Genomic DNA, 288358 nt, shown 5'->3' on the forward strand with positions numbered 1-288358 from the left:
ACAAATGTTCCACTATAAGGCTCAAAAATAGACCCTGTGATTGAGTGACTTTTGTCCAATCCTGCGCGTATTCAATTTCTTTCCAACATTGAGGAGCATCGCATAATCTCTGTGAAAGAATTTAATGGCTGCCTTCATTCTATGGGCACGTCAAGTTCTTCGTCTCAACATCCGCCTCGCATGCTGGAGGTGCGGGGTTCGATTCCCAGTGCCGTAGGAAATTCACTGGCGATAAAATGGGTACAAGCTTTTTCCTGGCCTTGTGTTTGACTTATTTAGGGCAAAAGACATGAGAAATGGGTCTTTGGTCCCAATTTGTGTATACCAAAATACCAGTGTGCATGGCGCTCGTTGGATAAAGCTACCATTGGGCTGGAAAAAAAAACTCACAATAATCAGTTATATTTTTTCTCGTCTCCGCAGCCTTTGCCTGCTGGTCGCCAACTCTTCTGCGCCGCCATCCAGCCAGCGCAACGCTTTGCATAGCGTTGGAAAATAAAATCTTGAGAACAGCTCATGCGTGTTCGTGTCTTCTTAGTCTTGCAAGAGCTTCAGACGCCGGACGAAAGCTTACGGGACAAAAGCTCAGCATTTTAAGCTGACCGGGAAAAAAGCTCACAGCAGCGGGGCGTGTTTTGGGGTCAGTTTGCTTATGTTATGGCTAAAGTTAGACTAGCTTTAAAGTTATGTTCGGTGTTAAATTGAGACGTTAACAATTTACGATTAACAGTTCACCACTGACTGCGTAAGTTTATGGCAGTTTACCACAGATTTATTTAAAATTAAGATACATTAGCTTTAAAATTAGGTTAGGATTAAAGCACAGACGTTAGCAATTGCCTTCGGCAATTCGTAGGAGCTTACCGTATGCTAAACGTTATAGTTAGGTTTAAGTCTATACGCTGGGTTTTAAAGATATGCGTCGACAGTTAAAAGCTAACAATTAACAAGAACTGGCCGAGTTCGTATTTTACCGCAGGTTTTATTAGGGTAACTTAAGTTTAAAGGAAAGTTATAATATGTGTGAAATCAGGTTGGGTTTTAAACAGAGGCGCTAACAATTAGTGTTTCTGTTAAACTACGAGTAAAGTAAGTATTTTCTGGGGTTCGCTTTGTTTTATAGTAGACGCCTGCACGGCACAAGCGAGGAAGCGACTGTTACGCACGTCTTATGTAGGAATCAGCGGTGGGAATTTTTTTAGGTGACACATAATGCACTAACGGTTAACGAAGACAACGGGAGCCGTAAAAACAGGAAGATTTCTGTCATTCTGTTACCGGTGTAAAAGGCGCAACCGCGTTGAGCTTTTTCACTTAATGGGGCAAAATAGTTCTGCTAGGGAGCTTGCATCGACGTCTCCGTTTTTCGACCATTTCGAAAGCTGGAACTATATATAATGAGCGAAGTTTATTGAGTGGCTGCGTCCGAGCAGTCAGAAGATAACTCAAAGTTGCCAGGAGCTTAATATGGAGATAAAGAAAATCGTGTTGATATTGCAAGACCGGAATAAAATAGACAAGTGCGCACTCTTCGGCGCTTTTCACTCTAAATTTCCTTGGCTTTAAATAATAGTGATCTGAGAAGTGAGCAAAACTAGCGTGCAACGTTAAGTAATATTGCCATGGAAAAAATCGTGACACGTCGCTATTTCTTCTTTTTTGCATGCCGAAACTGTGAGATAGCTTATATAACTCGGTTTGGACATGTAAAAAAAGGAACAGTACCGAAAATACAAAACCCGGCGTATGAACAGCGGGAGGAGGTTCTGTTCACCTCAGGCCTTGACGACCAGAGGAGCCTGGTCATAAGGGCCAGAGCAGCAGCAGCTTCCAGGTTAATCTTAGACGGAGAACACCATTCACGCTCCGCCATCTAAAATGTTCGTACAAATAAAGTTATCACCACCCCCATGTCGCGCGCGAAACGGCAAAGCGAATTGACAGTGATGAGCGGTGTACCGTACATTCGTTATTTTCGAAGACACATTCACTGCCGATGGCATTCCATACGTTTTAACGATCACTAAAATTAAGCTTAATAAATTTAGAATTAATTCGGAGACGTTCGTCTAAAGAGGCAAGCTTCGGCGTTTCGATAATAAAATGATACTAAACAGCACTTTTCGTATGCCCATAGCTGATAACGACGAAACGTCGTAGGAAGTGCCATTCTGTTACGAGTTCGATGGCTCAGTGGTTAGGGCGCTCGACTACTGATCCAGAGTTCCCGGGTTCGAACCCGACCGCGGCGGCTGCGTTTTTATGGAGGAAAAACGCTAAGGCGCCCGTGTGCTGTGCGATGTCAGTGCACGTTAAAGATCCCCAGATGGTCGAAATTATTCCGGAGCCCTCCACTACGGCACCTCTTTCTTCCTTTCTTCTTTCACTCCCTCCTTTACCCTTCCCTTACGGCGCGGTTCAGGTGTCCAACGATATATGAGACAGATACTGCGCCATTTCTTTTCCCCACAAAACCAATTATTATTATTATTATTACGAGTTCTATTCGCTGTGCAGCTTCCGGTGAAGTAAATCGAAATAAGCGACTCTCGGCCCATGCGAACTTACAGTATGGTGAAGGAAGAAGAAGGCGGCTGCCTCGTGAAGCGCGTTCTGTTCCCTCGCGGCGTTCTGTTCTCGCGCGAAGACGTTCCGCTCAACAGCAGGAGCCATCAAAGGCCAAGATCCCCAGCCTGCACAGGTAAGACCCGGTGCAATTTCACGTTAGCAGCAGCGACTCGCTTCGACGCCATATCGTTCAAGTGAGACCGTAAGTGGGCTGGTTCGTTTTGAGGTGCGGTCCTGGATGGCGGGCTCCTTTCAGTTCGACTCGAGGATAGGCCTAGCTCTTTACGCTGCATCGGACAGAGTGCACTCGTAGAGCGAAATTTTCAGCTTGTACTGCAGTACAAACTCGGGAACGACGCCGAGCTCGGACCCGCCTGAAGCGACGTCCGGTTTTATGGTCCATTTCTGCACTCCACGCAGAACGGCGCGTCGAACAGATGCTCGAAGCAACCGTGATAGCTGGATCACGCTTCCTTCGAGCATCTATTTGGCGACTCCTTCGCCAGATTCTTCCCTCGAGCGTATCCGCTTTTTTTTATTCTTAGCTCTAGAGTAGAAGGCCCATTCCTGGTTATGGAGCTCGCTTTGGCTAACACGCTTTTACCTTCTCAAAGGATTCACTGATTCAACGGCGACCTGTCCGCGCAGCGTCGGCTGCAGTAGTTCGCAACTCCTCACTGAATTCAATGGTTTAAATGTTCAGTTTTCGCGTTTGCAAGACATGTGTTTTCTCGATGAGGTTCGCAGTAATCGTTCCGAAAAGTTGACGGTGTTAAAAGCGCACGTCCTGCCCGGACAGCTATTGCTGCAACCTACTGTATCTTATGGCACCTTCATCAAGCTCAACCAGCTGCTGCGATGCCGTTCTTACGATCATCAGTGTCTAGCGCACTAATTAATGAATAAGCGAGCTCGCGGCCTCTTAGATACGGCAGAGGCGTTCTTGTCCCCTTAATTCCTATCGGCATCTTTTTTCTGCGTGTTGTTATAAGATCTTTGTACGAGCACCTCTGCGTAACATCAAGTTCACCGTCTATTCATATTTCAACTTACCCAGCCCCTAATTTAGTCCGCTCAGACACAACGCCCAGGCTTTAAGAATAAAGTGACGATTTTTTATGTGGATTCTTTGTTTACTAGCCTCAGTTCAGCGGAACACTTTTTATTGATTTTACTGTTTCAGCCAGTAGTTTGAACATCATTATTAGGCTGTTATAATTTCATCCCTCCGTTTCATTTTCAGCAGCCGCTGAAAACCAGCCACAGAAGCGCCCAGGTACGTCACTGCGCCATGGGTCTGTGGTGGACGCACCTGTGGCTGCTCCTGTGGAAGTGCTACGTGATCGTGGTGAAGCGCCACTGGCTCGCCTTCGTGCTGGAGCTGCTGGCGCCTGCCATGGTGTCCCTGACGCTGGTGTTCGCGCGCCACAACATGAACTTCACCAGCGTGCGCAACGTGACGCACTACGAGCCGTTCAACGTGCAGAGCCTGCCGACGCGCTTCCACGTGCCGCCCGCCAGCGCGCCCCGCTGGGTGCTTCTCTTCGCGCCGATCACCAACGCCACCGCGGCCGTGCTCGGGGCACTCGCCGAGTCCTCCGTGCCTCCGCTCATGGGTACGACGAAGCCGCCGACCTCCTGAACCTTGCGCTTCTAAAGATATTTTGGCCGTTATCTGTCACGCGTCGTCTCCAGTCGCGGAGGAAAGTCGCAAGAAAGTTGAGCTTTCGAACTGCGGTCACATACTGTCTTCACCAAGGAGGAAAGTCTCGAAAATCTTAAGGTGGTTGGTCTTAACCGATATTTGTCACAGGCTGTCTTCAGCCATGGAAGGTGTCTATAACCTTTCGGTTCTGTCAACATCCGGAGGCTGTCAACATCCATAGAAAATGGCCTAGAAATCTTGAGCTTCTGAATAGGTCTTGGCTGCTCTTCGCCGCTGGCTTTCTTCAGTCATGGAGGACGGTGTGAAGGAGGAGAGGGAAGAGGAAAAGTTTACTGAATCGAAAAAACAGTCAGCCAGTCCCGGGGGCCCCTTAGTTTAAGAGCCCTCTAACCGCTCACTCCGGCATGGCCCGCAATCGTGCTCCAGAAGAAGCCTTAGGAGCTAATACCCATGCGTACCGGATCCAAGTCCGTACCGCAGGCGCAGCATCCGGAATTGGTTGGCCTTCCGCAACCAGTTTTGTTGCCTAACAGTCGTTCACTCGTCCGGAAACGAGAATAAAGTGATTACATCTGTAAAGTACCACAAGAACGAGGTCCGTGGACCTGAGAATCGGCTGCATAAATAAATTCAACAAAATTTAACGCAATGAATTGTAGCGCAAAATCCGCCCCAGAATTTTGGTACTAGGTATGTTCAATTTTACACATTACGATTAAAGTTTATGAGAAGGAGTTCCCAGTCAATAAGGGTTTTGCGGCAGTTTGCATCAAAATTTCCTCTTTCTAAGTAGAAAATCGGTTACCCATGATAACCACCAGAGTAAGACGAACTAACTTTCTCCTGAAAGCCGGCCGGCTATTTATTCCTGATAAGCCAGAATAAATGTTTTAGCGTTCGCCTTGCGCTGAAGTCTGAAGTGTCTGACATGAGCGAGAAAAGTGATGTATAATCTCCTGCGCAGTTCAAGGCTTCAAAACCGAAGAGGACATGGAGGAGCATTACTTGTCCGCTATGGCACACCGCGACTCAATCCTCGGCGGTGTCGTATTCGTCGGCCTGCACCCGAATTCGTCAAACAGCTTGCCGCTTGACATCCACTTCAAGGTAAATATAACTGTCGTTCCTGCTCTTTAAAGACGGTGTCTTTTATAGTCCACAACGAAAGCCATGGAGTTTGATCGCCACCTTAGCTCATGAAGCACATTCTTCTCAACTGATGCAGACAAGCGCGAGTCCACTTAATGGATAGTTACAGCACTCCTCAAAAATGAACCTGCTGCCGGCTATTCACATTCACAATCTTCCACAAACCGATTCGCTTTGTCAATCCTGACAATTTTATCACTGGACACGCAAGCGGAGGGTCCATACGTTAGTGTTCTGTGCATAATTAGCGAGCGCATTAAGCCTATGATAAATGCACTGCTGTATAGGCAGAGATCCTAGCGGGTCGTCTATACTCGGGCCAATCTCAGAGTGAAAGCATGCGTTTGGGTGCTTTTTGCAAGCACTTTTCGACGACTGCAGCTATCGAGGAGTGGTATACCCGGACCGTAGCGTAGCCACAATGACTTCTCAACGGCAACCGGCGAAATTTTTTCGACGTTAGTCCCTCTTATTAATGATGTTCAGCGCTAATGCTCGGTCGGTCGAGAGTAATGTGCTCGCGGACATGAGTGAAAAAAACTCTCAGGAGCTTTATTGCACCATTAAAAGCATGTTGCAGGCATTTATTCAGAAATTCGGCAAGGAGGCACTGCACAACATTATGAACGAGCAAGTATGACATGCGATGGTCTCACCTGAGACCATCGCATGTCATAGAGAAGCATAGTTTTTGTTCACTTTGCCACAAGCTCGAAGTTTCACGGCCTTGCCCTAGGAACTCATTGGTGCTGTTCACGTCCCGAAGGCTGCATAGCAAACTATTTTTGCGCAACCTTCACAGCGGCAACGGCTTAACTGGCGGCGGTCAGAAAGGTCCAGAAATTGCACGGACCATCTATGAAAGTCGTCTCATATTTTGTACAAAGATTGCACGTGCGCTGCTAATTCAATAACGGGGCACACTTCGCTAACTGCAGATCCGGCTCAAGGCGGCTCCTCGAATGAAGCTGTCGCAGGCAGAGCCTTTCCAGTCGTGGAACACGGACAGCAACTTTCCCATGCTGCCCTTGTTCTCTCCACGGCACCCGGAGACCAAATTTGACGGCAGTCCAGGTAACCACACATCTGTTCAGCGCCGTGGTTCATGCAATGGAAAACGCACAAACAGGACCACCTCCATGTTCCATCAATGAATTGTTGTCCGGGGTACACTGAGTCTTTCTTTACGCCCTTAGTTACGTTCGTTCAAGTTATACGCCGTCGCGCAGGCTACGTGGCCGAGGGATTCTTGTACCTGCAGCGGCAGCTGTTTCAGCGGACCATCGAGTTCCTGATGGCGCAGGAAATGCACTACCCACACGAGCGTCCACCGCCCACCCAGCTGGAGCTTCAGCGGTTCCCGCTACCGCCCCACACGGTGGACTCCTTCTACTTCGTCATCCAGTACTTCCTGCCCATCATCGTGCTGCTCAGCTACATCTTTCCTTCGCTGTCCGCAGTACGCCAGGTCGGCTACGAGAAGGAGTCCGGCATGAAGGTTCGTCCGGCTGCCATCCCTAGCAGCACAAGTAATTGGCCCAACATTGGAACTGTATTGGCAAACCTGGCCCTACAAAGGGCCAGGATGGGACCATCCTGTTGCAATACTGGGCCGATGACCTGTGCTGCTTGGGATTCTGGCTGAACTGTCCCTTCGCTGCCTGGACCTATGCCCGTAGCTCTTCGACGGCGAAGATCGTGTTGCCTTCCGTGCAAACAAGCCTTTACAATTGACTATTCTGCTCGAGAAACTTGAGCGCATTCTTAACCTTAATTTTTGTAATAAGAACAAACGTATTTTTTTGTTTGGCTGCAGGCTGCGGCCTTTTCCAGTATCCGAACGCGAAGTGAGCTTCGGGTGATTGGAGCTATAACATTTTTTTTTTCGTGTTCGTAATGTTGAGAAAATACCATCATTTTATTTCGTAAGCAACGCAATACAATTGTACAATGCATTTTGCCACTTCATTAAAAGTGTTCATGGTTTACTGTACTTTGAAGCTACTCCTTCCAATCTTTGCGCTGATCTTGCTGTGGCGTATGCCATGCTGCGGTGAGCATACGAAGCTCTTTGCTGCAGTGGTCTTGAAGTTGCTGATGGCTGCCGGCCACTTAGTGTATGAGCGCCAATGTTAGCAAAATACAAGGCGTGTTAAGGGACTATGGAATTCTCCGCAGCGCAAGCAATGGCTTTGCTTTCGCCGGTTTCGTTGAAAGTCTGAGTTTCGCATGAGTTACGCATGCAATCCAAGGGTGGTTCGAACAGGCGAAAATTGGAAACTGCAGCCATTCACAAAGCGCGATTTCACGCGCCGGATGTAAGGAATCATTAAACTTGCGCAACCTGGTACGGAAGGCAGTTGAAATACGTCAAGTAGGTCTAATTCTTAAACTGAACAGTTCTATTTGCAGACAGCCGAATTTTGTGTGAGATGTTTCTGCTGGAGCACGCCCTCGACAAAGAAGTAGCTGCACTGAACGGTCCCCCTGTACTACGCGCTAAAAGCCCGACCTCATGAACTCTTACGGAAATGTCCCCCTATATTTTCATTATAATGACGTTTATCAATTTTTCCCCGCCTTCTGTGTGAAAAGTGGGGCATGAACATTCGCATGCCTGTAACTTTGTCAATCGATTATAATTTTAAAAACGTGACTAGGGGCAAACAGGTGCAGCAATCTGAAATGACGTGTGATCAAGCGCCTACTTTCTACCTAGATTTCACCTTCATACGCAGCCCTTGCCTCCCAACCAAGCAAGCAAGCTAAACTGCCCGGTAAATTCGCAGGGCAGGTGAGGTTACGAGAAAAAAACAGCACAGGTCGAGGTTACATCCACTTTGAAGATCAACTGCATGATACTTTCTGGGCGAAACGGGCAGTATTTGTCAAATGTGTACATACAGCCCAAGGGGTCTGCTCCTGAGCCCTGAAGCGCGGCTCCTTTTGCATACTCAGGGACCTTAATTTCACGAATGCCGGTGGAACTTAAGTCCTCAACCTTCCCAAGCTTAGGACTCTCGCATGCGCTAAAGATCCCCGCTACGCGGATTGGAAGCAGACCGCTTGGCCTGTGTATTCTTGACAAAGACTGTACGTGTGCTATTTTCCACGTCACATTTGTGAATAAAAGCGCTGGCTTTTATTAAAAGGAATGATTTTTCTTCCAAAATAAACTTCAGCTGCCAGAGCATTAGCACTGAAAAGAACTGACTTGTGAAACTACTAGACTCTTGGTAACCACAAAATGCGCTGCTGGCTATAAGCGGCCGTGTTGTCTGCCTGTTGTCCACTGCATACTTTGTTCACTCAGTTAATAAAATTGCCACTTGCAATGCTCAAGTTTAGCAATAAGCGTGGACACAGGACGTGAGAATACGCACGCAATACGGTCGTGTCCGTTGTATATATATCTCAAGAACTTGACCAACCACACGCTGTAGTCACGAGCAGCTTAGCATACCACGTTTGGTTCACAGGGGCCCTCAAACTGGTTCTAGAGAGCGCCTCGCACATAGGAAACCCCCAATGTTTCCTATAGCAAGACAGCTCCTTCATTCAAACCGCACGCATGAGTGAATGCGCGCTGTGCCACCAGGACCTGCTGGAGATGATGGGCGTCAATCCGTGGCTGAACTACGCGGCTTGGTTCCTGACAACGCTGGCCGTGATGACTGCCAGCTCCGCTCTGCTGGTGCTGGTCATCAAGATGCCACTCTCGAGCAACGGGCCCGTGCTGCACCACTGCAACCCGTTGGTCATATTTCTCATGCTCGTCACGTACTCAGCCAGCACCACCTCGTTCTCCTTCTTCGTAGGATCCTTCTTCAACAACGGTACACTGGAGCTTAAGAACCTTTATTAAGTTAGCTTAATAAGTTAGTGTTCAATAGGCGAAAGCATGTACTCCCGGCGTCAACAGTTTGCGAGGCTTACGAGTCGGCGAAAAAGTACATTCGTGTTCCCTGTGCGCATAGACTGGAAATAACAGGCTCTGTGCAGAATTCCCTTCCCATAATACAGCTGCACGTTTCGATTTCAGGTTACATGCAGCGGCCTGCTCAAAATTCCTGTTTTCTCAACTCCTGTGCCCCGTAAACATTTGCCGCCAGGAATACATAGCGAAAACTCATTGGATGTTCACGAAGGCGTTTAGCGCGCAACGACAATGACGGAAAGGGAAAATGCAGTGATGACTTTTGATAATCTTACTGCCGGTTGGCTCCACTGCACATACAAAAGTGGTGTGATCCTCTCCTAATAAGACTGCCACTTCTTGTTCGTGAGACTATCCGGTCACGGACTCTATAGTTAAGCGCAAAGGTCGCCGCTTCACAGCTCTCTCAAATTGTCCAACAACTCACTCACGATGCAGCGTTTTTCATTACTAACACTTTATATTTGCCAGATGAATTAGCGTTGCGCTATGCGAAAGAAGCTCTAGTTACAGAGCTACATGATCCTCTGCCCGTTCGCCTCTTTTACGTGGCGGCTGCTGCGACGCAGCCAACTCTTCGGTGGCTGCGCTGGCTGTGGCGTACATCACGACCTTCTCGCCGTTCCTCTTCTTCTTCTCGCTGAACAACGACCACACGATGCCCACCCTGGTGGCCGCCTGCTTGCTGTGCAACACCGCCCTTCCCGTCGGCATCACCATGGCCACCATCCTCGAAGCCAGCGGTGAGCGAAGCGTGTTCAACGCGGTCATGGTCACATGGATGCAGGGAGCACGGCCAGCTTTTGCGAGCCAGCCTCCTCTTATGACGTTTCGTTCTGTACCCCTTCCGTCCGCAGTGTCAATTTCGACTCATCATAGAGGTCCACCAGAGGATCACTCAGTGAAGGCTCACCAGCCCCCCAGCGATGCTGGGGCATACTTAATGGCTGCCAACAAAAAGTTGCGTTAGTAAAGCTGGAAATGGACCTGGTTGGTTCATATTTAACTTCATTAGTGTGCTACCCGTGGGTACGAACACAGGACGCAAAAAAACACACACAAACTGGGCGCAAAAGTTGCAGACCGTATTTTTATTCTACTTTGTGTTCGTCTGCTGCAGTTATGTATTTTTTGTGCATTGCGTAATCTTGCAATGCATTTCTGTTGTCCCTTTCAAGGTAACCTGCAGCGCGTTGGCGACGACTGCAGAGCCATATGTGCTTTATATCTTTTGAATACGCCGCGATGCGGAGTACTGAACGTGCAGGGACACTGCGGGAACACCTGTCCCTTTAGAGGCACAAATGAAGCTTTGTGACACCACCATGTTTGAAGTCAGCCCAAACGACGCCTTGCTTGTTGTTTCGCGCCTTACTGAGCATGACTGCATAGGGTGCCAGAATATGGATGCCGGGCAATCAGTGGCCTTTTTAAGGTGCCTGAGTGCCAGGGCTCAGCTGGGCATTGAGGCACCATAGGTGCCTTAATCACAGCGCCGTCTCATGTAACTGTAGATTGAACATTAAGCAGCGCGAAAAACGAGGACTCTGCAGCTTCACATTTCAGGACCAGTAACCGACTAGTCCACACCAAGATGTTATCTAACCGTCTGATGGTATTGCGTTAATTGTGGCGGCTAAGGAAATTATCAAACACGTTTTCCGTCATCCTGCTGGTCTGCTTCATCGCGGTACCTCGTTTCGGTTCAGTCCAGCTGATGCAATCGGGCACAACGAGTGAACATGAAGGCGGGTTTGATGGAATGTGCAGGCGCTGTGATGGATTTTGTTCACCGCTTGCGTGGCATTCAGTGTTCTGCACTTTGCGGGGATGATGAAGTTTGCTTACTTCACAGAGGGTGGCTAGGACAAAAAGCTGAGTAGCACCTTGGCGAGGCCCGAGATTCAAAAGTTGGCAGTCGTCAGCGGTCGACATTTATACTTTGCATATTACATATAACACAAAAATAAACAAATAAAAAGTTCTAGTAACAAACAACGAAAAATTACAAATGTCGCAAACACGCATACTGTAGCAAAATACTGTTACATACATAAACAAAAAGTTGAAAATACTGTTACATACATAAACAAAGACTGCATGCGCTTGGAATGTCGGTTCAAACTTTACATAGAATAGCGTACACAACAGGAGCAAATGAGCAGCCTATAAAATAAATAAAACAGGGTTTTAGTGCAAACTGGCATAGCGAAGACACAAAACGGACAGTATGTTGAATCAAATGAAAATCCATCATACAAGAGGCCTTTGTGCTCTGATTTATTTAACTGCTGTAATGTGTACTTGATAGTTGCGAGGCCGTAATTGGTATATGAGGAAGGCACATGTCATGTTTCGGGTAAGTGCGTGTTATAAATGACTGTATTTTAAAGCGAGAGCGTTATTACCCCCATGCTGGAAAAAGCTGTCCGGCGCCGGTGTCGGCTTCGGCGACCGTTTGAAGCGCCGCAGCCGGAGCATCTGGCCGCTCCGGTAATCCAGCATGGAAAGAGGTTGCTCTCCTCGAGCAACCTCTTTCGGAAGCTTTCGGAAGCTTTCTCCAGTGCATAAAGATGGCAACATTTCGTGACCGGGGGGGGGGGGGGGGGGTGAATTTGTGACGTAATCACAACCTGCTCACCGGATTGTGAGCAAACTGACCACCGTGGACGGTGGCAGTTAGATTAATGGTTGGTCGCAAGAGGTTGCTCGAGAAGAGCAACATCTGTCGGAAGCTTTCGGAACCTTTCGGAAGCTTTCTCCAGTGCAGAAAGGTGGCAACATTTCTTGAACGGGGGGGGGGGGGGGGGGGGGGGGTCGTAATAGCGCAGCAAATATGTCGGATTCATACTGGACACAAAGCATTTCAAAGGGCTCATTTAGTTCAATTAACTGTAAAATTACACAACAGTCAAAACATTCGTCTACCAGCATGGAAACGCTTCCCCCTGTTTTCACGTATCGCCGGATAGAAAACTGCTAAAAACACGGCAAAACCATGGCGTCTGAATCATGTGTATCGTGTACCGGTAAGCAATACCACTTTAAGAGAACTTCATGGTATCCGAGAAATTTTCAACATCATTAACTTCTGACTGAATCGAACGGGCGTTGACGTTTAATATATACCGCTGGCTTTTTTGTAACATATGACGGAGGTGAACTGATCGGGGCTTATGTACATGTAAGGCATCACTGAAATTGAAATTCGTTTACTTGCTCAACAGAAATTCAGGCGCCCAAAGAAGATAGGTCTCCTTCATGTTTGATTACTATAGCTTATTCACCACTGCTTCTTCGGATCAAGACCTCCTTATTCACTTGCCATATGAAGTCGTGCCCTGAATCCTTAGCACAGAACCTACTGCGGCCAAAAGAGCCCTTCTTGCATGTTTAATCATGTTTTACCAAATGTAAGAGACTTCGCATTTTATACGCAAGATCTTTTTTTTTCTCGCCAAGAGTCTCGTACGTCTTGGCGTGCAGAACAAGCCGCCACACTTTGCACTTTTACTACTTTTGTACGCAACATGTGCAGAGCCCTTAGATCAGACTGTTCGAGATCCTTCGCTACCGCTTTTACTGCCACCTCATTTACCTTCCCAAAGAAGTCATCTGCACTTGTCTCAGGCAGGCGATGAATTTCATTGTTCAGGCGCTCGTTCTCTGTCTCGAGGTGATACCTCGACCTCTTATGCTCTTTGTCATTTTTCTTGATGTTTAATCATGACGTGATCGTCGTAAACTGGTCGGAAAGCAGCTGCACTGGCTTTATTTTATCGTTAAGTGGCAGGAGTGAGGTCAGCTTGTGGTTGATTTTAACAACGATAGCCTTCAGTTCAGCAAAACCTTTCTGTGCAGCTGCTGACTCGTTAGATCTTGAACCGCCTGGCCTGAAAGCTTTACACTTGCACGATGTGTTTTTCTAGAGTCACGCTTGTCTCCAATGCCACTAAAACTACCTTTTCGCGCTCTCCTCCCACCAGGCGACGGTGTCCAGTGGCACAACATCGGCGTGAACCCCAGCCCCGGCCAGGGCCTGTCGATGTTGTCGGTCATACTGCTACTCTTCTTTGACAGCATCATGTACACCGTTGTCCTGTGGTACGTCGAGGTGCTCGCCGCTAGTCAGCCGAGGATCAGCTGGAGGAGGTCTCTGATCAAGGTACGGGAACACTTCCCGTCACCAAGCATTGCCAAGATGTGTGCTTTTGACTCATTTTCTCAGTTGGCACGCGCTCATCAACCACTGGTCGCCTATATCGCAAACAGGCCACCAGTGGTTGACGAGCGCGTGCAAACTGGGAAGATGAGTTACCTAGTAGATATGCATGTCAATGTGGAGTGTGTTGCTGAAGACTTTTTGTGCCCTGGAGAAGCCGCGTGGGCGCAACCAATGCGCGTTGTTTTGCTGAATGTGTACCGGTTGATGCAAACCATTACGCAACGTTGTTGACAGCCAGGAGACCAAGTCCAGTCTCCCACTGAGACCCAGAAGCACGCGGACGCCCAAAAGAAAGGAACAGAAGTGTACTTCGAAGATTTCTCTCCCAAGGGTCCGGCGGGAATCCGACTTGTTAACCTCACCAAGGTGAGTGCGAAAAATTTCCTTGTGCCTAGCAAGCAGCCATAGTATCTGTCCACACACGTATTTAGATTGTTTTCAACGCAGCATTATACAAGTAACCTGTATCTGACATGCGTGCCATGTAAAGTCAGAAATGCAGTGATGCATGGTCCTCTTCACTTGAATACGTAGTCATTTTGCCTTGCCGTCGTTTGTCCCCCTGTATCCAGGTGTATGGCAAGACGACGGTGGTGAAAAACATGAATCTGGAGGCTGCCAAAGGATACATTACCGTGCTTCTTGGTCACAACGGCGCCGGCAAGACTACGACCATGCGAATGATAACCGGTGCGTCAATGTGCTGCTGAGATAAGTCTTATGTGCTATAACCGTCCCTTGAACGTGCCACTTGAAAGAAATTAAGCAACATTTTATTTTCTCTCACTCTAGTATGTAAACTAGACGCGCCGTCACGCAAGCTTCCAGTTCACGCCACTTACAAACTTAATGTTCGAAACTGTTATCTTGCTGTTTCAAATTATCAACACTTTCCAAATGTCCTAGATTAATAGCGTCTTGGCCGGAAGAATATGCGCGAAGCAAGACGCAACGCGTTGAGCTGCTGTGTGGAGTGGCTAGCCGACAAATTTCGCTTCAAGGCAAGTGAACTTGAGCGTTGTGCTTGGCCTCCTTCCTCCGTGCGTTCAGGGCAACTGGCCCCTTCCAGCGGCTCAGTGTTCATCGAAGGTCAGGACGTGAACGTGAACGCCCGGGCTGCGCACGAGAGTCTCGGCGTCTGTCCGCAGACCGACATCCACTTCCGGGAGATGACCGTCTTCGAGCACCTCTACTTTTTCTCCAGGGTATCTGAGCGCTCCTTACGCTGCTTGTTTTTAGTGGGCGAAATTATGGGAAAGGAGGTCTGTATGGTTGGGACTTAGGCTAAGCGCGGGATACGTTCAGCTCATGGAGAGAGAGATTACTTCCCTGAAACACTTAAGAACCTTTCCTTGTGATTTTGCGTTGGTCTTCGTCGTGGTGCTGACAACGCAGGAAGTCTATCGAAGCATGGATTTGCGTAGGCGATCCATATTCTGCTTTTCATGTTACTATCACTCCGACCGTTCCCACAACATAGAGCTGCCAGCCGCTTCGCCTTCAATCACATTTCTGACCATGCCTGATTCTTATTATAAACTTGTTTTGGGGCCAGTAGGCCCGAAATTGTTTCTAAATAGCTTAAAAGAGGCATAAAATCATAAAAGAGGACGTTCATATCTACGTAACTGCATAGTCTTTATTGTGCTTTTCTTTGCCATGAAGTGCTTCCGCAAGAGCAATTCTTATTTATACTGTGTACTCGCAAAAGAATTTGCTCGCACAAATTAGAGTATTTTTTTAAGAGCTGAAAGTTGGGCAAGTTGGTTAAAATGCGTAGCATAAAAAACGCGAAAGATAACACACGGCCTAAGAAAATGATTTACAGGCATAGACCTGCCCGGAAGTAGTGACGTTGCAATCTTTTCTAGGCAATGTGCAATCGAATCCTCCATTACATAAAATATCTTGAAAAAATAAGTGTGAATTTAGATGTCAGAGAGATAAATTTCGAGAATTCAGTGAAATAAGAACTCCATCCTCCTTGAGAGAAGATACGCATCTTAGACGACAGGCTATGAACACACTTCTAGACTCCGCTCGCACCTAATTATTATGCAAACGAATGCACCATCATGTGCACTCCCAGCCAGCATGCGTCCCTTTCCTCGCCCCTTTACCCCGCCGAATTTATGGCCACATTTTTCGGGCTCTCTTATCCAGCCTTCGCGCTGCCTTTTGACCTTGCAAGGCACTGATCGCAGGTTTGAGTGTTGTGAAAAGCGGCCTTTCATCTTTCTGCTCGAGCTATGCACCTAAACGACCTGTTGTGCTATTGTGCACCTGAAGAAGGTTCCGCACAGCGACGCCCATCATCATCATCAGCAGCAGCAGCTTTACTACACCCACTGCAGGGCAAAGACCTCTCCCATGTCTCTCCAATTAACCCTGTCCTTTGCCAGCTGCGTCCACCCTTTGCCTGCAAACTTCTTAATCTCTTCCGCCCACCTAACCTTCTGCCGCCCCCTGCTACGCTTACTTTCTCTTGGAATCCACTCCGTTACCCTTAAGGACCAAAGGTTATCTTGCCTTCGCATTACATTTCTGCCCAAGCCCATTTCTTCCTCTTAATTTCGACTAGGATGTCATTATCCCGCGTTTGTTCCCTCACCCACTCTGCCCGCTTCCGGTCTCTTAACGTTACACCTATCATTTTTCTTCCCATGGCTCGCTGCGTTGTCCTTAACTTAAGCTGAACTCTTTTTGTTAGCCTCCACATTTCTGCCCCGTAGGTGAGCACCGGTAAGATACAGCTGTTGTACACTTTTCTCCTGAGGGATATTGGTAACCTGCTATTCATGATCTGCGAGAACCTGCCATACGCGCTCCACCCCATTCTTATCCTTCTAGTTATTTCCCTCTCATGATCCAGATCAGCTGTCACTACCTGCCCTAAGTAGACGTATTCTTTTACCACTTCCAGCACCTCGCTTCCAATTGTGAAATACTGTTCCCTTGCTAGACTGTTGAACATTACCTTGGTTTTCTGCGTTCTGCTCTGCCTTCTATAACTCATTGATCATGATTTGCAGTTCACCTCCTGAGTGACTCAGCGAGGCAATGTCATCAGCGAATCGCAGATTATTTAGGTATTCTCCATTTACTCTTATTCCCAACTGTTCCCAATTCAGGCCTCAGAATACCTCCAGTAAACAGGCGGTGAATAGCATTGGCGAGATCGTGTCTTTATTGCCTGACGCCATTTTTTATTGGAATTTTATTGCTGACTTAATGGAGAACTATAGTAGCTGCGCAGTTGCTATATATATCTCCCAGTATTTTGACATAAGTTTATTCTACACCCTGATTACGCAATGCCTGTATGACTGTTGAGGTTTCCACTGAGTCGAATGCTTTCTCGTAATCAATGAAGACCATATATAGTTGTTGGTTATATTCTGCGCATTTCTCTATCACCTGATTGATAGTGTGAATATGATCTATTGTGGAATATCCTTAACGAAAGCCTGCCTGATCATTTGGTTGATTAAAGTCTAAGGTTGCCCTGACTCTATTAGCGATTACCTTAGTAAATGCCTTGTAGGCAACGGAGAGTAAGCTGATCGGTCTGTAATTTTTCAAGTCCCTGGCGTCTTCCTTCTTATGAATTAAGATAGTGTTTGCATTTTTCTAAGCTTCTGGTACGATCGAGGTCATAAGGCATTGCGTATACAAGGCGGTTAGTTTTTCTACCACGATCTCCCCTCCATCTTTCAACAGATCTGCTGTTACCTGATCCTCCCCAGCTGCTTTTTCCCTTTCCATTGCTCCTAAGGCTTTCTTTACTACCTCTTTCGTTACTGGCGGGATGACCCATTTCTGTGCGCTACTGTCTCCCTCATTAATGCTCGGATTACATCGGCTACTGTACAGGTTTGTGTAGAAGTCTTCGGCTACGTTAACTATCTTATCCATATTGCTAATGACATTGCCCTCCTTGACTCTTAACGCATACATCTGGTTTTTACCTATGCCTAGTTTCCTCTTCACCGCTTTTAGGCTACCTCCGTTCTTGAGGGCATGCTCGATTCTCTCCATATTAAACTTCCTTATGTCGGCTACCTTGCGCTCATTTATTACCTTCGATACCTCTTTCAGTTCTATTCTGTCGGTGGGGTTAGACGCCCTCATGCTTTGGCGTTTCTTGATCAGATCTTTCGTCCCCTGAGATAGCTTTCCGGCATCCTGTCGAACTGTCCTACTACCTACTTCTACTGCGCACTCCGTAATGATGACTGTCAGATTATCGTGCATTGAATGAACATCAAGATCATCTTCCTCAGTTAAAGCCGAATATCGGTTTTGCAGCGCTATCCTAAACTCCTGTGCTTTCCCTCTTACGGCTAACTCGTTAATGGTCTTCCTCTTCACTAGCTTCTTCCGTTCCCTCTTCAAGTCTAAGCTAATTCGAGACCTTACCATTCTGGGGTCGCTACAGCGCACCTTTCCAAGGACGGCCACATCCTGAACGATGCCAGGTTGAGCGCATAGTATGAAGTCGATTTCATTTTTAGTTTCACCATTGGGGCTCTTCCAGGTCCACTTCCTGTTCTCTCGTTTGCAGAAGAAGGTATTCATGATCCGTAAATTATTTCTATCCGCGAATTCGACTAATAACTCTCACCTGCTATTTCTAGAACCTGTCCTGTAGTCGCCTACCGCGTGGTCGTCAGCCTGCTTCTTGCCCACCTTCGCATTGAAATCACCCATCAGTACAGTGTACTGTGATTTTACTTTATTCATTGTCGATTCCACGTCTTTATAGAAGCTTTCAACGGTCTGGTCATCATGGCTGGATGTAGGCGCGTAGGCCTGCACCACTTTCAGCTTGTACCTCCTATTGAGCCTAATTACAATAGCTGCTACCTTCTCGTTAATACTAAAGAACTCCTCTACGTTGCCAGCTATATCCTGATAAATGGGGAATAATGAGGAATAATGAGGAATCCCGCACCTAGTTCTCGTCTATCCACTAGTCCGCGATAGCACAGTATTTGTCCGTCTACATATACGCCTGTATACGCCTCATATACGTACTGTATACGCCTCACCTGTCCTCCTACCTTTACTAAGTCCTAACTGACCTTTTTGTGCTATTGTGCAGCTGAAGAAGGTTCCGCACAGCGACGCCCATGAGCAGGCGTTTAACCTGCTTGTCCTGCTGAACATGGTCCCCAAGACGGACACATTCGCCAAGCACCTGTCCGGAGGCATGAAGCGGAAGCTGTCCATAGCCGTGGCGCTTATAGGACATTCCAAGGTACCTTTGGTCGTTCGACTAGCTCACTAACTTCCAAACTCAATAATACTATTTACTACACGAAGCTCAAACTTACAGTTAAATTTTAAGTTCGTCGGAAAGTGCATTGAAGAAAGGACAATGGCATAGGGGAATGAATTTTTGTTGTCTCGTTTTGAAAAAGTTCTTCTGTGACGAGTACGTGGCGCTTATTTGTTAAGCCGAACGGCTTTTTGCCCTCTGTTTCAGAACGCATGTTTATTTAACTGGAGAAGACATGACAGCAATCGCGAAGAGGAACTAAAACCGTAGCGGAAGCGGCATTTTCTGCATTATTGGATGCCCGAGTGACGAGCACTCATGGTGGTGGTGGTGGTAGTGGTTTTATTAAAAATAATAGTAAAAATGAAGGAAAAGATTTTTGCTAGCCCCGGCATCTGCCATCGATACTGAAGCACCTGAGCTGGGGCAGCACTCATGGCAGAAACAGTTTTAATTGCTTGAATCACGTGCGGCTATTATCAGATGCAGGTGTCATCTACATGCTGACGAGTTTCAAAGATTCCCGAAAAATTTTCTCACTTCATTAATATCACGCATAATTATTTGACTTCGAATATAAACTGGGGCAGGCGTCCGATGCGCAGAAAGACTGAAGATTGTTGTTTGCCCACAAAAACCAGTGTAAATACTATATCTACGATGTCTGTTCAGCCTATAATAGAAAACGGAACGTGTTCTTGTGCAACGGTAACCTGGCGAATATATGCATGCCCGCAGGTTGTTATCCTGGACGAGCCGACGTCAGGCATGGACCCGGCTGCCAGACGCGACATGTGGGACCTGCTGCTGTCGGAGAAGTCTCAGCGCACCGTGCTGCTCACCACGCACTCGATGGAAGAGGCGGACGCCATTGGCGATCGCATCGCCATCATGGCCAACGGCGTCGTCCAATGCTGCGGCTCGTCTTTCTTCCTCAAGAAGAACCTCGGTCCGAGTCTCTGCACTTCACAGCCTAGCTAGAAGCCCTCTCTTTCCGACTGCCAAACCTCGCATTTCTTATTTGCGATTTCAGTTTATGCTGCAGGTGCTTAGAACGTTTTTTTTTTCGATCGTTTGCTCCAGCGCAGCTGCTTTTGACCAGAGTCAAAATATTTGATCGATCAGGCTGGTCACTTATGTGACCTCGTCAGTATAAGCGCTGATGAACATTTTCAGGTGTGGTTTTGATCGCGTCTGCTCTCGCTTAGAGGCCTGAAGTATGGAGAAAGAGCAAACAGCGCTTACTCGAACCATGGCTTCGAGATGACGCAAGAACGGCGGGCAGCGTTCTTATAGCGCTAGGATGTCAGCTAAGAAACTGTGCACGTGGACAATTTTGCCTCTCAGACACAAATTGATAGCTGCCGTATCGCATTACGGGTACCCAGCAACCTCAACCTCTGCGTATTGGTGCAGTGGTTTGGATAACTGTAGCTCCCCAGTGGCTCAGCGCTTATGGCGCTCATCTGCTGACACGGAAGACACGGGTTCGATCCCGGCCGTGGTGGTCGCATTTCGATGGAGGCAAAATGCTAGAGGCCCGTCTACTGTGCGATGTCAGTGCATGTTAAACAACCCTAACTGGTCGAAATGATTCCGCAGCCCTCCACTACGGCGTCCCTCATAGCCTGAATCGCTTTGGGTCGTTAAGCGCCGTAAAACCAAACCAAGTTAAAACGCCAGGTTTTTCGTGAATTTTATTACAGTGCAAGCTTCATTTCACTGTACTGTGTCAACACAAGCGCAGTGGTCTACAATGGTGACAGTGACGCCCAGTGACCGTTCCGCAGGCGCCGGTTACCACATGGTGATCGTGAAGCTGCCCAAGTGCGACACGCGCGCCGTCCTGGACGTGGTGATGGCGTTTGCGCCGTCGGCCGAGCTGGAGAGCAACGTGGGCGCCGAGATGGCCCTGCGCATCGGGCGGGCAGACCAGCCGGCCTTCAAGCACCTCTTCAGCCACCTGGAAGAGAACAAGGAGAAGCTGGGCATCGCCAGCTTCGGCGTCTCTGTTACCACGCTCGAGGAAGTGTTTCTCCGGTACGCATGCAACGATAGCGTGCCTCGGCTTTGTGGAAGGGCCAGACATATGTGAGGGGGATATCGTGTCGTGGTCTGTCAGAAAGGGGAAGGGCGAAGTAATTACGAAGGTGTGTGGCAACTGCCTCACCCTGAATGTACCTCAGCCACCTCTTTTGGTGGGGACAGGGGACGAGGAAAGGCGGAGCGAGGGATGTAGAAAACAGTAATTAGACGCCATGCGTACGTGGGTAGCAACCAATTGTGCTCCGAATAGTTGTGTCGCAACAGTCTGCACACTGTAGCCGCTTCCGCCAGGATCTGCCGAGCTAGCGTCTTACAAAAAGGAAACAAATCGTGGCCTGCTTGTCTCCTCCGAACGATTCTGAGGATGATCGTTAATTATGCATGGATCACTGCCTGCCAGCAGGTGCACAAGCGTCAAGGCACTAGGGCCACAAAAGGAATGCTACGTTCTACGGTAGTGCGCGACGGTAGCGACACACACCCATCCACGTACACAGTGCGTGCGTGTGTGCTGCAGTTTACTCTCGGATCCAAACCGTGGTCAACGGTAAACACTTCACTTCTCGCAGAGTTGGCGATTATGCGGCCACAGCGATGTCCAAACTGCGACTGCCGGACTCTGATCAGCTCCAGGACACTGAGGCCGGTAAGCACCGTTCGATGCAGTAGTAGCAGTCGCGTTCGATGCCTGTAGAGGGCTGCGCGTGCTGATGCTTTACCACGCGTCACGCGAGCAAGAGTCGGTCGCTCTGCGATACGAAAACGCCATAGTTAAGACGCGCCGTGGACGTAGTCAAAGCCGCAGTAGCCGCGCATTGCCATTGTATCCCGCACCATGTGACCATGCACAGGATATGGATATGGCAGGATACTATTTTTGCAATCCTTTGAAAAATTGCCTTAACAAAATGTGTCAGTTATAAGTCGCTTGTCTAGGTTTAGATCTTTATCTGAATCTATTTCTTTTCACTTACTCGCTTGCTCTGGTGGTAGGTGCATAAAATGTGCAAAGGTTTTGCCGGCGCTGTCGTGACGGCTGCTTTGCATAAACGGACAGGTTCAAGCTGCACGATTGTTTAAAGGGCGTTACGGCTCTGCCGAAGCTGTATACCCTCGAGGGAGGCCACCGCCAATAACAGCTGGCATTGACGCTTTGACAAAACCCGATGCGCTTATATGGCATCGAGCGCATCCTGTTAATTGCCTATTATTAGTAGCATAGTTAAGGGGTAAAGATGCTTGTGGAAGACGCCGTAGTGGGGGGCTCAAGATTAATGTCGACCACGTGGTTTTCTTTGACGTGCACTGACAACGCAGAGCACGCGGCTTTCATTCTGAACTTCACCTGCACCCACAAGCGACCACCGCGGCCTTTGGCTCGGAAGTCGTGACGTCACCTTTTCCCTCTCCGCAGCCTCTCTGTTGGGCATGCTGAGCTTCGCCGACCCTCTGCGCCATGGCACCCCGGCGGAAGGCAGCGGCCGCCGTCCGCGGCGCAACCGCGGCACGCGGCTCCTGCTGCAGCAAACGTGGGCGATGCTGGTGATTCAGGCACTGCACAGCGTGCGCAACTGGGCCTTCACGCTGTCGCAGTTGCTGGTGCCGGTGTTCGTGGTCGCCTTCACACTCACCTGGATCGACAGTCTGCCCAAGGTGCACAAGCCGGGGCCCCGCGAGCTCGACATCAACCTGGTGTATGGCAGCGACGTGCCGTACGCCTTCCACGGAGGCGCCTCCGCGTCGCTCGCAAAGTGCTTCGCCAAGCAGTTCGCTAGCAAGGTATATGATGGGAGACAGTGGCCGCAGAGCTACCCTCTAGGAGACTTCGGGAACTAACTGAGCTCAGGAAGATTCGTGAGGTGGATCTGAAAACGTTGTTTAACGATGCGTTCCTTCGCTGCCTCCGATTTTGTCGTGTTAAGGTATGCCTGTTTATTCCATTCAAATGTTACGTTAATTTTATGGAGGTTCCTTCTATTCCAGTCAGCTAAAATGTAAAAAACAAAATCGGCAGTTCTAAATAATAATAATATTAATTGGTTTTTGGGGAAAGGAAATAGCGCAGTATCTGTCTCATATATCGTTGGGCACCTGAGCCGCGCCGTAAGGGAAGGGATAAAGGAGATAGTGAAAGAAGAAAGGAAAAAAGAGGTGCCGTAGTGGAGGAGTTAAACTTTCCTGGGGCTTCCACTTAACAGGAGGGCTCCGGAATAATTTCGACCACCTGGGGATCTTTAACGTGCACTGACATCGCACAGCACACGGGAGCCTTAGCGTTTTGCCTCCATAAAAACGCAGCCGCCGCAAGCGTTTTGCTTTTCAAGGCAAAGCTATAGGGTGCTACAGGCGCAGGCGAGGGCGAAATCTTAATGGCAAAAATTTACGTCATAGACTACATTTCTATAGCTACATTCACGAGAGAAAAACGCTAGAGTGTACTGTTCTTATCGAGAGAAAGGCAGTCCTGAGCCTATGAACAGAGATGCTTTTGGGGTTTGAAATTAGCCAAAGTGTGGTCAAGTAGATGGTGCTGGAAAACTATAGAGCATGGTTTAGCCGCGGTGAGAAGGAAATCGCCATCATGATTTAGAAAAGTAGACGTTAAAAGTTTCCGCCCTTCTGCCTATATCCCTCATCTCTGTTATTTTACGAGAGCATATATAGATTCCAGTGGAGAGTAGATAGCGGGGACTCGAGCTAAGCAGCCAGGAGGCCACCGCTGGCGCTCGCGCTCTCGAGAGGGACTGTGGGCTGCCTACTGATGCCACACCGGCGGTGGCGTTACATGTTGATGGTCTCGGACGGGCAGGTGACCTCGATCCCGCTGGACGCCGGCAGCGTGGAGAGCTACCTGGTGAACGCGTCCGTGCTGGAAGGCAACGGCTTTCTCACGAGCACTCTGATCGCGGCCAGCTTCGAGGACCGCCAGGATGGCGGCCGCGGCCGCTTGGCGCGGTTGCTCTTCAACAACCAGGTGTACCACACCCCGGCACTGGCCCTGGCCGCCTTCCAGCGGGCGCTGCTGCATGAGGCTTTCCGCAACAAGTCGCTCAAGCTCACTGTGGTCAACCACCCGTTCCCCAGGGTGGTCGAGGAGAAGGTGCGACCGTCGCACTCGGCGAATGCGTAGCGCTGGTCGCACAAGACATGCCTGTAGAAAAACCCCGAGGACCGCGGGAGAAAAGTATGAAAACATTCGACGCGTAGACAAACATATTGAGGTGCCACAGAAAGCCACACATCATTCTGTGGCCAGTGCAGGCTCCCGAGCCACTGTTCGCGTCATACGCTAATTCTCAGGCCTCAATGCGGCCACGTGTAAAGGCGCGCTCACATTAGCGGGAAAACGCAACGCCGGGCGTTTCCCGCGTGCCGCTTCCCGCCCAAGCCGGTTTTTCTCCCGCGGACAGCCTGCTCTCCCGTCCCGCGGAGCGATGGGTTCGGTACCTATTTTTCCCGTGCCGGTGACCACAACAGCCAATGGGCGCCGACCGTGAACCGTGACGTCGGTCCCAGTTCAGTGACCCCGTCGGCGGAGGCGGAGGCTGCGCGCGTCCGGCCGGCCGGCCGGCGGCTGCTTTGCCAGGGCGACGGGAGGGGAGCTAGCAGGGTGCGCTTTCCAGTCTTCTCTAGTGTCACGTGACTATCCCCTTCTCTTTCTGCTCGTTCGGGTCCTCCCTCAGCGCCTCCTCTCTCCACATTCCAAGACAACCGCAGCGAGAAAACGCGCGTAGTGTGAGCGTCATTCCGAGGAGCTGCGAGGCAGCGTCGACGTTGACGCTGTGCCGGCGCGGGAAGCTTCCCGCTAGTGTGAGCGCGCCTTAAGGCACATCCAGGTCCCTTTACGAACAACACAACATGAAATTCGCCGTTATGAACAGTAGCACCGAAAGCAAGGGACAATCTAGACTTGCACTAAAAATTCGGAGCTTTCTGCAAAACACTTTGTCACTTGACTTCAAAACGGAAATTAACTGGAAACGAATAACACTTCGTTGCATCATCGCTGTGCACGTGAAGGACTTTTCGTGCTCTATAAAGTACGTTGCCATTTAGTTACGCACCGGTAATTAAGTGTTATCGCAGAGGGCATATAAGGAATATAGAGTTAATGCTTTCTGACAGTGCTTGTTCGTATCAAAATTTCCAGTTAACGAATATTTTAATGCAATAACATTAGAGTTGCCATCGCTTCAAAATCCCACCGATTTCCAGGGACATGAATTTCGTTGATTGGTTGAGAGAGGTCACATGACCTTGTGGCGTCATCCAAACCTGCCCATTCGCAAACCTGCAAATGTCTTTACCTTCGCAGCATAGCGAATACGTGCTTCTGCAGCTTGCGGTTGATAGACCAACAACTGCAAAGAAATTGACTCAAACAGAAGTTGCAACAGAAGCTGCTACATAAACCAATTTCTCTGCGAAATGTATGGAAACACTTGACGTGCAGACAAATATCTATGAGGCGACGCTGAAAACCAGGCATATCAATCAGCGTCCAGTGGAGAGTTTTTTTTTTTATTGCGTAAATATGCCCTTCGGTATAAGAGGGTAATAGGTACATGTGTAGGCCGTGTCGGCTGTGAATGCCAAGACCCGGTACTGGGGTCCATGGGTCCAGAGCTGAGTGTCCGGTGGCCGGCTGTGGTGGTTACCATGAATGTCGAGGTGTCGCTTGCGTGAGCACGCGAAGTCCAGGACAAATTAGCATAAAGTGAGGTAAAGTCGCCTCTGTAGCAGAAGTGGGGCAGAGGGGGCAGTTCAGAAGCGGGGTCTCTGATGTCCAGGAGGCCCTGACCGCAGGCGGAGACTTCCCAGCCACTGATCGCATCATACGCTAATTCTTAGGCCTCAAGGCGACCCCGTGAAAGCCTAAGGCATATCCTGGACCCTTAAACACTTGACAATCTATCGCAAGCCACCGCCTGGGCCTGTCAACAGTCTTGAGCTTGTTCCCTCTAGCGATCGATACCTCTAAACCTACTATCTCTATTCACTCTCTAGTCTATATCACTTCTCCCCAAGCAAACAGAATTCACTCATTCACTCAGAGTGAGGCTGTCAGCAGCTCGTTGAAACAACTTCGACACGAATCGGAAATGGCCGCAGCCCGCTTGCCAAGTCTTGTAGCGTCGAGCCGCAGACTCGTGACGTGAGCGCCCTGCGACCTCCGGCCTTCGTGCACACTACTCCGTGCAGCAGCAGCAGCAGCAGCACACTGAGCTCGCGATGCCCCTCTCGCAGTCCAACAAGCTGATCACGATGCATCGCGAGAGCTTCCAGATCGGCCAGCAGACCATCTTTGGCACTTCGTTCCTGATCGCCAGCTTCTCGGTGTTCCTGGTGCTGGACCACGTGAGCAACTCGCGCCACCTGCAGCGCATCTCGGGCCTCAACATGACAGCCTACTGGCTCGCCTACGCCATCTGGTCTTCGCTGCTTTACTGCGCCTCCTGCCTGCTGGTCATGTTCACCTTCCGCCTCTTCAACACCCAGGGTTTCACCGCGGCCGAGGAGCAGGGTGCGTGCTTATCGCTGCCTGCACTTCGCGCTGCGGTTAGCATGTACATGTCCGGCTGGCAAGCGCGTGCGTGCGAATGATGGTTGCCATGCAGGAAGTACTGAGGGCAATTAAGCTTGCCTTAAGCATGATTGATAGCTTCCTCAGCGCTACATATATTATACATCCCACCCCTTGTGAATTGTTTTTTTTTCTTCTTGTTTTTGTAGTTTAATACTTGAAATGAAACAGCAGCGCAAAGCTCCTGCAATGTATATCATGAGCTTGAGATGGTAAGTCGACAACGAGATATACCTGTAAGGACCACAAAAAAATTAACAGGGCACCTAATTTCATTGTGTTGACAGTGCGATGGTATTAGCAGCTGCTGATGCCTTTACTGCATGTGACGCCACTTCCGGTCTGGTGAAGTCTGAACCTTCCAGAGTGTGTCAATGCACCGGTCTTATTACACCGCTCCCGTCGAGCCAGTCAGCGAATTTAGCTTTCGACGACACATTTCCTTCCCGATGAGGCTTCCAATGCTAGCGCTATAAAATATCCACATTCGCGAAATCACCTGCGTTCAATAGGCAATGCACGCTTTTAATGTGTTCAAATGTGTTCTACTAAAATGAGCCAGCAGTCCGCCTCTGCAACCCGAGGAAACGCCCTATCCCCGTTATATTCTCTGTTGATCCCTTCTTACAGACTCCGCGTCAGCCTTAGCGAATTCTGGCTTGTAGAACCTACCCGCCGCGGTGGCTCAGTGGTTAGGGCGCTCGACTACTGATCCGGAGTTCCCGGGTTCGAACCCGACCGCGGCGGCTGAGTTTTTATGGAGGAGAAACGCTAAGGCGCCCGTGTGCTGTGCGATGTCAGTGCATGTTAAAGATCCCGAGGTGGTCGAATTTATTCCGGAGCCCTCCACTACGGCACCTCTCTCTTCCTTTCTTCTTTCACTCCCTCCTTTATCCCTTCCCTTACGGCGCGGTTCAGGTGTCCAACGATATACGAGACAGATACTGCGCCATTTCCTTTCCCTAAAAAACCAATTATTATTATTGGAGAACCTCGCAGTTGGCGTTTACACCACCGCCAGGGTTTTCATCCACGCAATACCGTCGCTTTCAGTGCAAAGGTCGTGTCTTATCTCCTCTTCTCGCAGCGGTCATGTTCCTGCTCTTCTTCTATTTCGGCCTCTCGCGGCTGCCCACCATCGCCGCCTTGTCGTTCTGCTTCCGCACCTACACGGCCGCCTACGTCCGGATCGGCACCGTCTTCTTCGCTGTTGGTACGCGCTCTCCAAGCACGAGATACACGGCCGCGCTAGTATACACCACGTGTTTCAGGGAAGGCAAGAGTAATTTTTAAAAGATAAGCTGTTTGAGATAGCAGTCTGGCTTCTGCGGCAAAATGATGCCAGTTTTGGCGGACGTCAGAAAACAGGTGGATTATGTTAACTAGCAAGCTGGTGAGCTAAATTCTAATTATTAACTTTTTAACTATTACAGATGGGCACCTGGTTTCATTTAGATTTGTATCTGACCATTGGAAATAGTCATATCTGTTTTTTTTTTTGGTTTCGTAAGCGCTATTTCCTTTAGCACCGTGACTGAACAAATTTTGTACATTTCTCGCGCGATTCAACAACAGCGCGCACGCCGGTAGTGTGTGCATAACGATGTCCATCGAATCTCTTCACTCTTGCTATACGGCGCACGTGCCACGTGACCACCTCTGCCCCGCCCACAGTACCTGCTCTGATCTGTTCGCCACTGCTCACTGCTTCTGCGAGGCGGGGACGGGAAGTTCACGCTTCACGTGCGCCAACACTGGTATTCCTATGGCGTACAAGCCATCATTGAGTGAGTGAGTGAAAACTTTATTGGATCTTTCAAGGGTTTCGCGGTTATGAAGTCTCCGTCGTCTTCTCTGGCGCTGGCGACTTGAGGCTTCTCGTCAGCAAGGGTGGGCCCCTATTCCAAGGCTCCACTGAGTCGTGCTGCATCATTCGCGTGCTGCACTAAGGCCCTTTGGGTCGTGAGCTCGCCACTGGTGAGCCGACTCTCCCATTGCTCCGCACTCGGGTGTTCGTGTTGGTGGAATGCTTTGTTGCGTTCGCACTCCCACGTGATATGGTAAAGTGTAGGTGTGGCATCGCACCAAGGGCAAGCCATCATTGAATATTTTTTTTTAATTAGTGGCGGGCTTCCCCGAAGCACTTGGTGTGTATGTACCACCAGCGGGACAGGATAGCGCATGCGATTAAAAAAAGTAAAATGAACAAAAATTGAACTGTTACAGTGCTACCATTGTTGCCAGGGGGGTTGAATGTTTGTCAAGCTGCTATTGTGCAGCTTTTTCTCCTACCCCCCTTTTTCGCCATGTGTATTTTATTTTGGTGAAAATAAAATTGATCGATTGATTGATTGATTGATTGATTGATTGATTGATTGATTGATTGATTGATTGATTGATTGATTGATTGATTGATTGATTGATTGTCCCCTCGCTCGCAAAGGCGTGTGCGGCCTGGTGTCCGTGGCGGTTCTCGAGTGGCAGGGCTCCGCGAGAGTGGTGGACCTGGTGAAGATTGTGGACGCCGTGTTCACGTACACCCTGCCCGTGTACGCGTTGGGCCGCTCCTTCTGCCGCCTGTACCGCAACGCGCACTTCAACATCGTCTGCAACGACTTCTACACGCAGAGCGTCCTCTGCGAGGTCGCGCCCAACCGGGCGCGCTACTGCTGCAAGGGTGAGCCGCTGGCGAACGCCCACAATTCGAGCGTGAAACAACCCGAAAGTCTGTGCTAATCCTGCAAGAAGCGCGATCGGGATCCTCCTTGTAAACGTGATGTGGACGGGACCAAAGCGTGAATTCGCATAGGCTGAAAGTTCAGGGTTAATCAAGTTCGGATCAACGAAATTAATCCGCTGTATACTCCCGCTCCTGTAGCAGTGCTGTTCCATTCGGGGAATTTTCCCTTCGAGGAATTAGAGAAGTATAAAAGGCGGCGAAAAGGGAACCTTTGCGCAGTTTCAGGGGAATTTAATAGCAGAAATTTACTTTTTTTCAAATTTACAATTTTGCAAGCTGCTCCTGTGAAAAACAGCCAGAAATAGGGATTCTGCGTAGTACCACACTGTGTAGTACCTGTAGTGAGAACAAACTATGGACGCCAAATGGTAACATTTCAACTTCCCTCACTTCTGAATAGATTAATCGCTGCAAATAATTACATAGAAAACATTAGCAGCTCTGACCTCCTCGACTACTTTATTTTTGAAGCCACATTTTCCTAGTATTCATACTTTGAACATTTTTTTTTACAATGTTTATAACAGCGCTCTCTGTTTCTTTTTTGTTGCTTTTATTGTTATTGCTTTAACCCTTATTGTTTTTCTACACACATTGGTGATTGTGTATTTTTTTTTTTAGTGAAGTGCCGTCGCATGCCACTGCCCACTTGCTGTACGGGGGTGGGGACCTTGTCAAGCGTTAACCGCTTTTATCCCCATCCCCTCCAACACTGCATGGTGATGGAAATAAACTATTATTATTATTATATTATTATTAATTGAAGAAATTTGCGGATACGGCATGAAACATCACTGCTGAAAATGCATCAACTGATGCAGAAATCTATTCCCGTCGACTTCCCATCGAAGCTTCTGTATTCTGTTAGAGCCTCCTTCTAATTCTTGTTCTGCTCATCAAGGCTCACCCGGTTAACATAGAAAACATCGAACATACGCAATCCGCGCTATGCGAGGCCACGTATGAAGTGCACGCTTCTAAAGAAATGGCTGTTCTCTATTGTTTTAATAAGTGCTCTTAGCGCAGCTCGACAGCACTGTCTATCAAAACATATACTAACATAAGCGAAAGCAACCAAAGTGAGACTATACAAAACTCTTAAGCGATTCTCGCTGGATCGTTTGAATGCGTTCGCGTTTTCTGTTGCTGATGATTCTGTTAGCTCCATTTTAAAGGTATGACGCGATAGTGTTAATGGGTTGATGCCCACTTATTATACTTGCGGGATTGGTCATTGTCAACTTTACATTGATAGATCGCTGGGCGTCCTCATACCACTCCTTGATCAGCGGTGCAGCGGTTAAGCGATGCGCCACTGCCCCAGCAGATGGCTGCTTCAAACACAGCTACCGGCTGAGGTTTGTCAGACCCAGGTTGCAACTCCTCGCGACCAAGCATTAATTCAACATGCCACTTTGGGCAGTTTGCTCACAGTCTAGCGGGCAAGTTGCCACCTGTCACAGTGGGCAGCCTGTGGTGACGTCACTAAGTTCCGCAAAGCGTCACGCGTGACGCTTGCACAGACCCTTCTAATGCTAGAGCATTGATAAGCTTACAGTGGAACACTGGGGAACTAATTATGATAAAGCTTACAGCAATGTGTTTGTCACATAAAAGTACTGAATATGTTCGTACGCGATATTATAACATATATGTGCTGGCGTTCCAGATCATTCAGATGGTAATGAGCGTTTCTTTCTGCCTCATGGAGGGGACGCGAAGAGGGAACAAACCATGGCGCTGGTAGCGAATAAAAGTGTTGCTTTTACGCGACACCGTGAGGAGCTCGTTATGCTGAAAACCCTTCGTCGGCCGTCGTCCTGCGTCAGTCGAGAAAAATCCCAGATTATAGAAAAATCATACTGTGGATGTAAATCATTAAAATAAAATTTCCCGCCACTGGGGTACCCCCGCGGGCACGCAACGCTTAGGCCACGAAATGTGATTGGTTCGAGCTTGTTATAGTGCCACTTGTAGTGAACGCGTTGTGGTGTGTATGAATTGGTAACGTGCGTTTGGAATCTGTACTGGCGACATAGTAATTAAAGATAAAATCAAATATAAATGTGCCAATTAGTCGTCAGAAATTTCGTGGAATGGAAGCGCGGTGTTATGGAGCTTCACTGTACTGAAAGAAATTGCGCGTATATGCAATGAGTGTGCAGTAGCGTAGTATGTCGCGCACTGTAACCTAGATAATGATTGCTGATTGCTGGGGTGTAATCGATAATTGGGATTGGTAATCGGTAATGTGATTGGTAATTGTGATTGTAGTCAATGACGGTGATCGGTAATGCGATTGTTGATTGGAAATCAGTGGAAAATTAGAAAGAAAACAAATAAAAAGAGCAGGAAAAGAAGTAACTGTCGCGTAAAGCCAAGCATCAGCGTCTTCCTAAATTTTAGTACTGCCTTTAAGGTTTGCTAAATTTAAAATTGTTTCTGATGTTCCTATCCCGCCGCGGTGGCTCAGTGGTTAAGGCGCTCGGCTACTGTTCCGGAGTTCCCGAGTTCGAACCCGACCGCGGCGGCTGCGTTTTTATGGAGGCAAAACGCTAAGGCGCCCGTGTGCTGTGCGATGTCAGTGCACGTTAAAGATCCCCAGGTGGTCGAAATTATTCCGGAGCCCTTCACTACGGCACCTCTTTCTTCATTTCTTCTTTCACTCCCTCCTCTATCCCTTCCCTTACGGCGCGGTTCAAATGTCCAACGATATATGAGACAGACACTGTACCATTTTCTTCCCCAAAAAACAATTATTAATATTAGTCTGATGTTCTTTGTACTGCTTGTCTATAGGCGCACAGTCGCTCGTATGCGTAATTATTTTCGCTTTCATCACTTATTGTTCGCGCAAAAAATGTGTTCAAATTTGGAAGTGCTCTCTATTGTACGGAGAGCGTTCTTTTATAGCAATAGAACTTTGCTAATGTTGGCTGCAGAAGTGTTTGCCTGCACTAGACTGCAGCAGTACAGAGTGTTGTGTAAAAGCTTCTTAATATTAACGGGAAGTATTAGGCGGCAGCTGATGAACTTACCTAAAAACTTACCTAGTGTTCAACAAAATAATTTTAATATGTACAGGGTTGGCCAAAAGTTCCCAGGCCACAGGGTCTGCTTTTCAGCGGCGTATCCTGACACTTAAGATTATACTTCGCCTATCCTCTATAGATATCTACAGAGATTACAGAGAGTAACGACACCGTGCCGTAACTGCCAGAGTATAGCGCTCGAAAGCAGCCCCTGTGGATTGGGAACTTTTGACCGATCCTGTACGTTCTGTGGCAAGTTTCCAGAAAACATTAGTCCCAGTATTGTTCTTCAGTGTAGCTCGGGCCTAGCTCGGGCCTGTCTAGGGCCTGCATTGTTATGCAAAGGAGATATGCAATGCGGACGCAAAAGTGGTGCCGCAAAAAATGTTGCGTGCAGGCCCCAGAATGCATTTCTGTATGAAGTGTTTTTACGCTGGTTTTGCGCTGTGTTGCGCAGACTACTGCCGCACCCACGAGTGCATCGACTGGCAGCCGGACCTGCTGGCCTGGGGCTCGCCGGGCATCGCGCGCTCCCTGGTGGCGTTCACGCTACACTCGGCGCTGGGTCTGGCCGCGCTGTGGGCCTGCGAGACGCACTCCAGCTTCTTCACCGAGAGGCTCGCCGTCAGCGGCGGCAGCGGCGCGGTGCGGCGGAACTCGCAAGTGCGCGACGAGGTCAGTAAGCGCTGGTGTAGCGCCGGCTCCGGTGCTTCGCATGGTGTGTGCCGGGTGTTTCAATTTATTAGTGCGAAAGCATTTCTAGGTTTTATGTCGACGGGGTCGTGTCCCCAAAGCGTGTCCGCAGCGATTGTAACGTTTTCAGAAAAGGTAGCATCGAACGAATGGTTGTGATCAATAGAGTACGATGTTAGGATGATGCGAAAAAGATTTGGTGTCAATAGGATGATTAGTTATTTAATTAGGGCCAATAATGTCGAAAAGCGTCGAAATAGCGCGGACGCCTATATAGTGAGTGGACGGGAAAACAGCCGTGGACGGCAAAATAATGGGAAAATAGGCAACGATGGGAAAATAGTTTGAAATGGATTGAAATGTGTTTGATTGACATATATTAATTAGCTAATTACAAGCAAACGTCAATGGACTCAAAGAGGAGCAAAGAGAGGCGTCGAGTGTCGTGGAGGTGTCAATGCTTTCGCATTCCTTCAATGCGTGTAGCCGCAGTGATCTCTAACGTTTTTCTAAGCATATTTCTCTTCGAAAAGCCGTGAACGCTTCTTCAGTGCGTTCTGTGCGTCTGGATAATACGTAAATTATTTACGTGCTGACAGCATTGTTTACAGCACTCGCTTACCTTCGGTATTGTCAATTTCAGCGCTCACGTCACGCTCCAGCACACGCTGATCTTGCGATAATACTGTACAACGAGCAGTATCGCAGCGTAGATAAGTTAGTGGATAAAATATACCAATATGTATGGCGGCCGCGATGCAGCCAATAAGCAGAGGGAGAAAAGTGGAGCCATAAATAGCTATAGACGACGACTTGTCATGATCCTTTACGTTTACTCCTGAAACGCGCCTCACTCATTGTGTCTCTCTTTGACTAGAACATAATACCTTGACAGACACTTCGTGCGCAGCCATCGCGTTTTTGTCGCTAGGTTTTGCAGCGTGTGCCACAAAAGAAATCTTTTCGTCGTTTGCATCCCAGCGAGACGCAGGCCAGGCTGGATGGGCGAGGTAGGATGGGCGAGGAAAGAATTCCAAAGAGTGTAAAGGCCCGATTGTTCCTTTTGAGTGGACACCTCAGCCGCTCTGTACGGGTAAGGGTTGAGAGGGTGAAAGGAGGAAGGAGAGGCGACCAAGGCAGAATGTAGGGAACGACCTAGTGCGTGGGTGGGTCCAAGTCGCATGAGCCCAAGCAAGTTATTTCGCAAGTAGTGCCTGCAAATTGCAGACGCCCCCTGCTGGACGAGACTCATCTCGCTGAAAGACACCTCGCTGTCAGGGAGTGAGGCTATCTTTAAAGATACTGAACTGCACAGGTTCGCGTCAGCGTGAGATTAGCTGAAGAAACCGCTTGCAACAAGCCAAAACTGATAACACTGCGCAGCACACGGTCATTTCATGCAGTAGGCTAGCCAAGGCATAGCGTGAATTAGTAGTTTTTTTTTCATTTCCTCTTCACTGAAGCACACCAATGAAAGCAGTCATAAGATGGACATATATGAAAACAATACATATACATGAGTGTGGTCTAACGTTTACGTTTCGGCGCCAGGACTTCCCGACGAAAGCAAGTTCCGTTGTCGGAAGGTCGGCACCCGAAACAGGCACAACCTCTTTTTTTCCCTGATTTTACAGACAGGCAACGCAGGCTCATGCTAAACTTCCCCTTTCTGCCTCTAAAGGCGCGCTCACATTAGCGGGAAAACGGGCAACGCCGGGCGTTTCCCGCGTGCCGCTTCCCGCCCAAGCCGGTTTTTCTCCCGCGGACAGCCTGCTCTCCCGTCCCGCGGAGCGATGGGTTCGGTACCTATTTTTCCCGTGCCGGTGACCAGAACAGCCAATGGGCGCCGACCGTGAACCGTGACGTCGGTCCCAGTTCAGTGACCCCGTCGGCGGAGGCGGAGGCTGCGCGCGTCCGGCCGGCCGGCCCCGGCCGGCCGGGCACTCGGCGGCTGCTTTGCCAGGGCGACGGGAGGGGAGCTAGCAGGGTGCGCTTTCCAGTCTTCTCTAGTGTCACGTGACTATCCCCTTCTCTTTCTGCTCGTTCGGGTCCTCCCTCAGCGCCTCCTCTCTCCACATTCCAAGACAACCGCAGCGTGAAAACGCGCGCAGTGTGAGCGTCATTCTGAGGAGCTGCGAGGCAGCGTCGACGTTGACGCTGTGCCGGCGCGGGAAGCTTCCCGCTAGTAGAGACGTTTAGTATAGCGTATGAGCGCTTGCGTACGCTATACGCAAGCATTTAGCGGGAGGTAACAGAGGAGGTCGCACGGCCCCTTTTAGTTTATCGTATGCCAACCTGAACGCGATAATAGCGTAGGTTGCAGTGGCGCCATCTGGTGTTAAATTGTGAAAATATGTTGCGACAAAGTTTTTTCTATTTAGCCAAGGCATGGCCAAGGTTATCCAAGTCGCATCACGCAGATAGCCGGTTGCGTGGCCAAATGGTTTCCAAACATTTCCTTAAGAATCCAAATCAAGGCAATCCACAGTCGGTTCTGTCTTGTTAGGGTTACGAGCTGCGGAATCGTTACACAGAATCGAAAATTGGGCAAGTTTATCCCTCTTTCTTTATGCTGTTGGCGAGGCGAGGCAAAGCGAATATCACGTGTGCCATTTAAAGCAATGAATATGCCTAAAAACCCAATAACATTGACAAATTCTCTCCGAAGCGGGGGACGTGGACGCCGCCATCTTGACAACGCTATTTTTCCTAGCGTACGCATGAGCACGCACGCTAAATTCGAGAAATAGCGTACGTAACGCGCACGTACGCTAAACCTCGGTTTGGAATAACGTTTGGCGCATGCGCAGTACGAAGCACGCTATTTTATAGCGTACGCTATGCCTTTGCGTATGTCTGCGTACGCTATACTAAGAGTCTCTAGTGTGAGCGCGCCTTTAGAACCTACAATGGTTCTAAGCATTGAAATGATAGGGAAATTCTCAGAATATAACCAACCCCTACATGTATAGGCTTCTTAGGCTATGATAAAGCATATGGTTCACCAGAAACATCAGCAGCCATATAGGCATATCATGCTACTGGAAAATATCTATAGAGGCTTCACAATGATCATAGTCCTCCACAGGGAAAGCGATAAAAAATCTGGATGAGGAAGGGTGACAGGCAGGAGGAAGACAGCTATCCACTACTCTTAACCGCGTGTTTACAGGTGGTCAGCGTTGGTGGCAAGCGTTGGCAAGGTGGCAAGCGTTTACAGGTGGCGAGCGTTGGTGGTAAAAGCTGATGTAGAGTATACTACCTCGATGGAAAGAAACGCGAACAACCAGGCGCTAACACGCTCCGCTGTTTCAATTTCTTTTCACTGCGTTTTTACTTCGGTGATAGCCAAAAGACCCTAGACTCGTCCATGATACATTCTAGGACGACTCTAACGTCTTTTTCGTACCATACAGGTAAATGCGCGATGAAAAATTCCAACAGCGGGGGCGTGTTGGCGCCGGGTTGTTCGCGTTTCTTTGCATCGAGGTAGTACCTTAGCAATCTAATAATAATAATTGGTTTTTGGGGAAAGGAAATGGCGCATTATCTGTCTCATATATCGTTGGACACCTGAACCGCGCCCTAAGGGAAGGGATAAAGGAGGGAGTGAAAGAAGAAAGGAAGAATAGGTGCCGTAGTGGAGGGCTCCGGAATAATTTCGACCACCTGGGGATCTTTAACGTGCACTGACATCGCACAGCACACGGGCGCCTTAGCGTTTTTCCTCCATAAAAACGCAGCCGCCGTGGTCGGGTTCGAACCCGGGAACTACCTTAGCAATCTCCGATTTGGTTTTGACACTGCCTTGCTCAATAACTCAGGGGACGAATCGCTGAGCGTGAGTGAGGACTTGGACAGGCAAAGTAGAACCGTACGTCTAAAAAGTAATGTGCAATCTAAAGTGATGTTTGTTAGTCTCAGAAAGGCGCAACAGTTCACGGTAGGAATCATCAGAAGTATTATGTAATATCTACTTGGGGCAGGTAGTGACCACAGATTTCGGACCGCGAGAGTGAAATAACTGGGAGAATAAGAACGTGGTGGAGTGCATTTTGCAGGTATTTCATGTCCTGAATAGCAGCTTGCTTACTAGCATCCCTCAAGAGGAAAGTGTGTTAGTTGCATCTTGTCAGTTCTCCCCCATACCTACAAGGTAGAAACGTGGAGGCTAACGAAAAGGCTTGAATTCAAACTGAAGTCGGAGCAGCATAGCAGCAGGCTAGGAAAGGAAGATGACTAAGAAGCACTTGCAACTGGGCTTGTTGGTGCATATTCGTGAAAGACATAAGAGCGCAAACTGGCAACACGGACGAGGGAGGGAACAGGACGAGCGCTACCACTGCCAAGCATGCTCGAAAGAGAAACGTATAGTCTGCAAGCCCCGACTGCCTGAATGCAAAGTGCTACTGAAAAGCCGAGATAAGACCGAACGTGAGCTCGTGGAAGCCTTTTATATCAAGAAATGAGGTGACAATTGCATCAGTGATACCTCGGTTATTATCCGGCACAGTGAAATGATGTTTCTTGAGGCATATCTGTGAAAGGTAGATGTTTGTCAAATTGAGATTAAGAGCATGGATAAGGTCAGAGGCTATATATACGCTCTTCCCTGAATAAACCCTGTTGAAAGTGTAGCGCTCGTCCTGTTCCCTTCCTCGTCCGTGTTGCCAGTTTGCGCTCTTATGCCTTTCACGAAAGGAAGATAATAGCTGTAACGTTTAGAGACAAGATCGAAGAGAGCAGACTGGATTAGGGGACAAACGTGAGTTAACGACATTCTGATTGAAATCAAGAAGAAATGGGCATGGGCAGGGCATGGGCAGGGTATGTAATGCGAAGGCAAGGTAGCCGACGGTCCCTTAGGGTAACGGAGTGAATTCCAAGAGAAGGCAAACGTCGTGGGGGGCGACCAGCCAGATGAGATTAGGAAGTGTGCGAGGATCAGTTGGGCTTAGCTGGCAAAGAGGGCACGGTTCATTGGAGGGATATGGGAAGGGCCTTTGGCTTGCAGTGGACGTAGTTAGGGTGAGGGTGATGATGATGATGATGATGATGACCATCCCTCTTCCTTAAACAGCTGTCGCTGGAAGACGACGATGTGGCGGAGGAGAGGGATCGCGTGCTCTCCTCGAGTGTGGGAGAGCTGGCGCAGCGCGACCTGCTCGTGTTGCGGCGACTTTCGCGCACCTACGGCTCGTTCTGCGCCGTGCACGAGCTCTCGTTTGGCGTGCGCAAGGGTGAGTGCTTCGGCCTACTGGGTATCAACGGCGCCGGCAAGTCGACCACCTTCAACATGCTCACCGGCACCATCGGAGCCACAGCCGGCGACGTCTTCGTCGACGGCTACTCGGTCACCCACCAGACGCCGCAGGTATTGCGTTCACACGTCGCGTAACTTATGGATTCTGCCATACACGAATGCGAAACGAGATACTGATGTATGAATGCGGATGCGTATCTGAGCGTTTTGACTTATGTCGAATAAAAGCCTTGATACAACGATCGCATTACTACTTAGCCACCACAAGTTAAAGGCTTCGTCCTGATGTTCTGGCGTGTTGGTGCGTCGCCTTCTAGTTCCTTTGCACGCGACATTATACGTACGACACAGCCCCTACAGTTAGCCGGCTGGCTAGGCTACGTCAAGGGGCCGAGATCAGGAGTTTGGTCCATACGCTGAACACCGGACGAACCTCGGAGTTTGGTGTGGCTCTCCTGGGTGACGTCACTGCTCCTGCGCAGAACACACACATTTGGGTGCACGCGCGCGCGCCGTTGCGTGTCTGTAGCGAGTTGCCCGTTATAGCGCTAGTCTTATCTCCGTGAAAGCGAAATCTCTGTCCAAAGAGCTGCGCGCATGCACTTCGGCGCAGGTCCGCCGGCGCATCGGCTACTGCCCGCAGCAGGACGCTCTTCCAGACTACCTGACGGGTCGCGAGGTGCTGACTCTGTACGCGCGTATCCGGGGCATACCCGAGCACCGCATCCAGGACGTGTGCCGCGCCCTGTCGCAGCTCTTCTACTTCGCGCCTCACCTGGACAGCACGCTGGACACGTACAGGCAAGACGCCGCGATGTGTTCAGCGCGACAGAGACGCATATAAAGCGGCGTCGATCTCTGCCGGCGCAGTGGCGGCACCAAGCGCAAGGTGAGCACGGCCGTGGCGTTCATGGGCAGCCCGCTGCTGGTGATCCTGGACGAGCCGTCCACGGGAATGGACCCCGTGGCTAAGCGCTGCGTCTGGCGCACCCTGCAGGAGCTCATCGTCCACGGCTGCAGCATCATACTCACCTCTCACAGGTTCGACAAGGCGCGCGTGTATGCAGCCTCTGTCGAAAGTATAAACAGTCTGCTTCCAAGCCGTTTAGCGGCACTACCAAACATCCACTGAAGTCTTGAGCTCGGAGGGATTCATCGCAACTTCTAGAAATTTGGAACGGGCCGAACAGCATGAGCCGAAAGGAAACCACTTGGGTTCCTTGCTTTTGACAAAGACGTATGACGATGCAAATGTTGACAGTCGGTTCTGTGACAATACACATTCCTGTTTCATTAACCGACTGATATGGCAGTGGTAGAGGTTGCGGAGGCGTGAAAAATTTGCAGGATATCGCTCCCAGAGAATCGCAATATAGGAAGTGTTCATTTTATCTTCAGGGCTGTTATACCACGTAGCTACTGCGATTGCGCAAATTTCTGCGTCACTTAGAAATCCTGACATGTGTCTTTGCTGTAACCAGCTCACTATATATTAGTGGCCTGTCACGGTGACTATAGAGTCCATACCAAGGGGAGGTAAACGTATAGAAATGAGTCGTAAGTGGTCAGGTGGGCCCAGATCAGATGGCCGCCGCGGCTCATGCATGGTAGGGTCATTTGTCACCAGTAGGAGACGCCTCTTATTCTATACTGCACTTAATGGCGAGTGATAAATATATAAACATAATTACTCGTTAGATCATGTCTAGAGCACCTGACTGAAAATCACGCATCCACGATCAGCAGAGAAGGTGTACCTCTTCACTCAAAAGGCGCTCGTCGGTTCCTGTATACGAGATTAAAAATCCCGTCATATCCACGTCGCAGTAGATGTGCCGAAAGCCGTGATTTGCCGGCTTCCTTCACACATTTCGGTCTACGTATGGCAGCAGCCTTAGCCAGAGTAATGGCGGGGAACACTTAGCACGCAAAAAAATAAACGCAGCCGTACGCTGTGTCGGCAAATTTTCGGTGTTGCCCAGTGTTGCCAGCTACGAACCGTTCTGGCATACGAAATGCTTTAAAATTCCGGCCACTATTCGCAATTTTCATTTCACTTTACCGTAGACCGACTGTCGAGAAATCGACAATGCCAGCGATCTACGGGGGCGGGAGCGACAGCAGGGACTCTGCACACCTTACCGAAATTCGATGAAACTGTGCAAACAAAAGTTGCATACGATTATGCACGGACTGCTTTTCCCGAAAGTATCGAAACTTCCGGAGCCCTTTACTGCGGCGTCCCTCATAGCCTGAGTCCCCTTTTGACACGTTAAACCCTCATAAACTAAACCCAATCAAAATGAAAGTATAGGAGAGTCAGAGAAATAAAACTTCATTAACTCTGTTCGACTACTGATCCGGAGTTCCCGGGTTCGAACCCGACCGCGGCGGCGCCCGTGTGCTGTGCGATGTCAGTGCACGTTAAAGATCCCCATGTGGTCGAAATTATTCCGGAGCCCTCCACTACGGACCTATTTGTTCCTCTCTTCTTTCACTCCCTCCCTTATCCCTTCCCTTACGGCGCGGTTCAGGTGTCCAACGATATATGAGACAGATACTGCGCCATTTCCTCTTCACCAAAAACCAATTATTATTAACTCTGTTCGATGACTGTGCGGCTTTTCGCTATTTTGCCAGACAGCGAGGTTCACCACTTCATCACGGCCGCGTTAACGCTGTAAAATAACGCGGCCCACGTGCTTTGCGCGCCGCCCAGCATGGAGGAGTGCGAGGCCATGTGCAGCCGGCTGGCGATCATGGTGAACGGCCGTCTCTGCTGCCTCGGCTCCCCGCAGCACCTCAAGAACAAGTTCGGCAGCGGCTACTCCATCATGATCAAGGTGTCCGGCGCCAAGCCGTCGGCCACGTCGGTCACGTCGCACAGCTCGTACAGCAGCAGGGACGAGTCGCTCAGCACCGAGGTGAACGGCGTGAAGAACTACATGCAGGCCCGGCTGCCGGGCATCGAGCTCATCGGCGCCCACAACGGACTGCTCGAGTACCACCTGTCGGCGCCCGACATGAGCTGGGCCGAGGTGTTCGACGTCATGGACCAGGCCAAGGGCGTCTTCAACGTGGCCGACTACTCGGTGGCGCAGCTGACGCTGGAGCAGGTCTTCCTCCACTTCGCCATGCTCCAGCGGGAAGACCACAAGTAGCGCGCTCTCGGACAACGCATCTGCGGCGCCGTACACGGACGCCGCTATTACTTCCTTATTTTGTGCGGCTCACGCCGCTTCTGGAAGAAACGATCTGTGTGTGTTTATAAACTTGATTAACCTTCCACTAGAACGCCATTCGTATCCGTTCGCGTATACAGCATTGATCCGCCGCTTCCCGCGGACCTCGCCACTTTATTTCACTTGATGTATATTTTCGATGTATATTTTTGATGTATATATGCATGTATATTTTTTACAGTGGTCGTGAATTGTTTTTATTGTGCATACATTTAAGAACGTGATGATGAACTTGAGAGCGTCATGTCAGGCAAGCACTTTCTTTACCAGTTTTCACTTTTAGTCATGCTGTTTAGTCTCTGCCACCGTCAGACTTTGCGTGCAAGTGCAGCAGCGAAACATGACACAGGATACGGGTTGTAATATTGTTATAATGGCATTCGCAACTTCTATGACGCCGCTGTGAACATTTGAACTGAACTTCCTCGTGTACTGCGTCAACGCCTGCAGCGTTTATGAACGTTCTTGCGGTCGACCCTGTTTCGCCTCGATCATTGCGCCGGAGACTGGAAGGGACTTGCTTTGCAGGCATAAGCGTCCAATCCTTTTCGTCGAAACGGAATCTATATTCGTGAGGGGAGATTTAGCTGAAGTAAAAATCGTGTTTTCAGCTTTTCGAGCGTTTTTGTTTTATGTGTCCTGCTGATCGAATCCAACTTTTTTGCATGCTTACATTAGGGGTCTCGCACTCATTTTCACATGCGGCCCGCATTGACACACTTTAGTCTCTCGTGGGCCATCTTAGGGGTAGAGAGGAGGGGTTCAAGTAAAAAAGAGAAAAAAAACAACGAAAGCGAATAAGGAAATTCGGCGAAAAGGCCATTCGCCAACAAAAATGTATAATTTAAGGCGGCTTGAGAAGGCTTGCGAAAACAGTGAAATCTCCAGGGCCAGCGGGGCCATATTGGCCGCGTACGTGTGTGTGCGGGGCCGTAGACCTCTGCTGTACAGTGCTTGATTCAAACGCTCGCAGATACTATCTTAATTTATCTGGTGTGAGGCTGAGTTATTTTCCTTGTAAATCGTCAATTTCACTTCAGAGGTGAGGCTTCTTGTTTGCCACGTGCTTTCGTTACTACACGCAACTTCCATATCGCCAGCAAATGCGCCTCGCTATGATAGCTGCAAGATTAGGAACAGCTGACTGCTCTGACGGTGATGACAGTTACTGGCGTGCAACCTGAATGCGAGTGTTCATTGGTTTTTGCTGCTTAAACTTACTAGACGGCTTTATCTTACCGTGAACAGCCTGGCGCTGCCGCTTGCCGCGTTCCGCCAGTGAGCCTGCGTGGATGGCCACGAGACGACAGGCCTTAACCTAGCACTTCTGCGCATGAGCATGCCATGTTTGGTGCGATGCTATAACACTCAAGTTTACCGCTCGCCTTCCATGGGCTTCGCTTGGTTCGTTTGTCGGGTGCGTTGATCAGCGTTGAACACAGTAGTGAAGGAACCTGAGTAAGTTTTTTGTGGGCTGCTCGCAGATGTCTCCAATATATTGCAACACAAACTGGACTAGTACACGGAAGGCGTCGCGCCACTCGTGACTAAATATATTCAGTCACATTGTGATCTCAGTCGTATGTTAGCCTAGTGTTACAGTTAACAAATAACGTTATAATCTCAAGCATTATTTTAACGTTCAAACTAAGCGTTATGATAATGCTGTGTTCCAAATGCTATGTTGCTATCCAGATCATAACTAACAAATAATATATATCGAGCAACGTGTGTCCGAATTTTTCCACTCTTCCTAAACTCAATACGTTTGTCGGCAAACTTGCTAAAGCTTTGCAATCGACCGATATATATGCCTGCCATAGTGTATGCGCGGTCCCAAAATTCCGTGAGAAACCTTTGCGTATTAACCATTCACCACTAACGCACACGGGACACCCTTCTCGGTGTGGCTAATGAGGCGATGCTATCGGCTAGAAGGTGAGTGCATGACTTGCATATATTGTGTTGTATTGTAGTTCGTGTCTCCCTTATTGCTCCTTGCATATTGTAGATTGAAGATGCGTACTCTCGCAATGAGCTTAAATTTGGCCTTTCCAGGCTACCTCACAATTTTAGGGGATGTTCAACATATGTTGTTTAAATGTTTAAGAATAGATCAATGTTATTCCAAGGTTTGTCCGTCGCAAAGTAACATTGTTATAACGCTTCAGTGCTGCTTGGGTACATGTCTGCTCAATAGAATATTCAACTCCTATCATTAACGCTATCGCGTCACACCCCTAAGGCAGAGCTAATGTATCCCCTCCAGTTTTTTTTTGCAGCGGGTCGTGAACGAAATCTCGGCGCACCTCTACCGAGCCGCGAAAAGCGCCAAAATCTCTTACCGGGTTTTCGAACTCCTGTCAGTCTCGTGGAAGAAACAAAAACAAGAAACCGTTGGTACTGATTGGTTTTCCAACGGGGTCTAATGGGGCTCAAATGAAATGCAGTTGGTCCCAGTTAGAACCCTTGCTCCGATCGGATAGTGCAAACAGCTTCCTTTCACGAGCCGTCACCCAGAGGCAGCGTCCGATCTCGTGAGAATAAAAATGCAAGGCACGGGCAGTGCATGTGTTGTTTTACACGGTGCAATGCGGTTTTCTACCTGCGTCTATGCTATTCGGAGTGTAGCCATTGACGGCGACCGCCGATCCGGTACGCGTCTCGGCAAAGGCCGTCATGCTCGTAACGAGTGGCGAGGAGGGGAAAAAATGGGCAAAGGTTTAACCCGGTTAAACCTAAGTAATACAAAGCGAAAGCTTTAAAGTTAGGCCTGGTAAAGCTTGGCTAGACTTGGTTGCTGCTTGGTGTTAATGACTGACGTTTAGCCAAGTTTTACAAGGCTTAACTTTAACGCTTTCACTTTGGTTACTCTCTTCGTCTCTGCGCGGCAGCCTCTCTGCGAGCTACGTCCACTGGGTTATCGGATCCGGCCTGTCGTCTTCCAAACCTCCGAGACGCAGACAGTTCACGAGGCGTCTCGCCTGGATCATCCATGACGACTGCCGCCGTTAAATTGTCGAGAGTTTTTGCAATCCGTTGGCACCGGCTGAGAGAGCGAGCGCACGGCTCCGGCGTAGCTGTGGTTGAGTGACGCCATGGTTGTCACGTGACTAGGCAGGGGCGAGCTCTAGGTTTCGGCGGCGGCTGGGTGACGTCATAACTGTCACGTGGTTTCTCCGGTTCAAGGTCAAATTCGCGCACATGAAAGCACACGGCGAAGAAGCTAGGGAGAGGAGCGTAAAAGCTTTCGCTTTTAAAAGGCATTCAAGCAATTCAAGTTCATGTCCCACCGCCCTCCGCCCACTTCTGCGCACGTGAGTTCGTTCTGCTACGGTTTTCAAAGCGCAAGAATTACGTCATGTCAATGTTCGGCAATCTCGAAGCGTTCGACGGAGCAGGGGAAGATGCGTGGCCGTGCTACGTTGATCGCCGTGCTACGTTGATGACGTCGCAGAAGAGAAAAAGAAGTCAGTCTTCTTGAGTTGCTGTGTACAGAAAACGTATGCTCTCTTGCGGGATTTTGTTAGGCCCGCCCAACCGCAAGACATAACCTTGCAAGATGTTCTATACTGGGTGACCATTACTGCCCCAAGCCATCTGCTGTCGTGCAGCGTTTTAGGTTCAACATGCATGTTCGCGTAGAGGGCGCCTGTCAGTAACTTTGTGCCATCGCTCAAAAGCCTTTCTGAGCATAGCAAGTTCGGAGCTCCCAGCTGAAAAAGTCCATTGGTTCCAATTGGAATTCTAACCGGTATTAAGTGGAGCCAATTGGAGTTACTGGGTTCCAATAGACGATATGCGAAATGCGCAGCGCCATCCCGTGGCGCACTAAGAACTAGGCCCGTCACGTTAGTTCGGTACAGAAAACGAAACCGCTGTCCAGCGTTAGGTTCAAACGGCTGCGCTTCGTTTGAAAAAAGAAATGCTGATGCGCTGTTGAGCTACGTCGTACACTTTGTTAGGACGCTATGATGCGTGCGGGAACCAGTTACGTATCAGCTTTTCGTCGTTTTATTTTTTTTGTAATTGTGTGTTATCGTTTTAATGCCACTCGAGGTATATGTCAGCACGCCCACCAGTGCGCAGCTTTCGATTTCTGCGCTGATTTTTCACAAAGTTTTATAGGCGATTTGCGCTTAAATTAAGACACGGATCAGTCTTTGTTCTCTCTGATCAAAATTAGGAGCCGATTTCGTGCATTTACCAACTCTCGACCCGATAACGCATAGTAAGTCGGACGCGAACATATCGACGCGTACTTGAACAACGTAATAGAGGACGCAAATTTTTTTTAGCCAGCCTAGGCCTGTGTTTTTCAAGCATGTAGTCCAGTCGCGAAGAATCGTGTTAATTGATTTGACGTCAAATTGTGGCCATTGGCACTCAGTGCGATCCTCCTACAAACCTCGATCGCTCGTGCCATGGCGAACTAAGTGCACTCAAAAAGCCATATACGCCGCTTACTGCTTAGTTTTCTACGTGTTCAATTGAGTTTTTCTGAGTTCAATTACTTTTAGAAGGGCTAGAAAACTTTCTCGACCATGGAGCTTTTGCAAGGTCCCATGCACTGTTTTCCTCTAATGTCGTGCGATCGCGCCCGCATGTTGTGTGCGTTAATGCGTCTTTACACACTATATGCATAAAAACTGGAGTGTAAAAGTTTTAAATTTTTTCAGTATCCGTGCAATCGACACCCGCGGTGATTAAAGTTTGCTCAAAAAGTGGGTAATGTATCTATCGTGAAGGAAGGGTGCATTTCTAAGTTATAAAGGGCGCACGACAGTGTACATGAAAACGCTTCAAGACGTCTGGTTTTATTCTCGTAGCGGCAAGCTGCAACAGCTTGCGCCGCGACCAAGCGATTTGTCCCTTGGGAGAAAGCCAGTCGGAAGCAACAAAACATGCAAATTTCACACCTGCAAACACAGCTTGACCAGCCTATCGAATCCATACATGCACCTAGTGCTATAGGCTCTTTCTCTAATCAACCGCGCTCTTCATGGCAGAAGGGAAGGATCTACACTGTCGTCAATGGTGTTTTGTGAAGAGGAATTCAGGATCTCTCAAGCTGTTTATGCAGCTTTTTTCCTGGTTTTCCTGACAACGTCGTGTTTCAAAATAAAAATGCAGTTTAATTTAATATCGCGCGTAGGAAACATGTAAAAAAAACTGCGTCCCTCCGTGCAATAATTTTGAATTACGATGTCTTTTTTCTTCTTGTTAATATCGACTGTTAAAAGCGCAATGTTCAGTGCAACTGCGTCTAGCGTAAGACGCAGTTTCAACTAGTGGTACGCCGGCCTCGTTGAATCAACACTAGCAACACTATTGCAACAATGCGCGGGCTCTGAAAAGATAACGTTGAAAACCGCAGATGGGCATTGCACGTTGGAGTTAAAGGAATGGCATTACGCAGCTGGCCAAATGTCTTGTGTGATTATATTGCAATGCACGCAGTTGCTACCGTAGGCGCGCACGACAGTTCGCACTGTTACAGAAGTCGGTAAACATTTGTGCACTCAGCGCAAAATAAGCGCTCGCTACCCTACCAGATGAATTTACGTCCACTTCAAAGTAAAATATCGATGGTAATGCGCGACGCTTAAAGCGGCGCATTAAAACGACAACCCACTTTCTGGTGCCGATTCTTGCCGTCATCAGCGCCAAACTTGAAGCGAAGCTGAGGACGCGGTAGGAGCATAATGGCGCTGCCTGAAAGGACCTACATTTGGTAAAACATGAGCAGTGCAGGCAGCGCAGCTGGTGAAGCTTGGTTTCTGAAATTCCAGTCGCGAGATTCATGACAGCTACATCGGTATCAAGAAAGCACGCATAGCAAACGACGCACCAGTCACGGAATCGCGACGAGTGATGTGTGTGACGGATGCGGTGCAGTGGAAACACTAGAACACCTGCTTCTTCTCTGTGCTGCATTCGCCGATGCTCGTCGCGATATGCTCGCGGCCTATAGGGCGCAGGGCATACTACCAGACTCCATCAAGACGCTATTGTGGCCGCAGGGCAGTGCGCGCACTCGTGAGCGAACTTTGGTGAGCCTCTGTGCATTCCTCGAACACACGGGCTTGACGTCCCGTCTGTTCTCCATCAGGTAGTTACACGCAGTGACCGAACGCTCCGCGAGTTCTACCTTGAACGATTAATAACTGGACGCCCCACTCCAGTTGTAGCCAACACAGTGCTGTGCGCACGTGTTTTAATTCCTCCAACATGAACTAAACACGCGCACAACCTGGACACATTTCTTATTGTGTAAATAGTTAGTATATATTACTTCTCCCCCTAACCTCTCTTCCTGTCCCCTCACCTCTTTCATTTCATTTCTCCATTCTGCCTGCTATCCTTTATTTCCGCTGCCCCGGCTCAGGTGCTTCAGTATCGATGGCAGATGCCGGGGCTAGCAAGAATCTTTTCCTTCCTTTTTACTATTATTTTAATGAAAAAAAAAAACCACTACCACCACCAGACGAGCTCGACCGAACCAAGATGGAAGCCAGAAGCTGAGCGCGCGGTGTTGCCAGACTGGCAAGCAGCTTCGCATATCGTTTGCATGTGACGTCACGTCCGGCGGCGCGCTACGGCGGGCATGTTGGTGCAGTCTGTGCAGAGTTGGCGGAGTGCGGGTCGCATGCGTTTCCCCGTGTTCGCTGGTGGTAGCGCGTGCAATTTTGTTGCCTTTTGTGTGACATGCCGCCGCTTCTCAGTAAGCAGCCTTTAGACGCTACCTACCAGTTAGATCTTACGGGGTCTAAGCGCGTTCGGTATGCGGAAAAAGTGCGTCTCTGTGATAACATCACCCGCCGCGGTGGCTCAGTGGTTAGGGCGCTCGACTACTGATCCGGAGTTCCCGGGTTCGAACCCGACCGCGGCGGCTGCGTTTTTATGGAGGAAAAACGCTAAGGCGCCCGTGTGCTGTGCGATGTCAGTGCACGTTAAAGATCCCCAGGTGGTCGAAATTATTCCGGAGCCCTCCACTACGGCACCTAATTCTTCATTTCTTCTTTCACTCCCTCTCTTATCCCTTCCCTTACGGCGCGGTTCAGGTGTCCAACGATATATGAGACAGATACTGCGCCATTTCCTTTCCCCAAGAAACCAATTATTATTATGTGATAACATCGACCCCTTCATGTTGCGGCCGGGTACGGACACAACAAGCGATGTCGACATAGTATTTCCGGGGATTTGTTACGGCGACATCGTCAGTTACCTTGTTTTCTCTGCAAACTTTCTGACCATTGAGGGAATGAAGGCGTTAAGTCCATCGAGGCGCATAATTATTTCACTAGCTGCTCGGCGAAGAGTCTGTCGGCAAAACAGCTGCAAGAGGACAAGGTTGTTCTCCTTGGAGAGGTAAGCCGCAGGACTTTGATCTTTGCAAGTATTCGAGTAAAGAAATAACGTTTATTCAATCCACAAGTGACTGAGTGTAAGCGCTCACTCAGTAAAGTTTTAAAAAGAACTTTGCGAACTGTCAGGCTAGTGATTAATTTCTTCGTATGTACTGTACTTGGACGATTTCAGATTAAATCACGAGTCATTCTATATTTATGCGCATATGAAAGGAACCGTTGCTGGTTTGTCTTAGTTTGGCAACCTGACTAGGTTTTACGCAAAAAAAAAAACGGTCACGTGTGAAGAGATTCTTATCGCCCGCTACAGATTTGCCGACCAACAATTTAGGTGTCGCCTATCGCGTCGCGCAGTTTTTATGGACTGCCTAACTGATCAAGCTCATCCCTGTTGCCGTTTTCGACGGTCCGGTAGCGCGACAAGATCGACAGTGACGTGCGCCTGTGCAGAGATAGGCCCGATGTTAATTTGGACTTTGCCATAGTTTCCTTGCAGGTGAACCATTCACAAAAGTTGCGAGACCAGCCTCTACGTGTATGGATCTCTGTAAAAAAAGTGGGACTGTGCTCACAGCCCACTGCACGTGTATGGCAGGAGCAGGAGAGGCCTGCTCACATGTCGGAGCCTGCCTTTATGCAGTTGAGGCCGGTGTGAGAAAGAAAAACGCCACCAGCTGTACTTCAAAGAGCAACATCTGGCTTCCTGCATACGTCGAGAAGGTACAACTCGAGAGGCTCAAAGATATCAACTTCACATCGTCCAGGGTGAAAAAGCAAAAGCTGGATGATGCAATAAGCAGCAGCACTTCAACTGAGACCAAAGCGAAGAAACGAATGGATATCCCACAACCAACAGAAGAAAGAACTTGGAGAACTTTACGGAGCTTTCCAAAACACAAACGTTGTACCTGCGCTATTTTTTGTGCTGCCAGAATATTAGGAGCGTTTTCAGGAGCCCCTACGGACACAGCCTGCTCACTTAAGAAAATTGTACTCTCAGGAGAACTTGGCAAATAATCTTGACGCGCTTGTGGAGAAGGCCAACAACTTTCTGTCCACATCTTCAGTCGTAGAGGACACCGTAAAATCAGTTGAGGCTGCAACAAGGCACCATAGCAACACACCGGACTGGTTCCTCTACAGAGGTGGCAGAGCGACAGCTTCGGTAATGAAAAGGGTGTGTCACAGAAGGGTGTGTTGAGAGCCCCAGCCTGTCATTGTTGAAGTCGTTATGTTACCCTGAAGAAAATTCTATCAATGTGCCTGGTATTCTGAGGGGCCTGAAACATGAGCAATATGATTTTGAGGTTTATAAAGCTAAAGAAGCCACAAAGCACCACGGCTTCCAATGCCCAAGGTCAGGGCTGCACCTGAGCACTGCTTACCCATTTGTTGACGCATCACCGGATGCCATAGTCGCATGCAGCTGCTGTGGCAGAGGTGTTGTAGAGTTGAAGTGCCCACTTTGTGGAAAAGTGGTGAGGAGATCACCACCAGGAATTCGTGTTTGAGTGATATCAGTGAAGCCCCGCCGCGGTGGCTCAGTGGTTAGGGCGCTCGACTACTGATCCGGAGTTCCCGGGTTCGAACCCGACCACGGCGGCTGCGTTTTTATGGAGGAAAAACGCTAAGGCGCCCGTGTTCTGTGCGATGTCAGTGCACGTTAAAGATAATAATAATAATAATAATAATAATAATTGGTTTTGGGGTAAGGAAATTTCGCAGTATCTGTCTCATATATCGGCGGACACCTGAACCGCGCCGTAAGGGAAGGGATAAAGGAGGGGGTGAAAGAAGAAAGAGATGCCGTAGTGGAGGGCTCCGGAATAATTTCGACCACCTGGGGATCTTTAACGTGCACTGACATCGCACAGCACACAGGCGCCTTAGCGTTTTTCCCCAGGTGGTCGAAATTATTCCGGAGCCCTCCACTACGGCACCTATTCTTCCTTTCTTCTTTCACTCCCTCCTTTATCCCTTCCCTTACGGCGCGGTTCAGGTGTCCAAAGATATATGAGACAGATACTGCGCCATTTCCTTTCCCCAAAAAACCAATTATTATTATTAGTGATATCAATGAAACACTTAAGCTTGACACAAGTCATGCTTACTACTATCAAATCCAGACTCAGATGAAAGTGTGCCAGGTAGAATTCTGTGACTTCGTGGTGTGGACCGAATGTGTTACACATTGAGAGAGTAAGGTGTGATGAGCAGTTTTGCACTGAGATATTTGCTCGTGCGAGGCACTTTTTTCAGAGGGTAATTTTACCTGAGCTGTTTCAGCCGCCCGTGTGCTGTGCGATGTCAGTGCACGTTAAAGATCCCCAAGTGGTTGAAATTATTCCGGAGCCCTCCACTACGGCACCTATTTATTCCTTTCTTCTTTCACTCCCTCCTTTATCCCTTCCCTTACGGCGCGGTTCAGGTGTCCAACGATATATGAGACAGATACTGCGCCATTTCCTTTCCCCAAAAACCAATTATTATTATTATTATTATTATTCAGCCGCTATTACACAAGGCCACAATACAGTCTTGAGGACAAGCCGTCCGACGGTGTAGAATACTGTTTCTGCCGTGGACCGGATACTGCCAGATGGTTGCTTGTGACAGTGCGTCATGCCAGTACAAGTGGTTCCACTTCTCCTGTGGTGGACTGAAACGCAAGCCGAGAGCAAAAAAAAATGGTTTTGTCCTGAGTGCAAGGAAAACAAGACTGATTAGTCTTTTTTTCTCACTCTTTTTTTTTAAGTGTTGTTCAGGCTTCCAGTTTTTGTTGCCAATACAAAGAAAATATACCCTGGCTTCTTCAATCCCTCTGTGTCATGACGCTATGCATCTTTACACATTAGCATCAATGACAACAATGAACAAAACATACAGCTGACAATTGCAGGAATACAAAAATGTGTTGAAGTTGCATTGTAAAACCACTTTATTGGCATCCATCTACGACCCTAATCAAGTCAGAAAAATGTATACATCTCAAGATGTTACAATATGTGTAGTGGTAAAGACAGTAACACAGATTCGAATGTGCAAGAGGTGTATATATTCAATGCAGGCCACAGAGTATGGTATACCTAAGACAAAATAGGAAGGGGACAATGTCGATTGTGCCCCTTGTCTTTACTTTTGCTGGTTAACAGGAATATTTCATCTTTGCCATGCTGAGACTGCAAATGTACGCATTTCAAACAAGACAAATGTAGCAGAAACAACGCAACATTGACAAAAATCTGAGGGGCAACCCCACTGAGGGCACAAAGCTATGCAGGACACAGTGCCGTGGATAGCTTTGCAGCTATGTGGATAGCTTTGCACTTAAATAATCTGCGATTCGCTGATGACATTGCTTGAATGAGTCACTCAGAAGGTGAACTGCAAATCATAATGAGTTAGACAGGCAGAGCAGAACGGTGTGTCTAATAATTAGCATGTGGAAAGCCGAAGTAATGTTCAACAGTCTATCAAGGAAGCAGCTGTCTACATTTGGCAGCGAGGTGCTGGATGTGGTAAAGCAATTCGTCTACTTAGGGCAGGTAGTGACAGCTGATCTGGATCATGAGAGGAAAGATAAGAATGGGGTGGAGCGCATATGGCAGGTTCTTTAGATCATGAATGGCAGTTTAGCAATATCCCTGAAGAGGAAAGCATATAACAGCTGAATCTTACCGGTACTCACCTGCGGGGCAGAAACGCGGAGGCTAACGAAAAGGGTTAAGCTTAAGTTAAGGACATAATAATAATAATAATTGGTTTGGGGGAAAAGGAAATGGCGCTGTATCTGTCTTGTATATCGCTGAACACCTGAACCACGCCGTAAGGGAAGGGATCAAGGAGGGAGAGAAAGAAGAAAGGAAGAAAGAGGTGCCGTAGTGGAGGGCTCCAGAATAATTTTGACCGCCTGGGGATCCTTAACGTGCACTGACACCGCACAGCACACGGGCGCCTTAGCGTTTTGCCTCCATAAAAACGCAGCCGTCGCGGTCGGGTTCGAACCCGGGAACTGCGGATCAGTAGCCCAGCGCCTAACCACTGAGCCACCGCGACGAGTGTATGTACTCTCGAACTCGTTTCTCGCACTTTCATCGCGTTCGAGCCGGAGTACCATGGTTTGAACCCGACCGCGGCGTCCGCACTTCGATCGAGGCGAAATGCAAAAGTCGCCCGTGTGCTGTGCGACGTCAGTGCACGTTAAAGATCTTCAGGTGGTCGAAATTATTCCGGATACCTCCACTACAGCACCTCTTTCTTACTTTCTTCTTTCACTCCCTTCTTTATACCTTCCCTTACAGCGCGGTTCTGGTGTCCACCGACATATGTGAGACAATTACTGCGCCATTTCCTTTCCTGAAAAACCAACTTTCATTTCCTTTTCTTTCGCGTTTCGCCTCCATAGAAACGCGGCCACCGCGGTCGGGTTCGAACCCTACCACTCGTCGTCTTAGTGGCATTTCCTTTCCCTCCTGCCCCGCCGCGGTGGCTCAGTGGTTAAGGCGCTCGACTACTGATCCGGAGTTCCCGGGTTCTAATCCGACCGCGGCGGCTGCGTTTTTATGGAGGAAAAACGCTAAGGCGCCCGTGTGCTGTGCGATGTCAGTGCACGTTAAAGATCCCCAGGTGGTCGAAATTATTCCGGAGCCCTCCACTACGGCACCTCTTCTTCCTTTCTTCTTTCACTCCCTCTCTTATCCCTTCCCTTACGGCGCGGTTCAGGTGTCCAACGATATATGAGACAGATACTGCGCCATTTCCTTTCCCCAAAAAACCAATTATTATTATTGTGTGGCCTGCTTTTGCATCCAGTAATCACTTTTTTGTAATCGCTTCTCCATGATATGTGTAAGAAACACAAGCACTAGACTAAGAGTTAACTGTAGTCAGCGAAACATGAGTTCACTTTTGAAGATTGGTCAAAAAATAATTAAAAAACACTTACATTTTGGACAAATCTTTCTGTAAATCTAGATCGCTTATAAGCGTTCTCTAAGATAGCCTAGCAATGAGGTTATTGCGCTGCTTCGAACTTAGCAGCAGTAATACTCCGTCGCATCTTTTTTTGCGTAGACGGTGTTGAGCGGATGAAATGTTAACGTTACTGACTTGCGTCATATATGCAAGAAAAACAGATATCAGTCCTCACCGGCCTTAGTCTTTGCTGGTGTCTACGTGTCACCGTGGCCCAGTATTTAGAAAACTCGACTGCTGAGTCCAAGGACAATAGAAGCAGAGCACGAGAAATGGCCGGTGGTTTAGGCTTGCTAAGCACGAAATATTTTCGGAAATCATGATGGGCCACCCCAATTTTGGAGGAGAGCGAAACACCTTGTTAAGGGTGGGCCATGTCGGCCCTGAACTTCGGTCAACTCAATTTTTAAATTTAAGGCATCTTCTGTCAACTCCAGCCCCTTTTTTTTTTCATTTTTAGAAGTGTATAGACGCTCATTGAGTGCCACACATTTGTTCTTGAATGCTTCCATGTCGCAAATATAGATGTCGGTCTGGACTGCAATCCCTGCAACAAAATGAATTTTGTTGTGTAGTTCATGCGCTGCAAAAAAAAAAAAAATTAACTTGAGATGTGAGGGTGGGGAGGGGTGGAAGCAGTGTAGTAGATTGTGGGGGATAGGCTCCTGGCTGGAAAAGAAGCAGGAGGGTGACATCTGGGGGTGCCCCACATAAATGAAAAAAAAAAAAATAAGCTCCACTCCCCAATTTTTTTGTTTCACCGCACCCGGCCGCAAACGCACAAAATAAGAGATGTTCACCTGTTTCGCATTCTTCTACGCGAAACACTATAGAACACCTGCTCCTTCACTGTGCCGCGTTCACCGATGCTTGTCGCGATATGCTCGCGGCCTATAGGGCGCAGGGCATACTACTATAGACTCCATCGAGACGCTATTGCGGCCGCAGGGCCCGGACCCCGTAGAGTATCTGTTACGGGTCCAATGTGACTTATTTTTGGAAATGTGGCGGAGAGTTTGAAGGATGCTTCACTCCCGCCACTGGTTGGCCCGGTATTGCATTACCTCCGTGATCGGCCTTGTCTTTAGCGCGTCTTTACTATCCTGTCTTTCTATCCCATCTTTCAACTCTCCTTCTATCTGCACGTGGTAGCGATTGTGGCTCGGCTTGAGCCAGTGAGCAGGCCTGTGCACTTTCCTTTCTTCCTGGCAGCAACAGACAGCTTGGGTTTCCAATGCTTGCACTATATGGAATAGAATGGAAAAAACTTTATTGCTCTACTTACAGCTTTTAGCGGCTAACAGAGGTATTCATGTTTTACCGAAGTCTCCGTCGTCTTGAGTGGTCGGCGCCCCTATTCCAGAGCAACGCTGAGCCTGGCCACTTTGAGAGCGTGCTGCACCAATCCTTTTTGGACTGTGAGTATGCCGCTGGTGAGCAGACCCTCCCACTGTTCCGCAGTGGGTTTATCTTCTTTGTGGAAAGAGAAGTTATTTCTGCACTCCCATGTGATGTGATAATGTTGGGATGGCCCCACACCATGGGTATGTGTCCCTGCTTTGACTGTACGTAGAATGGACGCCTCGGTGGCCTCTACTGCACTACATAGAGTACAAGCCACCGAGGCGTCCATGCTGCGTACGAGACCTCAAAAGCGAGCGGGAAATTTACTATAATAATAATTGGTTTTGGGGGAAAGGAAATGGCGCAGTATCTGTCTCATATATCGTTGGACACCTGAACCGCGCCGTAAGGGAAGGGATAAAGGAGGGAGTTGAAGAAGAAAGGAAGGAAGAGGTGCCGTAGTGGAGGGCTCCGGAATAATTTCGACCACCTGGGGATCTTTAACGTGCACTGACATCGCACAGCACATGGGCGCCTTCGCGTTTTTCCTCCATAAAAATGCAGCCGGCGCGGTCGGGTTCGAACCCGGGAACTCCGGATGAAAGGATTTTTAAAAATTCCCGCTTTCGCACCTCGCGGCGACGCGCGGTGCCGGGCATACGACGTCACGTCGTGCAAGTGACGTCAGTAGCCGGGGGTTATCACTGGTTCACAGCGCCAAATTCTTTCAGACGTCACGCGCTACCGAGGCCACTCCGCGCGCGCCGCAGCCGGCGGAGGTAGGGGCAGGCGGAGTAGAAAAAAAAAAGGTTTTTGCGGAAAGGAAATGGCGCAGTATCTGTCTCATATATCGGCGGACACCTGAACCGCGTCGTAACGGAAGGGATAAAGGAGGGAGGGAAAGAGGTGTCGTAGTGGAGGGCTCCGGAATAATTTTGACTACCTGGGGATCTTCAACGTGCACTGACATCGCACAGCACACGGGCGCCTTTGCGTTTTTCCTCCATAAAAATGCAGCCGGCGCGGTCGGATTCGAACCCGGGAACTCCTGATCAGTAGCCGAGCGCCCTAAACACTGAGCCAGGAAGAGCGCCACCGTTTTGGCGTGTGAGAGAGGGAAAGGCGCGGACGCGGAAGTTCATATTTTGTCTGCATATAACCCAGCTTCCAAAAAACGCATTAAAATAATTCTTGCTGGAGGATAATTATGAAGCGGCGCCTTTTAACATCCCAGACATATCGCAACTTTATTGAGAGCCCATTGCTGGGTCCCTTTAATAGAGTACATAAGTGGAAGCAAAAGTGTATTCTGTGGATATGTATTGAGCTTATGTTCCTTTTGTGTGATACTTTTGTGGTGGTTTGTTTGGCTTCACTTCCCTGCAATTCTCATAATTTCAATTTCCCTGTAAAATGTTGGCACAAGGCAGAATGTTCCCCAATGGTCCTGGGAGAAAACCTAATTGGTTCCAGTTGAAAGCAATTTATTTTTTCCGCCACTGAAACCAATTGGAAGCGTATCCAATTGGTGTCTGAAAAACCTAACTGCTCCCAATTGGAAAATTTCCAATTGGAACTTCAGGAGTTAACCAACAAAAAAACTTCAGGAGTGAACCAACAAACGCCGTGTGATGGTAATGGTTGTGACAAGCAGGCTTCATTGGACCTTTTCATTCTGAAATGGCGACGACAGCTAAAATTATGTGACTGTGGTACCCAGCACAAACCTAAACCAATCTGTTTGGATCAGTTTGGTGCAATTTTCTCAATTTTTATCAGAATGACACAGCTAATCTCACCTGGCACAACTTGGTGCGTTGGGCAAAGGGGCTTCATCCTCGCTTGAGAAATACCAGATATTTATTTCTGTGGTCATAACATTTTCGATGTGGCAGCAATTTCACATGGTTTAGAAATGACTTGCCAAGAGAGACCTATACAGCTAGGAATCCAAAGCTGCCTAAAATTAACCTTTGTATTTTATGCGGAAGCAAAAAGCACAGGAGCAGTTGGTGTCTTTCAGCATCTTTATTTGCCATTGGACGCAACACATACCAGCTACAGAGAAGTTGCAACAGACTATGAATATTGCATATGGTGCCACTGAAACGTAGGGTTGTCACTATTTGAATGCATCAAAATTAATAAACCATACAAACCAGAGCATAATAATCTGTTTTTATCTTTCATTACAAAGTTTTAGCTCTTATATGAGGCAGCCATGTTAATAATCTCAAACCAGATGCTTCCTTTTTAAGCTTCTCTATGAAAATCATTGAGCCTCTCTATGGTTCGGGTTTGCGATATGCACAGATTCAGAAAGAAAGAGAAATTATAAAATGGTGGTACAAGCTTTTGTGCAGAGTAGAATGCATCCTTCTCAAATTAGGAACATTTTGTTCAGATGGCCTCCACATATGGAAAGATCCTGAGGCAACAAAGTAGGTCATGTTTTGGAGTGGTTTATGGGGGTTTCACGTCCCAAAGCGACTCAGGCTACGAGGGACGCCGTAGTGAAGGACTCCGGAAAATTCGACCGCCTGGGATCATTTAACGTGCACTGACATCGCACAGTGCACGGGCCTCTAGAATTTCGCCTCGTAGGTCAGGCTTCAGTTCTGGGTGTTCGGGACACCAGTGCATTCACGCTTGTCAGTGTTAAGCTTCTGCCACCAGTACAGTGCACATAGACAAGCAACACAGGCGCACCGGCCAACATCGATGTCAACATTTTTTGCATCTTGACTCTTACACTGTAGAATGTATGTGCCCATCAATCTTTTCTTACACTATGGCAAAAAGTCTAAGTGCAGCTGGTGTTGCATAGTGACATTCAAATGGTTTACAGGCAACAAATGATGCAGTGGAAGAAGCAACCCAACCTATGAGTAAAAGGGTACAGTCAAGGCCACTAAGTCTTTGCCTGCGGCCAAACTAGTGCTACTCTCATTGCCCCTCACAATACTGCAATCATTCAGTGAGACTCTCAGCTAAACCATAGCCTGCAAGCAAAGCTTTTCTGCAGAGTCAAACACGGGATCGACAAGGGCTTTTGAAGGGGACATGCAGCAGTCTGCTAGTATGGCCGAACAGTGCTCACCCCAGTATTGAATTTAGCTTTCACTGACCTCAAAAAGGAATTAGAAGTGCACACATTTACACATATTCATAGTTACACTATGCATAAAAAATATATAAGCAAAAATAGGCACTGTTATGATAAGAGAGCCAGTAGTACAAACACAGCAGTTTACGTTCTATAAGCAAAAAGGGCACAAAAAGATCAAAAGCAAAGTATATCGACACTCCTATCAGAGTTACCATACATGCAGTTCTTATCTGCATCAACTGCTTGCAACAATGCCATCAAATGTTAGAGAAGGACAAACACTGAAGATCATTTACACACAAATGGAGCCCAGAAGGCTGTCTGTCTTTTTTGCAAAATGTCTCACTGAAACTGTGCAGGAGTGTGGCAATGAGATCTGGTGTCAACAAATCAGCGAAAAAATCAGTAAAGCCACCATCAAACGACTAATTAGGAACTGAATCCATAAAGCCATTAGCATTGAAGGACAGCTTGGCATTGATCAGTGCCAACTTTTCGTAATTATGAGCAAAAGGGTTGGCCAGTCATTAATGATCAAACAGCTCCTGTCGACACAGCTCCAGATAGGGCAATGCTCATTGTAGATTCCACAGTGCCACATTGTTTTAGTGAGACAGATTACAACTGCTAGTATTGAGGCCATAAGAATTAGTGGTACATACATAGTGGACCATTACAATGTCCCATGCCAGCAATCACAAAAGTGTATTGCTTGAGTCTTCAAAATCATCACTCTGCACAAATGCAAGTACACATATTTGGGAGAAAATTCAAACTAAACAATACAAAAAAGCAGCAATTCTTTCCTTGATCTTTAGCTTGTGTGTGTACATGTGGCTATTGCAATGACTGCTTTTTCTGAGGAATGAAAAAATTGCATTTTGATGACCAGCATCACATTGCAGATTTACAAAATTCGATGTGGTAATTACTTCATTACTTAATCTGCTGCATAAAAATGACAGATGAGCACACTGCTTTCATACAAAACTTCCAGATAACTGGGAATAATTTTTTCAAACTGAAGAATTATCCAAAAGGAAACAAATAATGTAAAATTGGCAACTCATTTTGTTACTCTAAACTTCAACCATGGAAATGTTAATAGAAATATTATTTATGAATAAAATATTTTGTGACCACGGTTTAGTTATGTTAACATGCTCTGTAAAGGTTTGCTTGTGCCTCTAATCCAGCATCATGTATTTAACAAAAAAAATAGCAAACCCCAGCAATAAGATGGTCTTCCCCTTTTACATAATTTTTAATCCACAATAAGCACAGTGACTTCTACGTAACTGAAATGAACTTCATAAGTGGATGAAAATTGTGCACGAAAACCAAAGACAACCTTAAATAGGCAGACAATTGACGAAAATGTGCCATAAAATTGCAATGTAAATGAAGACATCTTGCCTCATACTGGTAAAATCACGCATGATAGTGCCAGGTAAACAAAGAATAGTTATTTTAGATTGGTACAGAACACTTATAACGATCAGTGAGTTGATGTTCTATGGTGAAACTTTTGGTATTGAACAGTGTTCAAGCACAATGTATACTGGGATACTTAAATTAGGCATTTTTAAGAGCATTACATGTATTCTTCAAGCAAGTGTTTCTTACAATTTGACCTCTCTTCAATGCATCTTTTGATCTAGAGAAAGTGTCTGCTGAAAAGCAGTGCTGCCTAGTGGAATTAAAGGTTGCATGATGGCTCACATCAGTGCTTTCCTAGAAGGCATGCATACAAAAGACTGCAAGCTTGTATATACAGCAGAACCTCGATAAAATGATCACGGAGGAAGCCAATATAGGTACTGTATTACCGCTTAAGATTTCCTCGCTGAAGTGCATTGTGTGCAATATGCATATACTCAGATGTTATGAACACTCCCCCATGCCACCACAGATGATACGAACACAAGAGCCACAATTTCAACCGCTAGCACTAAGCAATGCACTCACCAATCATGCGGTACACACCGTGACCAATGATTAGTGGCATGCGGCCATAGATAAATCCCATCAGCCGTGAATAGAATTGCGTAAATACATTTCTTGTGCTTCGGCATGCAGATTTTGCTCAGTTTCTTTATTGTAAATATTGTGGGGGATGTGGATATCTTTTGTGACCCCATGAGATTCATATCATCGAGATTCCACTGTGTCAGTATACAGGTAACTCCACAGTCCTAAAGATATCTGCCAACATGACAAATGCACTGTTCAACAAAAAAGGTTGCTTTCTTGTGGTAGGAGTTGCATTTGTTCTTTTTCTGGCATGCAATTGCTATCGTGATCACTTTTCCCTGTTTCCATCATTGGAATACTACACAGCAAGACAGCAAGTGCATCCACGGATAACAAAAAAATTATTCAACACATTCCACAGTGCCTTCAACAGAGCCGCGGCAGAATTAAAAATATTGGTAATAAACCTTCCTGCTGCATTAACACGACTGGTGTCCCTAAGAACCAGTTATCGGTAGCTTCGACAGAGAAAAAGGACAAAGTAAGTCGTGTGTCCATCAGCTAAAACAAATTAAAACTAGAAGCAAGTAAAAGACAAGCAAATCGGTAAAAGATACATGGCCCAGAGAACTCCAGAATAAATGTTATAGTAACCTTGACTATGCATAGAGTATACAAGGTGCACTAATTACACTGGGTAAGAACTTTATGTACAGCACAATCTGCATAAAAATTGCAGAGAGCCAGAAATGGTAAACTGCACCCATACTTCCACAAAACAATTTGGCACACCACTTCCAGCTGCTAGAAATCCTCTGCTACGATTACTGGCTACATTCAACTTCTAGCACTCCCCCCTACAACATCGGAGTACAAGCTTTCTATAGTATTGTTTACTTGCTATCTCCTATAAATACAGCACAAAAGACAGCTGCAACAAGTGGTGTCTCTCAAGCACACAAAAATTCACAGCTACTCTACTGGTGTAGGCTGCTTGCTTATTGTGCTAAGGCCAGAGGGTTTCTTCCAAAGCTCACAACTTTGATTCATATTTGTTAAGCCGCAGCAAGCACAGCTGCCAGGACAGAGCAAAAAGGCAAAAAGATTAAATGACTGGTTTTTAACACCATTGTCAAACTCATTAAAGGAGCATCCAGCAAAAGCTACAAAAATGACTGAAAACACAGCTTTCAGAACAGACCACATAAACATACAGTGGTTACCACAACAGCCTATGTGTGATGTCACTACCATGGATATAGCTGGAGAAATGAACTTTTGTTACGCCAATAGCCTCAATACTGAATATATGCAAAAAACAAGAACATTGAAGGAAACACCTTCACTAAAGCTGCATCTTTTCATGTGTTACACGCAAGTTATAAAGAGGCAAACTGGCATAAGCACAAGTTCATCAGTACTTTCAAATAGCCAAAAATAGCTTTGTAATTGCTACCGTTGAAAATATGGGCAGTGGTAGTAGTTTTCATGGGTACACAATTGCATGTACATCATTGTCGAGAGTGACTTCCGTTTTACATCACTGTCTAAAATAAATGTCACGGCATCTGCATTGAAGTGTGCGTTATGCACAAAAAAGTAAACCTACTGAACAAATGACAGAAAAAAGAGAGTGATGACTACAACGGTTAAACCTCCTGCGATGCCCAAGCCAAATATGTTCAAAAGAACTGCAAGAGCATTTTGTACAACAAACACATAATCAAAATGCAATGTTCTGTCATGCAACACTGTTAACAGAGTCATGAAAATGAATACAGGGAGAAGGCAAATGGTATATCAACCACAAAGCATGTCACAACATGCTCGACCTTCAGTCTCCAAGCCCACTATGTTCCTAAGGTACAATTGACTAATGGAACAGCTTTGCACGCCCACAGCATTCAGACAAGGTTTTGATTTGGCTCTAACTGTAGACACATGCTTGGCATGTTGCATAGCTACATTCTTTTTCAACAGTTTGGTGCAGGTTGACACAAAACGTGTCCAGCAGCAAAAAAGAAAGTACAGTTTTGCAACAATGTAGACAAAACATATTAGTCAACAATGCAAAATGTTCGCAGCATAACAGGCATTGGGAAAATTTAGTGTGCCAGCAAGGCAGCACTTCTTTGGTATCAATGACTGAGTAACAGTGGTCAGAATAAGGCTAAAGAAAAGAAGGTTCTTTTTTATCAAGAAACACAGTAACTATGGTCACAACTGTATCATGCTTTGGCTTCACATTCTCAGGTCAGCAAACATGTGAACATCGGTCTTATGAGAAGACGCACTGCAGTAGAATTTCCCAAATAATAAAAGCATCAAGGCTTCATAAGGAAGGAGTTCTTGTTTGAAATCGACATTAAAGGGGCCCTGAAACACCTCTTAGTCAATCACCAAGAACACCTTGTGAGAAATGCCACCTTGAAAAACTGTTTCAAGGATGGGCAACTAGATTCTCTTTCAACTTAAACTCATCCGCTGCACTGACTCAATGGCTGCGTTGTTCTGTATGCTGCAATTTCAGTGCATGCCAAAGATTGTCAACAATAATCCACAGCCCCCCACTGTAACCTTCCTCTCAGCCCACAGTGCAGCTCTGGCACACTTGTATCATTAACTAAAGCAATCAATTACTCAATTAATCAATCAGTAAGTCAATCAGTGATCCGTCAAATTCTCTTCACTGTTCTCCCTCAATAAGTGCCTGCAGAAGAGATACCTTGTTAGCCCAAGACTGCTTCCAGTCACTGTTGGTTGTGGTAACCCTGCTCACGCAACTACTTTAGATGTGGCACTAACACTAAACTGCCACGTAGGCGCCTGGATACGGACATCGCGTGGTGGTAACTAAATGAGTGCACATTGTGAATGAAAAAGTCCTGTTATTTAAGAAATGATAGAGAGCTTGCGTTGTGCACCCCTTGTGAGCGTTACATGCTATGCAAGGCTGCAAGATACCCCACCCACCCACTGCGTTTACACGCCACACCCAGGGGTGCTTCAGGGCCCTTTCAAGGCAGGACAACTATAAACACAAAACACATGAAAAGTGAGGCAGCTGGTACACATCTACACAATAAATGTTGTGTGACCTCGAAATTAACAACAGTAAAACTTGTGACACAATACAAACAGTACGAGCAACTAAAATAAGAGAGGAAGGTCTAAATGGAAATATGAGCACTAAAGAAAACAAAAAATTCAGGCTGTGCCCTAAACACTTGCAGAGAATATATAAATGTATAAGGACAGCAAGCATGGAGTTAGGTAGACAGGAGCGCCAAGTGGAGCACACCGCAACGCATACAAGGTCCATAGAGAATGCCACACTGGCATCACGCGCACAGCATTTGTGTGCACTACCTCCTCCGCTTTTCTTTTTTTTTGCTAAAGGGCTTTTGTGCAGTTTTGCCTTTTCACCGCCCTTCTTGAAGACATGATCTTGTTGACATGACACTTGTCGATATTCCTGTGAAACAAAATGCAGCTATGAGCAGCAGCTGGGAAGGTGGGGGTGTTCTACCAACACTCCTGATCATGTCACATCATTTTACAGATGCTCCACCCCAACAAAGCACTAGTGACATGTTCTTACTAGCAGAGTTGGCTCTCCTATCTGTTTTGCTCTGTGGCAGCAAGAATGTGTAAAGGGCAATTAATGATGAAACCCAAAGGCAGAGCTTTTTCATCAAATCGAAAGGAACTATGCTCACCCTAACCGGCATTGTGTTGAACACTCGCACTCTACAAAAGCATAGTCACTATATCCAGTTAGCCTACTCAATAGAAAGGACATAAACAAGTAAAATTGATTAAATCAAAGCCACAAAATGATTTTTTATCAATACAGAAAATGCAAACCTTATCTATTTGATATGTTCCAGACAAGAGGAAAGGAAACCTATCATCAGTGCGTTGATATGTGCAAGTTGTGAATCTGGACAGTCATTTAGAGGCATAACGAGCGCCTGTTGTGAAAACTACTCTAGAAACTAGTGTGTGCTGTTGCACTCTGCATTACAGGGATTGTAGACTCATCCCTCTGAGCATTAAGTTGGGCCCCTTGCGATTATCTCCCCATTAGTTCAACACATAAGATCTTTTCTTTAGCCAAAAAACACACAGTAAAATCCATCAAGCCACTTATTTTGACACTACTGGAAGCTCTTATTCCTTGATTTTGTGATCTGCATAATATCATTCAAAATCACACTAAAAATAAAAGCATTGCCAAGTCGTAAAATGCCGTAATTTGTGCATGCTCCAAAAGTTCTAATTTCTTAAAAACAATTTCCAAGGCTCAAACAATTAGCTTGCTTGTCACAAAAACATCATGTACACTGCAGAAAAGTGTATAGCAAGTCATCATATATGCTTGACAAGCTCTGTTTTTGGTGAAATCTGACTATTTCATACCCTTTAAAGCTAACCTAATGGTCTAAGCTCACTTCACACTTGGGTTTATAGTCCCTTTAAGAATGATGCAAGTGCACTAAGCAAAGTGAATAATGTTTTTTCGATGTTGTGTGTAGCTCACTTAAACGTGTTGTACCCACAGATCACAAGCAGTTTACGTGGGTCACGACAACATATAAAACTGCATAGGTGACTACTTTCTAAATGCTGTAAACTGTGCATTAAAAATTGCAAGGATGTAAAATGCCATCTGTGTGACAGTCTGGCTTGACTTTTCTTATGCATTCACTTTTGGGTAGTGGTGTAATGCTGTCTGTGTTCCTGCATAGATTTTATCATGTTGAAGGATACTATTTACAGTTCCAGAGCAACACTCCTTCTGATGCATGCTACTGAACATTCCGATTAAAGTAGTAAGGAAGCCTCAAAGCTTCACAGCCCACTCGTAAGACATAATAATCATGCCGTTAGCGAATACCATGAGAAGTCATTCCCATTCTCTTCTGGCTGCATGCCTCATACAATGAGGCTGAGTTACAAGCCTAAGCACTCATACACACACAAAAAGTTGGTTTCGTACACGATATTCATGAGTACAACGATAAAAACAAAGTAATGCACATATAAAACCAAAGTAAAATGAGGAACATTACATAATGCCACAGTAGCACAACATGTGCAGACTTGTCAGTTTTTCATTTAGCTAGGAACAGATAAAAACAAGGGCAATGAAGATGAAACGACCCTCAAACACAATGTTAATGAGTGACGTCTAAATGATACAAACAATAGGAACTTAAGAAGGGACTACAAAAATAATACTTCAATGGCATGGTCCTGGCATCATTCCCTGGTTGAAGGCTTTGTTCTAAAATGATGCGCAACTCCTGAGAGCCTGCTTTCCTAACACCCACTGACATAACTTCAAATCGCTGGAACGATCTTAAGTGTCAGCCAAAATAGTGACAAAAAGAACACGCATGGGCGACACATTAAAATCAAAAAGGAAGTGACATACTGGTGCTTAACTAGTAACACAAATACAGAATAGCAGAATGCCTACACACCATTAACGTGTTGTCAGCAGAGACAACACACACAGCTTAACAACAAAAGATAGGATTCTACAGCACCATTATGTGGCATGCTAAGCTGCCCAGCAATGTTAACAGTGCTGCCACAAAGCAGGATAATAATAACATGCAATGAAGCCTGGCCAACAAGGCGGGGAACACCTGTTCTTTGTATACTGAAGGGGTCCAGACACGCTTTTTTAGAAAACTGCAAAGCTGAACCCAACAACGTTTCGGCAAGGCCTAAAAAACTAAAAAAGCTAATGATAAACAAAAACCATCTACTCCAAGGACGCAGATGCAGAGTGGTTTTTTCATGCGGTTTCGATCATTGCTCTCTCTCGCAGCACGATAAAAGGTCGAACATACACAGAATGTGCACAGCCAAGTCATGCGCAGATTTCTTCACTTAAGCTACTCAAGGTTATTCAATAGATTATTAAAAACCATCGTCTCTACTACTTTGCCAGCCTTGTTCATAGTACATGAAAGAAATGCACAGCAATTTCTGCTGTGACTGATGGAAGCACTACAGGATGGTCTATCTAAACATTTTGTACCTGACAGTACAACAAAGAACAGCCTTTAACAGCAACTAAACTGGAAGCTTGCCAGCAGCACCCCACATTGAATATGGTGCCTGTTGAACATTACATGGAATGAGTATGCAGACTAAAGGGAATACAAAACTGGGACCACATGGTTCAGATGAATGACTGCACCCCTTCAAGAGAGCACTGTGGTAAAAGATTATAACTTCAGCTTAGGTTTAAAAGATTGCACTTGCCACACCTACATAAGTGTTAACAAAGTGCTGACTTCATGTTATCATTCATAAGTTAAAAAAAACACTATCATGCTAAATGGTTGCTCCATTTTTTTACTTCAGTGGTGCTGAATATTTGACACCTTTGCAACATCTCGCAGATGGATGGAGTTAGATTACACGACTGAGCACTAGGGGGGCAATCTTCAATTAGGACTGGGTGTTTAGCTGCATCAGCATGGTGCAGTGCAAACCAGCTGTTTAATGCTACCCTAATGTTATTCAACTCATGCTCCACACTTTGAACAGGCCATATCCCTGCCTAAGTAGTCATTCGATGCCCCGTGGAATTACATGCACCAGCCAGTTCACATAGCTTTGTGTGGGCTATTTCGAAACGTTATGTGCTAAATGAGGCCCAGGCATATCAGCACAAACTATTCTAAGTAATTCCATCTACTTTCCCAAAAAACTGGTTGCCTAGACCCGTGAGGAAGGAAGACAATGAATCACTCAGTTTGGAAGTCATTGCTGGCTATCTGTATGGTTTTGCTTCGAAGGCTGTGGATGGCCAGCAGGTCAGTGGTGCTCGTCAGAGCCTGGTGGGTGAAGAACTGCTCCATTTTGTCCAGCATGCCCAGGATTTCTCCAGGACGCAGGTTTGTCGGACAGCTACTGTGCTGGTACTGCGAGTGGGGAGGGGCCTCGGTAATGCCTGGCTTTGCACACTCGATGGCCTCCTCACTGAAGCTATACGTGGTGGAGCAAGAGTCGTCGCAGTGCAGGTAGTCTTCGATGTCTTTGCGTGTAATGTCAGGGCGCACCTTCTTAAGCGACGAGCATAGCTGGTCCATGGGATCGTTGTCGCCGTTCTGCGAGCGACCTGCACACATGCGCACGGGCAGCAGCTGCGAACGCACCCAGCAGTTGACAATGGTCTCGCGCGGCACATGGTTCCAGGCTTCTCCCAGCAGGAGCAGGGCGTCCAGAATGGAAACGCGATTGTTCAGGTCGGGGTAGTTGAGATAGTGCACCACCAGATCGGCCCTGTACTTGCATTTGAAAACATTGAGGACACCACCATAAAGGGGCTGCAGCTCGCGCATGTTGGACTGCACGTACATCAGCTTGACGCGGTCCGACTGGACGCTCACGTGTGCGGGGCACGTGTCCAGAATGAGTACAGAGTTGTGTTCCACCTGTTTCTCGAACTCCCAGAGCCACTGTTGGAAAATGTTGCTAGTCATGAACGACGATCGCTGCCAGGCGTAAGTAACAGGAAGCTTCGGCATGTTGTCGCGCACCTCCTGAGTCTCGCGCTGGCTGTTGATAACCAGCGGCTTGATTTTGTGCGTGCCGCTAGCGTTACAGCACAAAAGCACCGTGAGCCGGTCGTCGGGAGAGCAGCTCTCGGGGCTGGGCTCGCAGCCGCCGCTGAATGGTGCTCTTTTGTAAAGTATGGACGTCTCGCAGCAGCTGTAAACACGGACCGGGTCGTGGTCCAGCAGCGCGTGGTGGTAGTTCCCCAGGCCGCAAACTCCCGCGCCCATGTCCTCAAGCGTGCTGCGACTTCCCTCCTCTTTGGAACCGCTCTTGAGCGCGAAGCCGTGCCTCTCCTTGAACTTGTACAGCCAGCCGTTGGACGCTTTGAAGTCCGTCGTGCCTAGAACCTGTGCAAGTTGTTTGGCTTTCGCCTGTATGGCACTGTCGGAAAGCGGAACCTTTTCAGATGTCTTCTCCAAAACCCACTGAAGCATGGCTGCGTCAATGTCCGCGAACTTCAGATGGGCAGTAAACTTGCGTTTGGTGACCACGCCACTGCCGCCGCCAAAGCTGCCGAAGCCCGCGTCCGCACAGAATTCGACGGGCTCGCTGCTCCGTTTGCGCATCATCTTGGCGACCCCGGTAGAATGCACCGCATACGCATCGGCAACTTGCTTCTTCGAGATCCCTTTGTCCAGCGGGTCAGAGGCCTGGCCCTTGTCATCTATCGTTAGCATCGCCGACGCTGTCTTTTGTCTTTTGTTTGTCGTTGTTGTTGTGCTGCTGCTACTTGTGCTTCCACCGCTTTCGCTGATGTTGTTTTGCAAAGATGGTGTCGCCATCTTGTGGCGGTCTTATCGATTGGTTGGTCGCTTTCGGATTGGCTTGGATGGTAGCTAGCCACTTGCACACTTCAATACCGAAACCGAAACCGAAATTTTTCTCGCAGTAGTCCAGCCGTTGTTGCGACCTTCTACTGATTTTAATTGTGAATAAAATACGAATCTCAATTTCACTCGTGTCCAGATTTATTCAACCAATTGCTACAATTCCTATGCAAACCTGAATGGTCTGAAGAATTGGTCAGGATGCTGTTCATCATCTGAAGATCACAACAGGAACTTGGCTGCACCCGATCATTTTACCGTCTCGGGTCACTAGTTTGTACTCGATGGTTGCCGATGCCTGCAAACATGAGAATTAAAATTCAATCAAAACTCAATTTAATACCACACAATGATTATCAATTTGTTCATGTGAGTTTTTGAACTCTTCTGCGCGAAACCAAATACAACAAAGGACCGTCCCTTTCTTCACTACCGGACAGACATAATAATCAAGATAATACGGTTGTTGTGTTCTTATAATTACGTCCGACCACCACTGATAAACGTAAAAGCTAATTAATAATTTAGCTTTAAATATTTTAATTCACCGCTTGAATAATGCACCTTAACACGTACCGCGGGGTAGATCTCCCTCACGGGCAGTGTGTAGCGGTAGGTGTAAATGTGGCCCTTGCGCATGGGGCACGCAGGTCTGATGTAACCGCCGATGCAGGCGTCCACGTGCGGCTCCGGCAGCTGGAATCGGTGCCGTTCGATGTACGCGCTGATCTCGTTGAACGCCGCCGGCGTCGTGAACGCTGCACGCGCACGCCAGGCGCTCAATCTCTTACCACACACACACACGTAACATGGGATATATATATATATATATATATATATATATATATATATATATATATATATATATATATTAGTTGCTATCATCTTGCTTCAGCCAGTTCAATTGAATTGCAAGGACTCACACGAGTGAATGTTTTCTCAGCGTCAGTTAAGCTGCACACACTCACTTGGATCAGAACGTTGCGTACGCGTGTCAAGTGGTCCCCGCGGGAACTGCGATATATATGCTCGTAGATTTAAATGTTTATTAAAAAGGTTTAGGAAAACGAACACCTTTGTACAAGGGCTCTGCAGACAATTCCTAAAGCAGTCCCTTCTTTCCTGACTGCAACTGTGGCATCAAATGTTCGACAATGAGCCAGCTCTGAATAGACTGGATAGCAATGAATTACGCATGAACGGCAAGATATGGAGCGAATTTTTTTTTTAAACTGAAAAAGCATTATTTATGAAGTTTCCTTTGTTCACTTCTTTATGTTCTTCTTTCTTTTTTGTCGCTTTAGGACCACACATAGGGCAAAAAGTACACTGTCTCGTCGACAAGACATGCAAGGCGGGAAATGTGAAGTGGCGGATAAGCAGCAGCAATTGACTCACGTGCGATAAATGTAGCTTCGAAAGTGACTCTTGAGCCGATCTTGATGTTGCAGGGCTGTTTCTTGCAGGACAATATCTTCACTCTCCTCACATTGCCGTGACCTGCGATTCAAAACATGGGCCGTTTATCAAATGGAAGTCGACGTTGCACGATGCTGACAGATCAAATAAAAGTCCGATGCTTGGGATACTAAACAAACTTGCGCGAATCGATAGCATAAGCCAAATTTTTCTTGTCTATTTATCTCCGGTTCCTACTGCTCCGTTACTCATGTATCACGAATTATTTTTTTTCTTTGGGTGCATATATTACAGACTTTATCTTCCGTACCGCTCTTTTCCCTCCAAACCCGGGAACCTCTCCGCACGCAGTTACAACCGCCCCCCCCCCCCCTCCAAAAAAGTAAAAAAACAATGCATCTGGCCCGGTCACTGCCCGGAATAACATGCCTTTCAAAACAAATCAATCAAAGTCTCTAGGGTGTGCAAATATTCGAAATTTTCGAATGAATATAGTGCATGTTCAAAATTATTTGAAACGAAATTGTCAAGTATTCGAATCCTTTTCGAATAATGGGCGCGAAGTTCGAATGGGGTTCATCGTAGTTAGTTTCGACGACCGCTTCAAGAACAGGGCCCATTCTGTCGTAGCACAGCGTGCTGCCGCGATCGGTCTGTACAAAATTGAAAACTTTGGTTTGAGGGAAGGAAATGGCGCAGTAATAGTCTCACACCTCGGTGGACACCCGAACCACACCGTAAGAAAAGGGAGGAAGGTGGGAGTGGAAGAAGAAAGAGAGAAAGAGGTACGTGTGGAAGAGTCAGATTCAGCTCCACAATGCAGTCCATCCGTGTAGCGGCGTTCATAATGCTCGCACATATGGCCTTTAAGACGCGACATGGTTCAGCGAGCTTTAAAAGCCTGCCCAGATGACCAATATAGGAAGCCAAAACGCTCGGCTCTCTCATCAGTCGAGTACTGGCGCTAGTTTGTACGCTCTCGCCACCAGGAACAAAGGCCGGTTAACTTTCCTCTGTGTACGACATGACAGTCACAGAATTGATACACTAACTTCGTTTTGTGTGCCCAGTGGTGGAGGTCAGGCCACTCTGGCGTCTTTCGACAGGTCGAACTGTGTGAATTTTAACTCCGCTGCTAGCGTTTCGCTGTTTCGCAGCAATATTCGTTCTCTACGAATATTCGATTCGTATTCGATTTGTTACTTTCACTATTTGATTCGTATTCGATTCGGTCTTTCGCTACAATCTTCGTATGTGATCCGGTAGCAAAGCTAGCCTATTCTTATTCGATTTCCTTTCGAAAAGGTAATATTCGTACACCCCTAAATGTCACGGCTATGTAAAGACGCGAGTTTCAAAATTTATTTCCCCAGATTATTCGGTTCGTTAACAACGGTTCTTACATGCGCCCGACGAAACCTTTATTTGCAATACATAATATAATTATCATTTAGAACCGTTTTCTGTACCAGTTAAACTTTTCAAATGACCATTATCAAGGCTTCCTCGAATGCTTATCAGGATTAACAATGCGATCTGATCCTTGTGGAACAAAAGGCTCTGAGAAATGGTTGGTTCCTCTATGTCGAATTATGCGTTTCAGTCATTAATGTACAGTGTCCCTGTTATTTTAGACAAGAGACGTCAACTCCAAACTGAACTTACCGCCCTCACACGTGCTAAACTGCAGGATATGTTTCTAGCTGACGTTTTCAGCTGAAATCCTCTAGTTGAACGCATTTTTTTGTAACGCTTTCACCTATGTCCATTACTTGTATGTAGGGATTGTACTTATCGGTTTTTATTTTCTGAGAATTCGGTGGATTTTCTTGCGGTGCTCATTTCAGAAAATAGTTTTAGTTTTTTTTTTGGCGAAAAATGAATTATCGTTACAATTAAAACAGCAGCCAACGAGGGACAACACACAGCAACGAGACACGACACTAGGCTAACAAAACTGATCTTTATTTGGGCGCACAGAATATATAGACGAAAGGGGGGGGGGGGGGAGGTAAAAAACACTGCGCAGTCGAGATGAAAAGAAGTGGTTAACGCCACCCGATAAAAATGAATTAGCATTTTTTTTTCGTTGGTCATGCCGTATTTCTGCGAAGTAAAAAGTCACTCACAGTGCCCTTTTTGTTAGCCCGAACATTCGATTAAAAACTAATTAACGCACAAATGGTCGAGTTTACAGCATTGCTTGTAAAAGAAAACGAATCCCATTTAAAAAAGTAACGGAAGCTAAATAAGACAACCGTCAGACGAAACCTCAAGTAGAAGTTGTTTGCCAGAGGGTGGGTTGTCATGTTACTGTTGGGTTGTTTAGCTGGGTTGGTCAAGAGGACGCGGCATATCAGGTGGCCTGCGGGTAACATGACATTTTTCGCGATGCTTAGGCATGGTTTCGAGCGAGTGTCTTTACATGCGTTGGGTAACCTGCTTAACAGCTGTGCAGAGCTTGTGATGATGTGACGAGAGTATAGATAGCGCTACACGAGCAGGCATTTGAAAAAGAGGTTGAGCCTCCTGGTCTGCAGATGCGTGTGAAGTAGCGGCGCAATACCTCAAAACGGAAGGCTTCGCTACATAATCCAACAGTACCCTTGTCTCACTACGCCTCTATCTTGCGAACTTTGTTAATTTTGTCCTTCGATTGAGCACAACTCCTACTCAATAGCCAGCTATCAATGGCGTGCGTGTCATAGATGCTGATCTTTTCCTGTTAAACGGGGTCTAGAAATTTGAACTCGGTTTGGTTTGGTCGGTTTTTCTCAGTTTACACCGAACAGTCCGACCCGTAATCATATAATTTGTCGTTGTTGGTGCTATGTGCTTGCATGTGCTGTTCTCTGTCCAGAAGATTGTTCTTTGGCCCTAGTCAAGCTGTTCTCACAGCCTTTTCCCCAAGGAGGCCGTTAGCATTGTGGCGGATGTCGAGAATAAGCTTTTGATTTAATTTAATTGATATGCGATGTCAATTTCAGAATTCCGAATCGAAAATGAAAATGATTTCGGAAGCAAAGCTTAAAAAAAGCTTGCTTTGATTTATGGGGGTTTAACGTCCCAAAGCGACTCAGGCTATGAGGGACGCCGTAGTGAAAGGCTCCGGAAATCTCGACCACCTGGTGTTCTTTAACGTGCACTGACATCGCACAGTACACGAACAAAGTACAATTGTTTCCTCGGCCAGGGTGTCTGATATGTAAACACGAGGACATTGAGGCCGACATTCATCACTTACTGTGGGACTGACTGCCCAGCTCTCAAGCCTACAAGGATCCGGCACGTGATGGTAGCAGGTCTTTCACCAAGCAACCCTGATTCATACATTGCCTGGACGCAGGAACCGTACCATCGTTCTCTACTGGACTTCATCAAATCAGCTAACATTTTTCCATTCATTTAATCTCTACTACATCATTCGTCACACCTTCACCAATCATAGATGCCCTGGGGCAATAAATTTCGCTTTAAAAAAAGTACAATGCCTGACAGCTCATCAGTTGATGAAATGATAACATGACAAATTTTCTTTATTCCGTACGCTGTTTTAGACCAGCCTGTATTGTATACACCTTCAGCGGTGTCCAGCCCTGATGGGCCCAGACCTTCGCGGGCACGAATGGAATAACAGCCCAAGTTTCGTGCGCATGGGCCCCGTGTATTCTCCGCACTTGAACGATGTGGTGCAGGGCAAGAAGTTGATGGACAGGTGTGCTTTTTTTAGTAGACCATTCAGTTGGGCGAGTTGGTACAAGTTCATATTCAGTCAATCAGTTTTTATTTGCAGGAAAATCACATCATCCTGCGGGTGGCAGAGACTAAAGGCATGGTTGCCTGACGAGGTCTCTGCCCCCGTAACAAAAGGAGCAACCTACAGCAGTACAGCAGAGAGCTGGTACAAAAAAGAGAAGCTGCGTTACAGATCGTACACGCATACATACAACATATGGCTGTACTTAAGCACTATGGACAGTTTTTTTTTAAAATCACATTGAAGATTCTCTCAAATATCACAAAAACACGTAAAAAGAAGTCAACAATTGAAAACAAAATTTACATTTATCATTGTTATTTACCAATCTCATCGGAAAACAAAATTGCCCGCAGTTCACGTTTGAACCTTTTTCTGGGTAGGCAAAAATCTAAAATAGAAGCAGAGTTATTTAACATGTCTATTACTTGGTATTCCAGATCTTGTTTTCCATAATTTGTTCTGACTTTTTTATTTCTGCGTTTGGGGTTAGGAATATCATATTGAGCCAAAACAGGTGTGTAAACTCTGTGAAGTTTCTTTTTATATATTGGAAGTAACAGCTCACAAAAGATCAGAGGACCAAAAGAAAGACACAGGACGAACGCTGTGACATTGAGTGCATGTTGATTAGCCGCGCCAATCGTATTTTTCACTGCAAGCAAAGTACAGCATGTACAAAAAAGAAAACAATGAGACATGCGGTAGCCGTTCATATCCTAGCGGAAAAAAAAAATGCAATTGTTAGTAAATACCAACTAGACCAGCAAGAAGTTCTTAATATTCGTTAAGTGTCGCTCTCGTTAGGACACGACCGGAATGAAGAGAGATGTGAGAGGCTGAAGAATCCGCACAGAGTGGGGCCCTTGTTTAATTCCATCTCCACGAGTCGTCCCTAGTGTTCTAATGAGCAAATATGGCGCGCACCCACACTGGCGGATCGACCAGGAACCGACCTACATTAATTCTTTACTAACATGTCGTTATTTTGCCGTCAAGATGAGAAAGCGTTTCTTTTTTATGTGCCTAGGTTTATATTTTTTTCTTAATTTACTTCTCCGTTACTCTATATGTATTCGCGGGTTTTCTTTTTCTTTATTTCTACTTCTGCGGGCGTTCGACATCCGGCACGGTCGCTGCTTCTTCCCCTTTCCCTTCGCCGTCACCGGGCTCCAGCATGGGGTGCAGCGTCTTTAACCAGCGAAACACGTGTTGCCTGCTCCACCACCACGTGCTCCGACTCAGTAGAGTCAAAGAAGAAGGAGTGCTGGCAGCGGACACAGCGCAGAAATGTCGTTCCTGTGGCTCTACGGGCGAAAGCCTGCCTTCGGCAGACGTGAGTGCACGGGCAGGCCGTTACCCTGCAGCCATGCATTGGAGGGCCGGAACCGTGTCGTTTGGCGTAGACTGCGTGCATGGCAGCTGCGTTGCGCCTATGTGGACTATCTCGTTTTACGCCTATGGGGCGCTCTGATACCGCGATGCTGAGTTATCTGTTGTGTTAGGACTTATCTACTGGTAAAAAGAGAACCCGCTACAAGCACCTGGTGCCACTTACAAGCAGCCCTTGCGCAAGTCTACCCGTCGTTTCCCCACCTTTTATCGATGAATTTCTTTAAATTCCCCATTAAATTCAAAATCAGTTTCAAACTTAGCGGTGCATATCATGGTGGTATACATCACCATGTTCTCAGTGCTCAACTGTGGTGAAGCGTAGTGTCGAGGGCACCTAGGGGTTGTTGAAAGTAACGGTTACAAGCAGGAGAAGACAGAACAAACTGGTCAAGGCGCGGACGTCCACTAAAAAGCTTTTTTTTTTATTCAGCGATAATTAAACCGCACATCACTGCGCTATAAAATGCTCAGAATATACGTGCCAATAATCGTTGACAGCAACATCGCACTGTTCGCGCACGCTGGCCTTTCCCTCACATTTTGCGTCCTACACCAGATTTCGTACCGAAAAAGTCTGGAGAAAACCATTTTTGAGCGAAAAACCATTTTTGAACGCAATTTTTTCGTATATTGTAAGATTTCACTATAACAATCAATATATCCGCAGATCACCCGACGGCAGTCTTGCATTTTTTTTTGTTCTATTAACGTTTTTGGTATCGTCAAAAGCGTTTCTCATTGGTTTTGAAAATGAAAATTGGGTTTTGACGAAAGGAAATGGCGCAGTATCTGTCTCACATATCGGCGGACACCTGAACTGCGCCGTAAGAGAAGGGATGAAGGAGGGACTAAGAGAAGAAAGGAAGAAAGAGGTGCCGTAGTGGAGGGCTCCGCTGCTCATTGATTTTATATGGCAGTTTTAACTGTGCGATGCGATCGAAGGAAACTCTTTAAAAGAACAATTTTGCTACATATCAAAAGAATGGACCATTACCTTCAGTAGTTCCATCACAGTATCTTAGAACTTTCCAATTAAGTTCTACCAAGAGTGTTGGACATGTACATATCACGTTTTATAGTACACAGCGCCTCAAAATTCTTATGCACATCTAAGCAGGGAAATTCGAGCAGGGACGTGGGTTCCCGTTATATCAGGATGGGGTGGTCATCTGGCTGATCATTGTCACCGGTACTTGTGCACGCCAGCATGACACGTAATAACAGCATGGCCTAGCATGACGCTCTATAGGCCATGATTCTTGGAAGAAAAAAAAAGAAAAATCTTCCAGATTTAGTATTGCTGACTGGAGTTGGGAGGGGGGGGGGGGAGATTATTCAGAAACGAAAGGCGCGGGAACAGCCACGTTGGATATCTGAACCGCGGCGTGAAGTAAGGTCATGAAGGAGGGAGAGAAATAGAGTAGCCCTGGTAGAAAGCTCCTAATTAATTTCGGCAACCTGGTGCCCTTTAACGTGCGCTCCACTAGTATCGCACATCACCAGGGCGTCAGTTGGCGTCCATAAAAATGCGACCGCGACGCATAAGTTACTTATCGGTTGTGTACCGTTCACCGCATGTGACAATGTCGCACGACAAAAATCAAAATAACATGAGAGGTGCCAGTCGGGTGAATTTGGAAGGTATGTCTGAGGAGTGCTGAAGAACGGGTACAGAAAGCACGAAATTTAGTGCATTGCTTGGCAGAGAGTCAGTGGGTGTGCGCACGCCCTTGCGGTCGTGTTCTTTATCAGCATTCCTATCTCTTTCCGATAGTACATATCTGCTTTCGTACGCGAACGCTTTCGTAATTTCTTTTGTTCTAAGTCGCACTGTCAAGGAAGGAACAACCGACGCCGCGGGCTGGGCACTTTTTATTTTTCTTTCTTTTTTCTGCCCATTGTGTCATATGTCAAAGAAAGGTGCATACGAACTCTGCAAATAATTTCGTACGACAATGACACGTACGTGTTACGGGCGGGGCGAAACCTTGATAGACTTTGTGCAGTGCCTTTCAAATTTCCCCAGATAATGCAATAGGCGAGGTCAACAGACTTAACCTACTTTTGATAATTATGCTCGGTCCGTGCGTGTTGCTTGAAAGATATCGTCAGCCTATCCGACGTTCGTACTAAAGACAATTAGGCCATGAACAACCGATTCGTCGGCGAGTTTTGTCGCCAGAAATCCGGACAGCAAGACAGTTCATGATAGACCGTGCTCTCGCTGTGTGCATTTATTTTCAAATAACTTGCAAACTTGCTATGCTGGTCTGGATATGCATGTCGAATTACGTACTATCAGCAACGAATGAAACGCGAACAAGAAAACTCAGGTAGCAGCACAAGTACGCCATCATATTAGCTCATATAGAGAGCAAATACAAGCGATTGATTAACACTTCTGTAGAAGAGTCTTCGCACTTTCTGAACGACATTAACCTCCTCTAGTACAGAGCTTCCCCTGCCTAAGAAGTTGTTATTTTGCTGTTCGTGGCTCAGTGGTCTTGTTCGCGTTTCATTTCTTGCTGATAGTACGTCAGTTTTGCCAAAGTTCACAGGGAACTTCTAAGTCACTTAAACGCTGCGTCTCTAACTTCGATTGTAAGAGTCAACTTAACATAGAGCTTCAGATTAAGTTAGGTCGAAATCGTGGTACACGAAAAATTTCATTTTTCTTCCATCAAAATGTGGACATCGCGGGCGGGTGCTTGTTCAGCAGCGGAGTTCCACAGAATATTCCATGGCGATGCCAAATATAATAAAGAGAGACGGGCTAGTTGGCGACTATTAGTAGAATGCATCTTGAAACCGCGCAGAAAAGACAAGGGACGAGGAAGAAACCAACAGGACAGAGCGCGGAACTTCAACTGGTTTATTACAACAGTGCGTCACATTTATACAGTCATCGTAACCACATATTGTAACATGACAAACGATCATCACGTAATACTTGTGCGCAGGCGTGTACGGGACGTCATTCAATCTAGATATGAATACTCTTTATCGGACAGGTTAACCGAGGTTTTGCTGACACACGAGCCGGATTCCTTCTTGATACAGTAGGCCTCGTACACTTCTCTGCTTAGTATAGGCCCGAACTTATTCAGGATAGTGGTATCGCAGAACCGAGGCGTGTAACCAAGGCAATGGCGACAATGGTCAGCCACGATGACTGCATAAATTTGGCGCATTGGCGGAAGGAGGGCATGTGGCCGACCGTTGTCGCCGCTGCCGTGGTTACACGCCTCGGTTCCGCGATACCACAATCCCGAACAAGTTCAAGCCTAACTAAGCAGAGAAGTGTACGAGGCCTACTGTATCAAGAAGGAATCCGGCTCTTGTGTCCGCAAAACCTCGGTAAACCTATCTGATAAAGAGTATTCATATCTAGATTGCATGATGTCCCCTACACGCCTGCGCACAAGTGTTACGTGATGATCGTTTGTAATGTTACAATGTGATTACGATGATTGTATAAATTTGACGCACTGCTGTTATAAATCAGTTGAAGTTCCGCGCTCTGTCCTGTTGATTTCTTCCTCGTACCTTGTCTTTTTTGCGCGGTTTCAAGATGCGATGCCGAAGCCTCCTGCTCATCCTGGTATCTTTTAAAGATCTTTTAAAGAAACAGCAATCACGCTTCGCTCTTTTGATCTCGTCCAGCTGCAGTCGACTCCTGCAAACGCGCGCCTTTTCAACCTTGGTGCATCGGTGTAATTCGCAATATCCGGCGGGTAATATAGTACACCTGGATTATGTCACGCGCTGCGTCCGAAAGAATAGAAACATCTGCACGCTGCCAATAAAGCTGGCACTATTTCTTCTCGGTATTTTTGCCTTTCTTACGTATCTCTCTCTCCCTCTATGCTGCTCATTCTTATGCTTTCGCCAGATAAGAACTCATCAATTTAAACAGTTCGCGCATCGTTTGAGTGGGTCGTCATTCTTGTTCCGTCCTTTCGTCTTCTTTGTAACCACAAAATGGCGCTCAAAAACAAAGAGGCATGTTACCGCGAGGGCCCCAAGTCTCCGATTCATTAGGAGTGTCGACGCGCGGAACCGTCCAAAACACAGTGCGAACTGTTTTGTCAATCAAAATGGAAAACAATGGCATGCGCACCAATATAGGCTCTACGGCGGTCTTGAGGATACGACCAGAGATCCGTTGCCTCACTTCTCGCTTGCCTCGAACAGGTTGGATGGATGGATGGATGGATACGGCTGAACCCTTTACATCGGGCGGTGGCTCAAGCCACCTAGCCATGTCTTGTGAAATTTTACTCCTGTCTTGCTTTTAGCCACCAATCAGATAACCTTCGCTTGGTTACTTCTAACCTCTTAAAATCCACTTTCCCTTCACTATCCCTAAACCCCAATGCCTTGGGTAAGTCAGCCCCGCTGCCTTCCACTGTAGGGTGAAGCCTTTCAAATCTTTTCAAATCTGCATGCTCGCGCTGACGCGTGGCTCTTGTTCTTACTTACCGCAATCCTTGAAAGCCACCGATTCAGCAGCGGCTCCAGCGGCTGCTGCTGCGACGACCAGCAGCAAGAACACCATCTTCTCACGGAGCGCGCCCGTCCACATCATGTGCAGTATCGGTTTCTCCGTTGCTTCCGACTCCGCGCAGTCCGGGGCTCACGCTTGCTGTGCTGGGCGTTGGCGAGAAACGAGGGTGGCAACATCGTCCCCCCCCCCCCTCCCCCCCTCTGCCCATCCCCCTGCCCTCGCAAGGACACCTTTTCTTCGCCCCTGGACAGGCTCATGAGCGGCACTGGGCGGGCGTTGAACTCGGACGCCCCTCCCGCATTTCTTGAGACTCGCGCTCGGGAAGGCCGTTTCTGCATACCCTGGCTGACCCCTGCTCCCCTATTGTTGTTCGAGAGACGTGCGCAGGGAAGGAGAATGGCTGCGTGGGGAGTTTTGAAGGAACCGGGGAGGAGGATGGTCACGCTCGAGAAGGTACCCAGGCGGGCCTGTCCAGTGAGTCTTTCAGGTGGGCCTGCCGTTGAATTCCAGGAAGGACGCGTGGAGGTTACACACGTGAGCGGACACACGTACGCATAACGGGCGATATCGAGGGTCCGTGCTAGGCATGGTTTGAGCGATTCGCGTTTACTGTCTTTTACCCGCTGGAACATCGAAGATTACTCGGGACTTCGCGGCTAGTCGAGGTATATATCAGTAGCCTTGAGTCCTTCTGAAAAATCAAGGAAATAAGCTTACAAAATAATAGAATCCATTGTTTTAGCCACCGCGAAATGTCGGGTAAACAATAGACCAGGATCTGTCCGGTTTCTTTGCTGTACTTTAGTATACTGAAGAAGCTGAAGCTCCGTGGCAGCAATTCAAGGTAGAGATCTAAAAAAAAAATTGACGCAGGTGCGTTTTATAATTAGATAGTGGCTTCTTAACTGTTGGCTGTCATGACTGACCAGCGCTCGATAGATAGCCTATCACGCTACTTATATGACAGGAATTCTGTGAATGAGGCGTCGTCCATTTCAGGGAGCGAAAAACTTGAGAAAATGATGCAAACGAACGACAAAAATCGACTGACTCTAGCTTTGCTCCGTTTTCTTCAATTTAGTAAAGAGGAAACGATTTAATTTGCTTTGTTCGAAAAAGCAGCGAGATGACATTCTAACGTTCTAACATTGGAAAAGGAACACTATTGGACACTTTGTCGCGAAATTTCCACCGTCAAGAAAAACTCCTGCAACCCTTCCCCGCCTCCGTTTGCCTAAACCTGAGTGTTAAACACAGGCTCAAAAAGCAAGCCTCGACGCGCAAATTTAGAAACTGCACAGACCGTCATCATTCCGCCTTCAAGTGCAAGTTCAATCCACGCGCCTCCATTTCGAAACACAGGCCAATGTGGCGACCCCAAGTATTGGTTTCCTGAGGTACAGTTGTCAGTGCTCTATCCCTATTGTAGGGTTAGTTTCGGAACAAGCGGAGCGCTTTGTCGGCCGGCGACCGCGCGCACGCCCCTCCTCAGCGCTCCCGGCAGCGCATGCGCTGAACTTCATTGACTCGATTCATCTCTTGACCCATCCCGCGCGGCCGTTCCCTCACTGAAGGCAGTGTGCAGCAGCCCAGCTCTGACGACGACCGCCGCATTTATCGGCGCGGAACGAAGTAGCAGCGATGGAACGCGGTAAGTTTGGCGGGGCGTGTCAATTGGGGGCCTCTCCTCTTTTATTTTCGACGTTGAGCACTGCACCTCCGTTCGCCTTCCTTGCGCCTATTCGCAACTGTTGCGAAAGCTGTCGCGTGCACTTAGCACCGAAATAGTCTTTTCGGCGAGTGTAACACGATAGCGCCGTTTACGGGCTCGAATTTTTGGAATGCGTTTGATGTGTTCGGTCGCGTTAGTTGAAGCCTCGAAAGTTTCCTCCTTGTTGTGTTGTTACTGTGGGACCAGTTTCAAAAAAGTTCGTTAAATGGAAGGTGGGACGAATATCGCACCAGGCTTGCGCGCAGTCTCTTTAGATTTGGTTTTGCTTTCACTTGAAGACCCACTTTAGCAGCAGAGTTCGTTAACCGGACGTTTCTCGAAGCTCACAACACATGCTAGTGGAAAGCAGACATACTTAAGTGCAGCGCGTTTTTAAGCTGTGTGCTACCCTTCTTTACCGTTATAACTTTCATCTTGAATCACTGCGAGAGCCGTTATGGAGCTTCACACCATCGAAATTGTTTCCGTACTACTTGTTTATTTTTCTAGCGAGGTAAGAAAACCCCATGGCGCACCTTCGTGCCACGCTCGCAAAGGTAAAGGGCTTTTGGACCGAAGCCAAGCACTGCCAGTATTTCTGGTCGAAAGTATTTTCGTTTCGTGCGTCGTTCAGAACACATATAGTTATCGCTTGCATAACTGTGCAGAGTCGTTTTCAGTTACGCGTTCGCGTTATGTCACGCGCGCACTGATAGCTGCTGGGGCAGCCCTGTGCAACTGCTGTAACTATTTTATATTTAAGTATTTTTCGTAAGAGCCATGCACATATATCCGTGGTCGCATGCCTAACATACTTAACATACTTTTCTGCACTTTTCGTTTATTTGCAAGTTTGATAATTGGGCAGCCTTGGTTCATTAATTGCCGTTGTTAATAAATAGAAAAGGAGCAGTCTAGCTATTCTCCTAACACGTTAGAGTAGAACGCCTTCAGACTTTCCGTTTGGTACGTCGTACGTGTGGCATTGAAATCGAATCCGAAACGGCCGGCTGCCCGCGTATTCGCATTCCTTGCGTTGAACTCGAGGCGCCAGGCCCTTGAACGCATCCGGGCGAACAAAGAGACCCAAGATATGTCGCAGAGTCTGCCTCTACCCGGTGTGATACCTATCTCCCTCTGCCACGCCGGCTATATTTACACCACGACAGACGATTCACTCCCCGAATTCTTTGGCCGTCGCGACTGCGGTGAACTATACGTAGCCGTAGTAATCTACACAGTGGGGAAGCTGCCCCTGGTTTTCGCTTATTTAGCTCTAACGTTACCTTTTCGGAATTGTTTAGTTAGTATCACATAACGAGACTTCTCAATCACAATCTAAAGCGCTTCATATGCGCCCGCCGCGGCTGAGTTTTGGTTTCGTTTCTTTCAGGATGCCAAATCATTTTTTTGGACATTATTCATAAGTTTTATGCTCAAAGGAAGCAAAAAATACCAGTTAATAATAAAAGTTTAACATCAAAAAGTTGTTACGTAAGGAAACATATTTGTTTAAGCAAAGTTTGGTTTAATGACGCATGGCGGGAGGCAAGCTGCCTTCACATTCTCCACCAGTTGCAGACGGGAGAGTGGGTGGGCGAGTCTACAATGGCAGATGCTCGGTGGCAGGGCATCTGCGTGCAAAACTGTTGAAATTTGAATCTCGGGGAAATGTTCGCAGTCGTGTAGCGCGTTCTACTGACATCCTATGGCCACCGCGCTCGCATTTACCACGTAACTGGTGTGAACTGAGCGGCAGTCCGGCATAAATTCGACCTTGCCGCGTAGAGGCAACGACCTTGACGGCCTGTCATATCCTGTGCGGCCGCTTCACGGCATTGTCTTCGCTGAGAATAGGAGCCTCGCACTGCCGTGACACGCCTACCCGGCGATCAACGGTCTCGAGTACCCAAGCTGGGAAGCGTCTTGGTTACCGGACGGGCGCACGGCGCCGATAACGAGCCTGAGCGTAGCGTGCGGGTGCAGACACGCCTTGCTCACTCGTGTACCGTCGATGCCATGAACACGCTAAACATTTCTACCGGCCTGGCAGCCGCTGCCGACTGTTCGCCCATGCGGTTCGACTCTGCCGTCTATGGGAAGGAGAGCGGCGACGCTGGCAAGGGTGAGGCTATCTGAGCACCCGCAGGCACGAGCATGCGGCATATCCGTCGTTTGAATTGCTTGCGCGAGCCGTTGCCTAGAAGTGACAAAATGCATGCCTGGTTGGTTCCTTTAGCTGCGACGCGTGCTTCACGCGGGAACGTTCCTTTTTTGTTGTTTTTGTCAAGCTAATAAAACAGCGACTGAATGCTTTTTAAGCATTTTCTGTTGCTCTGAGCGGTGTTGCATATGGTTATTATAGTGAAATGTCGATCGGTGTGCGCCCTGAACTCAGTGGCAAGGTTCGCTCGATTTTAAAGCCCTAGCTGTTTGCGGTAGTGATTATTACGCCGTAAGCTGAATTTATTTATTTTTTGTCGGCCCAAAATGGGTCTCGTCTTATTCAAGTGGTGAATAAATTTGAGCACAGATCCATAACTTTGATTGCTACTCTTTATGCCCGCTATAATTTCAATCTGCACTGATATTGCTGAAGCTTCCCAATCACCTGTGGTAGTGCGACAAGTGCTGCATAATCTCTTATTAATGCCATTAGCGACTGCAATTTATGCATAAATTTGCATTGCCTAATAAAAGTGAACTGAAGATTTTTTTAGTAATGTGTCTTTGCACAACTGTTGTCTCTCGAGGCGGCTACTGCAGCACTTGAATACATGAAAAATTGTCAAGTGACAGGAGCAAGTTAGCCATATCTGAAGTATAAATTGTTTTAATTCATCTGGTCTCTATGGATGTTGCGTGCAGTGACCGATGAAGCCTTTGTCACTCTGGCAACGGATGACACCTACTCGCTGGGTGCCCTTGTGCTGGCTTACTCCCTCAAGAGGGTGCACACCTCTCGGCAGCTGGCCATCCTCATTACCAACACAGTCACGCCACAGATGAGGTGAGGGCTGCACTAACGCTGTGCGCAGGGGACAGTGGTGTGGATGGACTTGGTGCTCATGAAAGTGAAGAGTAACAGTATGCATGTGTTGATTTGATAATGTTTACAGGTGTAAAGGTTCTTGAAAGGACTATAAACTCAAGTCTAGGGCATTCCTTTCTCTAGTGCTGTAGATTCTCTAGTGCTGTAGATTTCTCAAGTGCTGCAGGCTGTAGATTTTCCGGGCTTGATCAGTGCAGAAAAGTTTTATCTGAAAACCACTGTAGCCGAATTTGTGATAAGGGTTATTATCACATTCATGCAGTGCAGTTTGGCTGGCCACACATTGACCACATTGATTGCTTTAACAGGATAAATTGTATGCAAATAATGCTGAGGTCAAAAATGCGATATGTCATAGCTGGGGATGGTTTCTTCTTAGTGATGCATACATAACGGAACACAAAGGGAAAAAGCATGAAGGTGACGAGAAAGGAAACCCTAGCAGTGTTAGTCTATACATAAATCTGGTAATTCAGCTGAGTGTCGCGGCTAAAACGGCTAAATGAAATTGGTATTGTTATGAGGAAGCCAAATATTTTGCAGCATTAAACACATTGAGTGCTTAGGAGTTAAGTTCATTACCCTTGTAATTGGTGTTTGAAAATGGCTGTCTGTTTCATGGAGTACTAAGTGATATTACTTGGCATATTAATGTCACAGGGTGGAGCCACTTCTGGGCCCTGCAGTATGGTTCACTGTGGTTAATGGCTTTGTCTTCCCTGCTGTACTGTGGTAATGTGTTCGTATCTGTGCAGGTCGCTGCTGTCGCAGGCATTCGACCTTGTGGAGGAGGTGAACCTGATGGACAGCCGAGACCCAGCCAACCTTGCCTTGCTCAATCGGCCCGAATTGGGCGTTACATTCACAAAGTTGCACTGTTGGCGGCTGGTGCAGTTCAAGAAGTGTGTCTTCATGGATGCAGACACGTTGGTGAGCTGAATCTGTTCATCTAGCTGTGAGAATACAGAAAACTTTCTTTCAGGCTGGTCTGAGCAATGAGTTGGCAGTCTACCTTTTCTACACTGCCGTTTCACGCATGCGCACCTCTCCTACTCTGCCTTTTCCCATGGAGCTCGACTGGTTAAAGTTGTATCAATAGTTTCTAGCGTGCATGCATGGTTCATGCTGGTGACACGTGCAAGCGACAGATGATGGTGGTTGTCATATGTGCACTTGCCACTTCACATGCGCAGTTGGTGCCTCACGAAAGTGGACCACGCATGCGTCACCTGCATGTGTTTTTTCAACTAGCTTCCTTGGTAGCGGACAAATTTTTATGCACTCCCCAGAGGGCGCCACATCTTGTGAAAAAAGGTGGATTGAATGTGGTGAAAAATTCAAGCATTGCTTGTGTGCTGCTCCTTTTGTAACGTAATTGCATGGTACTGGAAATATTGAGGAAGCTTGCGAATGATACCAAATTTTACAGGAAACTAACTTCAATTTGGAGTGCTCTCTTGGATTTATTTAGGATGTTTATACAAATTTGAATATTCACCATTACTGATGCAGCACCTTTACAGCATTTTATTGCTGCAAGTGCAAACTGCTGAAGACATTATGTGAAAACTATGAATAGCGAGTATGAATTGTGAAACTATGAATGTGAATTCATAGACCATAGGTGTCTATAAATAGTGATATTTTTCAAGCATACACAAAATATTCAGGAGAATTGGGATGATTATAACTGGGTGCTTGCATGCACATGCATGTGCGTGAGCAAGTGTGCCATTTCTAGCTCTTGTGGTCAGAATTGCACCTTACCTTACCTAATGTAAAAGTATTATTTACCCATAGCTTTCTCATTTGCCTTGCTAAAGTCCATTATGTTCCCCGACTTTGCCAAGAAGCTAAATTAGTACGTTAGTGCAGTAGCATAATTGTTACATATGTCTAATTACTGCTATGCAACCTCACCTGCTGTGATGCCTCAGTGGCTACAGTATTCCACTACTGAGCATGAGTCCTTGGGCTCGAACCCAGCATAGGTGACCACGTTTCGATGGAGGTAAAGGGCAAAAATGCTCGTGCAATGATATTTCGATGCATGTTGAACCATAGGTGGTTGACATTAGTCCAGATCTCTCCGCCAAAGCCTGCCTCATCTTCCGCTGGGCAACTGGACCCCAGTAAAAACTATTATGGCGTTATAATTGTCACGGCTATACCAGTTCCAAAATCATGCTTCATTAATTCAACTTCCCTGTCGCCTGTTGATTGGTGCTCGGCCCAATTATTTGAAACAAATAGTACCACTGTGCATGCATGCATATGCAATATAGCAGATTATTGGTTGTTTATGATACTCCCTTTTCTTTGTTTTGTGCAGAGCCAATTCATGGTTGGCTGGCAAGCCCTTCTATCCGTAATTGTCTGTTCTGCTTGATCTCTTTAGGTACTCCAAAACTGCGACGAGCTGTTTTCCAGGGAAGAGCTCTCTGCTGTCCCAGATGTCGGTTGGCCTGACTGCTTCAATTCGGGAGTGTTTGTCTTTGTCCCCTCAGAGTCCACCTACAACGCACTCGTCAAGTTTGCTGGGGAGCATGGCAGCTTTGATGGCAAGTTGCTTTTTGTGTTGTGAAAAAAATCACTGTTGCTTCCAGTGGGTCTTATACACCATGTGGACAAGTACCTGGAAACACATTCTGTGGAAAGCATGTGCGTAAAACCTCATTCAGGGAACACGAAGGGCAACTCTCTATAATTAATGTTCTGTAGCAGTTCATTCCCTGGCTCTTTCTGACTATGTCGGCATTTGACCGGCATCTAAAATGAACCAGTTTATCGGTGAGAAAATTGGATCTAGAACTAAAAATCATCCGGCCAGTAATTTAAACTTTTCACATTGTGTGAAAAAGGTTGGTTGCCCCCAGTTTGAAGTGAATGGCAGTGTAGTGTAGCCTTTGAGATGTGCGCCGGTGTCTGAGCAGTCATGGTTTGGCTTGCACAGATGTGCCGATTGCTATAGCTACTGCCATACCATTGTTACATAATTCTGCTCCGTCGCGGCGTGGTGGCTGCACAGTTTAGTCTGGCCCCAGTGAACTTTAGTTTCTAAGAATAGAGAAAACATTGGAGAGGCCAAATACTAAAAATTTATTTATGAAACATGTAATGCTGCTTAAGTGATTGGAAGTGTTAGTGCTGGCAGCGTATAAATGAGCGGCTAGTGGAAAGGTCACTACTGTTTTTGTCATTGTGATAGCGGAAATTTTATACTTCATGACAGCATAGCCTCACTGTGGTAAGTGTGGCCATGTTTTACAAATTTTAGGACCAAGTTTGTGTTGAGATCTTTGGGTGGCAGTGTCATGTGCAGAAAAATTTGGCAATGTAAAGATGCAGTGCTGAGATGCCATCATGTGCCTTGCATTTCAGGTGGTGATCAGGGCCTTTTGAATCTGTACTTCTATGACTGGGCAACAAAAGACATCAACCGCCATCTTTCATTTATTTATAACATGAACTCAAATGTGTCCTACACCTACCTGCCTGCATACAAACAGTGAGTGTGTCCTGCTGACTGTACTTCTACTAGCGGTGCCAGTATCCATTACTTTACCCATTTAGAATACAGTTTAAATATTAGGAAGTTAAAATTTTAGCTGATCTGCATGTGCAGGAGTCTTTCTGGCATTGTTGGTTTAGGAAGTACATCCTCCCCGAGCTGGTCCTAGACAAGTCAAGTTCAACTAAAAATGTGCTGTCCCAGGAGTGTGCAAAAAGCTTATACGTGAATGTGCTGCATTACGATTTCTAGTTCTTTTGTTCGAAACTATTTCTAGTTCTTTTGTTTTAAAATCTTGCTTTTCAGAGTAAAATCAGACTTCAAAACCTTCTTAATCGTATCGCTTAATTCCTAACCTTGCCTTTACTTTCCATGCCGTATTTTATATGCAGTATCCATAGGTTTCGTATCAGGCAGTATTGTCTTGTGTGCAAATCATTTCAATACAATTTGTGGTTTTAGGCTTTGTCTTTACATGGGTTTACAGAAGACATATTGCTTACTGTAGAAGTTCCCAATATAATTTGTAAAGTTATTAAAACAAAGTGTTGAAATCGCAGCATCTTGGCAGTTACAAGATGCTAGCCAGGGCTTTCGCATGCATAACAATGACTTACAAACTCTGCAACTTGCGTATTGGGTTCTGTAGCGGTGCAATTTCCAGCTTCCAAATTTTTCGTGCCTACATCTGAAAACTGTTGGCACCTTCTATTGAAAAAACTTGAGATATGCCATTGCAATGAAAGGAAAGCAATTTGTTTCGTTTCCACCAGTGGAGAAGGGCTTGTTGCTGCATCAGGGATTCAGACTATCATCCCCCAAAGTGAAAAAAATGGTACTGTGTGGTATGTACTGTCATGAGCAGGCAGCATGTGCAAGATCTGTCCTCATTCCTGGTGCTAGCCAGTCCTCATTCCAACAGTCTTAAATTCTCACCTTTGCAAGCAGCAGTTATACTTTGCTTTACGTGCACATTACTGTATCGTAGGCAACCATCCAGCTTTAGCTGTCGTCCAGAATACAGATTCCAGGGAAGTGCTGAATGCCCTTTGTCCAACTAGAAAGTGTGAAACACAGGATGTGACGAGTTTGTTGTTCTTGCATGTTTTGCTTTCATTCTTCTCTTGATGTTAGGTCTCGCTGATTTTGCATTTTTATGCTTACCATATATCTTCTCACTGGACCACCACGCCCTACTCCCCTTATGTGAAGACCTGCTGTTGCATATAACAATGGCTAAAGGGAAAATGTCAAATGTACTTACTCGTGTGAAATTTTTTTGTGGCTTCAGACTAATTTCTTTGTTGTGGGTTGTCTGTGCAGGTTTGGCAAGGATGTCAAGGTGGTCCACTTTCTGGGCCCTGTGAAGCCCTGGCACCACACGTTCAACCTGCTGACAGGCCACGTCCAGCCACAGGTTGACAGCCAGCACATGTTTGACCACTTGCAGTTCTGGTGGGAGCTCTTCATGACCCATGTGCAACCCAAGCTGTTCCCAGAATGTGTGAGTCCTTGCGTTCACACATACAGGGTGTTGTGATTATGTATGTCACTCATAGAGAGTAGTGCATAGCACCCAGGTTCTGCAGCATGATTAGATTCTGTGTAACGAACCACTTGTAGACTGACACTTCTATTGGTGGATCGTAGCCTTAGTATACTAGTATTCGTACGGAATGGTGCTTGCAGATTCCATTGTGTAATGCTCTTGTACAGTTTTGAATGTGCATTTTATGCTTCTCAGGTTTCTTAAGATGTTCAGATCTTGGGCAAGCATAATTTAACCAGTGCATTTTCATCTATATATATCATTTGCCAACATGAAAAAGAAAGCAGATACCATATTTTTACTGAATGAATGCACTTGCACAGTAAATGCATACCCTTCATAAATTATTAAAATGTGGTAAAAAAATTAATTGGATTCAGTACATTTATGATCGCAGCGGTGGCCTTGTCGTTTTTTTCAAATTTACAAATGAACAGAAATCACCACCATGCAGGTTAAATTAAAATTGTTTATTTGTAGATTTGTCTTTTCTTAACCTATGACAGGAAAGTGTTTTTAACTGCAGTGCTGCAAGTTTCTCTCTGTATTAACGATGCCGCGGCTAAATTATTTATTGTGAAAATTGGAAGGAACCAAGGAAGGAACCAAGTTTGTAGTTGAGAAAATATTATTGTGGGACTGAAAAGGCCGGTAATAGATAACAAAGCTTTCTTTATACATGCTGAGGAAAAAAAAAGCAAGAATTGATAGTTATTTCGTAAAATATAGGCGAGGTCGGTGCTATAATGCAGTTTCTTTAAGCCTCGTAAATAGTGGAACAATGTTCCTGTTTACATTGTTTCAGGCTGGCCTTGCCGGTGAGATGTCGAAGCTGACAATCAAGACAGCAGAGGAGCTGCGGCGCAGCGGGACTGACCAGTCAGTTTATGGGGGCTCAGAGGCACGGCAGTACGCTTGGGAGCGGGGCCAAATCGACTACATGGGCGAGGATGCGTTTGCGAACATCCAGAAGAAGCTAGACTCTGCCATGACTCCACCTGCTGAGCCCACCATCGCTGAGGGCACACCCCAGGTGGCAAAAGGAGCCGAGAAACCGGCAGCAGCTGCCAAAGCACCATCTTCGAAGTCCAAGAAGCAGAGCAAGAAATGAAATCGTGGTGCTCGGAGAGCTTGCTGAAAATTAAATCTAAAAATCTACATACTTAGGGGGCATGTGGAGCCAGTATTTTTTTGCCACTGTGCAATATTGCTATGTGCACTGTTCTGCCCATTGACAGCTTTCATACATCATGTTTTTTTTTCTTTCTTTTTTTCTTTCTAGTGTAGAACCTTTGTACGTGAATTGGTCTACTCTTCTTTCCAATTTTTTTTTGTTTGTGCCAAACTACTAGTAACTAATGCTCTCATGTTTGAGCTCCACATAAGTGCTTTTTGCTTGTTTTATATATTTAAATGTTTTTCTTTAGTTTACCACCTGGATCTGTTACCATAGTGGTCGTTGCTGTGTACAGGTGATTTTTGCTACTCATACATGTATAGTTTTTACAAATTTGAGATTTTCTTTTTTCTCGTGGAGCTGGTCTTTTGAGCTCGCATCGTCAGCTGTGCACTTTTTGAAGCTGGTACATTTATGGCCGACTTTACTGTTGCTTCCTTTTAGGATGTTGAAATGTGGCAAATGGAAATATATATTATACACTGATGTTGTATGCATGTTGTCTTTCTTTGTAGGCTCTTGTGACACTTAAAATATTGACTTTAATAGTGCAGTATACGCTATCAAAATTAACTGGTATATTTTGGGTACTTGGAGCATTATTGAAGTATTTTGAAAGTTATGGGTGCATATCTTTATAAAATGGGCACTGACAAGTTGACATGCATTTAAAATGTGTGGTATATGCCAAAATGCAAGAGCTTTCCTTTTCTAAACCTCTGGGGGAAATGTGTGCTCATATTCAGTTTAGAGGATTTTGCATGTCACCTTTGTGCCCCTTGCTTGTGGTTTCAAGCAGCTTTTTCAATAGTGCCAGTGGCCACTTCCAAGCCACAATGACTCAATGCCAGGCATTAGCAATGACTTCAGTGAGTTTTTGAGGGAAAGAGAGAGAGAGAGAATGAAAAGGAAACGCAGGGAGGTTAACCAGATGTGAGTCTCCGGTTTGCTACCCTACACTGGGGATGGGAGATAGGGGTTAGAAAGATGACAGAGAGGAAAATGCAAAAGAAAAGGGAACGTGCACACATGGAGACACACACAGACAAGGCGTTCCAGTTAAAATATTTCACACAGGCCGGTAGATTGTAAGAAGTGCAAAAGCGCTTGCACGGCCTTCTTCTGCGACGGTAGGTCCTTTCGATGTTGTTTGAGGGAAAAGTTGACTGTGGGCTTTATACCGCAAGTAGTAGCATGACTGGCTGTGTATCCACTTCTGCTACAAATTGCAGTGGCCATATCTTGATGGAGGTGATGTGCAAAACCAACTGTGCATTGAATTTTTGACCATCACATTGGATGCAGATGATCCGGAGCCCTCTGCTATGGTGCACCTAGTAACCATTTCCCCAGTTTGGCTCGTATAAGTTATTGCATTGCTTATGCTGCTGACTCTTTTTTGAAGAATGTCACTTGTATGTCAAGATGTAGTTTCCTGTTTTAAATTTGTGGTTGGGGGACGTTCACTTTGGTTCAGAAGCAGGGCAAAGATCAATTCTGTCATATCCACTTTGCAGTGAATGGCTACTTCTGCACATGCCTAGTGAACAGTTCCAAAACCTGTGCTGCAGCTTTTGACTTGTGGCAGCTGGTGAGGTGAGCATATTGGTATTGGCATTGCACAGCACCTCCTTTCAAATATTTAAAGCACTACTGGAAATGGTGTAGAAAAGGTGCAAAAGAGGGAGGAGGCATATGAAGCAGCTCTGTAGTGTCCAATTCTGGGCAGGAGGAAAATGCTGGAAATATGCAAATGCATTTCGAGCATGCGGAAGCTGAGTTTTCGTTTGTATACAGATAACTTCCACAATGTCGGAGGCCGGGGTAGCCTGAAAGTATTCATGCTACAGGCAGAGCTTACTTTAAATGCATCTGTTGGATGTAAACAAGTAGTAAATCTTGGGAGATAGTCAGCCCAAGTAATGACAGATGCTGAGTGTCTTCCCGATATATCGTGAAGCAAAGCATGCTGAAAGGTGTGGATGCAATCTGAACTGCAGTCTAACGAGAGTATGAACAATATCGCATCTAAAGGCAATGCAAGCTCGATAGACCTAGCTATTATAGTGTGTTTGTGTGGGTATTAATGTCCCACAAAAAAATGGTTGGGCTCATGCATAGTCCTCTTCACTGAAATTATTGTTATCTGTAATTCTTTTGCTGACATAGTATGACATTTTTTTTTTTCATTATTTCTCGCACTCTGGGAGACTGGTCCATCAGGGTGGGATAACACCTGGCAAACTTTCCCGCACTGTAAGCATAGAGAGAATTAATGCACAAAAAAGGCACTTAGGTGGATTGTGTATTCCCGACAGCAAACATCTTGCTTAAAGAATGTTCTTGTATGTAGAACACATACACATGTACAGAGGCAGGACATATGTCTAGAACTGATGCGGATCAGAATGATAGCTGTGGAAGGCTACTGGATGCAAAAAAAAAATAAAAATTCAGTGTCACCTAGTTATTATAGTGTGTTCGTGTGGGCACTATGCCTCACAAGAAAATGGTTGGGCTCATGCATAGTCCTCTTCATTGAAATTATTGATATCACCTCTAGCTTTTTTGCTGACATGGTATCTTCTGAAAACTATACATGTTTGTTTATGAAAAAAATATCGGGAATGATGCTGTGAACTGCAAGCAAACACTGGCCTTGAAGAAGTGTATGCAATTGAACCTTGTTATATAATGAAATGGTTTAGTACGAAATAATGGATATAATGAAGGAATGACGATTCCCCTTGGAAGCTTGGTAAACACACAGTAACGAAGCTACGGCTACAATGAATTAATCGCGTGGTTCCTTCAACTTTGTTATAACTCGGTTCAGCAGTACATATAAATAGGAGTCTTTTGGGTGGCAGGTTGCAAAATGAGCATGCCATATGTCCCGTGTGGAGGTCACAATTACTTCTACTCCAGCCTTTTGCACTGCCAGCATCAGGTGTAGCTATGCCCATGCATATTCCACTGCACACGCATGCCCCGCAAGGGTGCGTTGATCTGAGTGCTAATGCTACAAAAATTTTTAATCAGTTATCAGAAAAATAATATATGACAACATTTATTTTCATTATTTCTCGCCCTCTGGAACACTGTGGTCCATCAGGGTCAGATAACATTTGTCAAACTTTAGAATAGGGGCAATGCACCAAAAAGGCGCTTATATTAGGTGGATTGTGGGAGGTGGGAGTGAAAGAAGAAAGAGAGAAAGAGGTGGCGTTGTGGAGTAATTTCGACCACCTGGGGATCAAACTTAACCTGCACTGACATCGCACAGCACAAGGGCACATTTTGCGCCTCGCCTCCATCGAAACGCGGCTTTTGTGGCCGGGTTCGAGCACAAATACTGCGGCTAAGGAGCCGTGACCCGGGACTTTCACATGCACCGTCGTTGCATGAGTCGTCAATTGTACCAAATCCGGCCTAGTCAAGATACGCACCATTACATACGCTGCACATGCACACACCATTCATCTGCGACAAGAAAAAAAAAAAAGCCGCCTCTGGGAGGGCTCGAACCTCCAACCTTTCGGTTAACAGCCGAACGCGCTAGCCGATTGCGCCACAAAGGCAGACATTGGTGGCTGTCTTACATAAATATTAAGTACTAAGTTCTGATATATTTAAAAAAAAAGGGGAAAGGTAAATTTTTCAGTTTGGTATTTCTGCCTTGGTAAATTAACATTGCGCCACTGTGTAAAAAAACTTGTACAAGAAATACACGTAAGAGATACGCACAGAGGGGACTTCACAATGGGTTTTGACGGCAACAGACACCTGTCGGCGCATTTTCGAAACTAAGGGCGGCGAATGGGCGAACCGCACAATAATAATGGCCGCGACTTCGTGGCTGTTTGAGAAAAGACACTTGAAAAAACCGCGATTAGGACCTCCAGACGTTTACCCACAGGATCCAAAACAGAAAGAGGCGAGACATCGTTTATTACCACATCTCTCGTACTGTAGAAAATGAACGATGCTTTGTCTCTCGTGTCTACAGTTCTCAACTCCGGTCACTTGCTGCTCGTTCCTCTTGCTCATCAGCGGTGTACCGAAGCTCTACGCACCAAGAGGGGCATGAATAGTTGTGGGAAGTAGCGAGCAAGACAGCAGATAAAATATAGCTTTATTTGACGTTCTGCTCGCATGTGATGCTACTAAATGTTGTGTCTCAGCGTACCGTCGTCAGCACGCTTAACACGAACGCTTGACTGCGCGTCCTGCGCCGATATTACAGCCTCTCGGCGCTGGGCGTTGAGTCCGATACCATGCTTCATGGTGTGTTTGTGGCGGCTGGAGACAGCTCGTGCCTTGCCTCCACCCTAATATTGTCTCAGGCCCAGCGGCAGACGTCCAGAGCGTTCGTGTTAAGCGTGCTGACGGTGGTACTTCATCTTTAGAGCTGTGTATGATGCAGAACATCGCAAGTCTTTGAGCACACCGCAGTCACCTCACTCCTGTCGTTTGTTTTTACAGGATGAGTTAACCGCTATCAACGTTAAGCAGGGGTTCATCACAAATCCTCAGATCAGCGACGAGGTAAGGAGTGCTATGAATCACTTCTAATATTTCTTAAAACGCGTGGAAGCATCCACCGGGTGTCAAGTAGCAGTTTTCAGTTCTTTGACGTAACCGTTCCTCTAGTAACTGAAAGGCAAACTGTTTCTTCCCGTTCCATAAGTGGGGAACCAGATTTGTAACCACAGATTCAACGAATCTTTTCAGTATGGTTCTGCCAGAAATGCCAACATTACGTCCGCGAAGGTAAGTCGCTCGTTTCTGAAAGTATCGACTGATGTCGGAGCGTCTGCCTTACATAATTTCGTTTTGTTCTGTCGGGTGGCTGAACTTTTCTCGTTTTGCATTGTGTTTCAGTTCGGAGCCTTCTTCAGTGCCATCCTCTCAAAGAAGCAGGAGCTTAACACTATTCAAGATTCGGGCCGGAAGAGACAGCAGATCAACACCAAAGAGCACTTTTGGCCGGTGTGTTGTGACGCAGCTCTTTTATTATACGGTTTGCAATTGTTGACAAGAGCAGCAAAGAGAGCTAAGATGAGTTTATTTTATGCTTCCCGTTTGCACTGTGCAGGGAAGGTCATTCGAAGGAGGTGGTAGGTGGTACATTTGGAAATCAAATGATTGTAATATGTTGGATAGTTTGAATATTTGTGCTGTCATATAGGCACAGTAGTCACTTGTGTCTGAAATGGGATTTTGCCATGGTGCCATTTTAAAGTGGCACACGATCTAGTGCTTATACAAACTACTGTGAATGAATAACTGACAGGCTAGTTTTGAATGAATCTGCAGGTTACAGCCAGATCGAAGAATGCAATCGAGGCTTGGTTTCGCGATCTTGCTGGCTCAAAACCACTCACCAGCCTGGCAAAGAAGGTAAGCATCTTGGAACCTTTCCTTGTATCAGCTAGTGTACGAATGAAGTTTCGTTCAGTACATGGAGTAAAAATTTGTAATTTGTTTGCAGTGACGAAAGATATGGTATTTTTATTTTAAACTGCTCTTTTGGTGGAGGTCTTGAGAGTGTAGCAAAGTTTATGCAAACCCATTGGCAAAATTTGGTCGAAACATTACTGTCTCGGAATTCAGTATTTCAGTTTGCATGTTTAAGTGTAGAAGCTTGTTTGTGTTTTTTGTGAATAAAAATCTAGTGGTGAATTTTTGTGGTGCAGTCAAAACATGTGGAGTGTACCTGATTGCTGAATTGCAGTCACTTTTTTTTTTTTTCATTTTTGTCCTTTTCAGGTTCCGATATTCAACAAAAAGGAAGAGATCTTCCTAACATTATTTGAATTCTCGGTACCCATGCTACGAGCTGCTTGGTTTATTAAAATGACTTCAGTCTACCAAGTTGCCATTTCTGAAGCCAAAATGAAGAAGCGACAACTGCCAGACCCTTGCCAAGGTATTTCCTGGGTGTCCACTTCTCGCTGTGCTTTATGCTGTCCATTGTGGTCATGTTTGTGAGCTGCTGAAAGAACCACCATGAACTGATAGTTATCATTTATTCCAGCCTTCTTGCTGTATTTACAAGGCTACTGATGTTTAGCATGCATTGTGACTGCTTGCTTCACTTGCTTGCATTGCATGCATTCATCAGGTGTTTAATGGCCTCACAGCATTGTTGTGTAAGTGCGAGCACAAGAGAAACTGGATGCAAAGTTGCAGAGATAAACAGTGCAAGTGGCTGCATGCCTAAATGGATGTGTGACGAGTGGCATAAGCAGCAAGGATGTGGTCACAATGCTGCATACAACTTCTGTGTTTTTTTTTTATATATATATTCCTGCACCTCAGTTATGACTTCACACATGTGAATGTCAAAGATCAGTGACACATCAGAGGTATCTATGAGAAATGGCTTTGTTAGGGTGTTATGATAGGAATTCAGTTGCACTCTGCCAAACTGGAAGAATGCAACAGGTGGAGTTAAATTCTGTGCTATTAGGCTGTCTCTGTAAATTGTAAATTTTGGGGTTTAATGTCTCAAAGCGACACGTGGGCTATGAGGGACGCCATAATGGAGGGCTCCAGATTAATTTAGACCACCTGTGGTTCTTCATGAAGCATGCACTGTCATTGTACAGCAGCTAAGCGTGGCCACCACGGCCGGGATTGTTAAACTGCATGTCCTAATTGTTGTACAGTATTGTGCATTTTGATCATGAAGACTCAAAAATTTTCCCGCCTCAACCGCTGGCTCATTTGCAGTGAAACTGCACACACAGGTTGACTGCACACACAGGTTGCGTATTATGGTAACTTTTGTATCGTAGCAAGTTTGACAACAGTACTTACTTAATTGAGCCCCTGCATGATGCGAAAACATGATTGCCTGCGTCGAGATCGGCGAACCGAAACCCGCAAACGCCGTTTTTTCGCTGAAGGGCGGCAGTGGCGCCTCGTGTTTTCTGCAGTGGAAAGTGTCAAAAGGCGCCGAGGTGAGCGTTGCAAGAAGCACGGTCCCTTTGATTACACAGTTCCGGCCATTTTGTCTGCTTCGACTGAAGCGCTTCCAACATTTTCGGCTAACTGAGTGTAAAAAAATATCAGAACAACTGATTTAACGAGGCTTTACCTTTCAAAGAATATTATTTGTTCTCTTTTTCTGCAGAGTGACTTAATTCAATTCGGCTCATATCATCTGCTTTCGTGACTCTTAGAAAGCATCGGAGGGCGAGAGCAAAAAACAGATGGTGCCACCACCGCCCTTCAGTGAAAAAAACGGCGTTTGCGGGTTTCGGTTCACCGATCTCGATGCAGGAAATTATGTTTTTGCATCATGCACGGCTCAACTAAGTAAGCACCATTGCCAAACTTGCTACGATACAGAAGTTACCATAATATGCAACCTCTGTGTGCAGTGTCACTACAAATGAGCCAGCGGTTGAGGTGAAAAAGTTTTTTGAAATTCTTCACGGTAAAAATGCACGATACTGTATATTCCAGGCACATATCATCAGTTCACAACAAACATGACGCAACTTGATCTGCATCATAGATATATTTTTAGACTTTAGTTTATGTATAGTTTAGTGTATGTATACTATATTAGCTGTCCTTATTCTAGCATATTGCAAGCTTTCTTTTATATTCGGTTATAACTAAGCACTGATGTATTGTGTTACTGCTAGTGTAGAACTTGTTTCAGACACCCATTCTCAAACGTGAAGCGTTTGTGGCCATCTCCAGTTTCGCCTGCCTGCTCTCTGATTGTCTAGCATTAGTATAAAAAAAATTAAATTTTCAAAATTTCCGGGCGGTAAAATTTTTGCAACGATGCAAAAAAGTAGCTCATGAGATTCTGATACTGTTTCATATTTCCTGTAATAATGTGTGCATCGCCGCTCATTTGTGAAGTGTGACGGAAAACATGAACTGTGAGGCATTTCATTAGTGAAAGATGATGGTTTGGTTTGGTTCATGTAGTTTAATGTCCCAAAGCAACCCAGGCTATGAAGGATGCTTTAGTGGAGGGCTCCAGAAAATTTCGACCACCTGGGGTTCTTTAATGTGCACTGACATCGCACAGTACATGGACCTCTAGCATTTCGCCTCCATTGAAACGAGACCATTGCGGCTGGGATTGAACCCACGTCTTCCGGGTCAGCAACCGAGCACCATAACCACTGAGCTATCACAGTGGCATCTAGTGCAATGAAGCAGTCTGCAGTCTTTCTTGATTCTTCTCCAGCTGCCAGGTCAAAACCAACTTTCTCATGCAAGCCATGGTGGCACTTGTACATGTGTGGATGTTCTGTTGACTCTGTTCGGTACACACGGTCCTTTTGACCATGAAATTTTTTTCTTGGGCCCCTTTCTTCCGTGGAATTTTGCTCTTCTGTGATGCCGGCACCAATCCCTGGGTGCAGAGTGGACTGGCCCGCTGTGCAAGTTTCTACGGGAGCTACTGCTCAAGTTAGTGGAGCATAGCCACCCAACGGGCCCGCCCCCGCCTCCTCCTGGAGGAGGAGGGACCACGCCAGGTGGGCCTGGTGGAGGTGGGGCCAGCCCCAGCCCCACTGCGGCTGCAGCTGCTGTCACTCCCAACATTCCACCCGACACCACTATAGCCAAGCAGTGGCACTATTGCACCAACCTGGCCACACACCTTTACGAGGTAAATGTGTGCTTCTGGGAAGTCATCATCATCATCATCATAGTGGTCTCCAGTTAGCCCTGCCTTGTGTCAGCTGCAATCACCCATCCCTGCAAATTTCCTTATCTCACTGGCCGTCCGACTCCGTTGCTCCCCTGCTATATTTCTTTTTCCCATGAAATACACTCTCTTGCTCTGCTGCATCACTGATTATCTGTTCTCTGCATTAGATGTTCTGGCCATGACTACTTCTGGTGGGGCATCGTTAATCCTTCTTTGCTAACCTGTGCTGCTGTCTGTCTCTTCATGTTATATTTGATATGAATTCATTGATTCTGGAAAGTAATTGGTTGCAAACTTATGATCTGTTTGTTGCGTGCGATAATTTAGTTTCCCTTTAAACGAGTGCTACTTTGCTTTAGTACTACTATCCTCAAGCAATCAATTGGAAAATTTTACTGATGTTCAACAGTGAATTAATTTAGAGTGCTTACTTTTGTGGCTTAAAACTGGCTTGAAAGATGTGCATAGCCTCACATCCCACGGCAGCCTCATAATGTTACATGTCAAACAAAATGCATATGAAGTCAAGGGAGTGGTAGCCATAATTTCACCAAAATGGCCATGGGTACTATGTAGTTGCAAAAGGTGTCTGTTTTATTTGCTATTGGCAGGAGGGGCTCCTGGACCATCAGGACTTTCTGAGCTGGATTCTGGAGCTGGTGGAGAAGACCAAAACTCCCGATGACTCCATCTTAAAACTCATCATGCCATTGACCCTGCAGGTTGGTTGTAGTTGCTCACTATGTTGACATCGCATGCCAGCTATCATGTTGGCCTGTTAATTTTTGCCTCAGTAAAAGCTCGTTAATTTGGCACCCGTTAATTTATAAATCTGGATAATTCAAACAACCCATGCAGACTCTGCCAACACCAATATAAGTCTATGGCATTGTTGCTTGCCTAATCGGATGCTTTCTGTCTCACACCTGTTAATTCGGACAGCTTCCTGAAGGGAGGCCACGTTCAGGTATGACTGGCACTGCAAGTGATCGTCATAATAGCCCTGCTCCAATCTGTATTGCATGCAGCAGAGTTATTGTGTGCTGCAGTCTTTCAGTGCACTGAAAATGCGATCGTCCACGTGCAATTTGCTTTTTGTGCAGTGAAGCTTCCTCACACGCGATGCAGCTGCTTGTGAGGGGGCTCCACTATTACCACACTGCACTGTGAGGGATGCTGCGGAGGTCCTTTTCATTTTGGAGCTGTTCTTCGACTCTCCCAACAGTGTGCACACGATAAAGCATTGATGGAAATTTGGAAAACAGCCACTGTCGCTCTGCTCTTATCGCAAGTAGGCGACCATTGCGCAGTCTTTCACCATTTAAATTTACCATGATGCAAGTGGCTCTTGTCAGCTTTTTTTAGGATCATTCGATAATTCGAACTGCGGATAATTCATTTTTTTTTCGGTCCTTTGAAGTTCAAATTAAAGAGCTTTTACTATATATCCATGCTTGCAGCTGATTCAGCTAAGTCTCTTTTTCTTTCCGTCTATCCTCTGCGACAGTATGTTGACGAGTTTTCTCGCTCTGAGCTGCTGTCAAGGAGGCTGGCGCACCACTGCTCCAGGAAGCTGAGCCAGCTGGTTGCGGATTATACGGTCAGCTCTCCAAGGAGCCAGAGCCCTGTCACAACAAATGCCAATTCAACAGCGAACGGCGGGTCAGTGAATCTGTGTTCTTTCTGGCTGCCTGACGACTATGTGCTGCAGCGCCCAGTTATATTGTCTAGAATGCTGCAAAACTGCATGAGATGCATATCTTGCCTCTTTTTCAATCTGTTGCACACTGAAAGCATATAGCAGTGAGTTGTTTTCTGTGAAGAATCACTAAAAATAACTAAAAGGTGATTTTTTTTTTTGTGAGAATTAAGTAGAATTGTAATGTGAGCAGCTGATGCTAAGCGCCTATGTTTAGACCTGAGGCTGCTTTGGGGAATCTGTAACCCTTTGGTAAGAATGCTGTGAAATGTGCTAGTGCTACATCTGATGGTATACTAGGAAAATCATATTTAAAGTCTACTACAGCCACTGCAGTGGTGTAGTGGTTATGGCGTTCAACTGCTGACCCGAAAGATGCAGGCTCGATCCCGGTCGCAGCGGTCGAATTTCGATGGCGGCGAAATTCTAGAGGCTCGTGTACTGTGCGTTGTCAGTGCATGTTAAAGAACCCCAGGTGGTCAAAATTTCCGGAGCCCTTCACTACGGCGCCCTTTAGAGCCCGAGTTGCTTTCGGACATTAAACCCCCCCCCCCCCCCCCCCGAACCAAACCTCAAAGTTTACTAACAGTATACTAATGCTAGTGCATGAAGATATACTATACTCCGTTTCATACATAGCAGGCAACGCTGTGGAGGCAGTGGAAGTAGTGCGTCCGCGAAGTCATATTACCCTGCCACATGTCATTCGTTCTTCTCGAAACTTGGTGAGTGTTGGATGAAAAAAAAGAAAACGGGCAGTATAAAATCTAGTGGTCGCATTCAAAACCATGGTCAAAGCTGGGAGGTGCTCAGTGTATGGGCCCTCTGGCTGTAATTTTCGCTTAGTGTGAACTACTTTTTGGTCATGGATTGAGCAAGAGCAATTCGCCCTACCAACCGCGAATCGTATCGCCACACATAATTCTTGATTCTCGAAGTCTCAACGAGTCGCAGTACGAAATTGTGGCAAGAGGTACAACAAAGTCCAGGAGGTGCCAGCCACGGCACTTAGGGTTTATCGCAACAAAATATGCTTGGTTCACTTTGATTGTATGGCGAACTACTTTTTGGGCGCGGACTTGGCCTGAGCGAACTCGCGCACTAGCTTTGGCAGCGTTGCCAGCTATGTATGAAATGCAGTATAGTGCTTCTGTAAAATATGATGCAGAGAAAAGTGAAAAGTAGGGCCAGGTGCTAAGACACAGGCAAAACAATAAAAATATTGCCAATCCAAAAGCTTTGCAATTTTTTGAGGACTGCAATATGTATATAAAGTTGTAGAGCTACTGCCAACTGAGAATCTATTAATGTCTTGGCAAAAGTTCCCATTAATAGGAGGCCTGACATACCGTAAAATTCCGAGGAAGCGCCCCCACCACCGCAAGTCGAAATTACTGGCAAAGTAGGAGGGGGGAGCTATCCCGGAACGGCGGCGAAATTCAATACGGCGGCGACATTTTCCCCGCCAGAAAAAAAAAAGCGCAGTGCACATGGATTTAAAACGTCCTGCCGTTCTTTCTTGCTCGAAGTACTCGAAGAACGCAACATCCACGCATTCTCTAAACACTGGCGCGCCATTAGTCAACTTCCTTTGAAGTTTTGCTGTAGCCACTTCTCGAAATTCTTGTCCCATTTCCGTATCCGTTTCCGGTCGAACTTGAAGTCTCGAGATGTTTGGCGAACGTTCCTTCCATTTTCCCAATGCCATTGTATGACCTCAAGTTTCTTCACCACTGTGTACGAATGCATTGCCGACTTGACAATGCCAAAACAAAACAAATGGCACGTGACTAACGGGCATGCGAATGACTTGAAAAGCAGGATTGGATTGGATTGGATTCTTGGACTGGATGGGGCAGGGCAGTGTTGCCTTGGAATATTCTAGTTCACTGTAGCTGTACTGTAGCCTGGGCGTGGTGCGTGATAAGGGCGCGGAGAGGTGGGGGGCACTTTCCCGGAATGGCGCGGAAATGTGAAATTAACGTTGAAGTTATGGGGGTCCCTTGCATGGGTGGGGGCGGGGCGCTTGTTCGGAGTTTTACGGTAGGGGGATCACCTGACTGGAAATATCATTTTTGCTTTGACTGGTATAAAGGAGGCTTTTGATACCGGATACAGGATATTAGTGTTGAGGTGCTGTGATCGAAAGCCGAAGAGAAAGAAAAGTTCAGTGGAAGCCGACAAATGCTTTACAAATCTTGCCCTCTGTCTTAGAGATGCGCCTTTGCTCAAATACTGTTCCTTCCCTGCCAGGAACACTGTATCCCCAGTGCCCAACCCTCCTGCTATCAGTCCTCTGGCGGCAAGCTTTGCAGAATGCCTCAGCTGTTCTCATCACCGCTCCATTGTGCTGCAGCTATCGGCAGTCCTGCAGGTTGGCTCTGCTTTTTTTCTTGTGGACCAACCGTTTTGGTTGTGTTAGGGGAGTGTTTCAAGAACTGACTATGCAACTTAACAAATGTTATCTTTGTTTTGATTTCTGTTTCAGTTCATCACGCTGAAGTGCCCCAGTGCTCTGGTGTGGAACAACATTGGTGAAGGAAAGGCAAATCCCATTCTTAATGGTAGCCCCCTTGATTTGCTTCCTTGTCCGCCTTCATGTCTGCCTATGCCACCGAGGCCTTTTAACGCTCAGGTAAGTTTATGCTGCAGCAGATTACAATTTGATGCTTGCATTCTACTGTAGTCAACACAATTTGATTTTATTTGTCTTGCGAAACATATATTTTAGCCATGCAAGGCCATAAATGGAAAGATGATTTTGAAGATGTCTTCCTTCTTTGGCTGCGTCTCAATGAATGGAGAACTGTGACACATTTATGTATTTTTCTTTTTCTTTTTTTGCAAACATTTAATGGGTAGGAAGAATCAAAAGTCTTAAGAGTACTTGAAATTGTAGCTTCACCCTGAGCTACAGTTTTCTTGTAGACTTGTAGACCAAGGGTGTATTACTGAGCATGGAGTGTTCTAGCTATCACTGCCGGCATTTTTCTTTCAGCACGGTTTTAAAAGGATTCGGAACTTTAGAGTAGTTACTTCAAAAGCTACTTTAAACTTTTCATTGAAACCAATTTCAAAAACTGCCTGTCTGTGCCAAGCTGTCCAGAGGGAAGGGTTGGTGGAGCTCCTTTTTTGTGCTGTCTCACAAATATTGCACCACATGCCCGAGTTTAGTGCTGCTAATGTGAGTCTGTTAAGCCTGTTTTTGCACGACTTGCAAAATGCTTCTTATATATAAATCAGCTGGTCGGCTAATAGCTGTCTTTTATTAAAAAGAATGTGAAGACAGGGTGCCTGTTAGTGCAGATTGGTGGCTGCAGCAGTAAGCACACAATGTGATGAGTCTTTCTTTATATAAATTGATAGTAGTCACAGCAGGTGAATAGTGGTAGCATTGTGCTTTGTTCTTTGTGTCTTTGTGTCCGGAGCTCGGCCTTGTAATTTTTTTGTTAGCCACACGGGGTGAGGGATTTTAGTTGCCACTAGATTGCACACGCGATCAAGTGCAAGTGATTTTGTACTTTGGAAGACTTCTTAGGAAAATGAATGCCCCTTATTCAAATGTCCTGAGCCATGTTTAATAAAAGCAGACCAATATGCTTGGCCACTCCCGGTTCTAATGACTGCAGAGGACATGTCTCCCCATTTGCACTACTGAGCTTCTTTTGTGCAGGGGCACAAGTTCGCCTAAATAAACGTCTTATTTCAAGTTCAATTTGAGCCTCTTTGGCTCCCTCATGGTCATGGTCTGTCTACCATCATCGCTAAGTGATAGTATGGGCTTTTAGTGACAAGATGCAGCAGCAGATTTTCTTATGATCTATCGAGTTGGAATGCAGTGGGTTTGATGTGCAGGTGCGGCTGGAACTGCGCCGGGCAGAGCAGCAGGTGATCCAGCGGGGCCGAGCGGCTGAGTTGCACTGGTCGTGTGACAAGTGGCAGCAGATGGCTGCTGGTAAGAACTTTGAAACTGTGACCCAGTTTCAATTTGTAGTACCAGAATTGTTCATAGAATGGATTATTGTTTTCGTAATGAAAAAAAATTGACTTGTGATTTGCACTTCTAGCTAAACATGCTCAACACACAGTAGCAACACAAGAGCTGAAAATAGCAAATATATATGAACATTAGTTTTCTTTTTCCGTGCTTCCTGCTCTGCGGCTTCATTCAAGAGGCGGGGACTCCGGAACATTTTTTTGAGTGGGGGGGCAAGACGTCGAGCCTATGTTGTTATTCATTTATTTAATGCTCATTTACGTAATAAATAACAACGCTGCATACATAATAACAGCGCTGTGCTGTGTTCCTGCCTGTGTCCTTCTTCTACGTCCCGTTTGTTGCGCTGTAGTCATGGAACGTAATAAATGTTATATTTTTTTATTTTTTATTTCAAAACTTGACGCGAACTGTCACGTTGTGGACACACCAGCAGTCAGGAAGACAAAAAAGGCTTCCAAAAGAAACTGTTTAATGGGTTGACTCGCGCCTACTAAGAAATGAATGACTCGGCGGTAGTGATAGCCACAAGCGTGCTCGGTGGTCATCGAACTGAATGCCTGCAGTTCTTGGCCGTGCTCAATTTAAAGCTGGCAAGGAACCTTCGTGATAAAGAACCAAAAAGCAGCTACAACAATCTGGAAAGATGTGGAAGCATTTGCATGTGGCCGCGACCATTGGAGATAAGTCTGGTTGCATTACAAGACAAAATGATAAAGCTGCGTGCCAGTGTTTATGAGTGTGAACGAACAAATGGTGCAAAGATTCACGGCAATATAAAACAAAACTGAAATGGGAAGCTTTATGCACGAGGAGTGATCAATTGCATTAAAAAGTTTGTGCATAGTTAAAATTCTGCTAATCATGATCATGTACACAGGTCACACAGTCATCTTCTGTTGGGACATGACTGGCTTAGGTTACTCATATACGAAATGCTTTACAAATGGCTACGAAGCCAACTAGCTCAGCCTCACTGTGCTTTGCCTTAAAAGAGTCCTATAACTGAAGTGTTTCAATTGTCAGAAATCTGACCCAAGTGCAAGCAATTGGAGACTGGGGAGGCGCTGCCCCTTCTAGACAAATGTTGAGAAGGTGACTGCCCCCTTGGCCCCCCCCCCCCCCCCCCCCCCCCCCCGCCCCCTGTTCCGGGGTCCCTGTCAAGAGGTACTTTGCCTGTGTTTGTTATCTTTAGTACCGTATTTACATGAGTATAATGAGAGTGTTTTTTCTCCCTCAAGTCATCTGCTTTAGACTACACCTCCCATTATCATGGGAAAGAAGATAAGAGTGTAGTGCAAATTTCTTTTTTTTTTTCCTGCTCTTCAAAATAGCTACAGTTACCTTCACCACCAGGCTTGCAAGATGCGAGGAGAAGCCAGCTTTAAAGGCGTTTCGATAAAAGGTGGTGGCATGTGTTAGTCTGTGTACTCGCAGATGGTACAGATAATCCCATCTATAGAAAGAAAAGTAGGGTGGCATCATCAAGCGGCCGTAGGACACACACATCAAGCTGAGCACCTCCATTTCAGACAAACATATGCATACAAACCTATACATTTTGTTTGTCTTATATATACCTCCCATTGGCTGACCTCAATGTGGTGCCAGTTTTCCTGACTACATTTGTACCAAAACTGTGAGCAACTTTGTTCTGCAGCATTCTGGGTGGTGTCATACAATTTCTCGTTGCGTATAGACCAGAACTCAGGGCTGTTCTCCGGTGCAGCCATTTTCTGCCGACTGGCGCATTGCAGTGTGGGCATCTCTTTGAAGCCTGTGGGTCTGCTGCAGCTCCACAGCTGCGCCTGCATGTAGCCGGGATTTTCTGCCTTTCGGGAGCTAAAAAAAAACATTTCTGAGCATACTTACACAGCGCGGTTGTGTTGCAGGAAGTCTTTGCGTTATCAAAGGGATAAAATTGATGCATTAATCATGACATTTACTTTGACATTCACGTTAATTGTGCCGGTGCTTAACATGCGCTTGTGCTATCGCTACTGTCTTGGTGCTCATTGCAGAGAAAGGTTTTTGGTCAGTACCAAGCAATATGTGTACGGCTAGCGTGCAGTTCCAATTTCAATGTGCTCTTAATCCTTCCTGCTGGCCATAAAGCACCCCCCACAAATAGGGCTTTGTTGTCGCCTGTGTGTGCCAGTTACATCAACAAATTATCGTTGTGAGCTCAACTGAGTTGCAGGGCTAACAGAAAACAAATTTTGTCATGGTTTATGGTATCTGGCGCATAAAAATGTATTTTTGCTTAATTTATCAAAGCTTGTATAAATGTTAGCAGAGAAGACTGCTTTCACGAATTTTGCGGCCCGAAGTCATGTTTATTTTTCTCGGAAGCTCTCGACGCATGTGACAGCGTCACATAGCCGTTTGACCAAGTGTCATAGAATGCAATAAAATTGCCTATATTTTGCTGTGATTCAGGCAGATACAAGCAGCAGAAAGATACTGCGGTCAGCCCTTTACCCCGCTGATCCCTCTGATATATGTGCAGAAATATCAGTTTAAATTAGTAGCAGTCGTGCTTACTTTCCCTTACACGAAGTGTGTTTAATGGGAACTTTAGCGAGCTCAACGCATGGATGCTGAAGATGTACTGGTGATCGAAAACACGAGCCTGGACAACACGAGCCTGCAGCTGGCCTATCCGGTTAATGCTTGATATCACTGCACCATTGAGTCAAATCAATAAAGCTACATTCTGATGTATAAAATTATCATAGATGGTAGCGCACGTAAAAGACTACAACAAAAGACACGCCAGTGCAGAAATCTGCTTATAAGTACCAGTTTCCAGTCCATACCTTACCTGGTCGATTACCCTTGGATGTAACCTTAACAAATAACAATGCGCATCACATAACCTAGTGCTGTCTGGTAGAGGGAAAATTTAAGTAGTGATGCACAGCCTACACCCACATACGTTAGGTGATAGAGCACATCAACGATGGAAGCGAAAAACACGTAAACGTGTTCTAACCCTGGCGCGGTGCGACCTGCCGTCCACCGGGCCACCACACCGAGGCCACGCGCACCGACAGATCGACAGATGGGGACTAGTGTCAAGAGTAGGAGCACACCTGCAGCCTGCGTGCGAGGGTGAAAGAAACTGGTTTATAGCTCACATGTGATAGTCAAGTCTGAGGCTAGATTAATTGCGATTGGGATTTGAATGGATGATGTATGCACCTGCAGGTCCTATTGATGCAGGTCTCTTTAAAGCATTGGAGGCTTTACCCTATAATGTCTCTTGCATTTCTGAAGTAGTGTCTCGCAAATAACATTGGTATTTTCGCTGCTTCCGCACCTTTAGTGTGCCGTTTTTTTTTATCCTTTGCTTTAGTTTACCTGAACAGTTCGAGGTTACTTTATAATCATAATAAATATAGTTGAAACTCGGATCTAATGAAACACGATTTTACGAAGTTCCCGATCTAACGAAGAAATTTTGATTCCCTGGCAAGTGCCCATAAGGTTCAATGTGCTCTCTAACCCGGTATAACTAAACAAGCAACCAAAAAACCCGATTTAACGAAGTTTTTCCAAGAATAAATGAGTAAAAAAAGGTGATTTCTCACTTATTTTGCCCACGATGTCTCTCAGCTTGTTGGCCGCGTGCCAGCAGTAACATCTAGGGGCTGAAGTTGCGGCCTTGGTTTTGTTTTGATGGGGCTGCAAGCTGCGCCACTGCACAGAACAAAGTACTCTGCAGTCAGCGGCGCTTTCCATGTTGGCTTTGAATCCGTTTTACCATATGGCACTTTCACGCTCAAGCGATTCGGGCTGCTTTCATGGACTTTCCATATGCACAGGAGTGGGTTGCCGGCAAATGCGATGCTGCAATAGCTTATGGGTGCCGCAATGTTAAAATTTTAGATTTCGAAGGGCAAAAAATGCCTTCCTCGATTTTACGAATTTCCCGATTTAACAAACTAATTTGTGGTTGCTCTTCACTTCGTTATATCAAGTTTTAACTGTATTTCCATCTTCCTGGGGTCTCGAACTCACCCCTTATGTTATATTCGTGGTTGAGTTCTATTTCTGCTAATACAATATATATTTATGGACATTGCTCATATGCCTCTTAAAAATAATCTTGATGAGCAGTCACAGGGTATTGGGAGCGAATTCAAGTTGCTACATTTCTAGCTACGGCAAAGACTATAGTTGATTTTGCGGGTGGGGCCACTATTGACTGTTTGAGCCTGATTTAATTGAACCAAAGGCTTACGGGCTGCCTGTTAAAGCCTTTTTTGAACATCAACTGACTCACTGTCATTGTGTTCCCATGGCATGTGTGCAGGGACGACCATCACGCGTGTGCTGGGGGTGCTGGATGCCCTTGACAGGCACAGTTTTGACCGAGTGGATGCCACTAACTCGCTGGACACTCTGTACTCCAAGGTGTTTGCCAAGAGCGGTGATCAGCCGCAACCAGTGACTGCTGCGACAGGCGCAAGCCCCGCCAGTGGGGCAGCGGCCACGGGAGGTAGTGGCAGCACAGAAGGGGCAGGGCCTCAGCTGGCTATGCCTCCTCCGCAGGACGAGCCCATCGTGCGGCTCTTGTGCGAGTGGGCCGTGACTATAAAGCGCAGCGGCGAGCACCGGGCACTGGTCGTAGCCCGCTTGCTTGAGAAGCGGCAGAATGAGCTCAGCATTGAGGTAGGTGTCTTCTTTGCACCTCACTTCTTCGTTAGAGGTCACTAAATGAGGTTGGAGAAACCGGAGAGGTTTAGACGTGGATGCTGATGCCTGCAGTATAGCCAAGAAAAGCTTAGGGCTTGCTTATTTTAATGCAACACGTTAAGCGCCCCGTTTTTAAGAAAATCCGGTGTCTGCATTGTGAGCGAAAAATTACGAGCATGGCTCTGGCAGGTGGTCCCCTGAGAGCAACGTAGGAGGCAGGTTGGCCACCTTGGTCACGTGACCTTGTGGCATCATCACAACCTGCCCACCGAATAGTGAGCAAACTGTTTGCTCACTATTCGGTGCCTGTTTGCAGTTATTGGTTTTCTTTTTTAACATACATAGTATGTTGTTGATATTCGTTATTTAAGGCAGATTTCTTACTCAGCCACTAACTTTTAATGACGACAGTCAAGAACAAAAAACAGTTTTCTTAAATTACGACAAATTTTCTTCGCTGATCTAGTTACACAAGGTACCTCTGTAGGTGGCACTAGTTACCCCAGTGATGGAATGAAAGCTTCGCGGAGAGAGGTGGGCAGGTAACAACTTTATTGGTTTATGAAGGAACCAAGTGAAGGGGGGACGCGAAAAAAGGAAGCGGGATGACGATGGGCCCTCGGGCTGCTCTAGATGGCCGGGCACTGTTGTGCTTTGGTGACCCCTCGGGCCCAGCCCACTGTCAGAAGCTATATCTGCGACAGCGAGCTGCGCAGAGCAGCCTCCCATCGCTCCTGATGTCCTGATCCTTGCCACGGGGGCTTGGGTTTGTTTGGGCAGTTCAGAAAGATCTGATTAAAGTTGGCTCTAGTGCTAGGGCACAAGTGGAAGTGAGGAGAGGTTTCACCACGGGTTATAATTGAGAGGAAGAAAGGGGTCGTGACTGTGGCCGTTTGAAGCCTGCGCCAGAAAGCCTGGTCACTTTTTGGAAGAGATTTATGTGGTGGAGGGTAGATTAGGCGGGAATTTCTATAAAACAGGGTGAGGTCATGATAGTTGAGAAGCTGTTCTCTGGCACTGCGAGACGAAGGCAGGTCGCTCTCGGCCCGGTTGACGAGTGCTCGGGCTTGGGCATGAGTGGCCGTGTTGCCTGGGTGTTCGCTGTGGGCAGAGGCCCAGAGGAGGGTGATGAGGCGTTTTGGTGGGGGGATATGATGCTAGGATTTTTGCAGCCGGGGAGTGGATTTTGTAATTGGCATAGTTACAAATTGCTGTTTTGGAATCTCAAAAAATATAGTTAAGGAGGAGTGTGCGATAGCTAAAGCCAATTGCTGCCTCTTCCGCTTCCAGGGAAAGCAACATGCCAGGCGGCCAGGTGCACCATCGTGTGCCTGGACTGTCTGGGCAGAATGACACAGTTGAGGTTGTTCTGCCCCTTCCCCTTTCCCTTGCCCTCATTGCCAAAAAAAACGTTTGCTGAGTGTAGCAAGTGCTGGGGCATGGCATCGGTTTGGCCAATGACGAAATTCGAGAAAAATGAGGAATGGAGTGTGGTCAGTTTCAGAGCTCCTATATTATTTATACTGGCCCAAATCGCATTCAAGTGAGAAGGCAAACGAGCTGAGCACATGACACGGGACAACGCAAATGCAGATGCAACTTAAGCACTTAGCGTAATTGTACAAGCAACATGCCACCTGTTTCCAAATCCAAAGGGAAGGAACCCAGAGCAGATTTCACAACCCCGGGGGATGTGACCTATGCAAAAAAAGTTATGAAATCAGCGATGCACATGAGAAATAAATGAAGTATTGCAAGACACAAGGGTATCCGAATGCCATCGGTTGGGGATGTTCCCAGGCCCAAGTGCTTTTGATCAGATTGCTCTCTTGGTCTGCACAGGGATGTGATGATTACTGCTCTCGTGATTAAAGATGTCCGAGAGGAAATTCTGCTGTCTCCTACTAGCTTGTGCTAAGAACGGAATGCAGCTGTTTCGCCAAGAGATTTGTGTGACACCACTCTGGCTGTGGGCTTCGTTTGCATGAGAACTTTTATGAAAGGTGGTGCGGGCACCAGCGAGAGGTGTTTGGAACCAATGCAGTTTGTGTTTGTCTGTGCCTGGTGAATATTGCTGCATAATACAGTGAAATACATCTCTAGGTTAGGTCAGGTATCCTGAAACTATAATTTATGTTTACCTGCTGGTCTTATTAGCTCCAAATTATTTTACTTTATTATCCTTATTTAAGCACCCACAGCTGTTATGTTTCTGATTTTTGTAGTCAAAGGAAAACAATGACATTTGTGCATCACAAAAAGAAAAAAAAGAAAGTTGTCTATAAGCAGTTCATATGAAATTAAAATCAGGGGTAGACATGTGCATTGTTATTTATCGTTGAATTCAAGTATTTTGCATAACCATGAAAGAAAGATTAATGTGACAGGTACCTCAGAAAACAGTAATGAAACTGGCAGTATGCACCCCATCAAAATAAGTGGCTTTGGGTATAAGTAAGCCTAAACTTTTCAGAAATACAACGATGCTGATCTTGTGGATGAGAAGGACTCTCAGGACTCTGGAATGGCCCCAACAGGTTTGCCCATATTCCAAAACCTACTGGTTAATTTCCTCGACATGGAAGCACCTGTCCTGGGTAAGCGGTTTACGTTTTGATACCCTATTTTGTAGCCCCTGTTACATTCTTCAATGACTTGTGTTTACCAATTGAAAGCTTGTATTCCTATTTTCTTATTTCTTTTTCCTATTCCTATTTTGGTCTAGTGTTTCTGTGATGGTTGCATGTACTACACCTTATCCATGCTATACCCGTGCCAGCAAGATACAGTATATACACTACTTGCAGCTTCAGAAAGGACTGCCTATGGGCCCTGACATGTTATCAGGCTCATCATCAGTTGACATTCAGCACCTTTAGTCTTTGTATTTGTGTGGTACCAGCTTGTTAACATGACCAATTAAAGAAAGGCACAGAATTCATTTCTCGAATCGCATTTTTAGTGAAAGTGTTGTATGCTACGTTGTTGATTAATATTTGTAGTATGCCCTTTTGAAGTGCACCGGCCTTGACAGAGAAGTGCAGCGATTGCTTGTCGCCGATCAAATTTTTCTGCTTTCTCCATGTCGCTGTGTAGATGACAAACCCACACCTGAGAACCGGACGGCCTTTGCCAACCTGGTGTTGCTGTTTGCCGAGTTGATCCACTGTGACGTGTTCTCACACGATGCCTACATGTGCACGCTCATCTCACGCGGATACTTCGCCAGCCACCCGCCAGGGGGCGTGGGGCTTCCGGGCGTCATGGCGGCAGCTGTAGTGGCAGGCAGTGCTGCTCCACGCGCACCCTCGCCGGAGCCATCGCTGACGGGCTTTCTCGACCCAAACCTGGGCCCCTCACCCAGCCACGGCAGTGGCAACAACAACGCCAATACCGGCAGCATGTCGATGGGTCTCGGGTTGGGGGACCTGGGCATCGGAGGTCTCGGAGAGCCTGCTCGCCAGGCAGACTCGCTTCACATGTTTGAGCCAGGTGCCGTGAAGCATGAGGTAGGCATTTCAAAGGTTTTATCTGTTTCTGTTTATTTAAAATAAGGTAATGATGTGTTGCCATTTAATTGTATGGTATACACTGCATATATATTGAAATGCAGATACAGTTAAAGCTCATTGTTTTGACCCCCTTAATTCGAAAATCTGCATTATCCGAACTGCCGGCTCGGTCCCGGCCAGCACCCATGTAAGTCTGTGGCATTGCAACTTGATAATCCGGATTCTATGGGTCTCTCATCGGTTAATTCAAATGGGCTTCCGAAGGGAGGCTTCGTCCAGGTATGACCGGTTAGGCGAGAGATATTTGAAGTAACCCTACTCTAAACCTGAATTCCATGCTGCAGTGTCGCTCGTGTCCTATGCACCTCTGACAGCAGCGTTCAGCAGCAGATGTGACGACGAATGGATGACTTCTTCTCCGAGAGCAGTCCAACCGCTTAGTTTCAGTTTCACTTTTCTGAGCTTTGCACCAGCCTGCAGCGACGGTGGTGCGAACAGCCAGCATCAGCCAGCTGATTGGCGAGTCGCTTTGGTCCCCCCCCCCCCCCCCCCCCCCCCCCCCCTTCATTTTTTTCTCCTTTCCGCTTCGGCGCCGCTGAGCATTTTCTTCACTTCCGTTCGCGTGATTCTGTTCTTCCACTGCATCGAAACTGCGCGCTCGTCTTGTGCTGTTTGTAGTTCATGCGGTGAAGCCTCCTCACATGTAACAGTGCCACTTGTGAGGGGTGTGACGCGGTAGCTGTGGAGCTCTACTGTGTTGCACCGTGAAAGATGCTGGGGAGGCCCTTACGATCTTAGAGCAATTCTGCTTCGATGCTCCCGACAGTACGCATGCAATAAAACATTGATGTAAACATGAAAGATAGTCATTGTCATGCTGTTCTTATCTCAAAAGCAGGCTGCCATTGTTCAGTCTTGCACCAAATAAATTTACCATGCTGCAAACAGTTCTTGACAGTTTTTCTAGGTCATTTGATAATTTGAATTTTTGAAGAAATTTGAATATTTTTTCTGGCCCCTTGAAGTTCGAATTAACGAGCTTTTATTCTATATCTTTTGCTGTGCTGGGTGTGATGCATTACTTGTTATGGGGAATTGGTTGATCGATTGTGGTTGCCTTTTCATAAACTTCCTTGACAACTGTTTCGTTGTCTAAACAAAGCCCGAGTTCAAGTTTGCTCTGATTATGCCACACAAGCAGGCCCATAAGGTCTACTCTTGCTAATGAAATAAAGATATGATTGATTGATGACTGTGAAGCCATGTGCCTCTTTGACTGTGATGTGATTGAGGGGTGATGTGGGGATCAGATCGCAAAAATCTTGAAAAAAAGTCGATTTTTGAAAAGTACACACTCTGGTATCTATGACTCTCCTTCTATGTTGTACTGAAACATTTCACCCAAAAATAAACTCTAAGTGTTCCCGTACGTGCGCTTCTAGTGCCTTGTCTTCGTTGCAACCTAGCACCACGTCTGGGGACTTCTGATCTATCTGACTCAGTGTCATAGCTACTTTGCACATCGTAACTGCTGCATCGATCACATTTGTTCTAGGCCAGTGTTTGTTATAAATGGGCACCGCTGCATGGTGTTGCTGCGTTTGCACATTGCCATTTGTTTCATTTGTGCAACATGGCAACCCTGGCGCTCTGCTATTTGTTTAAGAAATGGAGTTCTATGCATCATGCAGGGTTAGTGCAGCTTTGTGCGCACTACAGGCAGAAATGTCGACGATGCTTCAGACCAGCACAGGGGTTAATAAAAACTGACCTGACACTCTAGGATAACGAGATGACTGAGCCTTATAAATTGATTTTGAGTGAGGCAAGCACAAGTGTGCAAGAAAGCATGGCTGAACTGGCCGACATAAATGAAAGACCAGGAGGTTTTGATGTGGAGGAGATGCCGTACAACCTTGTGTAAGGGCTGTACCTATGTAGGGACCGCATTCTATTTTTTACTAGATAATTGAGAAAAAATGCGGTTATACTTTTTTTTACATTTGTGTTAGGGCCGCACCTCCAAAATTCGCACCCAAATTTAAAAAAAAAGTGCAGCACTTACACAAGCTCATACGGTATAATAAAGCTTTTTAAGCTGTGTTAAAGAAAGTGAGGAGCCACACATCCGTATATTTCATCTACTGTGCAGTGTATATATGGCCTGTTCAACTCAACATTGTATGACATACTTCACAAAGGTATATCCTCTTCAATTATACAGCGTAAAACTTAGAATTGGAGACCGCTCAGGTTCGACTATGTGCCAATGATTATGATCTTAATGGTGTTGTGCATCTTTGCATTGCACTCAAACTCTTGTTTGCCAACCTAAGAGATTTGGAAACTAAAGTCTACATACTACAGGGTGCTTCTATACCAGTGTTTTTATATAAATGCACTAAGATGCTCCAGATTCAAAATTTTAGTGCTCCAGGCTGCTCCTAAATTGATATTCTTCTGCTCCAGAGTGCTCCAAATTGGAAATTTTAGGGCTCCAAAAATTGCTCCAAATTGATTTTACCAGTAGCATTATTGTGGGTGTGGGAATTTTCTGTTTTGTAGGTCGGGTGGGGCGTTCAGATGGACATGGACGATGCTGGTTTGGATGCCGACTTGGACAACATCTTGCAGCGCATCAAGGAAGGCCAGCAGAACATGAGTGACCAACCTGGTAAGTCGCACAACTTTCTAACGCGGTAGCGTTAAGGAGCCCGTGTCGCAGAAAGCCTAGTGTTGGCGTCGTCGACCATGAGCGAAAAATCCACAAAAAATCACCAGAGAAGCAACCTTGGTGCACTACCTAGGTGGCAGGTGGGCCACCTAGGTCACGTGGCCTTGTGGCATCATCACAACCTGCCCACAGGATTGTGAGCGAACTTCCCAGCATGGCAGGTGGCAGTTAAATAATGATCAGTCGTGAGAGGTTGCTTGGAAATAGCAACCTGGGTTGCACAAGCCCCACTGGTGGTAGCACCTGCCATCGCAGGGCAGTGGTGCATCACTTAACCACTGCACCACTGTGCCAGGAGTGGTATGACTCCCAGGGGTCTATGAATGTAAAGTAGAGAATGACCAGTTCCGGATATATGGACATTAACCCATTAACGCTATCCCGTCATACCCTTAAGGTGGAGTTATGTCCCCTCCACTTTGTTTTGTTTGATGTTGTGCATCTGTTGTTGACCTTTGAGCTTGAGGCAACACCAGAGCAGTCCTTGTGGCTGTGAATAAGCACAACTGAATGATATGGCCGAAGTCATTAGCAGATATTTGGTCTCGAGAGACATCCTTGTGGGTGAATGTTAGGTGTCACTAGAGTACAATTCATGAAATTAAAATCACGCTTGGTTAAGCATTGCTTATTAACTGCGCAGTGAAATTGTGCAGCCCTGTGCTCTTGTGCTTTGTGGGAGAGGGATGAGGGTTGGCTAGGTTGTATGGAGCATATCTGTTCAAATGTATTATCAAGAAATGGATGCAATGAACTCCTGAAACTGTGTTTTGCTTCCACTAGCAGTGTTCAAATGAGGAGTGTGTTGTATCAGAGACCCGCTAGCCTTGTAACACAGTTGATTCCGGATATATTGAACTGTTTATTTTGAACAATCAAATCATCTTGAAAATTCTATGCATAAGTATAGGACTACAGTTCGTGTTTATTGAACTTCCGTTCAAGTGAACATTTGGTACCAAACGGTGAACTGCGCCCCTGCAAGTACCTCCTAACTGCCCTTCCACAATCACTTTTTGCGCACTGAGCCATGTTAGCTATGCAGTCTTGGACACCTGCTAGCAGCGTAGCCATGTGCATAAGTTGTAAAATGGGCTCCGGAGGGGAGCATTGGGTTTGTTTTTGAATAGCCTTTGGTCTTGTGTACCTATTTTCAATGTGACAGAAAAGTTATAAGGGGAAATTACTGTTCTGTGCACCAGTTGTGCAGTGAAGGCAGCTTTGCTGATCGAAGGCTTGCGGAGACATGCATGGCGTGCATCTCTGTTGAAGGCGCTGCAGAAATCAACTGTGCCTTAATTTGAATGTGATATTGTTCTGCTTATGATGTACCAGTAACAAGGTGCCTCTGGATTACGCATAAGCTTATTTGTGGCCTTTTTTTGTATTATCGATACATCAAGCTGTTTTGCAATTCCCTGTGAGTTCAGTATATCTGGGATCGACTGTGTGCAGATTCTAGGGACAGGTTCAGACCAGTAAATGCAGCTCATTGCAAGTTCGTAATAGTGAAACGATGCCAACATGCCAGAGGCCGAATCTGTTTTATGCATATGCACATAATGCTGCCAACCTCAATCAATCCAAGCAGGAAAAAAAAGAAATATGGAATTTCTAGTAAAGTAACAGATGTGACCATTTTTTATTGTGCTCTGTCTTCTCAAAAATGGCTTTTATAGTTCACCCAGATTTGACTGCTTTCCTCCTGGTTTGCAGCCTCAAATATAGGTATTCTCAGGCTGGGTTCCGCAGAACCTTGGGGCTCCTTGAGAGTGCTTTTTCAGGTTCACTGAACACCTAAATCCATGCATGACTCAACCCCCACTTTATTTTGGGACTAGTTCACACTGTAATTGTTCAGTGCAGACTATTTCACTGTACAGCCAGTCATTACTAATTGAAGAGGGCCATTTTCTGAAGGCTCATTCATCTGCATGCTCCTTTTTGCATGCATGTCGGGCAGGAAGGGATGGAAGCCAAAACTTATGGGGTTTCTGAGCACCTTTTGAAACCTGTTGGGGCTCCCTGAGGCTAAAAATTAGATTGAGGACCCCTGCTCTTACTGCCCTTCCCCTTACCTGGGCCGCCTGGTTTTCAGACCTCAGTGATGACCTACAGCGAGCCCTGACCCGGCTTGGCATCGATATTCTGGCTGTCTAGATTGAGACGGCCATTAAAACTGTTTTCCTTCTCCTCTGACTACATTGATCTTCTTTCCTCTCCACAGATTCTGTAGGTTCGGACAAGGAAGAAGGGGGCTCGCTGCAGGGCCCCACCACACCCCTGGCAGAGACCCCCGGTGGTGGCATTGGGTCACATCCTGGTGGCGGGGCCTCAGGGGGTGGGGCTCACGGAGGCGGGACTCGTAGCCCCAACTGGCACCTACGTCACCTGCAGTACACCACACACTTCCCACTGCCTCAGGAGGAAGGGGGTCTGTGGTCACACGACTGCAACCAGCGACACATTCTGCTGTATGGGGTGGGCAAGATACGCGACGAGGCACGTCATGCACTCAAGAAGGTCACCAAGGAACTGCTTAAGCTGTTTGCCAAAAAGGCCTCCATGGACATTGCTGACGGGGGAAAGGTGAGGGATTGTCATTTTGAAGCATTATACATCCTCCTTTCTTGTACATAGACTGACTGTCATTAGGATGAACTCGGTGAAACGAATTATCGGATTACATAAGCAATGCAAAGCCATTTGATTGGTTTCCCATAAGGCTTAGTGTAAAAAAAATCTGCTTAGGACGAACTGTTAGGAGCAATGTAAAGGGGAAAAGCAGCTGGTGAGGATCAGGTAACAGCAGATCTCTTGAAGGACGGAGGGTAGATGATGGAGTGTTCGTAGCGTGAAGACACAAGGACACAGCAGAGAAGTGGACGTTTCTGCTTGTGTCTTCTCGTTACTAACACTTCATCATGACCTACCAACAGGCCCAAATTGCTACTCTTTTGGACGCAGGGGAGGTTGTGCTAGAAAAACTAGCCACCCTGTGTACACAATGCCTTATGACCTCGACCGTACCAGAAGCTTGGAAGAACACAGACATTATCTTAATTCATAAGGTATGAGACGCCAAGGACTTGAAAAATTACTGATTGATCAGCTTACTGTCTGTGTTGCCTGCAAGGTATTTACTAAGGTAATCACTAATAGAGTCACGGCAACCTTAGATGATCAGGCAGGCTTTTGCAAAGGACATTTCACAATAGATTATATTCACACTATCAATCAGGTAATGAAAAATGTGCAGAATATAACCAACCCCTATATAAAGCCTTCATTAATTACTAGAAAGCATTTGACTCATTGGAAACCTCAGCAGTCATACACGCATTGTGGAATCAGGGTGTGGAAGAGCCTAATGTCAAAATACTGGAAGATATGTACTATAGCAACTGCATAGCTACCATAGTCCTCCGTAAAGTCAGCAATAAAATTCCGATAAGAAAGGGGGTCAGGCAAGGGGACACGATCTCGCCAATGCTATTCACTGCCTGTTTACAGGAGGTATTCTGAGGCCTGAATTGGGAACAGTTGGGGATAAGAGTTAATGGAGAATACCTAAATAATCTGCGATTTGCTGATGACATTACCTTGCTGAGTCACTCAGGAAATTAACTGCAAATCATGATCAATGAGTTAGGCAGACAAAGCAGAACGGTGGGTCTAAAAATTAACATGCAGAAAACAAAAGTAATGTTCAACAGCCTAGCAAAGGAACAGCAGTTCACAATTGGAAGCGAGGTGCTAAAGGAATACGTCTACTCTGACACTCTGAGGTTGACTACTGTTTGTTTTTTCCCGTTCCTTGTTGAAGTGTGCACAGTTATGGGAATGCTTACTATTTTTGTGATGGCCTCACAGGGATTTTACCTTTGAATGAAAACCTGTTAATAATAACTGGTGCGTGCTCTTTGTGTTGTGGTAAGTCCAGGGCATTGCATGTCCTTTGCCTGTGTGTTTTCTCTGCCATTCAGGTGAAGCGGCACGCTCGAGAGGGCTTCAACTTTGAGGCAGTCACAGCCAGGTTCCAGTCCCTGTCCTACTTTGACCAGCATGTGGTTGCTCAGACGTGTGTTGCGTCGGTGCTCGAAATGCTGGGGGGCTTTGCTGCAGGCTCCTCCAACCACCTGCCCCTGGTTGACTACATTGCCTTCCTCTTTGATCTTATGGAGCTGTCCTTCAACATTCATGGCTTGATAGAGTTCGGCCTCCAGGTTAGTGCACTCGCTGGCATCTGGAATGTTTTGCTGTTTCATTCAGACTGGTTTGATTGCCTTGCATTTCTTGTTGAATTTCATTCATTACTTTACTTGTTTGTTCTAACTGATTTTGCACTTTGTGATTTATACCAATTGCTCCAGCATTTTGAAATGCTTTGGCGGACAGGGGCATGTGATTTACCTAGGGGAAAGTTCTGGTAGCATTGCATATTGCAAATCAAAACAAGGCTTACGTTTAATTTTATTTGCTTCACTTTTTCTTGTAGCATTAAGCTCACATCATGTAAGGTAACCTGACGGTACCCTTGAAGATATAAGTGGAGGAAAAGATGACACCTGGGATAGATATTCACGGCCAGAGGCTAAGGGCTTACTGCATGCTGTGAAAACATGTTGAAGCGGCTTCAGTGGCTTCTTGCATGATGCGATAGTTTTGGTTTACTGTGCAAGGAGTGAGTGATTGTCTCAATCTGTTTCTGGTTTCAGTTGCTAAAAGAACTCGTTGAAGTTGAGAACCAGCTTGCTCAGAAGGGATCTGCCCTGAGTGGAACATATGCAACATCTCTAGGGTTGTACATCGTAGGCCTGTTTTATAGATACCACTGCTGCCTTTTGGTGTGCCAAGATTACACAGTACAAGCCTGTGAGAGGTGAGTTCTGTGTTTCGAAGGCCAGTGAGCATGTGTCTCACATATACGTTTGTTCACTGGTGATTGCTGAATATCTCCAGCTGATTGCACTGCTTGCTGCAATGCTGGAAATGCTAAATGATGATTGTATAGCACGTAATGTATGGTGGCCAGCATGCTCGAGCATCTTTTCACAACCTCGATATTCTGTGTGGGATAAGCAAGGCTCTCTCTCTCGCATGGCCAGAATTGTGCGCTTTCTTTTTGGCTGCCACACATTGTGTGGTCACTGAGTCAAAGTTTCATCCGAAGTATGACGTTCAAAAGTATGCCGACTTTTTTACATTGCATGTGGAGAAGGACACAAAATTTGATGATAGCTGGATTACATAAGTGGTCGTGAAGTAGTGAATTTTGTTTGGAATGGTGGCATCTGCTGACTAGAAAAAGATTGACCTTCTGAATCTAGTTTGAAAATTTGACACTTAAAATTCAACTCTAGAAGCTCAGAAACCAACAAAAGAACAAAGAACAGCTTGCATTCCAAAACATGTTTGTTCATTACTTTGTAATGTGTTAAATCAGTCACTGCAGTTGATGGTTCACTGACTGACCGCATAAAAGATGGCTTGAATTGATGATGAGGCTTGAGAAAATTACGCTTGACATTTCAGTAGCTGATTGCACATGTACAGATCTTGCTGTGGTAATTTCTGTGCTCACTTGATCTACTTCATTACATTGCAGTAATTTCACCTTTATTGAAATGCAAAAATGCCAAAAAGAACCCCTGGTGGTCAAAATTAATTGGCAGCCATTCACTACAGCATTCCCCATATCCTACATGCAGATTTTGAATGGTAAAGCCCACATACTAATACAGTAGATCCCTGCTGTTACGTTTTTCAAGGAACCGTGGAGAGAAAGAAAGAACAGTAACTGAACACAGTGTGTGAAAGATTGTACACTGCTGTGTACTACTTTTCTTCTATTTTGCATTAGTGCGACCTGATTGTGTGGAATTTTCTGGGCCTTGTGGCCCTCGCTATCATTCTGTGTGCACAGAACGTCCAAAACGCTCTGTGATAGCTCTCCTGTCTGCCTGAGCAGCTGCAGGTAGCAGGCAGGTAGCAGCGCTGTTTTCGTGGTGTCCGCTTTAATGTAATCTAAAAATCTAAAAATTACACCTTTTAACTTGTAGGCGACGAGAAAAAAAGCAGATGACAGAAACAAAAGCCTTGGAGCCAACCCACGCAGTTGTATCTTGTACATTGTTGCCTGTGTGAAGTTTGCCACGTCATAGTTTCATTTTTGCATCTTCGGTCATTTGTGCTCGCGTGTTAGTGGTGACAGAACTGCACCAGTAGCCGCAGTGAAATTCACGCCGCCAGTCAGCATGTGCAGTCTCGCCGTGAGTACAGTGCATTGAAAGCTGCTGAGCATGGTGGCGGTCAAGCACTGACGGAGTGTGGAGTCCTGCTTCGGCCAGCGTGCCAACACTGTTCCGCATGCGCTAAATGTTGGCTGTCAAAGTGCTGGCATGGGGTAAAGCGCTGTAGCGAGGCAATATTTGTGATATACTGTGGGGGAAGGCTACCGCAGTTACAGCACAACAGCCAAGTTTGTATTGCATAGGTTTCAATGGAAGGTTGATCGAGACTGGCTCACAAAGTAGGCATGTGCGAATTGTGGTTTTTTGGTTCGAAGCAAATAGTGATTTTCTTTGAATAATTTTGAAGCGAATATTTTGAGTACCCCTGGCACACAAAAACGGTTGAACGGCACAATAGGCATTTTCAAAATCGTGTATTTTTTGTTTTAAACACACAAGGCCGTTACATGAAAAAAAAAAAGAGTGCATTGAAGCTCTGTGACACTCATTGAAGCTCTGTCGACTTTCTGGAAAAATGGCCATCGGAGATTGGGGGAGCCGACCTATATGCGGTGCAGACGTATGTGGGGTGTGCGATCTATATGTGGGGCCTCCAACTGCTGCTCTTAATTGTGAGTGTGTTATTGCGAAGCTGTTGCTTTTAAGCGGAGACTCCATGACACCTGCCAGGTGTACGCGTCACGGACCCAATGTTGCCCCGCATCGCAAAGGGGAAGCTGTCTCCATATGTCTCGTGCTAGCTCCCTTTTGTGCTAGCGTCATCCCCGTTTAACAAATTTCATGCAGAGAAGGGTGGCTGCGGCGTCTGTGGTGGCTGCAGGCAGAGACTCTCTCTGCAGAAGTGAAGGGAGCTGCGCACCCTTCAGTTAGAGAGATTTAGCATAGTATGACCCTCTTCTGCAGGGAGCCACTGCGCACGCACAGGTAGCCAGCCAGCTGTTTGCATGCCTAACCCGTTATACCTGTCAGCATGTGCTCACTAGTGGTGTGCGGAAGCATATTGCGCTATGCTAAATTTCTCTTTCTGATGTGTGCCACTGTGCTGGTTACATAGCATGCGCAGCACGGGTAGCACGGAGCCAACACCTGTCAGCCACGATCTGGGCACTGCGTTTCTGCTTGCTCGCATCTGTTGCCGCGAGCATGCGTAGATCAGCTCCGGCATACATGCGGGAGAGCAGGCACGCGACATGGAGTTTGGGCTTTGGTTGCATCCACGCCGCGGTACCATCCTGGAGGAGGTACGCTGAACCGAAACCACACGCTGCAAGAGTTCCGAAACTTTATTCGCTCAAGGAGAATAGTTCAAGATTTCGAATACCAAATATTCGGATCAAATTGAATACCAAATACTTTACTGTTCGACCAATATTTGCACATGCCTATCATGAAGACATAGCACAGGAAAATGCAGCACACGGGAATTTAATGGTGTGGTTCTACTGTAGCAATTCGTTGACAGTGTTGCCCATTGTACAGCACAGGTGGATTTATGGATCACTCTTGGAGGGGGCAGTTCTATTTGCGTCGTGCATTTCATGAGCATTCTTCGTCAAAAGAATATAGGCTACACACCGTTTCACACGGCAAGGACCCTGCACATCAGCATTTCATTCTAGTTTGATTTGTCCAGCATTTGACATTTGACATGGTTGTATGAAAGGAAAATGTAAATCAGCCAATGACAGATTATTTGAAATGAGTTGCACTTGGCATTTAGAAGTCTGATCAAATTATTTGGCTGGTTATTATTTTGAATCAAAACCTCAGATACATCCTTGCTCATCCACAGCGCATACATTGTGACTTTGTGTCTGGCATTTTTGCATCTATTTCACTCTGATACAATACTCGAAGCCTAATAAGTGGAGGCAGGGTGAGGGCTGGCCCTCTCTACTGTGTAGCAGGCCTCATCTTGTCCTTCTACTTTGTTCTCTTTGTTCTCGTTTTCTTTCACTTATCACACCAGCTTGCACAGTTTGCCACTCCCCTGTGGTCTTTTGTGGTGTCAGTGTTGGATATCGTGTTAGTATTCTTTCCTTGCTCTTGCAAAAAAAGGTGTGCTGTTTGAAAACTGCTCACATGATATTTGATTTGTGCTCTTGTTTGGCATCAAGCGGTCACTGTTTGGTTGACATAAGGTTTTTTTATTGAAAAACTACTTGTGCACCCACAAGGTCTGGAAGTAGAAATGTTCTGCCTGTAAGTGCAAATGGCGTGACTATTCGCAGTGTGCTATTAGTAGCTTAAGGTGATGCAAAGGGCGTCTCAGATGGCAAAAGTTAACTGGGACCAAACTGCCTCTGTTCCCCAGTTTGTGCAAGCTGGTGAAGAATGTTACCAACCCTGCAGAGTGCAGTTCACCGGAACGCTGCATACTGTGCTACCTCCATGATCTGTACTCTTCGTGCTATTATCTCAAGGTGAGCCCAAATTGTTCAAGTTTCGTTTAGTTGTTTTGTGAGCTGTAATGAGATTTCTTCCTTTTTGCTTTCTTTCCCTTTATCACAGTCCAAACATTCTGAAATTTTTGGCTCATTCTACTCGAAAGTCAAACAGACACTTTATGCGCCTCAAACACCGTCTGCTCTCAACTTGCTTTGGAACACATCATACATGATCGAATGTGTAAACAACCCCAGGTAAGTTGGCACGATGTAAAGGGCCTCCAGTTATGGCCAGTCTTATAAAGTACTTTCAACGTTATAATTGTCTAGCATTGACCTTTTTACAAAGTGACACCGAGTGCTTTGTAAGCTCTTTGCTGTGTGTTTTCAACTCATCATTTTTAAAGGCTTCTGTTAGTTAAGGTTTATTAGTGTGACTGCAAATAAAATGCCTGTATTGGCCAAATTTTTTGTTTTACAGGTAGGTGAGAGCATGCAGGTTAGTGTGTCATAGGAAAAAAAGTTAAGAGGGCTTAGTGACATGATTCTGTTAGCTGAGCACTTGCAGCATTGCACATTATGCTAAGCATTTGGATTAAATTGAATATCGAATATTTTACTATTTGAATGAATATTCGAAATTATAGAATATTCGCACGTGTCTACCTTTGCTTCCCTGAACCTGCTTGCATAATAGGCAGTGAAAGGTGGTTTATTTGGACGTGAAAAGCGCCAGTGATGAAGACTTGCACAAGTAATCGATGAAGCAGCGAGGCGAGAGACCGGGTTTAAAGGCACAGTTTTCCAGCATGAGCGTCAGCCGGCCACCTTAAGAGCTTCGTTGTCGGCATTGGTGCACGATCATGTTCTTTCCAGTAGCACTATTGTGGAAGGACCAGATTTGATTTTCCAAGAGTCATGCTTTACTCGGGCAGGTTGGTGAAGCACAGCGCATAGAATTTGAGATATGTGTGGGGAGGAAAAAAACGGTACGAGGTACTGTTTTTCATAAAAGGCCTAGTGGTGTGCTTTGCCTTTCTTGTTTTCACTTTTTGCAATTTTATATTATTTTTATGTGCTGTGTGGATTTGTGCAGCTGAAATTTCCAAGGGCTGATGGGATCAAGTGTTTCACTGAAGAAATAGTGGCGTGTTATTGTTGCTCTGTCTTTTGTGGAGGTGATTTTTTTTGCCTGCAGTGATTGATAATTTTTCTACCCTGCTCTTGTCTGTTACACCAGGGTTAGAGTGGACCCCCAGCAGATCAAACAGCTCAGTGAGAACCCTGCCTATAGGTACAGCTTTGTTTGCAATGCGGTTCAGAGCATCTCTGTGGCTCAAGACGCGGACAGGTATGTGTACTTTGGGAAACAACGTATTGTGGCTGCGTCATTATTAAAATGGGAGGCTTGCACATCTTAGTAGCTTGAATTCCATTTTTTTTTTAACTCAAAGTTGGTTGTGCCCAAGGGGAAGTGTGGTCACAAACAGGAAGTGGTGGCGGCTGCTGCCGCAGTCACGCTAGGAGCGCGATCGCGGAATGTTTCTCCGCATTTATGATTTCGAGTAATGTGGTTTTCTACAGATATTTCCAAGGTGATTTCACTTATTTATTTATTATTTTTGTTTCCATCCTGCATTATCCTTCGAGTCTTCTTGGGAAAACTGCATGTAACGAAACATCCCAGACTTTTTCAGTTTTATTATATCTTGGTTTAACTCTAATTTAAAACACAGGGATAAAATGCTGACACAGATTTTTCAAGGATGCCAGCCATCTTCAGCATTGCATAAAGTGAAATGATTGAAAAGAAGAGTCATTTGAAGTATGTTAGGCATATCGTGTGTTGTACTACATAGATCTCTCTTGTAGGTTGAATGACATCTCCCTGCTGTGTGCTGAACTCACTGCCAGCTGTGGGCTACTTAGTGCGGAGTGGCTCGGTGTCCTCAAAGCACTTTGCTGCTCATCTAATCATACCTGTGGCTTCATCGATGTCCTGACGCAAGTTGATGTAAGTTTTGGCATGTTGCATAGCCGTTTCTGTGGAGCAGTTTTGCACTGCCTTTTGTATGGCTAGCGCTGCCAGCAGCAACCCCAAGGCTGCATGGCTAACGTGGCTTTATTTCCTACTCTTTGAGGGGCTGAGTGCAAAAGGTCATCATGGGAATGATGTTAAGAGAAGTGCCACTTGCAGGTGTGTGGTGTGCTGTTTGGTATATTGAATGCTCATTGAAACAGGAATTCGATATACATGTGCAGTGGTGCAATTATACATTTTCATGTGATTCAAGGGAATGTTTTGATCGCTTGATGTAGATTGTAATTCGATATATCCGCTTCTGTATATCTAGAATCATTTGTATTGTAAACAGGCATGACCAGCCAAGTAGCTAAGTGGTATGTGTCAATTTCTAAATATAAGTTTGTGGGAACTGTCAGCTTTAGCTTCCTTACTTTTTCCTATTGTCATCCTGCTGCCTTTTTTCTTTTGCTGACATTTCAAGTTTTCTGTGAATTGCCCACTGAGACCCCAGGTTTAACTGCTTGGCTGGTAACCAAAAAAGAAACTACTTACTAGTTGGATGTTTCTGTTGTTGCAGGTGGGCGACCTCTCCATCCATGACAACCTGGCAGTTTTCACATGCATCCTGGTGGCAAGGCGGTGCTTCTCACTCCAAGACTTTGTTGTTCATGTGGCCATCCCATCATTGTTGTCAGCCAGTCCTGGTGCGTAATGGCTCATGGTTTCAGACATGCAACTCCTTCGGTCTTTCCTAAAAGAGCTGTTGCGAATTCCGTGTTTCATGTTGCTGAACACTGTCATGTTGTACAAATTAATTGTAGCCTTGCTTATGCTACCTCTGGTGAGATGTATATAGGCCTGTGTTCACTGTCCTGTAAAGTTTCAAGAATGATAACGTTAAGGTGGAAGATTATTAGCTTTGAGAAGCAAACATTAAATGGTAGGGATCTTTTATAGTGCAGTCATAAATTAATAGAGCCCAAAGATTTATGTGTTCATGTACAGCAAAGGCCAAGCTCCCATGCGGAATAAATGAATCTAAAATGAACCTATTAATTTACTGCAGTTTGGTAGTTCGAAAATTATTGCACCACCTGTAGACATTTGCCAAATGAACTGCATTTAGCTTCTGGAAAATTAAAACAGCCTTACCATTATTTCATGCCATAGCTTGTAGGTGCTGCCTATTTCTTTCATTGTTCCTGACAATTGGTCAGAGCAGACAGCTGCATTTGGAAACAAGTGTTATGCAAATGGTACAATAGGAGTTTGCAGAGCGGCGATGGAAGGCCGCATCAACGTTGTTTGTTGCTGTAAATCAGTGAGCTCATGCTTCCTTGTATTTCTTGTGGCAGTGGGCGGGGCTGCTGACCAAGATGCAGAGCTGGGTGCACGGTTGACGTGCCACTTGCTGCTGCGGTTGTTCCGCACTGTTGACCCCACACCTACTGCTGGTACCACACCCCTGCCACGGCCACTCTTTCTTATACGGTCTCCTTGCGACCGGCACCTCCTGTCAGCCGCCCACAGCAGCATGCGGGTAGAGCCAGTCCTTGCTGTCCTCAAGGCCATCTTGTTGCTTGGTATGTGCTTGCATTTACGTGTGCTCAACCTGTACAGTGGCGCGTGAAAACAGTTTGCCATTTCCATAGCCTCAGTTCTAATCATTCCTGCGGGGAACACTGTTTGCTATGTAACCTGCGCCCTGCATACTGCACAAAATTTTCAGGCTTGCATTTTATGAATGAGGTCATTGTTTCCAGTCATCATTTCAGCAAATAAACGTGTATGATTGTTTTTACAGTAACATTTGTGACGTCATCACCGCATGCAGCTGATCACCACCCGTGGACATGCAACTGATTTTCGATTTCAGTTGGCTGTTTTTGCTGCTTTTGTTGCTTTAAAAAAGATTAACTCGTTATCTTGAATAAATGATTTCTTGTACTGGAGAGGTGCCAAGAAATTTGATGCATCATCATCTCAACGTGTCCATTAAACCCCGGAGTTTCCCTTCAACGCACAGTGCTCTGTCACAGCTGCAGCTCTTGCTGCAAGAAGCACAGAGTGGATGTCCTAGACAGTGTGCCTAGGCACGCCTAGGCACTCCTCAGATATTACTTAAAGGCTTATATGATAGCGATGCTTTTTGCACCATAGCAAGCAACATGGTGGCAGTAGCTGCCACAGCTTCCTCCTTTGTGGGGAACTAGCATTCAGTATGCCTTTCGTTTACCTTTGCTTGCTTGCTTGCTTGCTTGCTTGCTTGCTTGCTTGCTTGATTGATTGATTGATTGATTGATTGATTGATTGATTGATTGATTGATTGCAGGGGATGCAAGCACTCCAGCCATGGAGGCGAAGGCAAAGCTGGACTCGGCTCAGGGCAAAGGGGAACCCAGCATCAATGACTTGCTGGGCCCCATAGACGACACAGACTTTGACCTTAGCGTTCCGTGAGTGTTTTTATTTCTTTCAAATACGGCCCTGCAGACATTGCGTGGGGGTTTCATCAAACACAAAAATAGCACATGGTTTAGCATGGCTAAGCGTGGAATAATTTGCGGGATCGCTAGTTAGGTTGGGCACTCAAGGTTCTTACGTGCTAAAGACATTGACCTGAAGGCCTTTACACAGAAGTGCCATTTACTATGAAGGCTTTCACCCTTAAACGCCTTTGGGTAAAAACCTGGGTGAAGGCCTTCCGTGTTCTGGGCAGGTTGGCCGCCTGCCACAAAGCAAGCTTCAGGCACATACGCACACATGTACGCATTTATGGATGCCCGAAATTGGCAAATGCGCCTAGTAGTGCTAACGCACTGAAAGCACAATAGATTTGCAAAGTGAAACACCATTCATTGTTCTCCCTTGTCATTCCTTGCAGTTTTGACTTCTGCAGTTTGTATGTCATGCAACCACTAATAATTCAGTTGTTGGCACAGGGCTTTTAGGCACTTGTAAGCATTAAAAACTTTATTGGCTTTGCACTTTTATTTTTCTTTTCTCATGGTGTGTCTTATGATACTGTGTCTGTAATATCAACTTTGTTAGACTTTCTCAGTTATGTTTGGTCTTTCTCGGTTCTGGTCTTCTTGTTTATTCCAGTAGATGCATGGCCTGATTACACTGTATTTACACGATTGTAAGTCGCCCCCCCCACATCACATTTCTGAAGAAGAAAAAAAACTTGGAGGTCGTTTACGCTTGGCCTTTAATAATAGAACGCGATAGCACCATCCTGTGGCCTCCGCTTATCGCCAGCTGCTATGGCTGCCGCGCAGGTGCGCTCGTAGGCACATTCCAAAACGAAAATGTATCAGTCACTGGACTACTCGTCCACACGTGCCATCGTCCTCACTAGCGCTGCTGTCGTGATCGCTGCTGCGGTCCCACAGCTTGTCGTTCTGTCATCGTCGTGCAGCGGAAGCCCGCACTTTGCAAGCAGCCACATCACGACATTGCGTGGAACAGCTGAAAATTTTTCCTCGCTGCAGCTGCCACGCCTGTATCACTCATTGTGAATGTTGAACTTGCGGCCCGGTGCGCAGTTCGTTTCTTCGGCATAAAGAATGACAGCCATCTTGAATGTAGCCGTGAACGAGCGCCGGTCGCTTACCGGACCCGGAGTACAAATGACGAATGATGAAGCACCACATAATAACTTGTGAAATGCGGCTGGCAGTAGTCAAATGCGTCAGAGCCAAAGAGAAATTATGCGTGAGCTGCGGCGGCTGTTCCTTCGGCTCTTCCTTCGGCTGCCGGCACTCCCCAGCACCGCTGCGGTTCCGAGTGGCGGTGCCGCCGCGTTTGGAACAGCGGCCCTTCCATCAACTATCGATGCTCCCTTGAGTGCAGAGTGCGCGGTTTGAAAGTAAAAAAAAAAAAATTGGATGACGCCTATTAAGAGTAGAACGCGAATGCATTATCGGGCCACCGCCGCTTATCAGCAGATGCAATCTGCGGCCACGTGTGGAGAGTGGGCTAGTGCTGGTTTGCTGCTTATAAACAGCCACCATCAGCTGCCTCGCGCGGGCTGGAGATGCCGGTTCTGCGAGTTGAATAGCAGCTGCTCAAGGCCAGCACCAAGAGCGATGCGACGGAGCCACGCAGCAAAAATGCAACCACGCTGTAGCATGCCTGTTATTTCGTTTGTCTCACCTTTATTTATGGTGCGATGCTTTGGTTTCGATTTTAAGTCGACCCCCCCCCCCCCCCACTTCAGATTTTCAAATTTTGAAAAACAGGTCGACTTACAATCGGGTAAATATGGTACTTTCTCTTCTGCCACATGGGAGGAGTACCTAGCGCATGTTTGTACAGCATGACTGGTTTGCTAGGGATAATCATGAATGTGTAATTCAGTGATGTTTATTACAGTTCATGACAATGCACACATGTTACCTTGAAAGTTTTGTGTTGTGCATGTATAGGGTGCTACTAAGAGCAGTGGCTATTGTAAATCTAATAACCACAAAGTGTGCATGCCATTATCACCGACACAGAGTTATTTTTTTGGGGGGGGGGCACAGCTAACATGATAAATATCTCATTATAAACAGTTTGCTTTTCAAGTCTTTGTGTGCTTGCCTGCTTGCCCGCTCGTCACTCTCGCCATACAACATATTTTCACTTTACGCCTTCAGCCTGCTGTGGTGCATATTATGGGACTGCGAGAAATTGCACAATCAAGCCTTTTGAGCAGAATGGTGTGTTAGCAGCCATTTATATTTTTTTCTTGTTTTGGATATTGATAGGATAGACAGGAATGTGATTAATAATTAACAGAGTTCTTATGAAAGCTAAAATCTAGTTACAGAGGAGGGAGGAAAAAAAGGAGGAAAAAACTATTAATGGCTGATGCCTTGACCCGCTTACACCCCCCATCTGCTCGTGCAGTTGAGTGGTTCCTGCATGGCAGTAGTGGTGGCAACTTGTTTGAACTTTTCTACGAGAAATGTCACAATAATGATGCTCTCTATTAACGTTTACTAGTATTGGCTAAAAATTTCTTTGATTTCGAATAATGTCCAGTGTCATTTCAGGGAGTCTTCCTCTTGTTATGGTTTAGAACCGTGTGAGAGCTGGAGTTGGCTGCGACGGTCACATTTTACTGATGCTGAAATGCTAAATGCCCAATTGCTGATGTTGAGGCACACATTTATGTTCTCAGGCTGTAAAAATTTTCATGAGTTCTCTGCCACAGTGTACCTTTTAAATATGCACCAATTTACGGCACCCTTGCACCGCTGAGGCTTGCCCACGTGTCTGCTGAGCACAGATTGATCATAGTGCATGTTTCTTTTCACATCATGGCCTTTTCTTTTCTTTTTTGTTTTCTTTAGTGCCCCTTTCGATTTTCGAATTTCGCACAGCCCCAGCCTGGGCAGGCACCCGAGCAGTGTGGGTGCCTCCCGGGGGACGGGCATCGAGAGCGCTGGCCTGAACGACTTTGCCAAGTATGCTCTGGGCCAGATCTGCAGCCAGCAGTGGATCCACGAACGCTGCCTCAGAGATCCCGATGTGCTGTGCTCACCAGATCTGCTTCTGGATCCCACACTGTCGCACAAGCAGGTAGCTCTCTTTGGACTTGAAGCCTCTTTTGAAATCTTGCTTTGTAGTCTCATTGATGCAGTATTTTCACTAGTGCTAAAACATGGCCAAAACTGGAACACGCTGCTACATATACATAACTGTGTTCTGCTCCACTGACAGTTCTGCTGATTTATGACCTAACTTGAAATAAATATGTTGCAGCTTATCTGGGAATGGGTAGAAGCATGGAGGAGATAGTCGAAGTGAAATTATTCACTGAAATGGGGCAAGTTGCGTACGGGTGCTTTCTGTGTTAGGTGTGTAAGTACAGTTAAACCTGGATGTAATGAACCTCCATGTAGCAGATTCCTAGATATGAAGTTTCCAATTCTCCGACACCGCCCCTGTTGAAGTGCATGTGTTTGTAAACTTATGTAAAGAAGGTGTTGCAATAATTGACCTGGATACAAAGAACTCACTACGCTGGCGATCTATTGGCTAGTGCTGCATTACTTGAAATTTGGCCGAACCACCCGAAAGTTTCAGTCTCCACAGCTTTTAATGCAATAGCGTTAAGGCTCCTGTTCTGCAGAAAGTCCGGCGTCGTCATTTTCGGTGTTGCGAGCAAAAAATGGACTGAGGTAGTGTGGCCCACATGGCTAGGCGGCAGGTGGACCACCTAGGTCACGTGACCTGTTGACAACATCACAACCTGCCCACAGGATTGTGAGCAAGCTGCTCACTGTGGCAGGTGGCAGTTCAATTAATGATTGGTCGCTAGAGGTTGCTCGGGAAGAGCAGTGTGGCCCTCACAAGCCCCACCTGTGGCATCACCTTTCCATCACAGTCAGTGACGCATCGCTTAACCGCTCCACCACTATGCCAGGGGTGGTATGAGGACTCTCAGGGATCTATGAATTTAAAGTAGAGAATGACCAATTCCATATGTATGGCCATTAACCAGTTTCTCGAAGTTCTTTATAGTGCTACAAAAAACAAGGACACAGGAAGAAGTACACAGGACGGGCGCTGACTCCAACTGGAGTCAGCGCCCGTCCTGTGTACTTCTTCCTGTGTCCTTGTTTTTTGTAGCACTGTAAAGAAGTTGGAGTCAGCACACCCGTCCTGTGTACTTCTTCCTGTGTCCTTGTTTTTTGTAGCGCTATAAAGAACTTCGAAAAACTATGCTTCACCAACCAGCCCCACAACGTGTTTTGTTAAGTGAGCATTAACCAGTCTTGCACGCATACAGAAAACAAGTAACCGATTGCAATTACAGTTAATACTCGATCTCAAATGTAGCTGATTGCAGTGGTCAATTTCTGCTCCATAAAAGTAACTGAACAGTTACAGAATTGTAATCGATTACTATTGCGTTACTTTCCTTCCAACTTTTATTACCATAGCTCAAATTTGCTCAGACTACAATGAAATACAGCGGCTTGCTTGATACCTTGTTCGCAATGTTAATTTTCAATAGGAGTTGCTTTTTGAAGTTGTCGTTGCTAATTTTCTCAGATTTCTTTGTGAAGACATCTGCAGCTACATTGAACACTCTCAATATATGCGCTAGAGGTAAGGATGGTGTTACAATGCATGAACACATTGCACACCACCTCGTATTTGTATTGTGATTCGATGCTAGTGTTCAAGTCCTTTTTTAAGCGCCACTCTTCGTTCTTGCTCTGTGTGGTGGTAGCCTCCAAGTTGGGTGAAGAGAGAGGTAAGTTATGGCACCATCTGACAAAAGGGGGAGGGGGGGGGGGGGGGGGGGGTGTAATACATTGCTTCAAGGTAATACATTGTTTTCAGTATATTATTCGGATATAACAGAGACGGCCTATCTCTTGAATTTCATTAAGTTGAGGCTCATTGTATCCAGGGGGTCTGCTGTAGAATTGGGAACAGAACTGTGGGCTTTTTATTCTTACCAGTACACTTTAATTTCCTTGAACACTTTGACTGACGCAGGCCGAAACTCTGTTGCACATGATCTGCCACCCAAAGGGTGGTGGCAGCGGTGCTGGTACGAACTCTTGGCTCTCCCCTGGTGCAAGCAGCAATGGTGCCGACACATTTGGTGCCATGGTGGGCAATGGTGCCAGTGGCAACAGCAGCGGCAGCTCAGGCAGTGGTGTTGGGGGCGGTGGTGGTTCCGGGGGTGGGGGTGCAAGCCCGCCCGAAGAGCCATGCGACCAGCGGCAGCTGGTCAGTCGTGTGCTGCTGGGTCTTGACCAGTGGAGTATGCGAGTGTCATGGCTGGAGCTACAGCTGCGCTACAAGCAATGTGCCAGCCCTGCTGAGGTCAACGCCTGGCTGGACAGCGTTGCCCGGGCCACCATCGATGTCTTCCAACTGACTAGCGAGGAGTCGCCCTTGCCCACATCGGTGTCCCACCGATCGAACGGAGGGGATCCTGCATCACCGCTGCCATTCACTGCTCGGCCTATTGGCAATGGTGGCAGCAGTACCTATGGAAGGTGGGCGCTACTTATTAGTCCACTTAGCCTATCGTGCATGTTTTTGTGCAGTTCACTGATAGAGTGGGTTGGATATAGGAGCTGCGGTACAGCGCTTGTAGTGTCTATTCATCCTGTGTCCATCGTCTATGTGTTCTGAATTTTGTTTTCAAGATGAACTACATCCGACTAGCCCAACTCGTCATTCTTCTGCATATAGGAGCAGTTGCTTGTACTGGCAGTTGTGAAGGTTGAAAACAAGGTGTTAAGGCAGTATTACATGAAGAGCGCAGAATTTGAGGGTATTGAAAAGTGCAAATTTTTACCAGCGTTCTAGCAACAAACACAGTTTGTGATGGTAAGAATGACATTTAGAAGCTTGTTGTAAGGTGAAATGGCGTGATGCCGCAAGCACTCTTTGAAAGACCCTCGCTTGTTTGGTATATGTTTGAAGAGTAAATGATCTTAAAACTGTACGGATGTGCTGCTGATGTGCAGTAAAATCTCACTGACACATCCACAGTCCATATGATATCCCTGTTCATGTGCTCAAAAACATGAGCAATAAAAATGTTCCATTGAGTTATACTGTTTTCCTTCTGGACGATACATACCCGGATAGTATGATTTTCCTGCAGTTACATTCATAATTTAGTTGCATTCTGATCGTTGTTTTTCTTTTTCTTTCTTTCTTTTTCGTAGGCCCTTTTCTTTCTCTGTGCTAGAGTGATGTGTGATTGCCCACCTGCTGCAAAGGGGAAGATCATGGGGAGAGACTTTTGTCTCACAGTCGGTGTAGCGGGGCTGGTGATGATGATGAAGGGCTTAGTGCCATGTCGTCATTATCATCAGCACCAACATTGACCACAGCGAGCTACTGAGTGTGCAAGTTTCTCAAAAGTTGTAGTCCTGAACTATCTTCCATACCCTCAGGGATTCTGGCTGCTCTGCATCTGTGATTGAAGTGTCTGATCTAACAAATATGCTGCTAAGAAATGCTTGGGCATGTTTTTTTTTTTTTTAGTAACCTGCTTTTCTTGATTTGTTTAGAACTAGCACACTGTATGTAATTTTTAGTGTTTAAATTCAGGCTAGGTTTGGCATCTTTCAGTTTGAATTTGATTTGGACTGCTAATTTTGCATTCCTACTGGAAGGCGCTAGTTTTAAGGTGTAATAAGAGAAAGGTAGATGATGTTGTGGCAATATTTGCAAACGGAATGAGCCTAGTTTGCACGTGGTGCCTTTGCTAGGGCATAAAACCTCTATTGGTGAGAGCCAAGTGCTGTTGAATTGTGAGTTTGGTATAACAAATATGTCCAGTGTCGAATTTGTTCTGTTACTCATAATAGAGTTTGGCTCATTGAAATGGCATAAGCATTTCATTAGGGATCTTTATGCTCAGACAGTTTTTTTGAGCATTTTGCCCATGCCTGAAACTACTTTTTGGCTACTTTTATTATTTCCTTTCCTTTCTGAAGGTGGAATTTCATCGGTAGTTTTTTGCTGGTGCATGCGTTATGCCTTTTTGCTTGTGTTGTTAGGTTGAGTTTGCCTAGCATAAAAGCACTCCCCGTCTGAGTACAGTTTTTGGCACTTGCCTGTTGCCTTTTAATGCTTTTGTTTTTTAATCTTGTAACCTTTCGTGCTCTGTCGTGTTCTGGTTCACATTGCTGCAGGCAGGAGAACGACCGCATCTGGTTTGTGGCTCCGCTGATAGCCAAGCTACCCGCTGCTGTTCAGGGCAAGGTGCTGAGAGCAGCGGGGCAAGTCCTGGAGAGTGGCAGCTGGGCTTCCATCACTTCATCATCTTCTTCCAAGAGCAAGGATAAGGACAAGCACGTCCAAAGGAGGCACGTCTAATTACTGTATTTTTTTCAGTGTCTGCTTCTGTTCAAAAGCAAAGTGAGTGGGCTTCACTTGTCTAACTGAGCTTGTTTCTCTCCTAGCCAAAACCAGACAGCAGGTCTTGTGTGACTGCACCAGTAGTATGGGCGCACATCGGCATAGCAGTCCTTTCAAGAACTAGGTTGTCAGGGCAGTTATACAGTTGAACCTCGCTACAAAGAAACTGATGGGGTGCGCGAAAAATTTCGTTAAAGTGGAAATTTCGTTGTGGCGAAATCAGCCCAAAAACACTGTCAGGTTGGAAAACATAGTCCCAAAACATCATTTATTTCCAAAGAAGTCAGTCAGCTGCTTCTGCTCCTTTTTTTTTTTTTGCCACGAGTGCCGTGGGGCGACTTTCGCACTCGGTGAGCAGTTGCATCGCGACGTCGTCATCGTGAGCACCAATAGATCTGCAGAGCACATCAAACGCTTTCATCACTTTTAGTGCAGATGGTAGTGCTAAATCCTCTGCGTCGCTGTCATCATCCAATGATTTGTTGCTGTGGCAAACGCCTTCAATAATGGCTTCATCACTCAGCTCCTCGGAAGAAAGGAAGAAAGGGCTGCCCAGGATATCCTACGGGGGTGGCGTACGTCGAAGGGGGAGTTAATTTTTGGGCATTGTTCCTCTTCGAGACAAAATAAAAAGAACAAATTGAGGCATTGAGACAGTGATATATTGGTTTCACATAACGCAATGCAAAGATTAAGCCGCTCAGGTGATTGTGAGCGAAGAAAATCAATTCCTCCAGTGACAGAAAGGAGCGCCGGGCAAATTTTCGAGGTAGCGGCCGCCATCCTTTGCCTCCCATTGGCGCCGTCACTGAAACACAGCCACTGATTTCCCTTTGAAAGGTTAAAAATAATTATCCATTCATTTTGTGCATCTTCGTTGGCAGCCAAGTGGTGATGCATTAAAGAAATGCTATACTTATGGGATAACGCCATAAAAAACAGCGCGACTGTCCTGTCAGCCCCTCGTAGCCGCGCATCGTGCGTACCGACAACACGCTGTTTCTGCTCCAGGAGTCTATGCCAGCGCCGCCAAAGCCAAAGCCTCACGGGAAGAGCGCTGCTTTTGCCACTACAAAACCTTCTAGAACACTGTAGTTTCAATGAGTGGATCAATTGGTTCCAGCGAAAGTTTAGTGAAACAAAGCAGCGTGGACCTACGGAAGTACAAAGATGGGCGGCGATATGCTTGTTTTATTGTAAGATAGATTTTTAAACCCAGCTTCGCATAGCAAAAATTTCATTGAAGCGAAAATGCACCCCAAAAATGGTTCGTTGTGATGAGAAATTTGTTCCATTACTTTCTATGGCGAGCTGACGGGGAATTGTAAATATTCGTTGAAGCGACGTTCGTTGTAGCGGGGTTCGACTGTAGCATTGGAGCATGCTGTGTTTTATTTGTCTGCTGGTAAATTAGCTTACTGGGGTGTCTTGGCAAGTACGTTATTTTGCGTCCCTTAAAAATGCCTTTGCTATTCCGAAGAACAAAGAAGAGGAAATCGCTTGCGCTCAGAAAAATTATGCCACCATAAGTTGAAAAACTTATCTTTTTCAAAGTTATTCTTAGAAATCCAGAAGTGTAAAGTCTGCAGTGAGACAGTTACAGTATTCCTGGACACATTTCTGACTACAGTCTGTGCACAGAGACTCGCAAAAGTGTGAAATTGGCAGGCATTAAGAATTTGAACTTTCCATTTGGAGAAAGGTGACCCATGACACCATCTCGACTGTCTTCTGTGTGGGTGCAGTGCTTTTCATCCAACGCTCCAGGGGTGTGACCAGTATAGTGGTGTAACCCATAAACTGAAAAATGTGATATACGTAGTATTCATATGCATTCGTGCTGCCCACTGTTACCTGTTGACAAGGTGACTCCACCATACTGTTGAGCTGTGCTGACTTTTTTCTGCAATTATTTTTATTTTCTTTATGCCTGCAGTGCATCGCTCCTGAGCCACCAACCATTCTTGTCACTGGTGCTCATGTGCCTCAAGGGACAGGACGAGCAGCGGGAGGGTCTGCTGAACTCACTCTACTCACAGCTCAACCAGTGCCTGCACCTTACCAAGGATGTGAGTGCTGCACAGTTAGGACAAGTGTAGATGGGAGCACAGTGCCTGTTCCTCTTCTGCACACTGTTGAAGTGAGGTAGCAGCGGCAGCAGCCGGGCCTGCTTGGAATTCTGAACTTCTTGTGATTGGTTGGCTTGCTGCATGTAGGGTAGCTAGCTGGGCATTGCTTTTCCTCTCTTTTCTCTCTCTCTCTGATTGGCAGGCTGTCATCTGCAGGGTTTGCCTGCTCCTCCTGATAGGCAGCCATGGGCCTAGAATGTGTGTGGGATTTTTGTCATGCCTTCCTTCCTGTTTATGGACAATTTAAGCGATGCACAGGTCCTGATTGATTTGTGCTGGGATGCAGCTATTTGGCTCATGTTCTGGCAGAAGCCACCTGAAGGCATAGTCATCGCACCTTTCTTGAAGTAACCAATGTTTTTGTTGTCTGAAGCTTCACTGTCTGAACGTAGTAATCCCATAGGTGCTATCTAGCGGTGCAGTCGGTTGGCTGTTGCGATTTCGATGCGATTTCGATATGCTGACCTCGTGGGACGGCCACGCTATCATAAGCAGGACGATCGTGCTTTGCAAAATGTAGGGGCTGCAAAAGCAGTACTCGATTGCTTTTATAACAAAGGTAATTGTAGCTGCCTGAAGCATCAGCAGCGTGTCAAGCGTTGCTACACAGACTAGGTAAGGTATGGAGAGCCTGCAGCTATCTGCACGGCTGAAGCGGGCCACTCCAGCCATGCTCTGCAGTTTGGCCATGGACACTCGGGCCAGCATTCCCAGAGACTCGTCGGTCATGCTTTCAAGAAATGTGCGATATCACATGTGCTTGATTGTACTAAGGACAAGTTTCTATGGAAGGATCTCTCTGACAAGGGAGTCTCAGAAGGCAGTACACCCGACAAAAATGACCATTATAGCTTGAAATGTAGTGAAAATAGGTAAATGCTTTTAGTGAGCTTGCCTCACTCGCATTTTGTGCGGTTGAAAACTTTTCTTTTCATTCTTGCTTTCCCAAAATTACACCTGTATCATATGCAGGTGTTTTATACCTGGGTCTTCATGGTATGACCCACATTCTTAACAGTTATAAAAGCATCCTAAAAAACTCTACGAAGGTCATAATGCACAATGTATACGATATATTGCAGCATATAAGTCAACCTTGCAACTCACGCCCCTCGGTGGGAAAAAAAAAGTTACTCCAAGTATAAATCGACAGCAAAAGCAATATGGCCTGCTATGAACTAAATTAATTTACTGTGACTCCTGGCGTCAGTGTATATTTAGTACATTTTTAAAAAATAAATATATTTTTCATCTGTTTTGGCATTTTGATTAAGATAAAACAACATTCTTCTTAAGACAGACAGATTATTTTGTTTTTACCTTTCATTAAAAAAAATTTTTCACAAAACTGGCCTTATACCTTAAACCGCACTGCAGTCGAGCCCGCAACGAACGTGAGCGTCACGCGGCGTTTGTTCATTATATCCCGAAGTTCGTAGTAAGTGGACCACCGCTTTAAAGACAGTTGCTTGTCAAAACACAAAATTTTTTCTTTGCGAAAAAGTCCGTGATGGACGTCTGTTTCTGTAGCGCAGATCCGATGAGGGAGGTTTCCAGGTTATTTAAAGCAGAAGCGTTTGTATCGCCGAGGTTCTTGGCATAGACAAGCTGTCTGAGGCTCTCTATGTAGCTCATTGCCACAGGCGCACTTATGGGTGCTGGCTCCGAAGTTTCATCCTCATCCGATTCCTCTGCGTCACTCTCGTCCCGCACTTCAGAAACGATGCCCTCGTTCGTGCACGGTTCCGCGGTGTCGCTGTTGTCATCAACAGAAACGAAATCATTCCACCCAATGTCATGACCCCCCATATCAGAGTCGACGACGAGCTGCCACAAATCGCCTCCGGGCTGGTCATCTTCCGAAGCATCAGGCTCGGCATGAGACACTCAACGAAGCCGGCCTTGCAGAAGCAGTTCCGCTCGCCAGTGGCCATCACCTCCGCCCAGGCCGCTTTCATCATCTCTACTGCTGAATGCAATGGAAATGGGCACGGTGTTCCCGTCCACCATCCCGAATTACAACCAGGGCCCGAGATTTGAACGAAGCCATCGAGATGTCTGCACCGCAACAAGTGACAAAAGCGCGCGATGGGGTAGACGTGCAACGTGCACAGGCGGCAAACAAGCCAATCAAGCTAAAGATAGAATGCACAGCGCCAGCGGAGAGACCAATGAGGGGCGTCCGTGAGCGTCAGTGCAGCCACCTCTTGGCTCCCACGGAAGGCCTGCTTCACGGAGTGTGGCCTCCGCCATCGGCACAGGCAGCAGCGCGGTTGATCGCGGAGGCCACGTGCAGATTTGCAAGAAAGTGAGAGAGGGGAGCGGAGTTGTGAGGAGGGGCGGGAGGGCGATGTTGGAAGGCGCGTCGGCGGGTAAGGATAGCTCGCTCGAGAGCGGCGCAAAACGGGGCAGGCAGTTGGCCTGCGATGAGTCTCGAGAAAACATGCTGCGCGCCAGGCGCACAAAGGGGAAGGAGGCAGGTTATCTCGCATCGCGGCGCCGGGTTTACGTCGTCCGTTCGCTGTAACCAACCAGCAGGGCTTATTGACGTTTGTTATATGTGTGATTTTGTGCCATTGAAACAGTGTATATTTTGACGGTCGCGCAGGTCTCGTTCGTTATAAGCGAAAGTTCGTCTTTAGTGCGGCCATTATATGTGGGCTTGACTGCATAATACATTGTGTGTGCTCAGTCACTTTTCCAGCCTGTCCGATGTGTTGTTGCCATGTGTTTTACGTTGACGGGCTGGTCTGGCATTCATCTGCAGGAGAAAACCGTGGCAGAGGACCTGAAGGGTCGTCAGCTCTTGCAAGAGGCACTGCTACTGAGGCTAAGCCTTGTGGGTGGCATGTTTGACATGATCCAGCGCAACACGGGCCTCACTACTGACTGGGCCCTGCTGCTCGTGCAGCTCATCACCTACGGGGTTGTTGACCTGCACTCAAACTTGTACGTAGTGTGCCTGTTCATTGTGTTTTCTGTTTGGCTTGTTTCTCTTGCAAAACAATGAGGACACTGCCTTTCGGAGGGGACTTTCTTCACAGTGGCAGTGCGCATGTGCTTGTCTAGCGTCTATGTTGTGAAACTTATTAGTGGCATGAGGAAAAGAGGCTGTTTTGTCCTGGGCATAGTCACGAGTGCTGGCGATCGATGGTGATATGCTTTGTATGTGAATTACCTGTTTTTCATCCAGTGTGCCTATAGAGATTCCCCAAGATAGAGCAGATTTCAGTTAAGGAGTAATTGTTTGTTAGCATCCACCTAATGCGTTGAAGCCATGTGGCTGCACTCGTGTGGAAGTTAGTAATTGCTTCCTTGGTTTATTTGTCCTGCATGTCGCTAAAGCTCCCAGCATGACTTTGAATGGACCTTGCCGCCTTCTGTATTACACTGTAGCTGGTAGTAGTGGGAAATAGAAAATGGAAGTTGAAAATTTTGCATCTAGTACCGTATATACTCACATAATGAACCCACTTTTTTTCCAGAAAAGTTGACATCAGTTTGGGGGGATGGTTCATTACGCGGGAAAAAAGAGTTTCAACAGATTTTTTTGGAAAGGTCGAGATTTCATATCATACCTCCATCCATCCTTCCGTCACGACAAAAGCTGCTGGAGTTTAGCATCGTTCACTTTGACGCAATCCGCACCTGCTAAGCGCGGCTGATCATGCTGAACACCGGCCCTGAAGGTCAGGTGCGCATTTTTTACGCGAGATGAAAGAAACACAAATTACGGTGACAAGTGTGTAATGCGAATATTTAAGCCTTAGCTTACAGCGCACGCCGCTCTGCCAAGTTTGCAAAGTGCGCCACGCTCCCCCGTCTCCCCCCTACCCCTCTGGGTGGAGCTCTCCTCAAAAGTTAAACAAAAGTAGTGATGCTATTAGTGGTCGGCAGCATCTTGGCGCGCTGCCAAGATCTGCGCTGCGGACAGCGAAAACTGAGGAACCTACTACAAAAAACTAAAGGCTGAAAAAAAAAAATTCTGGCCAACAAAAGCGGGGGGCGGGTTTATTATGCGAGTGGGTTCATTATGCGAGTATATGCAGTATATTTTGCCGGGTATTATGTTGATTTTTACACTGTGAAAGCATGCCACCGAATTTCTCGCCTCAGGCATGCTGGCATGGTAAAAGCTCATTTGTGTGAACTTCAAGGGAAAAAAATGTTTGTATTATCTGAAAGTTTGAATTATTGAATGACCTAGAAAAACTGTTAAGAACTGCTTGCATCACGATAAATTCATATGGTGAAAGGCTGGGCAATGGTTGTTCGATTTTGAGATGGGAATAGCACGGCAGTGACTGTTTTTCACATTTTGATCAGTCCTATATTGTGTGCATGCTGTCATGACCATCGAAGCAGAGCTGCTCCAAAATTGTAAGGACCTACCGCATCTTTCAGAGTGCAATGCTGTGGAGCTCCACTGCTATCGCTTGACATCCATCATGAGCGGCACCGTTGTGCATGAGTAGGCTTCACTGCACAAACAACAGCATGTGATGAGCGTGCAATTTCGGCGCACTGGAAGAATGGAACCACGTGGATGGAAGCAAAGGGAGCCCAGTGGTGCCTAAGCAGCAAGAAAAAAGGGGGGGGGGGGGGAACGTACGATGGTCTCTTGCCATGCTGGTCATACCTGAACATGACCTCCCTTCCGGAGCCCATTTGAATTAACCGCTGCGAGATTCTTAGTGTCTGATGGTGCCATAGAATTACACACGCCTTGGCTGGGACTGAGCTGGCAAGGGAATTATCCAGATTTCCAAATTAATGGGGGTAGAGTTAATGAGCTTTTACTGTAGTTCTGAATCCTGGATCTGAGTTTGAATGAATAGCAGTCACATGGTTCTCACTGTGGCGTGTTTGCTTTCGCATCTGGGCTTTGTCTAATCAAGTGCACTCATTGGCGGCATGCCGAACAGTGCAGCCGTTTAAGGTCGTTTGTTAGCATAGCCACTATGCTATCATCTCTGTATGCACGACATACCGTATTTACACAATTGTCAGTCGATCTGTTTTTCAAAATTTGAAAATCCGAAGGGACAGGGGGGGGGTTGACTTAAAATCGAAACCAAAGCATCGCACCATAAATAAAGGCAAGACAAACGTGATATCAGGCATGCTAGAGTGTGGTTGCATTTTTGTTGTGCGGCTCCGTCGCATCCCTCTTGGTGCTGGCCTTGAGCAGCTGCTATTTCAACGCGCAGAACCAGCATCCCCAACCCGCGCGAGGCGGCCGATGGTGGCCGGCGATAAGCAGCAAACCTGCCTCAGCCCACTCCCCACACGTGGCCGCAGATTGCGGTTGCTGATAAGTGGCGGTGGCCCGATAACGCATTCGCGTTGGAAGTTTTTTGTTTTTGTTGTTTACTTTCAACTGCGTTCTCGGCGCTCAAGGGAGTGTCCATAGATGATGGAAGGGCCGCTGTTCCAATTGCGGCGGCACCCCCACTCGGAACTGCAGCCATGCTGGGGAGTGTCGGTAGCTGACGGAAGAGCCGACGCCGTTCACAATAGTTTCTTTGTGGCTCTGACGCATTTGACTGCTGCCGGCCGCGTTTCACAAGCTTTTAATGTAGTGCTTCGTCATTTGTGCTCCGAGTCCGGTAAGCGGCCCGCACTCATTCACGGTTACATTAAGATGGCTGTCATTCTTTACGTCGAAGAAACGAACAGCTGTGCGCCGGGCCACAAGTTCGACATTTGCAATGGGTGATACAGGTGTGGCAGCTGCAGCGAGGCAAAATTTTCAGCTGTTCCACGCGATGTCGTGATGTGGCTTTTTGCGAAGTGCGGGATTTCGCTGCACGACGATGTTAGGGCAATGAGCTGTGGGACCGCAGCAGCGATCACGACGGCAGCGCTAGTGAGGACAATGGCGCAAGTGTGGACGATTAGTCCAGAGACTAATACATTATCGTTTTCGACTGTGCCCACGGGTGCGCCTGCGCGCGGTAGTTGGTAGCAGCTGGTGATAAGCGGAGGCTGCAAAATAGTGCTATCGTGTTCTATTATTACAGGCCAAGCGTAAATGCCCTCACAAGTTTTTTTTTTTTTTTTCAGAAATGTGATGTTGGGGGGTCGACTTACAATGGTGTAAATACGGTACGCGCCTGCATCCAGAGAGGTGTGATCACACGGAGGTGTCAGAGCTTGCATAAGACCATCTAGCAGTTGAAGTTGAATAGGCTTTTTTGGCTGAAGTTGATTTTTCAGATGCCCAAGCCATCTTTGTAGAGTCTGAATGTAGAGTCTGAATAATGGGTTGCTGATTGTATTTGACAGTTAATATCTTTCATTTCTGTAATTAGCAGCACAATTTCCTGCATTCTTTAAATTTAAAAGCTTCAAAAATATTTGAGGATTTCAGATATTGCTATTCGCTTCGAAGCTAGAATTAAATTCTGAATTATTCGCCTCACTATTCGAAACATTTGATTAGGTATGTGCACAAACCTTAATGTTTCTCTTCTGATGCATTTTTTTTGTTGTTGTTTCATGAAAAAAATTACCAATGGTATTCAAATGTATTGCACATAAAATGGCTTACAGCTAGTTCAGGAATATTCGTAGTTGGAATGTCGCATTGCTATTATTATCGTTTTTGTTTTTGCCAGGAGGGGAGACTGTTTTATCTGTCAGACCTGTGTAGCCTTGTTGTTCATGATTAGCAGTAACCCTGTGTTTAAGAACAGTTAATACTTGTTCATTCAGGTGGTGAGCTTCTGTAACAGAAGTCCGGTGCAACGTCATTGTGCAGTGTTTCTGCAGGGGCATATTCTGTGGCAGCTTTGAACTAGTTTTTTCTTTTCCTGCCTTCTTTTTTTTTTTTCTACAGTGTATGTGTGAGTGAAGTTTTATTTTATTTTGTACCTTTCTGCAGTGAACTCTTCACAACCGTCCTTGACATGCTAGCTGCTCTCATCCACACAACCCAGAATGCTGATAGCACGTCTGGAGAGGAGACGCGTAAACAGTATCTCAACCTAGTCAAGAAGATCAAGGTACTGTCAGAGTTCTACTTATTTATTGTTTTTTTTTATCAAGCACCTTTATAGTGCCCATTCATTTGTTAAACTACTGCAATATTACTTTAGTTGTGATGCCTTGTTGCTGACAGGCACAAATTCGTATGTGCTGCTTGCCGCTGTAAGGGTTCGTCAAACACTGAAAAAGTGGTATCTAGGCTTTGTCTTTGTTAATTTTGTATGTTTTCGATACTATGCACATACCAGCGGTCAGGGCTTGTTTCATAGCATAGATTTGTGGGTTTAGTGGTGCATGACTAACAAAAACTTGGCACAACCAGTCAGGATGGAAAGTAGAAGTGCACAGGACAATCACTTCTGTCCTAGTTCATGTCCTCCATGATCTGTTGCATACTTCATCCTTTCTAATTGCACATAGAGCATTCAAGCTTAGATATGCAGCTGACTCTCATCTATCTGAGCTCACTTAATTTTAATTTCCTGTTTATTCGAACTGATGCTTTGGTCCCATCAACATCTGGCATTGAAGCCTTAAAATATAAGGCTGTGCTTAATTTGAAAATGTTTTCAGTCAACTTCGAATTTGAATTGCTGTGAGTCAGTTGCATTATTGAATAAACTTGGCTTGCTGCTGTAGAATATTGCACAACATGCTTAGACTTGGTGTGTTTGTATTTCTCGGTGCGTGCACTCAAGTGCATTACCCATGATTAAAGCAGCTAACTGCTGAATATCTGATGCAGTCTGAGTTGATACGGGGCCAACATGGACAGCCATTTGCTGCATTAAATCGTCTCACTCACAAAAATGAAACGTGACTTATTTGCTCTTATTGGAAACCTAATCTGTGATGTGACCATTCAGTAGTAGATTGCATGATGGCTACTTTTAGCCTTTATATCTTATTTGCTGACACTTTTTCAAGAAGAATAGCAGCATGAGACTCTTCCCTTTCTGAAGTTATTGTAATCATTCCAGTTGTGATCATATGAATAAGGACAGCATTGGCATTTCTTGTATTGCAGAAAGAACTCTGTGACCTGGACACGGACGCCATCAAAATGGTGCACCAGCTATTGCCGTTGGTGAAGCAGCAGTGTGAGGTGATAGCGTGTGAACCGATGGGGAGCCTTATTGACACCAAGGGTAACAAGATCGCTGGCTTCGACTCTATAGACAAGAAGCAGGTTGGTAATATTCATCTGTGCCTTACTTACTGGACATGGACACATGAGGCAGCTGTTGATTTCTGAATGACAGAACTGTGGGAAGCCATTGGAGACCAAGGATGGGGAGCAAAACGGCGCCATCACTGGCACTGATAATAGTCTCATGAACTGAAACGGTAGTTTACTTTGCAGGTTGCATTGTTTGTAATTTTGAAAATAGGAATGTTCGAAACATGACAAATTGCGCTCACACTTTCCGAGATTGGCCTGTTAAATATTGATGTTGCAACGTCAAAAACTTGAGTTGACACTTAAGCTCCACCTTAAAGGTATGAATGATAGCGTTAATGGGTCCCTTTAGTTGCCTGGGGTCCTCTTTGCTTATCACTTTGTAGACGTGATCATTCTCTACTTAATGTTCATAGATTGTGGGGAGCCTTCATACCACTCCTGGCGCCGTGGTGCAGCGGTTAATCAATGCTCCATTGCCCTGGAAGGTGGGGCTTGTGAGACCCCTCTTCCTGAGCAACCTCGCGACCAATCACTAATTCAACTGCCACCTGCCACGATGGGCAGTTTGCTTACAGGGTGGGGAGGTTGCCACCTGCCCATTCTAGTGTAAAACAGCATTTCATTAGTACACAGCCTGCTATTGCACCCTTAGCACAAATACTAACTGCAGTTTTTGGTACCTTTTTGGGTAGCTTTACTGAGAACGAATAGGGTTAGTTGTAGTTTTTCAAGCTCAGTGACAAAGCAAAAATAATCGGTCATTCATTGAGTTCCTTTCACAATGGTTAGATTGCACAGGGCATGACTGTGGTCTGCCATGCTACCTGACACAACCTTGCGTGGGGTTTCTAAGAAAGCACAGTTCGGGCCCCTCTCTTAGGGCCAAGACTGTTCCGCTAGCTCCAACCATTCTTGTGGCTGTGGAGAAGAACACGTCGAGGAATAGCCCGCAGGCAAATTGTTTATTCCCAAACATCTGTTATTTGCAGCCTAGGGTGGGCGGGGGGTAAAGTGTCTTCCCACACTGGCAAAAGAATTGCTGAGACAGACAGTGTGTTGTGAGTGCTTTCCAGTAGGTCAAGGGTGCATTAACATGCTAAGTTAAGCTAATTGGCACATGCTTGTATTAACAGTGCAAAAAGTGGGACGGGACACTTAAGCTCCGCATTAAGGGTGGGGTGCGACAGCGTTAATGGGTTAATGACGAATTGAACATGATCTACTTTAAATTCATAGATCCCTGGGAGTCTTCATACCACTCCCGGTGCAGTGGTGCAGCGGTTAAGCGATGCGTCACTGCCCTGCAATGGCAGGTGCTACCACTGGTGAGGTTTATACCACCCAGGTTACTCATCCTGAGCAGCCTCTTGTTAGTCATGACCAATCATTAATTTAACTGCCACCTGCCATGGTGGGCATTTGCTCAAAATCCGGTGGGAAGATTGCGATGATGCCACAAAGTCACTGACCGAGGTGGCCCACATGCCACCTAGGTGGTCCACCCACCAAGGTTGCTGCTGTGGGGACTTTTCATGGATTTTTCGCTCACGCTCAGCGACGAGGACGCTGGCTTTTCTGCGACACAGGCTTCTAAAGTTTTGCATTAAAAGGTGGGGGACCTGCAAAAAAGTGGGGACCTGCAAGTGGGCAAAGTTTCTTCCTTGTTTGTCCCCCCCCCCCCCCCCCCCCCTCCCCCCCCCTCTGGCACTACTTTTTCTGTTGCGGATAAAGGGAAACTCACAAGACTTCATGTGACCTATTGTGTATATCCAGGGTCTGCAAGTATCTGAAAAACAATGTGTGAGCCCCTGGGACCTGCTGGAAGGCCAGCGCAACCCTGCCCCACTTCTGTGGACCTGGTTTGGGGCAGTGCGCATGGAACGCAAGCCTCGCTCTGAGGAGGTGCCCCGCGGCAGTCTACTGTGGCACACACACTCGGCCCTGGCCAAGGCACCTTCCTACTTCCTTGAACCTCCGCCCCTACCTCCCGAGGAACTGTTGGAGCCCCCTGCACCCCTACCGGCTGCTCCACCTGCTGCGGGGGTTGGCGGGCCCCATCTGGGCCCGCCCCCACATTTGGCACCGCCCCCACACTTGGCTCCGCCTCACCACCTCGTGCCCCACCTGGCTCCACCTCACATGGGCCAGCCCCCTGACAAGCACCTGCAGGTGGGTGGTTGCTGGAGTCATGGAAGCAGAAACTCTGCTTAGTGGCAGGTTTTTGTACTTCCACAGGTGGCTAGAGGCCACTTAGTGCTTCAGAGCATACTCCTCATGGGAGCACAGCTGTGGGAAGGGTTGTCAACTTGTGTTTCGAAGTTATGAGGGGAAGCCTCTTCCTTTGCATGTGGGTTCCACACATAGGGCTGCACTTGCAGTTCGCTTATTTCAGTGTTCTCTTTTTGCTGCCACTTGTACTTACTTTTGCATATAATTTACAGGTGCTCACATTAGTTTTTGGTACACCCAAGTTACATAATACCTGAATTTTCTCGCTGCCTAGAGGGCACAGCTGGGCATTGAAAGGTGCATTGGGCAGGCCGCAGAGGGAAGGGTAAAACACACCCATCAGTTCGTGCCTGCATGCTTGAACTGCCCAGCAGTTCAGCTTTGTTGTAATTTTTATGTTCCAAAAATTCCTGTGGGCACCTGTACTTTACTCTATATGGTGTAAATGTAAATTTTAGTGTAAAAGAAATTCAGCACAATCTGAAAAAGAGGGGGGGGGGGGTCCAGCACACAGTGGGAATTGCAGTAGCCTTTCTGGCCAGTTTTCATGTGTATTTCACATGGAGGAAGCTGCTGAGCACGATAATTTGGTTATTCATGTGTGCAAGGTTTTCCCCTCAGAAAACAGTACTTGAAAACAGCACCCGCGCTTTGTCGCAAGGCAGCCAGCCTGATTGTCATCACCACCAAGCAATGGCGGTAATGAGTGGATCAATTGGTTCCAGCGAAACTTCAGTGAAACAAAGCAGCGTGGACCTACAGAAGTACACAGATGGGCGGCGATATGCTTGTTTTATTGCAAGATAGATTTTTAAACCCAGCTTCGCATAGAAAAAATTTCGTTGAAGCGGAAACGCGCCCCAAAAATCATTCGTTGTGATGAGAAATTTGTTCCATTACTTTCTATGGCGAGCTGACGGGGAATTGGAAATATTTTATTGAAGCAACGTTCGTTGTGTCGGGTTTCGACTGTATCGATGAAGTTATAGCTGACACTACAAACTGGGATCAAGGCTGCTTTAGTGCTAGTGACATTTTCTGTAACTATTTGTGCTAAAGCCTTGGCAGCTCTTGCGTAGAGTCACCTTTGTTTAGGTGCATCTTGTCAATATGCATCTCGGAGAAACTGTTTAGTATGTCTTTGTCTAGTGGAGAATTGATTGGCCTGACGAGGCTGGTATACTCGTGAGAACTTAGGAGACAGTGATGTTGCAAAAGATATTAAGAGCCAAAAATATGCAGAAGGGCATATGCATCATCTAATCTTTTACGTGTTCAAACGATTCTGCCCTGAATCAGTCATTTTAGGGTCATTTCATACAGAAAGTGCCTGACACTCTTCTCAGATGGATAGATTTCAGCCTTAGTATTTTGTGTGAAATAAATTTTTCCTCCTCCTAGTGTCCATCTAAAGAGTACAGAGAGATTGCTGAAATTTGCTTTGGGCTTAAGATTATGTTTAAAATAAATATTTTGCACATTTTGGCTATGAACCAAGTATTTTATTCTGAGCAAAACGAAGCTTTAGTTATCAGTGTGCAGACTGTAAAGTTTTTCTTTACATATCCGCCATGTTTATGCTGGGATGGAAATGCAAAAATTGTTGCGCTTCTTAGGCAGTTTCATTGCTATTCCATCATTAATGGGCCTTCATGCTTATTCCCGCTTATTTAGCTTTTATACTGCACAGTGAGATCGAATTTAACTGCTGCTGCGGTTGTGTCTCGGTTGCAGCTGCAGTTGCTGCTGTTTAACAGTTTCATTTAGTAGTGTGCATGAGGGTGACTCAGTTTTAAACTAGCAAGATTACTTCTGAATGTGCTGGGAACATTGTTTTCATTGCTGTCGTGTATTTTTTTTCCCCCCACCAGATGCAGCTTTTGGAGGATCCCAAGCGAGCTCTGCATGAGATGCACAGTGCACCCTCACCGCGCGGAGGTGCCAAGAAACCCAAGGCCCAGAGGCGGCCTCGCAAGGCCAAGGGCCTTGCAGGGCAGGTCAGGGATCATCACAGTGCTGTTCGTGTCTGTGGTTGCACTGCCTCTTTTCATAGGCTCACGCTGGCTCATTCAGTGGTCAGCAGCCTGTTTCAATGTCCATAGCCCTGCTGCTATACACTCTTTTAGTTTCGATCGATCGGTGGAGTTGTCTTGAACTAGTGAGAAAGAAGTTTTTGTCGCCGTGCTGTCCTGTATGTGGTGTCACAGCCTGTCAGCGAACAGAAGGGCCTTGCTGATTTGCTTGAATGACTGAGAGTATCGGGCCTTGTATAACTGCCGCCACTGAAAGCATAGATGGAAGATGCAAGCATATCTAGCTCTTGCATTTTTTTTTCTTTTTTCAGGGACCTTAACCTATTGACCTTAACCATTGACAGGGGACCTTAATCCATTGGCTGAGCTTCCTCTGGATGATTCTGTGGGCTGTACTGATAGCCTCAGAATGCTACATATTGATGCTGTACTAGTGGAACGCACTGTTGAATAGGGGTCTCCCTACCGCATCACATGTGATGTGCTGGCAGCCTTCAGAATATGCAGTGCTGAAGAACAGAATGAAAGTCATGCAAGAAAGAGCCAACATGCTGAAGATTGATGTGCATGCCATTGATTTGCGACATCTACTGCTGAGCAGCTGTGTTTAGTTGCAGCAAATTGCTGTTAAAGACGTCGTGACAGCTTGAAGTGTCCCATGTTTTAAGAAAGATCTCAGATCACTAGCATGACTTACACTGACTCAGTCTCATTCCATGTGCCTTGTTGCCAAGGGCAGTGCGTTCTTTTAAAGGCCACTGCAGCGGTGGCCTAGTGGTTTGAGCACCCGCCTTGCATGCGGGAGATGCGAGGTTCAGTCTCCAGTGCAGCCGGGTGCCCACCAGTGATACAATAGGTACAAGCTTTCCCCTCCCGGTGCTCTGCTTGGTTATGTCGTTACACAAGGTGGGGTCTATACCCCACCTTGTGCAATGAAAACTACGCTGTGCCAAGGTGCTCTGCGGTCAAAGCTGCCATCACGTCAAAAAAAAAAAAGCACATCATCATCATCATCATCCTTTAAAGGCCAACTGAAATGAATTTTTGCTGTAGAGCATAGGTATGACATTAAACTAATCATGACAAAATTCTGTGCTAGTTAGAAAACTAGTATCGTAGTTACAAATGTTTAAAAAGCTATGTGGCAAAGAATGCATTCACCTCAGGGTAATTTGCCAGATATGTCAGACCAAAAACAAAAAAATTGCCTGGCTTAGCTAAGGTTAAGTCTAGGAAGCGAAGCATAATAGACATTTTAGTCGCTGTATGACTGCCTCGGCGTGAGGAGCGGGGCTCTTTTATACAATGCCGCGACGACAATCGCCCCCTAGCGGGAGGAGCGGGAGTTAGCCTTGGTGGTCGCGGCCGCGCGGCAACCGCGCGAGTTGAGCCCCGTCTCTCCTCAGCTGGCGTGACGTTAGACCACGTGCTCGGCTGCAGCGCCCCTAGCGGGAGGAGCGGGAGTTAGCCTTGGTGGTCGCGGCTGCGCGGCAACCGCGCGAGTTGAGCCCCGTCTCTCCTCAGCTGGCGTGACGTCAGACCACGTGCTCGGCTGCAGCGCCCCTAGCGGGAGGAGCGGGAGTTAGCCTTGGTGGTCGCGGCCGCGCGGCGACCGCACGAGTTGAGCCCCGTCTCTCCTCAGCTGTCGTGACGTCAGACTACGTGCTCGGCTGCAGCGCCTCTAGCGGGAGGAGCAGGAGTTAGCCTTGGTGGTCGCGGCCGCGCCAGGCTGGGCTATGGTTGAGCTAAGTAGTGTCCCTATTATGCTTCGCATAAAAGAAAACGTGTGGTACTGGTCACATTAAGCACTAAGGCCTTATGGACGGCATGGTGTTAAGACTGAAGGCTAAAATGCAGCTTTGGAGTCCCCAGTTTTCGTACTGTGGAACTGAGTTTTGGAACTGAGGAAGGCGACATTAAAAGCTAAGGGTTTAAAAAAAAAAAGTAAGTTTTCGCCGACAAAAGTGGGACGTGGGTTCATTATCCGAGTATATGCGGTATTTATGGCCTCTGCTTGTCCCATCTGTTACTTCCTCTCCTCCTGTTACACAGCTACTTGGACTGCAGCCTTTTTTCTAGAGACTGGCAGAACAGGCAGCTAGCACAGATCATATGTCTAGTGTGCATCTGTGCAGGCTTCAAGCCCTTAAAGGACCACTGACACTAATTTTACTTACATGTTTTTGTCTTTTAAATGATGCGTTAGCCATTAAGGCACATGGTTCACCATGTGGTGTTCGTAGGTTTCGAGATGCATTTTTCAGTATCGGTTTCGGTTTCATCGATTGAACGATGGCTGTGATATGTAGTTGGTATTTAGGTCACGTGAGCCATGAAAAGATATGCAGATACTTAGTTTTAATTCACTGCAACAATTAAGCCAGCCTGCTTCAAAAGCTGGAATGACAATAAACGACGTGTCAGCAGTTATATTGCTGTATTTTCATGCCTCACGTGACCTAAACACCACCTATACGTCATAGCCATCGCTCGGCTGATGAAAACAAAACTGGAACAGCATCGGGAAGAAATTCAATTATAAATTATGTCGCGGTCTTAGTGAATGCCACAGGATGATCCATGTATACCAATGTCTACTGCATCATTTTAAAGAAGAAAGCATGCAAGCAAAAGTTCAGTGTTTATAAGCTATATGGGTGCCTGCTTAAAATTTGAATCTTATTTCTCGAACCACATCGTGTGTATCGCATGAGGCCTGTTTTTAGCAAGATCTGCGAATTGCTCATTTAAGTTCTTTTTAACCCTCTAGTCAATTCTTTAGGCATTGATGGTCTGTTTCTTATAATATTTGTCATAGTCCAAAAGCTGGCACATGGGTGACTGCAACACTAGTGCTCCATCTTGATCGTTCCGGTGAAAAAGTAGGTTGCTTGCTGCGCTGGAACGAGTGGGAAACACACCCTTAAGCTGGTAGCTTGTACTTATCTTGTCCGTGCCACCCTTCTCTCACACAGTTGTTTTGTAATGTCCGATGTGCAGGCCCCGCCGGTCCGGGGCTCCTTGGCCTACCCCCCCGAGCAGCCTATGTACCCCCAGGGTCCCCCACCACCGCAGCAGTGGTATGGCCAACAGCCACCACCCATGCAGCAACCACCATACTACGCCCCCCAGCAGCCATTGCCTCCAGGTGGGCCCTGCATTTCCAGTTCACTGCTGCTGCCTCCACCAGGGCCTCTGGGCATTCACCCCATATCCACAAAGACTGATGGGTTGACAGGCATGAAGCTACAAATGAGCTTTTTTATACTGCATCTACCATTCCAGGTTCACGGAGCATGCTGAGAGCATGTCGCATTGCCCGGTCTTGTGGATAGGGCAGGACAGGATAGAGCATATTGGATGGGACGGAATAAAGCAGGCTGTATGAGATGAGATGGAATTGTTGACTCCTGTTGGGGGTTGGGGACAGGAGTGCCCAGGACGAGTGAGCATCTAAAAAAATCATCACTAGTGGTTATGTTTTTTTTTTTATCGCCATGTCTATTCCTGCTAGAGGGGTGGTCGTTCCAGAAGGTCCTCGGAATGCGCTTCAAATCCTTAGCTTGATACTGAAAGCAATGTTCCGGCAACCTGCATCAGGAAGCTGCTGGTAAAATTCTAAAGGAAATGCAGCTTGCCGTGCCTTATCAGTTTGGCAGCATACGCCAGGAAACAGGCCAGCTTATCAACTCATCGTGTGGGCTGCTGCTTGCACCAAGTAGAGCCGGTGCTTCAGTACAAATACCCCCGTAGCACGTGAAACAGACTCGTCGTTCTCGAAACACCAGATGACACTGGTAATGCAGCGATTCATTAATGACAGTGGTGGCACGTCCTGGACACTTCTGTCCCTGATATACCTAATTAATGTCATGGAAAATGCTGGAAAGCTTATATGATAGCTTTCTCTATATTCTGTATGTATTTTGAAGTAGTTCTGCTTTGGTATTCCTGACAGTGGGCGTGCACATCAAAATGACGGAATTGCGAAAAAACCGTCATTGCCGCGCAGTTTTTCAGACGACCACTGCCCATTGTTTCAATTAATTTTGTTGCAGTGCAAAACAGTTTCTGGAAGTTTTCTTGTAGCCATTCAACTTTTCGAACTTTGAATGATTTTGACCCTTTTTTTTTTTCATCCCTTGAGGTTTTTACTCTAATGAGAAACCAGCGCATTATTGATAACTTTTTTCGACCACACTTGAGTAAACAAACTTATCACTTGCCTTTCACTGATATTTGATGTTGTGCTTCATCATTCGTCATTTGTACTCCGGGTCCGGTAAGCGTCCGGCGCTCGTTCACGGCTACATTCAATATGGCTATCATTCTTTATGCCGAAGAAACGAACTGCGCACCGGGCCGCAGGTTCAACAACATTCGCAATGAGTGGTACAGGTGTGGCAGCTGCAGCGAGGCAAAATTTTCAGCTGTTCCACACGATGTCGCGATGTGGCTGCTTACAAAGTGCGGGCTTTCGCTGCACGACGATCACAGAACGACGAGCTGTGGGACCGCAGCAGCGATCACGACGGCAGCGCTAGTGAGGACGATGGCACAAGTGTGAACGAGTAATCCAGTAACTAATACATTTTCGTTTTGGAATGTGCCCACGAGCGCACCTGCGCGGCAGCCAATAGCAGCTGGTGATAAGCGGAGGCCACAGGATAGTGCTGTCGCGTTCTATTATTAAAGGCCAAGCGTAAACGACCTTCAAGTTTTTTTTTTTTTTCATAAATGTGATGTGGAGGGGTCGACTTACAATCGTGTAAATACGATACATCATAGGTGGTGTAATGAATGCGTGCAGACCATGGGAAAGTTTCCTCTTGTGTGATTTAAAACGTTCATCGTGGTTTGAATGTGCAGTGATTCCAGAAGCAAGTGAAATGACAGGCACTTTCCCGTCACAGTGACGAAGTTGTTATCCCGATCAATTGGTTGATTATTAGTGTGGCAGGGCTCAGCCAAGGTGTTGGCCATTGTATGGCCGTTGGCAATGTCATTGTGATTTTACTTTATCCGCCTGGTAAAATTTCCTGATTTCCCTCTTTTTCTTCCTCTTATGGGTACCGTATTTACACGATTGTAAGTCGACCCCCCCAAATCGCATGTCCGAGAAAAAAAAAAAAGTTGACGCGAATGTAAGTCGACCCCCCCCAATCGCATGTCCAAAAAAAAAAACACCGGTGGAGCGCTTCAAAAACGAAAATTTATTGCATAGATGGGCTATTCATCCTCACTTGAGTCATCTTCAGTGGTACTGCTGTCGTCGTCGTCGTCGTCGTCGCTGCTGCGATCCCACAGCACATCGTCCTCCATGGAAAGCCCGCACTTCCTAAATGACCGCACCACGACATCGCGTGGAACGGCCGCCCAAGCGGAAATCACCCACCCGCACACAGCCACCAGGGAGGCTCTCTTCACACACCCCGTTGGCGTAAGTTCCCGCCCTTCTGCCGCCAGCCACTCGTTGTACTCACGCCGGAGCAAGTCCTTGAATGGCTTGTTAATACCAACGTCTAGTGGCTGCAGCTGCCCCGTCAGACCGCCGGGAATCACCAGCATATCTATATCTTCTTTTCGGAGCTCTGCCTTCACTTTCGCGGTAAGGTGGCCGCGAAATGAGTCCAGCATGAGGAGGTTCGGATTGCAATTTTTGAGGGATGCCCCTGGCCTCAAAAGCCACACCAGACGGTACCAATCAATAACTAAGTCGTCCGTCATAAAGCCTTTTTCGTTCACTCGCACAATCACATCTTCCGGGAACATTTCCTTTGGCATAGTTTTTCTTTTGAAGACGATGTATGGTCGGAGCTTTGTGCCATCTTCCAAGCATGATAGCATAACAATGAACCGAAGTTTCTCGTTTCCTGTCGTGAGAAGCTTAACCTCGCGAGCTCCCCTCACGCTCACTGTTGTGTTGCTCGTCATGTCGAAGTAGACGGGAGTCTGGTCCACATTGCCGATTTGGCCGAGCAGGTATCGCCGCGAGTCGCGGAGCTTGAGGTAGTGCCTATGGAAGGCGAGAACTTTCTCCTCATAAGCAGCAGGCAGCTTCTGGCATACACTAGTACGCCGACGAAGAGAGAAGCCAGCCCTCTTCATAAATTTCGAAGCCCAAGCCCTGCTGGCTTTGAAGTCTGTTCGGAGTATTCCAGCTTCCGCAGCAAAGACCCGGGCTTGTTGCGTGATCATTTCGCATGTCACTCGAAGGGACCGATCACGTATTTCAGTGACATACGCTGCAAGCTTGACCTCCAGCTCCAGAAAGCGTCCCGACTTCGGCCCGCGGAAACCTCTTCGCTTGGAGTCGCAATCGAAAATTTTGTCTTGCTGCTTCCGCCACTCCCGCACCAACCGTTCAGAAACGTTGAACTTGTGGCCCGCCGCGCATTTGTTGGTTTCTTCGGCGTAAATGATGGCCTCCCTCTTGAACGCTGCAGTGAATGAGCGCCGAATGCTTTTCGAACCTGGAGAGCTCATGGCGAAGCACGTGGCCGGCAGTCGAGTCAAAAGCACCAACTCCAAGCACCACCAAACAAAGAGTGATCGGCGTCGGGGTGTCGGCTCTTCCAGCAGACATCGGCATTCCCCAGAAGCGCCGCTGTTATGTATTGCGCAACCAACTGAAATAGCGGCTCTTCCATCAGCTAGCGACACTCCCGGGCACTGGCGCAGACTCCGCGATTGGAACGGCGGGACAGCGGCCCTTCCCGCGAGTGAAATGAAATGAAATTGGTTTTGGGGGAAAGGAAGTGCCGCAGTATTTGTCTCAAATATCGGCGGAAACCCAGTTGTAAGGGAAGAGATAAAGGAGGGAGTGAAAGAAGAAAGAACGAGGTGCCGTAGTGAAGGGCTCCCGAATAATTTCGACCACCTGGGGATCTTTAACCTGCTGTACTGACATTGCACAGCACACGGGCGCCTTTGTGTTTCGCTTCCATTGAAACGCTGCCGCCGTGGTCGGGTTCTAACCCGGGTATCCTGTTCAGTAGCACTGAACCATCGGAATGGGTAACGGTGTGCGCAGTAAAAATAAAAAATGAAAAATCCTGGCCAAAAAGCCCGCGGAATACCTGAATGCTACGCTTGGAGCCATAGAACAAACAAAAACTTCTAGCATCGCAGTAGCGTTCCTGATAGATTGTTTTTCTTGCTTTTATTGGCAGTTCAAGGTTTCGTTTCGATTGTAAGTCGACCCCTCCCGCTTCGGAATTTTAAATTTCAAAAAAAGGGTCGAATTACAATCGTGTAAATACGGTACATATTTTGTTGTCATGCTTCCACCTTGCCAGGTGGGTTTCCATCAAACACTTGACTGTGTTCGTCCGAAATAGCAGCTTAGGTGTGTCATAAAAAGGTTAGAAGATTTTTAGGTGCACTTTTCCAACTGGAAACATTTCATTGGATATAAGTAAAGTTTTAATATCTAGTAGGGGTGTGCAAATATTGAAATGTTTGAATACGAATTGAATACGAATGTGAAGAATTTTCAAATATTCAGAAAGTCTCAAATATTAATTTCTCGAATCGAATATAAACCAAATATCAAACGTATTCGTATTTATGCGAAATTTCGAATATTCACACACCACTATTATTTGACAACAATGATCAGTAACTGGAGAGACTAATTTAATCCAGAGTTTGTTTGGATCATGGGGCAAGCTGAAACAGTGATGGCAAGTCATAGTGAATGTGATGTGTTTGTAATCAAAGAAGCTAGTGAAGAGGTGCTGTTGTCTACAGTGAAATGGATGGTTCGTCTTTGGAACAGTCATGAGCAAAGTCAAACTGGAATGAATTCTTACTCTTGCAGAGTACATTATAATAAAGTTTTTTGGTTATATTCCTGCCTGTCATGCTGAAGGTGTGCTTCATAGAATTGGCAAGCTAGCTCATGCGAGTAGTTAGTAGAAATGTTCAAGCTAATGAACTGTTCGAAAAAACCTGCACCATTTGTGGCACAGTAGTTCTTTGTAAAATTGTTTTATGTGTAGTTTTTCACTGCACAACCATCAGCAGTGTTGATTGCATGCATTCTAAAAGCAAACATGAACGTGAGGCAAACAGAAGCAGAAAAATTCATTTTGTAGAAATTTTCTTTGATGATTAGCAGGAGTGTCTGTTTACCTCCTAATGGTTGACATTTTCTGTTATAACACAACGTCTCTGCTGCAGGATCACGGGGCAGATTCCCACGATGGGCTAGAAGATTCATATGGTGAATAAACACAAGAAAGTGTATTCAAACAAATGCAGCGTCACTGTTAATACAGGATATTAAATGAGTTATGTGTAAGCACTGTGGCATGTTTAGCAACCATGCCTTAGAGAATTTTAGTTGAGCGTGTGATGCACTGATTTCTTAAGTGTGCTGCTTTTACTTAACGCTTGAACGAAGAACATAGCATAGAGACAGCAGGCAGAAAAAGCCAGGACAGGACGGGCGCTACACTTGTAACTGAGTGAAATGCTTTTTCTTGCCAGCTATCAGTTGAAGTAAAAACGAAAGGTCTCTGTAGCTATCTCAGCTACTAAAAGCTAGAACATTTGAGGAACTCAATGTCCCATTGATATTTGCATAATAAAATGTAATCCTGTCAATATTTTGGTGCAGCAGAAAATGTGACTGACATAAAAAGAGCTGCAGTGCTGCAGTAGGATTCTCTAGTTGCACTTTCACGAACAGTACTCATGCTCTTGTCATGTGGAAACTCACTAGAGAGCAGCTGTGCGTGCATGTTTTCAATATGGCTTTGTCAAATATTGATGAGAGCCCCGCTTTCCACCCACCAACCCCTCCTGATGTCCTCCTTTTCTGCTTGCCCACCTCCTGGCTGGTCCGTGCGCTTGCTCTTGTTTTCCAACATTGTGCATCTGTTTCTACCTTGCACTTCTTTTATTTGATAACATACCTACAAAATCATTGCCCCACAATTATTTCTACCTCTTCTCAAAAAAAAAAAAAAATATGTGCAAAACTTCGTGAATTTTTTGTGTTTTACGGTTTTTCTTTACCACATGTTTGTTCTTAACACATTGTTTCAATAATTTAAATTGACTAAATTACAATTTTCTTTTTGTTTGTCCTCTCCTATCTGGCCCCACACATTTTCAACTATTCTCTTCGGTCTTGTTTTGCCTCTTCTCAACTCTTTTATTTACTTTCTTGCAATACCCTATCTCACGTCTACTGGTGCTCTATACGATTTGGGAATTCTGCTTTCCTAACATTTTTATTATTACCATTACATCAATTCGTTATTTATTTTTGTTTTTCTTGGGTGCGCCTCTCCTGACTCTGGCCCCACTTTGGCTGTGGTGCTTGCATCTTGATGTTTTGGCTGCTGCATGTTTCGTGCTTTGGTTTCCTTATTGTGTCATTGTGTCTTACTCGTGCATGCAACTCCTGTCTCTACTATTGTGCTTCCTCTTCATCTTTTCATCATCCTTTCCCGCCATGTGCTTATTGTGCTATTCTGTTTCACTTGCATTCCTTTTATTCGGCTTGTCCTGCCACGTTGTTTGGGCCCCTGGCTTTTCTACATTTGCGTTATGTGGTTTGTTCATACTTTGCTCCCTTCACTGCATCGCGGTGCATGTGTCTGTCTTGCATGCGGCCGACCATGCCACTATCGTGCATAACGCCGTCTTCCCGCACACACACACCCAATTCTTTTGCACCCTTTTGTGCTCACTGCACACCACTCTTCCTGCTACTCTCATTAATTTCCCTCCTCCAATGTCACGGCCTCCTGTATTTCTGCTCTGTCCCACCCTGCCATCCCGCCCTGCCCCACTCGTCTCGGTGCCCCACTAGGAGGTCCCCGCTTCGAGCGGCAGCTCTCCCAGTCCAAGGCCGCCCTCAGCTCCATGCTACGGGCGCGGCACCCGTCTGCACAGTTTCTTGGTGGCCCACCCCAGGGGGCGCCGCAAGGGCCCCAGGGACCACCCCCAACCATGCAGGGCCCCGTAGGTGGGCCCAGTGGCTCAGGCGCACCTCCGTATGCACCCAGCATGGACATGCTGCAGAAGCAGCAGCAGCAGCGCCACCAGATGATGATGCGACAGCAGCAGATGCGCCCACAAGGCATGGCACCCGTGAGTTGCCTACCACTGGCTGTCCCCACTGTTATGCAGTCAAACCTCGATATATCGAACTCTTTCAATATCACGTGGAAAATCGCATGCATTTTTAATTTTTTATTTCGATTGGGGCTGGATGTAAAATGGATATATCGAACTCCGCCACCCCAGACCACGTGTGCTTTGTTGACAGGAGGCGAGCTTTCCCGCAACACCCTTGAAGGTAGCGGCGGCGCGATGGGCGTTCCCGACTGCTGCGCACGATAGCTGCACACATCGATTGCGCCGAGGGCGCCATTTGAACATAGCGGCGTCATAGGAAAACGTCAACGACACATTGCATTTGCCGTACTGACTCCTCACACCGCTGCTTGTGCTACGCCAGTCGATGTTATCGTGTGTGATTGGTGCGATCGCTGTGGTGGTCCTTTATTCTATGATTTAGGCCTGTCGTGGCGTGGTTGGTGTGAGGTGGCGACAGCACTGGAACAGTGGCGGAGTTGACAGGCGTGGAGATCGCAGCGGAAGTTACTATTGAGCAGCCAAACAAAGACGCTGCCGAGGTTGATTCCGCAAGCGCTGATGTTGCCCTGCTCCCGACTGCAACTGAGGCTGTAGCTGCTTTGGCCCTTATATGCCGCTACTGCGGCTCAATAGAAGGCACCGGACTATCGCTTGTGGCTCATTTTAGACTATGTTGAGGAGGCCGTGGTTAAGCACGCAGTTGCCAATATGAAGCAGGCTGCGCTGCTACAGTGCTTTCAGCCAAAGGTATATACTTTGTTTGAAGCTTCATGTGAGTATCTATTGCGCCACGATTGGTTCATTGATTGATTTGTACTAGTTTTTGACGCGTTTTCTACGTGATTTTATATATCGAATTCTGGCTATATCGAACTATTTTGCGATCAGTGTGCTGTTCGATATATCGAGGTTCGACTGTATTTCTCTTTAGTTCTGTGGCATGATAGGGTGGACGCGAGAGAGAGGCTGGTGCTGACCGTGCCATCGCCACCTGTGTTTGTGTGTATGTGTGTGCAGCAACAAGTCGGCCAGCAAGGCATGTTCCACCCTGGCATGCAGCAGAGTGCGCAGGCGCAGACCGCTGGCATGCACCATTTGCCTCCACCAGGTGGGTCACCTGATGTTCTTGTTTATGTTAGAATCTTCTCTTTTGTGTTTCTTGATGGCTCACATTGATTACAGCCGGGTTATGTTAATTCAAGCTTTCTGGGACCACGGGTTCATAGTTTACTTTTTGAAGATTCATTAGATGTTTGGGAAGACTGAATTAATGTTCAGAAGATCAGAACCAACACCACTGCTATATGACAGAAAAACAGAGGTATTAACTACCGTATTTACTCGAACGTAACGTGAGTTTTTTTACTGAAAATTTAAGTGAAAAGTCACCCCTCGCATTTTCATTGTATATTCGCGGTAAAATCGAATATTAAGCAGAGACAAAGCCACACTGTTCTGTATTTACGCGCATATTGGTTGATGCGTCATGCAGGCGGCTCCCAACTGTGGGAGATGAAAAAAACAAAAACATAAAGTCAAAGTGCTGCATTGGTCTACCAACGGAAGCTACAAGCCATAAATACCAATCATCATGTATAGGAGCCAGAAACTCCTCGCTGGGGACGGCAGACTTGCGTACCAAATGTGGATTTGATGCATTGTCCTGAAGAAATGCGATAGAATACGCACAACTTAAAGACATCGTAAAGGCCTTCATCTTAGTCTCTGAAAGTTCGGCAGATGCCCTCAGTGTTCGCAGCGCTACTAATACCGCGTGCTAATGGCAGCAATCTACTTTGGGTGCACGGAAAGCCTGGCGTCTTTATTGTAAGCGAAAGGACATTCTCGCTACTTTTCTTGGTATTGCTACCTGACACACTTTTCGGTGACATTGAACTCGTGCAATTTTTCAATGGCTCTGTGCAAAGCGACAACTCGTTTAAGTGTTGCCGAGAATCGTCACCAACTTTCAGAAAGCATAACTCGCCGTTTGGTTGAGCGATTGGAAGTTTCGTTTTTATGACCAGCCGTATAAAGTGCACGATCATCTTTTGTGCAGCTCTCTTGAAATAGAAATAAAAAGGGTGCCTGAAAGCCATTTGTTGAGGTACATTTCTTCGTAAACTTCTGCTCATCTTTCCATATACTGCCGCATCGTTCCTTATGTTACATTCCAGTTCTTTTTTTTTTTTTTGCACCCACGAAGTCGACCCTCGCATTACAATCGTTTTCTTTTTTTCCTGTTTCGGGCCCACCAAGTCGACCTTCGCATTACAATTGTGGTCTCTTTACATTCGGGTAAATACGGTATTCGTTTTTCTCATGCACAATCGCACACCTGAATTTACACCTTTATAGCATCTTAGCTCAATATTGGCACTATTTGAACTGTTGTAGGATGATTTACTTTGTTCATTTTCTCTTTTTTTTTTTTTGTGGCCTGTTCTTTAGCCACTACAGTTTGTTCCTTGATTATTCTGTTGAAATTATTGGCACCCTTCTGCAGGCCTATTACAGGGCGCGCAGCATTTTTGCCTTGAGTAACCAAAGTATGGAAAGTTATATTTTTTAGCTGCCATAACGAAAGTATGGAAAATTATATTTTTCTGCTGCCATCTCTTCCAAGAAAATCTGGTGTGCAAAACATTGAAAAATTGTTTGTGAGGCAAATTTATTCATTAATCTAAAAAAATGCATCTCCTGTGCTTCATGGAATTTACTCAGTACTTTCTGAATAATTCTGTTTGAAATTAGATTGGCGGCTACAGAAGTGCTTTCAGTTTTTCCCAGTGCATTCATTATTCCCTTCCTGGCAGAACCATTTTTGTAGAAAAGTGTACGGATTTAAATAGACAAGTATGCCACTTGTATCAGGCAAATTCAAAACTACAGGAAATGCAGAGTGCGAGCTTGAATTATCATGAACCGACTGTACTCTTGAGTAGGTAGGTGTTCACTTCAATGCTTAGTTACCTGAGAGCATTATCACCTGTGTCTGGTAGTGCAGCTCTCTGGCATAGCTCTTTGTGTGCAACTAGTAGTTTGGGTTACTTAGAAGTGAGGCCCACACTTCACTAGGGCCATATATGAAGCAGACAAGGTTGCACAGTAAATGTACCATTGCAACATTGTTCTATGCATTAGCTTACCATATTGGCTTTGTACTTGGAAGTGAATTTTGTAGGGTATTTTGGTTGGAATATGAATTTGGTTCTTAGCCTGTCTTCAATCCTTCCATAATGATTTGAGCTCAAGGTTTGGCCTGCAGAAATAACATGCATCTTGGCAGTACCATTGCTGAAGACAGTTTGTGTTCAAAGTTTCCCGTGGCTAATCCTCAAGTGAACTCACCCTTTTGTATGTTTCCTGCATAAAACGCACCATACAGTCACTGACCAATTTTTTGAATTCGACAGGACCCATGAAATGGTCCGAAAAGTCCGTCAACTTAAAAAAAAATTTTTTTGTTGACAGAAACTGACTTGAAAAATCACGAATTTCATCATTTCTTAAGTTATGCTTGCAAGCAATAATATTGGCTCGCATTTGAGTCAGAGCCATGCCTTATTCACATCTGCATCGCGCCTCACATCACCGATACCAAAATGTGCGACGCAGCTACGGGTCATGCCGTGAACATGGTAAAATACGCACGCCCCTCGTCGCCCCGACACGCATGGCAAAGCCAGAGTCCATTTCTCCAACAACGGTCACAATGACTAATAGAGGGAATCCTCGGAATCATTGGGAGAAGGGAGCAGCTCCGATTACACCCCCGCCTCTACGATCCACGCCACATCACGGCGCCAGACTGAAAGGGAACGATGCATGTGCACCGCAGCCTTCAGTCCAACTGTGACCAGGGATATCATTGTGGTGGTGGTGTCTGAGCCACAGTGGATGTGGCCGCTGTCCCATCATCAATCCGAACACGCGCCAGGACATCGTGTTTTCACTGTGAAGTATGCGCCATTAATTCAAATGGCAACAATGAATTGGTAGAAATCACCAAGGCAATCCATCCGACTGAATCCAGCATGGTGCCTTTGTTGCTCGTGTCTATGTATGGTTAAAAAATAGAAATTTTGGATTCTAAGGAGGCTCTGGCGTCTATTCTAGTCTGAAAAATCTGAACTTCCGACTCCACAGGACCCAAAATGTTGATCATGGTTGTGCCATGTTCCTATGAGGTACGGTCAGGCCAAATTAAAATGTGAACTCGCTTATGTGGCATTTTTCTGCTGTGCAATAGGACATTCCTTTGCAACCAGTTTTTGAATGTATACTTCACTAGCTCTATTACAAATAAACATGACCCACGCTAATCGTGTGCTATAGCTGAAAGTAGAAAGGCAAAATATTGCGATTTGTTTATAATCTCCGTTCGCATTTCATTCTGGCCTGATAGTACATGACGGTTCCTCATTAAAGTCTGAAATGTTGCACAAGTCCGAGTTATCAGAGTCCGAAAAATTGGTCAGTTTCTGTATTTTAGCAAGGGAGTCCTGTTAGCAAAAACTGAGGACTTGCTTATTGATGCCTGTGAGCTGGCCCTGCAAAAATGAGCCTGTTGTAACTCAATTTTCTCATGAAATATAATTTTCTTTGGGTTTTGTTCATTCTTTGACATTTAAAAATTTGCTTTCTTATGCAGAAGTTGTTCTTGCATAGTTAACCCTTTTTTAAATTTAATTCTGGGCGAATAAAGTCTGTTAGACAGCCATTTCTGGTCATAGTGTGTGAGATGTACAAAAAAGGTGGTTTGCTTCATGCTTGCATGCTGAGCCGTGTAATCCTTTGGTTCTTTTCAGATTATTTTCGAGCTGTGGGTGAGCATGAACCAAGAGTCCCCCCTTTTTTTTTGCTTTGCTGATAAATATTCGCACAATTTGTATTAAGGAGTGCACATGCCAGGTGTGTAGTAGGACAACTTGATTCATTGTTTTTTTTCTATTATATAAGTGTGGTCAGATAGTAGTAAGGCTGAAGTTCAGGTTAACAAGGTCATAACAAACTTGCTGCACTTAATTTTATAAGGGCCAGCACCGTAGCCTGCACATGTTAGACACATAGTTGCAGTCAAAGGTAGCTTGCCTTATTCACGTTTTCTTAACATTGCTTTCACCACTGCGTGCATGGCCTGCAACAAAAACTGCGTGTTTGTGCTGTGTGTTAAGTAAATTTGCTGTTTGAAAATTTTTTCACTAGTTCTGTGCTCCAAAATCATGTTTTGGTTGCTTACGTATTTGTTGCAACGGGAGCAAATCTGCCACAATCATATGACTGCACCTAAAATTGAATCCACATTTGAGATCAAAGCATTGACATTATTGTGCACTTTTCAGATTCGTATGTTAAGATGTAGCCAGTGGAATGCACATTTACATAGGCCATTCTGGCCTGGAATGTGTCTGACAGCAATGAAATAGGGGAGTTAAAGGGATACATAGATTTATTTCAAAATTGGCTACATACTAGTTCTTTTCTTTCATGGAATTGCATAAAAATTGGTTGTGAGTGTACTGAAACGCACTGTAATTGCTGACTAAAGAAATGTACACAGTAGTTTTCTGCACAATTGCCATCTTGTTTTGGCACATCAGTGGTGGTCAGTATACCACTTTTCATGCACATTCCATCACAGCTAACAAATACTCTGGCCAGCCGATTGTGCTGTTGGTTGGGCTAATTGTAATAGTTATAGTTGGTTCATGGTAAGTTAAGCTGGATTCGCACCCTTGGTTGGTGGCTTTTCAAGTCCTGCTTGGTGTTTTAACTGATTCTTGTATGCTTTTTAAGGGTTATTATGTTGTTTTTTGTGTGTATGTGTGTTGGGGCGGGGGGAGTGCTCAACTTTTTGCACTTGGATAAGAGTGAGAATCGTGAGGCAGTGCAGCCAAGCATCATGCAGGTCATTCGATTAGGGTGTTTGCTGAGTGCTACTTTTCAGGGATTTTAAGTGTGTTATGAAGTGTGGTTGTCACTGTGCTATCATCCTCTTCTTATCTGATAAAATCAGGACAAGACATCAAAATGCAGCTTTTATTTCTGTATTCTATGTGTGGGAGGTGTGCTGTTTTTACATAATTCCATCGTCATCCGTACTGTGCCAGAAACATATTTTCTGATTTTCAGTCAGTTCGCACTGTGTTGATGATTTCATTCTGTAGGTCACTACAACGAACCAGTGTCATCACACTTGACATTAAAGACCCGATAATCTTTACATTTCACTGGTAGCTGAGAGTTTCGGTGTTTTAAACAAGGCTGGTTGTGTTTGGGAAGCAAGGCTTTTCTTAAAGTTGCTTACACTGTAATGCTGTGCGCACAAGAGGTGCTGTATGCAAAAGGGATGAGAGCTAGAAAAGGTGTTGCTACGCTTACTAGTGCTTTAGCTTTAGCAGAAGACAGTTCACGAGTTTTTGGACTCTGTGCTTGGCGTAGAAAACTGCGTGCAAGCTCTTGACAGTAATCAGTCTTTGAAGTCTGGCCTCTCTCCTTCTTTTCATGACAGCCGCATAGGTAGATATGCCTGTATTATTCCAGATTGTTTTTATGAACTTCCTATGTTGGTTGGGACCTTTAAACTTCATGAAAGCAAAGAGGAATAAAGGAAGTGAGGAGCTCGCTAAGGTACGTATGAGAGAGGCCAAGGAAAGCATATGGGAATGCACATTAACGTCATTTTCTCTGTGAAGACAACTAATTGAACACCGTACAGTAGAATCTGAGTGATACGAATCTCGTGATGATACGAATTCGCGAAATTTTCCGGCCAGAGTGCATTTTGTACGATGCGCGAAATTCCGGATGTTCCGAGTGCTCTCCCTCACCTCTACGGATGATACGAACAAGCGAGCCGCGACCGCACCCTCGAGCACTAAGCGCTGCCCGCACATTGCCGACGTCGCGATCGTTAATCTCGCGGTACGCACCTAGCACAGTGAGCGGCAGTGCGCGGCCCGGCCCGCACATCGCCGAAGTTGCGATCGCTAATCGTGTGGTACGCACTGTGAGTATCGAGCTGTGGCCGCACAGCAGCGAATAAATCTCGTCAGCCGTAAACAGATCTGTGTGAATGCATTTTTCATGCTTCTGCATACGAATTTTGTTCGTTTGGATGATTCAAAATTTCGGATACGAATTTTTTCGCGACTCCGTGAGGTTCGTATCACCGAGATTCTACTGTATACTGCCACATATTAGTCAGCCCTCAACTCGCACCCCTCACTAGTATGCGTAAGAAATTTATTCAGCCGTAAATTTTAAAATTTTGCTATTTTGCAATATGTCATAGGGTGGCTAATAGGGTCCTACTTTTAATGCATAAAAAGAACAGGATATGTATTGCTTATAAAGAAAATTTTTTGATTGGGGAAATTTGTTTGACTTGCGTAAAAATTCACAAAAAAAATTGCAGTCAGAAACTAGGAGATTAAAAAGATCTCTAATATCTATATTATATGCTTTATCAGCAACCATGTCAGAAACTAGTATTTAGAGTAACAGAACTCTTCATCCTAAACGTTCAGATCAGTAAAAAATAATAATAAAATAAAAGGTCGCACAAAGCTCTTTGATCTACACCGCAGTGCAACGCTAAGGTCGACCCTAGGCCATCTTGGAGAAAACTCAATTCGCTTTGCTGCTAGTGGCAAGGATTCATTCAGAACCTGTCGAGTACCTTCGGAGAGGCTCGAAAAGCAGCAAATCATCTCAGCGCTGGCAAAAATGAGAGTCACAGATGGACATCTGTTGACTTTCCAGACTTGACAGAGCAGTCATCTCTATCCGAACTAAAATCAGACAAATGAGCTTCATCTTTTCACACATCTCTGTTGCTTGCATCTACAAAATCAAGTGTCGATGCTGCGGAATTGGGAGAACAGTGCCATTGCTGAGTGGGGTTGATGCGAGACGAGGGCGTCACTTTGGGCGCCATGCTTGGCTTGATCGCTGTTGAGGTGTTTCGCGGTAAGTTTAAAAATGCTCCGTTATTGAGCTGATGAAAAAAAAAAACAAATTTGAAATTGAAGCACAGTTCCTTAGCAACGCACTGGATGGTGCTACATGTAAAAAAAACTGCCGTTATTGCATCCTATAGGCTGCTTCTTAATCGATCAAATTGATCCCTTTTAATAGGTGCGGTAAGTAGTGCCCCTCTTCTATGTCTCATCCCTACCGTTGTGCTTATCATGAAGCTCATGACACCATATCATCCATTGGTCAGCCTTGCTTCCTGTGGCTAATGCAAAAGCACCGAAGTTTGGGCCAGTTTGATCCATCTTGAGAAAACGAAGCAGCACGAAAAAACGGGGACGAAAAAGACACACATACGACAGGATGAATGCTGCACTTCCAACTGATTTTCATTGAGAATACCAAAGCTTAAGTACAGCGCTACTATCGTCTCGTGGCAATCAACCGCAATGATTCAAAAACGCCATTTCATTATCAAGAAGAGACAAGGAAGCGGTGCTGACACACTGACCACCTGCTTTTCTGATGTGATGTGCCTCAATAATCTCTCTTTCCATCCGATCCTTTTCACGCCCAAGAATTTTAGCTTTCCGAAATATGGGTTTACACTTACAATTCCGGCAGTGGATAGCAAGATGACCACTCTTCCCTTCTTTCACCAGATTATAATGCTCCCTAGCTCTCTCATTGGTGTACATTGGTCAAACGGGACGCTGTTTTAATGAGAGAGCTAGGGAGCATTACAGTCTGGTGAAAGAAGGGAAGAGTGGTCATCTTGCTATCCACTGCCGGGATTGTAAGTGTAAACCCATATTTCGGAAAGCTAAAATTCTTGGGCGTGGAAAGGATCGGATGGAAAGAGAGATTATTGAGGCACATCACATCAGAAAAGCAGGTGGTCAGTGTGTCAGCACCGCTTCCTTGTCTCTTCTTGATAATGAAATGGCGTTTTTGAATCATTGCGGTTGATTGCCACGAGACGATAGTAGCGCTGTACTTAAGCTTTGGTATTCTCAATGAAAATCAGTTGGAAGTGCAGCATTCGTCCTGTCGTATGTGTGTCTCTTTCGTCCCCGTTTTTTCGTGCTGCTTCGTTTTCTCAAGATGGCTGTGGCTAACGTTGCAGTGTGCAGTTTGGGTGCAAACACAATGGAATGTAGGCAGCACTGTACACACATGAAAAGCACCCTCCTTTTACAAGTGTTTCGTTTATGCCAACGCAAGTGCAAGGTCATGAAGGATGCTCGTACCCGTTCACATCTCTCAGGCATGTGTCATATCTTGTTCACATTTGTTCATCCTTGCTTTCTCTGGGAGGTGAGGGGTTATGTGCATCATTGTCTCACCTCTGTGCCCCCTTCTCTCCCTTCTCTCTTCGTCTGCCCCCCCTGTTCCCGCCTGCCCCGGTGCCGTCGTCCCCACCCTGTGTCATGGGGGATGATCCCCGATTTTCTCCTACGGCGGCTCGCGTTCCCCTGCCAGGGGGCATGAGCCAAAGCTATGGCGGGGGCTATGGGGGCGGCGGGCCGCCTCCACAAGCCCTGATGGAACGCCGGGCGGCGGCTGGGGCCCCAGCTGGCCCAGGTGGCGGCATGATGGGCCCCGCGCCGCCTGGCTTTGGCCAGGGCTACAATCCTGGGGGGGCAGGGGGCACCATGGGAGGACCCCCTCAGCAGTCTGGCAACATGGGCATGATGGGTACGGCGGCAGCTGGCATGCAGAACCCTGGGCCCCAACAGTACCTTCCCAACAGGTGAATGAAGCCCCCTCAGGCCATGTTGACCGAGATGGTTGACTTTGAGATTGCAGGCACCTAGAGGAATTACTCGGTGGTGATGGTGTCATGTCTATGATGAGTAGGAAGTGAAGAGCAGTGCCACCATTGGTGCGAGCATGCAGAGCGAAGATTAAGTTGGCTCTGTCTCTCTGTTCCGACATCATTACGCTGTGCCTGAATAGTGACAATGAAACAGCATATTTCAGGAGGTTCCATAGAGTTATGGTTGAATGGCTAGTGTGCAAAGACTCAAGCCTGTCAATGATCTGTCTGCAGACAGGTTTTGTCCCATCTGGTGCCAATGCCACAAAGGTTTGGTTATTATGTTGGAAGCTTGCTCTAAAAATCACAAACATAACTTTGCGTCAAACACGGTTCAGCTACTTATACAGCCCTCCATGTGACAACTGGGCAGTCATTGAGGGCAATGGTGCCACAGCTGAGAAAGAGATCCTGCTAAACGTTTATTTTGATTGCCCACATCATTCTTCTATTCCTAGCTGTGTTGCTGCAACCTTAGTGTCGAGCAATGTTCCTGGCAACAGTTTCCAATCCTCTCTATACTCCGAATTTAGTCTTTGACTGCCTCAAACCCAATTTGCTGTTCTCTCATAGAAGAAGCACAATGTAAACTTGCTGCTGATATGAGTAAGATGCTAGGGAAAGGCAACTCAGTCTACTATCTTAAGCCCAAACCCTGTGTTGATGATTGCCTTTTCATTCTCTCTTTGCAGCGCATTTGGAGATATAGTACCGTATTTACTTTCGTAATTTGCGCACTTTTTTCCTAAAATTAAGGCTTCAAAAAGGGGGTGCGCAAATTATGTTGAGATTTCGCGAACACATCCTAAAAACTCTACAAAGGTCATAACCCAGAATGTATACGATATATTGCCGCGTATAAATTTGCCCTGCAACTTGCGCACCTCGCTGGCCAAAAAAAAAGGTTGACTCCAAATATAAGCCGACGCATGCCGCCCTGCCCGCTCCTAACCCGGACCCCTGACATGAGGGCATGACGACACGTGCACAGCTTGAAGCAATAAACGCGGAAAGATGCAGTCGCAGAGCCAGCAATCAGAGGCAAATGGAGGTATAAAATGATAAAACGGCACCCTCACATGTGGCCCGGCTGAGTAGTGGCAAACAGAATAGCCAATGGTTCGATAGTTTCGGAGTCTGGCACAACGCACTCTGTGGAGGTTACCAGAAGTTGGCTTTCGCAGCTTTTCATGCGTGAAAGTGACCACCGGCTCAAATGAGCCGGGTAAATGGCACACAATTGATTTTTTCTTGCCGGAATTAATTTACAAATGAATTGCCGACTTTTTTTTACTTTTGACACCACTCACCTTTCGCAGCCGCACGCGGCCGCGTCGATCATCCCAAGCCAGCCCTGCGTGCACCCACGTGCATGCTGGCGTGCTTGCATAGCAGGGAGTGTAAAATATGCGAGTACAAGCTTTTTTTTTTTTTTCTGAAATCCGGGTAAAAAGTTGGAGTACTCAAATTATGCATGGGCACAAACTACCCAAGTAAATGCAGTACATTGGTGTAGAGCGTCATGTGGAGGGAATTGCTAGTACATTGAACTGTGGAGCCATTTCACATAGTATACTTTGTAGTTGTACAACAAGCATATCAAATCATCGTGCCAGTAACATTATGCATGGTTCAAAATGTACTGCAGGTTTGTTCAGTCCCTCACATCTGCTCTGGTTTACTCGTCAGTGCATATGATAAATCACTCTGAGGTTCAGTCTCTCTACTCGAAGCATTTTTTTGCCCTATTAATACAAATAAGAGAACCTCTCTATTTGCCTATCATGTCGTGATTTCTTGAAGGTAAGGCATTTCGTTTGGTGTAAGCAAGTTCATGGTAGCCATCACAGGTAAATTTTTTTTTTTTTCACATGGGCAACAAGCACTGTTTTAATATGCATAAGGCGATGCTGAACATTGTTGCCTTGCATCGTTTAGAACTGCTTGAGCTTTATGTGCAGACTGCTTCGCTGGTGCATGAGTGGCTCCTGTGTCCTGCCTTAATTTCGCTTTGCTGCATGATGCAATTTCTATTACATACAACATTCTTGTCTGTTCTCTCAAGCTTTATTGACCTGCATGCAACTTGTACAACACATTTTGCCAGCTGCATACATACCATGTAAGTGATTGAGATCGGTGAAATTAGGGCAACGCTTATGTTGCAATGAACTGCCAAAAAGGGCGGAAGTTAGCAATGAAAGCTTTGCGAAGTCATCCATCTCTATAGTGTTGCAGTACAAGGATTTTCCTGAAAGTCAAGTTATGATTGCCTGTTCAGAAGTACCTTATTTATTGGAATTTAGCACAAACACGAGTGTAATTCGTGGTTTGGCTTTGCAGGCACATAAAGGAAAAAAAGTGAAAGAACTCGAATGTAACGCGAGGAATGAGGCTGCAGTATACAGAAAGATTGGTAGAAGGTTATTCACAGAAGTACCTATGAAAATGGCTTTCACGCACTCCTGTTTTGAGAGAGTTGCACAAAAGGTCATCAGGTAAGACCAGTATGAAGATAAGCACGAAGTCCCACCACACCGTCACCACTTCGAGCATGTGCTTTAGAGGCCTTGTTGCAAAAACTAATTTTCTCCCAGCCACTCATCCACGCCGTGGTGAGTCATGCCTCTTGAACGTCAGTGGTTGGTCTCTGTAACATTGAAACAAGTCGTCATACACGCTCCGCCGAAAAGTGCGTGAGATACCGATACCAAGGAAAGCAGCAAGAGCACCTTTTTGTTTGCAAGAGCAGTGCCAGCTTTCCGTGCAACCGATGCGAATTACTGCCGTTAGCATGCGACATTGGCGGTGCTGCGGTTATTGAGGGAGTGTGTGCCATCGTCTCTAGTGACGAGTTTCTGACCGCTCTGATAGGTGATCCACTGTGCCGATCACCTTAGTTTATATTTGTGGCTCGGAGCTTCAGTTGGTCGACCAGTGTGGCATTTTAACTTTCTTGTTCCTTTTTTCATTTGCCGAAGTTGGGGGCTGATCTCCACGACACATGAACCAAAATGCAAGTAAATGTCTCCACATAATAGTCTATTATAATGAGAGGGGTGATTTTTCACTTATACTTTCAGTTTTAAAAAATGCGTTACATTAGAGTAAATATAGTAATATGTAGTTTTTTTAGTTTAGCTTTCTTCTTTTTAGTGCCACACATTCCAATGCGAACTTTTGCAGCTTCCAACACTATTGATGGCTTCGTCACATCAAGGCACGAGTGCTTGCAAGCCAGCATTGTAGAATGGTAAAAGCCAAGAGCACGTATCAGTTTTAGCTTCAGAAGATTATGTGCACAGGTTTTTGGACAGAGAAGGCGCAATGCTTATTGAATTCTTACTTACAGCCTCACCAACCACTGATGTTGTGTACAAGCAAACGTGATTTGATGGTTATTGCTGTTGTTTTGGCCATACAGGAACAATAAATATTTCCTAATGTGTGGATCTCCTACTTCGCTGTAAAAATGACTATGCAAGATAGAAGAACCAAGGGGCTAGCTAAGCTCATGTATTTTGTTCAGTCGTGGTAAAATTTATTGTGTTAGCGCACTTAAGTCCGGGCAGGCTAAGCCATATTCAGTTCAGTTGGGTTGAGATTATGCGATTCTACATGAGATAACATTTTAAAAATAACGACTTTTTTTCTCTTTTACAAATCTATTTACTTTTCTAGCATATGCTAAGTTACTGGGCACGGCAAACGACGGCATGTGGTGGTGCATCATTTTTCGCTGTATATAAGTTGCATCATTGTATAAGATGCACTCACGAAAAATTAAGAAAATTCAGTATTTTTAAATACAACTTCTTTAGCAATGAATGCATCATTTGCTGCCGGACTAACATCGATATAGGCGCGGGGAGCCAAGCAATTGATTTTCACTGACAAAAACTGGACGAAGCTGTCCTCAGTGGCCCTTTAATTTTGTTGGAAACAGATCAGCGGTGACGTGTGGAGGGCTTAGGAAATTTATATGTGGTAAAAAAAAAAATTATTGGCACATATTGGCTAGGTCACCTGATGTGTTTGCAAGTTAATTTTCATTCTTGACTTGTAACACATTGCAGCTTGTACGGTTAGGTGAAAAGAGAAAAAATAAAGAGGAAAAAGTTGTCTCGGCATTCCAGGCACTGTGTTACAAAAAAGTATGGCTGTTCTGGGATGAGAGTATGCCCGATCGACTTGCCGGCGACTTCAGATTGTTGTTGGCTTGAGTCCATACAATGGCTGTCTTAAATTGAACGTGCAACAGAAATAATTTTTTTAAGGTGACCTAACAAAGTTGGCCTACCTGCAAAATTAAGTTATGCTAACATAAGGCATAAATTTTGTCAGGGTTTCATAAAAAAAAGTGAGCATGATGTCAAATGGTGGCCAGCTCTGTATCCTGTGAACGCTGTGATTATGTTTTTGTCATAAGTTCTCACAGAATAATTTCTAGTTGCAACACTTCTGGCGTCATCTTTTCTAACCACTTCAGCTTCTTAAAAACGTGCAGTGAGTAAGCTGCTCTTACCTTGATATATTTCTTATCACCTGGGGTTTGTCACATTTTCAAGGAGGTTTTTGTTTTTTTTGTAAAAGTTCGTGTTTCGAAACACCTGTGCATATTTATAGTTGGTCATTCGCCCATGCTAGGTTTTTCTGAGCATCTCTCATTCTGTCTAACATCTCTCCTTGTCTCTGTTCTGTTGCTCTGTGGTCAGAGTTTTGTCTGCGAAATGTCCTCGTGGTGTCTGTCATTGTTTATGCTATGTGCTCGTGTGTGTGCTCGTGTCTACCTTGTTGGCTGCGCAGTGCATGCCTGTTTACTTAAAACCCTGCACTTCCTGCTTTGCAATGAAAAATGAAGCTTCGTTCGCCTGCCTCTCGATGCTTGCTCGCAAGGCCAGTTTTGCCTGAATTTGCCATCCCAAGGCAATCTGCTGTGAGTCTGCTTTGCTTTCTTGCGTGCTTTGTGTCATGCGTCAGAGCTGTTGCATTTAAATGTGTATGTGTTCATACAGTGGCCATTTTGTGAAAGTCTGGATGCCCTGTGCAGTAAGTCTTTCAGCACATCGGCTGGATGACATTTTAAACAACAGAAAAAGGTTAGAAGCAAAACAGTTAAAAGGTGTTTAATACAGCCCAACTTTTCATTATTTTGCAGTAATAGTACTAAAACTAAAATGAAAAAGCAATAAACAAATTTCTGCACAAGCCATTGCAGTAGCATGGTAATTTGTACAGATCTGCAGATAGACTCTTTTGATCACAGGGTCTTTTGCTACTAACTTTTTTTGCATGGTAGATGACTTGTATGAGTGTGTGTGAACAAGCATCCCACATTTGCTTGGCCCATTGTTCAGTAGCCATCTTCTAATTGCCCCTCAAAAAAATACTGGCCTTTATCCCTCAGATTTGCATCTTAGATTAACAATCGATCCTGGGTATATCAAACTCGAACCAGATCACGTTCAGATATCGATAACCCTCTCTATAACCTAGAAGCAAGTTTTCATGCAAGAAGCCACCTCCTGTCATAAGAGGTCTAATGGGTTAGGAATATCCTATAAACAAAATAATCCGTAATTAAAATTAAGGATAGCTGGTTTTCAGAACGCCTTCGGTAGTGAAGCGAGCCAGGTGAGGTGTTGGGACTATCGCTACGCTTTGGTCAGTTAGGTTGGCTTCACCACATGACAGGTAGTGTATTGAATGACTGCTTCTCCGCATGACAGCAGCGTCACGTGAAAAATGAGTATGAGAGATCAAACGCTCCCCGAAAACACAGCCCACATTCACCTCTCAACCATGGTTTTGCAATGATAGTACTGCCAGCTGGTACCCAAGGCCACGCAGTCGACCCTACCATGTGCACTAAATGTTAGCATGGGGGCGCCGTTAGAAGCCCCACTTGTGGGGGGACGGCACGCCGTTCAATGTACCTAATGCTCCAGTGAACAGAACTTCGATAAACATGAACAGTGGTGCTGTACTTTTGAATACGATTTTTAATGGGATGCCCTGACGCTTCGATATAAACAAAATTTGATATGTCTGGATCGACTTATTGCTTTTTTTTTTTTTTTACTGGGGAACTGTAACTGCTGAACAGGTTTCAGTGAGCTGTACATATACTTAACATCACTCCAGTTCTTAATTAAATGAAGTTGGTGCTGCCACTTTCACCTCTCTCAAATGCTTAATAATGACCTAGCTTTATGTTGTAGTTCTTCAGTTGGCTGCTTGGCAGGGATGCTTAAAGCCAAAGGGGAAATGGGCAAAATATATCAAAAGATGTAAACCACCTATGAGAATAAGTGGGGAAGTTGGATAGGGGGGAACTCTGGGCTACCTCCCCCCTGGTTTGGTCATCGGGGCTGACCAAAGAGAAAGGAGTGTGCAAGAGAGCTTTCAGAATATACTGCAGTGTGTGTCAGCTTCATCCATTGCATCAGGCATTTCTGGGGTGCATTTATCCCAATGTGCCATGTGGCATTGCAGCATAAGTCAGCAAGACACAGATCAGAAGTATGTTGAAATGCAAACTTCCTAACGGCATGAGCACAGGGCCAGATATTTCTGCTTGTGGAAAAGGTGTCAGTATAGGCGCACCATGTGTGATTGAATGCAAGCCACAAGAGGGGCAACAAAATGGACCATTGGGCGGGGTTGGAAGCTTTGCTTGTGCTAAAAAGCGACCGAATTCCTCGTAGTAATAATTGTCTCAACATGCAAACCTATTTTAGGACAGTTGTCCCACTGGCTACCAGAAAAGGGGGCACTGTAGCAGAATAGAGAACTGGAGTAGATCGATTGTGGGGACAAACACACCAGAAGGGCGACGGGCAGCATGGCCATATCCAACTGGCCATTGCTATGTTTTTCTTCTGGTCTGTTGGCCTTTTGTGCTGTATATCCCCACCGTAAGTATGTTTGTAACGTTAGCTCATTGCACCCAAATGCAAAACTTCCATCCCTGCGTATTCTTGCTTTTTTCCTGTGGCCTGAGCTCTTGAAGGCCTAGAGAGCTCGGTGCATCCTCTGTTTCTGTGGAAGTGACTAGCCTACAGCATTGGATGGACAGTGCCTGATCACGGCTGCTCTGGCCACCATGTGCTGTCCAGGCCACAGTATGCCCTCAGCCAAGGAGGAGCCGGCGGAGGCCACCCCGGTGGTGCCCCCAACCTGGTGGGCTCCGGGGGCCCCCCCAGCCACCTCGGGGGTGGCGGGGGAGGCCCCCCCCAGGGCGGGGCTGCCCCGGGGGGGCCAGGGGGCCCGATCCCGGGCGGCGGCTATGGCGGGGGTGCGCCTGGTGCGGCCCCAGCTGGTGCGGCTGGCCTGATGGCTGGCTCCATGCACCACCAGCAGTTCATGGCCCTCAAGCAGCAGCAACAGCAGCAACACCAACCTCCGCACCAGCAGCAACAGCAGCAGCACCAGCAGACAGCAGCTCTGGTGGCCCAGCTGCAGCGACAGCTCTCGAGCAGCGGCCAAGTGCCACCCCAGCAGCAGCAGCAGCCACAAGGACCTCCGCAGCAGCACTCGGCATATCAGCACCCAGGGCCCTATTGAGGAGGCTTGCACCCTACTGCTTATGCATTGCAACTGGCTCTGGTCATATAATTGGCTACGATTGTAGCGGCGCACCAACAGCAGCAGCAGCACTGTGCCTGATAATATTTAGGGTCATTCCAGCAGCGGCCACAGCTGCGACCTTAGCTGTGGCTGCAGTCGGGTGATTTTTGATTGGAAGTACTTTTTCTGTCAGCAAATGGTGCCAGTGGAGAGGGCATGCTGCTAAGCCAGCTAGGATTGGAATCCTAGCTTGTTGGAATTCTGCGGTCTACTTGGACTGTGTGTGATTCTTGCGTTATAGGAGTTTGGCCTCACTGCTAGTTTAATAAGGTATGTTCAAGCTTACCTGTGGTTCCAAAAGTTTTCTTCACTGTGTCGGTACCATGATTGTTTATAAGTTTATATTAATTTCCTTCTGTCTGTACTGAAAAGCTGGAGTGTACGCTCATGCTGCTACAAATAACAAAGCAAAAAAAAGTCTTTGTAGGTTCTCATAAATGGCTTCACTACCTGCAACAGCTATGTGTGCAGGCAAACGTAATGAGAAAGCAACAGTAAGCAGGGGCAGGGCTCTTCAGATACCTGCCACTCCATACGTTTGAAGAATTATTGCATAACAGCGTTCAACAGATAGCTTCACTGAACTGCCTGTAACTCAGGAAAATTTCCATAAGTAGTGGTTTAGGAACCTTGAAAAGGATTTATTTTTTTCATTAGTTTTTATGCTACTCTAACCTTCATTTCGGCATGCACAAACCTGTTTAAATTTTCATCACCTGAAACAGCTTGCTGATGTGTGAGATTGGCTCAATATATAGTTACCCTTTAAAAGCAGAGTCGTTTGTTGAATCTTGATAGTCCATATCACTTGAACTGCAGGAACTATATCTGGCACTGACGTATCAAATAGTTGAGAACTTTGCTTTTCAGATGTGTTTCTGCTTAATAAGCAGACCATACTTTGCTTTTCAGATGTGTTTCTGCTTAATAAGCAGACCATAACTGTAATAAATAAAAATAAGGTGGCTATTCTGGCTGTACAGTTGAACTCCACTACAACAAAATTCTCGGAACCTGAAAAAAATTCACCAAAATTCACAGAACTCGCAAAAAGCAGAGATTTCGAAAAAGATGAGGCAGTGCAGTGCATGTACTAATGGCAAGTGCTCTGCAGGAGTTCTTTCCAAACTGGCCTTTGGGGTGTTGAGCTGACCGTTGTTGCTGAAGGTCTGTTATTAGCAACACTTTGGGACTTATAAAATATTAGAAATCGAAATGCTAGGTAGCGTCAGCTATGAAAGAGTCAGGGCTACGGAGCATTTTGTTTGATGTTTGCAGTCCTCGCTTCAGAAAGGCGTGCCATTTTATCTATTCGTGGGTTTTATGCAGCCTCCTACTCGCTTGGCTGCTACCTTTTTGTGCATTAGGGAGGGAAGATTAGACTCTGATGAGTTCCTTGAACTGTAACCGCTACTCAAGTTCGAGCAGCGCAGAATGTGCGGTAACAGTTCAAATGCGCTTTCACTGTGGTGCATGATGCAATCACTGGGTGCCAATCTGCGGGTAACATCTGTGATCCCGTTTGAGGTGCATACATGCTTTGCAGAAAAAAGGTTAGTACTGCGCGAATTAGACATGACAGGAGAACAGGAACAAACACGACAACACAGGCGCAGGCTTCCAACTGTTTATATGAGACCGAAAGGCAAACGCTATATAAGGGATGAACCTTAGCACATAACCATCTTTGTCATTCACACAAGTCCTGATTAAAATTTAGACCACATTGATCATATTGTTGCATTGCAGAAGGGCCGATAAACCACCACAGAGTACTGAGTCAGCATATTCCCTGGCACTCCATGTCAAGAAAATGAAAAAAACTAAGGAACCTGACAATCAACCTGAGTAAAGAGGGTATTTTCATCATGTCCCCAGACACTCTATGTCAAGAAAATGAAAAAAATGTAAGGAACCTAACAATCAACTTGAGTAAAGAGGGTATTTTTCACCCTCTTTACTATTTTTCACCCTTTGCCCATCCTCTTTACGCGTTACGAACAACCGGCGGAACCGTCCAGGCACAGATCAGAGACCGCGTTCAGTCCAGAGCACGCACGAGCGACCGAGCGTTCGGCGCTCGAGCTTCGGAGTGTTCGGCGCTTCTCGTCATCTTCTTCGTTGAGCGCCAGCCTCTGAAGATTGTAAAGCCCGTGTCCAGTCTTACACAAAGATGGTTATGTGCTAAGGTTCATCCCTTATATAGCGTTTGCCTTTCGGTCTTGTATAAACAGTTGGAAGTCTGCGTCTGTGTTGTCGTGTTTCAACACAATGGCAAGACGGGCGAGTTGGTGATACATACTTAAGCGAAAATAGCGCAAAAGAGGAGGACAAAAAAAGAAAACAACAGGACCAGCGCTGGTCCCGTTGTTTTCTTTCCTTGTCCTCCTCTTTTGCGCTATTTTCGCTTGTCGTATTTGTTCCTGTTCTCCTGTCTGTCTAATTTGCGCAGTAACATTTTTTCTGCAATGAACCAACTAGCCCGCAAGAACGTTGTACTTCGATACATGCTTTGGTGGTAGATTTTAGTGAAACCAAACGGTATATTAAACCCTGTAGGCATCTTTAGATGTGCAAAAATAAACTAATTGGCTGCCTTGTTTGCTAAGTTCAGATCTCAAAAACTTTGTTGAAGCAGAACGGCACTTTGAAAAAATGCTTGTTGGGTAGGAGATTAATTTGAATTACCCTATATGGTTTACTGACGGGGAACTGGAAATACGTCATTGCAACGAGGTGTGTCTGTAGTAGGTAAAACTGCACCAGTGCCCCAGTGCAGTGTCAGCATTGTAGCCGGCTTGCGAGCTCCACTCAGATAAGGAATTCTTTGCACTTTTGGAAGTTCAAAACATCATTGCAACCAAACTGGGTTGGGCAACCTAGATTTGGTTGATTTTAAATTTGAAGCTGTTTTCACACTTCGACTGCAGATATAGGATTCAGTTTCCACTGCATTTATTTTTCAGTCATAGCCACTATATTTACTCTTGTTGTGTTGTTCATGTTATGTTCATATTTTTCCCTTTTTTTTGCTACACAGTTTCTTTTTTTTTCATACCCCTCATTGCTTTCTAACGATGCAGGTGTGCTGGGAGGTAGCGCTTAGAAATGTCTACTGTCATGTAACTTGTGCTCGGCTTGGCTCGGCCAATACAGGGTCAGAATGGTACTGCGTCCAAGCCTTTTTCCTTTCTTTGAGTGCCTCCTGTACAGCACTCTGCTTTCTGCTTTCTACTGCTTGCTCTGAGTGGGCGACTCTCCACTATGTTTGGCTTGGTCAGTGCATCTCGCGAAAGGAACGTTTCCTTTCGAACATATGCGCGACCCTGGAATTCATTGTAACTGCTTCTGCTGATTTTGCACAAGCTTTATGGACATTGGAAACATGTAGGTGGCTGTAATTCAGGTGAAACGGACTAAGTGTGCTATTTTTCATAGTACCTTGGCTGCTGGCAGCTTTTTCACTTATTTAAGCACTGTTTGAGCTCCTCTTTAATGAGCGTGAATTAATGAATGAATTCCTGTGCATTATCCTTAGTTTTGTTTTCTGCATGCATATTTACCACCATAATTTTTTTTATTTTCAGTTTTGACTTTGCCTGGACTAACAGGCTCATACTCTGCTTAACCTGCATTGTTAGTGAGAGTTAATGCATAGCATAAAGCTTGCATCTGCTTCTGCATGTTACTTTTGATTTTTCTGAGCTTTCCTTGCTCATTGCTATTTACAAAGTGCTTGTTCTTTTGACGGCCTGTGAAAATCATTGTAAATGTTAAGAGATTGCTCTCAATCATGCCTGTATAGTAGATGTCATGTGTCACATGTAGCTCAGACTTACGTGACATATTCTAAATGCCCTTACACAGAGTGTATAGCAAGTGAAAATTAACCATGCATGTTTTTTTTTTCTAGAACAAATTACATCTTGTATGACGCTTTCACATGAAAGTTACAAAGTTTGAGCTGTTGGATGTCGATTGCCTGTACATATTTACAATGGTGGAGTGAATGTGAAAGTAAAAAGGAATGCTTGTTTTTTTGTATATTATATTTAATGGTACCAAAAAGAAAATGAGCCTTTCCCAATAGTATGCATTTCTCCTTTTATTAGCGGAAAAATTCTCCTACTTTGGTTGGAGATGGGGATCATTAGCACATGACTACTGCACAGTTTTGCCAAAGGTGCTTTGGTGACTTAAAAGGAGAGCCAGCTGTGTCAGTGCTCAGGTGTATAACGGCAGCTGTTGTTGGAGTGCAGACTTCCTTCACTGACTTGTATGTAAGTTGACCATTTTCGTGGAGTTGAGTGAGTGCAATCCCCAAGCAGAATATTGTGTGTGTGAATGTTTGAATGGATTTCTATCTAGTACTCAACAGCTGGGATGGCTATTCTAACGGTACTCTGAGCAATTTTCTGTTCTTTGATAGGTGAACACGGTAGATCCATCATTGGAAGTTGAGATAGGAGCTAGCAGGGAGCTTTTCTGAGGCTGCTTTCACATAATGGAATGAAGTTTAAAATAAAAGCAGTGTATGATGACTGACACAGGTATTCTTATTAGATGCGTAGCACTTTGTCGTGGTGCAAAACAGTGGGAGTGAGTTATTAGCATTTTCCCACTTTGATTATAGAGTTCCCTTTTACAGCTTGCTTTACGTTGAAACAAATGGCTTCTCTTTTTGATGGCCACCGTCTTTTGTTACTTGATGAACAATCGGCACACATCTGGTGCGTTGTTGTGGATGCTGCCGACAAAGGCTGCATAGTTTCCATGGTCTACGAGAACATCAGCATGTTCTTGCATTGTTGCTTAGCTGGTGTGGAAAGTTTGTTTTATTACTGCTTCATTAGGCATACACTCTTCTTTTGCCACTGATGGTCTTGTGGGCTGCCTCTGCTTTGAGCAGGCTATTGAGTCGTTTGCTGTTTCACCACAGTTACACATCTTCTCATTGTTGTGGGCATTCATTTTCACTTTTATTTAATTATCTCAACTTTAACCTGTCAACTTTTCCTTGTCAACCACACTCTGGGTTTATATTTTTCCTGAAAATGAGTGTGACAGTTCATTATGCGTAACGAATAGAAGCCACTTCCAATTTTTTTGGAAGGTGCGACATTTCGTTATGACATTCCAAAGTGAAATGCTTTTTTGTTCCTCAAGTGTTTTTTTTTTTTGTGTGTGTTGTACATCTTTTAGCAAGGTGAGGCACAGTGTGCGGCTTGTGCTGCTTTTGCGCATCTGTGCTGCATTCTGTCGAAAATAATCAATATTGCTGCCACCTATTGCAAATAATCAGAACTAGGTTTATTTAACTGTAGTTCATATAAGTTTCGATAGGTAGAAGTGGTCAGCCCACATGTTTTGTTTTGCAAATGGATAAATGAGCTGTGTTTAAGAGCATAAGAATTGCACATTTAAAGATGCCCCACAATTAAGAGGTCAGAAGTGTGTGCCTTTTGCAGTGATGCTTTATCTTCATAATTCAATTAGTTGTGTTCTTGTTTAGTCATTTTCTTGTGTGTATGTGCTTCACACTTTCTCTCGTGCATTGCATCAGCCTGTAAAACGTTAGGACACTATGTGGTTTTAGTATTACCTCATTCTTCTGTTATAGCCTTCCCTTCTTTTCACTACCCTTAGGCCTGTTTCACATGCAAGCGAAAATGCCAGCGAATCCTGTCGCCGCGACGTAAAAACCTGTTTCGACCCATCACGGTGACTCGGCCGGCCAGAGCGAAGGGGTTCCAACAAGTTGGAAATTTTCGCAGCACAGCGCGATAGCTCTGCCCTCTGACCAATGACTGCACGGTGGAAAAGCCACGTGACAAAATAACGGCCTTAGGGGCGGGTTGGTGCATGATGAAATGAACGGTGGCGCAAACAAGGGTACTAACAAGAAACTATCCCTCCGCAGGAATGAAGTTTTATTTCTTTATAGTTTTTGTGACATCTTGTTCAGTGAGACTTTTCAGCCCTTTTTTTCTAGCGGCCGTCTGTTGTGGGTTTTTTTTTAGGAGAATTTTTGTTATTTGTTTTATCTTTTTAGTGTTCGTTGTTTTTTGGTTTCTGACTGCTTTTGATTCATTTGTTTGACTCTGCTTTTGCTACGATTGTTATTTGTTATTGGTTTTTTTACTGTCTGGCTGCTTTTGCTTAATTTGTTTGACTCTGCTTTTGCTACGATTGTGTGACACTGCTTTTGCTAAGAGATGGCCCCCTCCTTTTAGTTTTTTTTAATTGCTTTTATCAGAATTTGTTACTTTTTTCTGCAGGGGTTAAATTTTCTTGTTCGTTATCCTGATGATGCTGCTTTTTTCTACGTGCTGGGTTCGGAGTGATAATGCCATGTCACATGCGAGCTGAATGTTTAAATAGGCCACCTTTCCGCACAATAAACAGCTGGTACGTGCGCATGTGGTCTCTTTCTTGTTAGTGTCCTTATTTGCGCCGCCATTTTTTTCCACGTGACAAGAAGAGGATTCATGCGGGAAAGACAATGTTTGATTACTACACGTGCTTCCAACACGCACGCACGAATGGATTCATGCGGGAAAGACAATGTTTGATTACTACACGTGCTTCCAACACGCACGCACGAATTTTTAAAAATGACATTATTGGCATCAAAATAAGAAGTAGTAGATATTTAACAAACAAGAGTTCTTTATTCCTTAACAAAATTTGAGCAATCTTGGAAAAATAATGCATGAAAATCGTCCATGTTGCTGGTTGCAAACCACCGGAACCAACCGCGAGCTCGTATTCTTTGCCAGCAACACTGGGATTCGCAGCGGCAGTAAACGCTCTGGAGCGACGCATGTGAAGCGGAACCTTGCGAAAAGCATCGCTGCGCCGAGCCGCTGGTCGCTCAATCGCTTGCATGTGAACCGCCCTTTAGGCGTCTTTAGTTCCACCACGCATCCAAATGCTGTACACAACACTGGCATTTTATCTGGTTTTCAGTTTTTGGTGATTCGATTTTGGAATTTTGTAGCATTATTCTGTATGTACAACTTTATTTTTGATGTACTGCACTGAGTTTATTAATGCACTTTACTTGCTCTGGTAATAGCTAATCTCCTGGTGGCACACATGCTGGATACAGTAACCTCCAATTCATGGAACAGTCAGCGGGAAAAGTTTACAGGCTGTGGGTATTTGGAAGGAAAGTTATTTTGGCACAGTCAAGCGTACGCCAATGGTTTGAAATACTTGCAACAATAATGGGACATGCTTGCTTCATCTGTTGGTGTCAGTAACAGGTGACTGGGTCACTTTGAAATGCTGCAGTAAATTTGTTCCTGAGCGTATGCATCCGATGAATTTTTACTGGTGACTGTACTCGCATGACATCTGGAAGCATGACACCTGCACATAGCTGTTGCTGCATGTTTTACAGATTGTGCAGTGCCCGCAGCATTCGCTCATCATGTATTTATTTTTTTACTTTGTATTTCTTATGAACGCACTGCTGTTGGAGGTGGTTGTCTGTATATGAATGTTTTGTTTATGAGGTTGTATCAAGAGGGAAAGTGCTGCTTTAAAAACCTCCACTGTTAAATTATTTGTTGTGGTTGAGGCCATGTAAATATTGTCAAAAGAATGTCTGTAAACAATAAACTAAAATGTGCACAGAATGCATGTGGAGCCTTTTATTAACTTTAGTATTTACATCTTTCTTGGTAATTTTTGCCAATGCAAACGTCGTTTTCAAAATGGCGGCCCCCTTCGGAGCAGGGCCCCTGTTGTTGTTACCGCTGTTTTCAGGGCGCCAGCTATGCGTAAATGAGCCAGTGGGCTCTTGCATCGTCACATCTCACCTATAACAAAAGATATGAGCAATAAATTTGCTTCGTTTTTTTATTTACAGTGACTATTCTGCCGCTTCTAGTCCTAAGAGGAGCGTCTGTTTTTTGGCAATATAGCTCCCATTCTACCAACCAGACGGCGCCACTTGGCTGAGCTTATTATTGCATCTCCGCTTGCATAGCTGAACTAAAAATAGAAATGTGACAAATGGCGCAACATCCCGCAAAATACTGGCGTTTAGCATATGTAAGCGTGCATACACTTTAAGTACATAGCGTTGATTTAGGCTGTTTTCTAACCATATCTGTACGCCGCGAGCAGCCGACAGGTCGTGGAGGAACACATTTAACACTTTCTCCTGATTGGCTGAGGAGGTCTCTACTTTTCATAGCGCTGCAAGGAAGGAGTTCGAGGATTACCGTAGGAGGAGGAGAGAGTGACGAGAGCGTAGGTATGTGGCGTGGCATGCTTCATCTGCAGCGGCTTCTGCGAAACGTGCCGCCAGAGCTCAGCGGCACGTTTATCTGCTTACGTGTACGTACACTAAAGCACATAAAGAACTGGATATGTGTGCCTTTGTGGCCGGCTTCAGCGTGCACTGCGAACTGCGGTAAAGAGCATGCACAGAGCAACGCCGAAGTAGGGCGTGAGGGGTCAACTTGCAAAATTATTTTCTCGCTTAAAACAAAAAGTGTCCCGATTAAGCTTCCTGAAATAAATGCCATTGATTGGTACTGTGCAACATATTACATTTTATATTTTAACAGGGACCACCTCACTATGCAATTCACGGCTGAATATGCCGCTAAAAGCAGCTGTTATGAACATAATTGTTTTATTTGACACTACTTACGTTTTTTGATCTCTGAAACATTTTTATTGGCTTCTGTACCTTTGGACGGCATAGAAAAATGCATAAAATTGCTTTTAAAAATTTCAAAATTCAATAGTGTACCTTGAGGAAAAAATTTGTTATATATGGAAGTGTAACGTCTCTTATTTACGTAAAAAAAATGTTCATAGACAATATGCATTTTTTAAAGGTTTTACTGCCGTTTGCAAACGAGCTGGCCGACAGGGCACAGAAAAAATTGCGCCAGAAACAAGCACGGATAATGTTTGTCCATTTTTTCTTTAAGGCATCGAAGATGGTTTGGCTTATGAGGTTTAACGTCCCACAGCGGCTCTGGCTGTGAGGGACGCCGTATAGTGGAGGGCTCCGGAAATTTCGACCACCTGGGGTTCTTTAACGTGCACTGACATCGCTCAGTACACAGGCCTCTATCGCCTCCATCGAAATTCGACCGCCACGGCCGGGATCAAACCCGTGTCTTTCGGGTCAGCAGCCGAGTGCTATAACTACTGCCACCGCGGCGGCTCGACCACCTGTGGTTCTTTAATTTGCACTGACATCGTACGTACACGGGTCTGTTCTAGCATTTTGAAATGCGACTTCTGCAGTCAGGATCGAACCTGCGTCTTCTGGGCCAGCAGCTGAGCGCCATAACTACAAAGCCACGGCGGTGTCCAGCAATCGAATATGGTCGAGCTCAAAGCTTTGGTCAGTTGGCATGAATGACCCTTCACCATGGTTTGTGTCTTGCGAACGTAGCTCACTGGAGTGTGGTGATAAGATGCTGTGAACTGAACTTTTTACTGCTGAATGTTTTACTTCACAAAGCCAGAATGAAGAAAAAGGGGCGGGGGGGGGGGGGTGGTAAGAGGGGGCTTGGCACAATACCAGGCCAACGCTACTGAGGCTTCACGTGATGATTTCAAAAGCTGAATGTGCCTTCGATGCATGATGAGCTTACTCGTGTTCGTATTTGCAGAGATTTATTTGGATAGATTGTTTCGTGCAGCTTTTATGATAAACCATCTCATCTTCGTCCAGCTACTCAACAGCCGTTCCGCTCCAGTATAGTTTCTCGTGCCTCCCAAATAATGTTTTGCGCGCGTGTCGTGTTGCCCTTTTGAAGTAATCACTCAAGCCTGATCTTCTGAAGCCTCACTTCGGATTTCTGCAGTCTTGCATTCCTCGCTGTCAGCCGTGAAAAGCATCGAGTTAAGTGGAAGGGGGGGGGGGGGGGGGGGGTGCATAGGGCTGCTATCACCGGCGAACTCCTGCCTGAAAAGGCAGGCGTGGCTCGGGACTGATTGATTTTTTGTGCTGTAGATTATTGCTTGATCACCCTGGCATCCACGCCCAGTCGGCGCCCTTGATCAATGGAGGTATAGCGTGTCATTTTCTTTTCCTGCATCCGGGCCCGCCTGGCTTTTCTTTTCACAAATTTATGTTCTCTGCTTCTTGTTCATATCTTCTCGCTAAATAGTGAATTCCGCTGTAGCGAGATAGTTTACGTTGCTATAGCACTACAGAAGTTTGCGGGGATAGCTAGGTGACCGCAGCTGGCACAGTACAGGGTTAACTGCAGAGATATGGGTGAGGCATTTGCCCTGAAGTGGGCGTAATAAGGCTGATGATGAGTGCGCGGCATCTGAGCGCTTCGTAAAGCTCATCGCCGGAAAGAAGCAAGCAACGAAGGTCCGTGAGTACAAGTTCCACAGCAGTATATTCATCTTTAAAATAACGGACGCGAGCACGTGTGCTACGCGCTTATGCAATTGCGCAAATACGCTCGTAGGTTTTTGCGAGCCTGGATGAGCGCATAAGATAGTCTTCCCTTCTATGTTGCTTTGGTACTTGTCCGGTCTAAGACTTTCATTTCACGATGTGCCAGCGTGTGTTTGTCAATTATGCTGCAAGTGAAACTGTTCGCTAGCTACCGCAAGCCGTAGAGACATTTGCGCGAACTGAGGATCTCTTTTTGCACACCAGCAGTTTTGCTCGCAGTGGTCTGCTTTCATCTGAAACCTTTTAATCCTTGTAACGCGTAGGCCATTCAGAGCTATAATGGTTTATGTGGGTTTAACGTCCGAAAACGACGCAGGCTATGAGTGTCGCCGTAGTGAAGGTCTCCGGAAATTTTGACTATCTGGGGTTCTTTAACGTGCACTGACATCGTACAGTACACGGGCCTCTAGACTTTCGCCTCCATTGAAATTCGACCGCCGCGGCCGGGATCGTCTTTCGGATCAGCAGCCGAGCGGCATCGCGGCGGCTAGTATTCAGAGCTATAAATCCTTTCATTGCCCGCGCCTTCGTTCGAGCATTTATAGTGATTTTGATTTTGATGCAAACTGTGCTCGTAGTCTGTTCCAAAGCCAGCTCGTCTCCGCGCCACGAAACTGGCCTCTGAACCGATGCCTGGGCCAGCTAATCTGTTAGCTTTGAATTGCAGCTGCACAAGTCACTATACTCGTTCCAACTATCGTTATCTCGCGCAAACATATAGAATCATGCAAAAAAAAAAAGAAAACCCAAGCAATTTTTCGCATGGGTCCGTCTTTATCCCATTCGATAGAATGCACATATGTAACAAAGAGCCGCTGCTGGTGTCTCATGCGACGCGCTAGAGTAAATTAGCGGTAATCGTAACTGTTAGTGGCGAAGTGTCGCAATTTCGCGTCGTCCAAACCCGCGCGCTGTTATGACGTCAGCGTCACGTGGTGCATGGCTGGTGTGCGCGCCGCCACCGAATCGATCGCTTCCGTGACAGACGGGTCGCCCGAAGCCGTGGATGACGTTGGCGGGTCAATGAATTAAATACTTTAGGGCACGGTATCAGCGGGTGTCACGTCCCCCCTCTCATCTGATAACGACAAGCAGTACGAGTCGCACGCCATGGAGCGGAGCGGAAGCGTCCTGAAGTTTGAGCTCGCGATGCCGAGGAAATGAGACACCGGAGCTGGGATCAGGAAGCGCGCACAATCCGCGCCGGACGCAAGAGACAGGTGAACCACGATGGGCGCTACTCCGACGCTTGAGCCCGAGTTCAACGCCAGCCCTTTCGGCTTATTTGCGTGTTCACTCAGTGACAGACTTTCAAAGACTCTGCGAGTTTCAATCTCATCTGTTCACTTAAGCGTTTCATTCATCAGTAAAATCGTACGGCGGCGGCGCTACAGCTATCGCCGAAAGATGTTGCGCGGAAGTTTTTGTTTGGAGCTGTCCTCGGTGACTAAGATGAGAGTGATTACCCATTGGCATCCACCCAAGCGCAGCCATGCAGCTACAAAGCATATATAGAGCTGTTAAAGAAAAATAAAAGTCGATTTGATCGTCGTTTTCTACAATATATAGCTTTGAGATTCCTCTACCCAGTCTGACTCCAGCGAAGCGTTCGCGGTCACATCTTTTATTTCGTGAGAACAGAATTTTCATTTTTCACTGTTTTCGCGTAACAATAACGTTCCAACGACGTCATAGTTCCGTTTACACAATAGCCAACTTTCGATTGGAATACACTGCACGCATTGTTAAACTCCCCCGTTTTCGTGCTCAGCATATTCAAGTTTCAATAAAACGGAGAGTTGAGCTAGTTGGTACATACTGCTGGGAATAACAGCGCGTAGACGAGGGACAAGAAAGAACCTGTCGTCTTCTTCTTTCTTGTCCCTCGTCTACGCGCTGTTATTCCCAGCAATATTCAAGTTTACGTGCTGCTGCGAAGAAAAAAAAAAGGAAATGAAGTGCGCCAATCTTTTGGAGATTGCTTTTAATTCCTCACAGTATGGGAATATGAATGTTTCGGTTAATGTGACAGAACTGGCGTGCACCATTGCAGGGTAAATTGCGTCGTGTACACATGTGAAACATGCACATGCGTCAGTCATCGTATGTTTATCTATTTAGTATGTATTAGCATATTGCGATGCTCAAAGGGGTATTATTTCGTTGGTCTTGAACCAGCTATAAATCGAAGCCCTCCAGAACGACGCGCAAAAAAAAAAAAATGGGAGCAGTGCCTTCGATTCAGTTCAAGCACGCTCAAGGGAGGCACCATCGTCCTCCCTTTGGTAAGGATTGTGACGGTGTATCAAGAACAAGGCGGGACACTTGTCGTTTCCGAACTGGCAGCAGTACTGTAGCACGTCGTACTTGAAATCGCTGCGGGCGAGAGGCATCGCCGGCTCGCTCGCGGTCGACCCGAGGTCCGACACGATCCCCTTGCAGATGCGCCGATTCAGTGCCGACCACGCGGTGCGGTTCACGACGGCGGAGCGCGGCAGGGCTCGCGCCAGCCGCACGAAGTGCGTCCACGGCAACGTCTCGCGCTCCCGCTCCAAGTAGGCCAACGACGCGAAGAACATGTCGAAAGTCCTGCGGAGAGACCCCAGTTTGCAAGAATTGTCAAACGAATTGTCAGAGAAGTAAAGACGACGCTAAACGCAGGAAGAAAACTTTATTTGAATGTAGTGACGTTATATGACCTATGTCGCGGACTCTTGTGCTGCAGTTTTCAGTCGATATATAGCCGCAATGCTTGTACAAGTACACAAGCTATATCATCATCATCATCATCATCAATCTGATTACTCCTGCTGCAGGACAGAGGCACCTCCCATATCCCTCCAGTTAACCCAGTCCCGTGCCAGCCACGGTCACCTTATCCTCGCAGACTTCTTAATCTCATCCGCCCACCTAACTTATGCGGCCCCCTGCTATGTTTTCCTTCTCTTGGAATCCACTCCGTTACCCTTAGCGACCAGCGGTTGTCTTGCCTCCGCAATACATGCCCCGCCCAAGCCCATTTCTTCCTCTTGATTTCGACTATAGGATCTCATTAGCAGCGTTTGTTCTCTGACCCACTCTGCCCTCTTTCTGTCCCTTAACGTTACACCTATCATTTTCCCTTCCATAGATAGCTGCGTTGTCCTCAATTTAAGTTGAACCCTTTTCGTTAGCCTCCACGTTTATGCCCCATAGGTGAGTACTGGTAAGATACAGCTGTCAATATATTTTTCTCTTGAGGGATATTGGTAAACTGCCATCCGTGATCCGAGAGTACCTGCCTAATGTGCTCCACCCCATTCTTATTCTTCTAGTTATTTCACTTTCGTGGTCCGGATCTGCGGTCATATTCCTGTCCTAAGTAGGCGTATTCCCTAACCACTTCCAGCGTCCCGCTGGTAATCGTAAATTGCTGTTCCCTTCCGGGACTGTTGAATATTACTTTAGTTTTTTGCATATTACTTGTTTGATCCACTGTTCTGCTCTGCCTGTCTAAGTCATTCATCATGCTTTGCAATCCATCTTCTGAGAGACTTAGCAAGGCTGCGTCATCAGGAAATAGCAAATTTTTAAGGTATTCTCTATTAACTCTTATCCCCAACTGTTCCCAATCCAGGTCTCTGAATACCTGCTGTAAGCAAGCGGTGAATAACATTGGAGATAGTATTTTCCTTCCTGACAACCATCGTTATTGGAATTTTACTACTGTCTTAATGTAGAAATATGGTGGCTGTGCAGCTGTTATAGATATATTCCAGCACTTTTACATAAGGCTCTTCTACACCCTCATTCCGTAACGCCTACATGACTGCTGATGTTGGAACTGAGTCAAATGCGTTCTCGTAATCTATGAAGGCTATGTATTTTAGAGTACCTCTTAAGAAACCCTTCACGCTCCACAAGGCGCAGACTAGAGTCTGCGCCTTGTGGAGCGGTCAGCAGTCGCTGCCGACGATCAAGTGAATTTTGTCACTTTACGTAACAAGGCGCCAAGCGCGGAGAAATATGAGGGCCCTAAATTTTCGCGGTGTTTCCTGCATGCCTCGTGAAAGGCGAACGGCTCGTGCATGTCCAGAGAAGGAACATTACAGTGTCAGTATTGCGTTTCTATGCAACGGCCCTAGAGGTTTCTCATGAGGTTGTGTTGTATGCATGCCTTGCATGTGGGGCGTATAGTTTAAGCGTTATTCTTGTTATCCTTGCACTGTACATACAGTTGCCCACAAAAGTTGTCAGACCACGCAACTTTCAAAAAAAAAAAGCTGATTAATTGGAAGTCCCAGCACGCAGCCACAAATTTAAGTGTGCGTCGAACTTCCCTGTGCGGTCTGCAAAACGCTTCCCCCAGTTCGTGGAGGAATTTCACGCACGCTCATGCAAGGGAGAATTTCGGGCTTTTCATTGTTTCAATGTTCCGTATGTGGGAACCTGCACATGAGCAGGAACCAATCTACAAAGCGCTGTAGCTGTGTGCTACAGAAAAAATCCTTTTGGCGCACGGTGTTCGGATTTTTATCTTACGTATATCTATATCGCTTGAATTCAAGCATGGTTTCTGAAACCGAGCATCAGTTAAGAAATTTCTACTCGTTTGTTTTGTTTCGTAGAGGGCCGCTGGAGCCTTCTATGACAAGCGTGCTCACCTGTGCGCATAGATGCGGGTCCAGCCTCTTGCCGATTTTTTTATTGTTTGCTTGTGTTCAGAGAACTGACGGAAAGACGTTAAACGCGAAGAAAAAAATGAACGTCCTGTACTTTAAGCGACGTTTACGAGAGATCGATTGTATAGCTCCTATCGCCAGCTATATTGAGCTACAAACTTTTTGCGCCACTGCTATGCTTTGCTGCTGAACACGAGTTGTTAGTTCGATACCGGCTCTCAGTAGCCTCACTGCGATGGAGGCGAAATGCAAAATGCGTTCGACTGAGGCTTGCGTTATAGGTGGTGTAAGTAAAATCAGATCCCTCTATGCAATACGACGCGTCTCATAGACATGCTGGTGTGGCTTTGACTCCGTTATGCTGTTTATTATTTTACTTGTGCTGCATGACGAACACACATTGTCAAAATTAAAGAGCTCAAAAGGTTTCTTTCTGGGTCATGCTGTGTGGCTCGTTATGCATGACCACTCTTCCAAATTTCTAGAGGAGAGGGGACCTCTCGCCCTTGCCCCTTCGTAACTTAAAAACTACACGGATGCAGGAAGGGGCCCAATACGTGGTTTAGAAGCGAAGACCTTAAATGGGCTCTAAACTTTTGACAAAGGCTGTACATCAAGCATTAACAGATTACAGCAACGTCTGCTGGCTGTGGCTATAAGGCAGGTGACCGTCCTTGAAGGACTATAGAAACCTAATTTTAGTTGCGTGTTTTCTTCTTTCAAATGATGCGTTAGATATTAGAACACATGGATCACCGCGGTGTATTCACCAGCGACCGTTAAATAATTTATAATTGGATTTCTTCTTGACGCTGTGTCGCTTTCGGGTTCATCAACCTAACGCGGTGAACTATGTAAGAAAACACGCGAGCAGAAATTGGGTGTCTGTATAGTCCTTTAAGAGTTTAGATATAGGAGGAGAGTATACTTGCCTGTAACCGGCGAGGGCCAAGTGGAACAGGTTGTCGATAATCTGCGCCCTGTTCGCCACGGGGATGACTGAGCTGTCGTTCTGCAGCTGGCGGATGAGGTGGCTCCAGTTGGAGTCCTCGTAGTCGACCCGGTAAAGACCCTCGTTGCCCACGTTCAGCAGCACCCAGTCGTCGAAGTGGGCGTTAGGAGCCTTCAGCGTCACCTCGGGAGTCAGCATCCACACTACGGCCGTCACGTCCACATCTTGTGGCTCGCTGGCGTACGCCAGCGTGATGGGAACTGGCCAGACAGTTGCTGGTGATGTCCGCTGCCGATCGCCCCTGCCTGCACGGCCTCTCGGTTCTCTGCAGCCCAGTGCACAGAACGGCTCCTGCACAACGTGCACTGTCTCGGCGTCCTGTCGAACCACCGTGAGGAGTGGGTAGCCCTCCTGACTCCTCCAGAGGGACGAGTAGTTTGCTAGATCTTCTACCGAACTCGAAGCCTTCAAACTCTCCCAGAAGTCATCTTCCACAACAACGTTGCGTTCGGACTTCTTGAGAAAATTGGTGGTTGCCGCCTTGAAGCTGTCTTGGCCGACAGCAGAACGGAACATGGCCAGGAGTGAGACGGCGCTGACAGGTAACTTGTAGTCGTACAGTACTTTCTCATGCGTCGGGCCCAGATCGACGATGGACAGCGCGACGAATCGGTACAAGTGAAGGATGTCGTCCAGTAGCCATTGGGGCTTGGCCAGCTTGAGAACTTTGATGGCGTAAAGGACGGCTAAACCATTGTCTAACCGTTGGCTTGCTGTAATCAAGCTTCCAAACCATGTGCTAAGGAGCTCTATGGTCAAACGTAGGTAAGGTCGGCCGAGGCTCGTGTGCAACCTTCCTCCGGCCGCTTCCTTGAATGTGCCGGACCTTACGACGACGAGCTTCCACGTGGAGTAGCATGCGCGGGGGAATCTATGGAGGGCCAAAATGTCGAGCGCCTTGTTGGGAAAAGATATCCCAGTGGCCTCCGCCGCCAGCTCGACAACGTTAGTGCAGAACGCAAGCAGGTGTTGAAGCCGCGCCATGTTGACAGCGTGGACGTGCAGCGTCGTGAAACCGTCGGTTGCCTTTGGCAAGTTAGTAACAGCCACGGTAACCTGGTCGAGTGTGATCGGCGCTGTCCTTTCGAAGACACTGTACGTTTGCCCATCCTGCCCTTGGACGTCTTTCAGCCGATCCCAGCTGGAGAGAACCACGGTGCTCGCGTTGGTCTTGAGCACAGACAGGCTGAAGCTGGGCCTGAGGTTAGTGCTCTGCACAGTAGGGAAGAAGGCGGCCACGTGCGGGTGATCGACGTAAGATGTCACTGTCGTGTACGAGTCTGCCACTTCTCGATACATTCCAGGCGGCCACCTGCGGTGGTCACCGCTGTGAATTCCCCCAGTGAAGAGCGCCGAAACAAGATAGTCTGCCGGAGGCTCCATGCTCCAGCTGAGCTTGAACGTGACGAAAGGGGCTTGCCAGCCGGCCAGTACGGCAGCGCCAGAGCCACTGGCATAGCCCACGCGTCGTCTCACGCTTACCTCGCTGACGTTGAGGTTCCTCGAGAGAAAGGTAATGAACTGGTTGGCGCGGTGGCACGTCACGTGCACAGTCAGGTTGCCGGAGAAGGAGGCAGACAAGTCGGTCTCGAGGCGTATGTCGTAGTGGTGAGCAGTCAGGTCTAGCTTCGAGGCACGGGCATGTGCGGGTGGTGTCTGTGACGATGCTTTCATGCGGACCAGCACGTGGAGGCATAAGAACACCACGAAAGCCGTTGAGGTAGCGACGCCTATGAGGCTCAAGGCACAGGGGAAAAGGAAGTCGGCACTAAGCGAGCAGAAATGGCGACGACGTAAGCAACGGGAGTCGTACTGCGTGCAGGAACCTAACGTCTGACACAGTTGCTCCCCCGTGGACTCCTCGCTTGTGCCATTTGGAAGGAGAGCCGCGGTCTTCAGCGGTTCCAGCATAACGCGGGCTTCGCGGTTTTTTGGTTGCGCCCTCAGAAGGAATGGCTGCTCGGCTAAGGGCATCAAATGCTTCTTCTTTATCCTCTGTCAGCTATTCGGCCCGTGCTCTCGCGGACGTCACGACAGTGGACCTGTTGGGGCTCTGGAGAAAAAAAAACAGGAACCAGAATACGACAAAGGCAGAAAGGTTCACGGAATTGATATACTAACCGACACAGTATACAAACAGGAGAATATTATCGTGACTTTGGTACTTCGATAAACCGGCTAATACTAGCGTGGTGGTTATTTGTGTTAGAAGTCGATAACGGTGATGCAAATTTCCCCGATATTGAAGAGTAGCGGAAAGAAGAAGCCAAGGATATGACGGCCGACGATGGTGAGCGGAGTTCGCAGATGAACTTGTCTGGCAGCAAGCGAACGACGTGCAGAGGCTACGTGTGGACCGCCATCAAATGCACTGCTTGTACTATAGTTATGCCGTTGGCTCTCTTCGCTATCATCCTTTTGGCCTTTCCTATCCGTTCCAGGGCAGTAAGCGGAAGGTTGCGGGGCTACCCGGTGCCCTTGAACGAAGATTTGTCCGTGCACCCGGTTCATTACGATCTACATATCACGCCAAATTTCGTCCAGCAGATGTTTGTTGGAGAAGTGAACGTGGTGCTGGAGTGCACGCATGACACGTCCCTGATAACTATGCATTCGGGGGACCTGTATATCAAGAGGGCCTCTCTGCACGACGCAAGTGGTAGCAACATTGACGTAGCATTCGCCGTGAACGAGGACTCCGAGCTGCTAGAATTCAGAATTGTCTACGGGTACATCCAGTCTGGGAGCACCTACAACCTTACAGTGGCCTTTAGCGGCATAATGAGGCAGGACGAGCATCACTTGCTGTTCATGGACAGCTATCCGGACGCTGGCGACCCGACCAGTACAGTGACGGCGTGGACATTCGCCAAGCTTGGAAGCGCTCGCAAACTGTTTCCATGTTTCGATCGAGCCACTGAAAGAAGCACTTTCGATGTGAACGTCATTCGGCCCCGTTCGTTCGTCGCTATTTCTTCCGCAGACGCGATCGGTTGCAACGACACTGCAGGTGGTGACCGGGTTCTCTGCGTATTTCAGAGAACTGACAGCATTTCGCCGGACCAGCTGGCTTTGGTGGTGACCAACCTTAGCAGCTTCACGCAAGGCAGGGTCAGCGTCTGGTCACCTGGATTCGCAGGGATCGCAGAACTTGCAAACCGGATCGTGCATGTCTCCGAGAAAGAGCTGGGAGTCGAGTTCCCGTGCAAGACGCTTCACCTCGTGGTCCTCAGAGCACTGAACGAAATTGTTTCACCCAAATGGTGTGTAGTGCTGCTTGACGTCAAGCAGCGGATATGCTCGCTCACTCATGGATATCTCAACATGAGAAACAACTGCATCGTTTCGCTTGCCCGTCACGTGGTATCCATATGGTTCGATGCCTTTATCGTTATGGCGGATGACGACCGCTGGCTCTCGGCCACGTTCTCTGTTTATTACGTGTACAAGGTTTTGAGCGTCCTCTATCCGACGTGGGGCATCGAAGACCTTGTAGCATACCATGTGATGAGTTCCAAGCGCTTCTACCTGGAACCGATGCCCATAAAGCACAGGCCCCAATCTCAGAAGCTCCCTTTTCACGTGAACCCCACCATCTTGAAAGCCTTTGGAGTGCTGCGCATGTACGAGCATATGCTTCCGTCCACGAGCTTTTCTGGCTGCCTCACTCAATTTTTCAGGAACTTCGCGCACAAGACGGCAAACATTGAAGACGTCCTGACGGCCATTGATCCTTCCCATCTTCTATGGAAGAACTTGTCAACTTGGATTTCGGAGCCCTCGTACCCGCTCGTTACATCTCGACGTGGGAACGCGACATCTCTGACGATGCAGCAGGACAGGTTCCGGGACCTGTATAACGTTTCCTACCCCTCTACACACGCCCTCCCTGTGACGGTTGCGGCCCAGAACGACCTTGAGCAGGAGCCCTTCTTTGTAGCCTGGTTGACTGCTCCATCCCAGGAGTTCCAGGTCCCTGCTACCGCTCCCGGGGACTGGATTCTTCTTAACGCCGATGGCATCGGCTACTTTCGTGTCCTGTACAATCCCGTAGACTCGTCACTTCTCACGGAGCAGCTTAGCAAAAACCACAATGTGTTTACTCCCGTTCAAAGAGCCGTGCTCCTGGACGACCTCTTCTACGCGGCGCTGAGCGTACGCATTTCGTCAAATCACTTTGCCGAAGCAATTAAGTACGTGCAGTCAGAGGACGCTTGGCTGCCACTAATGACGTACCTCGAACTGGCTGCTAACATTCCTTACCAGTGGCAAGTTGGTTGGAAGGCCAACAACGTGCTCGACTGGAGGCGCTACAACGAGAAGCTTTGCTCTCAAACTTTTCGAGGCGTGGAGAGTCTAAACTATGGGTTCGCGAAAGTTCTTTTGCACGAACTTTTGCTCAAGCACTGCTGCACTTTCGTTAAGTTTTGGTGTCATCAGCAAGCAACTCACTACTGAGCAGGTGTAGCGACAGATCCGCCACTTTGTTATAACGCGAGATGTGGTTTATAAGCGGCCTTTGAAAGTAGGATATCATAGCTGTGCAAAGTAGTGATTGATAGGAATCGTGTATGTGGTTGTTTCGGCGAGTTTCATGCATGTCGAATTTCTTTTCGATGCCACTGCGAATGCAGGTTATTTGTCATATGCCAGTTGCCATAGCCTTCATTAGAGAAATAATTAAAGGTTGTGCACACTTGCAGACTGCTTCTGCATCAAAATAATCATGCGCGTAGCACGCGCATATTGTTTATCAGAAGACTGCAAAGCAAGCTACAACAAGGCGCAATAGCGATTTGTGTTGTCCATTTTTAGCCGATATGCCCCTGCACAGGATGCGGGCTCCTGTCTTACTAATTTTTTGTTGTTTTCATGAGGTGAAAATCACGAACATTAACGAAAGGCAAAACTCGAGAAGATGCAGGCAAAGAAGGCCGCAAACGGTATTTCATTGACTTTCACTTTGTCCTGACTGAACGCTGTTTTCGTTGTTTGCAGCTACCACCACATCCTAGTCCGTTTTTCAACTCACGACCTGTCTTACGCTGTCCATCCTCTTGCTGGGCTGTGCAGCCTTGAAGTCCGTTCTTCCAACGCATTACCAGTAAACACGGATAGAAAAAAAGAAGGAAACGTAGAAAGATAATTGCAGACCAAGTAGTCATGGCCGTGACATCGCTTTCATAGCGCTGCCATGTGCGTCTGTTTGCTGTGTTGCTGTCACATTTTCACAATTTTTTTTTTATTTTGCGGCGTCGGATGTCAAAGCTTGCTGCACGGAGATCGCGTCGTACGTTTGAAATGATGCCATCATCTCGTGACTCGTGGAGCTACGGCGGTTGGTGTGATAGTGCTTTGCTGATATTGACGGTACGCAGCCTGGGAGTCGGTGCAGATTTCCGTGACGTTGGGAACTTGGGTATCATGTATGAGCGGCAAGGCGATGGTCGCGCCCTCAGCCTCCATCAAATCACCACTCATTACAAAAACAGCCGCTTCACTCTCCCACCACCCCCCCGTACACTACATTAAAAAAAATTGGAGGGGACACTTGAGCTTCGCATTATAGTGTATGACGCGATAGCTTAATGGGTTAATGCTCATATATGCAAGAATGGTTATTCCCTACTTAACATTCATATATCCCTGGGAGTCCTCATACCACTCCTGGCGCACTAGTTCAGCGGTTAAGAGATGCGCCACTGCCCTGTGGCGAACTTGAGCGACCCAGGTTGCTCTTGCCGAGCAACCTCTAGCGACCAATTGTTAACTGTCACCTGCCATGGTGCGCAGTTTGCTCACAATCCGGTGGGAAGGTTGGGATGTCGTCACAAGGACACGTGATCTAGGTGGCCCACCTGTCTCCTATAGGTTGCTTCTCGGGATTTTTCAGGGATTTTTTTTATCACGGTCAACGACGCCGACGGCGACGCCGAATTTTCTGCGACACGAGCTCCTTGACGCTGTCGCGTTGTTACAGTTCGGTCTGGCGGCCACTGCGGACAAACTACAACATCTCAACTTACCTCCTTCATCTCTGCCACCGTACCTTGATCCTCCCACTCTGCTCAACATGTGAGACGGCCAAGGACATCCTCATACACTACCTGTGGGAATGCCCCCAACCCGTGGCAGTTCCCCCCATAGCTAACCCATCCCCCTCCTCATTAGGGGCCGCTCTGCGAGTTGCTCAACCAGAATAGGCCGCGTGACATCTTAATCGACTTAATCGTCGAACACGTACAGGTGGGAACAAAAGTCTTTAGGACGTGTGAGCCGCAGATGAAGGCGATAGCTCTGTTATAGCCTTCGGATCGAGACCTCACTTGTGGAGGTGAACATCAAACGTTTTTTAATCTATGGTGCTGAAATTATATAATCACTCAAAAACATGCGCCTGTGGGTCTAAATCGCTTTTCGGGTGTCCTGGAGACTTTTATCCCCGATAGTACATCACTTGTCACATTCCCTATTCCACATCCTCCTATAACTGAAGCTGAAACTTTGTTGGCACTACGGGATCACCGCTTCAGCTTTTTTTCTTTTCAATCCAGCGCCAACTGTGTCATATTCTGAGGCGTCACTGGGATTCTTGTGCTGCCTACACGAGATACGCATCCGCCTACCGTGCTGATTAAAAAAAAATGGCAGTGGCTTAGCTCGGCTATGCCAGGATACACGTAGCGAGCGGTACGTTTCCCTGGATGAGCTTGTTGTGGTCGCTGTATGTTTAGCAATGAGAGACATTGGGCTCCATCTCGGCGGCTATGCGCCGTCTATTACGCTCGGCAGTCTGGCATCCCTGTTTGGCAAGCCGTTTCTCTCTGTGTTCGGGCGTCTCCGTTACTCTCTTCGCCTTCTTACACTCATTCTCTCTTTGTTGAGTACCCAAGTGCCAGGCGACAATCTCAGGATCGGAAATGAAATGAAATGAAAAACTTTATTGTATTAGGGTTATTTTTCGCAGCGTAGGTGGAGCCCTCAGTCCAGGGCCCCAGCGGCCTTTGCAGTCTTGCAGCCCTGTCGATCAGCTTGAGCTGCTCTTCAGGCTTCGAGCTGGACAGCGCAGCCTCCCACTGCTCCGGTGTATGTGTGTTGTTTATCGGCGCTACTGCATTTTCTGACAGGCCCATGTAACGTGGTAAAGCGTTGCGTGTTCACCGCATAGCGGGCATTTGTTTTCATAAGTGGATGGATAGATTTTGCTGAGTAAACTCAGATTGGGGTATGTATTAGTCTGTAGTTGTCTCCAGGCAACCGACTGCTGTTTACTAAGGTCTTTGTGGGGAGGCGGGTAGGTCCTCCGGAGGGCTCGTTGATGTTCTAAGATGGCTCCATACCGTCTAGTGACTGCGTCCAGTTCCCCTTCGGTGCGCGCCTCCCGGTTGGCGTATGCTCGGGCATTGGCGTCCGCACATTGGTTCCCTTTGACAGCCTCATGGCCTGGTGTCCACGTGATGAAGCATCTCGTAAAAGTGATTGTCCTCGCCTTGAGTATGTGAATGGCTGCAGTGGATATGCGTCCACTGCTGTATCTTCTGCACGCCTCTTGCGAGTCTGTAATGATGTGTGCATGGGGCTCGTCACTCTGCTGGGTGATGGCGAGTGCAATTGCTGCTTCCTCAGCCTCGAGTATGTTGTTGGTTTTTATCGAAGCGCAGTTGATTTCCCTGAGCTGGTGATCCACCACGCTGGCTACCGAGCCATATCGGTGTCTGTATGTTGTTGCGTCAACATATAATACGTCTTTTGACCCGGCGAAGCTTCTTTCATGGAATTCAGATCTTGCCTTTCTTCTCGCCTTATGTATATCTGGATGCATGTTTTTTGGAATCGGACTGATCTCAATGATCCTCCTGATTTCATTTGGAACGCTCGCTGTGCTATTGATTTCTTTCAAAGCGTCCCTCATGCCCAGCAACCGCAGCGTGTTTCTGCCTGTTGCGGACAGCATCAGTCTTGTTTTCTGCGCGATAAGGTGGGCCTCGATATGTTCTTGTACTGTGTTGTTTATGCCCAGTTTAAGGAATTTCTCCGTCGAAGTGCTGACCGGCAGTCCGAGAGCACATTTGTATGCTTTTCTAAGAATTGCCTCCAACTGCTCCTTTTCTTGCTCAAGCGGTGTTTGGTAGGGGACGCCGTATAAGATCCTACTGACCACGAGGGCCTGTACTAGCCTACATGTGTCTTCCTCCTTCATACCTCTTCTTCTGTTGGAAATTCTTGCAATCATCCTGGTGATCTGTGCTGTGGTATTTGCTAGCTGTCTGATCGTGTGATCAATACGACGGTTGCTTTGGACCCACATGCCGAGGATCCTAACTTTCGATACTTCTGGAACCTTCGTTTCACCTATGTAGATATCTATGGAGTTTTGCAGATCATACCCTTGTCTGTAGACTCTGAACACCTCGGATTTTTCAGGGGAGCATGCAAGTCCACAGTGTCGGGCGTATGCGTTGACCGTGTCTGCCGCTCGCTGAAGAAGCTCTTGTTTTTCGCCTAAGGATCGGAAGAGTTAATCTCGGATCGGAAGAGTTAACCGCCGTTTAGCAGCGGCTGGACTCTCCTTCTCTGCATCCATGTCAAACGTTGTTACACAGCCGCCCATTACATCTCCGCCTTTTATACGCAATGCTGCGCATGCGACGCGCGGTTCGGATGATAGAGCGGCGTACGGCGAGGCGGCGACTTAGCGCACGCCGCACCTGCTGCTCCTCTTCGGTTGCCATGGTAACGGCGCATGCGCACAACTGGTCTCTCCCGGCCACCGCGAAATGCTCGACTGGTAGCCCAGTGTAGCTCTCGCTACAAAACGGCGCATGTCTATATTTGCCGAGAGCTGCAGCATGGGCTGCAGATTGGTTCTGCGGCTGGCTGGCTGTTGCGACGTGCGTGTTGGAACGCCCACACGCGCGAAGAATGCTACATGCCGCGCTTTTATGGCGCCGCACGGCTGTGGCCTAAAATGCGCGTGTTTAATTAAGTATGTTGGAAACAGGGGCACCTGTAGCAGGCGTTGATAACAGCGCTTCTCGAAAGGGTATACATTGTCACAGCTCATAAAAAGGTTATAAATTGCCTTATTTTGAAGCTTTGCTTCCCTATTACCTTAAAGGTGACACGCATACTCTGGAGTTCCTCTAAGTGCGCTGCCAAATCCACAGTATGTTTAGATTTGCTTGCGAGGCGCTAATATCTAGACAAATGAACACTATTATCTCTGAAGCTTGATTTTACTCGGTATTTGTGTCAAACATATTAATTTTCGGCAGTCAAGAACGCAGCATTTGGAAGGATGTCTCTGTGAGTGCGATTTTAATTTAATGACGAATGACTTATTCGTTCTAGATTATTATTATCAGGCACGGCTTGTTGCCAGTTCTCATGAAGTTGATTCGGTTGGCGACAGCTCCCATACACCCATCACTTGCCCTGTAGTGCTCCTCCTTCAAGCCCGGCCAAATTTTCCGAACTACCCAAGCACATCTTTTTTTTTTTTATCAAAACGTAAGAGTACAATCAGGGGACATGTAGGCTCCAAACAAATGAACTTAGACTCTGGCGCTCCTCAAAAAGTGCTGAACGTTCCAAAGAATATTGCATGTACCCCTAGCAAGTGCGCAGCAGGCTATATATAGTGCATTATGACATCCTACTAAAAATAACTGGGGCCTAATTTTAGTGGACTTTGTTGAAGACGGGCCACCATGGATCACATATGCTGCATCGTTATAAAAATATGTTCCAATGTTTCCGGGTGCCCTGTCCAGCTTTCTCCTGGATGAAGCGAACCAACCGAAGCAAAAACGGAAGCACACGGTTTCCACAGTTGCCGACATAATTGACCTGCAGAATCTTGCGATAACATCGTAGACGAACTGTGATCGTCTAGGCTGCGCTGTAGCTTTCGCTGTTGCAACCGATGAATTAAACTTGGTTTGCGCCAGAGGCCATAATTTTAAAGCAGGTACCAGAGAGGAAACCAACTCGCCCATCTGTATTTCTATTACGCGATAGCATAAGAGCCCTATGTCCCCTCACCCATCGCTGGTGCCGCACTTCGCCACTTGCAAGGTGGTAAGTGGCAGCTTAGCAAGTGACGCTGCCTCCTGCCATGGTTGGCAGGTTGCAGAGTGGAGAGAGGGAGATCACCCTCTCCACTTGTATGGTATGTGTAGTCGCGCATGGCAGATCACAACGTGGTCCTTATGCTATCGCACTGTCACAACTGATGGCAATTACGTGTCCTCCTAGTTTTTTTTGTCCAATGAAAGTGGTGGACAACAAAATGAGCTCGGAATATATCATCCACGGCACTGCGCTACCCAGAGGCCAAACGCAGGGATGCTGTACGCTTATTTGCGCTGCCTTTTTTTTTTTCTACTCAATGCCGTCCCGCGGCTTTACAGCCCGCTACGTATTTTCACGCTTTCTAGTGCTGCAGCAATTGAGGGGGGCCCTTTGTAAGAGCTCTCTCATGAGCAGCAGAAGCGGAGACACAGCAAGAGTGAGCACACTTGCGTCGCTGTTTACCCACTGGCTTCTCTAGGTTCATTAAAAATAAAGTTGCTCTATCTCTCTAGGTTCATTAGCTCCGTAAAAAGGCTGTTGCTGTTTGTCTTACGGCCAAGCCACTCAGTTTCACGTAAGAATAATGAAAAGCACGCCCCCTCTCGTTTTCCTTGTAAACAGGACCAAATTACGGGTGATTTTCTGCTTCTCAAAACGATGTCTTGCATGCCTAGGTGCTCGTCAGAAAGTGCGAGAACACCCAGAGGACGGGCAGCTTCAGAGGCGGGCTGTCCGCATTCGAACATAAGTCGGCCAAAAGTCGAGCAAATTCGATCTTCACCTTTTACCGTCGACATTCTTCAAAAGTACGGAAAGCTGGGCAAGTTGGTTACTACTATCCATGGTAAAACAGCGCGAAAAAACACGAGGAGGGAATAAACACGACGACACGAGCGCTCGTGTCGTCGTGTTTGTTCCGTCCTCGTGTTTTTCCGCGCTGTTTTACAATGGACATTTTTTAAGAGTCGTACATTTAGGAAACTATAGTTAACACACGCAAATAAGTTAACTCTGTCGAAGACTCCTCGGGCTTATCTTCTAAGGCCGCTTCGCTAGGGTTCTCGCAGGACCCTCATCGACAAGGCTCGGTGACAAATTCTGACCAACATCACGTGATTCCGCATCCGTTGCGTGTGCAGTCTTCATCGCCTGAGGCCATCATACTGCCGCTTTTTTGACAAGTATAGTGATGGGGTCCTATGCTGTTAAAAAATTGATTGACGCTATAATTCGAAGATATCTGCGTTTGTGCTGGAAAGAAATATAGCACGTTTTTGTTCAAAATTCTTCAGGCCGCATAGTACTCTTTTGAACACTTACGGCACGCCTGAAGGCGAAAGGGTGTTACAAGGTGAGTGAGAGCACCTTAACTTAATTATTTAATAATGCAGTACTAACTAGCCCTGCGACGTACTTTACTGAAGTATATTACGCGACAGCGTATACAGCTAGTTCGGTCGAAAAGCCGTCAGTGGAGTAGTAGTAGTAGTAGTAGTAGTAGTAGTAGTAGTAGAAATAATAATAATAATTGTTTTTCGGGAAAGGAAATGGCGCAGTATCTGTCTCATATGTCGTTGGACACCTGAACCGCGCCGTAAGGAAGGGATAAAGGAGGGAGTGAAAGACGAAAGGAAGAAAGAGGTGACATAGTGGAGGGCTCCAGAATAATTTCGACCACCTGGGGATCTTTAACGTGCACTGACATCGCACAGCACACGGGTGCCTTAGCGTTTTGCCTCCATAAAAACACAGCCGCCGCGGTTGGGTTCGAGCCAGGGAACTCCGGATCAGTAGCCGAGCGCCCTAACCACTGAGCCACCGCGGCAGGTTAGTAGTGGTAGTAGTAGTAGCAATATTAGTATTAGTAGTAGTAGTAGTTGTTGTAGTTTTTATAGTACAGCGAGCCCTCATTTTTGTGTGCCTCCTCCCTTTTTCTTTTCCAACTTTCTGTTGCGGCACAGGTCGGGGGCTATTTATTTTATGCTTGTTTTGAGCATTATGAAAACAATAACAGCAAAAAGTAACGGAGTCAACAGAGGCAGGCAGCAAGACAGGCGACAACACACAGCACCACACCACATTATAGTGCATACTACCGTGTCGGGTAATGTATATTACTTTTTTACGCGCGTGCTTTAATCATTACTTTCTCCATCTTAGGTCGTTATTTCGAACTTGTAGCTTATGGGTTAATTAGCTACACCAAAGCTCGTTTCACTTCGCTTGATTTTTGTCGTGGAAGTCTGGCGCGAAATGAGGTCAGTCTTTTTTTTTTCTTTCGGATCGAACGATTGAAAAAAACAACAACATATAGCTAATTAAGCAAGTAGGTCACTGTTGCCACCCAGATCTTTAAACAAGAAATTAAAGGGATTGATAAGAGAAATTCTGGAGGGTGATCTGTCCCGATTTGCTACCTCCCCGACCGTTTATTTATCTTTTGTCGGTTGCTTTATTTTCTTCTTCACAACCGTGTTTTTCGTCACTGGTTATAACGAAGACAAGTTGTTTGTATCTCTAGCCAAACATGCCGGCTTACTGTATGCCGCGGTGGCCCGGGAAGAGTTACGTTAAAAACGCTATGTCGAAAGTTCAATACCTGGACATGCCAGCTACATATCGACAAAGGCATAAAGCAAAGCTATTCGTGTACTGAAATTAGTGCGCGCATCGAAGGTGTACTTTCCAGCGTCGCGCTATAAAAACTGGAGCTTTGTTGGGTTACGTGGTGTTGACGGCAGTCCAGTAGCCAAACAAGACAGCAAAAGGCTCCCGAACCAAACTCTTTATTTGGCTGACGCTCCCGCAAAGAACCCAACAACTCGGTGGTTTTCGAGAAAAAGAATCACCGCCACTCTCCGCCGTGCTTACGTTAAAGCTGGCAAAGAACCTTTGAGATAAATGGTTCCAAAGGCAACTACCACAATCTCGAACAGTGTTAATAATAATAATAATAATTGGTTTTTAGTGGAAAGGAAATGGCGCAGTATCTGTCTCATATATCGTTGGACACCTGAACCGCGCCGTAAGGGAAGGGATAAAGGAGGGAGTGAAAGAAGAGAGGAACAAATAGGTCCGTAGTGGAGGGCTCCGGAATAATTTCGACCACCTGGGGATCTTTAACGTGCACTGACATCGCACAGCACACGTGTTGAAATTGCATATGGCTGCAATCATTCGATATAGACCTTCCGTGGCGCATCTCGTGTAACAAATGGATAAAGATGCTCACCAGCCTCTTTTAGCATCAACAAACATTGCAAACCCTCGCGGCACTATTATAGCCCCCCCCCCCCCCCCTCCAAGGCGCGAGCGCAGTGCAGGTTTGTGACGCAAAAATAAGTACGCAATTAAAACAAGTGAGTTTATTAGCAGTGAAACGTATGCTATGTTCCCTCGTTTCCATTCCGGCACTCAGAAAACAAAAAAAATACATAGAAATTCACTTCTGGAGCGCCTATGCCAGCTGGCAATAAAAGGAACGCTGTTGCTCAGGCAGAAAATTTGTTGTTGCTCAGGCAGACGCGATATTCAGAGTATATTCGCGTGATCTTTGCTGTAATTTTAATTTCTTCAACATCCGCGGGTTTAGAAGGAAACACCAGCAAAAACTTTCTTCGAAGCTCCGCAGCCCACACCTCGGCAGTGGAGCAGGTCGAGTAATGTCCCCGCTCCTAATTAATACTAAGCGCCTCGCGAAAAGCGGCAGTTTGCAGAGCCGTAGATTTTACTTAGGCCGGGTGCCAGCGCTGTGCTCTAAGGCTCCCCGCGGTTCTAATTAACATTCGCCCCAGCAAAAAAGCAGTACGTCCCGTAAGGCACAGCGGGGAGCCTGCATTGCAGCTTACGGCTTGGCTAGGCTGTGACTTGGCGAGGGGGCAGAGAGTTATCGGCACCTTTAGTTTCGCAAAAGTTGTGGCATAGTTACGCGGGGTTTCTGTTGTAGCCCGAACACAACATGGAGGCACTTGAACACGGGCTGTTGCTTCAGGCATTCATGCAAACATTGTGAGGGGGAACACGTTATCGCTTGGCGATGAACGCCGACAACTTCTGTGGCTGTTTTGCAAATGTGCCTCTCATTTTAAAGAATGCTCAGTGGGCGCTGTGCTCTTCGGCTTGCACCGCTGCCTTGGCTTCTACAGCAGACGAAGCACCCCAACGGGATTTGCCTCCAATCATTAGAACTGACAAAGACGCGTGTCCACGGCCCGCATCGGCACGTGCTCACGTGCTTCCTTTTATGTACCTGTAACTTTAATGAAAGCTCTGTCTTCCCGACTAATTATTGTCAGTCATATAATTTTCAATATTCTTGCCATAATCATCGTACAGACTTATGCCCGTAGAACAGATATTCATTTTAGCCATGGGACATGTCGCTGCCTTCATGCATGCCTTTCCAGTTCAATTTTTCAAAGAACAGCGCATGTCGAATATGTTTTCCGATGAGCGCATGCCTAAGCAACTGCTGCGGTATGTTTTATAGTTAATGCGTCAACGACTCTGCGCGATTTTCTGTAAGAACGAGTCGGAAAATTGAGCTTAGTTACACAGCGCTACTGGAGCAGCTAGCTGCGTAGAGTATATGTGCGACCCGAACTATTGCGGATGATTAGTCGCGAGACTGTCCGGCCCTGCAACGCGCATGCTGGGCTCAGCGTTTTCATCAATTACGAGAAGGCGGAGACGCTTGGCTAAATTCGAAGGAAACGCTAGTTCAGTTCAGTTCAGAATAACTTTATTGTTTCAACCGGCTCCCATGCCTGCCCTCTCCGGCACGGCACGGCACGCAGACCTCCGGGAGAGGAGTAGGGGGTTTATTTACTACTAGAATAACACTTAAATTTAAGTCATGCTGCAGCTGCCAGTTGGGTCAGTTCCTTTTGCACCCTGGAAAACGCTAGTTTGCCAGAGCTTGCATCGAAGCTGGTTTGGAAATGTGAAGGTTTGGGTACGTTTTCTTGGAGTCGTGGGAACAGCAGGTCAGGTCAGTTATTCCTGTCTACCTTGCTTGCAAGTTGCAATTTTAAAGCGAAAGCTTTACTATTCCCCTCCGTAGCTTCTTCGCCGTGTGCGTGAATTTGACCTTGAACCAAGGAGAAACTACGTGAAAGCTATGACGTCACTCAACCACCGCAGCCGCCGCCGCCGAAACGGAGCGCTCGCCTGTTTCCATAGGCCGCCTTTGTTCATGGTGTTCATTGGCGTTGGCAACGTTCTAGACGCCGATGGTTTTGAGGAAATGAAGGGAGCATAACTGGCTCCATGGGTCAGTGGACGCCTCAGTCGCGCTTTGAAATACGTGCCGGTGGCGAGAGAAAGATGTGGCCTGCATGCATTAGCGCTGACAACGTTGTGGCAGACACGCGGCACTGCAGCAGTAAGCCGGAGCATTCATTGGGTGGCCAGCCTCTCGCGATCAACCATTAATTTAACTGCCACCTGCGAGGGTGGCATGGTGGAGCGCTGCCTGTCGTGTGCGGAACGCACTCGACGTTACAGACGCAAAGCCGCGACTACTTGCCCGATACACCACAGCTTTCGCTCTCTAACCAGGTTCAGGTGGTGGTGGTAGTGGTTTTATTAAAAATAATAGTAAAAAGGAAGGAAAAGATTTTTGCTAGCCCCGGCATCTGCCATCGATACTGAGGCACCTGAGCTGGGGCAGCGGAAATAAAGGACAGCAGGCAGAATGGAGAAATGAAATGAAAGAGGTGAGGGGACAGGAATAGAGGACAGGTTCAGCAGTAGTTAAACCGCAGCTAATTTTTCTTAAATATTTCGCACACCTAGCTGCTTGGTTGATGTTCGGTAAGCCTCGAGAGAGGTACTCAAAAAAATAAAATGTGTCAAAGAGGGGAATGGAGCCGCGGAAACTTCTGTTTAGAAGTCAGACTCAATTTCGAATACCTTGGGCGGACTTTACAATGGACGGAGGGAATCCGTATGCGAGCAATTTTTCACGGGAAAACCTTACATTTTTTAGGCGGAGAGCGTCTAATAAATGCGTTGTGCAAACAGAGAACCGCTGTGAAATAGGGCTGCGAATAAGAATTGTTCACAAATCCCCCGCTGTCAAGTACCCATGGTGCAAGATGAAATAATGCAGGCGCTCTGTTGTTCCGCAGTCGCGACACTTCAAGCCGCAGTGTCTTGCGCGTGCGCAGCGCACACTCTACGGCAATGCGGAGCAGGCATTGCGGAGCAGGCAACTTCTCTTGTGTCACTAAATACACGTGCAAAAGTTTTGTCTTAGACGCCGCTGTCGGAGGTCATGTGGATGATAATTCAGGATGCATTTGGCGGCTACCAAAGAGACAGCGTTTTCTCCCCCTTTCTTCCTCGTTTGAGCCTCTACTTCGCTATCTATACTTCTACTTCATCAAGAACGAGGGGCTTGTTCCTGCGCGTTGAACTTGGTTCCACTTCGCCGTTCATCCCGTTAATCTGACACACTGCCTTTATAAAAATGTCTTTTTCCTGCAAGATTTAATGTTCGTGGACTGTGGTTCCAGTTCTGCATGAATAAAATTTCGGTCACCTTGTACTATGAAGCTTTGTTTTCTCTTTGGACCAGATACTTATAGTCTGGCGTAATTTAAAGGTGATCGTTTCAGGCTTGACCTGCCCAGGGTCCTAACGCTGTTTAATTTTCTATGAAGGCTGAACGACCTCAGCTAGCCGCTTTGGTTTTTCGGCATACACAATCGTTTAAGCTGCAAAGTAAGTGACCGTCATCCTAGGAAACGTTAGACATCGATAACCTTTTGATCTAATCAGACTGTCCACTCGTCGATGGACTGCCAGACGCTGATTTATCTGTGACGCTAATAAAACTTACAAAAATGTGCTTGGGTTCGAACCCGGCCGCGGCGGCCGAGTTTCGATGGAGGCGAAACGCAAAGGCGCCCGTGTGCTGTGCGATGTCAGTGCACGTTAAAGATCTCCAGGTGGTCGAAATAATTCCGGAGCCCTCCACTACGGCACCTCTTTCTTCCTTTCTTCTCTTAGTACCTCCTTTATCCCTTCCCATGCGGCGCGGTTCAGGTGTCCATCGAGATGTGAGACAGATACTGAGCCATTTCCTTTCCTCAGAAACCAATTTATGAGACACGAAAGCTGTGCAGAAAAAAATACACTGAAGAACAGCAATGCACAATGAAACGTGCTTTAGAAACGGTAGTCTCCTTCAAAGGTTAGGATAAGCCAGACGACTGTTTTGGCGAGGTTAAAGTACGCTGCAGAAAGTGGTTTGGCACTCCACCATTCTGGGGCAATGATTTACGTTCCAAGTGAGCCTTCGCTAAGGAACAGCGATTGTCTCTAACGGAGGACTTCGTTTTCCTTGAGCTTCTCTTTACCATCCGCGTCTCCAGGATAAGTGCTTCTCACGGCCATTTGTCTAAATCATGTCCCTGTGGGTCATTTCAAACAGGCTTTTCTCTTTCTCAAAGATGCGCCGCCTCTCCTGCAGCTCAAATTTGTCCTGCTCCAGCCATTTCTTCATCTGCTCTTCCTTCTTGCGAAAGTCCGCTTCAGTCTGTTTTAACCGCCGCTCTATCTCGTTGACCTTCATCTTGTATGCCTCTTCCAACAATTTCCTTGTACGCTCTAGACTGGCTTCATTTTGTTTCTTTTCTTCCTCCATGTGGATGAGGAGGCTGTTGTCACATCTGTCATTAGGTCCTACAAGGCTAGTGAGCTTTTGGAAGCGATAGTTTTCATAATGGACGTCATTTGTGATGTCCTTCAGGTCCTGCATATTGGTCTTGATCAGCATATCCCTCAATGCAGCGAAGTCACAGTGGTCCGCGTTTTCAACTTCTGCGACACCCCAGGGATACCTGCGACCCCTGACCATCCGGCCGTTCACTTCCTCCATCGTACTGCTGCCCACAACTGCAAAAGGAACGCGATCTTTCAGCGACTTCTGCAGCTTTCTCTCTTCGTCATCTTCAGGGTTCGGAAATTCATAAATGAGAATGTTGTTTTGCTTTATCTCATCTAAAATTTCACGCTTGAATCGGCTGCACTCCTCAACTGTCATTGTGTCTGCTTTGGCAATCACTGGGACGATGTTCACTTTGTCGTGTAATTTCTTCATGAACTCTATGTCAAGGGTCTTCATCCCATGTCCAGACGGTGCGATGAAGTACAGGCAGCAGTGGACTCTGCTGTCATGAAATGGCACTCGATGCACACGTGATTCGGCGACGTAGAACTCGGCATTCTGAGCTTCAATGTAGTCAATTATGGGCTGCCAACAACCAGTGTTGTCGACAGCGTCTCCAAAGCCAGGTGTGTCTGCGATCGTCAACGCCAGGTCGACGCTGCCTTCCTTCAGCAGTACTCGAATTTCTTCAACTTGCACAGTTTTCTTTGCTCGTTGGGATGATAGTGGACGGTCACATGGGTAGATGTCAGCAAGGAACATTGAATTCACAAGCGTCGACTTTCCGAGGCCCGTCTCGCCGGCCACCATGAGGTTAAACTCGAAGCCCTTCTTGACTGCCTTACGGTATATCTGGTTGGGCAAGTTAGCGAAGCCCACGTAGTCCTTTGGAGCCCGGAGCGTGGGGAACATTGGGATAGCATCTCCGGAAGCCCAAGTGCTGTCGAAGTCCTCGCTCAATCCTGGCTGGAGGCCACCACGGCCGGCGGACCCTGCTGAGGCAGTGGCATTACCCCGCGAGAATAAGCCCCGATTTGAAAGTGTGGAACTTGCCAGGGACAGCGACGAGCACGATGACACAGACTCCGTAAGCCTGTCGGTTCGTGGTGGAGTGGACGAGGAGCGTGAGGACGCCGAGCTCCCGTGGTCGCGTCGTCGATGCAACAAGCGGCCCAGGGCGCCGCGGTGGTAACCGCTGCGTTGAGCGGCGACTTCCTCGGATGAGCCGATACACGCCGACCGATAACGAAGGAGCGGCATTCTTCAAGATGTTTTACCACAAAAGAACGTTAGCAACGCGCTCTGAAAAAGTGCTCGCGCAGCGAGAGCCAGCACTTCTTTTTCCTTTTGCACTGTCACCCGCTCATGAGGGAAATTTCTTTTTTTTTCTTTTGCAACCCTCTCAGTGGCACTTATAGTAGCATTGTATACAGTACTTCAGATTCTTTTAACTGTGTTGTGACCGCGTTTACTTTTAAACAAGAGTTGAGTGTGCTGTTGTGGGTGCACAAATTTTGCACAGTTACAAATATTTCCACCTGTTTCCACCTGTTTCCACCTGTTTGTTGCAGTGAGAGCCTTATGCTGCTTGCATTCTGCGAACCGCGAAGGAAGCAGACCCCCCCCCCCCTCTCCCCCCCCCCCCCCTTTTTTTTTTTCAGACTGCTGTACCTTGCGCGGACCAGAATGCGAAGTAAAATGACTGCGTTCTGCTTCACAAGAATAGTGCAGCATTCTGCTAGTTATGTATAGCACCAGCCAATCAAAAGTTTAACGCGTAAAGCTGTTCGCCAATAAAAAGTGCCCGCGTCTGCGAAGTCGTGTTATGTAAGTGCACGACAACTGAGGTACCCACTAAGCAGCGCCGGGAATTCTTGTGTACACATGCGGCGTAATGGAATTTTTATTTACATGGGGGCCAGAAAACCAGAGAAGATCGCCTCTAAGATATTGGACGCCAGCCGCTCGGGTTCCCTTTTCGGGCTCGAGTGACGCGCAATGGGAGCGCAGATTGATTGCGGCTTCATCTTTTTCATTACAGTGCGAAGAGCTTTGAGGTTGGCTGGCGCCAGCTGCACATTCCACGAAGTTGCGGTACTTTACTGCGGCGGTCTTTATTTGAACTTCGAGCCGGCATGTGCCGCAAGTGATATTTGACCGGAATTACATGATAAGAATGCGCTATGTTAGGCCCTTCTCTTTCTTGCACTGCGTCGAAAAAAAAATGTATTATGTTTCGTTCATGCGTATAATATACGGAGAACGCTGGTTAGGTTGCACAAGTAAGCTTGTGAGGGCAAGGGCTAACGTGGCTGATTTATGTTATCGCGGAAGGTTCTAGGGGAACTGAAGTACTTGATGATTATATAATTTTTAGGTGGACTCACGTGAGTGAGGCTGGAGAAAAGTCGGTTAGAAGCGACGCATTTTCCCAAGACTCCTGCTTGCTTAACCTGGCTCAAATTCGATAGTGCGGGGGTACATAAAGGTTACAGTTGCAGTAGACACATTCAAGGAGTAAAAGTCTTGCGCAGTGTCCCCTTTCTTTTCCATCACCGCTACTCGAGTATGCAGCATTTTGGCCATGGACTGAAATGGAATAAAACTTGCCCGCCTCCAACGGTCGTCGCAATTCTTGTTTATTCATTGCTCCAGTCCCTCATCGCCGCTTCTAATGCTGCTTCTACACAGGCAAACTGACACACGAGCATGCTTTGGGTCTCCCTGCAGTTGACAATGGAGACACGCGCACCCTAGTGGCAATGTAGAGCAAGTACACATCCCTATACGCATGCAGTGTACGCGTACGCCTGTCGCTCTTTAGTTTCCCTGTAGTGCGATGCACACATGGCTGATGATGACGATTTCATGTTGACGGCGCAAGTGTAGCTCAGCCAAGGAGCGCTATGACTAAAGTACGTTTTTGTCTACACGAGGTTGGATAGAAGGTCAATATTTTCTCAAGAATTCCGCACCTGGGAAGCTGAGCACCAAAACAGTGGAAAGCTTGTGCCCAATCCAAAGCCGGTCGCTACTCGGCGGAACAGGGGATAAAACCCTGCATCACAACATGGTAAACAACGAACTAGTTTTGTACGAAACATCTTGCTCAAATATGGGTTACATTTTTTTATTTATTATACATACAACATCCAAAAGATACAGAGATTGTTTGGACCCATCGCCACATGGTTATAGCACAAGAGCAGGCAGACACAAAACAGCAACGGTTCACATAGGGTTTGTATATGCCACTATACATAGTGGTCAAGGGAACGGCCGCTGTTTCCCAGCTGGCTCACTTTGCCTGACTTATTGCTGAGAGATTTGATCTTAGCGTATTATCTTCTAGTTTTTTTATGACCCCTTCTCCTCGGAAAAAGTTTCGTGGAATCAAACTTTACGGTCAAGTTCGTTTAGTTAGGACGAACTGTAGAGCTCTTACAAACCGGACGGCCCACTTTTATAATGCGGTATTTTTTTCAAAGAATCAAAACTTTGCCTCGAATAATTGGTTTCTAACTGCATTACTTTCACAGTGCTGAGTGAACTGTTAGCATCAATCCTTGCCCAGATAGGTGGATTGCGCTAACTACAAAAACTAGGCGTTTGACTGCCAATACCAGGTTTCTCGCTTAGCCTGATTGGCGATCCACGCTAGCACCGGAACCAAGCTCTACCAACTTGCGGATCAGTTGCGGATTTGGCATAAGCTGGTTCGTACTGCGTGTTTATTAACGGACAGCAGTATAGCATTAGCGTCTATTATTAGTGACTGCCATGAGTGCCATCTGCAGGCGGTTTGCTTTGCAAAGCCCATAAGCCATCCTTTCGGTGGTAATCTTTGCGGAAGTCTTCGCTCACCGATCGCGCCACACGGACTTCTGCTTTTTACGTATGCGACGAGCTCTCTCGATAAGCCGACCAGAGCGTCTGCTTGGAATTCTTGCTTCTAAGGCATCCATGAAGAGAGTGCGTGACCGCGCTCGAGTTAGGTATTCTGGGCCGCTAGCAGCGAAGTTGTTCCTTTATCGGGTACTTTATCGTGCTAACAGTTAGAAAAATAACTATTAGAATTTAGTTAGTCAATCTAATAGTTAACATGATTTGTCTGCTTTTTGACGTCCGCCAACACTGGTATTACTGTGCGGCAAGAACCTTCTCTCTAGCTCAAAAACCCCATTTTTAAAAATTAGTTTGGTTTATGGTTTATGGGGGTGTAACGTCCCAAAGCGACTCAGGCTATGAGGGACGCCGCAGTGAAGGGCTCTGGAAATTTCGACCACCTGGGGTTTTTTAAAATGCGTTGACGTAGCAGAGCAGGCGGGCGTCTAGAGTTTCGCCTCCATCGAAATACGACCACCGCTGCCAGGAACGAAGGTACAGCAGCTAAGCGTCATAACCACTGAGCCACCGCGGCGGCTTAAAATTAGTTTTCACCTTCCCTGAAACGCATGGAATATTTATTTATTTATTTATTTAAGTACCCCAAGGGCCCGGCTGGGCATTGTAAAGTACATTCAAAAGCAGGAATTAGCTTTAGAAACGAAAGCTGCAGTCAGTATCTACTGCGCTGATCCACTTTCAAGTCGTTGTCGTCGCCTATTTGTCACCGCAGCGGCGTCTCAGCCTGTCTCCGTTGTTGTATGGAAGGAAGGAAGGAAGGTAGGAAGGAAGGCCTCAGACGTTGCTGGCACATACCCACTACGGGGGAGTGGCCAAGACACAGGCGGTTAATTACTGGATACAGGAAAGTTTTGACGGGAAAAGGAGTGGTAATAGTATGTAGTCTGATAGATTGGAAGAGGGAAGGAAAGGGGTCCAGTTAACTTGGAGATCAAAGACGGGACAATTGCTTAATGTGCATAATAGTACACAATGCCTGTAATGTTGCAATGTCGTACTGACTGAGGGCGGGAAAAAGAAATTAGAATGGGAGTCGCTGCGTTTCCTGAAGAAAATTTTGCACAGTCGTATAGTGCGGCGCTGTGTTTGTATTTCGTTCTCTTCGTCTTCTGCGTCATTCCTTCTGTTAGCGCATTTACGTGGAAGCGACATCGTGCTAGTGCCTGTAAGTTTCGAATTATTTAGTTTTTACGTTTTTTGATCCTTTAGGACCACCCCGCATATTCACAATAAAAAGAATGGCGGTGGTTTGGCTCTGGTTAAACCTGGAGTGACGCAATAGCTATGGCTGGTCAGCACGTGACCAGGACGGCGCCGCGCCGCCGGCAGCTGCTCCGCACCACGTGACCAACGACGTGACTGCGTAGCGACGCAGCCACGCTGAAGGCTCGAAATGTTACCGTAATGTAGCTATCGCTACAAAAGACGTCGGCCAACAATGGAGGATATATAAAGGAATCTTAGAAATTGAATCAGAAGAAAACAGCGCACTAAGTGGACGACAGCTTGAGGCTGTGCCGGTCTCTCATTAGCCAAGGTCTTTATTTACTGTTGCCTAATTATTTATTTATCCTTCATCCAAACTTCAGCCGACGATTTTTCTCTCTCGTTTTCAACTTTCGCCTTTTTCCGATTTTTATATTTGAATAGTAAACTTCGTCCTTTTCTTAATTACTAACTAGCTGTCCCTTTTTCTTTGCAACCGAGAAAACAACGCTTTCGAAAAAATGACAAAACACGCGATGATCATTATGAAAACACTGAAATCCAGTTAGAGGATGGGGAAAAGGAGGGCGGTGTCCTTAGTTCGGGGCTCCATTGGCGTATGCTGCTGCTTTTGCTCGTTCGATAAGCTCACTTTGACGTCTTTCGTCCGAGCTAGACAGTGCTGCCTCCTACCCCTGCCGCGTTGACTGTGTTTTAATATCAATGACGGTTTTTTTTTTTTGAAGGCCCATGCGATGAATAAGTTTAAGTGTGTTGATTGCTTCGTTAAGTGTTCAACAGGATGCCAATACGAAAAAGTTCGGCTTTTTCCCCAGCTATCTCGTTTTCATCAGGTAAAATCACTTTTGTTATTTTTGACACACGTTTTACGTTCAGTTCGTTCCGAACGGCTGGCGTAGCTGCCTTCATTTGAGCTCAACCCTTATGGCCGGGACTGCCGCAGCAATGTTGCTCTTAATTTTAAGTGAAGCTTACGAGGTACACAAATAGCAAAATGCCTTTCTAGCTGTGCGAAGTTATTTCTGAGACAAAAATAGCTTAGCCAAGGCTGAGCTTTACACCTGTTATGACGGAACTAGATTGATTAAGACAAGCCTGCCTGTACTAAACTGCTCAGGCGTAGAATAAGCAGGAATAAGGCTGAATAAACTTGCAAACAAGGGGAAAGTCTACGTTACGTAAATTTCTTGATGATCTGGTGAGCGACTTGGCCCTCGATACCAGACGCAACCACGAAAGTATGACACGCCAAAGGAGGTCATTAAACTCTCCTCCAAGGCCTCTTTGTAATCTGTCGAATTTCGTCCCTAATCCCAGCATACGTATTAACGTTAATGTCTCTGCTCGTTACAGCGAGTTGCTCCCGCCAGCAACCTGCAGTTAAGTGGTTCGTCGCGTAATTTCTGAGAAGCGCCAGCTTTTTAGGAAATCGGGATGTTCTGTGTAAGGCCCGACGTACTGAACAGGTCTTGCTCCACATTGGTTCGAGACCGTTGGCGACAACACGGCTATACTGGGTAACGAGTGCTAACCAAGCGCAGTACCTGTAATACAGGCACGTGAGTTGGCGCTGGCCAAATAAAGGAAACAAAAAGGAAGTGTCGAGTAAATAGCGCCTGCGTTGCCCGAGGAGTTGCTTGCGATGCCAAAACTCTTTCGTCCCGACTTTCGGTCGATACCGGTCATCATAAGGCAGTTCGCATCTGCATGGTATATCCCGCTACACTTGATGCCGTGCTGTACTCACGCTTCGCGATCCAGCTGTAAACACGAAAGCACTAGGCTCTTTCACAACTCGCCGCATCATTAGCAACTGCCACCGCAGAACGAAGCCGGTGTGTGCCAATAGCCGCCGAACTGCCGAGGGAGCAGAGAAATCACTTAATGGCAAAAAAAAAAGAATACAGAAGAAGCTGTTTCCATGGGTGCTTTGGGCAGCGCAAGATTTGAACATACGGGAATGCATATTCTTGTTGTACTGCCAATGGATAGGCTCAGAACGATCGCAGCTTTTGCTGCATTTTGAAAGCTGGAATGCTTCGAGATGCTTGAGCAGCTTTTGCTCAACTTGTCTCAAAGGCTTCATGAGAGTTCAAGCTTGTCCTTCAGCAAAGGCGCTTTCAGACGCGAGAGGCTGTTAAAAGCTGAAATTCGCTGGGATGTAAATGTAAATGGGCTTTTAGGGAAAGGAACTGGCGCAGTATCGGTCTCAAATCTCGAAGAGCACCTGAACCGCGCAGTAAGGGAAGGGATAAAGGAGCGACTGAGAGAAGAAAGGAAGAAAGAGGTGCCGTAGTGGAAGGCTCCGGAATAATTTCGACCACCTGGGGATCTTTAGCGTGCACTGACGTCGGAACAAGATGGTTTTTCTGGGAAAGCTCATGCGACCCCTCCGTTTCAGGGCAAGCCTAACGCACCTCAGAAGAAAGGTGCAACTATCGTGCAATAACTGAATAATCGGACATATTAAAACATTATCGGACAGTTTACTCTGCTGAGTGTCCGTGGGCTGTGCGGTGCACGTTAAAGAATCTCAGGTGGTCGAAACGCCTTCTTTGGCACGTAAAAAGCCATTAATTATTAATTCTGTTTAATTAAAACATTGTATAACCAGTTGTTATGATGTGGTAGAGGAGAAAAAAAATGGCCTGGCTTAGCTTATGGTTAAGCCTAGGATGCGAAGCATACGTCGCTTGGCAAGCCGTACTTCTCGTTCTTCTCCCGTTTCCGTGGCTCTTTGTAACTTGCGCTTTGCGGTCTGGCGAGCCGCCCTCTCCCTGGCCGACATCTCGCTGCTCAACTGACTCAACGAGTGCGCCGCCTTTTATACAATTGCGTGACGTCAGTATCTCCTAGCGTTAGGAGCGGGAGTTAGGCCGCCGGCGGAGGCTGCGCGTCCGCAAGCGAGCGCACGAGTTGAGCCCCAGCTTTCACAGCTGTTGTGACGTCATATCACGTGGTGCGCCGATGTAGGTCAAGTGGTAGCTACGCGGCCGCGCGCGGCGCAGCTAGGAAGAGCTCGGTTGTGCGGCTAGTATGCTTCGCAGCTAGGAAGAGCTCGGTTGTGCGGCTAGTATGCTTCGCATAAAAAACTAGCTTGATCAGCGCGGCTTAAGCCTGTTAATATTTATTGCCTGTTTTACGCAGTATGAAATAAGCCCTGCGTGATGTAGAAGCGCGCGCCGGCCGTAAAGGCTTCGGTGCGGGGGGCTTTCACCACCGTTAACTTCGAATGCTGGCGCGGTGCCCGAACTCTCGGCGCTGCATATTTCATGATACCGTTCTTTTTCTTGTGCGAATAGTGTCCTTCGGCGTCTCCAAAGGGCGTTACGACACCGGGCATAGCACGCGAGGGTTTGTTTACCCGGCATAACATTGGAGCTTTGGAGCGTTCGGGTCGTGCGGTGCTGGGGCAGGAAGCTTTCATCAATCTATTACAGCCCCGAAAAGAACGCAAAAAAGGGGCCACTACTACAGCTGAGCTTATACTTTCTCCAATACTGTGGGAAGCCCTCAGTGCAGGAAGAACTCGGAAGAAAGGTAGGCGTATTTTTTTTTTTTTCAGTTAGTGAGGATCATGCATTTCATCACTGGGCTTTCAAAATAACGAACGAAAATATTATTACGCCTGCAGCAGACAGCACCTTGCAGAGCGAAAAGCAGAAGTCTCAAATATTACCGAGTACCCTTATTGCTGATAGGAATGACTGTGTGAATTAGCGACAGAAATAGAGACTTAAAAATGGTGATCGCAACTCATTACCACAATAATAGGTGTTGACTCGGGCCGCTTTATGGTTAAAAATTAAAAAAAAGCACACCAACAACGTTTTGAAGGAACGAGGTTAAACGCAATTATATTTTTATTCGTGCCGTTATTCCTGCGCAAGTGTATTTCTTGCGCTTTAGCATATGCACTATGCACGGTTCAGCAGGTAGTGTCCATTATTAATTCGCGTGCAGTCCATCAAGGTTTTATCCCCGATATCAGCATTGACTGGGGAATTACGAAAGCGTGGGAGAGCGTTACGAAAGTCAGCCACATCGTCGCAAGAGCAGGACGGATGCGTTCCAAGATAGCCTTGGTTGGGCAAGACAGAAGGATGAAAGGGGGAAGGGTCAAGCTGCTATTGGATGCGGGGGTGGCTGGCTTCCAGCGAATTTTCCACCCTCCTTCCTACTTTCTGAAAACGCGTTCAAGTGTCACCGAAATGAACGGGGTTCTGACTATAGAGAATGCGCAAACAGAATGTAAAATGGGCAATTCAAATACTGCTGCTGTTAAAAGGCCCTGGGAACACAATTCCTGACCCGTTCCTCCGTTCCATCAGCAGCCTTGGCTCTCCAGCCGATGGATCTCTAGCGCTCCACCACCGGGTCTTTGGTCCGTTCCCTGGCCTCGCGTAGTACGACACCTCGCTCAAGTGCTAGACCCCTGCACCCCCCTTACCCCCCCCCCCCCCCTCCTGTCAAGCTCATGTGTGGCCCACCACCAGGTCGCCGACTCTTGACAACGCGTATCGTGAGTTGCCAGAAATAAAATTTTCACTCACTGGCTCACTCCCGTAAAGTGGTGATATAATCCGCCAATAAACAAAAAAGACCCCAACGGTCAGTTTTACTGTATGCGTACTAGAGGCGGTGACGTATATTACGCTCACGCGTATGTGTGCAAAAAAAAAAAAAAAAGTGGCCTGCGCAGGGATCGAACCTACGACCTTCGCGTTATTAGCACGACGCTCTAACCGACTGAGCTAGCAGGCCAGGACGCTGACGTCGCTCTTACTGCTCGAAGCCAATCATTCATGTCGCTCTTAAACGCAAGACGCTCGCAGACGCGTTTTGGCGTTGCAGCGCTCAGAGGAACGACATGGCGACGCGAATGCGTGACAGCCTGGCACTACGGTAGCAGTAGTATATGACTTAGTAGGAGGGGCGTTCATTTAATGTGACATGACTTTCAGCGTAACCTGTTGAGGGGTCAACGTCATTTCATGCGGACAACGACCATGAGATCTCAAGGTAACCGCGGGTGTGGAATGAACAGTCAGCGCGGGGAAAAAAAAAAAGGAATCTAAGAAGGACTACTTAGTGAGCCAAAATGATTGGCCGAGCACTGAGTGCACTGCAGGCGCTGCGCTGCTTGGCCTTTATTAGCTTCCCGCACGCCTGCAGCAAGTGAACCAGAAAAGCGAGGTAGCAAAAGTACGTCATCAGGGCAGGACCTTTCATGTACATACCAAGAAAGAAACGGGAAGTGCTTAGCGTTCTCTGATGTCTTTCGCTGCATGCGGAAAAGACTTCAATTTCGGGGCTTTGCTTATTCCATTTTATTGTCAATTTATACGTGCAGAATATCGCACTTACTTCTCGGTTAGAAAAAAAAAAACATACCTTGATGTGGGCATACATACCGGTACGGCTGCAAACGACCGTCGTTCGCAGTATAAGGGGTGGCCGACGCAATCGATCCTGCCGGTAACAGTCGTTGAAGCCCGGCAGTTTACCTTCCAGCGCATGCACGGGTGGTCAAAGAACCCAGAGTCGAGTGGTGAAGAAAGCTTGCTAAGAAAACGCTTACTATCTAGGAAGACTGTTTGTTTTCAAAAAAGAAAATAAATCTTTCATTATAGGATTCCGCGCTAAAAAAACCAGTGAACCGTTATGGCTGCTCGCTAAGTTCGGCTGACTTATTCTTCTCTCTATCATTGCTTCCAATCTCACCAGTAAATTCCTGTTAGCGAAAGCATGCAGCACAGATGGCTCTCATGGAACATTCAAATTTTGCCGCTGTACATTGCTGACAGAATTATACACGTTGAAGATGTTACCAAAGTGTACCGTGAGTCAACAGGTTCATAAATTCTTGAATACAGAAGTTCCGGATAATTTCTTTTACGATATTTCGGTGGTACACTACATAAATAGCGAAATAAAACTATAAATTTACATGATCATGCACTCAGTGCGAAAAGTGTTCGCACTCATATTCACGGGTTCGGGCGCGGTGCTCACGCATGTCTGCTTGTAAACACCGGCTGTGGGTCACACGCCGGCGGAGAGGCCACGGCTAGAGAGAGTTGGCTGTCCTCCCCCATTGCCCTCCCACCACGCCTACCCCGCTTCCTCTCACGTAATCGCCGCTGCCATGCCACCGGGGACTAAGTGAAATGAGTGCCAGGAACGACTGCATTGCGCGAACGGCAGCAAATGAACGGGATCGCAGCGAGGGGTTGTAGGGTAAGGGGTGGAGGGAGATCACGAGCAGGAGGGGGAGGATTGACCCGTCCTTCTCTATGCATCACGGCTCCCTACGTTGGGCCTGAACGTCCTTGAGCCGGCGTGCACAGCTAGAACACTAAAAGCCGCCGTCGTCTTCCAATTTCTCCTTCTCCCCGTTCCAATCCCCTCATCCTCGTCTCCTGTTCTTTCCTTTGTTCCGACGACCCCCCGCCATTACCTGCCTCCTCTGTCTTCCACGAAGACGCCGGCACCACAAGCAAACGCCCACGGAGGAACGCGCGGAGATGCCAGCACGATCGACCGCCAATTCTCGGGCCTGCCAGCGAGGACTAAAAACATGCAGCGTTGCAGAAGGTGGAGAGCAGACGCCACAAAGTCACTCACCTTATTCTTACAGCTATTCGCTGGTGGGTAATGGTTCCTTACAGTTGGCGGGGCGGGGTGGGGGGCTTGCGCGCGAGCGTTCCCGATATTTACAGTTAGCACATCCAAGACGACAGCCGCCTGGAAACTAACCCGTACGAGAAGCTGTTGAGATTCCATCCCTAACTCGCTGATAACTTCCCCACCACTGCGCGGTTTTTATCGAGACAGTGGTGAAGCGTGCCCGGCGGTGGCGTCTTCATTTTCGGCCGGACGTTCTAGATGATGTCCGTGTCCCGAGCTGCTGCCCTTCCCGTTTTTTTTATTTAGTTATTTCTTTTGGTGTGGTTTAGTTCGGGACGTGTTGGGGGGCGCCAGGCCGTGAGGAGTGCATGGCCCCACCCAGGCGTGCACGGCAACAGCGCTTCTGCGGATTCGTGAGGCACGCAATATGAGAGAACACACTTTCTCACTTTTCCCGATTTTTTTTTGCTTTCTTTTCGTTTTCTTCCTTTTTTTTCGCACTTTAGCCGATGTTCCCGCTTTTCTATTTCTGACCGTGAGAGGCTGTCAGCTTCTCGTCCGGGGCGTGGCCATGCCGCTGCCTCCACGGAGACCCGAAAAATCTGGCAGCTCATCCATGTTTCACCGTCGTGGCCGTCCTGTCTGTTTTGTGTCACGTCTGAACCTCCGTCGCATTTTTTTTTTCTGTGTACTGCAAACACTGCTTCAAGTAGCTCTCCGTCCATATAGCCTAGATATTGCACCTTTTTGTCCGCAGCATTATTACATAATGTGGAGCTCACATGCGTCAATCCGAACTTCATTTTTCCCTGATTCGAGGCATCGGTCAGACGCTCCGTGTGGTTTCGTAATGATGACGTATTTCGTGCAACTTCTTGTATGTTTTTTTAGCTGTCAGTCAAATCGGTTGGTTTATCAAGGTCAAGAGGAACGAAATGAACTAAATAGAAATCTAGGCGAACCGCTGAAGATCGTCCCTCTAAAAAAGAAAAATAGAGATCTGGAAGCAGTCAGGCGATCAGGGTGGTCCGGCATACGGTGTTAGTGTTTTTGTACTCTCTTGCCTTCTTTTTTCTCTTTCAGTTCTGTGCGGCGTGGAGGCAGCTGCTTGCAACACCTTAAAGGCCTCGATGCGCGATTGCCGCGTTTCGAGAGACTGTGCCGAAGGAAATGGTTATATTCGGCCCGATCTTTGTTCATCGTGTTACAATAGCATGCAGACCTTGGTTCCCGGTCTTTTGTGCAGACTCCCCGCTTACCGCGCAAGGTCTCGCAACGGCTGCCAAGAACACGGCGATTACGCGTGTGAAGGTGGCAGAGACGAGCTCGGACGCGGAATCTGTTTGCTTTCAGCGGATGAACCGCTGCCGCACGATTCAAAGTTGCGCGCCGATCTATAGCGATTACTCGAAAGCTAGGTTTTGAAATCATTACAAAATGATTTCAAATCCTAGCTTTCAAGTATCAAGGCAGTCAGTTGTGCTGTCCTCGCGACTTCGTTGTTGTTTATTGACGAACCTTTAGCTTGATCTCTGCCCAATACACGAATTATTGCGGTAGAGGAGAAGGAAAAAATTGGGACTATTCCCTCTGTTCTTTTCAGCATCATATGTACAACGGCGAGGACAGCACGCAGCTGGTTGCAGTCTTTCGGTGCTCTTGTACGAAGGAATCAGCATGCATTACTGTTCTGAGCGGTAGCAGTTTAACCTCTCAGGGCCTGATAGGACAGAACATTTTCTATTGTACTACAGACCCCAAAGTGTATGGCCCTGTGCATGCTGTATGCCCATGAAATCTGTTGCTTGGCAAGCACTTTTCACCAGAGTTTCTTTTCTTTATCAATGCATCAGGGCTAAAATAACACCTATGTTCCTAATTATGAAATGGCTGAATTGCGTCTATCGCCTGAACCATAAACAGTGACTGCGTTCACACCAGGCAAGTTTTGGAATTAAAATTTATTTTTAAAAAGAAAACATAACAATTTTCAACTAACCATTAAATCTGGCGAGAAATCCAGGGAACAGGTTTAAGGACTTCGAAGTTTGAGCAGTGCTTTCCGTTTAGTGCTGAGCAATACTTTCTGTATTTGTCATTGAAACTATACACTCGGTGCGCCTCCTTTTGCGCTTCAGATATATAGGGTGTTTCAGCTAAGTTGAGCTTCAAGATTCTGGCAAAGCGAAGTGCCCACACTCATCGCAGAGCCATCGTTGTGACCATTGGCTTGTTTAATCATCGTGAATTTGCGTAACCGACTATCTTCAATTGGAAAGTCTTTGAGGGTGGTAACATCGTGATGAGGGAGCGCAGAGTCGCGGGGCGATTCTTAGATCTTGCTTTCTTTATTTTAAGCTCGAGAAAAAAAAGGGAACCATGCTGAAGTTACTTTGAAGAAAACAACTAAAATAGCATTTCGCAACGCCCATCTGCAACTTTTGCATTGAAGATTTCGCACTAATGTTAACGGTACAAAGCGTTTGCTAAGTTATCGTTGCTAATTAACAAATCAGGCGCTTTTAAAACAATAGCAAACCTGGCCAAACGGCTGCAGACTACACTCTGCTAGTTGAATCTTTGTAGAGCATGCTGTCGTTTTTTAAACCTTGGTACAACTTACCTGAAACAACCTGCATGTGTGCAGTGTAAAATACTTAAAATTTGTTTACGATAGATTTTCTGGGATCCCGCGCCAAATGTTTCCAACATAGTTAATTTGTTAGGTTAATTTCTTAACTAATAAGTTTACTGCTATGCTAGCTAGCTATCTTTGTTTTTCTTCGAGACCTTGGCACAAATATGCGCACGTTTACTATGAAGCGAGAAAGCGCACACGTGATGCTTTTCTTGTGGTACAAGTTTATGAAATTGCTCTTTTATACTTCTGCTGATCCACCCGAGTTCCAATCGTGCTCCAGTTTTTGTAGTAGCCCATCTAGAACTTCAATAACCGTCCCGGTCTCTAAACGTTTCCTCATTAAAGCCTTCTCCTTCTGGCAGTAGCCATGCATAACGTTGTCATCATGTTATCGGGGCTATTTCGGCTTCTGTGGGTTTCAATAAGCGCTGATGCATTGGCATGCGTAGTGCGGGATTTCTATTTGAGCTATATTATATTAAAAAAATGATAGAAAACTGCGCTTTTTAATATGTATATCACGTAGGACGTGCGAGAAGCCGAATCATGCTCAAGGTTCCTCCCCCCCTCCCCCCGCCTCTTTCTGAACAGATCACGAGCGTAAACTATCCTTTCAAAAAATACCTCTCGCTTTCATGGAGCTGCATACGACTCACACAAATGTGCCATTCATGCCTTCATTATCGGCCCCGCCGCGGTGGCTCAGTGGTTAGGGCGCTCGACTACTGATCCGGAGTTCCCGGGTACGAACCCGACCGCGGCGGCTGCGTTTTTATGGAGGAAAAACGCTAAGGCGCCTGTGTGCTGTGCGATGTCAGTGCACGGTAAAGATCCCCAGGTGGTCGAAATTATTCCGGAGCCCTCCACTACGGCACCTATTCTTCCTTTCTTCTTTCACTCCCTCCTTTATCCCTTCCCTTACGGCGTGGTTCAGGTGTCCAATGATATACGAGACAGATACTGCGCCATTTCCTTTCCCCAAAAACCAATTATTATTATTATTATTATTATTATTATTATTATTATTATTATTATTATTATTATTATTATTATTATTATTATTATCATTATTATTATTATTATTATTCATTATCGACGCAGCGGCGAGTGCACGAAAGAGTTCGTTTTCTTCTGCTACCAGCGTCTCACGCACTAACGATCCTCAACCTCGCCGTGTCTGTTTGCCGTACACGTATAGAGGCTCGCACTAAAGCTCTGGGAGGCCGCGGATTTGCTCCGTGATTTCTTAGCTCGCCCTTCAGCAGATCCCGGTGCACATAAGCGATCGATCGGCCGCCGCGAGTAATCTCACGGCTATTTTTGTGGCCCCGCGGCGGCACCGGGGCACCGACAAGATAGACAGCCGGACAGCTTGTCGATTTTCCGGCTTTCCGAGAAGGCCCGTGATGGAAGACCGCACCGTTTATGAGAGCCGGATCGGTATGAATTAATTCCTCGGCCTCCCGGCTTGCACCATCATACACGCAGTATAGCTTACCCGTGTTTTGCAATCCATGTACAGGCTGATGGGATATGAGACAAACTAAATTCGAGCTCGAGAAGAGGCTTTACCAGTTTTACGAGTGGATCCCTCCTGAAAAAGGGCTGTATATATACCGGCCATTCGTTCGGTGGAAACTTACGGGACCGCAAAACTGTGCATCTAGCTATCTCATACTTAGGGTGCAATTGTTGGTTACATACTAGTAAGGTGTTCGCTACAATATTCCTTCCACATGTACATAGACCTAAAATATTAATTGAACTTAAGAAGCGAATTTGCTATGTACGGTTATGTGGAGTTGGATATATATATATATATATATATATATATATATATATATATATATATATATATATATATATATATATATATATATATATATATATATATATATATATATAGCAAGAACGCTATAATTGTTAAGTTGGTTTCTCTTCTCTGTACTTTGTCCAACCAGCGGCGTCGCTTGCAGTCAGCCAGACGAAGTGCAGACCGTGCACATTGCTGTGCTGGATGCATGCTGTCATCGTGGGAGCCATATCCTCATGTGCTACGTCACGAAACATGTGATTGCATTGCGGCGAAGCTCGCTTAACAATTATGAAAATAGTCTTTTGAATCACCTGCGGTTCGTTAACGCGCATTAAAATCTCACCACATGGGGTATTAGTAAATGCTTAATGAATTTTCACGTGGCTCACATCACCGTCTGTTGTGAGTGAGCCGCTTAGTATAGGACGGCTTGTTACATTCGTCGGCATGCGGTTCTGTAACTGGAACCGAAACCTAAGTACACATGCTTTTTTTTTATTCTTTCTCCGTCAGCCGCCGCGGTGGCTGAGTGGTTACGGCGCTCGGCTGCTGGCCCGAAAGACGCGGGTTCGATCCCGGCCGCGGCGGTCGAATTTCGATGGAGGCGAAATTCTAGAAGCCCGTGTACTGTGCGATGTCAGTGCACGTTAAAGAACCCCAGGTGGTCGAAATTTCCGGAGCCCTTCACTACGGCGTCTCTCATAGCCTGAGTCGCTTTGGGACGTTAAACCCTCATAAACCAAACCAACCAACCAATCTTCCTCCGTCATCGAAACGTTGCCGCAGTAGGCCTCGGCGGACTCGTGCCTAGCATGAGAATGCCTTACCACGTCGGCTATGAGGGCCGCAAACGCTGTAAGAGTGGCGTCTTCGTTTTAATGCGTTTCAATGCGGATTTTGGGACGATAAAAATGCCATGCCCTCTGAGCGACTGCAGGTAGTGGAGTCATCTGCATGGAATGCAACTAGATTCTGTTCCTATTACTTTTTAAATAGTGTTGTTCTTTCATCGTCACATGTGTGCATGTCTCATAATTTCTTGGTTTCGCCATTCTGGGAGAACTATCAATGGTTTGCTCTCGCGACGCCGGTAGTTTTGTTCGCGAGCATCGCGACCATATACACGCGAAGCTATGTACCATAGTGAATAGCGCTCCCGTGAGACGCGGCTTCCTGGACGGACGACTGCCAACCGTCCAGCTCAACATCGCTGGCGTTGAGCTCCTTCGTGTAGTTCATGGGCACAACTCCAGTCAATTAATGAATAGCTTACTTTCGAAGACTTCGCCCTCTAGCCTGCCTGTTGTCTCCGCTACCTGATAATGCGAAGGTCCCTTAGTGCAGCCCTGACCAATGACTTCTTTCTCTTAGTATCGCATCACATGGCACTCTTATCTCCTTGTTTACTGCTCTCCAACCTACCAACATTAGCTTGATTACACGCGATGCATTCCAAGCAAGATAGCAAATGTAGCGACGCTTTAGGATTCCAGCGCATAACAGCAGTCGTGCGCGGTATTGTAGCTGGTAATCACATTGTCAGTTCTGTCAAATCGGCTAACGCAAGGTTCTCGCAGACGCAGCCCTGCTTCTGAACGTTAAGGTGCACTACGTTGTGTTAACGCATCGCAACCTCCATTTGCGCTAAGCTCTGCCAGGACGTTTTCGTCGCGTCCTCCACGCAAAGCTGCTTGCATGCACCCAAGGTCGGCGCTCCACCGTAAGTATAGAAGCGTCCGTCCTGCTTATACCTGCATGTCTCGCCTGTCCTTGCGTTGAATTCATTGCCTTTGTTTGGCTTAATCCGTACATGACTAGCCCGAGCACTCATACTAGCCAGTAATGAGAGTCAACTATCAGTCGCCCACTGTTTTCATGTGTGAATAGCTTCTTGAATTGGGTGCTGGAAGGCTGACACCAGGCTTACCTTCTACAGCACTGCACGGTTTTGAGAAGAATTTCTCCTTCCATCGCTGTGACCGATTAGGTCCTCCCGCTAGCCACTGGTGTCGCTTTTTCTTCGTGGTTGCTAGAAGTTGGGTACGGCAGGAAGCGTACTTAAGCGTGCCCACTTGAAACAGGATGTGTGCGTGAGCGATGGTCCAGGAAATTCAATTGAAGATTTCTTCTCAATGATTTCAAGCATCACTTGTAGCGTTTGTAGTCTACTTGTTGGCCGTTGTCATCAGCAGAGAGTATCCGCTAAGAAAAGCGCTCTGCTCTAAAGACCAATAACCGCGACAAAATGCATGCGGACATTGATGACAGAGGCGCACTGAGGTCTGTCACCGTGCTTCTTGATGACGCTTTTCTTTGCGTTTATTATCCCCCCACACTAACGGAAAGTGCTGAAATATTCAATATTTGACATCTTAAATATTTATTTACGACGTTCTCCTTGCATAGAAAAGCATAGGCACTTCTGCGGACTTTTGAACGTGGACAGATTAAGGGAAAAGACGAGTTAACGGACTCACCGAAAGTGCAGCTAGCTGACCATTGTTTGCGGCAATTAAAACGCCGAATTAACACGTGCTAATTTCCTCCACTGGAGAGCTTCAAGATTTTGGCACCGCATCAAAAAAGCTGCACCTACATGCGCTACCCTGGCGCAGATGCGCCATCCGCAACTTGGAATGCGAGGTCGCCTTACGGGAAGACCCGGCACACACCGGCGACCACCTGCTGGGCCGGAACAAGCATCACTTTCTCTCTTCGTAGCGCTGGGATCGCTGCCAAGGCCCGTGTTCGCTGTTCTCGAATGTCCTGGTGGTTGCGCGCTTCATCTCGGCATCTCCATTCCTACCTGAATGAATGGGCAAGCGTGCGTTGTTTATCGGATGCGGGCAGGATCCATGTTTCCTGGAATGTTGCAGGAGCGAACACAATGTTCCTGGTGTTACACCGCCTAGTGAAAGACGCTGTTTTCGATCATGTATATGTCTACGGCCCCGAAGAATTTGCGGCGAGATCGTGCTGAGGCCTATTTCCATTCTTGTAGATTATTTCGGCTCTTATGTTACGGATGTACACAGAACTTGTATTACCAAGAGTTTCATTCACGAGGAAATGTGTCTCAGTGCTTCTCCAAGGTTTTACTCAGCGGTGTTTTAGCAGCATCATCAGCTTAACTACGCCCACTGCAGGCCAAAGGCCGCTCTCATATCTCTCCAATTAACCCTATCCTTTGCCCGATGCGGCCACCCTAGCCCCGCAAGCTTCTTTATCTCATCCGCCCACCTAACCTTCTGCCGCCCCCTGCTGCGCTTGCCTCCTCTTGGAATCCAGACCGTTACCCTTAAGGACCATCAGATCAGGTTAGATCAGGACCACATTAAAAAATTGGTGGCTTCGAGACGTCAGCTTGAGTGAGACTCTCTCCAGGCAACAGATAGCAAGGCAGTTGAAGGAATATAAAACCAATATATTTACACTTCTTTCACTCATAATTTGTTGGTAGTACTTTGGGCCCGGCTTGTCCAGCACTTACTTCGACACGTACAGTTCCTAGTAATATAAACGGAGGCTGCTCATATTCAGTCAATGATTATTCCCGACAAAGTGCGGGTGCGAAGCCGTATACATACCTTTTAGATCCCCTTTGTGCTAGTCTGTGCTGGCATAATGCATTTTCAAGTTTCTTGCAGGAATACAACAATGCTTCTTAATGCGTGAGCATTGGAAGGGACATGTCGCGGAGAAAGTGGCTGATGAGTGAACGGTGAAGCCATACGTGAATGAAGCACCATAGGAGGGAAACCCTACCCACAGGATTGCGAACAAACTGCCCACCGTCGCAGGTGGCAGTTAAATTAATAGAGGATACCTGGAAGAGAAACATGGATCGTAAAAGCCCCGCCGATGGCAGCACCTGCCATCACACGACAGTGGCGCATCGCTTAAACCGCTGCACCACTGCGCCAGCAGTAGTATGATGACTCCCAGGGACCTATGAGTGCAGAGAATGACCGATGTCGCGGCCTTTAAAGGAGATGTTCAAAACGAACGCGCAAAGAATGAAAAATAAAAGAAACCGTGTGTGGTCAATGAGCGTAGTTCGTAACAGCGACCGCTCACGCATTTCAGTCGTGTCGCCCAAGCGAGCGACGTTGATTTTTTGTTCTTTTACTGTATCACACCACCACGAGGCCTTTTCATAGGCAGACAACGTACTTCTAGGTACACTTCACAGAAGTGTTATGCACTTGACGGTCGCCTTGACGGTCGCCAGGTGAGAAAATTTTCTCCATACACGGCCTCGTCTCGCCCTTGTCTAAAGCATGCACAGGCATAGAGGCCCTCCCTAAGGCCCTGCTATAGAAGCGGCGCGGCACGGACAGAGGAACTCAATATGAAATACTGAATCAAATTTCAAATGCTTTTAAATGCGTATCATTGCAACATTGCCCGCCACCTATAGCAGCGCTCTGAGCGCTGCATGAAATCAGTTGAGTCGAATAATAGGTTTACGCCTCTCGAATGCTGTTACCCTTCTTCGTTTTTGTTTTTGCACAAGCCAAATTGTACCGTTGCGCCTATTGAGTACCACACCCCTACTGTCTTGTCCTTATGGGAATGAGACAGCCTGGACACGTACTCACGCAACTTCGGTAAGACTTCCTATCGCTGTGAAATTACCCCCTTCTTCGGCTAGTCTCATGCCGTTAGGTTAAAGAAGGTTAACGGATCGAAACTCTGTTCGCATTGACGCCGTCAATGCGGCTTTCATTCGTGGCAGCGTGTGCGGGTAATAATACGGCCCAGGGCGTTAATCACGGCTGCTTAGTCTGAAGGCAAAGGGCTCGCAGCCTGGTTGTGTTAGCCACCTCTTCAGCTTACTTGCTTCACTTTTGTCTGTTTTTTTTGTTATCGGTAATATATGCTAGCCGGTGCTGCTCAAATAAGATTTTTCGCCGCTGTGCTACCATCTTCTCCGGTTGCTCATTCGCAGTGTTTTTTTTTCTTTTCGTCATCTCTCTGCCTGTCTGCTTCTTGTGACCGAGGCAAGCCAGCATGCCCGTTTTTCTTCTGCGCCAAGCTTCTTCGCTGTCACCATCGCGAAGAGCAGAAGGATGGGAAGTCTTTTCGTTTTGCAACACGGAGCTGCGCTGCGCTTTCCTTAGGGCTTGTTGACTAACTTGTTTGTCGCCCTATAGCTCCTTTCTCTTTCGTGTTCCTACCCCCATTTCATTAGCCCTCAGGCCATGTAATTGATCATGCCGTGAGCCGTTTCTTTGCTTGTCTCAGCTCTGGCTGCCAATCGCGTCTGGGCGACAGCCGTCGCGTTTGCGTCATTCTCTTATCTCGGCGTTGGATGAATATTGAACGCCGATTCTCGCGAACCGTGGGCGGGCACCTAATTACTCAAAGAGCGGCGTCTTGCCTTTATGCCTGGACGAAGTGGTATCTGGGCGAAAATGAAAGACAAAAACCTGAGCATCCGAAAATTGCGAAAGTTTCTATTGATTTCAGGAATGCACAATAGTAAAAAAAAAGAAAACAGCCTCAAGCAGAAGACTGTCGTGCGCGTTTGTGATTGGTTTAAGGCATGAATCGATTCCGGTTTCTCATTTGCGCTGCCGACACAATGCAATCAATCAAAATAGAGCACTTTGAATACGTTAGCCTCATCTGCAAAAGTTTCATCAGTCATAAAATTCGCCCATTGGCTGGAGTGAAGTGACTTCTACAGACCAGAAGTGACGTCACTTCCGGTAAAGTCATCAACATCATCTAATGCTATCGCGTTGCCTACACGTAGCGCAATTAGGTGTCTGAGTGAATTTTAGTTGTTGCACGCAATGTTGACGCAGGTGCACGTAATGAATGCTCCAAAAACTAGTAGTTGCCCGACTGTGGAACTTAGGTATACCGTAGGCGTTCAGAAACGAAAGTCACCGAAAAGTTATTCGAACTACTGATCCGGAGTTCCCGGGTTCGAACCCGACCGCGGCGGCTGCGTTTCGATGGAGGCGAAACGCAAAAGGCGCCCGTGTGCTGTGCGATGTCAGTGCACGTTAAAGATCCCCAGGTGGTCGAAATTATTCCGGAGTCCTCCACTACGGCCCCTCTTCCTTTCTTCTTTCACTCCCTCCTTTATCCCTTCCCTTACGCGCGGTTCAGGTGTCTAACGATATATGAGACAGATACTGCGCCATTTCCTTTCCCACCCAAAAAACCAATTATTTATTTAACTTCTGACGCGGCGGCTGCGTTTTTATGGAGGAAAAACGCTAAGGCGCCCGTGTGCTGTGCGATGTCAGTGCACGTTAAAGATCCCCAGGTGGTCGAAATTATTCCGGAGCCCTCCAGTACGGCACCTCTCTCTTCCTTTCTTCTTTCACTCCCTCCTTTATCCCTTCCCTTACGGCTCGGTTCAGGTGTCCAACGATATATGAGACAGATACTGCGCCATTTCCTTTCCCACCCAAAAAACCAATTATTTATTTAACTTCTGACGCGGCGGCTGCGTTTTTATGGAGGAAAAACGCTAAGGCGCCCGTGTGCTGTGCGATGTCAGTGCACGTTAAAGATCCCCAGGTGGTCGAAATTATTCCGGAGCCCTCCACTACGGCACCTCCTTCTTCCTTTCTTCTTTCACTCCCTCCCTTGTCCCTTCCCTTACGGCGCGGTTCAGGTGTCCGCCGATATGTGAGACAGATACTGCGCCAGTTCCTTTCCCCAAAAACCAATTATTATTATTATTATTATTATTATTATTATTATTATTATTATTATTATTATTATTATTATTATTCTGACGCCGTGTCTGGAGGGTTAGTCTCGAACCCGCTGCAGGTTGGAACAGCCGCGTTTGTCGCACGCACAGCCACCTTAACCGAGCAGCATTTTTTTTCGTGAATAAAAAGATATGCAACCAGGCTCAGCGGTTGATAACACGCATCTCGGTATCCTTGCGTCTTCAGTATCGGCTTTTAGAGGGGCTCCGGGCGATAGCAGATCGCTTGGGGTAGTGGCGTAAGAGTGGCAGTTGTTCCGCGCTGTGAGCGGCTCGCCATAATAGCGCGCCGATACGAATCGGTCTCGATACGACGCGGTCGTTGAGCCCGTTTTTCCTCTGGTGTGGTCCTTTCACTTCTTTCGCTTCGCCGATTCTCCTCTGCGCACAAGCGTTCTGAATTGAATATGAAAGGTGCAGTTTGGCGACTACGCAATCTCACCAATCTCGTAAGCGCGTACGGAAGCGGCGTAGTGCAAGTCTGGCCCACCCAGTTGTCGCGCATTTATAAAGAGCCGCTTGTCCGAGCGGCCCGTTATTTGGAAGAGCGGCTCCCGTTCTCTGACACAGGGGGGCGCGGCATTCGCGTTGTCCGTTCACTAGCGCCCCGGCCGTTCGCGAAATAAATGATTGCGGAGCGATTAAGAATTGAAGTGCTGCACTGGCTGAGGTGTTCCTGAAACAAGCCAGTGTTTTGGCCGGTAAAGATAAAGCGCGATTATTATGGAGTTGATTACAGCGAGAAGAAGTGAGCCTGTGTAATGCCGATATGCAACGCTGGGGCTTTAGGCTTAAGTTATGGTGCCGGCGTCTCTGCCCGACGATCTTCCCGGCAGAGAGGTACACCACACCACGGGAACCATGTTGGAACTTCGCGCCGATGTCTGCTCTTCTGCCGGAGGTTTCCACGGTGTACACTGCCACTTCTTGTGTCCGTACCTTCGCATTCCCGCTCCTCAGCGGCTGCGGCGGCAGCGGTAGGTTGTCTTTCTGGTGTACCCGTAGACAGTCCCTAGGGCGGGGGTTGAGCTTGTCGCAAGCTTCAGGCAGGACTAGGCTGTGCAGCGGTATGTGTCGGACCACTGCTGGGAGTCCGTCTCAAGGGCGCGGGCAGGAGCGACAACTGGCTCTTGAATGCGATTAACAACATAACTCCAGAGAAGCGTAAGCACAGTACCATCGCGTCGTGAGAAGCCATCGCACTTTACTTTGGCGAACATGCACTTATCGGTTCTACAGAAGAGGCAGCGTAAAATGAATTTCAAATCTACCAACACATATGCACTGAAAGTCATCGTGATTACAAGAGCCAGATTTTTGTCTAATATCGCAGCACTCTTAAAAAATAGATAAATGGATAAGGCATAAAGAGGATAACTACATAGAAAGGTACACAGAACATGTTCATGCATTTGCTCCTTTTCTTGGGGAGCAGTCATCAGATGCACGCTCATCATAGATTTCCTTTACACCGCTTGTACTGCGCCTATACGGTAAGCGCAATGCGACCAAAAGTTTCCTGACGAGGTTTGGCGGGCGTATGACTCTCAAAACAATTATGTTACAAAAATTCCATCGTCTCCTTGTGTTCTATATACGATTTAGCAAATAAGCCCTAAACTGTCTTTCTCGATAATATAGAGAGCACTGCAGTTCGCCTGCCCCTGGATAAACCAGCCGCAGCCCCGCTGGTATGCTGCTTTACAGGCGTCATCAGGACGTTAGTAGGAGGGCGGGAACTGCTCGACATCGGCAAAGCGCCTTTACAGTTAGTAAGCGCGAACTGAAGATCGCGCTTGCAGGAGCCCGCCGTTCAAAAGATTGTGATCGAGTTTTGCGAACGGCAGCGTGCGTATTACGGTGAGCGAACTCTCTGTGCGCCGATAAGGACCTTTGGCGGTAGTCGCCAGTTGGAGCCACGAAACTGTTCCACTGGTGCGATGCAGCCTGGTTAAGACGTTACGACGTTCTGCTGCCATTTCGCTTTCGAGAACTGCTGTTTTCTTTCGCTTTCGGCACTTTGATAACTGACATTAAGGCCAACAAACCAGTGGGCGCCTTTCGGACTAATACAACTAGGGGGTCCCTAACTAGGGTGTCCTTAATTAGGGGGTATAGACACGTCCGTGGGTGCTAGATTATGCATCTGGAGCTTGGAGGTTTCACTTACCCAGGCTTCACACTCTTCTGTTTTTGGGTATCTCGTTCATACGGCTGACGCAGTAAGAGGTGAGGGAAGTGTCTGTAGTTAAAGGACCTGCTGGTTAAAATGATCCAATTACGGATAACGCACGGTAAAAAGCTTCGTGCGTTGCTTTTGCGTGCTCTTAAATATTTGGCCCTTCTGTCCTGCCAAAGCCTAGATTTACAGTACTGTGAGCAGTAAATCGAGACACCAGGGATTACCATGAGTGCACGAATAAAATCGGGCTGCACGTGCCGACAGTATAGTCATGCAAATAAAAATGATACAGTTACAACGTGACATGCATACATTGTTTTCAGACTGGGCGAATTATGCACGATATCTAAAAGAAAAAAAAAAGAACGTACTCGTCATCACGTTGTTCATCAGGATTCAAGCTGCTGAATCCCAGCTCCAGGCTGACTTCTAGAACTTGCATGAGTAAAATTTTTAGTGAGGTAACTCATTACAAATTATTGTCATTAGCAGTGCGCGTATTGTCGTTCCGCGATGCGCATTAATATTTGGTGCAATGCGCGAAAGAATCCTCTGGCAGTCCTTGACAGACGGCAGACTATGCGATATTCATTCTATTCAGACAACCTTCGCGCATGATAACTAAACTTTACCTACACCTTCTGTCCATTTACGTCACCACGTTACCAGCGCCATTTAGCTTAGGTCAAGCCTTAGAGGTGAATTATCTGTTCAACTGCGCAACTGGCGCATATCTAGAAAAAACGCGCTAAACAAAAAAAAACAAAAGAAACAGAACAAATAGACAACACCGAGCGCGAACTGACGACTGATTGTCAGGTCGCGCTCTGTGTTGTCTTTGTTCTGTTATTTTGTTGTTCGTAAAAGGCTTGGCGCGTTTTTCCAAGATGTATAACCGACTAGGCCCTGTTCTCGCACTTCTGGCACATATCGCTAACAAGACACTTCGTAAGAGGTAAGGCAGTGTACCGCAGGTGGAACCCTTTGCGCACGTACAAGCGCGGAAAGTACTCGCCACCAGGAACTGCCGCGCGAAGGAGTGCATTCCAGAACAGCGTTTGTTTGGAGCTGTCGCAGAGCTGCTTGCGCCGTGTCTTGCGTGCGTCGCGCCGCTGTCCTTTTAGGCAAATGGGGCTCCGTATCACGCCTCCCGAACTACGAGATGGCGATACACATGTACGTCAGCGCACAGCTCGCTTCCTGCGGCACGTGCCGTAGCTGGCTGCTCTTCTTCCATGTAACGCTTATAGCATGCGGAAACTTGGACCGACCGCCCGAAGGCAAGATTCAAAAAGCTTTTCGTAGTATACGTCTTCGTGCGTAAGATGGGCTCGTGTTTTGCTGAGCCTCAGCGATATCGTCTTGCTGGCTGCTTGGAGCGGTCAAGTATATATATCGCCTGGGGTAAATTTGACACCGGGTTTGGATATCACTTGGTTTTAAGTTAGAGAAGTTCGTAACCACCCAATCTCACACGCTAAGACGTATACGGACTCAGGGGTGCACGTCGTCAATCTGGGTGCTGGTTTTTAGGTGCTTGAGGGAATTCCTGGGTTTAACTCGAGCAGATGTTTGACGATCGGGTGGATTTAGGGATAGTGACTTGCCGAAGAAGCAAGCAGTAATGTGGGATTTGAGAGACGCCGTTTCGAAGGGTACTGACTTAAATTGGACCACCTATATATACGTGCACTGAAATCGCGCACAAGCAGTAAGACGAATATCAAGCAAGGTTTGTAAATAAGCATAAGGTTAATGGCGCAATCTCATGCTGTTATGTTGAGAGCGAAGACAACTCTGCAGACACCGAATGGCGCAGATTATCGTCAAATAATATGTTCTTCTGTGTTATTCCTTCTTTTTCTGCTTTGTATTAGCTCGATGTGTCTTAATGGGTTTTTTTTTTGGTAAAGATGTTACAGCCGTTTCACTTATTTTTACTTTTTTTGTTATTGTAGGGCCCTTTTTCTTTTCAGGGGTTTTTAACTGTCCTTTTTTAACTCTAAGGGGGCCGCGCCTCAGCTATGTCACCGGCTCTTCAAGCTTCGCCTACTTCACTTCTCAATTCAATTCCTCTTTAAATGATGACTCTGCCTTATGCTGCCATTATATCCGGGAGTATTGATCTCCACACTCGCTCATACGTTACCTTCTTGGCTGCGCTGCTTGAAATTATCGCGCGCGAAAATCTCGATGGAGTGGTCAGCTTTCCTTGGGTCCCCCTCTCGGCCAAATCTAGCCCACGGCCGAACATTTACGAAGCTGCTGCCCAACGCTCTCGCAAGAAAAAAAAAAGTGCAGATGATTCCGGCTCCATGCCTTACAACGTTATGCATAAGGTGTTATAAGCTCACCGCTACGTCACGCTTAAAGCAGTAGTTGTTGTTTGCCTATCAAAAGATGGCACCAATTTTTTGCTTGCGCGTTTTCTTCTTTCAAATGATGCGTTAGACGTTAGTACATTTGGATCACTCCGTGATATTCGCTTACGACCGCTAAATAATTTACAATTGAATTTGTTCTTGTTGCTGTTTAGGTTTCGTTTTCATGAGCCGAACGATGGCTGTGACGTGTAGTTGGCATTTAGGTCACTTGAGGCATAAAAAAAAACGGTAATATAACTGCTGACACGTCGTTTATTCTAATTCCAGCTCTTGAAACAGAGCGGCTTAAGTGTTGTAGTTAATTAAAACCATGTATCAGCGGTTAAATTCTAGTTGTTTTTTTTTTAGTGCCTCATATGGCCTGAACACCAACCATATGACCTGAACACGTCACAGCCATCGTTCGGTTGGTGAAACCGAAACCGAAAAAAGCACAAAGAAGAAATTCAGTTATAAACTGTTTAGTGGTCGTAGGTGAATACAACGTGGCGACTCATGTAAATTAATGGCTAACGCATTATTTGCAAGAAGGAAACATGCAAATAAAATTAGCGTCTATGGGTCTTTAAGCCCTCTACACAAGGGTGGCCTAGCTTCGTGGCTTAGTCAGTGGGCAAAAAGCGCAAGTAATGCCCTTTCATCACAGCTCCTTTCGAAATGCTTGCACCCCGCAGTACATTCGGCCTTCTCGGTATTACGGGCGGTGAACCGAACAATCAACTCGCCCCGCTTACTCAGCGGCACTGCGCTAGAAAGCAAACCTTTGACGGTGTCGCTTCTGCCGTCCGGAAAGATGCATTGACCGTGAAGAGACGACCGATTATACCGTGACGTCACACCTCGCTCGCCTCCACCAGCACACATTCGTCTCCGATTTTATAGCGGCCGAGTGTCTTCATCCGTTAAACTGAAGTTAGGTTCCACGGAGAATTGATCACGCGACAGGTCTTGGCTGGCGTCTATTTGCCACGGAAGGTATTTTGTGTCAATCGCATGCAGTGATCCATGCAACGCCCAAACGACGGACTCGAATAGAAACTCGTGCGTATATAGGCTGCGCTTGTTAGCTTCGAATAACCCGGAATATTTCGCGTGAAGTTTTTTCAGCAACGAGCTCGATCCCCATGCGCTTTTATTCAACAAGTTCGAGAAGGAAGTTCCCCTCGCAGGCACAGATGGTCGATCCAGAGTCGGGTAGATGGAGATCATCGGGGGAGGCCGCTGTCTTGGTTTGCACTCAGCGACGCTTCTGCTGCTGCCAGCGGTGATGGCTTCTCTGAGGCCCCACGCTAACAGCCGGGCACAGTGTCGTCGTCGTTTAGAGCAGAGGCAAGATGAAGGTGGATAAAATGGAACGAAAATATCGATGCAAACGAGCAGAGCACGGCGTAAAGCTTTTACACATTCTTATCCACTCCAGGATGCGTATACAGTGCCCAAAAGATGTTGCGCTGTCCGCGTGCCCTGTAGACCGTCGTGTTTGGCCACGGACAAGCGTTGTCGACTCTGAGCAAACGGGCTTTCGCATGAAGCCCTTGTGTCCCTTTGACCCCTCGGAGGGCCACGTGTTTGCTCCGAGTCTCATTTGGAGAATTGACGTCACACTAGTGTAAATGTCACCGGATAGCGCTCCGGCCGACGCGATAATGTTACGGCCGAGGCGGTCTTTGTGACGGGCAAGACAAACATTGTCAACGGTAAGCAGCCTATTTTTACAGCCTTCGGCAGCTCTTTCAAGGTTGGCGCATTCGTAATCGGATTACAGGCCAGCCGGCTGCCGACGCTTCCGGGCAGCTCTGCAGACGGCAGCTGAAGTGCCGTTGCGCTTTATGAAACACATAAAAACAGTGATTTGATGTTTTAATCGAAATCTTGCGTAATGAGGATCTAAATTTCGCCTTCATGTTTGTCTCTGTGTGTGCGGGACGTGAATGCCAAAACTTGAAATGTTTCCTTTCTTCTTTCACTCCCTCCTTTATCCCTTCCCTTACGGCGCGGTTCAGGTGTCCAACGATACATGAGACAGATACTGCGCCATTTCCGTTCCACAAAAACCAATTATTATTATTATCATCCGCGCAAGTTTTAGCGTTTACACTGCTCCTCTAAAGCTTACAGCATCATATTTTTCTTTTTTTTATTTTCTGCTTTCAGAATGTGATCTCTGCGCTTAGAGTTTGTTGGGTGAGTGGACCTGATTAGTCTTTCGGTGAATTAGCGCGAATAGCACAGACACGCACAAGAGAGGGAGTGTGCATAAAGCTCTTCTTTTGCGCCTTTGTTCCGATGGGAAATGTCCGCTAATCACGCTGAGTTACTGCGCCATACTCCGGAATAATCAATGAGAAGCATATTAGTTGGTGTTCAAGATTTTCCTAAATAAATTTTTTTTGTTAATTGATGGAATTGAAGGACGCAAATATATTCAAACAACCGCTTTACGCGCTTTTTCCAGGGGCCCATCACATTTGACATAGAATTTCCCTTTCTCTCTCACTCACTCACACACACGCACACACGTACGCACAATTCTAGGCTCCAAAGAAGCTGCTTATAGAACGCTCAACGGAATCAACTGAATGCCGGACTTGGTGTTATGAGAGCGTTCTCAAGATCACACCTCGCTGTTCCCTTTCCTAAGCCTGTCGTCGTACACCTGTCACACCCGATTAAACAGTCCCTCGCAGCCGGTAAATTCCCACCCTTAGCCTTTCATTCTGCACTAATGGAGCGCTTTCCTCGACGCGTAATATCAGTATTCGAGTTCCAGTAGCCCTTCTGCGCAGTGCCGCCCTGACCCTGTTTTTCCAGTCCGAGCCTTTTAATTTCGAGGTAGCTGTTTGTCAAAAGAAATGACATCACTCGAGTGGCAGACGGAAATGGACGCCTAAAGTGCTGCATTGTTCGCTCCATTTCATTAGAGGCTTTCTAAGACCTCCGTCGCGCCCCACGAGAGTTGCCGGCTCCTGCGCCGGAAAATGCTTTGAGTCGGCTGCGACAGATGATCGCTGTTTCAAAGGCCGACCTATATATATATTTTACCGCGTCGCGGGCTCACTCGCAAACCCCGTGTCCACGTGTTCGGGCGCCCTCATGGTCTATTTATAGCCGGTGTTCGCGGAAGGTTTTTAAGTCGAGGAAAGGTGGAAGATGGCGAACGGAAATAGGCCTCTTTGCTGTCGAAAATGGATTTGTACAGCGTCGGAAATGGCCCAGGAAAACCTGGAAGAGCCCAGAGAGTGGTTAAAAAACAGAACGGTCGAGAAAACACCGGGAGCCTCGAGATTTCTATAGCTGGGCTATAAAGCATTGGCGTGAGTTTTTAACTACCAGATCTTAGACACAAGCACAGTTTCTTAACATTTTATTATTTGTTTAACTGCTTCATGTCTCTCACTTGTTTGTAACTACCATAGCTCACGGAAACTAAGCTGGCTCATGACTGTTAACAAGCGGTTCGATGTCCCAAATAAAAATTCTGGTAAACACATACAGTCACTTAGCCTCTCAAAACAAGCTCTCTTGTATTACTATTACTTTTGATGCGGATCATTTACAAACATGTAGGGTGTTTATCTTGTTTTTGTGGAAATGAACAAGACCGCTTAGCTGGCTCACCTCCTGTGGTCCGTCATCCAAAACAGAAGTATTGTCCAACTTCAGTGCCAGTTGTCGAGGACCACTTCACATATGGTGTGATTTTTCCGGGAATCCTTAAGTGAGATTCCACAACAGCGACTTCACGGTTCTTTTTACAGCAGCATGGAAAGGAAAGCAGTTCATTAAACATTTTTAACAAACAAGCAAACATGTTTAGAGGGGACGCGGCTTTTGCCTTCATTGAAGTGCTTAGTATTATTTGTGCTCTCATTTTAGGTCCAGTGCTGATCTCAACAATTTATTTCTTATGTGAATGCAAACTATTGTAAATAATTAGCACAAGTCCGAGCAGTCCAGAATAAATCAGTCCAGTCGAATGTACGCGATCACGGCATACGAAACTCCTAACGGGAACTCACACTCACGGCGTATTGATTTTGGAAGAGGGAATAACGGGACTGCCCCTAATATCATCCAAAAGATCCGCGCAGCTCATCGGCAGCACTTTCACAGGAAAAAATAAACACTGAAGCTTAATTCAATTCAAACTTAGAATGCCTCCTTAGTTGAGTTGAAAAGGTACGCAAGACAGTGCCACATTTGCTTGTGTTCTGCCTTCCGGAAAACCTGGCGAAAAAATGAACCGATACAAAGAATGAAAATTCGGGAAGCTTCGTGCAGGCGAGAGCTGCATGTGCTTGTTCTTGCGCGTATGCTGTCTTTCTGTGTTGGCGTGGAACTGTGTGCCATTCTTCGCAACAAATTTCGGGAGGGTATCCCTGGTTATAACAGCAACGCTGCTGATTTCCGTACGATCGCTATAAGTCCTTACTTGTCACCATGAATATGAAAAAAAAATGGGCGGCTGCACTTCATGGCGCTGTGCACATATCGCAGCTCTACAAGATGGCGCTAGCTCGCTACAAGATGGCGCTAGCTGTTCGCGTATACAGCGGCGTTCCAGCATTGTTAACGCCGCTACCGCACTGAGCAGTCTTGGAGCGTGGGTCGTCCACGAATGAAACGACAGGGAGCCCCCCTCCTCATTTCTCCCATTATTTCTGCAGGTTAGTGATGTAACTCGCAACGGTGCACTTTCACCCACGTGCGCGCGTTCACGGACTCTTTCAAATGACGTGCGAGGTCCATGTCGACCGCTTCCCGTCCGAAGAACGAGAACTCCGCCCCCCCCTGAGCATATAAAAATAGGACTCAAGTGTGGTGGCTTTTATCGGATACGCAAGGCACAGTGAGGGTACTAGCCGCTGAGTGCCTGCGAGCCTAGCTTCACAGACAATGCAGAGGTTTTTGCTGAAAGGGCTAATAACAGGGGTCAAAAGGAAAGAAACACGTTCAGGTCGCAATTAGACGATGGAAACTCGTGGTTTGAAAGCACGAACTGTTGAGCGCGTTGCTTTCGCATTGTGGCCGTGAAGCAGTGCAACGGCACACCGCCTAAGAACAGAGCAGAGGGAATAGTAGAAACGTATACTGCATATGCGTACTTTTGGCCTTGAGCCCGCAGCCGGTCGACACAAACGCAGTTTTCCCCACGTTTAAATGGTGGGGTTTAATATAAAATAAAGATAACTTTTTATGTGCCTCTGTTTATTAGGTATTGTCAAGCGTACCCTGTGGCATTCCATAAGTAAATAAACATCGCCAATGGCCGTTGGTATACGAAGGCCAGTGCATGCGGTCGCATATGTCAGTTAGAAATGGCCATGACAATATGGCATTTTCACTTAAGACGTATCCGACAGAGGGAAGTTAAAAAGGCTTGGAGTGTCCGCACTAATGAATAGTACTGCGACTTTTATTGAGGAGAACTTAATGGCAACCTCTTTGAAGGGCAAGTAAGGCTCGCGCAGAATCTCTCGAGGGCTCTAGTTTTCTCAAAATTACAGGTTTAAAAATATCCCAATTTATTTGCGTGGTGTTCGCGACTGGAGGCTAACAGATGACGCTAGATGCTGATGTCCAGGAAACCTTGGCATTTTATTTTCGCTTAAAGTGAATGGATCCTTAACAAGTTTCTTATTTTTGTTTTTGAAAGGGAACAACTTAGTAGAAGTTTGGTAAAACATAAGGGCCTATTGATGGTGGACTTTCCCACACTGCCACATGTTAAAACGTTGACTGCTAATTACATCTGCTCGAATGTAGGCATACTGTATTTACTTGATTTTAACGCGTGCCTTTTTTTCTGCAAAAAGTAGTCTGAAAATGACATGCGCGTTAGATTCGAGTACAAAAATGAAACTACGCCAGCAACACACAATTTTCATGGACATCAGAAAAATGGCGGCTTGTTACTTCTTGTGAGTCGATACAATAAAAGCTCGTTAATTCGACCCCCGTTGATTCGGATAATTCGAACAGCCGGCGCGGTTTGGGCCGGCGCACATGTAAACCTATGGCGTTCGACGCTCGTTAATTTGCGTCTCGCGCCGGTTAATTCGAACAGCTGCGCGAAGGGAGGCCACGTCCAGGTAAAACTGGCACTGAAGTGCCTAGAATATACAGTATAATCTAGGCACTATACTGGCACGGCGCAAGATTGTCAAAATAGCCTTGCTCAAACCTGAAATGCATGCTGCAGAGTTGCCCTAGCACCTCTGGAGTGCGCGGAACGGGAGGCGTGACTACCAGCGAACGGCCCCTCGGCAGCTTAGTTTCGGTTTCACTTTCCTGAGCTTCACGCCATGCCTTAGGTGTCGCCGGCTGATTGATTGATTTATTGATTTATTTATTGATTTATTGATTTATTGGTTGAATGAATGCATGAATCTTTATTAAAATGGGGCTGGTTGCGAAGGCCTGGCTGCTAGCGGCGGCGCATAAGTCATCCAAGTGAACACAGTAGCGCGCCGTTTAGGACGCTGATTGGTGCCACTGCGCGTTTCTCTCGCTTCCATTCACGTGGTTCTTCCAGTGAGCCGAGACCGTTGCGTCACGATTTCGATGCGAAAGTATGAGAAGGCATGCAATTGAAGGCGCACATGTGGTCGGTTCGAATCCCTGTCGCAAACTCGACTCCACCTTGTCTAGCACATGTAAGCCAACCACCCGGAACGCTGTACGACAAACGGTTGCGTCACAATTTTGGCACGAATGTCACCACATGAATGGCACTACATGAAAATCGGCCAGTGGCGAGTATATATAGACGAACGACTTGTATAGGATTGTCTGGAAGTGGCGGTGCTCGGCTTGCTGTGGGAGTCATACGGCCGCTTGATGACGTTACTCCATTTTTCTTGCCATCGCAGGGATATTCTGCGCAATCTGTGAGTACACATACACACTCCCACGCGCCGCCGGCTATTCTCGTAATGGGACTAGTAATGCTTTCGCATTAAAATCTGTCGTTGGTCATCGAATTCGCCCATTGGCCGGAGGTAAGTGGAGGAAGTATTTATTTATTTATTTGAAATTCCTTACAGGCCCATTGGGCATTGTGTAAGGGGGGCGAAAAAAGATATAATACAGTGCATTAATAACCAAAGGAAACAAAAGGAAACGTACGCGACGCAAAATAATTCACTACAATACAGGATAATGTGCTCACCGAACGTGGAAACAAAGCGCGATTAAGGCAAACACGGAAACATGGCAAGCAAACATAAGTAAGAAAACATCCGAATGGCACGAGTGTAGCAGCAAAGCAAAGAACAATAATAGACTTGAACGTAGGTGTGCTAAATGACGGTTTCAGTGAAATATGTGATGAGTTTAGAATGGAAAGATTCTAGATTAGACGCGGAAGCGATGTTGTCTGGCAGATCATTCCATAATCTGATGGCTCGTGGTAATGCAGATGAGTTAAAAGCCAATGTGTCACCATATATTCTTGCGAAACTAAACTGATTATATAATCTTTTCGACGTGCGGGATGAGACATCGAGTTGAAATGAGGTAGTTCTATTGAAGTGCGCATATTTGTGAAATAGTGTGAGGAGAGCGATGTCACGGCGCGTGCTTAATGATTGTAGAGAAAGATCTGTTTTAATCTGAGTGACGCTTGAGCGGCAGTTGAAGTTTCGTGAAATGAATCGTGCTGCCCTGTTTTGGATAGATTCTAACGCGATGATCATGTTCTTATGATAGGGAGACCAAATGGGAGAAGCAAATTCAAGTTGTGGACGAACAAAAGTGAGGTATGCTAGTTTTCGAATATTAGATGGTGAATTTCGGAGATTACGGCGTAGGTATCCTAATGACTTTGAGGCGACGGCACATATGGATGAGATATGGTATGACCATGAAAGATCTGAAGAAAAGTTAACGCCGAGGTATTTGTAATGTGATACGTGAGAGAGTAGATCATTTTGAATACGGTATGTATAGCTAGATTTGTTATTTTTACGGGTGAAAGAGATGACTTTGCACTTGGATACATTAAGAGTCATTAACCATGAGGTGCACCAGTCGTTAATAGTAAGGAGGTCTGATTGGAGCGCCAGGTGGTCATTAGTAGATCTAATAGGGTGGTATATAATGCAATCATCCGCGAAAATTCGCATACTAGAAGTTATATTATTAGGTAAATCATTGATATAAATAAGGAATAATAAGGGACCAAGCACACTGCCCTGCGGTACACCGGAGTTAACTGCGGAAAGGTTAGAGGACAGATTATTAACAAATACGAACTGTTGGCGATGCGAGAGGAAGTTACGAAGCCATGTTAAAGTTAGCGAGTCTAGACGGAGTGATGATAATTTCGAAATCAAGCGGCAGTGAGCTACGCGGTCGAACGCTTTGGCAAAATCAAGGAATATACAGTCAGTTTGAAGGTTATTGTTCATATTAAAATGCAAATCAGTAGTTAGTTCGAATAACTGTGTTTCGCAGGAGTGACCCTTTCTAAACCCGTGTTGATTAGTGTAAAAAAAGTTATTCTGCTCAAGATGACTAAAGACATGCGATGAAATTATATGTTCAAGCATTTTGCAGCAGATGCACGTGAGAGACGGATCAGCAGATTCGAATGTTCTCATGTTGCCAACACAGAGTAATTAAGTGTCCCTATTAATTTTTTCTCCTCATCTCCTTCCCCAAGGAGTTCTTGAGGCAACACCTAGATACAAGCAAACTAAACTCAAAGTGAGCCAACGAAGTTGCATGACAGAAGAAAAAGCCGAGAATTCAAATAAAAGAAGAAAAGACAATGAGGTGGAAAAGGTGACCACATAGTTTGCTACCCTGCGCTAGCGGAGTGGACGCTCGCCCACCGACCAACCTATACGACCCCGGCGTATTAGATAAAGGCATTCGGACACTCCAGCTGCCTTGAAGTTTTATCAAGGCCATCAAGACCTAATGAGCCGACAGCAACAACCTCCTTTCAGCATGTGAACGAGGAATTCAATCAGAGATCAATCACATGACTGTGAAACAGAGTTTGACTTCGCATGAAATGTGCGCGGAGAGTTGGTTAGCCATTTTCAACTGAAGCTCCAAAACACCAAAATATATATCTTATCTTTCTAGTATCCGTGTGTACAGCCGCCGCGGCAAAATGATATTTTCCTTCTGAAACTCAGGAACACAGAGCTATGTAATTATGCCGCTGCGAAATATTTCGAGGGCATCCGCAATGGGTAACAAGATATGGGTATCACGTCCTCTTGACCGAAACCTTCATTGTGTCTTATTCGACGGGGCAGTGCCTCTCTAAGCGTACATAGGCCTATAGTTCGACTACCTAAACTTTTCTTCCGTTCGTAGAACAATGACAGGTACCATGGTACGAATGGTACCATGAGTCGCACAGCGCTGTTGTTGGAATCTGCGGAAGGCTTCGGGCACGCACAAAATCTGGTTCAGTGGCAACGTGAAAGTGGCGTCCTTGTGGAAAGCTGCCGCTGTGCGAATATTCAATGCTCATGTGATGCGAGCCGTGAACGCCTCTACACGACGATGCCTTCGCACAATGCGCATTCGTACGCGCATCATCGCTGAAAGGTCGCTGCGATTACCATGCTACCATTTTCCTTATGAAGGCACCCTGCTGATACGGGTCGCTGTTTTCCGCGCTGACCCCGTGGTCTCTTTGTCCGTTAGGTTAGGGTGCCAGAACAAACAACTTACGACACGGGTCAGAGCGTGCTTGCTGTTGGTTCCCCATATTGCGGAGATACTCCGGCATTGTTCGGTTAATTTGGCGTTATTGCCAAGCATTGGTGTGGCCAAAGCCTTGGTTCGCGTATGCACTAATCTGCTATAATGACTGACGCATCGTCCTGCGTAAGTTGTGACGCGCGCAAAAGCCTAATTATAGAGAAAAATAAAGATAAGAAAATATTTCTATTTGATTCGTTACTTACCATGCCATTACTTAAGGCGCTGGACTTGAGCCCAATGTGCTTTACATTCTTTTACACAATTTAATGCACCGTTTCTCACACCTCCATGTCCATCTCTCCTGAAATATGGTGAAAAATAATTGTTTAGTGGTTCCTGAAGGTAGCTTAAGAAAACGTAGAAAATAAGTTACCGCGAGAAGATGTCTGCGGTTTCACTTGAAGGAGCAGATCATGTATTCGCTATCGATGAGGCAGTCGCCTATTGTGTTTGCTTAGATTTCTCTAGGGGAATTGTTTCGGCGCGTGTTATTCGAGAGCTTTGATAAGGCTGTTTCATGCCCACGAATTGAGCTATTGTGAGTACCGTGGCGACGACCTCAGTTCCCATTGTTTGACAAGAAGTGGACAATGGTTGGCCAACTACTATCGCGAGCATCCGTCAGAAGTTTCTGCTTCCAGTTGAAATCGCAAATTTCACTGCTTTCTACGCCGCCTTTGTCCAGTGAAACAACACGTACGCCAGCGCGATTCAGCTGATACATGTACTGTAACCCCCCATTGTTCGCATGCCTTTGAGCGTTCGTGATGCTTATGCTTTGTTGTAGTTAGTTACTCAGCATATGCCACTTTCTACGCTTGTCATTCATTTTCCCCCCACCTTGAGCAGCCTGTCAGGTAGATTTTCAAGTTGGCGTCTCCAGAAATCATTAAAGAGTGCCTCCTCTTCCTTCATGTATACGCTTGCCTGGTGATATCAGTAATCGCTATGCTGAGCGCAATTTGCATAAACAGGTAGCATACACGAGGTTATTATTGTACAGATGGTTCAACCATGCGGTTAAATTGGTGCTAAGAAAGCAGTCGAAAGTTGTTCATGGGCTGGACAGGTCTTTGAACAGCTTAACTTGACCAAGAAGGTGATCCTTTACCACATCATTGGGCTGGCGCCAACTATGTGACTAGAATTATCTGCTAAGTGTACTCCGGCGGAATTATTTAATCTTATGACGACTCAAGAGAGATTTCTTGATGCGCCTTGAAACAGGAAGGCAGTGAGATCATCTAATTAACTATGGATTAAAGGAGCAACTAGAGTTGAGTGAGTAACTATTACTGAGTCGAAACACATGGTCATATTTAGCAATTCTGGACAAAAGCATTTTTCAACGGGAAACAGTTTATGAATGCAATTTTTTCACATATTGTAAGATTTCACTGTAACAATCGATATATCCGCAGATCTCCCCTCGGCAGTCTTGATTTTTTTTTGCTATTAACATTTTTGCTATCGTCAAAAGCATTCCCCATCGGTTTTCTATGGTAGTCTTAACTACTCGATGCGATTAAAAGAAAGATTTTGCTACATATCGAAGAATCGACCATTACCTTTATTATTTTCATAACAGTGTCTTACAATATTTAAATATTAAAAATTTTTGTCCAAGAATGCTGGACATAATTCTGTCATCTTTTAGAACTGCCTATCACCACTGCCAATAATTTAATTTAACCAGAGGTGGATTTGCGAAAGCCGGCAGTATACTACAAAGCTGCACAGCGCAAGGCAGGTGGTATGCAAAGTGGATGCAGTGGGCTCGAGGTGCTCACGGACGTACCGTTCTAACGGAGGAACGTTTTCAACATTTGGCCCCTGGTTTGATGGCAGAAGCCGCGGCTCCAACTCTCATTCTTGCCACCTGTGAGACAAGAGCTTTGAAGTTTATGACCATGCTGGAAGGGGAGGCAAATTCACATCACAGGTACCAAAATCAGCCTCTTTTGCGGTTCCTGAAAACGTCTGGCTTCACGAGATTAGTTGCGTCACTATTTGAGTAAAGTCTACAAATGCATACTTCGCCTAAAATATTCACCTCAGTCGCACTTCTTCGGGGCCGAATAATTTTTTTGTGTTCTGAATTATTTGACCCCGGAGCTTGGCACTGAACATTTTTTCGACATGACAAAGTCCGTCTTTATTTTCATCATCATGGCAATAAGAGGGATTTGTATTCACGCAGAATGCGTGGAGTAGCAAAACAGCGTGATTTTTCTGCAGCCGTGCTCAAAAATCGACCACTGACCGCTCCTCCAATCCAAGACGCAGGCGTGGCGCTCATTCCTATTCTCGCTTGGCGTTCGGGACTCCGGCGACTGCGTCGGTGACCTGGAAGAAAACGAAAGTTGGCCCTCGTGTGTCGTGTCCCTGGGGTGTATACCGCTGTGAAAACAAGGTCTTGTTCAGTCCATTGCGAGCAGGACCCTCCTTTCCTCTTCTCCATTACTATTCCACTCCCACTCCGCTATGATCCTTTTCTCTTTCAGCAAGGTGCTCGGTTTGTCCAGTGAGCAACGACCTCCATATGAACGCCTTATACGCTTGTGTCGCCTCGCGTTTCGTCTTTCACGCTCCGTGCCTGCCTGTTCCTCGCATACCCTTCGTGAAAGTTGAGTGCACACACACATGAAAGCACGCCCCAGACATCCACGCCGTGACAAGTCAGACCATTCACTTTTTTTTTTAGTTTTCTGTAGGTCACTTCTACGGTGAGAAGCGAACAAGGTCGACTTTAAGGTCACCTTGGCTTCGCGGTCTGCTGAACAGCCGTCGTCTTCGCATTGATGATGGGAATGAGAATTTGTGAGTTCTTGGCGGGGCCGCTTCACGACCGTGGCCTGTGACAAGGGCATTTCGCGTTGTGTATATTCTGTTTTGTCTGCGTTTTTTTGCGCAAAGGAAACATCGAAACTGCTTAATGTCTTTTCTATCTCATAGTAGACGCTAATTAATCAAAATTCGCTCATCTAAGTATGATGAGGTTAGATGTGAGAGCATCGAATCTGAAAAAAACCTTTACTAACTGCATGTAGAGCAAATACCGCTTTTGTCAGATGTTTAGAGCCCTGGAGGGTTGTTACTAAGCTGTGTAGATGGTCTCCTGTAGCATTCTTGCAAGTGCTACCCATTGAAGGCGCACTATGAAAAATCTTACCCACAGGACATTTTGATCAACAAAGATGTATTACAAGCCGTGTGACTTGTAATACATCCTCATAAGCACACCTCTTGGGATCTAAACTTGTGACCAAAGGAGTACATATGTACCAGTACAGACCAGCGAATCAATGCTGAGACTGCAGCGTCATTTACCAAAACACATAAGTTAAAAAATGCAAAATACAATCAAATTCCTGGGAAACATCTAATGTTTGTAATAAAGCGCAGTCGGTACGTTACTACAACGAGAAATCGTAAGTCAGAAAAGATTAATACGCTGTCAGTTGTAGCAGCAAGCAGCAATAGAGAAAGTGAAATACAGAGCAATGATTGCTGCATGATATTCATAATAAGAAAATGCAGTAATCAAAAGTAAACCTTAACCAATATCTTCAGTTACAAAAAAAAAAAGCGATTGTTGGCACTGATTGCTAAGGAGAACAGCAGTCAGCGAAAATTAAAAAAAAATGAAAGAAATACATTTATACCGTGATAAGCGTGTTTTAATTTACGCCTGATGGTCAATTACGCGAACAATAGGCTCCGCATCAGGCGTAAGTAGGCTGTGTGGCCAATATGAAGGGTTTGACTTGACTGTGGCGGTAAAGAAATATAAAAATTAAGCGGAATACATACCCAGCAATTCTAGACAAAATCATTTTCCGACGGGAAAGAGTTTATGAGCGCAATTTTTTCATGTATTGCAAGATTTCACTGTAGCAGTCGACATATGCGCAGATCTCCCGTCGGCAGGCTTGAATTTTTTGCTATTAACGTTTTTGCTATCGTAAAAAGAGTTTACCCCCCCCCCCCTTTTTTTTTATGGCAGACTTAACTGCTCGGGAAAACTTTAAAAAGAAAGACATTGCTAAGCACAATAACAATGTACCATTACCTGCAATATTTCCATAACAGTATATTAAATAACCCGCCGCGGTGGCTCAGTGGTTAAGGAACTCGTCTACCGAGCTGGAGTACCCGGGTTCAAACCCGACCGCGGCGGCCGCGTTTCGATGGAGGCGAAGCGCAAAAGGCGCCCGTGTGCTGTGCGATGTCAGTGCAAGTTAAAGATCCCCAGGTGGTCGAAATTATTCCGTAGCCCTCCACTACGACACCCCTTTCTTCCTTTCTTCAGTCACTCCTTCCTTTATCCCTTCCCTTACGGCGCGGTTCGGATGTCCACCGAGATATGTGAGACAGTTGCGGCGTCATTTCCTTTCCTGAAAAGCCAATTTTCAGTTTTTTTTTCTTCAAATATTTCAAGATTCAAAATTTTTGCTCCAAGAATGCTAGGCATGTCAGTCAATCAATCAGTCAGTTTAATAATTAATAATCACTGAAAAATTCTGTCTATTCTGCATAAAAAAGAAAGGTGCCATGAGGAAGAGCTGCTTTGTTTGCAGCTTCACATGGTTCCTGCCACACACACAGCCATGACTTGAACAGCACACTTTTACACAATCAGTAGACAGTCTCTTGGAATAAAATCACGAAACAATGTCGTTAAAACACAAGTATAGTTGATAAAGCAAATACTTCAGCATATCTGAACGTCGTTTAAGATGTGATTTACTGAAGAAAAACGAAGCACTTAGCCTTTGAATGAAACAAAATTTAACGGGAAAAATTCGTGACCTACCTACAGAGAGCGCCAATTTTACAGGGAAGGACAGAACAGAATTTTCTTTTACATTGCTGTCACAGTGCCTCCATTTATCGCGTGCTTGTCTAATTCACGCACTTGCGATTCCGCGATTGGTTGCTAGGACGCAAGATAAAGATTTCACCATCTATCTCTCCGTAATCATCGTACTAGCTGGGATGTCAGAGTGAACAACCAATGCGGCACAGATATTTTCGACTCCCCAAATTTATACATTAACAGCGTTCAAAGCATGCGAAAAATGCCTGCCATCAGAGTTTCTTTTAGCAGCACAGGAAAACGTTGTCAAAAGAAGTTATGGCTGGCCCTGAGTTGTCGTATTTCAGTAATTTTCCACGGGACACATATACTATAGTCTTAAAACCTGAGCTCTAAAGTGGTAACAAATATTGTACTTGCTCTACATACAGTTAGTAAAGCTTTTTCGGATTCGATGTCGTCACACCTAAAACACATCCATACAGTGTTCTGTTCCCGCCAAATTAGTGCTTGGTGAATTTCATTACGGCCGGTCTTCCAACTAGTGGTTCTCCCATGAATCTCCCTGGATCTAGTGATCCTCCATGGAAATTAACCTTGGCGCGACGCACTACCGATGACGTCGCTAATGTGAACGCGCATTCTTTTTTGCTTTCTCTTTATTTCTCATTCTTTTATTGTTTCGGTCGTTCCTACACTAAACAAACAGCATATACAATTTAACTTGCCGAGCTCGACCCTGGCCAAAGAGTAGGCGTTAATGACCTAGCTCGTTTTCTCCAACCTATTCTTAGACTTTCTCCGAGAGATAGATGAGAGCAGAAACTGAACTAGCTCTTTATTTAGTTCATGCAAGCCGACGATCAGCTGGCTAAACTCCCGCTTGTGGACTCGCGCAAGCATACGCTTGGGAAGAGCACATCAGCATTATACTCTACGGCTGCGATGCTGCAGCGGTGTAGGGGGGGGGGGGGGGGATCGTCTGAAAATGACGGCGTTAAGAATAGGCGTTCTCCTGATGACAGCTGGTTCCAGCTATTCTCAACGCGTCGACAACTGACGACACGTGACCGACAGTGGGTACGGTAAAGGGCATTAGGAGACGTTTTTCTTGTGACGAATAAGAGAATACCTCGCGCAAGCGAGACGGCGACGGGGGAAGTTACAGCAGGCAACTTCCTATCTGACCGAAAGAGATGGTGCCTGCGAACACTGGTCCTTACGGATTTGTTGTATGACAATCTCTCAGTTTCGGGAAATAACTGAAACTCTCCTTGCTGGTGCTGCTGCTCCATGTAACATCAACAAAAATTAATGGCAGTACTTCGTGTAATGACCGCTTTCTCACTTATTTTCCCTCCGACAGGCATACAGATTAATTACAATAGCCCTACTAACCACATAGGGTTTAAAGTTTTCTCTGGTTGCTCTTCAGCTGCTACTGTTGTCGATGGATAAATAAATGAAAGCACAGTTTACTTTCCCGAATAATGAGCTCCAAAAATTATTGGCTAATCTAGGCTACGACTTATTTAAAACATTATGCGAGAGCCACCATGTTCATTTCTCTCTCCACAACAGCGTTCCTCAATTTTCCTTTCTTTTTAATTCGACTTGCCATGTGGCACAAAAAGAGGCTGTCGATAAACTAAAACAGGCCGTAGAGGCTCTTCCTGAGCAGGCTCCGGTTCTTAGCGTTGTCCGTCAGCCACAACGACAGGCGTTCTTCCCTTGTAGCCGAAAGTCCAACTTCCAGTAATAATCTACTCGCCGCGGTGGCTCAGTGGTTAGGGCGCTCGGCTACTGATCCGGAGTTCCTGGGTTCGAACTCGACCGCGGCGGCTGCGTTTTTATGGAGGCGAAACTCTAAGGCGCCCATGTGCTGTGCGATGTCAGTGCACGTTAAAGATCCTCAGGTGGTCGAAATTATCCCGAAGCCGTCCCCTACGGCACCTCTTTCTTCCTTTCTTCTTCCACTCCCTCCTTTACCCCTTCTTTTACGGCGCGGTTCAGGTGTCCGCCGATATGTGAGACAGATACTGCGCCATTTCCTTTCCCCGAAAAACCAACCAACCAGTAATCATCTTGTTCTTGAGCCCTGCTTTCCTGGGCACGTCCACGAAACGTGGCGAAGATGCACCTCAGCGGCCAGCGAGGAACATTTGGGACACGTGCTCGGCACTGGATCTTCCTGAGAGCCCCGTCGGCAAGTCATCGACGGGGTAAGGGCCACCCCATCCCACCATTTTCTCCGTTTTCTTCTTATTTCTCTTCTTCTCACTTGGCTGCTTGAATGATTGCCTAAAAATACGACGGTCTTCAGCTACAAAACGGCTCAGGTTGTTCTCTCAATAACACCACTCGCCGTAAAAACCGCAACCATTTTGTTCAGTTTACCCTATAGTTTTATGCTGCGCATACAAGCTTCCCGTAAATCCGCCCATGAGTGCTCGACTTTTTTCAAGTTTCCTTTCGCCATAGTTCAGCCGCTCAGGCACTGTGACGACTTCGCTGTCAAGTTTTGCTTTGAAGTACGCACTGTTGCTGAGCTGGCGTTTCTCTTCATCACAGTTTAAAGGACAACCGGTCCAATCCTCTTTAGCAGCCATTCTGCCCAGGCAAGAGATTTTCAGCTACACGCTCCTCACCTGACCACTCTTCCTACATCACGCCCTGCTCCCCTCAACAGGGCTTCCTCCAAGGTATGAAGGCCCTTTCCCCAGCCAATGATGAACGCTTTGCCCTGCAGAAGACAAGTCCTCTTGTAACGTTGGCTAAGCACACTGAGCTCTTCCCTCAACCAGTGTTCACTTTGTTTTGTGTTGCTTTACGCAAACTTCTTTGCTTTCTGAGCGCATCATTGGCTTCAGGCAGTCCGTGTCAATTTTGAGCAGCCACTCCTGTTGCCGCGTGGATAAAGGCCGGCTGTGGCTCCGCAGAAGCCCTCAGAAAACGGGTTTTCTCTCCACTCCTCCTGTTTGCGCAGTATCGTCGCTCTCACAGTGCACATCAGGCCCCGAATGCCTTAGCATACAACCAAACACGAAACCTGCATGTTTTCGCTCAGTTCACTCGATTGTTCTTTTTTCTTACTACTTACTTCAGCCCGTTGAGAGAGAGTTACGGACTGAGTGAGTACGCGCATTCGGAGGGGTTGCATTCGGAACAATGGTCGCTGTAATTCAGGAGTGCTTAACACCGCACGTGTCATGAGCATCAGGGCAGGAAGAGCGCGACCCGCGCACCTCTGAGAGGCACGGGGGTCGACGCATACACGCATTCCCTCCCACGCTGTCGACACGAGGCGTGTATAAGCACAGTACGTCGTGTCTACCTGCAGCGTGACGAGGCTAGCGAACCGTTGTTGTTGTTGTTCGTATCAGCTCAGAATCAGGTTTGCGGGGTGAGGAAGTGAGAGCCATCGGCACACGGCCGGACGGAAGCGAGCGGCGGCGCATCCGGAAGTAGTGACGGCGCTGAGTAGAGGTCCAGGAAGTCTCTGTACCTGCCTCGCTCGTCCGAAGCTGGCCGGTGGTACGGATCTGTGGAATGGCGTGACAGAGGGGGCGGAGCAATGATGGAGCTCCGAATGCCGCTGCAGTTGTTGCCGTTGTCTGTAAGCTGTGAGCGAAGCATGAAGTCTCACACTCTGTTGTGCTCTACATTATTTATGTCGCCGTGACCCTTCGCAGAGGAACATTTTGCTCATGAAGAACTGTTCGCAGTTGATTATTCCGGAGCGGCATGCTGCCCCTTGTGAACATCACGACGTCGCTTATAAAGGGCGCATATTTGCGTTTGCTTTTAACGGGCAGGTCTTTACGTAAGAGGCCGAGGTTGGACGGAGGCACACGCATGTTAATGGCTTGTTTTATTTCGTGCCGATTGACGCCAGCTGTGAGTAAGGAGGTTGTATTTCTAATTTACAATGCTGGACGATGTTCTTAGTCGCTGTTTAGTTGAAGCATGGTTGACGGCTCTTTTACAGCGACAGCTGTTAAAGGCGCGTTTGCCGGTTCAGCGGAGTCGGCGTAAAACCGCACCATACTCATTGGTCAGCATGTAGAAGCCTCACAGATAACGTCGCCGCAACGCGTCATTCTGACTTGTCCGAACACAGTTACGTCACGAGTGACAGCATAGTGATGTCATGCGCACTCTATTTGAGAAGAAGACAAATAGTAACGCATGAACAAAATATCACCACATGCAAACAGCTGTCGCTAAATCTAGCGCCATACAGAGGCAACTGTCCGATGAGTTTTTTTTTTAATATTACACAGGCTTCCATAAGTTCAAATTCAAATTTATTTGCCACCATGGTACAGATGATGGCGGGGACCCGTAGTAAAAGCTGCCGTTTGACAGCTTGACAAGGCCACGGGCCCCCACTTTGACAGCAATACAGTAAAGAAATAAAGAAAATAAAATACAATACAATAAAGAAAATAAAAAAATACATATAGCAGAGCTGTTATCCGGTTACAGTAGTCAGCATAAAATCAACAGCATTGTCCTGGCTGGAAAGAAAACTTACAATGATGGTGAAAGAAAGAAGAATCAGGTAGACAAATCACAGAAAAAAGGTTCAGAACAAACACCAAGATAAGTATCCGCTGTGGTATTTACTTGCGCCTGCAATAAACAGAAAGCGTGCTGATACGATGATTTGATTGTACAAATCTTCCAAATGAGCCAGATTTAAAAATTCCTTCAGACATACGGCATTTTTTGCCCTTTATCATCCTTTGAAAAAGAGGGAGAGCGAAGCGCTCATCATTGAAGACTTGTAATAGCCTCTTAAAATGTTTCTTCAAAACCGCAACAATTAGCCCGGACCCAATGGTCGGTGGCTTGCTGAAGCTCTATAGTTGCAGAAGCCCGCCTTCGATACGTGATTGGAATGTTGCGAACGCGACGTTGTTGCGAACGAAGGCAATAAAACTTTAATCGGCACCATTACCCGGCATCACACGAGGTCTGTATTTTCTGATGCCTTCCACTACACAGTGTTGTAATTGATGTTACCGTGCTCTGTCATCAATGTCTGCTGCCGCTTTGTAAACGGCTCCAGGGCCCAGTCAAGTTGTAGGCAGCAACTTTTAGCACTGGAGACCGTCCAGTATTCCGGTAAATAAAGAATTGAATTGAATAGTGGCGCTCCAAGTCGTTGCGTTTCAGTTGTTGAGCAGTCACACATTTAAGTTTCCCATTGGCAGTTTCCCTTAACGAACAGACACAGAAGTCGGTTTAGGCCAGTTCCTAACTTCAGTTTGCAACCAAAGATAATTTGAAGGGCAGGAACTAATTTATTCATTCTCAAAGCCCGATATTATATGACGTGTTTGTGCGCATGCGTGCGTGTTGGGGGGGAGGAGGGGCACTTATAGGGACTAGAACAAAAACCAAATCGCACTAAGAAACAAAGATTGGTAGATAAATTAAATTGTTTCAAAACACGAAAAACATCACGAACAATTCAGAGCAGAGACATTCAGGTAGCTGCAATGACAGAAGGCAGTGCCCAACAAGGGTTAGCCAAAGGGAGCGGCAGTGTTACGGAAGCGAGCGAAAGCAGCGACACGTAGAGAATGCGGGAATTTCGGAAAGACGTTGGACTCCCAAGAGAACTTCACCGCGCAACGATTGAGGCTCGTGGTCGAACGCATTAGGAGCCACGCGGAACCGGCATAAATCATGCGGGTGTCGACGTGGCCGCCCATTATTGCCCACGACAATTGCGCCGCGGTGATTGATGCCAGACTCCAGATACCGGTTCTCACAGACTTCCGGGGTGCGCATGCATGCACCTGTGTGAAAGCGCCCGGCGAATCTCCGGCACAGTAACCGTGAGATCGAGAAGTACGTCGGCAATACCACCGTCGGTCGTAGATGGTTTCGTCTCGTTGTAATTTTTTTTTCTTTATCCATCCGGCTGCTCCAGGAAGACTGCTCGCCTTCTAAGCGCCGGCCTTTGTATGTGACAGCATATAGTATATAAGGAACTTCGACGCGCGTTCACGAGGGAACTTGGGTTCCGGAGATATCCGGACGAGATTCTGATTTTCGCGTGACGGTTGCTGTCCTGTAGCTTTGTTTTCTTCCGGTTGCAGTCTTGGCTTCCGCTCTAAAATTTGTGTTTGTTTGTTTGTTTGTTTGTTTGTTTGTTCGCTCGCTCGCCTGCTTGCTTGCTTGCTTGCTTGTTGGGATGGCTTTCAGCAAATTTACATAATAGCAGCCGTTGTAAGAATTCGGGAATAGTCGCTCAAATTGCAAACGAGCATCCCAGCCATTTGGCGCGCAGGCGCTGTTTTGGGCGCTGTATGCAAAACAGGCTCAGTCTCCGCACGCCTCCCTCATAGTTTAAACAAATTCCGAAACGAATTCGTGGATTCGTGTTGTCAAGAGGTAGACTTGCGGGGAACGATCGCGTGACCACTTCCCCGGTTGTTTATTGGGAAAACACGTTGCAGCGAGCGGTCATTCCGGCATCCCGAATTGTGCCTCGATCGATTACGCTGCTTTCGACGAATGCGTGAACCTGACTCGAGTTTATGCGTTTTGAGCTGAGCTATATTGCTCATTAACAATGCTACGGAATCGAGACCTACAATTTCTACACTCGGGAAAGGAAAGAAACACATTTTAATCCACTAAGAGAAACATTGAAAAGTATAGCCACGGGGTGTTGTTCATTTTATGAAGCTTTACCACGAAAGCTTCATTGTTATTTATGGTTCATATTTTATTTTTATTCCACGATCCTGGCATCCGGAATAGCTCGCGTGCCTGCTTTATGCATGCGTCCGGCAAACTGAATGACTCACTGACCAAGTTTCTTTTTGCGCCGCTTCCTGCCTTCCGTGCGTGCCGGTGGTGGCTCTTCCGTCGCGTGCAGCAGCTCCACTGTTTGTGTGCAGGCCGGCCTTCCACATTTCGCGTTTAAAGAGAGCCGCCACGAGTCGAAAACGTAGCACGTCCTCTAGCTGTACACAGACGCGGCCGGTCGCGTGGTCGTACCACTTACGTAGGACCATATTTTCGTAAATAAAACAACGGAAAGAAAATGACCAGGCGGCCATCAAAGGCCACTCATATTCTCTGTCGCTTCAGGCCACCCTTATTCTCTCATCATCATCAGTCTGACTACGCCCACTGCAGGGCAAAGGCCTCTCCCATGTCTCTCCAGTTTAACTCTGTCCTTTGCCGGGTGCGATATAGCCTTAGTCAGTGGTATCCGGGACAATTCTCCGATAGGTGCCGGATTTGTCAGGGTAGGGCAGATTTCCCACACATTATGTGGACCTGTCCTGAAACATACGACCCGCACACGGAAACTAAGACAGACGAACTTTGGGAGACTCTAATGCGCAGCTCAGACTCTGACACTCAGCTTAGAACCGTCCGGCTGGCCGAACACGCCTCCGAGGTCCACGGATTCCAGGCCGTCCCATCCTGTATCCGTCGGAAGATAAATTTATATACTACTACTGCTACTACTTCTTGTCCTTTGCCAGATGCGGCCACCGTATGCCCGCTAACTCTGGGACACAGTAAGTGGCGACTGTGTGACGTCACTCTCACGGGCCGCCGTGAGACAGAGTGCGATGCTAGCGCTGTGTTTGCGTGCACTCGGAGGCTTTGTGTACTTCCTTGCATGGGCTGTAGACCACAATTACACGAGCGGGCAAGACGATATTTCCGACGTGACAAGCATTGCGATGTTCTGGATGTTGTTGTAATGTGTCTGAATAAAAAATATCGTTGTCAACAGTTGGCTGAAGGGAACACCATCCAGGCGTGCTTGGCCCATGAAGGCATATGGGTAGACGCTTTGAATGATGCGATATTTGAAACAATGCGATCCGCGTGGTGGTTACGGTACAGCTGCGGCTATCAAGATTATGCCCCATGGGAAGAAAAAAACCTCGGAGCTTTTTGATCAAATTGTGTTCTCATGTTAGATGGATGCAAAAAGGTAAGCTCAAAGCAATCTTAACAGAAACACCAATTCGAGTCGTCTTTGGTTTCTATTCAGTCCTTGTTGTGCTATAGACAACACGAAAAGAGTGTAAGAGTGTATGTCGCTGTCAGCCATTCTCAAAACTAACTTCGGTTGGTCAGGTGTGTCACCGACATTACACGGATTCCCAGGCTCCTTTTTCTCCAGATTTTCAATGGCGCTCCACGGACAGTTCGGCAGTACAAGTACACAGTGTTCGAATAGTATGGTCCCCATCACAGAGGACCGAGACATATCCACTGTAAGATGTCCACTGTAGGACCAAAACATATCCTAGAATCTCCAATTACACCTGTAGTACGCCAGTCGCAACCACCAATGTTTTAGTGACGAGCACAGGTAGCCAAGAGTTCAACGCAGTAAATTTGGTTTACGACATAATACGACACTGAAGAAGCTAGAGCTATTGTCCACAGTTCTATACGGAGAAGGACGAAGGAGCTGAGAGTTTTTTCCCGGCACAGAAAAATGAGCGAAATAAAGTGAACCATGCCAAGAAGACAACAAGAAACAACGCTCGCTGGCAGCGTCAGCAATGGGCCAGTTACGTAAATAGCTTCAGCCTCGAAGGACGCTGATGCCTCTCCACCGTTCCTCGTATGTTTCTATCGTTTTAATGTTGCTTTCGTTTTTTTTATGCATTTTTTACCATGCAGCAAAAACAAGACGACGCTCATCTACGCAGTTGTGGTCTTACACACGCGAGCAAAGGGGTAGAAAACTGCTCCGGTGAATCCTTCGCGGGACGAGCCTTCCAAACTGCCGACAGTCACGCATCTCCAAGCTCCTAAACGTTCTTGTTGACACGTTTCTGGAGCGCAATTATCTAATTGTTGTCGCTTTACGTGTGGTAGTTTGTATCACATCTGTTGCATAAAATCTCGTACAAGGAAGCTCAGACGCCGTTTTCTTTCCTGTTTATATTTTAGATCGGTTGAAAAGATCGAACAACTCTCACGACATTGCATCTTGAAACGGTTGCCGACTAACCAAGACATTACAGCTGTTGCGTTTTTCCCTTCTCAGACCTCTACGCATGAGATCCCGGTCATCAAGCTGAATCAAATAATAACAGTGAAGGCATCGGTTCAAACGAGGAAGCTCTGTAGCTGTAGACTGCAAGCATGAACGTGTATTGAAGTGGCTGCCGTGATTAGCAACAATAGATATGAGAAAACGGCGTTCTCAGTGTGAGCAGCTCCAGGATGCATAATAATAATCATTAATATTAAGTGAGCGTCATTACTGCTAAGGATAGTTTTCTTTACTCGTCGCATTTGGAAGTGAACTATGAATACACAAATGCGTCTTGCTTTAGTGTTCTTAAGAACGCTGTTAAAACATTTGCCGGTGCCTTATGCACAAGTCCCTTACAATCACGAAAACAATTAACTTTTCAAGAAAATCTTGTTTATGGATTTATCGGGGCTAAACGTCTCAAAGCGACTCAGGGTATGAGGGACGCCGCAGTGAAGGGCTCCGAAATTTCGACCTCCTGGGGTTCTTTAACGTGCACTGACATCGCACAGTACACGGGCCTCTAGAATTTCGCCTCAATCGAAATTCGACCGCCGCGGCCGGTATCGAACCCGCGTGTTTAGGGCCAGCAGCCGAGTGCCATAACCACTGAGCCACCGCGCCGAAAAGGAAAGCGTGTTAAATGGATCGTAATGAGTACCGATTGTATTTAGTAGCAACTTACGGCGTGATACGCGTGTGGTTAAAAGTTTGGAGACTTGAACCAGAGTTGAGTTTTGTTGTACGCTACAGGTGGGATTAGCCTTGCTTATTCGGCCGGCAATTGCTCCACCGTAGCGTCACTTATAAGTTAATAATGACATAAAACCTGTCGGATCTGCCGCGCTATGCGCACAGTCACTTTAATAGTACATATTGCACTCCCGCAGTCACCATCTATGCGCACATTCACTCACAGCAGAACAAAGTCCACTCCAGAAGTCACCATCTATGCACATATTCAGTCACAGTAGAACCTAGTCCATTGCAGTGTCACCATCCATGCACGCATTCACTCACAGTATAACATAGCCCACTCCAGAAGACACCATCTACGCACACATTCAATTAGAGTAGACCATAGTTCGCCCCTGCTGTCACCATTTAGAGACAAGATCAGTGTCCTGCAGAAATGTTAAAAGAAGGTGTACAGCCTCAATTCTGCATGTCTGGTTTCCACTCGGGAAGACAATGTCCTGAACTGTACTGTGAAGGGCTCCTGTCGTCTTGAAGGAAGCGAACATCACATGCCTTTCCGCGTTGTATTCTGGGCAGTACATAATATAATGTTCTATATCCCCGCACACACCACATAAAGAATATAGCGTAGACGATGCCATGCACGTCTTTTTGCTTTTTTTCCCTCTTTTTCAATGCCATACCCACAAATTCTGGACAAAAGCATTTTTGAGCGGCAAACCGTTTATGAACGCAATTTTTTCATATAAAGTAACATTTCACTATAACAATCAATATATCCGCAGATCACCCGACGGCAGTCCTGTATTTTTTTTTTCTATTCACGTTTTTGCTATCGTCACAAGCGTTCCCCATTGGTTTTCTATGGCAGTCTTAACTGTTCGATGTGATCGCTGGAAACACTTTAAAACAAAAGTTTTTGCTACATATCAGAATAATAGACCATACCTTCATTATTTCTTTAACAGTGTCATCTCACAATTTTCCAGTTTTCAAAATATTTGTCCGAGAAAGCTGGACTTGTTCATAGATAGAACAGTCGTGTTTGAAACCGCCCTAAAAGCGCGGCACAAAACTTCGCGCGCTTGCCATGAAATGGTGCTCAATATATATCTCTTGTGTGTTTCTTTGGACACGTCATGAACAAGACTGCTTTTTATTGCGCTGGACACCTGACAGCACGGCTAACCTACCGAGCCCAAGTGGCCTCCCACTTCGCTTTCTTCACTGACAAAAACAATACAGACACGCGCGTCTCTGTGGGCCGACAAACCGGGAAACGACAAGATGTTCGGTGGGAGAGCCGTACTTTCAATTTCCTCGTCATTGTCTTGGCTCACTGCTCCGTGGCTCGAGTTCCCGGCGTCGCCTGATATAGACAAACATCGGAATAGATAGCGTGCGGGTGTTCTGCTTCGTATCCATTTCCTTCTTTGGATCTGTTCAGTGGCGGCGAGGAAACGCAGCTCATGCTATGGCTAAATATGCACCCGTCAGTTCGAAAACTTCTGTTATGTTCCAGCCTGTCACATCTCTTTACGTTCTTAGTCTTCTCCGCGAGAGCTGTCAAACCTCCCAACATAGTTCTCCGACAGGCGCAGCTGCGTCTTAACATTTTCACTGGGCACGCTTCCAGAATCGAGCTCATGACCACAAGTCCTACAGAAGTGCGATATCAATGAAGCAGTCAGATTTCTCAACCGTCTCCGCCATGCACTCAAATCTTAGTTAACGTTCTAACGGCATCTCTGGTTACCACAACTGAGAAATTTCAGGATAAACCGCTGCGCCTATTGTGGAGTGCACCTCAAGAAAGTTTACTCACGCAAAAACCGAAGACATTTAATCGCCGGCGCGGTAAACATTCTTTGTCATCTCCCATGCAGTCTGTAGCCCTGACGGCAGCAGATTTCGTTACATATATGTGATCGCCAAGCGGTGATGAATGGAAAAAGTTATAAGAACGAAAATCGCAGTCTTGGCTAGGTGTTACTTGTGAGAGGGTCCGAGTCGCATGCACGTCTAAAGTTAACAAACATTGTTAGATAGCTTCTTGTACATCACAAAGACGGTATTTAACCGCGGGGTAAAAAAAAAAGCGTTTCTTTGAAGTCAGGTTGTAACGGAAAAAGTTTCAGCATGCAACATGCAGACGAACGTCTTGGTTCAAAGATAAAGTGGCATTTATAATATCGTGTCAAGAGCTCATGTCCTTAGAGACTAAAGTATAGCAATATACCAATGTTACTTCACTGGGGGGATGATTGAAATTTGGATAGGTATCTTCCCTATGCGCTCTCACGAACGCTCCTGCTTTGAACGCCTTTAGCTCCCCATTAAAAAAGTCACACCCACCTAGAAAAACTAAAATGGTTTGCAGACTCTGGTTGAGCACAGAAACTCGCGGCTTCTTGAAGCAGTTTCAAAGCCGAAGTGAGGCAGACGTAAGATGCCAAGTTTTCTTTTCCCCGTGGTTAAGTCGATGCTCGGCTTCTGAGCGCTCAGTGTATTATACCTGCGCCACTGAAGATGATGGATGCTCTCGCACTGCCCGAAGGTAATGCGTAAGGGTTAAGGACGGTGTCGCGAAGCCGAGTGTATACGCGAGAGACGCACCGGCGCCGCACGCGCCTCTCGGCCGCTTCTTCGACTAGGTTGTTTTTCTCGCTGGCCGCGACCCAGCTGCGCTCGCCTCCCTGCAACATTAGGCGGGGCTGGGTTGCCACCACGGATGCGGCGGCTGCGATCGCTGCGGGTGCATACTGAAGGATGCCGCTATTGACGATTTTCACGACCTGGGGGGGTATCATTGATTCAGTGTGGCAGCGTTACAGCAGATTGCTTTCGAGACCAGCCTAGGTATAATCACGCTTATTTTAAATTTTCATAAACTCTCGCCCGTGTGCTGTGAGATGTCAGTGCACGTTAAAGATCGCCAGGTGGTCAAAATTATTCCGGAGACCTCCACTACGGCACCTCTTCTCTCCTTTCTTCTTTCAGTCCCTCCTTTATCCCTTCACTTACGGCACAGTTCCGGTGTCCAACGATATATGAGACAGATACTGCGCCATTTCCTTTCCCCAAAAAACCAATTATTATTATTGTTAAACTATCACTTGTTTGTCGACGGCGGCAGCCTGGCGTGAAGCAAACATCTCTATTTTTCTCGAGGGTATAAGGAGTTGAACGAAAGACAAGGAAGGAAGGGGGGAAGGAGAATCATTTATTTAAACCAACGAGATTAGTGATCTGGAGGTCGAGTGGGTGGCTTCCTCATTCCAGGACTCCGCTGGCCGAGGCTTTTCGACGAGCTTGCTGGACGAGTTCTTCTTGTCACGCCAAACGTCACCAAAGCGGAGAAGTAGACGATTCACGACCTTCCGGGAGAAAATTTGAAGTCCACAACGTGTGAGTAGCGTAACTAGAAGAGCGCATTTTTTTTTGTTTTTAGCAGTACAGATCAGCAAGAGCCAGTGATTGACAATTTGTGATGCTCTGTCTGGCAGAAAGCAAGCTATAAAAGCTTGCCAGTCACTGCCGCTTCAGTTTTGACTGATAAAGCTGCGTGCTTTTGCATTTTTTCGTGGTCAGAAATCTTAATACCAAGCGCTACTTTATGCGTCTTTATAGATTTATAATCCCGTGTACAGGTGGAAGGCGAGAACAATGAAGTCGGGTTTTTCTGCGTACTGCATTCTCCGAACTATGATCCACGACTAGCGCTCTCAATTTGTTCGTGGCACTAAATTAAAGTCATGTAATGAATGTAAGGCCGCTGTGATAAGTTTTTTTTCTTTCGAGTCTATTCTGCCGTTGCCATTCTCCCGTCTTTATAGGTGATAACCAGCGACAGCGAGGGTATGGGGCAATCAAGTTTTAAATAAATCAGAATTAAATAGAATTCTAGTGAAATCTTTATATTACCCCCCCCCCCTCTCTCTCTCTCTGGATAAAATGCACCACTTCGACATCACCGTAGAGGCATGCCGTTATAAGGATTGTAATTGTCACACACAAGACTATTCGCGCTTGAAATATGCCCGTCAGTCATGTGTACTCAGCTATGGTTCTTAACATACGTCCTTCATAGACTAGACAAATCATCTTACTGTAGACATAGACCGGGCGCCTCATAAAAAGTGCGCTCTCATGGGCCTGCGAGCGTACCCTACTGCTTGGGAATTTCTGTTCCCATATTCTTTCTCTCTGTTACTGGCGCCAGAAATATCGCGCAATTACACTTAGCGGCTGTTATATGACATTAGCGTGCAAATGTCCATTTAACTGAGCTCCTAAGATATATTTCTGCAGCAAAACTTTGAAAACAACATCTGAATCTGCGGCCGGACCACCGACGCAACGGAACAAACGACGTGGTCCCGTTCGCGTCGATCCTTCTTGGACTAGTTCGCGGCGCCGCCGTAGCGTGGCGTCGATTTCGTGAGAGTCCTCAAAGCATCGTGCTTTGACATCACAGGCGTACCTGCGACCTTCAGTGCCATTCTGACATGAATTATTCTGCTGAAAAGGATACATTGGTGCAAAAGGAACTGAAAAGTTTTAATTAAGCATCGCATTACGAGTGTCAGGATTGCCGATCTGGAAAATGTGTCCCGAAAGAAGCGGACTAAATATTTTATTCAGCCCAAAAGAAGTCGCAAGTGCTAACAAGCATCGAAAAGATATCGAGCTGAGACATTGCATGTTGTAATCACTAATTAGTGATCTGCATAGCTTCCATTAAAAAACTGAATCGAGTAACGAATTATCGCATTCCCAAAACAACTGTAGACATAAGTATGGAAATCAGGCTTATTTACTTTCAGGAATTTCAAGTGCACACACACACACACACACACACACGCGCACACACACACACACACACACACACACACACACACACACACACACACACACACACACACACACACACACACACACACACGCACACACACACACACACACACACACACACACACACACACACACACACACACACACACACACACACACACGCACGCGCGCACACGCGCACACGCGCACATACGTACGTACGTACGTACATACATACATACATACATACATACATACGTACGTACGTACGTACGTACGTGCGTGCGTGCGTGCGTGCGTGCGTGCGTGCGTACGTACGTACGTACGTACGTACGTACGTACGTACGTACGTACGTACGTACATACATACATACATACATACATACATACATACATACATACATACATACATACATACATACATACATACATACATACATACATACATACATACATACATACATACATACATACATACATACATACATACATACATACATACATACATACATACATACATACATACATACATACATACATACATACATACATACATACATACATACATACATACATACATACATACATACATACATACATACATACATACATACATACATACATACATACATACATACATACATACATACATACATACATACATGCATGCATGCATGCATGCATGCATGCATGCATGCATGCATGCATGCATGCATGCATGCATGCATGCATACATGCATGCATGCATGCATACATACATACATGCATGCATACATACATGCATGCATGCATACATGCATGCATGCATGCATGCATACATGCATGCATACATACATGCATGCATGCATACATGCATGCATGCATGCATACATGCATACATACATACATACATACATACATACATACATACATACATACATACATACATACATACATACATACATACATACATACATACATACATACATGCATGCATACATACATACCCGCACACACGCGCACGCGCACCATCTTTCGATCTTTCGTATGATTTGTCCACTCACTCCTGCCCAAGACCTTGCATAAGTTTGGCAGCACCTGAAAAAATTAAATAAATAAATATATTCGTTATATTTGTGCTAAAGAAACAGGGAGAAGGATAAAAAAGACATACGGCGAAGCCTCCGTTTCGGACATGGCCTTGATGCAACACACATCAAAGTGCAGGAATATCGGGAAAGTGCTCGTCCAGCCAACTAAACTTGCGTTGGCGTGCAACCGGCGACCTCCTCGCTCATTCTGCACCCTGTGTTTGTTCGGTCAGTCCTTGTACTACGTTTGTCTACAGATTCGTGCAAACGTTTTCGACACTTCTCCCGTGAAAAGTGGTAGCATTAAATGTTTGTGTTGTGTGTTGTGTTTAGCAGCGCATAAGCATCTTATAGCAGAACATGCTCGCCGAGACTTTGAAAACATAATTTAGGTCAATCCTAAAGCAGCCAAGAAGGAATAACGCTGCATCCAAGACAAACTGCACGTGCATGACATCTGAGACCCGAAATGTGACAATTGTTGTGAGACTTTGCGGCTACAATAAAGTGTTTATCAGATGTGCGGGGAAAATGCTCTTTTGTGCGAAAATTTCGGTACTAATCTCATTTAAGCGGGCGGGCTGGTAAGCAAGCCATCAAAATAATAATCGGAACGGTGAATACGTAGCTGTTGTGACTAATTAAGTACTTCGTGCGCAAATGGACTCCAATGCGCCCGGCACCTGACGTGAATGTCTGGCACGGGAATTTTGCTGACTTAGTGAGAGCGTAGTTATTGAAAGGTGCAGCTAGTTAGGCTTACAAACCAAGACAAAAAATACATTCGCTTTGCCAATGCAATGAAAGCTCTGTAATTACGTATAATAAGGTTGCGATTTGGGCGGGTTGGTAATGATCATTTGTGAAAAACAGCGCGAGAAGACGGGACACACGAAAACAGACGCCACACAAGCGCTGTCTCGCATCTGAATTTTTTTATTCCAAGAAACAGTACTAATAAGCTTTCCTTTCCAAAAAAAAAATACAGCAAACATTTGTATGTTTGTAAAACGAATAAAACCAATGCTCGTCATCATACATGACGGTGAAAAATTTCAGGGGCAGTTTGGCGATCTAAAGTGCACGAGGCGAAAGCCTTTCTGCGCTCATATCGTTTTTTTCTATTTTTTATTTTTATTTTTAAGTTTTACAACATTTTATTTATTTCTTTTCTCCTTTCAATATTTTATTTAGTTATTTATTTTCTTCTTAATTTTGTAAGTTTTTATTCATTTTTATTTTAGTTTTAACTACTTACCAATTAATGACTCATTGCTCATCGCCCATTACTTAGTAATTGATAAGAGTATATGGGTTATAGCAATTATGCCATTTATGACGTCATAGTGTGACAGATTTCGCGGACGGACAACGATCAGCCAATAAAGGATTTCGCCCTAATGATAGATGCCTTTCCCAATAAATAGGTGATTTCCTTATCATTAAGTGTAATTGATGGATCACTAGTGCTTGTGTTGCGTCTCTGTTTTCGTGTGTTCCGTCTTCCCGCGCTGTTTTTCAAAATGAAGTAACTATGTATACTTGTGTCCCCGCTTTTCTGAAAACAATGCTCCGCGCTCAAACAATAGCTGAAACTGGGTCTTCCAAACCAGTGTGTGTTTCTGAAACGTGACCACCGCCTGGCTGATACAAGCTTGAGTATCGGCAATCGCATGGCGACTGTAAGCATTCGCCTATTTAAAACTAAGCTGAAATTTTTGCTAGGACGTCCGTTCGCGCGCTGTATTAGTAACATCCGTCCACTACTTCCGAATGCGCTGAAAAACCTTCAGCCAGATGACCACGCCCGAACATACAGGGAAACTACTGAATAATAAACGTGATTTTTCTTACAACTGCTGTTTTTGGATGCTGAATTGCTTATATATGCTAGAGCAGTCGTGTTTATAAACTACGTTTCCTCCGGATAGCAACGCCACTGCGTTGAAACTGATTACACTAGAGCGAAGAGCCTGAAAAAAAAGGCATGAAAAAAAGAAACGGACGCCGATAGGTGAAATGATTAGAAATTCCATCGCCGTCCTCCGCTTTCGGCCGTCGACAGCCGTTGCGACCTGTGCCGACGGCACTGCCGCACACAGTGCAGCTCATTTTCCAACGATGATGGATGGGTCCGCTGGAGCGTTTCTCGAAAGGAGCTCGCTCGGCACGCATATCCAGAACTAGTCTAATGCGTCACTATTAACGTGCTTCGCGGACAAATTGTGACGAATGAGACGCGCTGGCTCGACTTAACCAAGAGTTCGCTTTTCGAGCCCCTACATAAGTACTGCTGCACTTGCTTCTCACTGCTATAATCATGACGGGAATTCTTATGTTTAAATAACGGACGTTACTTCTAAACGAAACCGCGCAGACACACAGTAACAAGAGAACAGCCAGTACAAGCACTGTCTCGTCTACTCCTTTCGTCATCTATGCCTCTGCTGCCCTTAGAAAAGTTGTACCAACTAGCCCAATTTTCTGTTCTACTGACGTTAATATCTCGGATGGTGCTCGGATGGAGCTGAGCCATTTCGGCGCATTCCATCAAAAAATAAGAGTTAAGCTGCATATCACAACCTATGATCTGTAGGGACCTATAAAAGTGATGTTATCTCGATGCAGATAAATGTTTTGAATCTGTGTGTACAGTATTATAGCGAAACCATTATTCTGATAGGTAAACCCCAAGCAAGATCTTGCTTTGTTTGTGATGTTTGGAGGTTTGTGCCAAGTGCAATAAATAAATAAAAATAAATTAAATAAGTATCCGCGACTGGGATTCGATCCCGCGGCGGAACGAACAGACCAGCTTCGCTGGCCACTGTGCGAGAGCACATGTAGGCTACCGCACTAAAACTTCCTACAGTATGGACGAGTTGGTAGTTAATCTTGATGTAGAGGGGTTTATAGCGCAAACAAAGGCAAGGGCAAGAGAGGTGACACACACACAAGCGCTACCGTCTGCGTGTGTCGCTAGGCTACCACCGCAGCCGGACACGCCTCGTGTCAAACTGTGTTCGCTACCGTCTGCGTGTGTCGCTAGGATACCACCGCAGCCGGACACGCCTCGTGTCAAACTGCGTTCGCTACCGTCAGCGTGTGTCGCTAGGATACCACCGCAGCCGGACACGCCTCGTGTGAAACTGTGTTCGCTACCGTCTGCGTGTGTCGCTAGGCTACCACCGCAGCCGGACACGCCTCGTGTCAAACTGCGTTCGCTACCGTCTGCGTGTGTCGCTAGGATACCACCGCAGCCGGACACGCCTCGTGTCAAACTGTGTTCGCTACCGTCTGCGTGTGTCGCTAGGCTACCACCGCAGCCGGCCACGCCTCGTGTCAAACTGTGTTCGCTACCGTCTGCGTGTGTCGCTAGGATACCACCGCAGCCGGACACGCCTCGTGTTAGACTGCAACACACTCTCGCGCTGTGCATTGCACGTCATCTTCTTCATCAACTAAAACTGCTATAAACTAATATTCGCGCTTTGAGCTATGTGGCGGTCGTGATAGAGAGATGTGCGCTGCATGCGTTGGCGTGGACAACACTGTGGCAGAAGCACGGCACTAGAGCAATACGCGTTGGCGTTGACAACAGGGCTGCGGAAACGCGGCAGTGGAGCATAGGCCGCCGTCGTACATTGGCACTGACGATGAAGAAGTTGACGCGCATGACTGGCCTTTTGGGGCAGTGTACACCTCAATCGCGCTTTAAGGTACGCGGCAGTGGTGCCCATTAGCAAATCATGCTTAGCAATGCTAAACCGCCAGTAATACGTTTCTTGAGCAAATGTGGAGCCTCTGCTCTATATTCGTTGCTAAAATTTCAAGAGTGGCAGCCATCATTCTTCAGCGCAATGATGATGATGATGAAAAACATATTATTCAATAAAAAGTTTTCTTAGTGTCATAAATGAGGAGCATGCGGCTGTATCCTGATCCTTGATATTTGATACCGCTCCCCTCTCTCGTTTTACCACGTTTAAATACGTGCGCTTGAAACAAAACAAACAAATTACAGGCACACCTAATTCATTATGTGTTGGCTATGCTATAACATTAGCAGCTACTTATGCTTTTACCAGAAGTGACGCCACTTCCCTCCAGCCAATCGGAATGCTCCGGTCTGGTGACGTCATTTCTCTACAGCCAATGTGAAAATTTTATTACTGACGACGCTTTTTTTGCCCCATGGTGCTTCTAATGCTATCTCACTAAAACAACTTGCTCAATCTTCCGCAACCACCCGCCCATCCTCTCACTCCCGAAACAGTTTGACATCTCTCATGTTTTCTGAAACGTCGCAGCATGCCCGTCTTTCTCTTTTAACTTAGTGTTCTAGCTTAACATTCCCCCCCCCCCCCCACCCTTCTTATCTCTCAGCCTATTGAGAGGTCGTTTAATATTTAATCCTGGACACAATCGCGGCCTCAACCTCGATTATTATGATTGACCTATCGCCGCCCTATAGACACGTGACGCGTGAATGCAAATATAGGAAGCATGAAACCCCCTGCTTTATTTCTTTCTTTACAAGACGCCTGCATTCAAGAAGCGAAGCTGGATTTAAAAGCAGGCTCGATATCACCATGTAACGAATGCTTATTTTAATATGAAATACCTGAGTGTACAGGTCCCTAAAATATGAAAAGGAACAGTGATTTGGTACCAAAAGACGGTTTTTTTATATATTTCGCTACTAAAATTGATAATGGCTTCTGGATATTACACGCCAAACATAAGACAGGAAATATGCGTGTTTGCCAAATATTACTGTGGGTTAATCAATAATTTAACGCTAATAATAATAATAATAATAATAATCGGTTTTTGGGGAAATGTTACCTGAACCGCGCCGTAAGGGAAGGGATAAAGCAGGGAGTGAAAGAAGAAAGGAAAAAGTAGATGCCGTAGTGGAGGGCTCCGGAATAATTTCGACCACCTGGGGATCTTTAACGTGCACTGACATCGCACAGCACACGGGCGACTTAGCGTTTTTCCTCCATAAAAACGCAGCCGCCGCGGTCGGGTTCGAACCCGGGAACTCCGTATCAGTAGCCGAGCGCTCTAACCACTGAGCCACCGCGGCGGGTATTATTTAAGGCACATTTACAGCTTTTTTTTATAATTTAATGCTAAAACTTTCTTCTCTTTCATAATGGAGGGACCTGAACGTTTAGCGCTTCCAGTAACTACATGGGCGGGATGGATTTGTGTCTGAATGCCAGTTTTCCACAGTACGCTGCGCATCATCCAAGCTGTGCGGTCAAAAAGTAGAACGTTCGAATGCGCATGTTTTCCCGATCGAAGTGAGGGTCACCGGGACATGCCTGGCCACTGTGACCTGCTTTGCGCGAATCGGGGCCATCGCCGTCATTGATTCGGACATGCGTGTTCGCCGTAGTTATACGGGCTGCCCCGGTTGTCGTCGCTCTTTTTTAGAGCAGAGTGGCGAGCACCCGCAATGGATGATAGGTCGAAAATCGGGCGGGGGCCAAAAAATACGCAAGAAAATAGAAAGCCTGCTCGTAATCAAAGCAAAAGCAATATTTAGAACTGCGAGATAGAGATCTAAATCGAAGAGCTTCGAGGGGGATATAATAAGAAAAAGAGAAGGAATGACCAAGAGATATGGGCTATATTGGAGAGAAATGAAGGCTAAGGCATAATTTTAGAGATCGTGCGTCGTAAGGCGGGTGCACGTGCGAAAATCTTCCTGCGCGCGGTCTGATTGGGAAACGCATAACTGGTAACGTGGTATCGTTCTATAATAAAAACGTGAAGTTGGTTCTTGAGGCGCACTTCTGTAAATGCACACCACTGACAGCCTATACAGCGCTGCACAGTGCTAAGCAAGTGGTATATTGTAGAAAGGCTGAGAATTTCAGCCTCGGGACTGGGGAAATTGCAGTCCTGCAGTGTTGTAGGCGTTACCGAAAAAAAAGGTAACTAAATACGTTACTCGTCTTGCTAAAAAAAAGGAATGCGTTACCGCTCTACGTTATCTACAAAAAAAAGGGTAACGCGTTACCGTTACCTAAAAAAAGTACCGCACGTTAATTTGGCCGTTACTCCATGACCATAAATTTTACTAAGTGCGGCTTCGCTGCAAGAACTCACGACAACAATTTTATAAAGCTAATATTTCGCATAAAACTTCTAGCTTAAACAGCGTTTTAGCCCGAAATCCTGATTTAACCAGAATACATTGCACAAATGTGCAGGAGCATAGCAATGTTATAGTGGCCTAAAGTTGCCTGTAGAGTTACAAGTGTTGGATTCTAACTCTGTTGCACATGGTGAAGCCATCTTCTGAATGTGGCATTAAACACAAAATGACACTCCATCATCAATTCTAACTTCACAACGAAAACATCGCTGAACTATCAACAAATTTGCTCGAATTCTGAAAAATTTGATGTCCTAAAATGCTCCGCATGCTTCCATCCTTTAGAGAGTTGTGTGTGTGAGTGGCTTGGGAAGGGGAGGTAGGTGAAGGCAAGTGTGTGAATGTGTGTTCGTGCACGTGTTTCGTGCTTTGTGGCTGTTCTGTCTTCTCTTAGTTGGGTGCGCCGCCAAGGGCAGCTGTTTTCTGGTATGCGTGCGAGCCGCAACGAGGGTTGTCAAGAGCACCTGTACATTTTGTTTATTTGCAACATAACCTTAGGTGCTCTGCGCTTTTTTTTGATAAAAAAAGGGGGCGGAGGGGGGGGGGACAATTGGAATACAAAGTAACTACTAACGTGACACCTCATGTTACCGAAAAATGTTATCGTAAATTACCTTTTACGGCTCCGAAATGGTAACGAGTACGTTACTAATTTACCGAAAAAAGTGACGTGTTAAACTGAAGCCCTATATGTGAGTATCCGGATGGGTGGAGACTTCGGTAGGGAAGTTGCCACGAGGTCACTTTTTATTACCTAAAATAAGGTTATCGTTTCCATTATTCTAATTCAAGCAATTTTTTTTTCTCAGGGGAAAGCAAGAATTATCTTAGAGTAACGTATCTTCTAATATTCTCCCGAATTGCAGTTCGCTCTCAATTCGCGCAAGTTTCAACAAGAGGCGAACATTTTTTGCCCTGTCCGTTGCCGAAGTCAGTATTCAGATAGTGGCACATTATTAGCGCTGTTCGCCATTATTATATGTGGCTGGGTTGCCATAAGCTTTTTCCAAAGCACACCACGTGAACACGTCCCGCCCCTTTCTTACATCCTCTTTACGCAACAGCTACAGTTGTTGTTTTACGCCTGGCGGTCATAGGTGAAAAGACAGCCTCTGTCGTTTCCCTATTTTCAGCTCGAAATGCTGTGCTTTCAAGTGTTTATAATTTATTGATTACAAAAGGACGTAAAACTTGCTACTATGTTATTTCAGAGGCTACAACAACAAAAGGAGCGGTGTATGTTGAATAGAGAGGATAGCTGAACACTACGTGAAGTCACTATTTTTCGCAGCATGTCCTACGTACCTAAAATGAGGAGCAAAAAATGATCGTAATAAGAACAGCACGAACTCAGAAGTTGATTCTGTTCATGAGAAGAGGCAAGACCAAAAGACAAAAAAAAAAGGAAAGAGGAGAAAATACTCCGCGACTTTACTCTTTTTTTTTTCTGAGGCAAAAACATGATAGCGATAGTTAGATCGTACCCCTTCCCATTCCGCCCTCTTTTCTCTTCACATATGCCCACACCGGGGCCAACCTATAGATAATGTGAGCATATATTCTCAAGAGGCTCCACTACACGGCTTCCATTGCAAGGCTCCCATGTGCTGCAGAGTGCAGTGTAGAGGGAACACTTAATTAGCATTCTAGTGCCGATTACAGGCTCAGATTTGAAGCGAAATTTTGCATACTTACCTACCTTCAATACATTTTCGCCTAACAAATCACATTGACCAGTTTCTTTCATTAAGTTGGAGCACGTGATGCAGTCGCAGTGTCTGGAATGTAAATTATTTGTTCCCTCAAGTGTGGACCGTACTGTACCCTGCGCTTCGGACCCACCTGGATAGTATGTTTTCGTCAGATGTGGGGAGTTTCCTGTCACGACATGCTAAGCCAATGCCGACGACGGAGACACTGTTTTCATTTTTTTTTTCATTTATTCTTTACTTGAAGACCCGAGGACATTACATGAGTGGAGCGCAAACACTCCAGCCCACTGAAAGTCCTTCATTGAGCTATTGTTGCAAAATATTCTGGAAAATATTGTTTCGTGGCCCGAGGTTGTTACGAGGCTTTATTTTTTTGTTGACGATGCAAAGTTTCCCACATTTTGAGAAGTATGATGATGATGATGATGATGATGATGATTTGTGTGGCGCAGGGGAGCTTTGGCCAAAGAGCGCCATAGCACAAGGCATCTTTCGTGTACTGTTGGGGTCAAAATTCTCCAGGACGCGCGACTACGTGCGATATTGGGTTATAGGTGCTGAGTGCGCACTTGTTCAGCTGATTTCACTAGCATACATTATAGAGTCCAAGGCCAAGTTTTGCCTCCGCAAGTGTAATCTGCAACCACCGGCTGATAACGAAGCTATATGCTTTTGATGTCGATCGCGGGTCGTGGGCACTTTTGTCCCCCATAGTACATAAAGTGCGGTTAAATACCCATTTCCCAGGCATTTAACCCTAAATAAGCAGAGCCGAGCCGAGCGAAAGCTTGTACCCACTGCATCACCGGTAGGTAACTGACGGCACTGGGTATAGAACCCCGCACCTCCCACATGCGAGGATGATGCTCAAACCACTAGCAGCGATGGCCTAGTGGGGCAGAAAAAGTCGAATGTGGAAGCAAGACGATGGTCAACGGACTGCCATCTCCACGGCGCTGTTTTCCCAATTCGGTCCCAATCTTAATTGGGTTGCCACTGAATATTGTAGACTTTCCTGCGCAAAACGAATCCGTGAATTAATCGCTGTCCGCTGTGATGTTTATTCGTGGTTCCGTTACATGCTCGAGTCCAGTCTCGGGGAGGGAATATGTCGAATTTCTAAATCGAATTTTCATGACACCAAATGAGTGTTTTGCTGCCGCAAAGACACCCGAATGACCAGAAGGAGCCCTAGATTAGATTTTTATCTAGAACAGAATTTGATTTTGTTGTCTTCAGAGTGCCTTTAACAGACTACCGCTGCAAAGCAAGCGGGTTCTGAGTTAGAAATAATGGCTCGGTTTTAACGTAGTTAAACCGAGTGGACGTGCATGCGTTTGGCCTGATTGGCTGATGGTTTTGCCTTGATGGGTAGTCGGCATGTCTGGGGACGGTGTTAGACTCAGGTTAAGCACTGATCGCGGTTAAGCTGATTTGATCTGTTCGCGCCGCCGCGGGTTCGAAACCCAGTCACGACGTTATTTATTTATTTACTAAAGGTCAAGGCTTCAGCGATGAATCGGTGTTAATTCTGCCGACTTCACTTATTTATTATTGCAAGAGGATGTTCACTAATTTTTTATTGAATATGATGTTTACCTATGCACTGCAGTTTCTTTTTTTTTTATTCTGTCCGTGTTCTGTTGCTGCCGGTTTTTATGTACGGTGGTGGGCCCGCCTGTCAAGCCAGTCATAGACTTTTTGGGTGCACCCCTAACATCCCTGATGCTGAAATAAAGGCATTTGTATTTGTACAGCTTTGGTCGCGAAGTACAGCTTTCGCTCTGGAAACAAAGTGCACCCCGAATGCTCCCAGCGCATTCGCCGTTGAAGAGCAACGCTATGAAACCGCGAGAGCAGCTTTTTAAAGCAGCTCCTGTATTAGCGTATCATCGCCGAAAGCGTATCAGAAAAGCAACGTTGGCGCTAATGGTAAACAAACCCCACCGGCTCCTTCGGGATCCCGCACGTGCCATGTTGCTGTAATGCACGTCGAGCGATGACTAGTTGTTGTCACACACACCGGGCTGCCACGTGTGCCGTAGCGCTCATTGCGCGGTGCATAATTAATTCGGCCCGCCTTCTGACCCATCCGCTAGTGTTTTCTTCTTGTTTCCGCTGGCACGCCTATGCAATGACCAAGCTTCGCAGAAGCGCTCGCGTCGGACACGTGGCGATCGTTATAGTTGCTTACTGACCTTTACGGTGTTTACTCTGCGGCTTGGTTCACGTTCGCGAGAATTACGCGGGCTACAGAAGAACGTAAACACGTGCACTAGGCACTCTTTCAACAACCAGAGCAGGGCACACGCTTCTTGCGTCACTTCACATAGGCCGCACTAATTTGAAGCACACACGACTGAGACCAGTGACACGGGTATACATTCGTTCGATTAATACAAGCAGGCGTCGGGAAGTGGCATGCTTAAGTCCCTAATACGTAGTACCTCTTTGTTCAAATCACGTGTCTCAAGGTCGCTGGGTATAAAAAAGCTGCCGTGAGCATCGAAGGCGCGTGCTGGTGCGCGCTCTCTGATCTATTTTCCCGTATTGCCGCGGATTGATATGGGCACGCGATTTTCGTGCCGGACACTACACTAAATTTGCAGGCGCTCCGATCTACTCTGGAATTATTACTCAAACAGCCCAGTGAAGCCCCTGGCACGAATCAAGGTCAGCGAACTTTGGTTCTCAATGCACGTTGTGTAGTGGGCGCATGTTTTCTTGTGTTCTCCGATCTGACAGCAGTGCACGCACCCGCCAAGCTTGGCGTGATGCTTGGGCCCGTTCCAACAGCAGCTCAAGAGGTTAACTGCTTACTGTGTCCAAGTAGGCTTCTACTACACAAGAAGTGGCCGGCAGAGGCGCTCAAATTGCAAGAACGCATAAAAAGATTGCCTTCATAAGCGGAAAAAAAAGAAGTTCAGGCCGATTCACTGGCTCGACTTTTTGAACAGCGATCCTGTACTTGGAGTAGATCCAAAGTTTCGAGAGCCAAATGAAACCGGTTGCGTACAGGCGTCACTACTTGGATGCAACTCAAGAACGCAGCGGCGAATTCCGCTTAGTTCTCAGACGTCGTGGTTAATCCCCTACTGTGAAACTGCAGGTCGCTGTCAGGTGCAGCTGCGAAATGGGGTTAAGCGCAACGTCATGACAAACGGCCGACGTGATTGGGTGTGGAGGGCCTCCTTCGAAGGAGGCCGCGGTGGCTGAGTGGTTACGGCGCTCGGCTGCCGGCCCGAAAGACGCGGGTTCGATCCCGGCCGCGGCGGTCGAATTTCGATGGAGGCGAAATTCTAGAGGCCCGTGTACTGTGCGATGTCAGTGCACGTTAAAGAACCCCAGGTGGTCGAAATTTCCGGAGCCCTTCACTACGGCGTCTCTCATAGCCTGAGTCGCTTTGGGACGTTAAACCCCCATAAACCAAACCATATATATATATATATATATATATATATATATATATATATATATATATATATATATATATATATATATATATATATATATATATATATATATATATATATATATATATATATATATATATATATATATATATATATATATATATATATATATATATATATATATATATATATATATATATATATACTTATGAAGGGAGCCAAAAGTAAAAAAAAAATTCATCACTGCATTAGTTGATTCGATGGCATTCGTTGATTCGCTGATAAACGAAACAGCCCAAGCCAGCGGTGCTCTGTACATCAGTAGGCCAACGTAATCATGCAAATGAGCAAATGAGCCCTGTGTCAGGCTTTACAGCGCTCCACTAAGAACGCTGGAGTAGTTCAGCCCGCTGCTGGGTATTGCGCTTTAGCACCTGAGGGAGCAGTCTTGCGCTGCTGCTCTTCGATCACTTAAAAATTCAATTGAACTTCTTCTCTTGCATAGTTCAAAGTGGCCGGGCGTGCGCGTGCGAAATTACTTGGACATTGCACTGTGAGTGGCGCTGTGACGCTGTGAGTGACTCTGTCAGTGACTCGGTCTGCAAATCACGTAGTTGACCTTTCTCTCATACCGCGTCAATGAATAATACCATTTAAAAAGTTTGGTATCGGGATTCTTTCATTTCCGATAAGTTCCGGGTAGCAGTAAAAAAAAAAAACTATTGTTTGCAATTTTTCTACCTCGAGAAAAATTCAACTATAGCAGGCACCAAAAAATAAGTAAATCAGACGAGTAATCTTTTTTTCTCAGCCCACACAGTGGCCCTGCTTCATCCACATCTCTGCTAGAAAGCCCCAAGTATACTTCGCCATCCAGTACTGAGTCAAAAGCCGAACACAGGTCCTCTGCGTACGGGCCCGAATCCGTCCAAAGCCCGCCACAAGTCTGGGCCCGGGTCAGGCCCAGCGAAGCAGCGCTTTTTCCGGTCCGGCCCGAGCCAATGCAGTGCTTTTGTGCGAATATGACTTTCTAGGATTTTGACCTGAGCTTAGTCTGAACAAAATGCATGAGTAGATTGATTAGGACCCTTGCGACTTCTCTCCTAAAAGCGCTCTCCACGCTATTGCCCTTTCGGTAATAATCGTTATAAATATAGTTAGTGGACGCTGTGGTCAGGTCGTCCGGAGCTTGTTTTTTTTTCACCAAAGAATTGGGTGTTTTTCTTGAATAAAAGCTGACTTCGCAACTTGACAGGGCCCAGAAAGTCGTTGCAGGTCGTAGTTGTAACAGTTGTAAGGGCAATAGTAGTTGTAATAGTTGTAAGGGCAGGTCGTAGTTGTAAGCAGTAATACGACTACACAAGAGGAGGAAACGAAGACGGAAAGTAACAATAAGCATTAACCAAATAACGCCCACAACGGACGCTCTTAAGTGCAGATTATTTTGTTCCTGTGATTGTCATATGAACATATGTAATTAATGGTGGAGTTAATGTAATAAAATACACATGTAGTGCATGTAAAGCGTCCATCAAAAGAATTCATGGTTTATTTGCGAGCCACAAAGTTGAGCGCTTATGGCTCCTCAATCCACAGACCAAAAGGTCTTGAAAGGAGAGGATAAGGGTTATCCTCACTCTGCAGAGGTATAAAGCTCCCGGGATGCAATGAATGCCTCACTATATGGTCGAAAAAGCACACCATGCGGCCTGACCACTTTCGGCCGAGGGGCTGCAAATGCGTGGCAGTTTTCAACATGTATAGCATATTTGCAGCAAATGCGCACTAAATGTATGCCGAAATATATGCACGCAGCATGAGATCAGAACTGCGAAGGATGAATATTTCGCACGCGGTATCAGAAATTATTTAAAGTATTCACTTGTTTAAACTGCTTATATTCGGGTAAGTGACCCTTGGCTTATTGTGCTTTCACGCTCTTGTAAGACCGAGCTATACTTAATTGCTCTGTTGATTTCGTTGCCTCGAAATGTATTCATAGACGGTGCATGCATGTGTGCATGGGGCAGAGAGGTTCAAGGACACCGGTGGCTCGTAACACGGGCGCCAAATATTACCACGCCCTTGGCAATAACTGTATGCACCGCCTTTGCGCATTCTATAAACGGAGCCACACCCTTCTTTTCTTGACTGCGCGGATAAGGGACGCTTGTGACGACGACTTTCCTTTCTCCACAAATTATGCCATTAGCAAACCAAAGCCATTCGGCTCTTTCCTTTTGAAGTGCTCAGTGAAGGCATGCATGCCAGAACTGCTGTGCTATCGCCAATAGAGATCAGACTAAAGGAAACAAGAAGCACTTTTCATGCATTCCAGCAAAAGGGTGGAGCAAAGCAGGAGCAAAGCTGTCATTAGGGTGCGTAATTTGTTCGTTTGAACAGCACACAAAGTGCACTACGCAAATGCGCAAGCAGCAAGTCGCCACGTAGCGGTAATCTCATTATGTAATGTAAGGCCACGGTGGCATTATTTCCCGGCCATGCGTCCGAACAAAACAGCCCTTGGGGGCTCACGCAGCCAATGTTGAAGATCGTCACTGTTGAGAGGCTTGAGTGTGATCGGGCATTATGGACAAAGGCGTGGGGAGCACGTGGGGAAGCAGCCTTCTTCAGGCCGTCCCCCTCGAGGCACTTGTACCTACATCGCGGCACGTGACTGGAAAGGACGCGCCATCACTTTGAGGCTAATGCACGCACAAGGCTAATGCACGCACGCACAGAACATTCAGCGCCCGACGTTTGTGTTTCTCATGTGTTTGCGTCAAAAGTCATCATCAGCCTGACTACGTCCACAGCATGACAAAGGCCTCTCCCATGCCTCTCCAATTAACCCTGTACTGTGCCAGCTGCGACCAGATTATCCACTCAAACTTCTTTATCTCATCTGCCCACCTAACTTTCTGCTGAACCTGTTACGCTTGCCTTCTCCTGGAATCCACTCCGTTACCCTTAAGGACCAGCGATTAGCCTTTGCATTACATGCCCTGCCCAAGACCATTTCTTTCTCTTGATTTCGACTAGGATGTCATTAACCCGCATTTGTTTCCTCACCCGCTCTGCCCACTTCCGGTCTTCTAACGTTACATCTATCATTTTTCTTTCCATTGCTCGCTACGTTGTCCTCAATTTAAGGTGAGCCATTTTCGTTACCCTCCGCGTCTCTGCCCCGTAGGTGAGTACCATTAAGATAAAGCTGTTGTACACTTTTCTCGTGAGGGATTTTAGTAAACTGCTATTCACGATCTGAGAGAGCCTGCAAAATTCGCTCCACCCTAACGATGGAAGTTTGACATCGAACGCTTGGTGGTAGTTGCGACTTTACCTCTTTCCTTCTGTTTGACCGTCTGCATGACACAACGCTCATCACTAATCAACATGCGGATTTACAGGTGCACTGCTGACGACTTCGTGGGTGTGAATGCGCAGTTATTTCGTGTGCTTTTGGTTCTTTGTTTCACTTTTTACTTCACTCTTAATTAATTGCTACCACAAAGTCATTAACCTCCTTATATCTTGCCATAATCGCAAAACCGAATGCGCATTCCCAGCAATTCTGGACAAAAGCATTTTTGAGCGGGAAGCCGTTTTTGAACGCAATTTTTTCACATAATGTAAGATTTCACTATAGCAATCAATATATTGGCAGATCACCCGACGGCAGTCTTGTATTTTTTTTCTCTATTCACGTTTTTGCTATCGTCAAAAGCGTTCCCATTGGTTTTTTGATGGCGGTCTTATCTGTTCGATGCGATCGCTGGAAACACTTTAAAAGAAAGATTTTGCTACATATCAGAATAATGAACCATTTACCTTCGATATTTTTATACCAGTGTCTTACAATTTTCCAATTTTCAAATTTTTTGCCCGAGAAATCTGGGCTTGTATTGCGAACTGAATTTGCTCTCGTAACCGATATTTGGTATCAATAATCTCGAAGACGCCATGAAACTGCACCTATTACACTGATATGTTTATTTCGATATTGTTCTAGAAGTGCATAATGTGTTAGCGCTTTTGAGCTTGCTTGAAATGTATTTTGAATCCTGTTGTTTTACACCTTTGTTTGACCCTAAAATAAGGCCTGCAGTAATGTGAATAATAAAATAATAATAAATACAGTAGCTACAGAACTTCCGTACAACTTCGCAATTTATGATATTCAGGCCGATGTCGTTCCCGTTGCTCTGCCCAATTTTTGGTGAAGGGGTCAGGACATGCAGCTACGAGCATCGCAGTATAACCAGCTGGAAGCTAGAACTGGTGAATACAAATTTGCACATTATTATGAGGAATCAAACCGAATATGGAAGGTGGAAGTGAGGAAGCACACCCTTTTAAGAAGCTTGCAACACGTGTATTTAGCTCCAGACAGCCAGTTGGCGTAGTGTGTGGCCCCTGGAGCATATTTCGATTAGAAATGCGCGCTTCTTTCGATGCTGCTTCTCCAATTAAACTGCGTTCTGTATATCTACATCGCTATCATCCGGGCGTTTGTGCAGCTAATAGTCGCAGTCTTCCAGATCAAAGCGTGCCTTTCTGCTAATGTTCACTTACATCAGACATTCAGAAAAGAAATTATAGCATATAGGACTAGAGTTTCATCATTTTCCTCATCGAATGACAACTGCGCAGCAGGCGATGGGACCTCCGTGAAAAACTAAGCTGGAAACGCTAAACTCACGCACGCACTATGGCCGCATTCATTTATCATATGTCATCGCGGCGCCACTCGGGTTAGCCGGATGTCAATATATCACGAAGGTCGCACTCCACTTTTTCTTTCTGCGAAGCCTAAAAGCTGTGGGAGTTGCAGGCATGCAGTATTCAAGCGAATGCAACTGCGCAGTGCTTGGCAGAAGCCGCTTATTTATTTTTTTTCTTTCCTCTGTGAGCTCTGCTCCCGCACTATCGGCGCCTCTATGCCCGCCACAACAGAGAGCTTGCTTTACATCCGTCTCTGCAGCTGTGTGCCCGCTGCAGGTGTATGCGCGGAAGATTCCGATGGGCAGCGGTGCTTCTGGGGCATGCAGCAAATCAGAAAACAGCGATTATACTAAAAACAAAAAACTGTGCATACCATGTGGTTCGTCGTTTATTTTCATGTCTGCATGCAGGGAGTCAGAAAACAGAGATTATACTATAAAAAAAAATAACTGTGCATACCATGTGGTTCGTAGTTAATTTTCATGTCTGCTTCTACGTAAGGCACTCTTCCGTGAAGCCATTACGTTGAAACAGGAGCGCTTGCATCATTTTTCAATTGTGCCTTAACGTCTCCTCAGAACACATCTACATTTAACAGGAATATAATATATTCTTCACCATTGAGCTGATATCTCTTATTATTTAACATATAAGAGTATCGATTAAGTGCAGCTAGTATTTCCATTTTTGGTTCTTTCTCTCAGTGCCTGTGCTCAACTTTGTTTTATAGCATGGTTTAGGTTTATGGGGGTTTATCGTCCCAAAGCGACTGAGGCTCTGAGGGACGTCGTAGTGAAGGGCTCCGGAAATTTGGACCATCTGGTGTCTTTTAACGTGCAGTGACATTGCACAATACACGGGCCCCTAGAATTTCGCCTCCATCGAAAGTCGACCGCCGCGGCCGGGATCGAGCCTGCGTCTTTCGGATCAGCATGCAGCCGAGCGCCATAACCACTGAGCCACCGCGGCGGCTCTTTTATAGCATGTGTGCATGCTTCTTATCTATGAATATGTACAATCACGGCCAAAGTAACGCGGAGCATTCCACGGTGTTCTAATTATTCTCACGTGTTAGTTACGTAAGGTGACAAGAAAGTTTCACACCTTTGTGCCGGAGCGCGCCAGCGGTCTATAGTCTAAATGCTTTTACAAACTTGTGCAGGAGCAGCGATATGTGGTCTAGCTGCCGCGATGTTGTACAAAGCAACCATGAAAGCGATAAGGACTGCGTCATCTGGTATCGCTCGCCCGACGCTGTTTATCGCCTTTCTAATTGCTTGTCTGGGAGTCAACAGAGGCCTGACTGAATCTCGCCGCTCCAACCACTCTAGCCTTGGCACCGTAGAAAAAGGCATGTTATACGTAAGCCGTGTTTAGTTTCGTGTGCTATTCGCCATTCGCATTGGATGGACCTGTCAGAATAGTCAGAATTTCTTGCGCAACAGCACATTAAAAATTGCCATTTTTTGTAGATTTCTCGATTTTTTGGGGTCTGCTACCACCTCCCTTCGAGGAATTCAAGATGGCGGCCATCATAGTAAATAGATATAGCAACTGAATTGTTGATTGATTGGGGACGTCATTAGTATATCGAATTGGTGATTGATTGGTGACGTCATTGATATATCCAATTGGCGATTGATTGGTGACGTCACTTATAAATCCAAGATGTCAAATTCGTATTTCCATTAATGTACCTCATTTTAATCTCATTCATATCAATTCTAGTAAGCCAGACATTTAACTCTCGTTACTTCAACGTCTTCCAGACGGTGGCGGCATCATTTTTTAATCTAAGGACTGCGGTGCCTACCACTTACGGCTAGCATGAAATCTCGGGTAACAATGATGTTCTAACTTTAACAATTGAATCGTTAGCTGTTAGATATAAGTTAACCAGCTTGATTTAGTAAATTACTCTCCCGGCCAGTTTTATGACGCCCACCGCTAGCGAGACAGCTATGCCAAAGAAACCATTCTTTCACTTCGGAAAGTCCATTTTCATTATTATTCTTAACTCTGTAAAGGCAGCATTGTAGAATGTATAATCACGGCAAGA

General features: G+C 46.4%; 6 protein-coding genes, 2 non-coding genes and 2 pseudogenes across 14 annotated transcripts; 5 read left to right on the forward strand and 5 right to left on the reverse strand.

Annotated features, from left to right (window-relative positions):
• Positions 1-3817: 3817 nt before the first annotated feature.
• On the forward strand, positions 3818-42172 carry LOC144124347 (phospholipid-transporting ATPase ABCA3-like). Its single transcript, XM_077656979.1, has 24 exons — positions 3818-4184; positions 5199-5341; positions 6322-6457; positions 6613-6881; positions 8982-9219; positions 9890-10063; positions 13307-13485; positions 13780-13911; positions 14118-14235; positions 14596-14750; positions 18650-18805; positions 19565-19775; positions 20617-20866; positions 21442-21518; positions 22287-22651; positions 23682-23972; positions 26120-26396; positions 27544-27669; positions 28900-29133; positions 32686-32903; positions 38002-38295; positions 38798-38985; positions 39055-39225; positions 40904-42172. Exons 1-24 carry the CDS (start codon positions 3860-3862, stop codon positions 41343-41345), a joined length of 5169 nt encoding a protein of 1722 aa, XP_077513105.1. The 5' UTR covers positions 3818-3859; the 3' UTR covers positions 41346-42172.
• A 12530-nt stretch (positions 42173-54702) lies between these two features.
• On the forward strand, positions 54703-54859 carry LOC144126419 (U2 spliceosomal RNA; annotated as a pseudogene).
• Positions 54860-68775: 13916 nt separating this feature from the next.
• Positions 68776-72955, reverse strand: LOC144124348 (NPC intracellular cholesterol transporter 2-like). Its single transcript, XM_077656980.1, has 3 exons — positions 72927-72955; positions 69188-69395; positions 68776-68909 (listed from the first exon to the last, which is right to left on the reverse strand). The coding sequence occupies exons 1-3, from the start codon at positions 72953-72955 to the stop codon at positions 68823-68825; spliced, it is 324 nt and encodes a 107-aa protein (XP_077513106.1). The 3' UTR covers positions 68776-68822.
• A 2078-nt stretch (positions 72956-75033) lies between these two features.
• Gyg (glycogenin 1) lies at positions 75034-91182 on the forward strand. Of its 3 annotated transcripts, none has more exons than XM_077659703.1 (7): positions 75034-75123; positions 84269-84410; positions 85208-85382; positions 86851-87013; positions 87834-87960; positions 89287-89467; positions 90318-90674. In XM_077659703.1, the coding sequence occupies exons 1-7, from the start codon at positions 75078-75080 to the stop codon at positions 90621-90623; spliced, it is 1140 nt and encodes a 379-aa protein (XP_077515829.1). In that variant the 5' UTR covers positions 75034-75077; the 3' UTR covers positions 90624-90674. The 3 variants fall into 3 exon arrangements, with proteins under 3 accessions (XP_077515829.1, XP_077515830.1, XP_077515828.1); XM_077659704.1 differs by lacking the exon at positions 75034-75123 and adding an exon at positions 81201-81340 and having other exon boundaries at positions 90318-91182; XM_077659702.1 differs by lacking the exon at positions 75034-75123 and adding an exon at positions 82985-83525 and having other exon boundaries at positions 90318-91182.
• A 3014-nt stretch (positions 91183-94196) lies between these two features.
• On the reverse strand, positions 94197-94270 carry TRNAN-GUU (transfer RNA asparagine (anticodon GUU)). The gene has a single exon. It is a non-coding gene; the product is annotated as a tRNA-Asn (tRNA).
• A 237-nt stretch (positions 94271-94507) lies between these two features.
• LOC144125903 (mediator of RNA polymerase II transcription subunit 12-like protein) lies at positions 94508-178769 on the forward strand. 5 transcript variants are annotated; one of them, XM_077659705.1, is made up of 41 exons: positions 94508-94626; positions 95175-95237; positions 95424-95462; positions 95574-95681; positions 96009-96092; positions 96462-96621; positions 99089-99336; positions 99990-100100; positions 100886-101040; positions 103331-103451; positions 103566-103712; positions 104933-105032; positions 109393-109751; positions 112249-112372; positions 112872-113284; positions 115853-115961; positions 118249-118610; positions 120008-120247; positions 120740-120903; positions 124590-124698; positions 124787-124917; positions 125903-126013; positions 126535-126676; positions 127266-127392; positions 128044-128271; positions 129021-129144; positions 132031-132259; positions 134192-134700; positions 136357-136530; positions 138519-138651; positions 141479-141660; positions 145598-145718; positions 146729-146890; positions 148658-149053; positions 150985-151110; positions 154147-154294; positions 160973-161253; positions 162280-162370; positions 166074-166091; positions 170725-170995; positions 178180-178769. In XM_077659705.1, the coding sequence occupies exons 1-41, from the start codon at positions 94531-94533 to the stop codon at positions 178625-178627; spliced, it is 7464 nt and encodes a 2487-aa protein (XP_077515831.1). In that variant the 5' UTR covers positions 94508-94530; the 3' UTR covers positions 178628-178769. The 5 variants fall into 5 exon arrangements, with proteins under 5 accessions (XP_077515831.1, XP_077515832.1, XP_077515834.1 ...); XM_077659706.1 differs by having other exon boundaries at positions 160976-161253; XM_077659708.1 differs by having other exon boundaries at positions 132061-132259.
• A 12617-nt stretch (positions 178770-191386) lies between these two features.
• Positions 191387-196830, reverse strand: LOC144124349 (thyrotropin-releasing hormone-degrading ectoenzyme-like). Its single transcript, XM_077656981.1, has 2 exons — positions 194734-196830; positions 191387-191729 (listed from the first exon to the last, which is right to left on the reverse strand). The coding sequence occupies exons 1-2, from the start codon at positions 196785-196787 to the stop codon at positions 191387-191389; spliced, it is 2397 nt and encodes a 798-aa protein (XP_077513107.1). The 5' UTR covers positions 196788-196830.
• Positions 196831-196839: 9 nt separating this feature from the next.
• On the forward strand, positions 196840-199324 carry LOC144125905 (aminopeptidase Q-like). The gene has a single exon (XM_077659710.1). The coding sequence runs from the start codon at positions 197088-197090 to the stop codon at positions 199269-199271; it is 2184 nt and encodes a 727-aa protein (XP_077515836.1). The 5' UTR covers positions 196840-197087; the 3' UTR covers positions 199272-199324.
• Positions 199325-212016: 12692 nt separating this feature from the next.
• LOC144123587 (septin-7 pseudogene) lies at positions 212017-213867 on the reverse strand (annotated as a pseudogene).
• An 8518-nt stretch (positions 213868-222385) lies between these two features.
• TRNAI-AAU (transfer RNA isoleucine (anticodon AAU)) lies at positions 222386-222459 on the reverse strand. The gene has a single exon. It is a non-coding gene; the product is annotated as a tRNA-Ile (tRNA).
• Positions 222460-288358: the final 65899 nt, after the last annotated feature.

Source organism: Amblyomma americanum, chromosome 3, assembly GCF_052857255.1.
Source record: "Amblyomma americanum isolate KBUSLIRL-KWMA chromosome 3, ASM5285725v1, whole genome shotgun sequence".
Taxonomy (NCBI): Eukaryota; Metazoa; Arthropoda; class Arachnida; order Ixodida; family Ixodidae; genus Amblyomma; species Amblyomma americanum.

Coding starts and splice junctions, on each gene's coding strand:
- LOC144125905 (XM_077659710.1), top strand. CDS start 197,088: ATGACGGCCGACGATGGTGAGCGGAGTTCGCAGATGAACTTGTCTGGC.
- LOC144124349 (XM_077656981.1), bottom strand. CDS start 196,787: ATGCCCTTAGCCGAGCAGCCATTCCTTCTGAGGGCGCAACCAAAAAAC. Junction 191,730..194,733: donor TTGGCCCTCGCCGGTTACAG/GCAAGTATACTC, acceptor GTCTCTCCGCAG/GACTTTCGACATGTTCTTCG.
- LOC144124347 (XM_077656979.1), top strand. CDS start 3,860: ATGGGTCTGTGGTGGACGCACCTGTGGCTGCTCCTGTGGAAGTGCTAC. Junction 6,458..6,612: donor CAAATTTGACGGCAGTCCAG/GTAACCACACAT, acceptor GCCGTCGCGCAG/GCTACGTGGCCGAGGGATTC. Junction 38,296..38,797: donor TCACCCACCAGACGCCGCAG/GTATTGCGTTCA, acceptor ACTTCGGCGCAG/GTCCGCCGGCGCATCGGCTA.
- Gyg (XM_077659702.1), top strand. CDS start 83,420: ATGAACACGCTAAACATTTCTACCGGCCTGGCAGCCGCTGCCGACTGT. Junction 87,014..87,833: donor GGAGCATGGCAGCTTTGATG/GCAAGTTGCTTT, acceptor CTTGCATTTCAG/GTGGTGATCAGGGCCTTTTG. Junction 89,468..90,317: donor CCAAGCTGTTCCCAGAATGT/GTGAGTCCTTGC, acceptor ACATTGTTTCAG/GCTGGCCTTGCCGGTGAGAT.
- LOC144125903 (XM_077659705.1), top strand. CDS start 94,531: ATGGCCGCGACTTCGTGGCTGTTTGAGAAAAGACACTTGAAAAAACCG. Junction 105,033..109,392: donor GTGGCAGCAGATGGCTGCTG/GTAAGAACTTTG, acceptor GCATGTGTGCAG/GGACGACCATCACGCGTGTG. Junction 126,677..127,265: donor ATGTCCTGACGCAAGTTGAT/GTAAGTTTTGGC, acceptor CTGTTGTTGCAG/GTGGGCGACCTCTCCATCCA.
- LOC144124348 (XM_077656980.1), bottom strand. CDS start 72,955: ATGCTAACGGCCTCCTTGGGGAAAAGGCT. Junction 69,396..72,926: donor GCCTCCTTGGGGAAAAGGCT/GTGAGAACAGCT, acceptor GTGTGGTAAGAG/ATTGAGCGCCTGGCGTGCGC. Junction 68,910..69,187: donor TGAGGGAGATCTACCCCGCG/GTACGTGTTAAG, acceptor TCATGTTTGCAG/GCATCGGCAACCATCGAGTA.